Source organism: Phocoena phocoena, chromosome 6 (genome assembly GCF_963924675.1).
Source record: "Phocoena phocoena chromosome 6, mPhoPho1.1, whole genome shotgun sequence".
NCBI lineage: Eukaryota > Metazoa > Chordata > Mammalia > Artiodactyla > Phocoenidae > Phocoena > Phocoena phocoena.
This window is the reverse complement of record NC_089224.1, coordinates 14,277,966-14,566,323: the sequence shown is the minus strand read 5'-3', so window position 1 is coordinate 14,566,323 and position 288,358 is coordinate 14,277,966. Positions and strand designations below refer to the sequence as shown.

The window sequence follows — 288,358 nt, the reverse complement described above, 5'->3', positions numbered from 1 at the left end:
AATATACTTTTTTGCCATCTGTATATTTTTTTTGGTGAGATGCCTGTTCAGATCTTTGGTCCATTTTTTAATTGGGTTGTTTATTTTCTTATTGTTGATTTTAACAGTTCTATGCATATTTTGGCTACGAGTACTTTATCAGATATGTGTTTTGAAAATATTTTTTCTCCCAGTTGGTGGTTTGTATTTTCATTCTCTTAACATTGTATTACACAGAGCAGATGATTCTAATTTTAATAAAGTCCAGCTTATCAATTTTTTCTTTCATGGACCACACTTTCTTATTTTGTACCTAAAAATCTCTAAACTCAGGACCACTTATACTTTCTTCTATGTTTTCTTCTAGACATTTTGTAGTTTTGAATTTTACATTTAGATCTGTGATCCATCTGAGTTAATTTTTGTGAGAAGGTGTAAGGTTTTTTTGTGTATGTTTCTTTTTTTTTTTTTAATTTTTGCATATGGAGGTCCAGTTGTTCCAGCAACCTTCATTGAAAGAGCATCTTTTCTCCATTAAACTGCCTTTGTACCTTCATCAAAGATTAATTATATTTGTGTGGCCTGTCTCTGCTCTCTTTATTCTGTTTCAGTGATCTATCTGTCTTTTTTCAGCAGATACCACATTATCTTTATTATTGTAGCTTTATAGTAACTTTTGAAACAGGGTCATGTGTGTCTTTCAAGTTCTTTTTTTTTTTTAAGAATTGTGTTGGTTATTTTATGACTTTTGCCTTTCCGTATAAACTTTAAAATCAGTTTGTTGATAGCTAAAATAAAATTTTCTAGGATTGGGATTGTGTTGAATCTATTGATGATGTTAAGAAGAACTGACATTTTAATACTATTGAGTCTGTCAGTCCATGAACATGAAATATCTCTCCATTTATTTAGATCTTCTTCGATATTCTATTTTTTCTTTCTTTTTTTTTTTCTTTACATTTCAGTTTGGGAAGTTTCTTTTGACCTATCTTTAAGCTCAGTGATTCTATCCTCTGCTGTGTCTAGTCTACCAATCAGTCCATGAAAGATATTCTTCATTTAGGTAGAGTTTTTGTGACGTGTAGTATTCCCTTTGATTCTTTTTTAGAGTTTCCATCTCTCTGTTACCTATCCGTTCCTACATGTTGTCTACTTTTATCATAGTTATTTTAAATTCCCTATGTAATAATTCCAAAATCTAAGTTACGTCTGAATCTAATTCTAATGCATGCATTTTCTCTTCTGACTCTGTCTCTTCTTACCTTTTAGCATGCTTTCTAATATTTTGTTGAAAGCCAGAAATTTGTCTAGTAATCAAAACTGAGGTAGCTAGGCCTCTGGTGGGAGCTTTTATGTTAATCTGGGTATGCATTGGGTTGTGTTTAATATTTTCTTTAACCGTTGGTGTCAGAGGATTCAAAGTCCTTGTTTTGTGTCTCCCTTGTTTTCTCTGGGTTTCCCTAAGAACTCTATCTTAGATAAAGTCTGTGTCTTAGTGCCCTTTGAGTTGTATTATACTACTATGTCACTGCCACTATACTAGAGACTTATTGGTATTGTGTAAGGTATAGGGGAAGGGAAGCACTCATATAATCTTATGATTAAATCTCAGTCTTTTCGTTGGCCTGTCTCCTTGGGCTGTGACCTTCACACGTGTTCCTTAGCTTCTCCCTCTTTAGTTCAGAGAGTAAGTCTAGAGGAGGCTTGAATCAGAGAGATGACCTTACTCTACAGGGGATAAGGCTCTGGTAAAGTTTTTCCTTCTGGAGAATAGGCCTTGTTATGGAGGAGGTCCTGGGTGCATTTCACAATGTTTATTCTTTCTTGATATAACCACCTTTCTTGGATTTTCACGTTGAGAACCTTATGTGTGTCTTGAAAATAAAGCCCAGGAAAGTGTGGCATCCCCTAAGACTGGCTTCCAGGAGTTTTGCTCTTTCATGCTAGTCTACCCTTAGCTTCCAGAGGCTTCTCCTCGGGGCAAGCAGGTGTCAGATGTAATTATTTGCAGTCACCTGTTTCTCCAGCTTTTATGGTGGCAGTTTGCCATGACACTTGTCTTATGCATCCAAGAAAAGACATCGGTTTTCAGTCTATTTACCTTTTAATTGTTGTAAGGATGGGAGTGGCAGCTTCCAAGCTCTTTCTGTGCTGTAGGTAAGACTGGTAGCTGTGGTCATACAGGTTTAATTGCTCATCTTTTATTGTTTTTGGTGTAACATTGTAATGATGAGCAGTGTGTTTTCCTTCCCTGAGGTATTATTTACCCTAAGGAATTAGAGTCACTGTGTAATATAATTTTTTTTACTAGATGTTTTATTTGGTTTTATGATTTTTAGTAAAGAAGACACTGCTTTCTTTCCCAAATGGTATACTTAGGCATTGCTTTTCTTTGAACGGAAGTACTTATATGCAAGATGTTTTCCAAGTTGTTAAAAATCTTTACCCGTCAATGGATATGATTCCCTGGTTTGGATTATAGCTTTGGGAGGTGGTGGCAAATTTGGGTAACTAAGTAAAGTGACTTTTCCATAAAGATTATTTTTTTTATCCTATAAAAGTTTAATTTGCTAGAGGAATAAATGAAAAATAGGCCAGAGGAACTAAAATCTAAAAACCAACCAAAGTTATGGTGAGAACACTTGAAAACTTTTTTCTATGTGGCAGAGCATACATCTGTATCTTTATTAAATGGAATTACTGCCCAGCAGATCATAAAATTACTTGATATAATTTCCCTGAACTACAGAACTTCCTGTGACTCACAGATATGAACTACCTTGTGTTTAGTACTTTTTCTCTAATACAAACCAAGAGCCAAATTAGTTATAATGCTTCCAGGAAAATGAACAAGATTGTCTTCACTCTTATTCTCTCTCTTTAAAACCACAAATTTACTTGATGCTATGTCTTTTTTCTTTTCAAATAAGAATTCCATGCCAATTTTAATAAAAATCCAAAGCAACTGGCAGGCATTGGTATTTCCTCTCTCCTCTGCATGTGTTATGAAAATGACCCTTCAATATGGCTCTGTGTAATTTACTTCTCCATTTCTGAAAACACCGTTATTAACATCAACACTGTTTTGAGAAATAGGAGTTTAATCTGCTTATTGGCTAGCTTAACAGTCGACCTAAACAATATTCTCTCTGGTTACAGGAATTTCACTTCTATTATATCCTTGCTTGTAGAATATCAGACTTTTATGTGTTCTTTTAACAGGACAGTACGATGACACTAATTTATTAAACAACTCTACTTTTCTAGAAAATTTAATATACAATTCTTTCATTTAATTATCACTGTAATTTTTTTTTTTTTTTTTGCGGTATGTGGGCCTCTCACTGTCGTGGCCTCTCCCGCTGCGGAGCACAGGCTCCGGACGCGCAGGCTCAGCGGCCATGGCTCACGGGCCCAGCCCCTCCGCGGCATGTGGGATCTTCCCGGACCAGGGCACGAACCTGTGTCCCCTGCATCAGCAGGCGGACTCCCAACCACTGCGCCACCAGGGAAGCCCTGTAATTTTTTTTTTTTAATTAGAGAATTAACAGGGCTGAGATTCAGCTGGTTCACCCTAGTATGGTTACACGGATTGTTTTGAGCATCCCTATCCTATTTCTAACATGAGAACTATCTAGCGATTAATGACGTTACTCAAGATAGTTCAGCTAGTGGTCAGCTGAGCTAACATCTGAACCAGCCTGTCACACCACGCCAAGTTATCTCAGATTACTTCACTTGGCAGGAGGTCAGTGGCTTTCAATGGGCAGTGAGTGTTTCAGTGGGAATAGCAAATATAAGTGCAATTTTTTGATACGAAGACTGGAAAACAACAGTAGATTAAATTTGTCTCCCAGAGTATCCACTGGTGCAACTAGTTGTGCATCTAGTGATCAAAACCAGGACAAGTTCCCATGACCAAGAGAAGAAATGTGAGTAACTTCCTTGCTCTCTGGAGTATTTTCCCACCTTCCCTCTCTTTCCCTTAGTTTCCTTCCTTTCCCTTCTCTTCTTTTCTCTCTACTTTTCCTTCCTTCCTTCCTCCCTTCCTTCCTTCCTCCCTTTCTTCCTTCTGCCTTTTTCTTCTTCTTCTCCTCCTCTCTCTCTCTATACATATATATACATATATGTGTGTATATATATATATCCTTCTCCTTTTTTTTCCTACTTATACTGAAAAAAAATACAAGAAGAAATTGCATTTGGCTAAGTGGGATGGCAGTTGTTAATGTGGTAAATTTTGAGTTCTCGTCAGCATATTATGGTCCATGGGCCACATCTTTCTTGCCATCTGTTTTTATATGACCACATGAGTTAAGAAGGATTTTTACATTATAAAATGGTTAAAAAAGAAGAAAGATCATTCATGACACATAAATACTATATGAAATTTAAATTCAGTGTCCATAAATAAAGTTTATTGGAACACAGCCATGCTCACTTATTTACACATTGTTTCTGGTTTCTATCCCATTACAGTGCAGAGCAGAGTAATTGCAATAGAGACCACATGGCCCAGAAAACCTAATTATTTACTATCTGGCCCATTATAGAAAAGTGTGCTTTCTTAGAGGACTAATCTTTTTTATATATATATATATATAAATATTTATTTTTTATGTTAATAAAAATGTATTGAAATCCTACTAATTGTATAACCTACTTTTGGTGATGTGGAGATATATATATATATATATATATATATATATATATATATATAAAACATCTTTATTGGAGTATAATTGCTTTACAATGGTGTGTTAGTTTCTGCTTTATAACAAAGTGAATCAGTTATACATATACATATGTTCCCATATGTCTTCCCTCTTGCATCTTCCTCCCTCCCACCCTCCCTATCCCACCCCTCTAGGTGGTCACAAAGCACCGAGTTGATCTCCCTGTGCTGTGCGGCTGCTTCCCACTAGCTATCTATTTTACGTTTGATAGTGTATATATGTCCATGCCACTCTCTCACTTTGTCCCAGCTTACCCTTCCCCCTCCCTGTATCTTCAAGTCCATTCTCTAGTAGGTCTGTGTCTTTATTCCCGTCTTGCCCCTGGGTTCTTCATGACCATTTTTCTTTCTTTTTTTTCTTTTTGTAGATTGCATATATATGTTTTAGCATACGGTATTTGTTTTTCTCTTTCTGACTTACTTCACTCTGTATGACAGACTCTAGGTCCATCTACCTCACTACAGATAATTTTGTTTCTTTTTATGGCTGAGTAATATTCCATTGTATATATGTGCTATATCTTCTTTATCCATCCATCTGTTGATGGACACTTAGGTTGCTTCCATGTCCTGGCTATTGTAAATAGAGCTGCAATGAACATTTTGGTACATGACTCTTTTTGAATTATGGTTTCCTCAGGGTATATGCCCAGTAGTGGGATTGCTGGGTTGTATGGTAGTTCTCTTTTTAGTTTTTTAAGGAACCTCCATACTGTTCTCCATAGTGGCTGTATCAATTTACATTCCCACCAACAGTGCAAGAGGGTTCCCTTTTTAGAGGACTAATCTTCATCCTCAGAATCTTCACCAGTGCTTGGAATTCAACCATTAGACCCTCCTATTTTGAATGGAGGGATAATTGTTTATTAAAATACAGGTTTTTCTGCAAGGCAAATACAGTTGACTCTTGAACAATGTGGTGGGTAGGGTGCCAACCCTCTGAGATGTAGTAAAAACTCTGCCTATAATTTATAGTAGTCCCTCCATATCTGTGATTCTTTGGTGTCTGTGGTTCCGCATCTGCTAATTCAACTAACCACGGATCATGTAGTACTTTAGTAGTTACTACTGAACAAGATATACATACAAGTGGACCTGTGCAGTTCAAACACATGCTGTTCAAGGGTCAACTGTATTCCTATTATTCATCTAGAATTAGTAAGACTAATAGGAATACAGTCCTAAAATGCATCTAATGAATAGCTAGGACTAAGAGTTGAAAGATTTGAGAGGGCATAGTTTTCTCTAGGCCATTATGAGAAGATGGGGTAGATAGGCTCTGATTGGGGTGCTGATTATAGGCTGAAAAATACAAGACACAGACATTTACTGCAGACTTAGGATTCAACCCAGGGCTATCAATTCCCCCATAGCCATGATCACACTTAATTTTCTTTTCTTTTTACACAATTTTGCTTAGGATTGGCTCCAATTACATTATTGTAATATTAGCCTAACTCCTATATTATCAAATTCCTGCTTACAATAATGAACTCCCTATCAGATTAGTTGGTTGAGTTCTTTTGGTTTTTTTTTTAGCAGGCGGTAGTTGGGTGTTGACCCAGCCCAAACAGTTTTGATGTACTATATGGTTCCCTGGGGGATGGCAATGGGAAGTGATGACCCCAAAAATCGTACTGTGTTCCACCTTTTACTTCCTCTTCCCCAGTCTACCAGGTTAAATCTTATGGAATTGTCATTTAAAAATCAAAAACATTTGAAGTTCCAAAACAATTTCATGAGATGCAACCTAATATATTCATTCTGTAAAGGTCTTTTAGAATAGGAAGGGGCTGAGTAATTCTCTATCTCAGCATGTTGTTAGGGGAATGGGTTGCAAATCAGACACTGATCTTTCTTACTGCCAGTAGCTGGAAACACTTTCTTTAACTACTTTATATTTTTATCTTGAGCCACAAGTCCCTGCAACATGTATCATGTACACCTATTCTCCAAAAACCCAGTGGACCAGAAAAAATGTTTTTATTAATTTAGCTCTGATCTTCTGTTACAATGACAGCCATATGATCAAATGTGTGTGTGGGTGTCCATATCTTTAATTATTTCCTAGGTTAAGGATGGAATGTGTCCAGATTCATTGGCCTTAACTCTCACACAATTTTCTGACCAAAATGCCATGAATCTCATATTGGCTTCTTATATAAAATTAGAGGCAATTGAAATGAATTATAAGGTGTTTCATAAGATTCTTTTAAAAATAGTTCTTACCTCTGTTTGTAATTCTTCATAACATCCTTTTCCCTTCACCACTACCCTGTGTGGGGCTATTTGTCACTGCAGATTTTCTCATATCCTCGATTTTTTTCTCCTTTAGTTTTTCATTAATTCTGGGCTGCTGCTGCTGCTGGTTTAAATTGTGGTTTTACTTTTTCCCGGTTAAAAAAATGAAACAACATGTAAGGAAAATTATCCATACAAATGACTCAGTGTTTACAGATCTTCTGATGGAGAAAGAAAATGCCTGACCTGATGGAGAGAGTTAGGGTCAGTGTGGACATTGAGAGAGAAACAAAGAATTTCTAAATTATTTCAACTATGGGCTTCTGGGGAGAATCACTCTGGTAAAACTTAACACAAAACCTGTCTCTGAACCTTTGCTGCTCACAATGTAGATTCATGGCTTAAAAGGACCAGGTCTCTCAGTCAAGTTAGAGAAACAAGCAGTGCTGGGCTTAGGTTAACCTACTGGTGATTTTAGCTTTCCGTCTTAAACTCAAGTGACAGTTAGCTGCCTTTTCTATGTTCAAGGTTAGATAGCAACCACAGGTATTTATGTTATGATTAAACTTCACAGACTAGATCGTTGATTGTTTTACCCAAAATGCACTATTTAACTGGAAAGCCAATTTACTGACCCCTGTTGATTCTTTGTTTTCCTAATGCCATTCTTTAAAACGTAATGGACATTCAGGATATGCATTTTAGCACTGTGTATTATATATTAAACAGATGCTACTGAATAGGACAGGGACTTACCAAGGTGTGAAGCCCTCAGTAAATCTCAATATTTTCTTTTTTCACCCCACATATTGTAGATAGGAAATATTAGATTAAAAAAATGTTAAGGACAGTCTTAAGGAAGAAAGAGGTCAGAGAGAGTGGGATCTGTCAAAGGACAGGGTGGTGAGGAGTTCCAGCTCCATTTTAAAAAATCTCAGTGGTGTATAAATGTATCAAGAAGCAGAAGTGCACAGTGTATAAGCTGCCTAGACCCTGAGAACTGGCTTGGCAGTTTTGTCAATCAACCTATCCTCCGACTGTTGATCTGGGAAGGAGACCCAGCCATTACACAGGCAGACAAGGAAAGTAACTTTAATTTATAGAAGAGATTGAGAATATTTCAGAAGGGTGTTGAATCCTGAAGATTTTATGATTTTTGTTTCAAAACATTAAGGAAAACCCAATGTCCATGCTACTTAATCTGTTTATTTTATCAAATCATTATAATATACAGACTACATTTTGGCAGAGGGAAGACAGATAATGAGAAAGACAGATGAAATTCACTAATGAATGTGCAATTAATTTTGCATAGTAAACAACAAAATTAACTGATGCACAAATTACTGAGAGTAAGAGGTGGAAAGGGCCTAGGGTCCATTCACCTCCTCAGTAGTGCTTGGTAATCAGCAGCAGCTAGAGGAGAAAGGGGATTTTTTGGTAGGGGGAACAACCAGTGTAAATGCTGAAGTTGCAGAAGGGGGTGTGTGTGTGTGTGTGTGTGTGTGTAATGGTGAGAAGCTATTGAAGTGGGATGAGTAAGGGGAGAGCAGTAGAGGACATGAGACAAAGAGCAGGGAACCAGAACACAGGAGGCCTTAGGCCACACAAGTCTGATGTCAGGACCTGCAGCTTCAGCCCTCACTGAATGCATGTTAGAAATGCAAAATCTAACGTTGACCCAGTGCATCACAGTCTGCATTTTAACAAGGTCCTCAGGCATTTCTCAGACATATTAAAATTTAAGAAGCACCGTCGATATAAGACTTTGGCTTTTACTTGAGGCCAGTTGTTGCCTGCCCATTGGTAGAACGTGGGGACTTTAAAAAATAATGATACCCTACTGCCACGCCCAGATGCTCTGGCTTAGTGGGTTCAGGGTAAGGTCTGAGCATTAGTATTTTAAATGCTCCTGCTGATTCTAATGGACAGTAAGTTATTTGGCTGCTCCAAATAACATGATTTGATTTTCCTTTACAAAGGATCAGTCTTGCTGCTAGCAGAGATAAGATGGCATGAGGACAGGAGTAGAAATAGTTAGGAATAAAATGGGCAAAAATCCAATTCATGCCAATGAGAAAAAATTTTAAAATTGGTTTGGAATTATGTGAAAAAAAATATGTAACTTTATTGAGTATACATTAATAAGGATTTAGAAAAAAATAAAGTGGAAATTCATACTGTCATCTTGGGAAGCTCCAAATGGTAAAGGTGTCCACCCTGTTTTTAATGATATATTTATTGAATTCAGTTATCATCAGAATTCCATAAGATTTTGTTGAAACTTTATAAAATCCTTCTAATCCTCATCTAGATGCATTGAAAGTATGAAAAGAGGGACCTACATTTTGATAAAGAATGAATTACAGAAAGTAGTGCCAGAAAGTGTTAAAACCTAACAACCTATAGTAACTATTTCAATAGATGTATCAGTGGAGATACAATAAAAAGTCAAGAAGTAGACATAAATATATGTAAAAATTTAGTATTTTCAAAAGGTGATATTTCAAATTGATGCTAGATTACTCATTTGGGATGTTCCTATCTCATACATTTAGATAAGCTCCAGATGGAAGTATTAAAGACATATATGTTAAAGAATTCCCACAAAACACAACTAGAAAAATATTGTGACTATACATATATATATGTGTAAATATATTTTTGAAGTGGATGAGAATTTTTTAAAGCATGATAAAGGCAGAAAGCATAAAGGAGAAAATGAGTTTGCTTAGATAAAAACAACTTATACGTGAATAAAATACAAATAATACCCTATAGGAAATGTTTGTCACATATGTGTTAGTCAAAGGATCACATATGTGTGTGTGTGTGTGTATATATATATATATATGTATATGTATATAAATCTTACAAATCAATAATCAAATTGATAAATACTCTGGTATACAATGTGAAAAGGTTACCCAGAAAATACAGAAGAAAAAGTACTAATGGAGGGTAAACATACTAACATATGTCCAACCTCAGTGTATTTTCAAGAAATTTAAGTTAAAAGCATAATATAACATTTTTTGCCTGTTGAATTGAAAAGTATTTTAAAATTATTTCATATTAAAATGATGATACTTAATCTGTAAAGAATATAGCAAAATGAGCATTTTCATATACTTCTTTTCAAACTTGGCATATCTGTTAATCCAAATAATAATTTTATGGGAACTTTTATTAAGACAATAATTATTACTGTAAATAAAAATTTGGCCCCAATATATTTTCACAGCATGTTTTTAAAGAATAAAAAGATAATAACATAAAAATTTTATAGTTCAATATTTCAGTAATTTAAGATAGATCTGGGGCTTCCCTGGTGGCGCAGTGGTTGAGGGTCCGCCTGCCGATGCAGGGGACGCGGGTTCGTGCCCCGGTCTGGGGAGATCCCACATGCCGCGGAGCGGCTGGGCCCGTGAGCCATGGCCGCTGAGCCTGTGCGTCCGGAGCCTGTGCTCCGCAACGGGAGAGGCCACGACAGTGAGAGGCCCGCGTACGGCAAAAAAAAAAAAAAAAAAAAGATAAAAAAAAAAAAAAAAAAAAAAAAAAAAGATAGATCTGAACAATGTAACACCATATAGACATACTGTAGGAAATAGTCAATATGATTGAATGTTGAAAGAATGCATGTTCTAGATTAATATTTGACAAATAGATATACTTACACATACTATTAAGTAAAAACTGTATTTGAAGATAATACATGCATTTTGAATTAAAGATATTTTTTTATAGAAAAAAATCTGGAAGTGCCAAAATTTTGGCAAGTCATCTTTGAGCTATGATTTCTTCATATTTCTGCTTATCTGTATTTTCTAAATTTTCTGTAATAAATATATACTTTTTTTGAAAAAATAAATTTTTTAACTTGGAGTAATTTTAGATTTACAGAAAAGTTGCAAAGAAAGTGGAGTTCCTATGTAACCTTCACCCAGTTTCTCTTAATGTTAATATATTATAGAACTGTGATACATTTGTTAAAACTAAAATGTTAATGTTTCTACATTACTATTAACTAAACTACAGATTCTTTTTGTATTGCACCAGTTGATCAACTAATGTTCTTATTCTATTCCAGGATCTAAGCTAGGATACCACATTGCACTTAGTGTATTACTTTTCTAAAAAGATAAAGCCTCCAAAACTCACTGAAAAATAATAACAACAACAATATAAAACCTCCTAATTGAGGAAAACTGTAACATTCGAGCATAAAATGGGCTTTTCTGGGCTCTATTGGTCAAGAAAAAGAGGGAAAGATGAGAGGAAATGTAGCAATTCATCGGCTGGCACTATTTCCCCTACATACTTGAGGCAGGTAATTGATGGCAATAGGGAATTTGGGGGGAGATATTTACTTACTTTTTAAAGGAACCTGATAGAAAAACATATATTTCTCTGCATGACAGCTATCTATAGCAACAGATCATTAGTCTGGTTAAAACTATATTGACCAAGTATACTTCTTTAATCCTGCTCAGAAACTGTCATTAGCTGTCATACCTTATAAGGAATTGAAAACTGGTTTATTAAATGCAATTTGGTACACTTTTGTGTTCTGTGGGGGGAAAACAAGAAGAGATATTTGATGTTTAGAAATACCTGTGGCTTAAAGAAGTATTTATTGCCAACTCTTATTTAAAAGGAATCAGATTGTGTTGGTTGATTCCATTTCTCTTGCTTTGCTCCATTAGAGACAAGAAGCTTATCTTTCTTAAATTCCACATATATGTGTTAGCATACGGTATTTGTCTTTCTCTTTCTGACTTACTTCACTCTGTATGACAGACTCTAGGTCCATCCACCTCATTACAGATAGCTCAATTTTCGTTTCCAGCTCGGTGCTTTGTGACCACCTAGAGGGGTGGGATAGGGAGGGTGGGAGGGAGGGAGACGCAAGAGGGAAGAGATATGGGAACATATGTATATGTATAACTGATTCACTTTGTTGTAAAGCAGAAACTAGCACACCATTGTAAAACGATTATACTCCAATAAAGATGTTAAAAAAAAAAAAAAAGGAAGCTTATCTTTGTAAGGCAGCCAACTGCAAGACTTTAAGACAGAGTGAAGTTTTAAGGGCCGGTCAGGTTTTGCGTATCTGAGAACGATCTTATCAATGCATATGACACCCAAGGAGCTCACTCATTTCATGTCCTGAAGCCTGAATTTATTCAGTGGAAAAATAAGAAGCATTAGGTGATCTCTTTTTTTCCCCAACTGTAGTGCTCCTTGCTCTGAGATAGGACCAGTATCTCAGGATTTATCTGGCCTCATGAAATAGGATTCGACTGGAAAAATCCAAAAACTCAACCTCATTGACTTAGGAAGCCTTCTTTCTACCAGTGTTCTTTCATTTAGTGGGATGATAGGGAATTGCCATTGTGGAATGAAGCTATATAGCTGAATGTCAGATAATGTTTATTGGGCTCTTTGATGCCTAAAACATATTGTTGGCTGACTTCTGGTATAAATCCACTATGTTGATTTCCCTGGTACCCCATCCTTTGCAATTGTATCTAAGCTGTTTTATACCTAGGCAGTCTAATTCTGGATAGAGCGTAGGTAGTGAACGATAGACTCCCAAACGTATGCAAGAATAAGCATTGCTGAGGCAAAGGCACACTTGTAAAACCAATCTTGCTTAGGAAGCCTTGCTGTGTGATGGACCCACACAGACTTCAGAGTAAGGTAGAGCTGGGTGTAATTCTGTCTCTGTCACTTACGTGCTGTGGGATTTCAGGTTTGTTCCTTACCCTCACTGATCTTTTATTTCCTTATTTATTAAGAGGAGATCCTATATCCTTTGCAGAATTATGAGGATTAAATGAAATAATGTCTATAAAATATTTGATACATAATAGTCGTTCAATTAATTATTCTCTTTTTGGTCCTGCTTCTTCCCTGAAAATCATGCCATCTTGATCCCAAAAACATAATTCTTATGTAATCATATTGTTTTGAAGCAAGGAAAGGGCAAAATGAAAATAACAACACCTCTGTATTTCCCAGTAAAGTCAAGTGACTTGAGAGTTTGGGGTGTGAACATAAAGACATGCCCTTTTGGATCATGGGTTCTCAGAAAGGTGGGGTGAAATTATTCTGTAATTTAAGGCTCCCATCAGTCTGAATTTCCAGAACTAGTTACTCTGTAGAGGCTTTGTGCTGATAACTCAGTTTCTAGATTCATTTGATCAGTTCTCCCACTAAGCCAGAAATAAATGAATCCCAAATGACTTCAGGCTATTCTAGGACGAGTGTCATCTTCCTTAAAGCCAGTCATTACACCTCTTCCCCTGAAGTGTATCTCACATTTTTCCTGCCAAGCAATTTCTGTAATAAAGATTACAAAAAAATGAAAAAAAAGTGTTTATTTTCAAAATATTCCTAGCTACTCTAATTGAAAGAAGATGAAATGTAAAAACATCAGCTCTAGCACTAATATGATATAGTTATGAAGCTCTAAAAGAATTTAAGAATGAAAAAAGAGAGAATTTAATTGTATTTTATTAGAAGAGAAGAATTTTGTGCTATAAATGCACTTTTTAAAAACTAATGCACCAGTTCTTAAGCCTTTGTACATCTAAAAACTAGATGGATTGTTTAATTTAAAATGTGAATTCTTAGGTTTCACTAACAAAGATCCTGAATCAGTGGGCTGGGCTGATACCTCTGTAACATTCCTTTTAAGAAGGCATACAGTGGATCTCGTGTAGATTTCCTTTACACTATATTTTGTGTAACAATTGGAGAGTGGAACTTTTTGGTGTACAGGTCTTCGAGTAATTCAGCTCTCCTTCTTTTCACAAAATCGCCCTATCGGCCTACAGTTCTGAATTGTTTAAATCATCATTATTTCAGCCTTCCACAATTCCAGTATTCCAAGGAGTTCAAGGTGCTCTGAAGTTAAGAATTAAGCCAAGGTAGTTTAAAAATTGTAGAAATAGCAAACACCCTTATTTAGGGTATACAGAAATGTCTCCATTATTCAAAGAAGACCATGGAGACTGCTCAGAGCTAGCACAATGAGTTAATGAGAAACACACTTGACTAAAGTTACCTAGAAAGGTAACTGAGATTAGAGAATTGCATCTTGCATATTGGATCTAGCAGTAAGTTTACTTAAAATTTTAACCTAGAGACTGGTAGTACAGACCAGAACTTCTCAACGTGTGTTCTGTGGACTGATGTCCGTCCTTGAACTGTTTGTTACCAATTGGTGACAGAATAAGTACAGAAATTAAGATTAATTTTTCAGAAACTTTAATAGCCTTTTGAAAGAGTAATTTTATGTTTGTCGTATTTAGTAAGTAAAATAAATTAGGCTTGCATTTCGTACATCTTTTCTTACTTACACTTTTCCAGTAATTCGTTTTCATTGAATTTACAAGGTTATTGGACCATGATGTATTGGAGATTTTAAATAAAATTGTTCTCTCACCACCAATAGTTTGAGAAGTGCTGGTTCTAGATCACCTTATTTGCAGTTATCCTTGAGATGGTTATTTAAAATTACTCAGAAATTGACCATTTCTTCTACTTCCTGACTCACACCACTGTTGTTGCCAACCCTGTTTATAACTAGACAGTGAAGATAAAGGGAACTATTAATTATATTTATTATAGTATATCCACTTTGTTCCAGAAAGGACTTAAGGAGCCTGGCTCGGGGGCTAAGAATGCAGAGATAGAGTGAGGCTCTCTAAATTTGGAAGACATTTTCTGTTTTCAAAGGAAGGTTTTAATGGCCTTTGGATGGGGGACCTCCTTCTTTTTCTCCCACCCTCTGACAGATGATTAGCAGATGGGAGCTGGCTTTGTCTGTCTCATACTTGGATTTATGTGGGTCTCAACTCTGGTTCATGTTTTGACTATGTGTAAGGCTACTTATCAGGTGGAACACAGAAAAAGCTACTCTGAAAATTAAGTATGAATCATGTCCTGTATTATTTACTAGTTGACCTGGCCTATGCATAACTTACAACTCCCCGAAATTAAATTTGGGGAGAAGAGAAGCTTTACCTATTAATACTGATGACAAAGTACACCTTCATTACATTTCTGAGTCTCATTCCCCACCTGGCAACTGTCCCATGTAATGAAGTAGATGGTGGTAGGGAGTCCCCAAGCCCAAGGTCAGCATTTTCAGAGTCCATTAGATTCTACCTATTAACCTGTAATCACTAGGCAGGTCTAACTCCTAATTCTCCAATAGATGCTTCCACATAATACTGCAAATACCATAATTTTCTATGACCCTGTGTTAGTTTCTTATTTCTGTTGAAACCAATTAGCACACATTTACTGGCTTAAAACAAATATATTTATTCTTACAGTTTTGGAGACCCAGAGTCTGAAATTAGTCTTACAGGGCTAAAATCAAGGTGTCAGCAAGGCTGGTTCCTTCCCAAGGCTCCAGGAGAGAATCTTTTCTTTGCTTCTTCCAGCTTCTGGTGGCTGCCATCATTCCTTGCCTTGTGGCTGCATCATTCCAATCTCGGCTTCTATCATCACCTCGTCTTCTCCTATTCTGTGTTAGCATCCCCCTCTGCCACTCTCTTTTGAGGACATGTGTGTTTACATTTAAAGCCCACCTAGATAATCTAGGTGGGCTTTAAATTATGTTTAAATGTAAACATAATTTCCCCATCTCAACATTTTTAACTTAATCACACCTGCAAAGTCCCTTTTGCCATATAATGTAACACAGTCACAGATTCCAGGGATTCAGACATGGACATTTAAGGGGGCCATTATTTAGCCTCCCACAGGCCCTAGTAAAAATCCCTTGTCCCCTTTTCCTCTTCCCATCACATTTTTGAAGTGTCGAAGCAGAGACTACAGAAAAGTGGTTAAGACTATGGACTCTGTAGGCTTAAACTATGTAGGTTAAAGCTAGACTATTTGGTTCAAATTTTAACTCTGCCACTTATAGTCTCTGTGAAATTGACCTGTTTGTGCCTTATTTACCTCATTTATAAAATGGATAATAGTACTTCCTAAGCTTATTATGAGGATTAGATGAGTTAGTTTATGCAAAGAACTTAGAAGAGCATCTGGAAATGTAGTAAGTGCTCAATAAATGTTAGCTGTAGCCAGTATTACTAAGCAAATATATATTGGCTCACCCTGGGCCAGGCGTGTGTGAGAGCCCTGGGATTTTTTTCATATGTATTATACCATTTCATACTCATAATAAAAGCTGTGGTGAATATTGAGAGTTGACTTACTCAACCTTTAGTCCATCTACTTCTAACATGTCTGTCTTAGGTGAGTTCCGCAGGAAACAGATTCTAAGGTGAATATTCATATTCAGGAAGTTGGTATTGGAGTGACCATGAGATCAATAGTTCTGGAGAATAAAGAGCATAGGATTGGGCAGAGAAAGGAATTGAACTGTGAGGCTGTCATAACGAAGGACTCAGTCAATTACATGAGGACCTCTGGAGCTGGGATGACCTTCAGAGATATCCTGCCTTGAGGCAAAGGGTCTGGCTCTTTATACCCTCATGGGGATCAGTAATTATGGGGATGCCCCAAATGGCCCTGCCAACAGTGCCCTCCTAAACTAGATGTGCTGTGAGTCCAACATCTCAGGGTCTTACACTGTCTTCCAGCTAGAGGGCTGCATATCATTTGGATTCTAGCAATGAGAGTACTACTGGGAGGTTTTGATTCAGAACTGAGTTAAGGAGGGGAAAGAGCAGGTGGTAGACATTCATCTTGCTGAGTGGGGCTGTGTCACAGGCATGGTGGTTTTTGGTTGACAGCTTCATTATATGACACCTTCTTTCATTGGTGGTGACAGCTCTGCTGCCATCATGGCAGAGGCAGTGTGGGAAATGTTTCAGGAAGAGCCAAGAGCTGGCTTTTTCAGCTTTCCTATGATTTTGTAAGCCACTTAATAGTACCTGTTAATAAATTATCTCTGCTTAATTTAGTCAGAGGCTAAATATTTTGCAACTCTACCCTAATCAGTTATAATAATCTTCCTGTATTTTGTTTCATAGATAAAGAAACTGAAGCCAGGGAGGTGCAGTGATGTGCATAGGATCAGAGCTTGTAAGTGGCGAAGCCCAGATTCAAGTCTAGACACTCTGGCTCCACACTCTAATAGCAAGGTTACAAAATACACGTTATGGGTACCATCACTCCAACTCTCTTCCCTTGTCCAGAAGTGGACTCACAGTCTTTAGCACAAAGCTCTATTAATTGATAGAAGTTAGCATATAGATAAAATTTTTTTTTAATTTAGCTCAATATCACACAATATATAGCTTCACTAAAGTAGGCGGTCTTGTTTCTTGGTTCTCTTCCTACCTTTCTTTCTTTCCTCTTCTCTTTTAATATGTTTCATGAGCTCTTCCCAGTCTACGCTCTCAGAGGTCAGCCGTTCTCTTCTGGAAAGATGTTGTCAATCGAATGTCTTATCCTCATACCAGGGATTTTGACACTTAAAGGAAGATCTTCAAAAGAAAGAAGACAATGCTTAACCCTAAAGAAGAAACTAATAATAAAGGGAGTTTATAACACTTTAAGAGAGATGTTTCAATAATTTCTGGAGACTGGCACTTCCCCTAGTACAGCACTTTGCACAGTTTTGCTCAATAAATATTTTTTGATTGAATGCTTTTCTAGTTTGTCTGCTAATGGCTGTGTGGGCAATGGCAGAAGACTTGGTTTCAAAACAAAGAGCAGTATTAGGGTTAAAATGGTTTCTTCCAGGGACAGCTCCCAGGGTAATATTCTGGAGCATAAATTTAGCTTGGCTGATCTTTTGTGAAGGAAGTAGAGGAGTCTTTATTTATCTTGAAATGCAATAGCCAAGGATTCAGCCTTTGATTTCTCTCCAGATATGGTTGGAAGTCCTGAATAGGTCTCTGGGTGCCTTGATCTTGCTACCCCAGTGCGAATCTTCTTGGTGTCTCTCCTGGGTAGCTATAATCTGCCTTTGATCTCTCTATTTCTGGGTGTGTGTGTGTGGATATTTATAGTTGTACATTTGTTTGCTTCCTTCTCTTTGCCCAACTGATCCATTTTTCAGCTGGGGGTCAATAACCAAAAGCTATGACATTTGGTGGCACTGCCACCCACCCCATTCTTAAAGTGAACACATCTGTGTATTATATAAACAGGATGGCGTTACTCTCGCTGGGGAATTTATACCAAAGCTCTGTGTTTTTTCAGATGTATTGAATAAAATTTTCCTTGACTACATTGGTGGTTTAACAATGGATTTAACCTAAAAGCGACCATATGTAGACCTCACCCAGTAGGACGCAGATAAAGGAGCTAACACTCCTTGAACCTTAGTTATGTTAGTCACTGTGATAGGCATTTGAAATACACAAATTTTATTTAATCCTCACCATGTTTTGTGACATAGGCATTATTACTCTGAGACATAAAATAAGCCAAAAAAGGGCACAGAGATTTGAATCTACTTGTAATTGACTTCTCAGAACATCATTTTGCCTCCTGGTGGTCTGGGTAGGATGTCATGAATTCAACAAGTCAGTAATACAGACTTTCCAAGACCTTTATATATTAGTCCAAAGTAGACAATTATTTTTGCCCACCTTAGACTCAGACACATTCAGAAAAAAATATATATTTATAAAAATAAAATGGCAAGCCACATCTCACCAATTAATTGACTGTCTTAACATCCTATACTTGTTTATTTGAAAATTTTCTGCATAATAAGAATAGCTGAGTGATTTTTCCCTGTCCTACCTCCATATCATATGAAGCAATGATAAAAATATTTAAATTACTTTTTGCAAAATCAAAACCAAAAAAGCCTGCTGGAGGTTAACTATGGAGATTTGCTGACCAGGTGTGGTCTTAGGTTTTACCTTCACTCTATTCTTTGATTTATGTCCATGAAAGTGGAGGAAAAAGTGGACTTGGAGTGAGAAACCATGAATTCCTATGCCAACGTTGCATTAACTTGCTGTATAATCGGCAAAATATTTTACTTGTTTGGGCTTCTTTTTCCTCATCTGTAAAAGGGGTGAATTGGGCTAAATGATTACCAATTCTCTCATACAGCTCTCCCAGCTGCCTGGAAGTGGGTGGAGAATGTTTCATAAAGGATATTTCACTTGATCTGAGTCTGGAAGAATGCACAAGAGTTTGCCAACGACGGAGAATTATGGCTGAGAGAGATAATAATAATACTGAGGAAGAAGAATACTGAGAGAGAAAACAGAATGTTCACCTCTGCATGTATGGTGTCTTGGAGAATGGTGAGAAGCTAAAGACTGGGTAGAACACACACTGAGACGTGAAGAAATATGAAGCTACAGAGGTAAGTTGGGGTGAATTGTAAAGTGCCTTGGATTATCATTTAAGGAGTTTGGATTTAATCCTGTATGTAGGAAATCAATGAAAATCTTTAATCCGTGCAAGTTATTGTCAGAGCTGTGCTTTAGGAAGATTTGTCTAGCAGCAGTACTGAGAATAGATTGGAGAGAGGAGAACTAAGATGGTAAAACAATAGGTTTTGCATATCAATTGTCTAGGCAAAAAAACGATGAAGGCTGAAATGAAGATTTTAGCAAAAGGAACATAAAAAAGATACAAATTTCTCAAGAGAGATCTGGGGAACAAACATTTTCCTGTCATAATGATTTAAATTCTCTTGTATATTTCATAGATTCTAAATGCACAGAGTTTTAAAAAACATTTTTGAAAATGGGATTCATCTTATCATTGGTTTATCCTGATTTAATTGGCACAGTATTCTTTTTTCTTTCTAAATGAATAAAAATAATGGTGACTGAAGCAATCTATGGTGTCTTATAGATAATGAAATAAAATCAATAGCCGTCCAATTATTCCCTTTACAAAGCCCTCTAAAATCTTCTAGTCCAGTTGAGATTACAAAAAAAAGTTACCTTTCTTTTGTTAAGTGGAGCAAAGTAAAAAACTAAAAATCAACTTGGATCTCCTTAGTACATAAAGGATCTAATTGTTTGTTTAACATATAAACCCATTCTCTGTTAAAACTGTTTGTATATAAAGATGAAGTCAATTCTCTTCTCTAAATGAAACAGCCAAGTAATGATTCCTGCTGAAGAGAAGCACCAAGGGATAATTTAAAAAAATAATAATTTGTCAGAAGCTCTAATTTTGAGTTCTGTGTTTGGGGCACCAGTTGTGTGACCTTAGGCAAGTCTTTTAAGTCTTTCCAAGTTGCTCAGTCATCTCACCAGTAAAATAGTTATAAGATCAGTCTCATAAAATTATTGGGGGACTTCCCTGGTGGCGCAGTGGTTAAGAATCTGCCTGCGAATGCAGGGGGCACGGGTTTGAGCCCCTGTCCGGGAAGATGCCACGTGCCGCGGAGCAACTGAGCCTGTGCGCCACAACTACTGAGCCCGTGTGCCTAGAGCCTGTGCTCTGCAACAAGAGAAGCCACTGCAATGAGAAGCCCGCTCACAGCAACGAAGAGTAGCCCTTGCTCGCAACAACTAGAGAAAGCCTGCGTGCAGCAACGAAGACCCAACTCAGCCAAAAATACATAAATAAAATAATTTTTAAAAATTATTGGGAGGCTCAAATCAGATAACATATTCACATGGGTGACACAAAAGGAATTTCCCAGTTAATCCATTATCTTGTGTGAGTACTTCGTAAGCTTCAAATTACCATGCAAAACCTAGGTATTAATTGCTGGCCATATCTGAATGCCCTCATGGTGTGTTCGTAGCCTATCTATGGCCCAGTATCTCAGACCTCCAGAGAGTCGTCCTGTCTAACCTGTTTTGTGATTTGGCTCAGAAAGCACGTTTTGGTGGCGGATGTGGTATTACAAATGTTCTAGAGGGGAGAGTGGTTTGCCAGGAAGTCTTGCCAATTGAAAGCAGTGAAAATTCAGAATTACGGAGGTTTAATTTCCTGCTGAATAACTCTCCACAAGCTGTGTAAACTTCACTGAACAAATACTCCGGATAAAATACCTTAGATGCTCTTTTCCTTTTTAATAAGAAATGTTCATATTATTTGAGAGTGGAGCCAAAGGAAGATGAAGGTCCGGCGCTCCTGAGCTGAGTTTGTGTAAGTCATCAAGAACCCTGCTGTGCCTTCGACCTGTGGAGTTGGGAAGGCTGGGTGAGAAGAGTCGTTTTCCAAGGACTTTTTTTCCAGCCAGAGCCCCACAGATTGTCCATGGGCAAGTTCTCTGCAGTCTGACTTTATGGTTCTTTAATGTATTAACCTTTTACAGAAGATGCTTTAAAATAGCACTTGAGCACCTACAAGGTGCCATCCTTGAATAGCAAAATAGGAGTAGTTCTTGACTTCCTAGAACGCAATTCAGAAGAGGATTCAAACCAACAAATATTCACATAAATAAATATAAGGGTGAAAACTTTGATAGGTGTTAGTTTATATCAGTGCATCAGAGAAAGATGCTTTCAAGAATGGACATTTGAACTGGAACCTAAATGGTAAATGGGAGTTGGCTCGCTGTCAGACACTTAGATGAATCTTGTAGTCAATGGTGGTCTTGTGTGCAAAGTCCCCAAAGTGGGGCAACAGCTTGGTGCATTTGAGAAGCTGGAATGAGGTCGGTATGGCAGACAGGACATAGTGAACATGATGGAGAATGGTACAAGATGAAGAGAAAGCATCGGTTTCAAGGTAGAAGCTCCCAGTGACCTGCAAGGACCGTGAGAACCCACTGAATAGTTTAATCAAGGGAATAACTTGATCGGATTATGTTTATGAAATCACTTTGCCTGCGTGTGGAAACCCAGTGAAGAAGAGCAAACCATACAAGCAAGAAAGCCCTTATAATTGAGGTGGGCTGACTTGGTGACAAAGGTGATGAAGAGCAGTATACCACTCTCAGATGTGTTTGAAGTCAGGATCCACATGACTTGGTTCTGAATTGGATGTGAGAAGTGATGGAGGGGGAGTGATCAAGGTGGAGTCTCAAGTGTCCTGCTTGAACACGAGCTAGGTTTATGGTGACACCGTTTACTGACTCCGTTACACTGAAGGAGGCAGGTTTGAGGGAAGAGACCCAGCTCAGCTTCAGTCATATTGAGTCTGAGCTTCCAAGACTCCCAAGTGAAGTCATAGAGTGCATGATACATGCATGTGGAGCTTTCAGCAGAGTTCAAGGTTGGAGTTACAAATTAGGCAATTCATCAGCAGGTGAACAGTCTTGAAAACCATGAAATGATGGGATTCCAGAGCATTGTCACTAAGAGAATTTGGGGCAAGCTCTTCCTTTGGAGCTAATGTGTTAAGATTAGTTGATGGAGTCAGGTTATTGGGACACAGGCCACGATCGAGAAGGTCAAATTGATCATTATAAAATGAGAGCAATTAGGAGTCAGGCTTCTGTTTTGTTTTGTTTTTTAAGCAGCACTGTCTCTCATTTGAAACATGATACATTTTTGATTAAACACAAACCGTGTAACAGGCACTGTGCAAGACATTTTATAAAGATATTTTCCAATTTAAAAGTTTTTAAAAGTTTGTATTTTTATAAAATTTATATATGCATATAGGTTAAGGAGTCAAATCATTCTACACAGATTATTATAAGAGTAAGTTTCCTCTGCCCTACCTTGTCCCATTGCCCATTACTCATAGGCAATAACTTTTCATTCTTTTAGCTTTTACACTTGGTATTAACAAGTCTTGAATAACATGTTTATAACGTTAATTCTTGATTTTTGTTATTGTTGTGTAGTTATAGGCATTGTATTTTGGCTTTTCTCTATAAAAGATGAGAATTTAGCCCTTTTTCATCAAGCTCCTCCCCTCAAACACAAAGGCACTGAGAACGTGTCCCCTGAAGTTATAGACAGTGTATAGTAGAATGCATTTTAAAAGCCTCTCTAGTGGTGTTTGAATTGTCAGCTGGGTCTTGAAGTGAGAGATATATCTTGATGGGATGTGAGGGCATGGCAGAAACAGCTCACCTGGAGAAGAAACATCTCCCTGGAGAGGAGTGTAAGATACAGACACCTTGGAGATGACCATAGCACCTTGCATTCCAAACGGTTTATCTCTTCACAGTGTTTTTCACACTGACTCTCTAAAAGGTTCCTGATATTTCAGTGAAAAGGTTGGGTGGATATTATTATTCAGACTTTTTTTTTCCTCAAGGAAGTAATTGAAGTTTAGAAAGCATGGCCCATTAAACCAAAATGAGTGGCAATCGTGGTCACAGGAATGAGAGAAATAATTGATAGCTAAATAGCCATATATCAAATTCCAAATGAACATATGGGTAATGTTCATGTTTCCAATAATCAAGAAATATACATTATATATTACATTGTATATTGCAATGTAATATACATTATTACATGTATATACATGTGTATATATATGTATATTACATGTGCATATAAATTATATAGGTGTATAACAGTGTATGATTTCATTCACTGTGAAATGGAGTCAGGTTATTGGGACACAGGCCACGATTGAGAAGGTCAAATTGATCTTGTGTGTGTGTGTGAACGCATATGACATAAATTGGTGCAAACATGGTAGGAAATATGAAAAGGTAAAATAATTTAGTTGGGAACATCAGATTGTGAATGATGGATAAAAACTGATTTTCCCCTGCTATTTATACAGTTACATTATATTTTCAAAACAAATTAAAAAGTGGTGGGACTTAGTAGGTATTGAAACCAAATTTTAAGAGTTTTGGATTTTACACTGGAAATGCTACAGGCTCTTGTTTAGAGAGCCACACAAATAGAAAATTTTAGAAGAAGTTACCAAGTGAGCATAATTATAGTTTAAGAGAGAGAATAAGGATACAGTCTCTCCCCACTTTCTAATGCTCCCTTCCCAATTCCTACTTCTTTACATATTTCAAAATTGCAATTTGGGGGATTACGTTATTCAGTGAATCACGGTTATCCTCGAATCAGCCATGTAAACTCATGAAGGGATTTACCACTGCCTCTCTTCAACGCACAGCCCCACACCCATGATTTTGTCATGGTGCCCCTCTTCAGGGTAGTCATGATAATGCTTGCTGGGAAAAAGAAAAACTAGATCAGAGAGGGATTTATTGCTGTGAGTTAATCACGAGAGAGATAAGTACCCAGATGAAGGTAAGGGTAAGGTAAGAATTTGAAGACATATATTTTCCCTGAAGTTTGGTTGGAAAAAAAAATCAATGTTCTGAAAACTGCTTCATATGTGATGATTTCTAAAACTTCAAGACAGTGTAGCAGGCATGTCATTGAAAAATAATTAACTTGGCAATTGGAAGTAGGGTTGAGAATGTCAACCCCCTTCTGTGCGTCTGTGAAAAATGCAAGGTGCCTTTAATGGATTTAAACATGAACTGTTCTGTGTAACATCCCTTGTGAGAACATAATGCCTGTAAATGTAATGAAAAGTCATGAGAGGCTAAATTGCAACTTATTAGCATAACTACTAGAAGAGTGAATTGAAGAAGAAATGTAACCTCCCTGGCCTGATTCCATAATGGATATGACACACATTCAGATGGCAGCCCACACTCTGGGTCACACAGGTATAACCGATGCTCTGAATGATCACAAGTAAATAGCGAGCGGGACTTTGTTCCCTGTGATATGCTTATCTCTCGCTGATGAATGCATTACTTATTTTGTAATGCTAAGTGACTACTTAAAATGAATTTTTCTCCCTAATTAGGAATACTTCCCTATGTGCTGTATTCTCTCCCCAAGTGAAAATTGGATTTAGTGGGAAACTTGCTTTAAGAATGTCTGCATGGACATATATACACTACCAAATGTAAAATAGATAGCTAGCGGGAAGCAGCCGCGTAGCACAGGGAGATAAGCTCGGTGCTTTGTGACCACCTAGAGGGCTGGGATAGGGAGGGTGGTGGGGAGACGCAAGAGGGAGGGGATATGGGGATATATGTATATATATAGCTCATTCACTCTGTTATAAAGCAGAAACTAACACACCATTGTAAAGCAATTATACTCCAATAAAGATGTTAAAAAAAAAAAAAGAATGTCTGCATGAAAAAAGAACAGGAGTACAGCTTAGAGTGATCCAGGAATTTTGCATTTTATTAATCTCTCACTCTCTATTGTTGTAGAGATGAGTTTTCATCCACTTTGAAATAAACCCTTTATGTCTTGATAAGCGCTTTACACCCACATGTAGAGCTGATTTAAATTGTGCATCTCCTTCCTCCTTACATTAGGGATTTTTGATAATGCTTGTCAGGAACCATCTGGTCCAGGTTACCCTCTGTGGGGCTTGGGACCCAACTTCTGTGTCCCTTTTCTAGTTGAATCCATGCGTTTTCAAGGTTCCTGTGTCTCAGGTAATGAGCCTGCAGAACAGCTGGTAGAGGGAAAAATCCCAGCACTGTGCTGAATAAAATGGGCACAGAGAACTGTTAAAAGGAGGATCAGTCATCAGACTCCTTGGACCAGACCTCATGACCTCCTACACCAGAATCGAAGGATGATTTAAGTTTCTGTGTCACTGGATTAGTGAGCAGAGCTTTATTGCTCCCAGGATAGGAGATAGGGGCATCAGTTTGCGTTCACAAGTGAACAATCCAGGGGCTCTTTCTCTTAAGAAAATCTTGAGCTGTAGAATGAGGTGGCAGGGTACCTCATTTGGCTTATGGAAAAATAATAGTTGAAGGCCATTGTACGTTTGGTAGTGCATCTTTCATTGGGGGTGACCTTCTTCACTCATCATCCCTCACAGTGAGTAAACCTGTCTCCCTTTGTTGTGGTTTTTACAGTCGTGGCAGAAGTCAAATGGTTGAAGAGAATTAAAACGTTCTCAGTGATTTCTTTCTCAACAGGCTCTTCCAGTCCATCATTTGTCCAGCCAGTACTATTTTCAGGGTGACATGTGTTTGTGCTTTTTTTGGGTTGAATATCCACAGTCTGGCCTGTTTCCCTGGATATTAGCCCCTTCCTTCTTCACTCTTCCAGCAGAAACAGAGCTGCTTTTCACCTCTTTGTGACTTCCTAGGGACAAGTGCCCAACCACAATCTCATAGACTATGTATCTCCACCATAGGAAAATTCAAATTTAATACACATACTCGCATGCATGCACGCACACACACCCCCTAGGTCCTTGCTGCCTATGGCTGCAGATCAGGATTCGACCCAATTAAAAAAAATTTTTTTAAAGCAACTCTCTGAAGGGATAATCACCTATTATTCAAAGCCTCCATTTTTTTGATCAGTCACATACATCAGGGTGTGTGTGTGTGTGTGTGTGTGTGTGTGTGAGTGTGAATCTAGTCTTCCTACAGAGGATGTTGTGTGCCCTCCCTTCTATAATGCTAACTCCTCCCCACTTATCCCCAAGGATACACCTTCCTGCCCCCTTGCCCCACCCACACTCGTGCATATTGAGTTTGAATCACTCTGTGCTTATTGGGTGCCTGCTTTTCTTGTGAGCATTCTGTTTATGTACATTGCCCATTGTTCTACTGGAGGTATCTTTCCTTAGTGTTTTGTTTATTTATGATAATCTATTTTAATTTCCATTTCGGGTGCTCCTTCTGTGACTTAGCTCAGATATTTTGCCAGAATGTGTTACACAGTCAGCCTCTTCTTTGATTTCACCTGGGATGTGATGAGGTTTCTCAGTTTCATAGAGTAAGGTTTTGCTTGAAAAAGTTTCACTCTATTGTATCTTTGATTGTTATTTGGGTTCCATACATTCTCATATGGTCAACCCTAATGATTCATGGATGCTGTATTTGTGAATTTGCCTACTCAGTGAAGTTTATTTGTAACCTTGGAATCAACGCTTGCGGCACTTTTATAGTCATTTGCGGACATTCACATGCACAGAGCAGGAAAAAATTTCGCTTCCTCATGATGTGTAAGTTCTCAGCTGAGATAGATAAAGCAGCACTCTGCCTTTTTGTTTCAGCTCTCATACTGGAAAAGAGTGTCCTTTTCATGGTGTATTTAATGCCACATTGTTTTACATTTTGCTTTTTTTTGGTTGGTGATTTCTCTGTTTACAATGGCGCTCAAGTATAGTGCTGTTCAGTGTTCCAACATGCAAGAAGACTGTCACGTTCCTTATAGAGAAAACAAGAGTTTCCAGGCAGGAATTATAGTGTTATTGGCTGTGAGTTCAATGTTAATTAAACAACAATGTATATTAAATAAGGTATCTTTAAACAGAAATGCACATAAAAAGGTTATGTATTAATCAGTTGACGAATGTGTCCAGAAGCTCACAGGAACCTAACTCTGTATTTCCCCTGGAAGCAATTGTCTAGGATTCACTAGTTCAGTGTTCAGAATGACTTTATAGAAAATAACTACCACAAATAATGAGAATTGACTGTATATCTTTCAGAGGCATTGATATTTTGAGCCTGTCCTCTCTTTCTACTATTTCCCTTGTTTGTTAACCTTTTGATCTCTTAGATTTCTTTGTGAATTTTGCTAACTTGACTCCACTCAATTGATTCAGTTTTCTTTTTAACAGCATTAAATATGCTTTTTTACCGCCTCCAGTAAGGACTATCAGCCTTCTGTTTTGTTGTTGTTGCTGTGATTTTTCACCTGTTTATATCTTTCTGGCTATTAGTGTGAAAAATCTGAAGTCTCACCAGAGCTTACTGAAGAGATGTCATTTTGAACTAGAAGTCTGCTGATTATTCTGGTTTTGCTTTCAGTTGTTTTATGTGTCATGAGACTTAGTATATCATAATGACATGCAGACACAAAGATATTATCTTCATTCAATTTCTTCAGTGATAAAAAGGGCTACCCTAGAATATGTCAACCAGTAAAAAAAAGATTCATTTTCCCTTAAAATTGACTGAATTATCCACACCCCCCCCCACTATGGTTCTACTTTTAGAAAATTAAAGCCAATGATTATCCTTAAAATGAATGAATCCACAGTAACATCACTCCTTTTTTAGTATGAGGTGAAGTGGGGATGGAGCAGGAAAGACAGCCGTGAGATTCTTTTACCACAGGAAACTCACCATTATTGATCCTTGTCAGGCATTTAAAACACTATCTTAATAATTACACAAACCAAATAGTATAGGCATTTATACACTCAGTGTAAGAGTAAGTTAAGAGCTGGGGTTTGGAGGAGACTTCTTATATTTTAACCCTGGCTCTGTTACTTATAAGAAAAATAATGAGCTCTACCTTAAAAGGTTATTATGAACATTGCATGAATTAATTCATGCAAAGCACCTAAAAGAACTCCTGGCACTTAATGTTCAGATATAAGTGCTATTTTTTGGTAAAGAAAACATTTTTAATCTTACAATACAGTACCTTAAAAGTACCGTAGTACCGTACAACAGCTGGTGCTTCGTAGCAGTACCAGCTACCTCACTGCTGCTTTTACGCTTGCTTCCGGACATCCTGGGCTTGAAATAAAGATACTGTACTACTGTACTCTCTACAGTACTGTGAAGTACACAAAATCACAACCATAAGTGCTATTTTTGGAACTATAACAATCTTTCAAATGAACTCAAACTCAGAGAGATCAAGTCATTTTTGGAAGTCACAAAGAAAATGAATGGGAGCACCAAGACTCAGACCAAACTTTTCTGTCTTTAGATTCCTTATCCTTCTCGTGCCATTTACTGTCCCTTAATATAAATACTACAACCTGTATTTGTGTTATAACTGTATGTGTGGCAGGGTTTCAAGGAGGCAATGATCAATGTGTTCTTCAAAATGGTCACTCACTTCTCAATAATGATAAAAATGATAATTGACTATGCATTTAAAAATATTACTGGTATTACATAAATATTTACATACTTCCTCTGAAAATATGTGCTTTTCACTAATTTTTCCCTTTACTGTTTTGCACGTCACCTGTTGACCCTGCCGTGTTGCAAAGATCTACCTTTCCTTCTGGCAGTTGGGTTCTCCTTGACCTTTTTAGCTGGACGGATGCACTGAGACCTAATCTCAGTAGATAGAGTCTTCTGTGCCATGACCCTGTGTTCCCTTCCATGAGTAATTCAAGAAACCCACTTTGAAATCTGTTGTGTCCCAAACACAGAGCTTTACTGTCTGTCACCCCTTGCAAATATTGTAAAACAAATCTGGTTGTTGTGGAGATGTTGAAAATTGGTTCCCAGATCCTAAAAGCTGTCTCAGTGGCTCCAGCCCTCATGACTAAATGGGCAGAGGTATAAGATAGCCAAAAGACTACAGTCTCTGGAATAATTAAAACCCTGGTCTGGCCATTCAATAACAATGTGACCTCAGGCAAATTAGTTAATCTCTATGACTCACAAACTTTTCATTTAAAAAATACCATAATGATGCATATGATAGAGAATAGTTGCAGATATTTAATGGGAAATATATATAAAGCATCCATCTATGTGTCTGTACATTAAATGTATTCTTCTATTTATCCTCCCATGATAACTCCCACTGTCACGTGTGTGTGAAGAGCGTGCCTCACTTCTTAGAAGGTTAAGATGACATTGCAGCTTTCAAAAGGATTTAATAAAGAAAATAGGATCAAGGAAAGAATTAACAGGAGATGTCATTTCAGGATAAAAGGCTCTAGGGTAAGTGATGAGATTAAGAAATTTTCCCTGAATATTACCATCAATTTTTGACCCTGGTTTCCTAATTTAGGGGAGTTCTTCCCTGTTGTTCTGGGAGCATTGCTTTCATGGGGAAAGTATGTAGATGTGCTACTTCTACCATCATGTGTTTTAGACTGATAACAGATCTGTGTGTATATACAGTATAACACTTCAATAATCAATGTAGCCACCTCAGTGAAAATAAGTCAGAGTTTTTAGCATCATAGAAACACTTTATCTTAGAAAAAAGAATTCTTATAGCTTATTTTGGAACTAGAGATATGATCCCAAAATAACCAGATGAAAGGTGAAAACAAGCATCCTTCAAAGTAGTGTCCTATTGGGGGTATAGGAAAGAATCACCTGTAGAAACTTTAAAATATACTCATGCCTGACATCAGGTCTCAGAGGTTCTTATTTGATTGGTGTGGGTGGGGCCTCAGTATCTGTATTTTGTTTTATAGCAGCTGTATTAATATAACTCACAAACTAAGTAAGGTATCAAGTGGATTCAAGCATGCATGCATGGCTACAGCTTTTGGCCATGGTTTTATAATTTTCATTGTTTCCCCTATTTTAAAGATAATGCTATACTAGTTATTTTTCTTTTGCTCATCCATGTTCAATGTCCGCTCTTTTCTATCCTGATCTGTGATAGGATAAGCTAGTCTTTAGGATATTCTTTCCATTGCTTCCCCCCTGGCAAAGGAATCAGTCCTTGGGCAACCTCTGAACTCTCTGGGATGTGCTAAGGATGCCCTCCTCCAGACCTAGGGGTTGTAATACCTCTTGGCTCTTGTTAACCCAGAATATGGATTCTGTTTCTAGCCCCAGCTACTTGGTTTTCTTAAACTTAAGTCAATACCATGTGTGATGGTTAATTTTATGTGTCAACTTGACTAGACTATGGAGTGCCCAGACATTTGGTCAGACATTATCCTGGGTGTGTCTTTGAGGGTATTTGAGGCTAACATTTGAATCAACAGACTGAGTAAAGCAGAGTGCCCTGTTGCTGTGTGGGTGGGCCTCATCCCAGCAATTGGAAACCTGAATAGACCAAAATGGTTGAGTAAGTGGGAACTCCTCCTCCCTGACTACTGAGCTAGAAAATCAGTCCCTTTTGGCCTTCAGACTGGCACTGAAACATTAGCTTTTCTTGGATTCTTTCTGGATTTCAGTCTGGAAATATGATCATTGATACTCCTGGTTCTCAAGACTTTGGACTAGGACCGGAACTACCCATTGGCTATTCCGGGTCTCCAGCTTCCTGGCTCCAGATCTTGAGACTTCTCAGCCTCCATAATTGCATGAGCCAATTCCTTATAGTAAATCTCTTTATCTCTCTCTCTCTCTCTCTCTCTCTCTCTCTCTCTCTCTATATATATATATATATATATATACACACACACACACACACACACACACACACACACACATTCTATTGGTTCTGTTTCCCAGGATAACCCTAACTAAATATAAGTTGTAAATAACCACTTTATCAAACTCTCCTAAATCAACCATTTCTGATGAGCCATGACCCTGCCTCCTGATACATACACCTAATTCAGTGGCCTACGATGACTAAGCAGTTATTCCACGACTGTCTTTTTCTTTTAAATTAATTTTTATTGGAGTATAGTTGCTTTACAATGTTGTGTTTCTGCTGTACAGAAAAATGAATCAGCTATATGTATACATATATCCCCTCTTTTTTGGATTTCCTTCCCATTTAGGTCACCACAGAGCACTGAGTAGAGTTCCCTGTGCTATACAGTAGGTTCTCATTAGTTATCTATTTTATACATAGTATCAATAGTGTATATATGTCAACCCCAATCTCCCAATTCCTCCCATCCCCCCCTTTCCCTCTTGGTATCCATACATTTTTTCTCTATGGCTGTGTCTCTCTTTCTGCTTTGCAAATAAGATCATCTATACCATTTTTCTAGAGTCCAAATATATGCGTTAATATATGATATTTGTTTTTCTCCTTCTGACTTACTTCGCTCTTTACAATAGTCTGTAGGTCCATCCACATCTCTACAAATGACCCAATTTCATTCCTTTTTATGGCTGAGTAATATTCCATTGTATATATGTACCACATCTTCTTTATCCATTCCTCTGTCAGTGGGCATTTAGGTTGATTCCATGTCCTGGCTAGCTATTGTAAATAGTGCTTCAATGAACATTGGGGTGCAAGTGTCTTTTTTTTTTTTTTTTTTGCAGTACGCGGGCCTCTCACTGTTGCGGCCTCTCCCGTTGCGGAGCACAGGCTCTGGATGCTCAGGCTCAGCGGCCATGGCTCACGGGCCCAGCCGCTCCGTGGCATGTGGGATGTGGGAATAGAAGGAACCTACCTCAACATAATAAAGGCCATATATGACAAACCCACAGCAAACATCTTCCCAGACCGGGGCACGGACCCGTGTCCCCTGCATTGGCAGGCAGACTCTCAACCACTGCGCCACCAGGGAAGCCCACAAGTGTCTTTTTGAATTATGGTTGTCTTTGGGTATATTCCCAGTAGTGGTATTGCTGGGTCATATGGTAGTCCTATTTTTAGTTTTTTAAGGAACCTCCATACTGCTCTCCATAATGGCTCTATCAATATACATTCCCACCAGCAATGCATGAGGGTTCCCTTTACTCCACACCCTCTCCAGCATTTATTATTTGTAGATTTTTTGATGATGGCCATTCTGACTGGTGTGAGGTGATACCTCATTGTGGTTTTCATTTGCATTTCTCTAATAATTACTGATGCTGAGCATCTTATCATGTGTTTGTTGGCCATCTGTATGTCTTCTTTGGTGAAATGTCTATTTAGGTCTTCTGCCCATTTTTCGATTGGGCTGTTTGTTCTTTTGATATTGAGCTCCATGAGCTGTCTGTACGTTTTGGAGATTAATCCATCGTCAGTTGCTTCATTTGCACATATTTTCTCCCATTCTGAGGGTTGTCTTTTCATCTTATTTATAGTTTCCTTTGCTGTGCAAAAGCTTTTAAATTTAATCAGGTTCCATTTGTTTATTTTTGTTTTTATTCTCATTACTCTAGAAGGTGGATCTAAAAAGATCTTGTTGCAATTTATATCACGGAGTGTTCTGCCTATGTTTTCCTCTAAGAGTTTTATGGTGCCTAGCCTTACATTTAGGTCTTTAATCCATTTTGAGTTTATTTTTGTGTATGGTGTTAGGGAGTGTTCTAATTTCATTCTTTTACATGTAGCTCTCCAGTTTTCCCAGCACCACTTATTGAAGAGGCTGTCTTTTCTGCATTGTATATCCTTGCCTCCTTTGTTATAGATTAGGTGACCATAGGTGTGTGGGTTTATCTCTGGGCTTTCTATCCTGTTCCATTGATCTATATTTCTGTTTTTGTGCCAGTACCATTCTGTCTTGATTACCGTAGCTTTGTAGTATAGTATGAAGTCAGGGAGCCTGGTTTTTCCAGCTCTGTTTTTCTTTCTCAAGATTGGTTTGGCTATTCAGGGTCTTTTGTGTTTCTGTGCACATTTTAAGATTTTTTGCTCTAGTTCTGTGGAAAATGCCATTGGTAATTTGATAGGGATTGCGCTGAATCTGTAGATTGCTTTGGGTAGTATAGTCATTTCCACAATATTGATTCTTCCAATCTAGGAACGTGGTATATCTCTCCAACTGTTTGTGTCTTTGATTTCTTTCTTCAGTATCTTACAATTTTCTGTGCACAGGTCTTTTGCCTCCTTAGGTAGGTTTATTCCTAGGTATTTAATTCTTTTTGTTGCAATGGTAAATGGGTTTGTTTCCTTAATTTACCTCTGTGATCTTTCATTGTTAGTGTACAGGAATGCCAGAGATTCAAAATTCAACACCCATTTATGATAAAAAAAATCTCCAGAAAGTGGGCATAGAAGGAACCTACCTCAACATAATAAAGGCCATATATGACAAACCCACAGCAAACATTATTCTCAGTGGTGAAAAACTGAAAGCATTTCCTCTAAGATAGGAACAAGACAACAGTGTCCACTCTCGCCACTATTATTCAACATAGTTTTGGAAGTCCTAGCCACGGCAATCAGAGAAGAAAAAGAAATAAAAGGAATCCAAATTGGAAAGGAAGATGTAGAACTGTCACTGTTTGCAGATGACATGATACTCTACATAGAAAATCCTAATGAGGCCACCAGAAAACTATTAGAGCTAATCAGTGAATTTAGTAAAGTCACAGGAAACAACTGTCCTTTTGATTTTTGACTATATTTTATAAAAAAATTTCCAGTAAATCTATATAAATTGATATTATAAAATTATTGTGTTTTTATGCCAAAAGTAATCTACTGAGGAGTTTTATAGACATTTTAGAGCATTTTAGAAAATTAGCTTCTTTCTGCAAGTATTTTGCTTTTTTTTTATAAGTTCCAAATGTAGGAGTGGATTTGCTTTGTCATCATTCATTTCAGTTTGTTTGTTGTCAACTCTACCAGGGCACTGGTATGTGTGGGTCTTAGTGAAAATAGTTTAGTTCCCAGTGGAAAGAGTGTCCAGTTGTTTTAATTTCTTTTATCACAGCTGTTAAGGAGCTCTTTCATCTTTGCAGTGGATCAACTTTTGTTGCATTTGAAATTCTTCAGAATGAAATTTGGTCAATTCATGAGGAGAATATTGACCTTGGAATCTGTGGGCACTGATTAAATGTGCAGGGTCATGTAGGGAGAAAAGCTGAGTACTCTAGTGAGGGCTCCAGTGACTGGGGTTGTTGATCTACTTGGAATAAACCTTGACTCTCATCTGGAACTTACTGAATAATCAATTCATTACACTCTTTGGCTGAATTCTCACTAGCTAGGTAAAATTTATCCAATATGAATCCCCACTGAATTTCTTCATTCTTGTCCAGAAGTGGATCAGTCATTTCAAGCAGTGAAGGTGAACACAATTCTTTAATAAGCTTAAGAGATATCTACCACTAGGAATGGTTCTCCCCTGATCTTCTGTGTGATTGAGCAGAGTTTTGCTGCTGTATGTGTTTTTTTTCTCCAATATAAAACATAATTTCTCTACTACAGAAACATTTATGCAAAGACAGTTATAGGCTCCAGATATTAGGAAGGAACTTAGTTATTATCTAATGTATAGGTTCTCATTCTGGGAGCTATGGGTTGGACATTAGGGGTTTGTGAACCCATGAAATGTAAAATTTTGTAAATGTGTACCACATGGGGGAGGAGATGAAAAGCCATAAAATGCAACTGGTTGGTTGGTTTGTCTCATGAGAAGCTCTCTGAATCTTCATCATCCATACAAAAATCTAGGGATCTCTCGAGCAGAAGGGCAAGTTCAGGTCACAAGCGCGCGCGCGCACACACACACACACACACACACACACACACACACACACAGAGTCCCTTAAAGACTAAGTCTTTCATTGATGTTCAAATGATGCAGCCCAACCCATACAGAGTCCAAAGAGTGAGGAGAAATTAGTGAGTTTGTTCCCTATTCAGAAAGGAAAGACCTCTCTCAGAGACAATTGGGGCATCCCATGTGGATGCATCTCTGCCAGTGGTGATCTCCTTACTTGTGTTCTAGTTCCCCTTTTGCACAGTTATTTGGTCCTTCAACCTCTTCTTTTTCTCCAGAGTTCTTGCCTCCTTGTGTATTTCACTTGCTGGAGAGGACAAGGGGAAACTTCAGGTCCTGTGTGTAGAGGAATGTGAAAGGAAAGACAACAGGAGTCCTTGCTTTTGGATAAAGTCTCTAAAAACAATCAGACATCAAGTTTACATATCAGCCAGGGGATCAAATTATTAAAAATACCTCTTGTTGTTAGCTTGCTTTTGGAAGGTACCAAAGTGGAAAATAGAAAATGTGAGAGGAGAGACATTTGTCCAGCTTTGTACATCCCTTCTGTTGAGAAAATTTATCTTATCACTTTTGTGAAATTGTCAAAGGAATATATGACATAGAAGGATTTAAGAGCCACTGCTTAAATGGAAATTTCTCATTTCATAGATAAGAAAACTGATGTTCAGGAAAATGGGGGGAATTGCCCAGACTCACACAGGTAGAGACAGCGGGGTGGAACACAGCTAAAATGCACTTTTGCAGACTTTGTTTCTCATTTCAGCACTACTTCAGAGATACACTGCTGACTCTAATATCACATACAAAAGGAGGTTTTACAAAATTTTTCTCAAGGAAGATGGCATATAAGTTCAAGTTAGGGTTCTGATTAACAGAAGAACTACTTTTGAAAAGGCCTAAATCAAACCCCCCAGTTAGGGAATGCAGTTTTGGAACTGGCTTCTTAGGGGTGATGACTATGAACGACAGCTGCAAATGACCAGCATCTCAGTATTTACTCTGACCCATAATGGGAAAGCAGGAGTGCTTTATGCTGGGAGTAGGGGCCAGATAAATGCTCTGTGAGTGGGAGAGAGAAGAGAATTTCACTTTCCTTTTCTGGTTTTAATCACCATGGATACAAATTGAACATGACAAAATATTCATTCATTTTGCCTCCTTGACCCATATCTGCATGTTTTTAATCCATATATATTAAAATTCAAGCATTTAATCATAACCATAGACTTATATAGAACCTGCAATTGTTAAGGCTCTTTAATAGTATCTCGTAACTCATTGATCTCTGATAGATCCTGTGTCTGTAATGCTTCCTAAGGTTAGCTTAAGGTACTTATAACTACTTTTATTGCCATTCTATTGTGCGACAAAGAACATTTTTTCCTAGTCTGTAGCTTCCATTGTACGCTCTCTTTGTGTGCATAAGAATCCCTAAACTGAAAACTGTGTTTACTTGCTTCCCTGGTCCTTTCTATCTGGGAACCAGTTGGCTAAAGCACATTTGAAATTTACCATAATACACACACAAGGCATATGCACACAAAGCATATGTACAGAATGTGACTAGATCTTGTTCCTATGCATGTGGTTGACTAAGGTTGGTTACTAGCCAAGACGTATGAACTGGTCCCAGTAAGCAAACTGATTCTGGGTAGACCTGAGTGGTCCACATATACCACTGTAGCCGTGTCTAAACCACTTTGATTCGTCCGATTGCCTCCAGAAATTACCTGCCCACCACAGCGTAACACGGTTACTCGGATCACATAAAGCCATCAGAACATAAGCGAGGTATCACTTACACAATGACTGAAATAAGATAGTTACTTATATGCTTCCTATGTCTCTGCCTCTTTACATATACACACCTTTCTCTGTAGTCTCTCTAACATGGGGAGAAAGGCTTAGGCTATGTCCTTCTGCTTTGTTAGGAGGGTCCAGACTTAGTAGCTTGGGAGGACAACATTGCTGTTCAGAGCATTGCTGGTAGGTTCCAGGGTGACTTTTTGATTTCTCTAATCAGAAAAGGACTTACAGACTTTTTTTTTTTTTTAGTATTTTCTCTAGAGATTATAATATACATCTAATTTATCACTGTCTACCTTGAATTAATATAACGTCATTTCACTTACAATGTAAGAGTTTTACAGCAATGTGTTTCTATGTATATCCCTATCATTTCCTGTGCTATAATTGCCATATATTTTACTGCTGTTATAAACCCTATAATATATTGTTATTATTTTTTTGCTTCACTGAGTCAATGGACTTTTAAAGAATTTTGAAAAAGAAAGTAAACTAGTCATTTTTGTTTTTTCACAGTTACCATCTTTACTGCTTTTTATTTCTCCTTATAGATTTAAATTTCCATCTGACATCATTTCACGTTTATCTGAAAAACTCCCTTTAGCATTTTTTGTAGTACAGATTTGTAGAAGACAAATTCAAGATTTTATCTGAAAATGACTTTTCTTTTGCCTCCATTTTAAAGATATTTTTCACCTAGATGTAAAATTCTAGGCTGACAGTCCTTTCTTTCAGCATTTAAAAAATATTGTTCCACTGTTTTATGGCTTCCATAGTCTCTGAGAAGTCAGCTTATTGCTATCCTTGTTTCTCTGTAGGTAATAGGCCTCCTTCCCTGGACTTCTTTTAAGATTTTTTAAGATTATTTTTGTTTTGTAGCAGTTTGATTGTGATATACCTCCGTATGGATTTGCGTGTGTATTTATCCTGCTAGAATTTCCTGTATTTGTGTGATGCCATTTTTGATCAGTTTTGGAAAAATTTCAGCCAACATTTCTGCAAGTATTTTCATTCACAATTACCTTTCCTCTCTCCTTCTGAGATTACAATTACACATGCATTAGACAACTTAACTCTGTTCCCCTTGTCATTGACACACTCTTCATTCTTTTCTAAAAAATTTTTATTGTGCTTTAATTTTTAAACTTTTTTTTGACTTTTTTTTTTAACATTTACTGGTTTTCTGTTGTGTCCAGTTTGCTGTTATTACCATCCAACAATTATTTATTTTCAGTTATCATATTTTTTAGTTTTAAGATTTCCTTTCGTTCTTATTTATAACTTCAATATATGAAATATGGCTTCAGTACAGGAAAAAAATATATATCTCCCTTGAAATTCCCTACCCTTTTGCCATTTAATCCATTTTTGTTTCCTGTAGCTTCTTTAACATAATATGTATCATGGTAACTTAAAAGTCCTACTTTGTTAATTAAATTTGGGATGTCAGGGACATTCGTAGTTTTGTTTCTATTAACCATTTTTTTCTTCACTTATAGGTCATATTTTTAAACTTCTTTGTGAATCTAAAACTGCTTTATTTTATCTAAAGATTATAGAATATATTAGATTCAACGTTGCAGAACATTGTAGAGAATTTGGATTCTGGTATCACCCTCTGAGGGGTGCTGAGAATTGTTCTAAGCTCCTGGAGTCTTACACATGTATTGTTCAGGGATCAGCAAAGAATTTGAGAGAAGCTTATACACTAATTTTGTAACTCCCCTTCTGTGACTTCTTCCGTTAATTTCTAGCCACTCTGGCAGCTCCAAGTTCTGTCCCATGACTCCTAAGGCCAATAATGGTATGAGTTTGAGTTCTGTCCTTTGAGTGCAGTGCAGAGAAGGGAATAACTTCAACAGAGTTAGGACAAAGGTAAGGCAATAGAGGCATCTAGGATACAACATTAGAGGAGGTTTTCACTATTAGCATCATGCAAATGCACGGTCATTACTTGGGATCAAGTGCCTCCTTACATGGACCCCAGGCACCTCTCTTCCTCATCCCCCTCCCAGTCTGGCCTGACCTTCAGGAGAAAAGCTATATACATTAGGAAGGAGAAAAAAAATGGAAGGAGAAAAATAATACTACCTTTATCACTACGCAATAAGAAAAGAAAGGGAAAGAAACACCTCTATCCTCTAATGAAAACCTACTTAAAAAACCCATTATATACATATACACATACATATGAATATACGTATACTCTCCAAAAGGAAAAATAGAACTGAGGGGAGACTGTGGACCAGAGATGTCATCAGATTTAGAACAAAGGAAACAGCTGGCTGAGTGGGATTTGTTCAGCATAAAGGAGAAAGCTGAAACCTAAGGGCTTGGAGAAGAAATGTGAATGAGAAGCAAGGTCATTTGAATCACAGAACTCTGGAAAGGCAATAGGTTACCTAGTTTACTAGGGCATAACTAAAATCAGGGAGTTGGAAATCTGCGTAAAGATTAGTTAAACCCTAGGACCTCTCCTCCTGTCCCAGACAGGACACCTTGCCCAGCTTCACCAGCACTTCAGAGGACGGGAGGTTATTTCTAATAGAAATAACCATGGAATACCATGTCTTAGGCCAGCGGTTAAGCACTATATAAAAAGCAGCTGAGAAGCGTGTATTTCAAGAGAAAATACATGTCTGGTAGGGATATTCTTGGCTGTCTTTTGATACTCTTCAGCTAGCATGTTGGCAGCCAGCCTTCTATCTCTCTTGGCAAAGGATTGGAAGGTTATTCTCTGGAAAAACTGACCCAAGAGAAGCGCCTACAGATACTAACATTTGGGAGTCCACCAATGAAACGTTCATGACCTGGCCAGAATTATAACAACAATGTGAGATTTAAATCCACTTATCTCAGAAGCTAATAAGCCAAAAGAAAGAAAAAGTGTTTAATTATGTTAGAAAAATCTTTGATACATAAAATGTATCTAATAAACCAGAGACGAGAAAAAAATGGACTGTTAATAAAATTTGACTGTGTATTAAGCCCCAAAGAAAAAGTGTCCATAAATTTCCATAAAGCAGAATTTTTATGAACATTTTCTAGGTCTAAAGTAGGAAATTATAAATTACCAATAAAAGTATTTTTGGTTGCAAGCAACAGAACTTACTATGACTATTTTCAGCAGCAAAGAAATTTATTGGAAAGATAGTAGAGAGCCTACAGAACTGACTGTAGGTGGGAGAACCAGGTAAGATACAAGAAGGACAGGTCAGACAGAACTCATGGTGAAGGTCCAGTTTGGATGTCATCTTGTGCATGATCATTTGATACTTGCTGCCACTGGAATCTTGCTGCTACCCTCAGCTCTGGAGTCTCCACCAAGACTCATCCCGCAGAGGCTGACCTCCAAATTGGAGGGGTGGCTGAATGCTAGGTAGCACAAAACGACAAATATCAACTGCTGGAAATAACAACAAAAGAAAATGAAAAGAAATACCCTCTGCTATTCACATGAATATTTTCTTTAAAATTCCTTTAAATAATTCAAGTTAAAGAAGAAATCAGTGTTGAAATGACAATCTGTTTGGGAACGAATGAAAATGTGAGCAAAATCAAAACTGCCAAGGCAATACTTAAGAGTAAATTTTTTAACAAAATTATATATTAGAAAATTACATATAAAAATTATATATTAAAAAATTGAAGATAAAGCACATCACTGAATAAACTAAAAAATAACCACTGTTTCAATGACAGAATACCTGAAGATACGAATAATCAAGGGAAAAACAGAACACAGTTGCAAATCTGTCACTTCAGTGAAGCTACTGGCCTACATTACTGAAAGGAATTCTACCTAATCTTGAAGGGATAGGTAATTTTATTTGAACTGTTCAAACAGAAAAAGACAAGAAGTCCACTAATCTATGTGGTTACAGAGTGCTCATGAAAATTACTGGACAACGATAGCATAAAGAAAACTGTAGATCAATTTTACTTGAGAGCATTAATGCAAAAAAATATGAGAATGGTATTTTAAAATTAAGTACAGTAATGGATTGACAGAATAATCACATTCCAAGCATTGTTTATTCCAGGATTGCAAGAATGATTCAACAATTGGAATCTATTACTCTGAATTAACATATTAATTGAAAAAACAAACACATATTGTCTTCTCAATAGATGTCACAGGAGTTTTGATAACATTTAATATTCTTTCCTGATTTTAAAAGACCTCATCAAGCTAAGACTAGAACCGAGCTTCCTCAGGCTGATAAAACTCTCTATCAGAAAATTACAGTACCCAGCCTAATAATTTCTTTTTTTAAATTGAAGTATAGTTATTTCAATGTTGTGTTTATTTCTGCTGTACAGCAAGGTGATTCGGTTATACATATATATATGCACATTCTTTTTAAAATTTTCTTTTCTATTATGGTTTATCATAGGATATTGAATATAGTTCTCTGTGCTATACAGTAGGACCTTGTTGTTTATCCATTCTATATATGACACAAATGAACCTAATAATTTCTGAAACATTAGACACAGCCTAATGTAAGTCACAGTAAGTCAGGGTGTCAGGCACTCTTGGTTGTCTACCCATTATACCTTCTTCCTTTCTAACAAAATGTCACTGTCCTTTTGGGGGACGAAGATGCTCAGTTAAGTACTCATTTTCTCAGCTACTTTTGCTGTAAGAGGTGGTTATAGGATTGAGTTCTGTCCACTCAGTTGTACATGGAAGTCCCCTGTGCATTCTGAGAAAGCTTGTTTTTCTTTCTTGATAGAAGGAGGTACCAGACTGTCCCGAATTTCCCCTCATTCTTTTGCCTTGATTGTGAGAAGGACCCATTTTTCAACCCACAAATAGTGAGTCTAAGGAAAACCCAAAATACTAAGGAAGATGCAGAGAAAGATATAAAGAGCTCGACTCACTGTTGGCACTTTTCTTGAACAGTTGTACCACACCAGCAACCTATGAACTTCTAAGTACTGAGGGGAGAAGGAAACTTTAGTTGAATTATTCAGGACTGAACACATCTAACTGAAACAGCCATAAGACAAGAATACCCACCATAACCAATATTATTCAGTGGTGTATTAGAGCTTAAAGCCAATGTAGTAAGATGAAACAATTAAACAAAAACTTCAGGAAGGCAATAGGACAAATTTTCACTATTAACAGACAATATGCCTGCCTATAAAATTCAAGAAAGTCAAACTGAAAGATATTAGAATAAAGTAGAACAGTAAAGTGGCTGGTTACAATACCTATGTTCAATGATCATCAGCTTTCCTAATCAATATTTACAACCAATTAGAAAATATGATGAAGTAAACAGCCCCATTCACAAGAGTAACAAAATCATAAAGTATTTAACAGGAAAAGTACACGATCTGTATATAATAGGAAAACAACTGAAGGACAAATAAAGACAGGAAGACATACCATGTTCTTGGATAGAATGACTCAATGTTGTAAAGATGCCAATTATTGCAAAATTATTTTTAAAATTCAATGGACCATGAAGTTAAGCCCCTGATAGGATATTTTATTAAGCTTAACAAGCAGGTTTTAAAGTTTCACGAAAGATAAAGTGAACAAAAAAGGCAAGTATGTTTGAAAACAACATCAAAATGTAAATGAATCTACCCTATTATGTGTCAGCATATTACAAAGCTATAACAATGAAAGCAATGTGGAATTGTCACAGTAATAAATCAATCACCGAACTGGATAGAGTCATGTTTATCATCAGTGTGTCTGTGTGTATACATATGTATACAGACTCTTCTATGTCTGGAGTTAAGGGCAACACCATGCTTTGGAGATTTTTTTTATTAAAAGAAGCATCATTTAGGTGGGCTACATTAGTTATGTAAGTGTAAGTGACCCGTTGTCCTAGTAGAAGGGTACTCAAAGGTGCTCGTGAGAATATTGTTCAATTAATATATGGGAGGAAAAGCCATACCTCTAACCCCTTCTTTTTTATAGTCCAGTGTTGTTATAACTCTCTTGATGACTTGAGATTGTCCCACTCAGATCTATTAGAATCAAAAGACATTAAGAACCTAAGAGGGTGCTCACTGGAAAGGCGGTGTCTTGTAGGGTTCAGGCGGGGTCCTCTGGATTGGCAACCAGAGCTCCACAGCAGATCTTGGATTGCAAGAAAGAGTAGGGGGCTCTTTCTCACACCAACTGTAGCGAGTCTTGAACCACCTTCAAGCTTTGCCACTCTGGCAAAGTGTTGTGATTTGGGGATGAGAGCTGAGCATGTGTGTGTGTGCTAACAGATTGGCCACTTCGGAAGAGAAGGCAACTGCAACTGCAGCCTTGGAGACATCTGAACCAGCAAGGGCACAAACATAGCAGTGGAAAAGTGATCATCATACTGTGTCGGGGTCAATGTTTAAGAGCAAGGCCCTGTGGCGGGACAAAAGTGACGGTACTAGTGGATAATTCAGCCTTTTCAGTGCTATTAGTTTGTCTGGTATATGGAAGCAGTCTTGATGAGGACGCCCCTCCCCCCACCCCCAGATTTTGTACAGAATTTAAAGTTAGGAAAGTGAGAAGCCTTCCAGAAAGACAGCAGATTTCCTACTGGTAAAATATTTGAGGTTTGATGATTAGAAAAATAAATCAGATATGACTACATATATTTCCCTAATTGATGAAGATATTCACAGTGGTGCAATAGATGAAGTCTGTCTTTTCTTCTTAAAATTGCAGATGGAATTACAGTATAAATGTATTGAAATAAAATTTAACTGTTTTTACTTCATATATATTTTAGACTTTTTCTATGTCAGTACACATAGATATAATCCATTCTTTTAAAGTGTTTTCTAAGATCTTATTGTAGGGATGTACAAAAATGTATTTATTTTGCCCCCTCTTGATGATTATTAATTCTTTCTGCTGTTATAAAAATGCAACGAAGAATATCCTTGCAACGATATCTTTGTGACATTGTGTAATTTATCTGTAGAATGAATTCCTAAAAGTAAAACTGCTGGATCAAAGTGTATGTATAAAATATTTTGAAGCTACTGCCAAGTTGAAAATTATGTTTCAGTTTATAGTCACCAAAACAATATTTGAGTGGGCCTGTTTTCTTATTAGCAAATATTGAATATTCTCAGACACATCTTTGCCAATCTGATATATGGAAAATTGCATCCCTTTATTACTTTCTTTTGAATTTCTTAAAACATGAGAGGCTGAGAATATTTCTGAATTTGTTGCAATTTATATATGGGTCTGTAGTTCTTTGTATATGGTTACCTGAATTATTCTTTGAACTGAATATTTAATAAGTATTAATAATACCATTTTTAATTTTTTCATTTTACTGATATATTTTTCCAGGTTTTGTTTTTAACCTTTCTGTGTCATTCTGTTTTATATATTTCCTTGGGAAATAATAATGAGCTATTTTGAAACTAATATAATATTCTTGATTTTAAATAGATAAGTTGAACTTATTCATATTCATTATAAATTCTGATCTGCTTGGTTCACTTTAGGGCATATTATTTTATTTTATTTCACCTCTGTATACTGTGTTTTTTAAGTTAAATGTCCTCTCCCACTTCCCATTTCCTTAACAGTAAGATAAATACATTTTCTGTTTCATTTTAATTCCTTAAGTGGTTTGGGCATGATAGATCTCAAGTATGTTCTAATAATAGTTATGCTTAAAATTTTAACAGACTTATTTGAATTGTCTATCAAAATGAAAAATCTATACACTAACAACATACTATCAGAAAGAGAAATTAAGAAAACAATCCCATTTAAAATTGCATCGAAAGAATAAAATACCCATGAATAAATCTAACTAAGGAGGTAAAAAACATGTACTTGGAAAACTGGAAGATACTGATGAAAGAAATTGATGATGATGCAATCAAATGGAAAGATATACTTACTGTGCTCATGGATTAGAAGAATTAATATTGTTAAAATGACCATACTATCCAAGGCAATTTACAGAGTAATACAATTCTTATCAAAATACCAATGGCATTTTTCACAGAACTAGAACAAATAATTTTAAAATTTGTATGGAAGCACAAAAGACCCCAAATAACCAAAACAATATTGAGGAAGAAGAACAAACTAGAAGTATTATGATTCCTGATTTCAAATGATACCACAAAGCTACAGTAATCAAAACAATATGGTACTGGCACAAAACAGACACACAGATCAACGGAACACAATAGGGAGCCCAGAAATGAACGGGCATTTACATGGTCAATTAATCTATGACAAAGGAAGCAGGAATATACAATGTGGGGAAGACAGCCTCTTCACTAAATGGTGTTGGGAAAACTGGAAAACTACATGCAAAAGACTCAATGGACTGCTTTCTCATACCATGTACAAAATAATCTCAAAATGGATTAAAGACTTAAATATGACACCTGAAACCATAAAACTCCTAGAAGAAAACACAGGCAGTACACCCTTTGGCATCAATCTTAGCAATATATATTTTTTAAAATGTCACCTTGGGCAAGTGAAACAAAAGCAAAAATAAACATATGGGACTGTATCAAACTAAAAAGCTTTTACACTGCAAAGGAAACTATCAATGAAATGAAAAGGCTACCTACTGAGTTGGGTAACATATTTACAAATGATATGTCTGATAAGGGGTTAATATCCAAAATATACAAAGAACTCATACAACTCAACACCAAAAAAATCAAACAGCCCAATTAAATAATGGATGGAGAAACTGAATAGACAATTTTCTAAAGAAAACATATAGACGGCCAACAGACAGATGAAAAGATTTTCAACATCACTAATCATCAGGGAAATGCAAATCAAAACCACAATGAGATATTACCTCATACCTGTCAGAATGGCTATTATCAAAAGGACAGCAAATAACCAATATTAGTGAGGGTGTGGAGAAAAGGGAACCCCATGCATTGTTGGTGGGAATGTAAATTGGCACAGGCACTGTGGAAAACAGAATAGAGATTCCTCAAAAAATTAAAAATAGAACCACCATATGATCCAGCAATTCCATTTCTGGGTATTTTTCCAAAGAAAATAAAAACGCTAACTTGAAAAGATGTATGAACTCCAATGTTCACTGCAGCATTATTTGCAATAGTCAAGATATGGAAGGAGCCTAAGTGTCCATCGATAGATGGATGAATAAAAAGAGATGTGGTCTATATTATATATACAATGGAATTTTACTAAGCCGTAAAAACAGAATGAAATCTTGCCACTTGTGACAACATGGTTGGACCTAGAAGGTATTATGCTAAGTGAAATAAGTCAGACAGAGAAAGACAAATACCATATAATTCCACTTGTATGTAGAATCTAAAAACCAAAACAAATGAAGGAACATAGCCAAACAGAAGCAGAGTCATAGTTACAAGGAACAAACGTGGTTACCAGAGGGGAGAAGGGTGAGTGGATGAGTGAAATAGATGAGGGAAATTAAGAGGTACAAACTTTCAGTTACAAGATAAATGAGTTACAAGAATGAAATGTAAAGCATGGGGAATATAGTCAATAATAATATATCTTTGTATGGTGACAAGGGTAGTCAAAAGGTACAAACGTCCAGTTATAAGGTAAGTAATTACTAGGGCTGTAATGTACAACATGATTAATGTAACTAACTCTATGTTATTTGCGAAGGTTATTAAGAGAGTAAATCCTAAGAGCTTTCAACACAAGGAAAAATTTATTTCTTTCTTTTGTATCTATATGAGATAATGGATGTTCACTAGACTTACTGTGATGATCATTTCATGATGTATATAAGTCAAATGATGGTGCTGCACAGTTTAAACTTATACAGTACTGTACATCAATTATCTATCAATAAAACTGGGAAAAAACCAAAAAAATTTAAATGAAGAATTATATTATTAATAGTCTTCCTTTTTTAAACAAGATAGATCTCAGACTTTTTTAACTTTCCTCCTTTCCTCCCAGTCTATTGTCAAAAATAATTATTTTGCTAAAATAATCTGGAATTTTAGCTTTAGGTTGCTATTATTATTACCAACTTTATTTTATATTTCCCACTTGTATTTAAATAATTTTTTTTTCCTAATAAGAGCAGTCAATTTCACAGACATTATGAGCAGTGGCTTAGATTTACTCTTAAGTTTTCCTATTTGGAGCTTGTCACTATTTCTGCTATAGCATGTCTTCTCCCTTCCTGAAGTATTGCTCAGATTCAATTTTGCTTATTTGGTACACTTCATCAGGGATTTTTCTCCAAAATTTATTTAGGAGAAAAATAAATAGTAATTTTTTATTTTTATATACTTAAAAATGTCTTTATTTTTCCCTCACATGGAAAAATAATCAAATTTTCCTGTTTATACCTTTTAAATGTTACAATCTTTGAACTGAGAGTGAAGGAATGAGTTTGAATTCTAATCTCTAAGTTAACTGAGAGAGACGGGAACATTCCAGACACAAGGAAAGGTATTTGGAGAAATTTTAAGGCACTGATTTTCATTAGATTTATCTTTGGATATAAGGAATGATGAAAAGGAATATATTGAAAATAAGGAGATAGTTAAGGAAGAAAACAAATGGAGTGGCTTGGGAAGTAGAAGAAAAAACATAAACATAATGCTTTATGACATCATTTTCCAGTTGAGAAAACTGGTAGAAGTGGTAAGACCATACAATATAAATGAGAAGCCAAGATCAAAGAGAAGCATAAAGAGAGGTTCAAGAGTTAAAAAAGGTGAAAGATTCAGACTTAGAAAGATAGATAGATAGACATAGATGATAGATGATAGACGGATAACTAGATAGATGATAGAAAGAATTGGGTTTGGCTAGCAAGAATTAATTGGTGCCTCAAAGAAGACAGTGGGCATGAAAACTATAGAATGTTTATTTGAGAAACTTGGTTTAAAGGAAAAGAGAGGTCTAGTCTAGTAGTTGAAAATTAGCCTTCATACAGAAATGGTGAAATGGCTGTAATTGTCCTGTTTCCGTCAATGTGTAGAACATGCATCTGGAAATATAAGGAGGTCTGACATTGAACTCTATCTGCTTTTCCAAACAATTGTTTCCTCTCTTGACCTTAACTTAAAATATGATTTTATTTTTTATTTAGCTGATGATTTCCCATGTTTCCCAGGAAGAGGTATAAATTCTACCATTTGGGAAATATTCCTGACAGGGGCACCAATTATGTTTATATCATAGCACTGACTACTGGCACAGGGCAAGCCACTTCTGACAGACCTCCTTTGCTATCTCTGACTGCATGCATTTATTTCTAGGTAAAATGATTACTGCAAATAGAAGACTCTTCTCAGTAAATTTCCTGTGACAGTCTTTGAGCGACCTCGGTTTACCTTCAAATGAGGAATGTTCAGGTAAGAATTCTGCAGAGACTGGTTTAACATAGCTAAGATTATCTGTCCTTGGTAGTGGAAAATGTTTTCTCTCTGTTTGGATGCTTGGATTCAGCCCCACGGGCTTTCTCTTAGATGAAGCAAGGACATCAGTCTTAGTTACAGCTGGGGTCTGCCCAGCTGCTGGCTTAGCTTATCTAAAATTGCTCAGAGATGGAGTAAATATCGTTGAGATGGTAAAAGCCAAGAGGTCCATCACTAACACTGGGAGTGTTCTATCTGGTTTTATGTATCAGGCATTAAAAACAATTAAGCTATCTTAAGTAAACTTTTTTTTCCTGCATTTGCAAAGAAAAGCCAAGTAAAGAGAATGATTGGATATTAATTCTGTGCACAGGTATTCCAACTTTGAGGTTTACTCTAGGAAATAGAGTTTGTTGTAACCTCTTCATACCCCTTCCTCCTAGTCTCCTGGCACACATAGCCTGCCACTGGCCCAACAGGGAGGTGATTTTGGAAACATTTTCTCTTCTGTCCTAGGGTAACATTTCTCATTGGGTAAATATCCCTCCCTTCTCCCATCGCCACCCCCCTTTAAAAAGCAGTATAAATGTAAATGGATTGAGTGATTTACAGCTGCTCTCACTCATAAAGCTGGAGAAAATTGCTTTTATACAGAGCTGACTCTTGCTTAGTGCTCTTAGATATTTTCCGATTTTTCCATAAGCAAGCTGTGCTGACCAGGGAGAGGGGGCGTGTGTAATCTTTCATTAACTTGACAGCAGAAAAGCACTTGACAATGTCACAGCATCCCAACTCCTGGCAGTGTGGAAAGGTGACCTGTCTCTTTATAGGGGAACAGGGAATGGAAGAAGGTATCTTTTTCCCTGAATGAAAGCTGGAAAGAAAGGAAACACTTATTATATATTTCTTACTCTGTATTGAGAACCGTATTAAATGCTTTTGTTTGCTAGTAGTTATTACTTTGACACTCTATGAAGTAGATAATACTGTTCCCAATTCTACAGATGAAGAAACTGAGACTCAGGAAGTTTAAGATACTTGCTAAGGCCATGTGGCAATACTCTTTGGCCAATAGCAACTGTCCAGTCCTGCCGAATAGTGAACCTGATCATCAAATTCTTTGGCTCCTTTGGAGGGAAGAAGTGCTGAACTAATTCAGACCACATGATGACCAAGTTCACTTGCTCCCAAAAAGATTCAGGAAAAGTTTAAAAAGCCTCTTACACCTTCTAGTGCACACAGTAAACATGCTTCTAGGTCAGTGGGCATGCAGCATTTTCTAGAAACACATTTTATATTGTGACCCATAACCAAACATGCATACTGTTTTTTTACAGATGTCTATTTCATTAGAAAAATGCTCATTGGTGCACCACGAAATTGATTTCATGATCACTAATATAGTGGCCTGCCATCCTAAACCACAGAAATGAAAGGAAAAAAAAAAGTTCAATCCCTAGCCTCACCCAGTCTTTTAAAATATTTCTCCAAGTTTCTCTGACCTTCTACTAACACTCCTCATTTCAAGATCTAACTGCTAGATCCACTTTTTCCTTCAAACTACTGTGTTTATTGAAGACCTTTGACTATCATGGGTATATTTGGTAGAAGTTAAAATTTGGACCTGACCTTCAAAGGGAAGTTTAAGATTTGGACTTGACCACTCAGAACCATATATTAAATTTTAATAAAAGGTAGAGGCATGGTGTTTGTTTTAATTTTGTGAATTCTTCATGTTAGGAATGGTCTTAAACCACATAGCATACTGTGATCCCTTGCTTTAAGATGTCATGGTATCAATATTTAAACTTGAAGATGCCTGATGAATGTTCCGCATTGGTGGGAAGGCCAGAAAGTGGAACAGAAGCTAGTAACTTGCATGGCTTGAGTGATGGCCTCTTGGAGCTATTTCATTATAGCCACAGGGGTATCCAGAACTACTGGGTACAAAACTTAGAATTCATCAGTTATACCATGAGACTTATCGTGAGTCAGAAGACTCAATATGTCCCCTCATCTCCTTTTTTAAAAAATGATTTATGAGCAGTCTGACACTGACCTTACCATTCTATTTCTTTAGTTTGCAAAGTTGAATATAGTAATTAACTATAGAGGTGAACTGTAAAGGCCGAAATCATCCTGCATAAATGTTAGTATAAATATGTGACATTCTTTGCTCAACTTGTGTCCCAGTCCAAGTTCCAGAACCAAAAGAGATTTAAAGGCTTGTTGTTGCTGGTAGCTCCAGGGGTTTCTGGGGCTACCGATTTGCAGCATCTCTGTGGGAAGTCAGCAAACAGAAGCAGAGGTGTCATATGCTTCAGTGGTGAGGCATATAATCAGGCTCCAGATGAATCCTTTTCAGTTCTCCTCATGGAATTCCATGCATCTTATGAGCTCAACAAATAAATATGTATTTTATAGGAAAAACATGGGGAAAGGAGGACCCAGCAAGGCCTCCCAGAACTGTTGGTATCTTTGGGGGGACAGAACTTCAGCAGAGCTTTCAAGCAAGTAACATTAATCTGCCTGCATATTTTCTAGGCTTTCAGAGTACAAGAAGGGGACAAATCCAGGTTGTCCTTAGTCTTTCAAGACTGAGGCTATTGGAGAAGTGATTAAATGCTCTCACTGAAGCTAATCAGGGAGAATTCAGGGTAAATAGCCCTGTGCTTTCAAATGTAGTGCAGACCCAAACTAAATGTCTAAATGACTTTTGTTACTAACACCATCAGGGCAGGCTATTTCAAAAGCTGTCTGTTGTCTTGTTGCGGAAGACTTCCTCCTAAAACAGGGCAAGTCATAGTACAGATATTTATTTAATATTTCTTTTTTTTAAACTTTTAATTTTATGTTGCAGTATAGCCGATTAACAATTTGTGACAGTTTCAGGTGCATAGCAAAGGGACTCAGCCACGCATATACATGTATCCATTCTCCCTCAAACTCCCCTCCCATCCAGGCTGCCACATAACATTGAGCAGAGTTCCCTGTGCTATACAGTAGGTCCTTGTAGGTTATCCATTTTAAATCTAGCAGTGTGTGCATGTCGACCCCAAACTCCCTAACTATCTCTTCCCCCCATGCTTCCCCTCGGTAACCATAAATTTGTTCTCTAAGTCTGTGAGTCTGTTTCTGTTTTGTAAATAAGTTTATTTGTACTATTTCTTTTTAGATTCTGCATATAAGGGATATCATAACGATATTTCTCTTTCTCAATCTTCCATCTCCATTTTTACCTGGACTAGAGAAATATACCCAGGCTTGGATGTCTTCCTCATACTTGTTTCTTACACACCATAAATTTTAATTTCTTAAACAACAATCTGCAAAAAGACTGCTTACTACTGCAATCTATTTTGCTTCGTTGCCTTGGAAATAGATTAATTTCTAATGTAGATAAAAACTCTCTTAAAATTCACTTCTATTTTTCAGTCAAGAAAGAGAAATAGGTTGGAAAAATATAATGCCATATGTAGAGGCACTCCAGTTCAAGAATTTCTTGCCCTTTCCTCAAAACTTGATTGAATGTGAGCCCCCCAAGGATAGGTATCTTTGCTTTCTTTATTGATGTATCTCAAGCCTCTAGAACCTTGTCTGACATATAATAGTTGCTCAAAATATTTTGTTAAATCATTTGCTAAACTCTTGGATCTTCAGACGTCTGGTTTTTCATCTTCCTCAGGGACATGACAAGATGCAATCTGGACTTTCAATTGAAATCAATCTTACAGTGGGAATTTATGGAGCATCTCACATGTGTGCGTTCCAACCATTTTTTAAATTATGTTGGTTGCAAGGAAAGGCATTGAGATTGCCTTTGGGTAAAATATGAAATAGGAAAATTTTCATATTGCTTAGATTCCTTTCTTCTGCTCCCATATAGAGTAAATGCCCTGTTGCTCATTACCTTTTCTCCAGCCCACAGCACCTATTTATCCTTGTTTAAGGAAGATATAGCCCAATTATTTACACCGTAGTTTGAAATTAGGTGAAAAAGATAATGAATGGGAATGCCTAACTAAGTAGGGGTAAATAACTATGTGTTCCTTTAGGGCAAAATTTCTCAACCTGGCACTACGGCATTTTTGGACCAGATGATTCTGTTATAGGGTCTGTCCTGTGTATAGTAAGATGGTTATCAGCATCTCTGAACTTTATCTATTAGATGCTAATAACACCCCTATTCTCCCCGCTCCCTCTTACCCTGTTGTGACCCTTTAAAATGTCTTCAGACATTGCAAATATCTCCTGGGGGAGTGGGAGCAAAATATCCTGCTGGTTGAAGACCACCGCTTTAGAGAAATATATGATTTCTCCAAGTATATTCAAGCTGAGTTTCTTGCTAGAGGACTTTCAAGAACCTGCAATTGGTATAATAGGGAGGTATTTGTTGGGAGGTCTTTTGAAGTGCTTTTAAAGGGACTGCTTATTTCATTTGCCGTTTAGAACAGTCCCAGTTCAGATTCTTAGGACCTTGCACCTGGGTAGAGGTTGAGTAGATGAAGCATCTATGGGTTATCCGAGGACTCTTTTTTTTTTTCTTGCGGTACGCGGACGTCTCACTGTTGTGGCCTCTCCCGTTGCGGAGCACAGGCTCCGGACGCGCAGGCTCAGCGGCCATGGCTCACGGGCCCAGCCGCTCCACGGCATGTGGGATCTTCCCGGACCAGGACACGAACCTGTGTCCCCTGCATCGGCAGACGGACTCCCAACCACTGCGCCACCAGGGAAGCCCCGAGGACTCTTTTTGATTGTATATATCGGGTTGGACCTTGCCCCAACCTCATCCCCACTGACCTTGCCCCAGTTTTCAGGATTGTTGGGATATAATTTTTCTATACTTAATGATAACATTATAGTGATGATATGATTATGTTATAGTGATGAACTGGTTTTGGTATTATCGTGATAATTATAATAAAAATGCTAGTGAGTGCTTTGTATGTGCAGGCACTGTGTTAACTGCCTTATGTAAAACAACTCACTTAAGCCTTTCAGCAGCCCTGTGTAATGGATGATGGTGACAGTTGTTTAGCAGGCAGAGCAGATTTTATGCTAATAGCCATCATTATTAAAACCTGATTTCAGAAGAAAAAATCTTCCTGAATAGTTGATACGGGCAGAGTACTCTGGGAAATAAAAGGAATTATATCCCACACTAGCTGTCTTTAAATAGTTGTTAAATGGTTTATTGTGTCATCCATCCTGCCTCGCAACTATTTGTATACATGTCTGTCTCTCTCCAAATAGACTCTTTAACTATTTGTGAGGGTCTCACTTATTGCTTTTGGTATCCTCAGTGCTCACCTCATAACAAGTACTTCAATGTACTAACAGACAGAATTCCCTGGCGGTCCAGTGGTTAGGCGTCTGCGCTTTCACTGCCGAGGGTCTGGTTGGGGAACTAATATCCCACAAGCTGTGGGTAGAGTGGCCAAAAAGAAAAAATACAAACAAAAAAAAAGCTGAATGGGTAAGCAAATAGAGGGTATGCCGTGTTAAAGAGAACAACACAAGTTCTGCTGGCTTGCCGTTTCCAGATTATTTGGTTGAAACATCAAGACTTTTTTTTTAATTTATTTTTTTATTTTCTTGGCCCCTTTTAGTTTCTTTTTCTTTCATATCTACTATGGAATTCTTATATGTTGTCTTATAAATGCAGTTATATAGAACAAGTGTTATTATTTGGACTGAAAATTATCGTCACAACTGAAAATTTTTGGAATTTGCCTTTGTTTTCTTTTTAATTTTATTGAAGTATAGTTGATTTACAATGTTGTGTTAATTTCTTCTGTACAGCAAAGTGACTCAGTTTTATATATATATATATATATATTCTTTTTCATTTTCTTTTCCATTATGGTTTATCACAGGATACTGAATATAATTCCCTGTGCTGTACAGTAGGACCTTGTTATTTATCCATCCTACATATAATCATTTGCCTCTGCTAATCCCAATCCCAAGGAAAGGATTGAGAGTTTGGGATCAGACATCAAGACTTTTAAAAAGTATCCTCTCCCATACCTCTTGCTCTGGGAGTAGAAAGTTCTTAAGTCTTTGCCATCCTTGAGGGTCAGAATGAAAGAGAGAGTGGCATTTCCGTGTCACCCATTATATGTTAAGCACATTCTCAGATGTTATTTCATTTTATCCTTGCATGGACCTTTATAGGTGGGCATTATTTCCATCAGCTTGACGATTAAACAACTAAGGTTTAAAGAAGCTGTTACGGGGCTTCCCTGGTGGCACAGTGGTTGAGAGTCCGCCTGCCGATGCAGGGGACACGGGTTCGTGCCCCGGTCCGGGAAGATCCCACATGCCGCGGAGCGGCTGGGCCCGTGAGCCATGGCCACTGAGCCTGGGCATCCGGAGCCCGTGCTCCGCGATGGGAGAGGCTACAACAGTGAGAGGCCTGCGTACCACAAAAAAAAAAAAAAAAAAAAAAAGAAGCTGTTGCATTCCTTTTGTTTCAGATTGATCATTATCTTTACAGGGCATTTTGAAAGCAGGTCTTTTGCTCCTTTCCTGTTTGCCCATTTCTGTTCCCCTCTAACCTTAAAAGAACCCAATTATAGGAATTGTGATCTGAATTCACCCCATGCCTTGTCTACTCTATTGATTATTTTCCTAGATAAAAAGAAGTACCCCCAACAGCCCCCCTTAGCAATCCTGCAGGCAGATCACACAGGCAAGAAAACATCTCAAGAAAGAGTCAGCCAGTCTGCATTCAATGGAGAATGATGCAGAACCCAACCTCCTGCCTTGATGATTCACTGAGATTCTTTCTCCCCATTTTTCCCTTTAAAAACTATCATGGCTGAGCAGAATCTTTGGAGTTGGTCTCTGGACATGAGTCCACCATCTCCCCATTGTTGGCTTTTCTGATTAAAGCAACTTTCCTTTCTACTGACACTTGCCTCTCGAGTTACTGGCTTATGAGTGGCAAGTGGCTGAACCTGGGTTCGGTTACAATTTCACTTGTACTGAATTTTTAATTTATAGTCCAAGATGCACATTGGTCTGACCTTCCTCCTCCCCCCGCCCAGAAAGCTCTATCATATAAAATGACTGTGCATTCCAATGTAGGCACCAAATTTTATTATTGCCTTTCCTTTAACTTACTGTGGGATTCTGATGTCTCATCTTTCTCATCCTTAAAATATGAGTATTGTTCATTTCTGCCATCAGACCATGTCAGTGAGTACTTTGAAAACCTTAAATGAAAGACCCTACATAAACAACAAATATGGCATTCCAGTGGCAGTAAACAAGAGAAAGAAAGTAACTTGGGGTTAAAGTGTCAAGTTTAATCCTTTGAAATCTTTTATCTCCAAGCAAAGCCAGGGTGGGTACATCTTTCCCTAAACTTCCCAAGAACCACACGCTAAAGAGTTGGGAATTCTCTTTGGTTCTGCAAAAGATAAAGAGTTAAGTAAATCATACCAGGGCTTCAGCCCATGGCTCCAAGGAGTCTAGGTACATCAAACCAGATGTTCAGACCACTGAGCCATGCCCTCCAGCTGTCCCAGGAAAACATTTTTTAGACTAAGAATGAACATCTTACATGTCATTGTCAAGCTGCACGTAGCTTCCAGCAAAGTGAAGGCTGGTATACTTTTAATTTGTTTTGCTATTCTTAAACTTTGTTCATTCTTGTGGTCTACTTTATTTGTGTGTGAGAAAGAAAGGCTTAAAAAAAACCACACATATTTGTTCTCTGTTTCTTTTGGTATTTTCTTGGGGACAGTCTTAATTGAGGACAATTGGGGATTTGCCCATTGGCCAGTAGAGTCGTGCAGACTGTTGTCTTGTTTTCCAGTAGGAGGCTAAAGGCCAGCAACTGTTTCCTTCTGAAAACTGTCAATATGCAGAGATGTCTGGCTCCAGTTTTTGGGTGTTATCTTCAATTTTGTAGAAAATATTATTCTGGCACTTTAGTGTTCCAGAACACCTCTACCTTCTGCTATTTCATCCTTTATGCTAATTGAGACTTTACCAGTATAAAAAATGGAACAGCTGGAGCACAGCATTAATAAAAAGCAGGAAAAACATCTGGATTCACTTATCTTTTGGACATCTGCCTCTTCCCTTGCGTTTAATCTACCATGCACGAGTTCTGGGTACCAGGTTAGAGAATAGAATGTCCTAGGACATTGGTGTCTAAGACATTTTCCTTCTTCATGATATCAGAAAAGATGAAATCACTTGAAAAGCATTTTTCCCTCTTTCAACTAGCAACTGTACGGTAGAAATTAGGTTAAGTTCCAAACCAGTGCTTCGGTAAAGCTGATGCCTAACAAAATAAATGGGATAGGTAGCATTCCCCCCACCTCTCTTTGATGGCAGTTTTGACAGTGCAAACATTGTTACCTTAGAAATATGCACCATTGCGTAAAAAGCTTTTTATCTTGGGACCAAAATAAATGCTTTTGCAGTTTTAAACGCACTAAAAGAAACCTCAAGAAAACCTGGAGCAAATTAGTCAATTGATGTCAGAATGACAGAGGCTGGTATATTTGCCTTCTTACTGTCACAGACCGGCTGCTACAACCTTCTGAGTTTATAATAGCTTCCCTCTAATTAACTTACAATATTCAATGTATTTTTGTTTTGGTTGTTAGGTATTGTTTACTTTCATCCTTTGGCAGACTAGCTAGTTACTTGGACAGAGACAATTTTTTCTCCAAAGTGATGTAAAAGGAGGAAGTATACCATTTCATTTTAAATCCTGGGGTTTCTCAGAAAGTGAAACAGAGCTTCAGTAATATGCACTTAAAAGAAGTCAACCAGACAAAACTAGAATTCAAAAAGATACATGCATCCCTATGTTCATAGCAGCACTATTTACAACAGCCAAGACATGGAAACAACCAAAATATCCATCAACAGATGAATGGATAAAGAAGATGTGGTGTGTATATATATATATATATATATATATATATATATACACACACATTGGAGTACTACTTAGCCATAAAAAGGAACAAAATAATGCAATTTGCAACAACATGGATTGTAACTAGAGATGATCATACTAAGTGAAGTAAGTCAGAAAGAGAAAGACAAATACCATATGATATCAATCATATGTGGAATCTAAAATATGACATAAATGAACCTGTCTACAAAACAGAAACAGACTCACGGACATAGAGGACAGATTTGTGGTTGCCAAGGAGGAGGGGGTTGGGAGAGAGGTGGACTGGAAGGTTAGGTTTAGCAGATGTAAGCTACTATGTATAGACTGGATGAACAACAAAGTCCTACTGTGTAGCACAGGGAACTATATTCAATATACTATGATAAACAATAATGGAAAAGAATATGAAAAAAGAATGTATATATGTATAACCAAATCACTTTGTTGTATAGCAGAAATGAACACAAACATTGTAAATCAACTATACTTCAATTAAAGAAAAATTTAAAAAAAGAAGTCAAAACCTCTGCTTATAAAATCTGTGTTTTGCAGCATCTTGAATCTTTTGCTATCCCTTGCCTGATACCAGTTCATGAAAGGCACACTCGTGCTTGTAGTCAAGATTCAGGAAACCACCTTCCATTTTGAAACTGGGTGACATTGAAATACTTTCCTCTTGCTTACTCATCTGAAATTAAAGCTTTAGACATTACTGATGGCCTGACAGTGCCAATGTGGAGCAATTAATAACTGAAGACAAATATGTCCAAGGAATGCTTTCTCAAAACAACAACTTAAGCCAAACTTTTTGAGAGACAGCATGGGTCCTGTGCCACACGAATTCCCCATCACATTTTCCTGTTGTTTTGCCCTCCCACATGTCTCACTCTGTCTCGCACTCTTCTTATATCCTTTATTCAGATCATACTGAAATGTATTGCCTTTCAGTAGGCCTTATGACTTGGACATGGTACGAACACCAGAAACCTTCAAAGTAATCAATTATGGGAAATGGTAAATTTCAATAAAATAAACACGGAAGTATAAGAAACACATTTTATTGCTGAAACTTGACTTCCCAACTTCCTTCCTTTTCCTCTTCTCTCCCTTTTTAAACCTTTATTGGTTCTATGTCTTATTTGGGGAGAGGGGAGGTTCTGGATGCTCACAAGAATCTGAGATATGCCATTATTTCTGTATAGTTTTCCAGAGTAAAAGGATTAGGATAAGTATAGTTGTTGGAGGTATATGATTTTTCTCCATTTTGTCATTGATTGGCATTAAGATTCATTAGGACATTAGCAACAAGCTTACCCCTTAGGCTTCTTGGTTAGTATTAATAAAATGTTTAATAAAATTCTATCTGAGGCATTACGGTATGTAAAGCACAGAGCACAAAGCAATTTTTCAAGACCCATCATTGCTATATGAACTTATGCTCACAGATACTCTTCAACATGATCTGGTGGGGATAAAGTTTGAATTAGGAATTACAGCCCAATTCTTTCTGCCTATTCAAGAACTATTTAATGAAAAGATAGCTCTATGTGGCAGTACCGTAGAACAAGTTACTGGGTATACAGAAAAGTCATGTAGAAACTGTCAAGTCTCTTAAATTAGACCCATGGGATATGCAAAAAATGCAGACAAACAAAACTTCAAGATAATAATATGAGATTCAAAATATCAACAACCTTTCTGTCAGGTGTTTATGCGTGAATTTTGGGAGATACAAAAGATGAATTTAACCAAACAGGAAATACAAGAAGAAAAATGCCAGGATTCTTTTTATGTCACGAAATTACATTGTTGATCAAGAGTAATTAATAGATCATGTAACTTGGTTTCAAGTTACTTTGGGATACATGTTTTTATATGTATCATCTGACTGAAGACTCACCCAAAAACATAAATAAAAGAGTAATTGAGGTCATAGTTACAGGTCTGATGAGTCACGTGCCACCGAAAGGCAGAAAGTTTCAAAAGGCTTGAATCTCTGAATAGGAAGAAGGTTTAGAAATAAGCTTTTGGACATGGAAAACCAGTAGTTACGTTCATTTGTATAAATGAATGTTTCTGCTGGGCTTAAATATATGTCTATACTTAATATAGTGTTTCTTATCTCCAAAAATCTTGTTATTTAAATTGAGAGTATATTAAAAATATTAAAAATATATATTTTATCTAAACTCTGAGGGTGTAACAGTGACAAAAGTCCCTGTTCTCATGGAGTTAATCTTCTCATCAGAAAAGATAAGAAAAATTTTTTTAAAAAAACCAAAAAACAGAAATGAAATGATTCAATTTAGTAACACATATTGTGGACTAAATAAACTAGGCTGTGAAGTAAGTTCTTTTTTCTCCTTGAAACTGTCTCCTCATCTGTAAAAATGAGGTGTTGATTTACCTGTTCTTGAAGCTCACCTCTGGCTTTAACAGTCTAAGAATCTATTGACTATGTATGTATTAATGAAATATATGAGCTCATATAAATTTTACAAAAGATGTATAAAATCATCATTATTACACTTGGTGCAGTCAAAGGGGCAGAAGGTCACTGACAAGTTTTGATGGGGATTGACGGTCAGCACCACTTTCGCCTTCTAGCTTTAAGGAGAAGCTGAGGACTCAGAGACGGTTAGAACAGTGACCGAGAGCTGCCAAGTTGATATAGAGAGAGCAGGTGCTATGGACTGAATGTTTGTCATTCCCCTCCCCACCCCCACCCCCACCCCTGGCATTCATATATTGAAGCCCTAACCTCAGATGTGATGGTATTTGGAGGTGAGGCCTTTGAGAAGTGATTAGGTTTAGATGAGGTCATGAGAGTGTGATTTTCATGACGGGATTAATGTCCTTACAAGAAGAGGAAGAAAGAAAGTTCCCTCTCTCCATTCACAAGCACTGAGGAAAGGCCATGTGAAGACACAGAGAGAAGGCAGCTGTCTACAAGCAGGAAGCAGGACCTTACCAAGAACTGAATCCGTCAGCACCTTGATCTTGGACTTCTCAGGCTCCAGAATTGTGAGAAATAAATGTCTGTCATTTAAGCCCCCAGTGTATGGTCTTTTGTTACAGAACTAGGCCAAACAACTAAATCGGAAGAGTTAGAGACAGCAGGCATGCAGAGGAGGGAGGACCAGACTCAGAAGGGCTTGAACCCCGCCCTGCACTTTCCTGTTGTGTAACTTTAGCCAGTAGCTAAAGTTGATTTCCACCGTCTCCTCATTCATTAAGAGAAGATAATATCTAATTTACAACATTGTGAGGATTCAAGATATGTGTATAAATAGACTGAAACATGACAGACACATATTATTTTTTTCTTTCTTAGGCAAGAATTTTTGAAAGGCAACAGTCTCTAAGGCGCATCAACAGATTATGCAATTCTGCCCTAAAGATTCTCTGTGCCCTGCCTATTCATCCCTTGCTCCAACTTGGAAACCACTGATTTTTTATTGTCTCCAGAATTTTGCCTTTTCCAGAATGTTCAATAGTTGAAATCGTACTGTATGTAGCATTTTTAGATTGGCATTTGAGGGCTAGTAATATGCATTTAAGTTTCTTCCATGTCTTTTCATGACTCGTTAGCTCTTTTTTTTTTTTTTAAGTGCTGAACAATATTCCATTGTCTGGATGTACCACGATTTATTTATCCATTCACCTACTGAAGGGCATTTTGGTTGCTTCCAAGTTTTGGCAGAGATGAGTAAAGCTGCTATAAACACATGTGTGCAATTTTCTGTGTAGCCCTAAGTTTTTAACTTCTTTGGGTAAATACCAAGGACCATGATTGCCAGATCAGAGTACTTCTTTTTCAACTAGAATTTGAATTATTGTTCCAAATCCCCACAACTAATAGACATTTAAACATTTAGATTTAACATAAATCTTATTTTGCTATTTATTTTATCTGCTATTACTATTTTTATTGTGGTTAAATAACAACGTAATCTACTCTCAAAATGTTCGTAAGTGTATATTACAGACAGTACTGTTAGCTATATGCCCATGGTTATACAGCAGATCTCTAAAACTTTTTCATCTTGCATGACTGAAACTCTATACTCACTGAGCAGTGCCCCATTTCCCCCTCCCCCAGCCCCTGGCAACCACCATTCTACTTTCTGCTTCCATGAGTATGGCTACCTTAGTTACCTCCTACAAGTGGAATCATGGAGTATTTGTCCTCCTGTGACTGCCTTATTTCACTTAGCGTAACGCCCACAAAGTTCATACATGTTGTAGCATATGACAAGGTTTCCTTCTTTTTCAAGGCTGATTAATATTCTAAGTATGTATATAATAACTACATTACCTTTATCCATTCATTCATCAATGGACATTTAGGTTGTTTCCACCTTTTGGCGATTGTGAATAATGCTGCAATGAACATGAGAGTACAAATACCTCTTCAAGATCCAATTTTTAATACTTTTGGATAAATCCACAGAAGTGGGATTGCTGGATCATATGGTAGTTGTATTTTTAATGTTTTTAGAAAACTCCATGTTTTTCAGTTATGGCACCATTTTACATGCTCACCAACAAGACACAGGAATTCCAATTACTCCACTTCCTCATCAACACCTCTTATTTTCTTTTATTCTCTTTCTTTTTCTCTTTCACTCCTATACCCCCTCCCTCCCTTTCTCTCTCTCCCTTCCTCCCTTTCTTCCCTCCCTCCCTTCCCCTTTTCTTCTTTCCATCCTCCCTCCTTCCCTCCTTCTTTCTTTCTTTCTTTCTTTCTTTCTTTCTTCCTTCCTTCCTTCCTTCCTTTCTTCCTTTCTTCCTTTCTTCCTTTCTTCCTTTCTTCCTTTCTTTCTTTCTTTCTTCCTTCCTTCCTTCCTTCCTTCCTTCCTTCCTTCCTTCCTTCCTTCCTTCCTTTCTTCCTTTCCTTTCCTTTCCTTTCCTTTCCTTTCCTTTCCTTTCCTTTCCTCTTTCGGCCATCTCAGTAGGTGAGAGGTGATATCTCATTATGGCTTTGACTTGCACTTTCCTGGTGATTAGTGATGTTGAACATCTTTTCATATACCTGTTGACCATTTGTATATCCTTTTTTGGAGAAATGTCTGTGCAAGTCCTTTGCACATTTTTAAATAAGGTCATTTGGGTTTTTTTGCTTTTGAGCTGTATGTGTTTCTTATATTTTTTGGTTATTAACTCCCAATCAGGGATATGGTTTGCAAATATTTTATTTCATTCTGTAGGTTCACTCTGATTTGATGGTTTCCTTTGCTGTGCAGGAGTTAGTTTAATATAGTCCTACTTGTCTGTTTCTGCTCTTGTTGCCTGTGTTTTGGGGGTCATATCCAAGAAATCTTTGCCAAGACCAGTGTTATAAAAATTTTCTCATATGTCTTCCTATTGGAGTTTTATGGTTTTAGATCTTGTTTGGAGGTCTGTAATCAATTTTGAGTTGTTTTTTGTGTATTGAGTTGTTTTTTGTGTGTGGTATAAATTAAGGGTACAATTTCATTCTTTTGCATGTGGATATCCAGTTTCCCAAGCACTATTTGTTGAAGAGAGTATTCATTTCCCTTCATGTAGTCTTGGCACCCTTATAGAACGTGAGTTGACTCTATATGTGCACGTTTATTTCTGAGCTCTCTATTCTATTCCATTGATCTATTTGACTGTCATTATGCCCGTATTATACTGTTTTGATTATTATAGCTTCATAATATAGTTTGAAGTTAGAGGAAGTGTGATGCTTCTAGGTTTGTTCTTCTTTCTCAAGATAGCTTTGACTATTCAAAGTTCTTTGTGGATTCATAAGAATTTTATAATTGTTTTCTTCTCTTCTTCAAAAATGCCATTGGGATTTCAATAGGAATTGCGTTGAATCTTTAAAATGCTTTGGTTAGTATAGGCATTTTAACAATATTAATTCTTCCAACCCATGAACATGTATGTCTTTCCATTTGTTTGTTTGTTCTTTAATTTCTTTCATCAGTGTTTTGCAGTTTTCAGTGTATAAGTCTTTCACCTCCTTAGTTAAGTTTTATCCTAAGTGTTTTATTTTTGGGGGGCTATTGTAAAGGTTTTTTTTATTCTTAATTTTATTTTCAGCTAGTATATTGTTAGTGTATAGAAATGCAACTGATTTTGGCATGCTGATTTTTTATCCTGCCACTTTATGGATTTTTTTAATTAGTTCTAACAGTTCTTTTGGAATCTTTGGGGTTATATAATATCATGTAATCTGCAAACAGATAATTTTACTTCTCTCTTTCCAATTTAGATGCTTTTTTTTTTCTTGCCTAATTGCTCTGGCTAGGACTTCCAGTACTATGTTGAACAGAAGTGGTGAGAGTAGGCATCCTTGCCTTGTCCCTGATCTTGGAGGAAAAGCTTTCAGTTTTCCCCTTTTGAATATGATGTTAGCTGTGAGCTTTTCAGATATGGCTTTTATTATATTGAGGTAATTTCCTTCTATTCCTAGTTTGTTGGAATTTTTATCATGAAAGTGTGTTAAATTTTGTCAAGTGTTTTTCTGGTATCGAGATAATCATATGATTTTAATCCTTTGATATGTTAATGTTTTACATATGTTGAATCATACTTGCATCCTAGATATATCCACTTGGTCGTGGTGTAAGATCATTTTAGTATGCTGTTGAGTTCTATTTGTGAGTTTTTGTTGAGAATTTTTGTATTTGTACTCATCGGGGATGTTGGGCCATAGTTTTCTTTTCTTGTATTGTCTTTGCCTGGCTGTGGTATCAATGTAATGCTAGCCTCATAAAATGAGTTAAGAAGTACCAATATTCCCTCCTCTTCAGGCTTTTGGATAATTTTCAGGATTAGTACTAATTCTTTAGTACTAATTCTTTATTAAGTGTTTAGTAGAATTCTCTAGTGAAGACATCTGGTCCTGGACTTTTCTTTGTTGGGAGGTTTTCACATCCTGGTTCAATACATTTATTAGTTATAAGTCTGTTCAGATTTTCTGTTTCTCCATGACTCAGTTTTTGTAGGTTGTGTGTTTCTAGGAATTTATCCATTTCTTCTATATTATCCAATTTTTGGCATATAATTTTTCATATAATTGCCATTTTGTTAAGTGTTTTACGTTTGGTTTGTAACATTTTTGTCCCTCTTTCCCTCTCTTGCTGTTTTCTTTGTGTTTTGTTGATTTTTAAGTGATATTCTTTAATATCTTTTTCCTTTTCTTTTTGTCTTCTATGGGTATTTTCTTTGTGGTTACCATTGTGCTTACATGAAACATCTTATTCATGACAGTTTAGTTTCAACTGATAATAGCTTCAATTACTTATAAAAAGTACTATTTTACTTCTTCCCTCTCTCACCACATTTTATATTATTGATATCACAATTTATATCTTTTATACTGTGTATCTATTAACATGTTTTTATTACAGTTATTTTTTATACTTTTTCCTTTTAACTTCTACACCAGAATTAAAAGTGATTTATCCACCACCATTGTTGTAATACTGTGTTCTGTGTTTGTTTATATATTTACCTTTACCAGCAAGCTTTATACTTCCATACGCCTTTGTTACTATTTAGTATCCTTTCATTTCACCTGGAAGGACTCACTTTAACATATTTTTTAAGGCAGGTTAGAAGTGAGATACTTTCTCAGCTTTGGCTTATCTATAGAAATCCGTATTTCTCTTTCATTTTAAAGAACGGTTTTGCCAGAATTTGCATTTTTGGATGGCAGTTTTTTTCTTTTAGTACTTTGAATGTATCATCCTATTCCCTTTCTACCTACAAGGTTTCTGTTGAGAAATCTGATGATTTTATGGAGACACCCCTGTATGTGATGAGTTGCTTTTCTCTTGCTGCTTTCAAAATTCTCTTTTTGTCTTCGACTTTTGACAATTTTTTTTTTTTTTTTTTTTTTTTGCGGTACGTGGGACTCTCACTGTTGTGGCCTCTCCCGCTACGGAGCACAGGCTCCGGATGCGCAGGCTCAGCGGCCATGGCTCACGGGCCCAGCCGCTCCGCGTCATGTGGGATCTTCCTGGACCGGGGCACGAACCTGTGTCCCCTGCATCAGCAGGCGGACTCCCAAACACTGTGCCACCAGGGAAGCCCCGACTTTTGACAATTTGATTATAATGTGTCTGGATGTTCACTCTTGGTTCATCCTTATTGGAATCCACTGGCATTCTTGAAACCAAATGTACTTTTTCTTTGCCAACTTTGAGACATTTTTGGCCACTATTTCTTTAAATAAACTTTCTGCGTTTTTTCTCTCTTCTACTGGGACTCTCATAATGCATGTGTTCTTCTTTTTGATGGTGCCCCATAATTCTTCTAGGCTTTCTATATCGTTTTTCATCCTTTATTCTTTTTACTTCTCTGACTGGGTAATTTCCAATGATCTGGCTTCAAGTCCACTGATTCTTTCTTCTGTTTGATCAAGGCTGATGTTGAAAACCCCTCCTCCACCCCCAGTAAGTCTTTCAAATTCGTTATTATGTTCTTTAGCTCCAAATTTCTCTTTGGTTCTTTTTAATTTTTTTTTAATCTCTTAGTTTACATTCTCATTTTGTTCATGCATTGTTTTCCTGAGCTTTTTGAGCATCTTTATAAAGGTTATTTTGCATTATTTGTCAGCTAATTCATATACCTCCATTTGTTTAGAGTTAGGTTTTGGACTTTTATTTTTCTCCTTTGAATGGCCCATGTTTTCCTATTTCTTCATGTGTCTTGTAACTTTATGTTAGGATCTGCATATTTGAAAAAAACCAGCACTTTTCACAATCTGTATGAACTGGCCTCACAAGAACTTCACCAATCAGGTTAGCTAGAGATTATGTGGACCTCTCAAACTTTTCCTGCGGATGTATCTTTTCTAGATTTGTGGGTAAATTCTCAATTTGAGAAATTTGCTGGTGTCTTCTTTCAGGAATCTGTAATCTCTTCCTCCCTCTCATGTCCATCTGTGATACTACAGGTGCTCCAGAGCTGCTGCAAGCCTCCCAGCTCTCTTTTTTACCCTCAGCAAGCCCCCAGGCTTCTAGAGTATGCCAGGTATCATCCATGCTCCAAATTTGTGAAACAGAACTTGGTCCCTCAGGTAGCCCCCTGAAAGTCTAGAATGTTGTACACATGTTCCAACTCTTTCCCACCTCAAGGAGAAGCTGGAAGTTAGGGGTTTTCTCCTGCTTATTCCAAGTTGAGCCAGGAGGAGGGATTATGGTCAGTAAGTGCATGCTAGCCCAGAATGTCACCTTTGTCCTCAGTGGTTCCCAACCTGGAACACTTTCCTTCCAGCACTGAGATTCAAGCAAGACAGAAGCCAGTCCCACAGGGAGACCCTCAAAATGTCTGAATATTGGATGTACAGTCCAGTGTTTTTCCCTCCTCAGGAACTAACCTGGAGCTGAGAGTTTCCTCCTAACTCCACTGCACTATGCTGGTGGGAGGGACTGTGATGAGTGAATGCCATGAATTTTTCCACCAGCTTTGATGAAACTGGTTTCATGCTCACTTGATGTAGAAATGCCTCTTAACTGTTTTTCTGTTTTGTTTTGTTTTGTTTTTTTCAATTCCTCACAAAGGGAATTGGTCCATATATTGTTGTTCAGTTGGTGCCTCCATGGGAAAAGGAGGATCTGGGGTTTCCTATTCCACTTCCTAACTGACATCATCTCTTATTTTGCTATTTATAAGTGTAACAAATTTTAGTAATCATTTTTTAAGAAGCATTTGATTAATATTTGGTAACACATATAAACTTAGTGTTTTAAAAATATTTCAAAATGCATTTATCATTTTCATATATCTTAAGTACTTTGATTGTCTGATAAACCTTCCCAAATTCTTAAGTAGATTTTATAATCTAATAAATTAATTTTCTCTAAAAATCTCTTGATTTGTAATTGTATATTAAGTTTATAAGATTTTGAAACTTTTGAATATCAGTTATTCAATTATATGTTGTAACTTTGGAATCCTAAGACTGATCAAATTCTCTTTATATTGCACCTAAATGCCAAATACCTATCTTTTAGAACCATAAGTCAATAATTCTACTGACAGTTAAGAATTGGAAACGGATTATGTCCACTTCTCTCAAGCCATTGTTATCAGAAACTTTCTCAGGTGTCTTGTCCTCCCTCCACCCAAACTGAACCTATTGTTTTATGGAGCTGAGCCTAACCTAGCATAACTTGGACTTAGGGGAAATTTTATTCTTTTGACTGGCAGCATATTGATATCAAGAGCTCTCCCTGACTTGAATCTCTTTCATCTGATGTCAGGGGGATGGTTTTTGTGGTTTTGAGATTTTCAAGGGCAGTGTTTGTCATCTTCTTGAATCTTTCTAGCATAAACGAAACCTTAAAAAATAGCCTCACTCCCCTTTTGCCTTTCCAGTGGCAGGTGGATCTGTACTACTTCTCCAGATTAAGGTAGACAGAAAAATATCTCCAGCATACTTTTCATCTTCCTCCTGTATCCTTTTGAAAGTCTCAGTTTACCATTAATGTCTCCACATTGCTTCACTGTTTTCGTTTATTTATTTGCTTGTTCCACATGGATGCTCTTTATTATATTACTGCAAGGAGGTTTTTTTGCATTTAATTTCGTTTTAAAATTTTAATTTTCTTCCAGTTTTATTGAGATATAATTGAAATGCAGCACCGTATAAGTTTAAGGTGTACAGTGTAATGATTTGACTTACATACATTGTGAAATGATTACCACAATAGTGAACATCCACTGTCTCACCTAGATAAAAATATCAAGGGAGTAGAAAAATTTCCTTGTGATGAGAACTCCTAGGACTTACTTTCTTAACAATTTTCACATAAAACATACAGCAGCAGCAATTATGTTTATCATGTCGTGCATTACATTCCTACTACTTATTTATCTTATAGCTAGAAGTTTGTACCTTTTGACTGTCTTCATCCAGTTCCTCTTTCACCAACCCCCACCTCCGGTAACCACAAATCTGATCTCTTTTACTATGAGTTTGTTTGTTTTTGAAGTATAATTGAATTCCAAGTCTATGTTAGTTCCTGTTACACAACAAAATGATTCAGTATTTCTGTACATTTCAAAATGATCACCACGGTAAGTCTAGTTACCATCTGTCCCCATATGAAGATAATACATAGTTATTGACTATATTCCCCACACTGTGCATTTCATACATGTGACTCATTTATTTTACAACTGGAAGTTGGTGCCTCTCGATCTCCCTCACCAATTTCTCTCCTCCCCCCAACCGTCTTCCCTCTGGCAACCACCTGTTTGTTCTCTGTATCTGTGACTCTGTTTCTGTTTTGTTGTGTTTGTTCATTTGTTTTCTTTTTTAGATTGCACATGTAAGTAAAATCACACAATATTTGTCTTTCTCTCTCTGACTTTTATTTCACTTAGTATAATACCCTTTTAGGTCCATCCATATTGTTGCAAATGACAATACTTCATTTTTTTTATGGCTGAGTAGAGTAATATTCCATTGTATACATATACCACAGCTTCTTCATCCATTCATCTATTGACGGACAGTTGCACACTCAACTTTATGGTTCAGTGGGTCTGATAGCACCAAGTTGATGAAGGACAGCTCAGGTCCATGGTAATTTGGTGGACCATGCTCAAGCATTCAGTCTATAGTAAGGACTAGTAGCAGGCCAAAAGCTGTTTCTCAAAAGAAGGGTAATTATCTGCAGATGATGTCAAGGCCTTTCTCCAAACTCTGAAAGGCCTGTGCTGCAGTTCGAAATAGCATCCCTGTGTATCACTGACACTTCAGTGTCATTGAATCCGCTGGATCATACGACCCAACTGGTGAAGCAGCTCACACAGCAGCTTGGACCTACTGTAAAGCTTTCCCTTATTCTGGGCTCCACTCAAAACTAGCAGCTTTTCTGGTCACTCGATGAACAGGCTGCGCTAAGGCAGCCAGATTAGGAAGATACTGCCTCTAAAATCCAAAGAGAGCCACCAGGTGTTGTGCTTCTTTCTTGACTGTAGGATGGACCAAATGCAACACCTCATCCTTCACCTTAGAAGGGAGATATCCCAACATGCCCTACACCACTGTACTCTTAGAAATTCCACTGAAGTAAAAGGTCCCTGAATTTTAATCCAATTTATTTCCCACCCTCTGACAAACAAATGCCTTACCAATAAGTCTTCTATGTCTGATTATTTCCCTTTCCCCAATGTATGGTGTACCTTGGTAAAAAATAATAGGTCACTGAACAAGATTGGAAAATTGGTGACAAAGAAATTTGGTAAGCGGTATAGGGATAGACCTCTCTGAATTGGCAAAATACATGAAGATATTTGTGTTCCGCCAAAGGGTGACCTTAGCAGAGGATGATTTTAATAATCAGGTCTCCCCTTCTGTAGATTCCTGTCATTGCCCAACGGGCTCATGAACCTATTGGCCAGGGTGGCAGGGACGCAGGTTATGCATGGACTCAGAATCATTGACTTCCACTGACCAACGCTGACCTGGTGATGGCCACGGCTATGTGCCCAACCTTCCAGCAGCAGAGACCCCCTGATACAGCACCATTCCCTGGGTGATCAGCCAGCTAGCTATCTGGTGGCAAGTTGATTACGTTGGATCACTTCCAACATAGAAGGGACAGAGTTTTGTTTTTGTTGTAATAGACACTCTGGATATGGATTTGCCTTCCCTGTACACAATGCTTCTGCCCAAACCGCCATCTGTGGACCTAAGGATGTCTTATCCATTGTCATAGTATTCCACACAGTATTGATTGCTTCTGATTAAGAAACTTACTTCACAGCAAAATAAGTGTGGCAAAGAGCCCATGATGATGGAATTCGCTGATCTTACTATGTTTCCCACTATCCTGAAGCAGCTGGCCTGATAGAATGATGAAACAGCCCTTTGAAGACTCAGTTACATTGGCAGCTAGGTGACAGTAATTTGCAGGGCTGAGACCTCCAGGAGGCTATAAATATCCTGAGTCAGTATCCAATATGTTTCTCCCATGACAAGGATTCATGGGTCTGAGGATCAAGGGGTAGAAATAAGAGTGGCATCAGTCAGTAGTACCTCTAGTTACCCACTAGCAAAAAGTTTACTTCCTGTTTCCATGACTTTATTCTCTACTGGCCCACAGGTCTTATTTCCCGAGGGAGGGTTACTTTCACCAGGAGATACAACAGTGGTTTCATTGAACTGGAAGTCAAGTCAGCCACCAGGCCACTTTGGATTTTTCATTCCTCCGAATCAACAAACAAAGCAAGGAGTTATGGTGCTGGCTGGGATTATGTGTGGGTCATAGGAGATCCTTTAGAGTGTTTCTTAGTGTTACCGTGCCCATGATTAAGGCCAGTGGAAAACTACAACTCAATCCAGGCAGAAAGAGTAGTGTCCGAGACCCTTCAAAAGTGAAGGTTTTGTTCACTCCAGCAGCTAAAGAACCATGAACAGCTAAGGTGCTTCTGAAGACAAAGGGAATACAGAATGGTAGTAAAAAACGGTAGTTATAAATGCCAGTCATGACCATATGACCACCTACACAAATGAGTAGTGTAGTTGTCATGAGTGTTTCCTCTTTATTTTCTTATGAATATGTTGTATGTATATATACATATATTAAGCAAATTGCTTTGTTTTCCTTCCTCTCTTATTCCCTTATCACATAGTATCAGATGTTAAACACTTTACATCAGTGTTTAAGGATTGCTAATTTCACATCTAGTATTTAAGTTACAGGATATCAGAAGAATAAATGTTATTTAAGGACTTTGCCTCCTCTTCTGGGGAAGGGATTAGTGAATTTTTGGTTGTAAGCAGGGTAGTTGTTAAGTCATGTTAAGTTGGATTAGGACCTTGTTAATATTTTTATTTGGAGATTAAATTTGGTTTAAGGAGATGCATATGAATGCCAAGTTGACATGGGATGGACTTGTGATTACAGTTACCTCACTGGTTTTCCTGCTTGCAGATGACAGATGGTGGGACTTCTCAGCCTCCATAATCACATGAGTTAATTCCTCTAATAAATCTCTATTGGTTCTGTGTTTCTCTGGAGAACCCTGATAACACACTCCCATATCATTAGCCAGTCATTCTTCATTGATCTGCATTAAAGTGAAAAGAGTATTTTACTTTTTGTTTTCTTTTCTCTCTGATAATTACAATTGACTTTAAGGCAACTCAGGAATAAACCTGATATATCTGATTCTAGCAGAATTAGACCTCGAGTTGATCCCTTCTTAAGTTTTGTTCCCCTAGAAATTGTTATATCATCATCATCTTATCGCTTTCATAATTACAAAACTAGAGTCACACATACATTAAAATATTTTTCTATATTTCTTATCACGTATAGGATTCTCTAAGTGCCATCAATTTTATCTCAAGTTGCTCCCTAGTGCAGCTAGGTAGCTGCTAGATGTGGAAGCAAAACAATATTTGAAAGTTTCATCTTTTTATTGCATATTTGATGACAGTAAAAGGGGTGTTACAGAGGTGTACATGGTAATAACCATATATCCTAAAAATAAGTGTTATAGGCATTCTGAAGGAGACAAGATGACATCAGCCTGAGGTTGACAAGTATGGCCTTAACGAGGAGGCAAGATTCAAGCAGGAAGTATGGTGAGATTCAGAGAGGCAGAAAAACTTGGGATGATGGGAGCAAAGACTTGATCTGAAAGCATAAGATGAGATTTGGAGAAAGCTGATCTGTTTGGCTAGACTGAAGCATTAGAGGAAGATTGATGTGAGATTTAAACCTGTATGAGTTTAGGTAGAAGAGGAACAGAATCCTAGAGATGGTTGAAATGTTAATGCCTGGAGCCTTGAAGAGGAAGTGGCCTTGGCCTCTGAAGAGGAAAGTTTGGTACATGGGGGGAGCATGTGAATTAAAGAACGGCCTGGACTCTGCGCTACTTAATATCCCCTGGTATTGAGCCATTCTGTTTGAGATAGCTTACAAAAAGGAAAGAAAGGAGATTGTTCAGAGGTTTATCAATGGATGTGCTGTCTGTAAGCATTTTTATAAAGTCACTGTGTCTTGCTAGTGTACACTTTAAAAACTTCCGTTGGTCTTCCTTTTCATGTTCATACTGCTTTGCGGCTCACCTGGAATCTCACAGTGCTTGTACAAAAAGGCTCAAGTCATGCTGGGCATCTCAAGAGCCAGAGATTAATCTGATATTAAATCTGAGTTTGGCTTGCATGTCTAGATGGACTTTTTGTCCAAGTTTGGCAGTCGCTTAGATGTTGAAGTCTCAATGTTTCAAACTCAGCTCAAAATCCTTTGGTGTGTTTTGAGTTTGGCTCTTGGCAAGGCATGATTTCCTGTTTCTAAGAAAAAAGACTCATGAGAGAGCCTCAATAAAGCTTCTTGGACATCAAAACAACATTTTGATGAATTAATTGTAAATGAATCAGAAACATATGGATTCATTCTCTTGAGACACACATGTGTTTAAAAAAAGAGGGGGGCGGTTATTGCTCAGGGCTAAATGTGTTTTGGGTTTTATCAAATGCAAAATGCTTAGGGGGCAAAAAGAGCAAAAAGGATGTATTGGAACTTCTTCCTTGTCTTTAAATAGACAGGCCCATTAACTATCTTATTTACTGCCACCTATTTTTGTTCCAGAAGAAATTCAGCAGTCATGACTAATCACTGCCAGTCACGCCTGGTGATTTACACCATTACATAGTTTTCAGTCTTACTGGCTTGAGACCTTAGGCAAGGCATTTGAGGCTTAGGAAAGAATAGGTTTTGTTTTCGTATTATTAACAGAGTTAAGGTTGGTGAGGATTGTTGTCTCTTATGAATAACTTGTAAATCTACTCATCTTTTATTGAATACTCTTTTGTCCTCTTAAATGTAATGGCTGAAATGAAGAGCAATTTTCTGAAAATCCTGTTTCAAAAACAAACAGAACAACCGTGAGGTACCATTTCACACACGTTAAGATGGCTACTTCACAAAAACAGAAAATAATCAGGGTTGATGAGGATGTAGAGAAATTGGAATACTTGTGCACTGTTTGCAGGAATACAAAGTGGTGCAGCTGCTATGAAAAATGGTCTGGCAGCTCCTCAAAAAATTTAAAATAAAATCACCATATGATTCAGCCGTTCCATTTCTGGCTATTCCCCAAATAATTGAAAGCAAGGCCTCTAAGCAATTTTTGTATACTTACGTTCATAATGGCATTCACAATAGCCTTTACATGAGGTATCTCAAGTGGTCAAATTCCTAAAGACAGAAGGTGGAATAGTGGTTTCCAGTGGCTGCTGGGAGAGGGGAATGGGAAGTTGTACTCTAATGGGTATAAAGTGTCAGTTTTGCAAGATGTCAGGTGTTCTGGAAGTGGACGGTAGTGATGGTTGCACAACAATGTGAATGTACTTAACACCATTGAAATGTACACTTAAAAATGGTTAAGATGGTCAATTTTATGTTATGTATATTTTACTACCATTTAAAAAAACAACAAACTGAGGGACCTTTATTTGAACTGTCATCCAGAGTCATCTCAAGTATATATGACATCTGCAGTCCAAAGGATTTTGTTCTTTGCATTGATGGAGTCCAATTTCTGGACTAGAAGGATTTTGTTATAGCCATGAGAAGGTGACTTGACCTCCCCCCCACCCCCCGACACACACACATACACACACAGAGATCTGCCCCAGCCCCACCTCAAACTAAAAGTTCTATGACATTTTCCAACATACTCCCCTGGCCCAAAGGCTGTGCTTGGTGTTCATTTTAAGTAACTATCACCTGGAAATCAATTTTGTGCTTCGAGAAGGGAGCATAATTGAGTTTCCAAGTTCTGCTTCCTTGAGGATGGTCCTGTTTATTTCTGCATATTATCATGCAATTTACATCAAGTTCTAATAGGGTTATTTACATATAGGAAATAAAGGAGAGTGTTGTTTCTTGGTTACGTTTCATAAATGACATTTTTACTACTATATAGAATACATTTTACCCTGGATGTTTTTTTCCAGCTTATGCCTATAAACGCTTTATCTCTTTTTTGAGAAATGAGAAAAAATGTGTAATTTATGGATTATATGATTGATTTATACTATCGCTCATTCCAAAAAGGATGTGAAGTAACTTACAAATAAGATAAAAATAAATTGGTGGTAGAATTAGGATTAGTATACAAAATATATGCAATAGGAATGATGATATCGTTGCTACAGAGAGGTTAAAAATTTAACTTTGGGCTTCCTAACCAATAAAGCAAGGAGGAAAATATACATTATAAGACTCACAGAAATGAATCTTTCTCCACCTGACAAAGGACCTCTTGAAATAAATACACTAGATATCTTAGTCTGATTTTATTTTATTCTCCATATTTGCTTAATTCAGTTCACCAAAAAATTTGTTTGGTGCTGGAGGGTGGCCGGGAGACCCATGGTTTACTAACTTTAAAAGACAATACTGGAATTGATAATCTATGAATTACCTGTTTTTTGAGTCATCAAGATCTTTGTTTATCCCTTCCTCCTTCAAACTCTTCTAATTCTCTATTCTTATTAATATCTCCTAGAAAGGAAATAAGGATTAGATGAGAGGAAATAAAATTCAAGTTTGTCAAGTTTTTCACTGTGTTTGCTTAGTTGATTCCTTTAGAAAATCTCAAGTTTAGTCACTATTTGGTTCTTCCTATTTAAAATATTTACCTAGAGGTCTAAACAACCATGTGACTTTGGGAACCTTCTCTAATCCTTATTCTGTGCTATGTTAACAACTGGGTAGATTGGCAGAGTGGAAAAGGCAATCTATTAAGAGTTAGCTAGAACTAGCACGTGGTGTGAGAAGATACTGGCTTGTCTGTGCCTCTGTCCTGGTCTCTGATAACACAAGGAGGGTGATATGGACAGTCTCCTAGGTCCTGCTCAGCTCTACATCATACGAGTTCTTTAATCTTCTTGCTCAGAGAAGACTCAAGTACATGAAAGTATCCTGTCGTGTAGTGTTGTCTTTCAATCATCTCTATTCAACAACCTCTAGCTAGGAAATGTTGATGATAAAAAGACTGCTTAAAAGTGCCTCTGAGTTTTGGGGGGCAGGAGTCCAAGAAGAATGCTTTCTGTAATTAAAACGACAGGGACATGAGTGAGAGGCAAGGGAAAAGAGGTTGGGATCTTACCCTAGGACGAAAATGACTACTCTGTACACAATGGAATTTGGCAGCCTAGATTGTTTTGCCTTTATTTCCATTCTCTTAAAACAAGTGTGTGCGGGAAGAAGTGTGTGGGAGATGGGGACAGAGGAGATATAAGTTATTTTGGGTATCGTGCATTAGTCATTTTTCATCTGCGAAGTCACCACCTGAAAGAAACATCACATGGCAACAGACGTCATTCATAAGCAAAACGTTTTGTTTTGAGAGAGACATTTATGGATGTGATTAATCCCTGTTAAACATCCTATGCCACTGGGACTGGAAGCCATTCTCATTGTGAATTCTCACTTGTGAAATGTCACGAGTCAGGAAATACATGAACTTTAAAAACTCTTCTGGCTGGATCCATACATACTTCGGGAACTGGGGAGGGGAGATATAATAATCTGACTACTCAAGCCTAGAAGATTTGGAAATTTAGTCATAAATAACCCAGATGATTCCCTTAATTTTCTGTGTCCTTTTTTTGGAAGTAGATACTGTTGATTTTGCATCCAACAGCAACTTATTTTTTTTTTCATTTAACTATAATACTTCAAATTATGTCCATGGTAATTTACTGGTACAACTTGGAACAATAATTATATACACATTTACAGTAATTCTCTACAATGTTGCTTGTGATGGTCTTAATCTAAAACTGGTGGGCAGGATTTTATTTTTAATGTAACCTCAGTATTTTGCTAGAAGGAATGAAAAAGTCTTTACAAAAGGAAAGGACAAATAGCTTTTGTATTAAGGTAAATCCCTGGGTTAATATATATGTCCAGACAACTCATTGACTAAACAGACACATCGGTGAACAATCTGAAAGGGTGGTAGCCATGAGGTGGACCTGTAATGTGGGTTTTTCCTTTCCCAAATTTGGCCATAATTGGGAAATATTCCAGAATTTATTGACAACTGAAATGATCAAATCCACATTTGATGTGAATTAAAATACATTTTAAAATATTTTGAGAAAGAGCCCATAGTAAGTAATGCCATTTTTATGAATTTGAGTTAGTAGTGAGTTGTAATTTTATTTGGGTACATAAATCACTCTAGCAGTATGATGTTAATTCCTAATATTACATTGCTGGTATTTTAAAACTGGCTCCATCCACAGTTTAATTGATTAATTAAATGTAAAATACCGAAATGTTTAATTTGCCCTACCACTCCCTGGTTTGACAAAGACTGCCATGACGCAAAAATACAAAACCAAAGACAATAGGAAAACCCAGTGAATAGAAGTTAGTTGATATGTGTATCCAAGAGTCAAAAGAAGCTACTTGGCATATTTTAACAGTTTAATTCTATTATAAACTTCCCATTGATTCAAATAGAAGCTCACATATAATAAATTCGTTTGGAGGATCTAAGTTTGGTCACAAGAACATGTCTTCAGGGTAGTCTTTGATATGTGTAAGATGTAAAATTGGTGAGTGACTTTGTGGAAGTTCAGACAACAGGTGCTCCTGGAAGGCTTTTATCCTTAAGCTTTGTGAATTGACATTTACCTCTGAATTTTGAAGTTTCCTGTTACTTTCTGCTTGGAACCTAGGAGCAATCCATCATTGTAGTTCCAAGGTATAAAACATCTTCAAAAGGTTCATATCTTGAGAATTGTTCAACTCTCTAAAGAGTGAGCCTTGATCCTCAACAATTTATTTTATCATCTATTTAGAAAGAATCTTACTTAGTTAAATTATAGCCCATCTCATTTAAAAAAAAATTTTAATTGTGTTAAAATACGCATAACATTGACTGTCTTAACCATTTTTAAGTGTACAGTCAGCATTAAGTACATTCAGTAGCATTAAGTACATTAAGTACATCAATAGCATTAAGTGCATTCACATTATTGTGCAACCAGTCTTCAGAATACTTTTCACAAAACTGAAACTGTATACCCGTCAAACAAAAACTCCCTATTTCCCTCTTCCTCCAGCCCCTGGCAACCACCATTCTACTTTCTGTCTATGAATTTGACTATTCTAAGTACCTCATACAAATGGAATCAAAAGTATTGTCTTTTTATGTCTGTCTCATTTCACTTAGCATCCTGACCCCAAGGTTCACCTGTGTTGTAGCATGAGTCAGAAGTTCCTTCCTTTTTAGGGCTGAGTAATATGCTATTATATGTATATACCACAATTGGTCACCTATTTATCTGTCGATTGACACTTGAGTTGCTTCCACCTTTCCGCTATTGTGAATAATGTTGCTATGAACATGCTTGCACAAATACATCTTTCATAGTATTTCTTTCTTTTTTTTTTTTTTTTTTTTTTTTTTTTGGCGGTACATGGGCCTCTCACTGTTGTGGCCTCTCCCGTTGCGGAGCAGAGGCTCCGGATGCGCAGGCTCGGCGGCCATGGCTCACGGGCCCAGCCGCTCAGCGGCATGTGGGATCTTCCCGGACCGGGGCACGAACCCGTGTCCCCTGCATCGGCAGGCGGACTCTCAACCACTGCGCCACCAGGGAAGCCCTGTGTCTCTTGTTTTTAATTAATCTCTTGCCAGATCATATGCTCTGCTTTAGTTTTTTTCCTTTTCTTAGTGATCATTAGAACTTTTAATATATTAAGGATATTAAACATTTGGGTGTTGTGTGATGAGAATGATTTTTTTTTCACTTTTTATCATTCACTTTAATCTTCTTAACAGTGATTTTAGTATTCAGATATTTAAAATTTTCAGAGTCAAATATAAGTACATCATTGTGAACTCTTCAATTTTTTCTTAGAAACAGTAACTATCACATAAAGGAGATTAAATATACTTACACATACATCCTTCTATCATAAATGGTTTATTTGGTTTTTTATGATATTATGGACATGTTGTACATACAGATAAAAAGTAAATACACCATCATTAATCAAAGGCAATAGCTGTCATTATTTCGGTATTTATGATTCCAGATTCTTTTTAACATTAAAATATGCATTGTTTTTTAACTTGCTCTTTTCACTAAATAATATATAGTACATTTTTGGTCATTTCATAATCCAAAAATTATTTTTATAGCTCTATGACTTGTATTTCTTTATTAAGAAAATCTTTTTTTCTTGAACATTTTCAGTCTTCTGCTATTGTAAAAAAAAATGTTGCTGGGATACCATGGTAATTAAATCCTTGTGGACCTTCATGATTATTTCCTTAAGATCTGTTTCTCGCACAAGTTAGTATGTCATGGGTATGTCTACTTTAAAGTCTCCCCATCAGGGCAACAGACTACTAATTTTGAAGTGGGACAATGAGGTCAGGCTGCTTCAGTTAGAATGCTGGTTTTGCCCCTCACTAACCATGTCACAAATTCTCTGTGTCATTTTTCTCATTTGTATATCATCTGTAGTAGTGTCTACCTCAGAATTGGTATGAGATTATGTGAGCTAATATATATACTAGCAAGAGTGTTTGGTACATAGCAAGCAGTCAATAAATGCTTTTTATGGTTGTGTACAGCCAAATTGTTCCTGTAAATATTGTGACTATTTACAATTTTACCATTACATTAAAAATTCCCACTTCTACAGGTTATTTAAAAATCTTATAATTAATTGTATATTTAAATTTGCATCTATTTAGCTTTCTAGCAAGACTAAACTTTTTAATTCATATATTTGTAGCTGATATATATATTTCTGAATTACTTGCTTAAACATTTTCCAAAATTTGTAATGAGATGCTTGTTTCTTATTTATTAATAAGATTTTTTAAAATGCATTGATATTAACTCATAACTTAAATACTACAATTATTTCCTGTCAGTTGTTTGCCTTTTAATTTGTATACATATTATGACTAATTTTTATGTAATCGAATATACACATTTTGGGGGGAGATAGAACAAGTGGTACGATACTTTTTTTATAAAGAAACTTCTTTCTGTGATTACTAACCTGTTCCCTAAAGTACTAGAAATTTATAGACATTATAGGAATTAAATATAAAGTTTACAAATCCAAGGTAATAATAAAGCAAAAGCTTGGATTTAGAAATTTTTTTAATGAAAGAATATTTAGTAATATATTTTGAGTAGAATGTGTGTGTGACAAAGAGTGAGAGAGAGAGAGAGAGAGAGAGAGAGATGACTCCCCTCAGTAATTCTTGAGATGATTTGGGACTATCCCATTTGGCCCTATGAATAAAGACCTGGAGTAGTTTTACGAAACAATATAGGCACTTCACCAAAGCCAATATTGTTTCACCTGTAAAAATCTGCAAGTGGAACTCCAGTTTCTTCCCTAGGAAGACAAAGCCCAATTTTACTGGAGACAGAGAAGAAAGTTCAATCCCCTCTTCATTAGGGTGTACCAACTCAGCCTGGAGTTATAAAAATCTCTATATCTCCCTTACTACCTTCAAGTACCACCACCCTCCATTTTATTATACTACCCACAGGATGAGTGTTGAAGGGGAAATTAAAACTTACTTTGTTTCATATCTTGTTTCTGGTGTAAAATTCCACTCATTTGGAAGAAAAATTATCTCCTAAATCCACCTTTGGGTCTTAGAAAACTTGTCTTTATTGCACTCAAACAAAAGCCAAGATTAAAGATTTACAGCTGTATTTATCTTAAAAATTAATGGTTCCATTATTTACATGTTTGTCTTAATCTGGTGTGTATTAGTGCTCATGGAAAAATAAGATTCTCACTTAATTTACTATTAAATGATTGACTAATTTCTCCGGTTCCATGAATTTAAAATTTACCATTTCAGCATACCTTTAGAATATAATACGTATAAAATTTAAATTCATACATAAATGGATCTGTATCCTACGATGCCAATAGAAATACTGCTTTTATTATCATGGGTTTATAGTATGTTTTACTCTCTGAGAGGATATTAAATCCTTTCTGACTCTTGTTCTTTAACATTTTCTGGCAGAACTTTCCTCTTATTTTCCCAAAGAAGTATAGGATTTCTTAAGAGAAAAAAAATTAAAACTATTCCAGAGGGTTTTTTTCCTAATTTTTAAAAATTTATGTATACATTTGGTGAGTATTACTATGTTTATAGCATCTTCCCATCTGGGAATGTTATATATGTGTAATTAATATTTTATTCTATGTCCCTAAAAGTAGTCATACTGTATACTCTACCTATGTATGTAGAATGTATGTATGTATGAATGTATCTATCTATCTAGACATACATAAATATACATACTTTGTGCATATTTAGACAATTTATAAGTATAAAATGGTTATGTACTCTTGCATATTTAATATTTTAAAATTTGAATTGCCAATGCAAGATTTTACTCATATATTCTTTCAGAGAATTGCTGATAAACAACAATACTACTAGTTGTCAGACATTTATCTTCATCTGGATATCTTAGTAAATTATTTTTGTTTAAGTAGTGCATCATTCTCTTTAGATTTCTAGATAGGTAATCTTGTCATCTACAGATAGGAGATGCTATTCTTTAATTTCCCAGTAGAAATTACTTTTTTTTCCAGTTTCACTCACTTATCGGGCACTGATAAGATAGTGTAAATAACTGTAGTAAAAATTATTTCACCTTCAGTTTTGCTGTTCTCTTTACTTTCAAACATTTCTCAAAGAAGTGGTCGAATAGATGTTTTCTACTATCTAGTCTCCAAAGAACACCAGTTTTGACAATCACCCACAGGCAAGAGTGCCTTTGTGGAAGTCCGGGAATCCAGCAGAAGAGTTCCTGCATATCACTTGAGTGAAAAAATACAAAATTGATGCATCGAAGAGCATAAAAATAAGGTTCACTTTACCTACATCACCCCTCACTCGTGGCAGAACAGGAAGTTCCAAGAGAGATGTTCTCAGCCAGAATTTCTCCCACAGGGGAAGGTGAGGGTATGTGAGTGAAAAGCTGGTGTTCCCAGAAGTGCACGCCACTGCCAAAGGGCTCAGTTTGGTCTTGCCCCATCCAGAATAGAGGAGTTCTGCATAACTAGGGGGCAGGGAGAAGCTGGGGGAACATCACGCAGGGTTTTCAGAGAGGACCAAAGGGACTCGGGTTTTGCTACTCACTGTGGGGTCCATCAGGAAGTCTGCCCATGAGTCACTGGGGGTGCCTTGACTGAAGATTCTCTCAGCAGTCAGTTGGAGGAATCTGGAGGTGGTGATTGCTTCTTCAGATTTGAAGATAGCAGTGCAAGACTTCAAGGAACATGAAAGATCAAGGAAACATGATACCACTGAAGGAAAACTAAAATTTTCCAGTAGCTGACCCCAAAGGAAAAGAGATCTGTGATTTGCCGAATAAAGAATTCAAAATGGTTATTTTAAGGACGCCCAGTGAGCCTCTGGAAAACAATACATGAACAAAACAAGTTTAACAGCTCTAAGGACACATATAGGTGCAAAGCGATGGGCTAGAAAAAGGTATTTCAGGCAAATGGAAACCAAAAGAGAGCAAAATAGACTTTAACTCAAAAGCTGCAACAAGAGACAAAGAAGATCCTTATTTAACGATAAAGGGGCCAATTCATCAAGAGGATATAAAAGTTGTAAATTACATGTACCTAACATTGGGGCACCTAAATATGTTGAGTGAATATTAACAAATCTGAAGCAAAGAAATAGACAGCAATACAATAATAATGGGAGGTTTCAGTACCTCACTTTCAGTGATGGATAGATCTTCCAAACAAAACTGATAAGAAACCATTGGGCTTGAACTACACTTAATACCATATAAACCTAACACGTATGCAGAACATTCCATCCAACAGCAGCAGAATACACGTTCTTCTCGAGTGCACGCGTAACATTCTCTAGGATAGATCACATGTTAGGCAAGAAGACAAGTGAAATTAGAGAGAGCAAGACAAATACTGTATGATCTCACTTATATGTAAAATCTAAAAATGAAAAATTAAAGTTGAACTCATATAAACAGAGAGTAGAATGGTGGATACCAAGGGCTGGGGGATGGAGGAGATGGGGAGATCCTGGTCAGTTAAAGAGTCCAAGCCTTCAGTTATAAGATGAATAAGCTCTGGGGATCTAATGTGCTGTCTAGTGACTATGGGTAATACTATATTCTTAAAAACATATTTTTTGTAAGTATTCTTTAACACTTCTCTATGTGTATTAACAGTTACATTCATTCACTGATATAACACCTTTCTCAAATGTAGCAAGCAAGTAGCATTTTTAGAAATATCCTTTTTTTAACAACTGTTCTTAAAATATTTCTCTAAATGCATACAGAATGTACTTGAAATTTTCTGAGAGTAGACCGTAAGTGTTCTCACCATACACACACAAAGGTCACAATGCGAAGCAATGGATGTGTTAATTAAAATGATTGTGGTAGTCATTTCACATAGTATGACAAATCATCTATTTGTATACTTTAAATATGCATAATTTTCTTTGTCAATTATACATCAATAAACCTAAAAATTTCTTTGTTTTGCTAAAGAAAACAGTATTTTCTAAAAATCAGGAATAGGAGTTCACTCATCAAATTATAATTGAAAAAGTATTAGTCAGTACTTCCTATGAACACAGTATTAAGTATATCACATGTCCGATTGCATTGAATCCCCAAACTATAAATCAGGTATTATAATCTCAGTTATACAGATTAGGAAATCATATTTTGGAATGTTAAAAAAAACTTTTCAAGTATTATATTTGAAAGTGGTTCCTGAGTTTCAAATTCGTGATCTTAAATAATATTCTGTGCTCTTTTTTTGAGGGTTTTATAAACACAATTAATATTCTTTGTCTCCTCTGACTTATTATAATGAATTAAAGTAACTAATTTTTCTTTAAATTATTTTCTTTCAATTCCTACAATTGGCCACGCCGGTTACTTATCATGTAGTGTTGGATTCAAGTAGGTAGCACTTATTTATGATACATTAAATTATATACATAGAGCTTCTCTGCATTTGTTTTTGTTCTGTTCAATTTAGAAACAAGAATTAAAGTATATCATACTTATGATCTCAGTTTCTCTATTTTCATCTCTCTGGCCACACTCCAATCTCACATTTCTACCACATTATCCAAATTCAACTGAATTTGTCCCTTCCATGCTACCTGTCAAATTTAATGGTCAATTCTCTGTCCCTATTCACCATCTTCAGCAAACTTTGAGACAGCAAACCCATCTCACTATCTTGAAATGCTTTCATCACTTAGCTTCTGAAACAAATCACTACCAGATTTTCTTTCTCCTTCACAGTTTTCCTCTTTCAATTGCCTTTTCTCGGTCATTTTCCTCTTCCCCAGCTCCAAATGTTAAATTTCTCTAAGACTTAGTGCTTGGACTCTCATTTTCTCAAATGACACTCTCTCTCTCTAGATGATCTTAGCCAGTCCTGTGGCTTTAAATGTCATCTATATGCTAATGATATTTGTGTAGGAAAAACCCAGTTCTCTTCCTGTTTCTCCTTTATTCTCACACTACTACCACAGTCACATTTCTGACACCAGATGTATGGGTTTTTTTCCACACCAAGTAATTCTGCAACACCAGCTGTGTGTCCTACAATTTAACTCAATTCTGAAACTATCTACCTAGAGATAATGTCAGGACCCGCACGTTAAAGGGCCCCCTTGCCAACATCAAATGCCATTAAGGGCTCAGTTTACAAGACTGCTCCCCCTCCAATTCAAATGCCAATTGCATATCCAGTTTTTTACCTGTGCTGACCAATTGGCTATGAATTGGAGGTTCCGATGACCCTCCCTCTTCAGTTTTGATTAATTTGTTAGAGCAACTGACAGAACTCAGGAAAAAAGTTTACTTAATTTTTTACTTAATTACTGTTTTATTAAGTAATTTTAAAGTTAATTTAAAGTAAAATTAATTTAAAATAAATTTAAAGTAAAATAAAGTAATTTAAAATTAAGTAATTTTACTTAATTACTGTTTATCAGTTTATTGTAAAAGGATACAATAAAGGATACAGATGAAGATCCAGAAGGAAGAGATGCATAGGGAAAAATATGTAGGAATGGACATGGAACTCCCATGCCTTCTCCACTCTCCCCACCTCCACCTGCTCACCAACTCAGAAGCTCTCCAAACCCCATATTAATTCTATTTTCATCCCTCGTCCCTCTCTGGAGAATCAAGGATGAGGCTGTCAATTCCAAGCTTCTAATCATGGCTTGGTGTCTCTGGTGATTGGCCCCCATTCAGGAGCCCACCCAGATTCACCTCATTAGAACAAAAGACACTGCTATCAGCAAATTCCAAGGGATTTAAGAACTGTGTCAGGAACTGGGATAAGGAACAAATATTAGAACAGAAGGGGCTCCTAGTGCTTCAAGGACATTGCACTTAGGAAATTGTAAGAGTTTGGGGAGCCCTGTGCTGGGAATCCGGGACAGAGACCAATATCAATATTTTCTATTATCTCACAATATTCAAATGTTTCCAGTCTCGGTTTATCCAGTGAAATCCAGACTTTTCTTTTTCCAACTAACTTTTTGATTCCTCCATTTGGATATCTAGCAGAATTCAAAATTGGCATAATCAAAATGAAACTTAGGACAATTATCAATTTTAGTGGTTAAAAATAAGAAAAATGTGTTTTATATTTACTTCATTTCTGTTGTTTCCAGCCCTCTTCCACATTTCTGTCAGGTATCATACTCCTTCAGCCTGAAAATTTTCCTTTAACATCTTGTATATTTCAAATATTCTGAAGAGGTTTTATATTTTATCTTCATTTTTTAAGGGTATTGATATTTTACAGAATTCTAGATTGCTATTTTTTCAGTACTGTAAAAATGTCACTCCATTGTCTTTTGAATTGCCTAATTTCTGCTATTGTTCTTATCTTTGTTGCTTTGAATATAATTTGTTTTTTTTCCGCCTCTGGCTGCTTTGTGGATCTTATATTTATCTTTGAGTGATCTTACATTTATCTTTAGCATTTTACTATTTGTCTGTCTGTTTGATATTTATCCTGCTTGGGTTTCTTTGAGCTTCCTGGATTTAGGGTTTGATGTATCTCATTATTTGGGGAAAATTCTTGGTCATTTTCTCTTTAAATATTTCTTCTACCCATTCTACCTTTTCCTCCTAGGGTTTCAATTACCTGTAATTAGATTGTTAAATACTATCCAACAGCTCTTGAATGTTCTGTTTTGTTTTCACTCCTTTTCCCTTTGTGTTTCAATTTGAATATTTAAAAAATAATGTGTATTAGCTTATTTTCTAGGTCACTGATTCTTTTATCACCTGCAATAAACCTACTGATGAGCTCACCTAAAGAATTCTTTATGTCTGCTATTGTGTGTGTATTTGTTTATTAACATTTCCATTTGACTATCAGTTATCAGCTTAAATTTCCCATATGTTTATCCATCTTTTCCACTAAGCCTCTGGCATATTAATCATAGTAATTTTTAAATTCTCTGATTGATAATCCCAGATCTGATTCATCCCCGAGTCCAGTTATAGTCATTGCTTTAGTTCTTGACAGAGGGTTGTTTTCTCCATGCTCTGTTCATGTCTTACAACTTTGTGTTGAATCCTGAACCTGATATAGTGGATATTGAGGTAAATTATATCCATGGCTGGAAATGGACATGCGTCTTTATCTGCCTTGCTGTTTGTGTGGAGGGTTGAACTATCTTTCGTTTTTTTTGCTGCTATCCTTACTCCATTACTCGGTGCTAATGCTCCACCGATTTCAGAGTTCTCTAATAGTGCTCTTCTGTTGTCTTGTGGTTAGGGTGGGGACTGAAATATCAGAGGGTTTTTGTCAGTATTTCTTCTCTGCCCTCAGTTTTCAACCATCCCTTCATGCCTGAACCACATATGGGGCTCTTCCCACGTTCCTTCCCTTCTCCCAGCAGCTGACATATCTTGTTTGTTACTCAGGGCCAGGTTCATGGCTGGGACAGGTGGGTCTTCATCCAATCTCAGTCTTAACTTAACCTCAGTCTTGCTGTGCTTGAATCTCAAGTTTAAGATTTCTCAGTGTTCTTGCCTGTCCTCTCCTTGGAAGGAAACCTCTGTCTTCACCGTTGATTTTGAGAGGGAGAGATTTTTTTACTCCCCCAGTGGTAGCGGACCTCTGCTTAGTCTGCTGATGATTTCTTGCCCTTCCTCCAGAGAGAGATAATTTATCTCATCTTTTTTCAAGCTGCAGTGCTTTTTCTAAGCATCCCTCTCCAAGGAGACCAATGTGTCCTACAGTTGGAAAGGTCTCCAATTTCTCCCCAAGAGGTAGACAGACTGTGCTTCTCTTCAACTCCCTAGAAGCAATCAGTCTTTATTTGTGCCGAGTCAGGAAGTTTGCTGCTCTCTTACAGAAGTCCATGGGTGTTCTTCTGATGAGAGTGTTATACAGACTATCCAAAGACGCCCTCTCTATATTGGTTCTACGTTATTTATTTCTTTACAGCAGGCTGGCACCTTTAGCTCAAAAGCCTGCTGGGGCCAAACTAAAATTTTTACATACGCATTTGCTCAAAAATATAGTCCATATCAGCATATTTTTAGTGACTTAGAGAATGCCTGCTTTGCAGCCTCCCCAACATTGCACTCAAAACCTGTTAGCCATAGATAAGATGAACACTGGGATTAGAAAAGACCCAAAACCACGGTGCCTTTTGGAATTCTTTTACCCAGAGACTCCCCATTGAACTGCTGAGTGACATTATCCAGAAACAAAGGCTCCCTCACAAATTTCTCCCTCTCTCAGAAGTTCCCGAGTCCTTTTCCCCTCCTAGAGGGTAAGCCTGTACCATTGTCTCTGGAAGCTCTCATGCTCTGAGGTACTCCCTCCACCATCCCACATGCAAATCTATCAAAATGCCACCCAAATAAAGCTTATTGTTTGTTAGTCACCTTGTGGTCATATATTTTTCCTTAATCAGCTCCAAGTACATGAAATCACCACAAGTGGCCGTGAGGACCAGGTGATTTTTGGTGATGATCAAGGAATTCTGTGGTGTCTAACCAGTTCATAAAACAATCTATTGGAAATCCATCCTGGACATCCCTGAGTGGTTGAGACGCCAAAATTTGGAATGCCTATGTGTTAGTTTGGTATGGCATTGCTTAGTGCTGTATTAGGCTCTGTATTTTTCATGGTCTCCTCATGTGCTTCATTAGCCTGGCAGTACCACCAGTATTTGAGTGAACCCATACCATTAGAACTAACTTTGGGGGTCAGAAGCACCGAGCTGCCCAGGGAAAGTGGTCAGCCCACCTGCCTGGGTTCCCCACTAGGCAGGTGCTGATCTTTGTAATACCTGGGGACGTAGTAGAAAAAGGGGAGAATTGCATGCCTCTAGACTAAAGATGGGCCACTGATAACCCCATAACTGGCTAAAGTGGCAGGAATTCCCCGTAGCTGGGCCAGTGATTTGGGGTACTCTGAGACTAGAGGATCTCCTCACCTCTGGGGATTTGTGTAGTTGGTAAACAAGCCAGTAAGGCACAAACAGGAGGCTGCGGCCAGTCTCCAAAGTACAGTTGGAAGAATAGCCTTTGCAAGCAGCTAGCATGCCTCTGTGGTACTTAGTTATGCTGCTGTGATGTCGTCATTGCAGTTTCCCCTCAGAGGAATATTCAGACCCCATCTCTTGGCCTGAGCTGGGTAGCTTGTAATTCTAAGCGAATAAAGGGGATTTAAATCCTTGTCCGTCCCAGGACCCCAACGAGATAGCTGTGCTGCTGCACAGAGGTTCCAAGCCATAAGTGACGTGCTGGGCCTTGCTTGTGGGAGCTTCTCACCAGGAGGTCACACAGAGAGGAGAAGTCCAGCGTCTTGAGGGAGATGATACAGAGTGGAAAGACCCTAGGAAGGTGGACTGATGCTCCCTAGATGAAAAGGCAGCACGGTGTCTCCCTTGCTGGGACGGGGATAATTTGCCCTCTGCTTTGACAAGTAACCATTCACAAAGTAATAAGGAATACAAAAGTAAAGGGCCCAATTCTTTTTCCATTTAGGTTATTACAGGCTATTGAGCAGCGTCCTGTGTTATACAGTAGGTCCTTGTTGATTGTCATTTAATTTTATATATTTATTTTTTGATTTTTATTTTATTTATTCTTTTATATAGCAGGTTCTTATTAGTTATCTATTTTACACATATTAGTGTATGTATGTCAATCCCAACCTCCCAATTCATCACACCACCACCACCACACCCCCGTCACTTCCCCCCTGCGGTGTCCATACATTTGTTCTCTACATCTGTGTCTATTTCTGCCTTGCAAACCAGTTCATCTGTACCATTTTTCTAGATTCCACATATATGCGTTAATATACAATATTTGTTTTTCTCTTTCTGACTTACTTCACTCTGTATGACAGTCTCTAGGTCCATCCATGTCTCAACAAATGACCCAATATCATTCCTCTTTATGGCTGAGTACTATTCCATTGTATGTATGTACCACATGTTCTTTATCCATTTGTCTGTAGATGGGCATTTAGGTTGTTTCCATGACCTGGCTAATGTAAACAGTGCTGCAAGGAACATTGGGCTGCATGTGTCTTTTTGATTTATGGTTTTCTCTGGGTATATGCCCAGTAGTGGAAATGCTGGGTCATATGGTAATTCTACTTTTAGTTTTTTAAGGAACCTCCATACTGGTCTCCATAGTGGCTGTATCAATTTACATTCCCACCAACAGTGCAGGAGGGTTCCCTTTTCTCCACACCCTCTCCTGGTTACCTATTTTAAATATAGTGATGTGTCAGATACAGTAGTTAAATATGTCAGATAAATGTATGTATAACTGAATCACTTTGCTGTACACTTGAAACTAACACAGCATTGTTAATCAACTATGTTCTAATATAAAATAAAAATTTTTTAAAAAGTAATGGGCCAAGAAGGAGGAGAAGGGTCTCAATTGGAGGTGGAAACACAGCTTCTTTCCTACTCTGGGGACAAATCTCTCCTCAAGGAGCTAACCCAGGAAACAAATTAAAAAGGGGCTACTTTGTTATGTAGAATGTATCTGATGCGGAGTGAGCTCCAGCTAACAGGGGCTGAATTTAAACAATTGGCTACCGTTGTTTTGGATGCAAAAATTGGATTTGGATCCTACTAAAGGATCTTGCACAATTAGCTCAGAAGGTGGGAAAAATCCACAGAGGAAGCTTTGGACCCCGGTACACATATAGCTTGCTTATGTGGATTTTCAAGTCCTGGAAAGCTCTTCAGCCTACATGAGGTCTCATAATGTCCTGGGCAGACTGTCAATGGAAAACGTTAGATGAGGCCAAAGATCTCTTCCACCAGTTAGGGATTTTGGACTAAGTTTATCAGGCCACAGATGGTGTTGTAGCATGATGACTTGGCAGGTCCAGAGGGCGCTGATGAGTATTGAATCCATCTAGATGTTTCTCAGAGTGGCTTCTGAAAAATATAAGTTCTCTTTACTGGCAACGACGGCCAATAAATAATTTAAGAGACCAGAGATAGCCTGGATTTATTAGAAGTTCTGATAATCATGTCCCAGGAGTTATCCACACACATTAAACAAATGGCCTAAGAACTGGAACTCATGGCTGAATCTCATCATACTTTAGGGCCCAGAGTGTTAAATGACCACATGATATGCATTACTTATTGGGTGATGAGGGGAGGGGTTGGTCTGTGCACTTGCTGAGACATCTTCCTGTAGATAACACTCATCAAGTTGTACTAATAATCAGAGACATGTACCAAAGGGCCATAATGTTACTCTATTATAAATAATTAAATCAAAGTCTTCTTTTCATCTATCCTCCTGAATTTCCCCAACAAACTGGACAGACTGGCTGCAAATGGACTATGAAATCCTAGTTTGTAGCCATATAGGATTTTGGGTCTTTAGACTGCTTTATCACCTCCTCCAAACTCAGGCTTTATGAAATAACTTACCCTTAGATTGTATAACAACATGGGCCAAGGGATATATTATAATACAAATGAGCCAAAAATTACCTCTATATATTGGTCCTATGTTTAATTCTTCACATCAGGCTTTTGAGAGTGGGACCACTCATCCAACTGCTTTAAGTATAGCCCATGAAATTTTGAGAGAGTCTAGAAATTAAAAGAGGCTTTGAACTAAAATAAAATGGAAATACAGGGACTTCTCTGGTGGTCCAGTGGTTAAGACTCTGCACTCCCAATGCAGGGGGCCGGGGTTTGATCCCTGGCCAGAAAACTAGATCCTGCTTGCCACAACTAAGAGCCCGCCTGCTGCAATTAAAGATCCCACACACAGCAATGAAGATCCTGTGAGCCACAACTAAGACCTGGTGCAGCCAAATAAATAAATAAATATTTTTTAAAAATGGAAATACAACTTATCAGAAATTGTGGGATACAGTGAAGCAGTGCATAGAGGACATTTTGTAGCATTGAATGCATATATTATTAAAGAAGAAAGATTAAAATCAATAATTTAAGCTTCCATCTTTGGAAATTAGAAAAAAAGAACAAATTAAATTCAAAGTAAGCAGGACAAAAGAAATATGCTATTAGAGTGTAAATCAATGAAATTAAGAACAGGAAATCAATAGAGAAAAATCGGTGAAGCCAAAAGCTGCTTATTTGGGGCTTCCGTGGTGGCGCAGTGGTTGAGAGACCTCCTGCCAATGCAGGGGACACGGGTTCGTGACCCGGTCCGGGAGGATCCCGCATGCCACGGAGCGGCTGGGCCCATGAGCCATTGCTGCTGAGCCTGCACGTCCGGAGCCTGTGCTCCGCAACGGGAGAGACCACAACAGTGAGAGGCCCACGTATGGAAAAAAAAAAAAAAAAGGTTATTTGAAAAGATCAATAAAATTGATGTAACTTCAGCCAGATTAACTAAGGAAAAAAAAGGAGAGGATACAAATTAGAAATGAAAGAGGAAACATCACTACATATCACATGGACATTAAAAGGGTAATAAAGGAATATTATAAACAACTGAATGCCTCTTAGATAGCATCATCCATCAGAGGGCAGACAGCAGAAGCAAGAAGAACTATAATCCTGCAGCCTGTGGAACAAAAACCACATTCACAGAAAGAAAGACAAGATGAAAGGGCAGAGGACTATGTACCAGATGAAGGAACAAGATAAAACCCCAGAAAAACAACTAAATGAAGAGAAAATAGGCAATGTTCCAGAAAAAGAATTCTGAATAATGATAGTGAAGATGATCCAGGACCTCAAAAAAAGAATGGAGGCAAAGATTGAGAAGATGCAAGAAATGTTTAACAAAGGTCTAGAAGAATTAAAGAACAAACAAACAGAGACGAACAATAAAATAACTGACATGGGGCTTCCCTGGTGGCGCAGTGGTTGAGAGTCTGCCTGCCGATGCAGGGGACACGGGTTCATGCCCCGGTCCGGGAAGGTCCCACATGCTGCGGATCGGCTAGACCTGTGAGCCATGGCCACTGAGCCTGCACATCCGGAGCCTGTGCTCCACAACGGGGGAGGCCACAGCAGTGAGAGGCCCGCGTACCGCAAAAAAAAAATAAATAACTGAAATGAAAAATACACTAGAAGGAGTCAATGGCAGAATAACTGAGGGAGAAGAACGGATAAGTCACCTGGGAGACAGAATGGTGGAATTCACTGCTGTGGAACAGAATAAAGAAAAAAAAAAACAAAGAGAAACACACCGAGACACACAGTAATCAAACTGGAAAAAATTAAAGACAAAGAAAATTTCTTGAAAGCAACAAGGGAAAAACGACAAATAACATACAAGGGAACTCCCATAAGGTTAACAGCTGATTTCTCAGCAGAAACTCTACAAGCCAGAAGGGAGTGGCATGATATACTTAAAGTGATGAAAGGGAATAACCTACAACCAAGATTACTCTACCCCACAAGGATCTCATTTAGATTCGATGGAGAAATCAAAAGCTTTACAGACAAGCAAAAGCTAACAGAATTCAGCACCACCAAACCAGCTCTACAACAAATGCTAAAGGAACTTCTCTAAGTGGGAAACACAAAAGAAGAAAAGGACCTATGAAAACAAACCCAAAACAAATAAGAAAATGGTCATAGGAACATGCATATCAATAATTACCTTAAATGTGAATGGATTCGATGCTCTAACCAAAAGACACAGGCTTGCTGAATGGATATAAAAACAAGTCCCATATATATGCTGTCTACAAGAGACCCACTTCACACCTAGGGACACATACAGACTGAAAGTGAGGGGATGGAAAAAGATATTCCATGCAAATGGAAATCAAAAGAAAGCTGGAGTATCAATACTCATATCAGATAAAATAGACTTTAAAGAATGTTACAAGAGACAAGGAAGGACACTACATAATGATCAAGAGATCAATCCAAGAAGTAGATATAACAATTATAAATATATATGCACCCAACATAGGAGCACCACAATACATAAGGCAACTGCTAACAGCTCGAAAAGAGGAAATTGACAGTAACACAGTAATAGTGGGGGACTTTAACACCTCACTTACACCAACGGACACATCATCCGAAATGAAACTAAATAAGGAAACAGAAGCTTTAAATGACACAATAGACCAGAGAGATTTAATTGATATTTATAGGACGTTCCATTGAAAAACAGCAGATTACACTTTCTTCTCAAGTGCGCATGGAACATTCTCCAGGATAGATCACATCTTGGGTCAGAAATCAAGCCACAGTAAATTTAAGAAAGTTGAAATCATATGAAGCATCTTTTCTGACCACAACCCTATGAGATTAGAAATGAATTACAGGGAAAAAAGCGTAAAAAACACAAACACATGGAGGCTAAACAATACGTTACTAAATAACCAAGACATCACTGAAGAAATCAAAGAGGAAATCAAAAAATACCTAGAGACAGATGACAAAACACGATGATCCAAAACCTATGGGATGCAGCAAAAGCAGTCCTAAGAGGGAAGTTTGTAGCTATAGAAGCCTACCTCAAGAAACAAGAAAAATCTCAAATAAACAATATAACGTTACACCTAAAGGAACCAGAGAAAGAAGAAAAAAGGAAACTCAAAGTTAGCAGAGAGAAAGAAATCATAAAGATCAGAGAAGAAACAAATGAAAGAGAAAGAAAACAATGCAAAGATCAATAAAACTAAAAGCTGCTTCTTTGAGAAGATAAACAAAATTGATAAACCATTAGACTCATCAAGAAAAAGAGGGAAAGGACTCAAATCGATAAAATTAGAAATGAAAAAGGAGAAGTTAAAACGGACACCGCAGAAATACAAAGCATGCTAAGAGGCTACTACAAGCAACTCTGTGCCAATAAAATGGACAACCTGGAAGAAATGGACAAATTCTTAGAAAGTTATAACCTTCCAAGACTGAACCAGGAAGAAATAGAAAATATGAACAGACCAATCTCAAGTAATGAAATTGAAACTGTGGTTAGAAACCTTCCAACAAACAAAAGTCCAGGACCAGATGGCTTCACAGTTGAATTCTATCAAAGATTTAGAGAAGAGCTAACACCCATCCTTCTCAAACTCTTCCAAAAAATTGCAGAGGAAGGAAAACTCCCAAACTCATTGTATGAGGCCACCATCACCCTGAAATCAAAACCAGACAAAGTTACTACAAGAACAGAAAATTCCAGACCAATATCACTGATGAATATAGATGCAAAAATCCTCAACAAAATACTAGCATACAGAATCCAACAATACATTAAAAGGATCATACACCATGATCAAGTGGGATTTATCCCAGGGATGCAAGGATTCTTCAATATACACAAATCAATCATTGTGATACACCATATTAACAACTGGAAGAATAAAAACCATATGATCATCTCAGTAGATGCAGAAAAAGCTTTTGACAAAATTCAACACAAATTTATGACAAAAACTCTCCAGAAAGTGGGCATAGAGGGAACCTACCTCAACATAATAAAGGCCATATGTGACAAACCCACAGAAACATCATTCTCAATGGTGAAAAACTGAAAGCATTTCTTCTAAGATCAGGAACGAGGCAAGGATGCCCACTCTTACCACTATTATTCACATAGTTTTGGAAGTCCTAACCATGGCAATCAGAAAAGAAAAAGAAATAAAAGAAATCCAAATTGGAAAAGAAGAAATAAAACTGTCACTGTTTGCAGATGACTTGATACTATACATAGAGAATCCTAAAGATGCCACCAGAAAACTACTAGAGCTAATCAATGAATTTGGTAAAGTTGCAGGATACAAAATTAATTCACAGAAATCTCTTGCATTCCTATACACTAATGATAACAAATCTGAAAGAGGAATTAAGGAGACACTCCCGTTTACCATTACAACAAAAAGAATAATATACCTAGGAATAAATCTGTCTAGGGAGAGTAAAGACCTGTATGCAGAGAACTATAAGACACTGATGAAAGAAATTAAAGATGATACCAACAGATGGAGAGATATACCAATGTTCTTGGATTGGAAGAATCAATATTGTGAAAATGACTATACTACTCCAAGCAATCTACAGATTCAGTGCAATCCCTATCAAACTACCAATGGCATTTTTCACAGAACTAGAACAAAAAAATCTTAAAATTTGTATGGAGACACAAAAGACCCCGAATAGCCAAAGTAGTCTTGAGGGAAAAAAACGGAGCTGGAGGAATCAGACTTCCCGACTTCAGACTATACTACAAAGCAACAGTAATCAAGATAATATGGCACTGGCACAAAAACAGAAACATAGATCAATGGAATAAGATAGAAAGCCCAGAGATAAACCCACGCACCTATGGTCAACTAATCTATGACAAAGGAGGCAAGGATATGCAACAGAGAATAGAGTCTCTTCGATAAGTGGTGCTGGGAAAACTGGACAGCTATATGTAAAAGAATGAAATTAGAACACTCCCTAACACCATACACAAAAATAAACTCAAAATGGGTTAGAGACCTAAACGTAAGACTGGACACTATAAAACTCTTAGAGGAAGACATAGGAAGAACACTCTTTGACATAAATCACAGCAAGATCTTTTTTGATCCACCTCCTAGAGTAATGGAAATAAAAACAAAAATAAATGGGACCTGATGAAACTTAAAAGCTTTTGCATAGCAAAGGAAACCATAAACAAGATGAAAAGACAACCCTCAGAATGGGAGAAAATATTTGCAAAAGAATCAACAGACAAAGGATTAATCTCCAAAATATATAAACAGCTCATGCAGCTCAATATTAAAAAAACAAACAACCCAATCCAAAAATGGGTGGAAGACCTAAATACACATTTCTCCAAAGAAGACATGCAGATGGCCAAGAAGCACATAAAAAGCTGCTCAACATCACTAATTATTGGAGAAATGCAAATCAAAACCACAATGAGGTATCACCTCACACCAGTTAGAATGGGCATCATCAGAAAATCTACAAACAACAAATGCTGGAGAGGGTGTGGAGAAAAGGAAACCCTCTTGCCCTGTTGGTGGGAATGTAAATTGATACAGTCACTATGGAGAAAAGTATGGAGGTTCCTTAAAATGCTAAAAATAGAATTACTGTATGGTCCAGCAATCCCACTACTGGGCATATACCCAGAGAAAACCATAATTCAAAAAGACACATGCACCCCAATGTTCATTGCAGCACTATTTACAATAGCCAGGTCATGGAAGCAACCTAAATGCCCATCGACAGACGAATGGATACAGAAGAAGTGGTACATGTATACAATGGAATATTACTCAGCCATAAAAAGGAACGAAATTGGGTCATTTGTAGAGACGTGGTTGGATCTAGAGACTGTCATACAGAGTGAAGTAAGTCAGAAAGAGAAAAACAAATATCGTATATTAACACATATATGTGGAACCTAGAAAAATGGTACAGATGAACCGGTTTGCAGGGCAGAAATTGAAACACAGATGTAGAAGACAAATGTATGGACACCAAGTGGTGAAAGCAGCGGAGGATGGGGGTGATGGTGTGATGAATTGGGCGATTGGGATTTAAATGTATGCACTGGTGTGTATAAAATTGATGACTAATAAGGACCTGCTGTATAAAAAAAATAAATTAATAAAAAAGACTTGTTCATCATTAGGAAATCTATTGAATAAAAGGGTAAAAAGAAATAAAATAAAAAATAAACAACACTATGCTCACGAAATTGATAACCTAGATGAGATGGACCAATTCTTTTAAAGACACAATCTCCCAAACCTCACACAAGAAGATGTAGATTACCTGCTTAGGCCTATATCTGTTAAGGAAATTAAATCAATAATTAATAGGAAAATTAAAACAGGAAACACCAGGCCCAGATGGGTTTATTGGTAAATTCCACCAGATATTTAAGAAAGATATTATGCCATTTCTCTAGAATCTTTTCCAAAAGATAGAAGCAGAGATAATAAATCCCAGCTCATTCTAAGCCAGCATTAACCTAATACCAAAACCAGACAAAGACATTATGAGAAAAGAAAACTGCAGACCAATACCTCTCATGAGCATAGACACAAAAATCCTCTAGAAAATATAAGCATATCAAACCTAACAATATATAAAAAGAATTATACACAGTGACCAAGTGGGACTCATCTCATGTGTACAAGGCAGATTTAACATTCAAATATCAAGTAAACCGATCTGTCACATCAGCAAGCTAAAGAAGAAAAATTACATGATCATATCAATAAATGCAGAAAATGCATTTGACAAAATCCAACACGTATTCATGATAAAAACACTCATCAAGCTAGAACAACGGGGTACTTCTTCAACTTGAACATTTGCCAAAAAATCCACAACTGATATTATATTTAATGATATTAAATATGAAACTCCAACTTATTCACCAAAATTAGGAGCAAGGCAAGGATGTTCTATCTTACCATTCCTTTTCTCCATCATACTGGAAGTCCTAGCTAATGCAGTAAGACAAGAAAAGGAAACAAAACCTATATAGATAAGAAGGAATAAAACTATATTTGTTCACTTATGACATGATTGTCTATAAAGAAAATCCAAAAGAATTGACAAAAAGCCTCCTGGAACTAATAAGCAATTACAGCCAGGTTGCAAGACATAAGGTTAATACACAGAAGTCAATCACTTTCCCGTATGCCAGCAATGAACAAATGGAATTTGAAATTAAAAACACATTATCATTTATGTTAGTACCTCTCAAAAATGAAATACTTAGATATAAATCTAATAAAATATATTTAAGTTCTATATGAGGAAAACTTACAAGCTTTGATGAAAAAGACCAAAGAAGAACTAAATAAGTAGAGAAAGATTCAATATTTATGCATTGTGAGTCTCAATATTGTCAAGATGTCAGGTATTCTCAACTTGATCTATAAACCCGGTACAGTTCCATTCAAAATATCAGCACATTATTTCTTGTATATCAACAAACTGATTCTAAATTTTATATGGAGAGACAAAAAAAAGTCAGAATAGTCAACTCAGTATTGAAGGAGAAGAACAAAGTTGGAGGACTGACATTACCGAACTTCAAGACTTACTATAAAGCTACAGTAATCAAGACAGCGTGTTATTGGCAAAGGAATAGACAAGTAGATCAGTGGAACAGAACAGAGAGCCCAGAAATAGACCTCCATAAATATAGTTAACTGGTCTTTGAAAAAGGAGCAAAGGCAGTATAATGGAGCAAAGATTTTTTTTTCCAACAAATGATACTAGTACAACTGGACCACCACATGCAAAAAAAGAAAAAAAAAGTAAAAGAAGAAAAAAGATGCATCTAGACACAGACCATACATCCTTAACTCAAAATATATAATATGTATAATGGACCTAAATGTAAAATGCCAAACTATACAATTCATAGAAGATAACATAGTAGAAAATCTCCATGATGCTGTGCATGGCAATGACTCTTTGTTACAATAGCAAAGTCACAATCCATGACAGAAATAACTGATAAGCTAGACTTCATTAAAATTAAAACTTCTGTTTTATGAAAGACAATATCAAGAGAATGAGAAGACGAGCCGCAGACTGGGAGTAAATATTTGTAAAAGCACATCTGATAAAAGACTGTCATCCAAAATATACTAAGAACACTTAAAACTCAAATATAAGAAAATGTACTACCTGATTTAAAAATGGGCAAAATTGCCAACCAAAGAAGATATACAGATGGTAAATAAATATACGAAAAAGTGTTCATTATCATATGTCTTTATGGTAATACAAATTAAAACAACAATGAAATAAACCACCCACCTATTAGAATGAACAAAATCTAAAACACTGACAACACCAAATGCTGGTGAGAATGTGGAGCAATAGGAACTCTCATTCATTACTGGTGGGAATAAAAAATGGTATAGCCACTTTGCAAGACAAGTTGGCAGTTCCTTACAAAATTAAACATACTCTTAACCATATGGTCCAACAGTTGCACTCCTGGGCATTTACCCAAATTAATTAAAAAGTTATGTCCCAAAATAAATGGGCATGAGGATATTTATAGCAGTTTTATCCATAATTGCCAAAACTTGGTAGCAACCAAGATGTCCTTCAGTAGGAAAATGGATAAATAAACTGTGGTACATCCAGACAATGGAATATATTACAGCAGTAAATGAAAATAAGCTATCAAGTCATAAATACACATGGAGGACACCTAAATGCATATTACATAGTGAAAGAAGCCACTGAAAAGGCTACATATTTTATGATTCTAACTACATGACACTACGGGACACTTTTTCTTACAGAAAAACCCGAAAGAACTTTTTGGCCAACCCAATATATTAGTGGATACATGTCATTGCACATTGTTAAAACCCAGAGAATGTGCACCTCCAAGAGTGAACCCTAATATAAACTATAGACTTTGGGTGATAATGATGAGTCAGTGTAGGTTCATCAATTGTAATAAATGCATCACGGTGGTGCAGGGCATTGTGAAGTATTGAGTGCAGGGTGTACATGGGAGCTCCATATCTTCCACTTAATTTTGCTGGGAACCTAAAACTGCTCTAAAAAATAAAGTCTATTAAAAAAAATCTGTACAGTTAATTCTCAAAGTACTTTCTCAAAACACTTTTTGGGTTTTTTTGTTTATTTGTTTTTAGGTTTCCTATCCAGCTGCTGAAAATAGTCTAAAGTAGAAAAAAATACCATTGAGTTTTCGGTAAAGGATTTTTCACTTCTCTTCCTCTTCCTCTTCCTCTGTTTTTTTTAACCTGAACATTTTTTTACTGGTAGACTATAGAATGTAGTGTTTTAGAGTGGCCTAGTGGTATCAGACTGACTTCATTCAAATCCAGGCTCCACCCCATACTTGTTGTATGGCTTTAGGAAATTTACTTACCTACTCTAATCCTCGAGCTTATCAGATATACAGTGACAGGGGAAAATACCTCCTTTGTTTGTCATGAAGCATTCTGTTAATTTTAAATTCACAGAAGCTATTGTTAATATGCTTGTTGCCACTGAGGAGGGAAATGGGATGGTCCTGGGGAAATGGGTCTATTGTACAGACAAGTCTACTCAAATCCCTGATCTCTGTCCATTGCTTGGTTGTACTTAGTCATCCTAAAGAGTAATTTCTGCCATTTAGGTTATGCCCATTACCTGTCATTAAAGATTTAGTTTTTGCACAAAATTTATACTTCTCTGTGAACCCAAAGATGGAAGAAGAAGGACATTTTTCTTCACAATAAGGAAGAGCTCCATGAGAATAAGAATAAGTCTCACTAAGAAATACAGATTGCCAGCAAACACATGAAAGAATTCTCAACATCACTAATCATTAGAGAAATGCAAATCAAAACCACAATGAGGTATCATCTCACACCAGTCAGAATGGCCGTCCTCAAAAAATCTGGAAACAATAAATGCTGGAGAGGGTGTGGAGAAAAGGGAACCCTCTTGCACTGTTGGTGGGAATGTAAATTGATACAGCCACTGTGGAGAACAGTATGGAGGTTCCTTAAAAAACTACAAATAGAACTACCATATGACCCAGCAATCCCACTACTGGGCATGTACCCTGAGAAAACCATAATTCAAAAAGAGTCATGTACCAAAATGTTCATTGCAGCTCTATTTACAATAGCCAGGACATGAGCAACCTAAGTGTCCATCAACAGATGAATGGATAAAGAAGATGTGGCACATATATACAATGGAATATTACTCAGCCATAAAAAGAAACGAAATTGAGTCATTTGTAATAAGGTGGATGGACCTAGAGGATGTCATACAGAGTGAAGTAAGTCAGAAAGAGAAAAACAAATACCGTATGCTAACACATATATATGGAATTTTAAAAAAACGCTTATGAGGAACCTAGGGGCAGGACAGGAATAAAGACACAGATGTAGAGAATGGACTTGAGGACACGTGGTTGGGGGAAGGGTAAGCTGGGATGAAGTGAGAGAGTGGCATAGGCTTATATACACTACCAAATGTAAAATAGATAGCCAGTGGGAAGCATCTTCATAGCACAGGGAGATCAGCTCGGTGCTTTGTGGCCACCTAGATGGGTGGGATAGGGAGCGTGGGAGGGAGGAACAAGAAGGAGGGGATATGGGGATATATGTATACGTATAGCTGATTCACTTTGTTATACAGCAGAAATTAGCACAACATTGTAAAGTAATTATACTCCAATAAAGATGTTAAAAAAAAAAAGAAAAGTCTTACTAGTTTAGGGGTCATTAACTAGTTTAGGGGTCATTAGCAGTCCTTGCAAGCTTTTTTCAATTATTCATTTATAAAATGGAAATGATGATATTTATATTAGAGCATGGTTGCAAAGATTAAATGAGATTCAGGGTGCCATGCTCTGAAAATATTAGCTCCTTTTGCAAATCCCTGTGATTTTCATCCTTTTATCTTACCTGAAAGGAACAAATCTTAATTTCCCACTTTTTTTAAACATCCATCGTTGTCAAGGTGCCACACATTATACACAGAAAGGCCCTATTTTCACCTTCTGCTTTAACGTAGCACTTATTCTACTGTAGCTAGGGCAAATATAAATATCAGTGCACATACTTGAGGACAGAAACTTGCTAGAAAGCTAAAAATGTTCCAGCATCCCCTACTATACTTTTGTTCCTAAGTTTTCACGTGTGTATGTGTGTCTCCTATCAAGGAGGGAGGCAAGTATTACCCTTGTGCATGCACGCTTCAAGTAAGCATTCATGAGGGTAAATGGCAAAGCAGTCAATGAATGGAGACCCAGGTAGAAAGCAGAATTCCTGGGCAGGCTCCCTGAGTCCATCTCCGAATGAAAGTATTTCCCTCTTGCTAGTGTCAACATGTGTGTGTGTGTGTGTATATATATATATATATATATATATATATATATATACACATTTTAAACTTTTTATTTTAGATTGGAGTATAGCTGATTAACAGTGCTGTGATAGTTTCAGGTGCACAGAAAAGTGACTTGGCCATACATATACATCAATGTGTACATTTGATATAGTCATCAGGAAACCATATATAGCAGACTGCAGTCATTAAACTTGAATTTGAATTATTACACCGTCACTCACAAACTCTGGGGCCATAGCAATTTTACATCTGTGAACATGAATTTCTTCATCTGTGAAAATAGGAATTATACCTGCTTTGGGGTGAGATAATGAATATGCACAGAAAAGATAAATGTTTGTGTGACTCTAGTCAGAAAGATCTATGTAAACTTAGCAGAATACGTTAGTGTCCAAGTGGAAGAATATTTCCTCAATCCCTCACTGCTCTAGCCTCCTGCAATGGAAAACCCAACTTCAAAATCCTCACCAATTGAGACACAATTAATTTACTTTTTATGAGTAAGTAATTGCAGAATATCAAGTGCTTTGTGTTTGTAATTTCCATGTCAAGAAGAGTACTTATAAGTGAAGATTTATGTGCATTTCTAAGCAGGATCTTAATGAGAAAGTGAATATTACAAAGTCCATTCAACCCTTTGTTCCCAGTGAATGTTAGAAATGTCCATTTAGCCCCATAGCATGTGATTATCTTCTTGATATCTAGTTTATGAATGTACGGAGTTCTGTGTCCTCAGTTTTAAGTCCCCTTAATAAACATATGCATTGCTTTCATTGATTTATTTATCCGTATCCCTTACAATCTTCTTTTCTCAAGAAAGGCAGGATAGTAAAAGATAGGGAGGCACATTTGTGTCATATTTATCATGGCTCCCCTTTCTTGTGCCCACAGCAGACATCACGAATCAATAACAGAACTCATGGTCTCAGAATCATTCACAACACAGGGTTTCAAGTAGTCACTACCAATCTGTAATGTTTGACTAATAAAATAAAATCCATATGCCATCCAGTCTATAGGGAAAGGAAGAATGCACAGGAAGTTAACAGGATTGCTTTACTCTCAACTCTCTTAGAGGTCTTAGATATATCACACAACTTGTCTAAGACTTACTTTTCACATTTGTAAAACAAGACAATTGTGGTGGTTTTGTGATGTGTCAACACAGCTGGGCTGAATTACATACCCATAATTTCCTTTCCTGTGTGTTTCCAGCTAGTGCTGGCCAGAAGAGAGATTCTTAGAGGATACTTGGAGGACAGAAGTGAAGCAGCAGCCATTATGTAGACCATACACACTGTCACTCATCTGCTGATTCACCTTGCTTGTGTGAGGCAGCAGATGGGCCTGTGATAGCTTCACCTTGCCAAGGATCCTCTTTCTAATTCTCCAAGTCCTGGGCCAGGTATGTTTGTGTCCCTGGCTCCTGCAGGATATCCTCATCACTAAGTACAGAGGTGACAAGTCTGATGCAGGTTTCACGCCATCCTTTAGCTTGTGCCTGTGGGTTCCCACTTGATCTTACTCTTTCTCATCCCTCACCCATCTTCCCTTCCCAACTTCTGTCCTGTGAACTTTAGACTCCAGAACTGGACACAAAAAACACAACCTTAGACCTGAGACCCACAGCTGCATAGGATCAAGTCACTGTAACAAATCCATGTATAACCTAGGGATTCTGCTTCTGTGATTGAACCCTGACTGATGCAGGAATTAAAATCACATGTCAGATCATTTCTAAAATTTCTTCTAGTTCCTTCTTCTTACATATGGGAAGCTCAAACAGCAGAATGGTTAGGAGCCCACACTTTGTGATCCAGGCTAACTCACGTTCAAATCTTAGTTCTGACACTAGCTGCTCATGTGTCTTTAGACAGTTTTTAACCTCTCTGAGTATCAGATTTCTTGCCTGTAATAGAGCGGTATTAATGTTTATTCCTATCATAAGACCATTATGAGGATTAAAGAAAATTATAGAACGCTTAGCATAGTGCCTGACACTCAACAAATAGTAGCTTTAAAAAAAATGTAACTATAGATCTTTAGTCTTATTACATTTTGGCTTGACAGGATACTAAAATAAAAACTCTAAAAATCTTCTTTGATTAACTCAGCTGTGAATAAGCCATGTATGAGAAGGATAAAAATATCAATTTTATTGACAAAAAAGTATATTGTTTATATTTCCATTTTATTTTTCCTTAAGCTATAATTTGCTATAATTTGATATTTGATTTATAGTTCATTATTTTAAATCAGTGGCTTTACATTTTGAAACAAAATACTTATCTGTCAATTAATTCTTTTTTATGCTGTCCTAAGTCTGTGTATGTCAGTGTTGTACAGTGGAAAGTACACCCAGACAACTCCAAAGTCCTGGATTCAAGCTTGACTTCCCCGCTTCTGACAGGGAACAGTTAACATAGCATTACTAAAAATTGCTTCCTTATCCATGAAATGAGGGTAATACCTCATAGGAGAACTTGACTCTAAAGGGTTGTCATGAAGGTTAAAGGTGAAAGAATGTTGGTAACTCCAGAGTGCTATAGAAATGTATGATAGTGTCATCATTATTAGATGTATTCTTATTAAATGCCAATCTGAATTGTTCTCTTGCCTCTGCTTAGCCAAATAGTAGTACTATTTAATTTCCACTTTAGGAAGATAACTTGGGAAGCATGAAGTCCAAAGGGAATCAAGGTTTGCTCTTACTCCTCAAATGAGAATAATGCAACACATTGTGTTTATTAATTATTTAACCATTTGGAAATGTGGGGGGAAACAAAACAGAACTCCTAACTTTCTCCATTATACTTTTTTTTGGCATGGTAGGTGTTTATTTTGAATAAATGAATAATTAAATGCTAGCTCTAAAAAATAAAGTTAGCACACATTTATTCATGGCTTAGAATGGTCAGGCTACTTGGCCAGGTGTGATAAGCATACCAAAAATGAAATTGATAGAATCTCTGTCTTTAAAGAGAAAGAGACCTAATAGGGAGAATAGATCATGTCACATGTACAAATTAAATGTAATTCACGATAGAAGATGAGTGTCAGATCTGGAGGAAACCTCAGCTTAGATAATCAGATAATTTCCTTCTCATTCAGGGCATTTTTGTATGACCTTATACTTTTTACCACTAAGTTTACTGAAATTGAACTAGCATGATCCAAGTGAACTCCAAGTTAGGCAGTTAGGCCAAGGCTTGTTATCTTGATCAAAAATAATAAAAATAGAGAAATAAAGAAAAGATGGCTCCATTGCATGTATTTGTTAGTGAGGCTGTTGAGAACGCTGAGAGGAGATGATATATTTAAACAAATCTATTTCTTGATCTTATTTGTGTAGAGAAGAATGTCATTTTTGATGAAATGTGATTTATTTAGACAATGACACTCGGTAATGAAAGGAAAGGAAATTTTCTTTGCATGGTCAGGAATATTTTGGAGAGGAAGTCTAAACTTGGTCATGGGGAATAAGTTTTGGTGGAAAAAATTGCTCAGATAATTCCTCGTATTCATAGTTAAAACATGGGTAAATAGGATTTCCAACTATTAGATCAATATCTACTTCGTCTCTACTAAACCCAGATGCTATACGGGTCTTGATTTACTGTCTGCACACATAAGGAGTTATTCATTCTAGATTTCTCTAGCACACTCTTCCCAATCCCTGGAATACTTTCTTATAAATTAAGATTCACTTGATTTCTTTTAATTACCTATCTTGATTCACCATTGTTGCTATTTAGGATCATTATTAATTTTAGTTTATTGACTTTTTTGCAATATCTTATTTCCAATAGGTCATCAATTCACATAGATTTTTAAATTTTGTTTTCAAATTTGTGAATGCAACACACATTCAAAAAGAAAATAAAGAATAAATGTCCAGTACAATGAATAGTAAAATAAATATCTATACAACTATTGTACAAGTTAAAAAAAAAAAAGGAATACTGACAAAATCCCAGAAGTGATTCTCCTGGGTTTTCTATGTAGAAAATAAAATTGTCTTTTTATAACAAAAATTTTGTTTCTTCATTTCTACTTATCATTCTTGTTTTGTTGAGCTGCATAGAATCTAGAGTATTATAATTACTATTTCTTATGCGGGACCGTATTTAAATGACATAAAACCCAAATAGAAATTTTGAGATACTAGATTTTCCCAGACAGGAACTGGCAAGTGGCATCTCTCTCATGGTGACTATAGAATCCCTTTTAGTATCTTGGATAATTAATGACCATTTTTCTAATTTCCTGTCATTTTGGTACTTTTTATTTATTAATTATATAATTTTTTCATGTTTTTGTTTAAGAAATGTGAATTAGCAATTCATAAATGGACTCACTCACCAAACAGCTTATGATATAGCTGGAGAGCTAAAACATACACACATAAAACTTTAAAATTTTTACTGAATATTTAACAATGATGTAGTAATTAAAAAGTGATGTAGGCAATAAATGCTTTAAGATTTCTCGTGAGATGATATGTGTAGAGAGCTGATTTACAGCTGGACTGGAAATGCTGGATCTTTATCTCTGGGGACCCCTGGATGTCTGGTTTTACTTTTAGCCAAGATAATGGCAGTGGTATTTATGATGCGCTGAAACTCCCCTAGTGACCTCTAGGTCAGTTTCTTTACTGAAGGTCTGTAACTGGCCTAACCGGTTTGATAACCTGACTTGATTATTTAAAGAGCCACTGAGAGCTTTCGGGAGGATTTCTCCCTAAAATTCTTGGCACAGATTTTCTGGTTCAAGCAAGAGGCTCAGTCCATTGCCTGGTGCTCAGAGAAAGGGTCCTGGGGAGTTTGGGCCAAGTGACATCTCTTGGACCTCTGATGCTCCCCTGCATTCTCTTTTTCCTGCTGTCCTGTACCCTTTACCTTGAAATAAAAGCCTCACATGAGTACACGCTGTAGAGTCCAGTGGTGGCATACCCAAACTGGAGAACACTGTAAACTTAGTTGAATACCAGACAGCCACCCAGATGGGACGACTGAAATGACACTCCCCAATGCTGTAATTTAGATAAGAAAGCCTAAGGCGTTGTCTAGGAAAAGGAAAAATGAGGTAAGTGGTTAGGAATGAAAACATCGTTTCCACGTGGTTTCACCCTGTCCACACCTAGGCCGAGGTCCCAAAAATATTCCTTCTACTCATGAGCAGAAAACCACTTGTAGACCCAGGGCCTCGGGAGGTAGCTAAATGGATAACACAAGGGATTCAAACAGAGGGGAAGTCAGTCAAGAAGATGTGTCTTTCTAGTGAATATAACAAAAAAGATTGGGATTGACATATACACACTACTATATATAAAATAGATAACTAATAAGAACCTACTGTATAGCACAGGGAGTCCTGCTCAGTACTCTGTAATGACCTATATGGTGGACATATGTATATGTATGAGTGATTCACTTTGCTGTACAGCAGAAACTAACACAACATTGTAAATCAACTCTACTCCAACAAAAATTAATTTAAAAACAAAGAAACAGACTCACAGATACAGAGAACAAGCTAGTGATTACCAGTGCAGGGGAGGGGCAATATAGGGGAGGGAGGGTGGGAGGTACAAACTATTGGGTATAAGATAGGCTCAAGGATCTATTGTACAACACAGGGAATATAGCCAATATTTTTTAATAACTGTAAATAGAAGGTAACCTTTGAAAATTGTATAAAAATAATTATTTTTTGTAAAAAAGTAAGAGGTGGCTTTTTGCTCCTGTCTGTTCTAACTAAAGTAACTGAAAGCAGAGTGAAGCTACCAGAGTCACTGTGTTAGGGCCTGTGACTGTCTGTCTGTAAGGGGGAGGAATGGAGTGTCCAGGAGGAATTTGCTTTGACTGGAATTTGGTAAAGAGTTAAGTTACCTTTTCCATACATTTTGCAGCTCTTTTTGGAATTGCTTTTGAAATGGAAATTGGATTTGGAAGGTTAGAGGTGACAGCCTGTGCAGTCTTACTCAGGATCCTACACTGGTTTGCAGCCGTCCTAGAAATGGGTGTAGAGGGACAAACTCTCACTCTGTTAAATAAATTGTATAAAGACAAGAGTATGTGGTGTGTGCCCTGAAAAGGGATATTGCCTACCTCCTCTCTTAGATATTAAATGGAATCCCCTGAGGCTACTGAAATGCTGGAAATGCTAGTAGCTTTAGATTGGTTGCATGACGATGCATAACCCAACACTAAGGCTCTGACTCAGGTGATGACTGATGCTGAGATAAAAGAGAGCTACAACTTTGTGGAATCCTCAGTACCTACATCGTTGGGGGGATAAGAGCATGTGAGGGAAGCTGCCCCAGATCTCCTTGCTCAGCTCCCCTGAGTGAGATTTAATGATAGGAAAAAAAAAACTAGGAAGACTCAGAAGAAATGGAATGATAAGAATATGAGAGATGGGGGGAAAAAAAACCTTGGGCAACTGAGCCAGGCAGAAATGTCTTATAGTTGATTCAAAATGGCATGAAAAAGGAAGAGATCAATGAAGTAGTCAGTAAATGTTAATGAATCACTATAAAAGATTACAAAAGCTCCAACATCAAGTCCTCAGATTATAAAATGACAGTCACTCAATTTATTCTAGCTTTGATGGATTAAAAATCTGAGTATTACACATAAGCAAAGTCTAAAATCTCTTTAGAGCCTAGGCCAATGGAAAAAGTGCAGAGCAAAGAGAGGATTATGACTTTGATGGGAGAACCCAAGTCCCAGAAAAACTCCAGCCAGGGACCCAAGGCCATTTACACTGGTCTGGTACCAGCAGCCTATGGGTGGTGAAAAAACTATTGGGATTGCTGGACATTGGTACCTAAACCTGCTTATGAAGGGTTTAAGGGCAATATAATTACATTTGGAGAATATGGTGATGTAAGTGTAGAAGGCTTGCAAGTGAAAGTATGGTTCAAAGTGGGGATTTATGAATACAAATTGTGCATAGTTGTTGCCTCTCTCTTACAAAGAATGTATCATTGCAATGGATGTGATGTCTGAATGGGGACCCTTCCCTTATCCGAATCATTGAGAAAGGGATGTTGTGCAAGTCTGCTCCTTCCCCCACTTCAATTAGACATGCTAGATAGGAAAACTTTAGAATTGCCTGAGTCCACTCAAGTGGTTAATTTAAAACAATATAGGATGCCCTGGAGAGCAATTTTGGCTTTAAGTATGGATCTGTGATATGCAGTGATATCATTGACCACAAATCCCTTGTTTCATAGTTCAGTAAAGTCTCCAAGAAAAGCTGAGAGCTTGGAGGTTAACTGTACATAGTAAGAGAACTGAATAAGGAAATCCGGTGATGATGGTGGAAGTTTCTACTACCTGCAGTTCTGCTGACTGGCGCTTCTGGCAAAAGTCTGTTACTGCCATCCAGCGGCAACAGCCAGGATTATTGGATGAGGACTAATGGACTGGTAAAGTAATTTGGAAAAGGGGGGCTTAGATGACTAGAAAATTAAAGGAACATTGAACCGGGGTCCTCTATTATGGAAAACCTTACGGACCTGAAGAAGGAAATTAAAGTGGGACATATGTTTGCACATCAGAAAGCCCCCTTCCCATTTCTAAGGTGACGAGCCAAAAAGTAAATGCCCCACTTGCACTTTGAGGGTAGACTTTTGGATACAGGAGATCAGTGGCTGGAGAGACATTCAAGCAATGCAACAATGGGCAGGAAAAAGATGTATTCAACTATCTCACTCAGAAACTTGATTAAAAATTGTTATTTTTGTTGACAAGAACGTGAGAAACTAAAGATAGCCATGGACTTCATACCAAGGTGATCTGGGTCCACCCATAGCTGGCAGGTAAATTTATGATTCTGTGGTGGATTCCAATGGGTCTTCACTGGGATAGATATTCATTCTGGGTTTGGATTTGCATATCTGGTAGCTGAAGCAAATTCCCCTAACACAGTAGAAGCTAGAACAGAAAATACAGTTTCAATTTGGACTTCTTGCTTATTTATCACCTAATCAAAGAACCAATTTTATCACAGGTGCACTGCAATGTGAACTAAAAAGCATCATATACAAGGAAGTTTACCCCTACAAAGTCATGGGTTGACTAGAAATTGGAATAAGCAGATGAAACACTTGCTTACTAAATTGGGAATGATCATAGACTGAAGGGATGGCTTCCAAGATTGGATAAATGTGTATTCAAATTTAATATGCATAGAAGTAAGGGGGGTTTGTCATTAGATAGATTGTTGAGAAACTGTGAAGATGGAGAGGAGGGGGTGGGGCATAGGAACTTACATAAACTTTTCTCTACTTGTAAATTTTTTTCTTTATCCTTACCTGATACTGTAGTGCCAGGACTTGGGTTTCATGTAAGAGTTTCAGGTAAAGGATCAGTTGCTTAACATGACACCATGATGGTAGCCCTAAATATCACTGTACAGTTTCCTAAGGGAATGGTGGGTTGTTGTTTTTCCCCACCTACCTAAGCTGGATCTCTGTCTGCTTTCCTACCCAGTGAATGGGATAGTCATAAGCTTGTATTTATCCAACCCTACTCCATTTGACTGAAATGGACAAAGGGGAAGACATTGACAAGACTCCCGCTTGCCACCTGTATGGGTCAGTCCTCTTCTGAACCTTACGGCTGTACTGAGAGGATGGAAGGAGGATGTGGGTGAAAATCAATAGCAAATTAAAAGAAGAAATGTTTTGTGATCTCAGGGGGCTTTCAAATTACAATGATGGGGCAGACATAGAGCAGACATTCCCTTTCCAAAACTGAGAAATGGTAAGGAAGCTGGGGGTCATGGGTCCTCAACAAGTCTGAAAACTAGCAGAGAAAATTCCATTAGATTTTAAGGCTTGAGACTAACCCTATTTGGTTGAATGCTTTGTCTTCTGGGGCCCTCGGTGGCAGCCCCGGGTGATGATCTGCTTCCTCTGCTCCTGGGAAGCAGCCCCGCCCCTTGGAACTCATGATGTGGCCCTACATTTTGGAACTGAGAAGCCTCCCTTGGCCTTTAGCCTCAACGTCCTAATGTCAATGACAGATCCACTGGCCTCTGAACTTCCCTTGAGGTCATTCTTCCCTTTTCTCAAAGAATAACTGATATTCACAGCCAGATAATTCTGTTTGCCTGTTTCCTGCCTGTAGAATCCCAGAAGTCTGACAGCCTTCCTTTATTTCATCTCATCTCTGTCTCCGTCCGTCCAAGCTGCAAGTGTTTCTGCTGAAATGGTGGATTGGACTCACAAATCACATGCCTAGTCTCCTTCGCAAACGGTTGTCCAGCTACACCCCTGGTGTTCTCTCCAGAACATGCTTCCTCATTTTGTGCAACGTGGATTGGCTGACAATTTCCACATCTTCACATTCTGGTTAAAAATTCCTTCTTTGGTTTATTACTTTCCCCACTTACAATTTCTTCTTGCAGCCCAACAGAACACAATTCAGATAAGCTCTCTTCCTCTTTATGATAAGGATGACCTTCCCTCCAGTTACCCATAACATACTCTTCATTTCTATCTGACATACCCCCAGAAGCACTTTTAACATTCATATTTCTGCAGTATGGTGCAGTTGCTCCATATTACATTCACACCGGCAATGTAGGAGGGTTCCAGTTTCTTCACATCCTTGACAACCCATTATTATGTTATATTGTTATTTTTATTATAGTCATCTTAGCGGGCATGAAGTGTTATCTCATTTGTTGTGCACTTCCCTGATGGTTAGTGATGGTGAGAATATTTTCATGTGGTTTTTGTCCATTTGTTTATCTTCTTTGGAAAAATAACAGCTCAGATCCTTTTTTTTTTTTTTTTTTTTTTTTTTTTCTGCGGTACGTGGGCCTCTCACTGTTGTGGCCTCTCCCGCTGCGGAGCACAGGCTCCGGACACGCAGGCTCAGCGGCCATGGCTCACGGGTCCAGCCGCTCTGCAGCATGTGGGATCTTCCCAGACCGGGGCACGAACCCGTGTCCCCTGCATCGGCAGGCGGACTCTCAACGACTGCGCCACCAGGGAAGCCCTAGATCCTTTGACTATCTTTTAATTGGGTTATTTTATCATTGAGCTGTACAATTTTTAAAATGTATTTTCGATTTCATGAGTGCAGTTGAGCTGGGAGACAGAGCACAGCTGCCAGGTGTCAGAGTAGCCATGTAAAGCAACAAGGCAAAAATGAAGGAGTTAAGCCTTTAATCACTAACCAAGATGGTATAAACAAGAGGTTAAAATCAGAGAAAGTACAGACTCCCCTGTTCCATTTTTCCCCATGGAATAATGTACCGTTTGAGAGTCACGTGGATCAGTCTGGTGCGGGGGTTGTCTCATGGTCAAGGAAGCCCCCAACAAAAGCCTCTAGCAGTTTTGTGGACCATGGATTTGGGAGGAGAAACAGGAGTAAAGTTTGTGAAAGTGCTGGGTACAGAGTTGGAGTAGTTTAAAGTGTCTTCAAGGTGTTCTCCTCCTCCCCTACATAAGGAGGTCTTAGCAGAGGTGTTTGGGAAGATCTGCCCAAGGCTAGGAATGGAGTTAGGAATGCAAAAAAAGAGCATGACCTTGACCAGCCAGAGAGGCTTGAGTCCTTGACTACAACTCTCTTCAGAAACTACAATGCATAGCTATGCACCAAATTCGATGTGAGGAGGGAAAGCTTTCCCATATGAGGCCTGCCTGGTAAAGCCATTGTAATTGCCTCTGCTCAGATATGAAAAATCACACACAGATTTTTAATCGAGAGTTGAACTTCTTATTAGATACAAGTTCTGGTACTAGGTACCAGTACAAGTATACTAATTACAATACGTTTGGGGAGACTTTTCTCCTATTACCTACATTGTCTTTTCACCTTCTTGATGGCTTGGGAAGTTTATATTGATCTATCTTTAAGTTCACTGATTTTTTTTTCTTAGCCGTGTTCAGTCTATGGATGAGCCCATCAAAGGCATTCTGCGTTTTTGTTACAGTGGTTTTGATTTCTAGCATTTCCTCTTGATTCTTTCTTAGAGCCTCCATCTCTCTGCTTACGTTACTCATTTGTTTTCACATCCTGTCCGCTTTTTCCGTTAGTGCCCTTTGCGTATTAATCATAGTTACTTTAAATTTCCAATATAATTCCAACATCTCTGCCACATCTGAGTTTAGTTCTGATACTTGCTTTGATCCTTCTGTCTTTTCTTGCCTTGTAGCCTGCCTTGTTATTTTTGTTGAAAGCCTGACATTATGTGTTGGAGAATAGGAAGTGAGCTAAATAGGCCTTTAGTGTGAAGTTTGTGTTAATCTGGGTAAGAGTAGGTTGTGCTTAATGTTTACTGTAGCTGTAGGTGCCAGAGTCTCCCAGTGAATTTAGTGTCCTTGCTTTTGTTTCCCCCGTTGACTTTGTACTTTCCTAAATATTACTCCCCAGAGGGAGTCTGTGTCTTGGAAAACTAGCAGCTGCAATCCACTGTTATTCTGCTGGAGGGCTGTTGGTGTGGTGGTAATGTGGGGTGGGGGAGAAGAACCATTTTGTCATCATATGATTAAATTGCCTTCTTTTCGTAGGTCTATGTCCCTGTGCTCTGACCTTCACAGTTTTTTTAGGAAACATTTTCAATTTTTATTCTCAGGATTATTAATCAAAATTGCAGAAGCTTATTTACAGAGCCATAGATCAATAATAAAACAGGAGGGAAATGAAACTCACAAGAGATATCTTGAAAATTCCAAAGGAATACACACTAGCTAAAAATCTACAGTTAAATTGTGGCTGCACAACTGGCTATAGTCAATCCTGTATTTAATCAATAAGTTCTTCTTTATATCATAGGCTTTCTCTTTTCCAACTTGTCACCATTTGGCTTTACATTCGAGAATTTTTTTTTTTCTTCCAGTTTTAGCCTAGTGATAACCACCTTGCTCAGATGAACGTCCACGTGGACAATTGTACTGTTAGCCTTCTCGCACCCACTTGATGTAGATGATATATTTCTTTCTGTGCACCTGCACTACGTTGCCAATTTGCTGACCTATGTAGTGTTCTTGGGCCACCTGGAGCTCGTCGTCCTTGCAAAGGCGGATAGACCAGACATTGTACTTCTGCTGCATCTCCTCTGAGAGCCAGGCCGACATGGGCCAGGGGGCACTGAAGTGGTGTTTGCTGCAGTCCTAGGTCACAAAGGGATTGAACTTCTTGATGACTGTCTACCTGGCACCCGCTGGGCTCAGAAGTGTGCGCTTTCACGTGTATATCTTAGATCTCCTCACCTCCTTTGGTGAATCATGAAATCTAGAGGGTGACGCAAGTGAGAGAAGTGCCCTTATTGCAGGTATGACAGACTCTGATGAAGTTTGATTTTTCCCTGGAGAATAGCCCTTTGTTGTGGAGAAGACTTTAGGCATATTTCACAATTGTTACTCTTCCTCTTTTTCTGCCAGAGCCAGGAGGGACTCTTTCTCAGAATTTCACCATGAGGACTTAGTGGGTTTCCTGGAGGTAAAGCCCAGGAAAGTGTGAGGCCCCATGAGACTCCGACCAGCAGGCGTTTCTCTCCCATAGGTTGGTCCAATTCAGTCTCCAGCAGTTTATCAAAATTACCGTTTAAGTGTTCCTACCAGTTTATGGTTCCAGTGATTTCTGCTCTTCGGGTAAACAGATCTCAGCTGTGACTCTTTGGAGTCACCTGTCTAGATTTTGGGGTGGCAGTTTTCCCAACAACCTCAGTTCTCTGGTAGGTCCAAGAAGAGTTGTTGATTTTTAGTTCATTTTACTTGGCTTAGTTTTTTTCTGGTTATAAAGATGAAAGTGATGACTTCAAGCTCTTTACATGTCAGAGATGCTGGAAGACATATGTGAGCTATTAGAATGTTAACTCTTTATTCTCTGATTTTCAGAGTGGATGTGTCATCCTCTTAAAAAAAAAATCCCTCTCCGTTCAGATTTTTTTTTTTTTTTTTTTGGTTGGAAATGACTGGTTGTGGTATTTCATGTCACTGCAGGCAATAGGCAATGCACTTAAGAACTTGACTCTGAAGTCGAAAGATGAGAGTTTGAATTCTGGCTCGACTTCTTTTCCAAGAACGTTACTTTGAGAAAAATATTTCACATTGTTGTTCCTTAGTTTTTTCATCTGTAAAATGAGGTTCATAATAGTAACTTCATAAATAGTAACTTCCTCAAAGAGAGGATTAATTGTGTTAATACATACAAAACATCGTAGAACAATGTCCAGCACAAATTAAGGACTTAATAAATATTGACTATTAATAAATTTCTCAGAAGTTTATTTGTTCCTCTATTGGTGTGAGCGTGCAGGTGTGTTTTTAAGACAGTGTTTTCACTGTTCCTGTAGAGTTTAGAGAACAGGCTCAGATTGGCAGCAGAACTGATAGAAATCAGCAAGCAACATCAAGCCATGAGCGTAGGCTATAGCAAAGGGTTTTCTAATTGAGACACGCCTTTGATTCTGACAACGAAGGGCCAAAGTCCAAGAGCTTTGTTTTATTTTGTTGAAATCATTGTGTTTTCGAAGAATTATCTTCACGGATAGTTTATGGATTCTGGAAAACTCCCTACAAAAACAAGACTCTTTGATCCATAAGTGTTTGTTTTTTATCTCAAAAAAACCACAAACAAAATAAAACCACTACCAACAAATAAACCCAATAGAAAATTTTAAAATAAAAAATTTTGAGGAGCTTTGAAGGCCTGTCCTTCTCCCTAGAAAGCGTCCCTCACTGTTACGATATACACAACTGCATTGCCATGACTGGGAATGTGACCCAGGTCCTTCAGCCGAAATAGAGATGTTCATGTAAAGGGGGACGACCATGTAGGAGGATGTTCTCTTCTGAGCTGACTGTTTGGTTCCACAGTGATTTTTTTATCCGTGCCAAGACTGGCTAATAATGACATATTGAGGTAAAAAAGTTTGTCCTCAAGAATACCCAGTCTATTTTGCTCTGTTCACCAGTTTCATCTTACCTTCAAGCCTATAAGCTTCCAGTATCATCAATAGCAAACATTAATAGGTATCTGTAAGTTGCATGCAAATGTGTTGTAAATTATGAGAAACATCACATGGGGTTCTTGCTCTCCAAGGTTTCACGGTCTAGTCTTTTATGCTGCTCTTTGAAACTTCGACTTAGTTCTGCCTTCCTTGAATCTTACTCTGTATTTTCTCTTTAATTTTTCCACTAAATTACATACCCTTGGAGGGAAATATAAAACTCATTTAACCCCATTCATTTAACATTTTGTGGCAAAGATAATGCTATCATGCTGTGTGTCCAACATTTCAGCTTACCTTATATCTAAGGAATTCACTTTATTCATTAATTTTCAGAATTGATGTAGGTTATCCACTCTGTGGATGTCATGGAGTTTTTGTCTATGGAATGTAGTCAGAATGATAGAAGCTATCTTCAGGTCTGGCTCTCAAATGATCCTACAAGGTCTTTCTTGCTTTCTCCCTGTGGAGCCAAAAATGAAGGACTCCAAAATAACAAAGGCACAATATGGAAGGGGACTGGTCCCTAAATTACTTCTTGTCAGAGTGCTACCCCAAGGGCCATTTAAGAGTCACCTGATAAAGAAAATCTTCATCCAACTTTGAGATCAGAGAATATAATTTATTATGTATTAATAATCACTGATTTATTAATACACAATAAATGAGTTTTTTACAGGTGTTTGTTACAGCAGTTATCATTAAATAATACCCAGGTAGAGAACTGAATCTCAGAGAGTTGAAGTAGTTTGTTGTAAATGACATATGGTTTTGTGCCAGGGCTGGAACTAAAACTTTCTGATCTCTAATTTGATTTTGTTTTCTCTTTATTCCTTTCACTGTCCAGTCTCAGCTAGTTATAAAAAAAGGAAAAAATATCAAAACATGAAAAATTAACATTGAGCTGTTTAATGTATAATAATTCCACTCAATTACTTCCTCTCTGCACTTAAAAAACACAACTACTGAATTTCAAGACACTCATTCTTTGGGTACTTGCCATTGCTTCTCCTAACATAATTTCTAAAATTGTGAATTTCAAGAAGTCTAGCTAAAAGTTGGGGAGATGTATATGGATATTAGACAATTATTCAAAATTAAATCACAAGAGTTATCACTAACTCTGTTTATGAAATAAGTCCATTTTCTGTCCCAGGGATCAAATTTCCCTTTGAATTGAAACGATAGTCACATGAGCTTGTTAATCTTTAACTCCATTTAATACTCCATCTATGCCAATGGGTTGAGTTGGACAGTTAAATGGATCTGAGTAAAAGAAATAATTTAGGGACAAAGTAAACAATCAAAATGCTTTGCAACAGAGCAGATGCAAATCTTAGTGGGTTTCTCACCATCAGCTGAGAAAATAATAAAATATTCATATCCCACAGAAGCATTTTTGAAAAGGTTGAAAACAGGGCAAGGTTTGTTACTTGTTTCCTGTATGCTACAAATCTGAGATCAGTTGCAGTAAAAGTTGAAGATTACTTGAAGAAGTCTGGCCTGTTGCACACGGGGTACATAAAGTGTTCCCAAAGCAAAGCTCTTTAGTTCAATGGCTCTGAACGTAAGTGGCTATGACTAAATCACAGAACGTGACAACTTCTGAGGACCATGCTGTCACCTCAAATGCTCCAGTGAGTAAATGAGGAATGCCAGCCGGCGACAGGAAGAGTATTTTCTTGCCCAATTCTCTTTTTTGGCATAGTGAAACATTTGCATAAAGTGAATCAAAAGCAAACTGCATATCTGTTGTTATGAAATCTTACATTCTTCCACAGTGAAGGGAAAGAGAGAAAAAAAAAAAGCATAGAAGAAGAGGGCCTTTTTATTTTACAAACAACAAGAAGTTAACTTTTTCTGTGAGTTTTTCCTTAGGAACTTGTTGGGAATCTGGTAGTGTTATGAACTATATTTCAGTTTTGATTGCTGGATTTTGCATTTTCCATTTTTGGAAGCTTTCCATGTTCTGTTTCTTTCTTTCTTTCTTTCTTTTTTTTTTAACATTTGTAAAGTAATTCCATGAAATGACTTTTTAAAAATCTTTCCAGAGTTCTCTGCCAAAGATCTTTGAGTAACTTTTCCTACACTGTGTTACTACAGGTCTTTCTTCAGAACTGATGAGCTACTCATATGCCCTAGGGCAGGGCTATATGGCCAAATAAGAATAGCATGGCTTTTGAGGTGTATTCATTCATATTATTTTGTCATTCATGTAAAATGAAGACATTGCACACCATACAGTTTCTATGTAGTAATCGTCTAAAGAAAATATGTCTGTGTAGTATAAGGATAATTACTACAAAAATCTCATCATAGGGAGTATTCTAATGTGAACTTTAGAGCAGGTATTTTAGAATAGAGTAAAATATAGAGAGTATACATACATACTATCTTATGGTGTTAATTTAAACTTTGATATTATATGTAATAAGCATTGACCTGAACAAGATAACCTATATGTTTTATACTCTATTAAAAGTGAAGAATTTCCTCATTCAATCTTCAGGAGATAGGAGAGATTGTGCTACATATGCCCTTATTAAAGCTGACAATCAGATTGACTTTGGACTTTGACCTAAAGCTCAAGGGCTCTGGACTATCAACTAAGGAAGCGACCTCATTGGAAAGACCAAAAACCCAAAGGAAAGCCACACCTGTTCTTCAAGGGGAAAACAGATGATAAATGACATGATGTACTTTCTCCCACAACTATTTTCTTTTTTGCCCTTGAGTAATTTTTCAGATATAGGCGGTCCCCATCTTGTAAGTTCACAAAGTTCATTTGTCAGGAGAACTGTTGGAACTGAAAACGTAACATCCCATAAAATCAATGTTATGCTGGTGGTTACTGAGGTTGATGTGTTTTGTTTTGTTTTTTTTCTGGATAAATCCCTCCCTTTTCTGCTGTAGATAGTACCCCCTTCTCTACCTCTCACCCCATGGCCCTCAGAGGACACCTCCATACCCCTTGACAGCAACTTTCATCAAAGTTCAGTGATAGTCAAAGAAGAGGACACAATTTAACTTGGGGACAATCCTAGCAATCCTCCCTAGCCCGTAGTCATAATGACTTATCTAAGTGGTGGCCATGTGGCTCCAGCTGAGCCTGGCTAATTGGATTCCTTTCCAGGAATAGTTTTCACTGGAGCTGCAAAGAAAGAACTCTATTATCTCTGTTCTGAAGCTGTGAGGCTGTGAACCCACTGCTTCTAGAGTCAAAGTCTCCCACTGTGTGAAGACACTGGCTTATAATAAGAAAGAGGAAAACGAACAGGCAAGGCCAGAGATGAAAAAGGAAGTGGAGGGGGGAGAGAAACCTAACAACATTGGATCCTGGTTTTCATTACCTGAGGACCAGAACTGCCTTAGTTTCTGTTTTCTGAGGTTGGTTGTTCAACTCTTTGTTTGAGTATAAGCCCCCAGTACTCTTCAAGCAAAGCAAACAAAACCTCTCTCATCCACATTTTTTTTCCTTAGGTTTTTTAAAGTTGTGTTTCTGTCTCTTATAATCAGGTGTCCTACCTAAAATGGTTGATTTCTGAGGCTAGGATTTAGAAATGTATTCTGTCTATAATGTAGGAAACTAGACATTCCGATGAGTGTAGGGACCCTCTTCTTCCTTTTTCCTCTGATCTGCTTTCAACAAGCGTTCAGTGAGAGCAGATAACCTAAAGGGAGAAAATTCAGGCCCAGGATTTTAAATTAAATATCTCCTTCCCTAGCTGTAATCACAAGTGATAACAGTATAGTGAAAAGGGAAAATATTGATTTGAGAATAATTGCAGTTTTCTGGGACCCTCAGACCAAGTAAAGAGGCCAGGGAGACCTTTAATGTTGTGTGGGCTGACCGTTAAAAACAGTATTTATGAAGGAGGCAGGTACGGAGGCAGGTACAATGCTGACAATAACTGAGATAGCCAGGGCTTTAATCATTTAGGAATGGCTTTCATGGCATACTCACCCACTCATTTGTACTTTGTTTTGTTTTCCGAAACGGCTGAATCATCTCAACAATGGAAAAAGACTTTAAAAAAAGTACTGCTCAAAATAGCAGTTACATTATTGTGGTGATTGTGATTATAATCAACGTTTATTAGAGTAGTTCATTTCAGATGAGAATATTCTTCATTTTTAGAGGTGCGAATCCTCTGAGACTCTGATAATACTTTGCCACACCCTAAAACAATTAATTCTTATGCACTTTTAAATTACAGATGTTTAATCTTATGTATGTGCTCTACCATCTCAATGACCACCTAAAAATACACACACACACACACACACACACACACACTAATGTAGGTACATTCCCCATTTCAGAGCCATTGTCTCCACTGCTTCTTGACATAGCCACACTCAAACCAAATACACCTGTACAACAGTGTCTTTGGTGAAAGGCAGGGGGTGATTAGAAAGAAGAGGACATCATTGAGCTACTAAGTAAAACTGTTTAAAAGTTTTGAGAGTCTGCCTGCTGATGCAGGGGACGTGGGTTCGTGCCCTGGTCCCGGAAGATCCCACATGCTGCGGAGCGTCCGGAGCCTGTGCTCCACAACAGGAGAGGCCACAACAGTGAGAGGCCCACGTACCGCAAAAAAAAAAAACCTATTATACACATAAAAAGGATCCAAAACAAACCAAAAAAATGATATAAAAATACTCAATAACAGAGTTAAATGAAATCAAATAGAACTTCTAGATATAAAAGTGACTCGGAGTTATTAGCAAGATCTTAGAATAGGAAGTCCCAGCCCTTGTTCTGTCACAGAAACACTGATTTAACATCAATGTATGGATCAGAATAACTTTATGCAATTTCCAGGATCCAGTTAAGAGGCTGCAACGTCCCAGATGAGCACAAATCCAAGAGTAAACTCATTGAAATGGGTAAGAAGAGCAGTTTCACTTTTCCCATGTTAGACCCTCCCCCAAGCTGTCTCAGGTCAGCACTGAGAGAGATCACCTTGGACTGAGATGTCTCCCTTGGGAGAAGGAGAGAGTAAAACATGCATTCGGTGTCTCTAGTCTTTTGAGGCATTGCCCAGGAGATCTACTTCGGTCCCACTTAACCCAGAGTGAAGTGTTGTGGGAATAAGTAAAGTGTGAAAGTCTAGGGGTAGATAAGAACAAAGAAAATGGGCAGTTGGCTCAGCAGCCAGCATGATCTACAAGGTTGGGAAAAGGTGTATAGGCCATGAAGCTTTCCCTTTAGGAAGGAAGGAGAGAAGTGGAACTTGCACCCAACATCCAGGCCATTCACTGCATCAACCTAATGAAAAGGAGTGGGTAATTTATGGTGACCTGCATGGCTCTTCAAGATTAGAAGAATGTGCATACCCCTGAAGCATCTCTTCCAGGAAGAAGGATGAGGAATAAACTATGCATATTTATAGAGAAGGTTTTCGAGGGTCCCAGAATTTCAAGCCAGGCTGATTAGTGAAGATCTCTGCCTGTCAAAGTCAGTCCACGAAGACTGAAAGGATGACTCCTTCTTCAAATGTGCCAACATGAATGCAAAGCTACAAGAAGTATGAAAAAGCAGGGAAATTTCCACAAGCAAAATAATAAAATAAGTCTCCAGTAACCAACACTAAAGTAACAGAGATCTATGAATTGCCTGAAAAAGAATTTCAAAATAGTCATTTTAAAGAAGCTCAGTAGGCTACAAAACATAAAAAGCTACATTAAATCAAGAAAACAATACATGGACAAAATGAGAATATAAATAAAGAGAAACCATAAAAAGAACCAAACAGAAACTTTGGAGCTGAAGAATACAAAAACTGAGCTTAAAAATATAATAGAGAATTTAAATGGAAGACTTGATCAAGTAGGAGAAAGGATCGATAAACTCAAGACAGGTAATTCCAAATTATACAGTCAGAGGAGGAGAACAGAAAACAAGAATTAAAAAAAAAAAAAAAAAGTGTAGAGAGCCTAAAGAACTTATGGAATACCATTAAGTGAGCCAATATGCATTTCAGCTGAAAACGTCCCAAATCTCAGGAGAGAAGTAGACATTCACATTCATAAAGCCTAAACCTTCCAAAGAGGATGAATCTAAAGAAATCTACACCAAGACACATTATAATCAAATTGTTAAAAGTCATAGACAAAGAGAAAATTCCGAAAGCAGCAAGGGAAAAGCAACTCATCACATATATGGGGGCCCCCGTGACTATCAGCCAATTGTTCAGCAGAAACCTTGCAGGAGAGAGTGAGATGCTATATTCAAAGTGGAGAGAGAAAAAAAATTGCCAGCCAAGAATACTGTATTCTGCAAAACTGTCCATCAAAAAATGAAGGAGAAATACTTTTCAAGACAAAAGATAAGGGAGTTAAATCTTCACTAGACCTGCCATATAAGAAATGGCAAAGGGAGACATGCTAAAGGGAGTTCTTCAAGTTGAAACAAAAGGACATTAAGCAGAAACACAAAAGCATATGAAAGAATAAAACTCACTGTTAACTATACAGACAAATACAGACTACTATGGTATTGTAATGTTGTTGTGTAAAACAATTTAATTTTAGTATAAAAGTTAAAAGAATTTGAAAAAGAATAGAAAAAAGTTAAAAGACAAAAGTATTAAGTATAACTACTATTACAAAAGTTTGTTAATGAATATCCAATGTAAAACACATAAATTGTGATACCCATAAGATGGATGTGAGAGAAGTAAAAGTGTAGACTTTTTGTATGTGATTGAAGTCACTGTTATCAGCTTTAAAGACTGTGTAACTATAAGCTGTTTTATGTAAGCATCTGTTAACCACAAAAGAAGAGCAGTGTATCTTCTTTTGTTTTGTGTATCTGTAGGAGATACACAAAACAAAAAGAAAAAGATATTCAAAGAATATTACTCTTAAAAAGTCAACAAAGCACACAGATAGCAAGAAAGGAAAGCAGAAACAAAAGAACAAGAAGATGGACAGAAAACAATGATCAAAATGACAGTAGTAAGCCTTTCCCTATCAATAGTTACTTTAAATGTAAATTAAACTCCCCAATGAAAAGGCATAGAGTGGCTGAATTGACTAAAAATCAAGATTCAAGTATATGCTGTCTACCAGAGACTCGCTTTAGACTTAAGGACACACATGGGCTGAAAGTGAAACCACAGAAAAAGATACCCAAAAGAGGGCAAGGGTAGTTATATTTAGACAGAATAGACTTTAAGCCGAAAACGGTCACAAGAGACATAGAAAGGCATTATATAATGATAAAGGATCAATTCATCAGGAAGATATAACAATTACATATAAATACATATGGACTCAATATGAGAGCTCCTAAATATATAAAATGAATATTGATAGTACTGGGGGAAAAATAGACAACAACAAAATAATAATAGGAAAATTCAAAACCTCATTTTAACAATGAATAGAACATGCCAACAGTAAATCAATAAGAAAAGGGAATTTGACCAATACTATAGACCAAATGGACCTAACAGACGTGTACAGATCATTTCATCCTACAGCAGTAGAATACACAGACATCTCAAGTGCACAAAGAATGTCCTCCAGGAGAAATCATATATTAGGCCATAAAACAAGTCTTAAAAAATTAAGGAAAACTGAAATCATACCAACTATCTTTCCCAACCATATTGGTATGAAGTTAGAAATCAAAAACAGAAGGAAAGTTGGGAAATTCACAAGTATGTGGAAATTAAACAACACACTCCTAAGCAATCAATAGGTCAAAGAAGTAATTAAAGGAGAAATTTTTAAAATATCTTAAGACAAATGAAAATGAAAGCACAACATACCAAAACTTAGGAGATGCAGCAAAAGCAGTTCTAAGACGGAAGTTTCTAGTGATGAATGCTACATTAAGAAAAAGAGAGATCTCAAATAAACAACCCAATTTTACACCTCAAATAAGAAAAACAAACTAAGCCCAAAGTTAGCAGAAGGAAGGAAATAATACAGTAGAGCAGATAACAACAAAATAGAGATCAGAAAAAATAGGAAAAAATCAACACAACTAAGACCTTTAAAAAAAAATAAACAAAATTGACATTTAGCTAGATGAAGAAAAAGAGAACCCTCAAGTAAATAAAATTATAAATGAAATAAGAGACATTATAACTAATGTCATAGAAATAAAGTACAAAATAAGAGGCTAAAGTGCAACATATGAAAAATTATACATCAACAAATTTAATAAGCTAGAAGAAATGGATAAATTCCTAGAAACATGCAACCTATCAAGACTGTCATGAAGAAATGAAAAATCTAAACAGACAAAAGTGAATAAGGAGATTGAGTCAGTAATCAACATCCTCCCAACAAAGAAAGGCCCAGGATCAGATGGCTTCACTGGTAAATTTTACCAATCATTTAAAAAAGAATTACCACCAATCCTTCTCAAACTCTTCCAAAGAATTGAAAAGTAGGGGACACTTCCAACCTCATTTTATGAGGCCAGGCATTATCTTGATACCAAAGCCAGACAAACACTGCATAAGAAGAAAACCTATAGACCAATATCCCTAATGAAAGTAGATGCAAAAGTTCTCAACAAAATACATTATACACAACAGTTAAAAGCTGAAAGCTTTTCATTTAAGATCAGGAACAACACAAGGATGCCCACTCTCATCACTTCTATTAATATAGTATTAGAAGTCCTAAGAGCAACTAGGCAAGATAAATAAATAAAAGGCATTTAAATCAGAAAAGAAAAAGTAAAATTATCCTGTTTGCAGGTAACATATATAACAGGTTGTATACAAGCCTAAGGACTCCACAATAAAACTGGCAGAACTAATAATTCCATAAATTGGAGTAAAATTTTAAAAATTAAAAGAGAAGCAAGAGAATGGATTCAAGGCACCACATGGAAATGCATTATGTTATGGAAGAATGTTTTACACTCATTCTCTTGGAAAAAGAAGGATTTGGCAAGTTATGTAGTCTTTTCTCTTACTAACTCTTCTATTGCTCAGATCCTCTTCACTATGAAGCATTGTCATCCTTGACCATGGCTGTCACACAACCCTCAAATATTCATGGCATTTCACAGTAATTGTTTTTTTCCCAAGAATTCAAGAGAACGTTTCTAGGCATCTGAATGATGTTACTTGTAAGACCAGATATTTAGTTTTCGGTTGCAGGGTACTAACACAGTGCTGACTTCCAAGTGACAATAGTTTTAAAATATTTTGTGTGTGTGTGTGTTGTCATATGCAGGACATTTTAAAATACGGGATCCAAGAACCTCCCTTTCCCAAGTGTTCAAGTAGTGCTGCCAACTGGAGTACTGGAAGGACAGAATAAAGAGAATGCAGTATTAAAGAAGGAATGGGTGGAATTTTCTCAGAAATAAAAGAAGACATAATGGCTTAGAAGCTCAGATTCAGGAAGCCTAAGGAATCTAGTGAAGGATAAAGAAATTAGATTGAGCTAAACACATCACAGGGAACCTCAAGACACCAAAGGAAAAAGAGATTCTGTAAATAACTGGAGATGAAAAGTAGATGAAAAGAAAAAGTTCTTTTCTACAAAGAACATGTTTACCATTAACATACTCATACTGAAGGAGTCTCAAAGAATGTACTTCCTGAAGAAAAACAATAAAAACCTAAGGAAGATAGGATATGCAAGACAGAATGGTAAATAAATAAATTGGTACACATGAGGGAAAGTATGAACCAACATTAATGGTATAAAATAATAATAATGAAGACTAATTTAATGGAGGGCATATACAGGTGCAACTAACATATTGGCCAATGATATGATGTAAGTTGAAAGGAGGATAATTGAAATTTAAGCGTTCTAAGGCTCTTGAATATTTTGGGAGAAGAGTGAAAATTATGATTTACTTTATACATTGTTGAGGAAATACTTGTGCTACAAATTTGAGGTAATCAACCAACAACAGAAATATAATGTATAAATGTCAAGCTTAGTGAATAAAAGAAAAAATAAATATGTAGCGGCAACATGGTAAACAGAAACACAGAAAAAGATAGTAAACATAACTTTAAATGTATCAGTAATAAGACAAAGCTTATCAGCTAAAAACGTATGCAATTTAATAAAAAGGAAAAAAGGGGACTACCCTGGTGGTTCAGTGGTTAAGAATCTGCCTGCCAATGCAGGGGACACGGGTTCGAGCCCTGGTTCAGGAAAATCCCACATGCCACAGAGCAACTAAGTCCATGTGCCACAACTATTGAGCCTGCGCTCTAGAGCCCACGAGCCACAACTACTGAGCCCATGAGCCACAACTACTGAAGCCCACACGAGTAGAGCCTGTGCTCTGCAACAAGAGAAGCCATCGCAATAAGAAGCCCATGCACTGCAACGAAGTGTAGCCCTTGCTCACCGCAACTACAGAAAGCCCGCAGGCAGCAACCAAGACCCAAAGCAGCGAAAAATAATAAAATAAATAAATTTTTTAAAAATTTAAAAAGGAAAAAAATAAAGAATTGCAGTTACATAAAAACATATCTAAAACAAAAGTGCACTGAGAGGTTGAAAGTAGAAAGATAAAAGTTACAACAGACAGATCACCAAATAAAAGCTAGTGAAGTTACAGTACTATCAGAAAAAATATTTTAAGGCGGAAACATAGAGATAAAATGGTTGCTGCATAACCATAGAAAGAAAAACTTATGAAGAGGATACAAATGTGTATGCTTCAATCTGTATAAAGCTTCACACCGTATAAGGCAAAGCTTGATAGAATTATAAGAAGAAAAATATAAATACATCATTGTAGTGACAGAATTTAGAGTATGTCACTAGGTGATTAATTGATTAAGAAGAAAATATCTTGGTTAACCATATATAAAAGTTAAACCAGACAATGAAAACATGATAGATAGATAGATAGATAAACCATGATACATAGATAGATATGGATATATGTAGATACATATAGATATATACATAACTTATGAAATTACCTCTATTCAAAGATTCTTTTTTTTTAAATTAATTTATTTAATTTATTTATTTTTGGCTGCGTTGGGTGTTGGTTGCTGCCCGCGGGCTTTCTGTAGTTGCGGTGAGCAGGGGCTACACTTCGTTGCAGTGAGCAGGCTTGTCATTGTGGTAGCTTCTCTTGTTGCAGAGCACAGGCTCTAGTAGTGCAGGCTTCGGTAGTTGCAGCTCACGGGCTCTAAAGTGCAGGCTCAGTAGTTGTATCACGTGGGCTTAGTTGCTCCACGGCATGTGGGATCTTCCCGGACCAGGGCTCGAACCCGTGTCCCCTGCATTGGCAGGCGGATTCTTAACCACTGAGCAACTATTCAAACATTCTTGACTTAATACTGGCAATTAGTTTCATATGGTTCAATAGAGAATATAGAAAACTAAATCCATTACACATTCTTTTCAAGCACTCTTGATAACTAAAAGTTATTACAACTAATAAAAGTTTATTAAGGTAACTGGATACTAGAGAAACATAAAATTAACTGCTTATTGTAGCCCAGAAGGCAAAGGTAAAATCTAAAAATATAATGAAAGAAATGTTTATTTCCCAATTGCAATTTTAAAAGACCCTTAAAATACTATATAGAAATAAATTTAACAGAGCTACATAAGACGAATGATGAATTAGTAAATGTAATTATACAAGAAAATAATTTTAAAATGTTTTGGTGTTCTATTTTTAAGTATAAGAACACTAAAGACTGTTGACTGATAATTCTCTAGCAGTTTTCATCTCTACAAAAGAGGAGATAAAACATTCTGGAACTGATTTAAAGTAGTAAGTTTGTGGATGTGGCAGAAGGAAAGGAATAAAAAGGAATTGAGGGTTCTGGTAAAAGGGTAATTGATTGTCTCTGGGGCCCTGCCTTGGTAAGATTAAGTGGTAAGTGAGGGTTGAGAAATTTTTTTTTAAATGGAGGCTAGAAACATATAAAGGCAGTGGCAATGGAAACAAGAGGACATATTCAAGAAATGCTAATGAATTAAAATAGGTAGAAATTGTGATTAAGTGAAAGTGGGGGTTGATGGTGAGAGAAATACCTAGAATAACTCCAATGCTTCTGTCTCAGATAACTGGTGCATTTATACATTAGGGAATATGGAAGCGGGGGGGCAGGATTAGGAGGAAAAGGATAAAATCAGTTATCAACAAATTGAGTTTAAGGTGCATGGGGATAATCCAGGTGACCATGTTTAATAGACAGTTTTATAAATAAATTACAAGTCCAGCAGCATCTTAGGTCAGTTTCCCCAGGAGATTCTGGGAGAAAAATTCATGGGCAAGTGATTTATTAAAGTGCTTCCAGCAGTAGTGGAGGCTGAATGAGGAAGAGAAGTCAATCAAGGGTGCAGTCTCAGGTGAAGTCCCAGCCTCCTCTGATCTCAAAAGGAACTCTGGAGAATAAACCACACCTCATACTTGACTTGCTCAATACAAGGGAGCTGGGCTTTTATACTGTTGCATCCATCATTAGCTATGGTCTGCCCCACAGGACAAAATTCCAGGTACTTAAGTTCTTCACATGTTCAGGCAAAGTGGCTCCAGTAGCCCAAGAATTGCCTTCAGAAGAGGGATGCAGATGCAGAGGCAAGCCTGCAGAAACAAAGCATGCAGAACCTGAGGGTGGGCACATGGAACAAGAAAACGGGATACGAGAAGGATCTAGCCAGAACACTGAAGCATCCAGAAAGAGACCTAAGTTTAGAATTCATCCACCTGTTTGTAGAAGTTAGAACAAGAAGTGGATGGGATATGAAAGCAGATGGTTTAAAAGATAGAAATGATCCTTGAGAATAACATTTCAAAGGAAGAAAGGCCTGTGAAGAAGCTTGAAAAAGCGAAGAAAGCATCAAGAAAAATAAGAAGAGGAGCAGACCATGGCAGTATCCTGGGATGTAATCATTATTGGCTTTTGCTTATTTGCTTTATAACTATTCACATACTCATACTGCTGTTTTAGAAGAGCCAGTTGTGGGTACCAGTGGAAAATACTTGTCAGCGTGGTACAGATGCCTCTCCTGGGGAAGTCCAGTCATCTATCTCAGAAGCACCCTTCAGCTTCCTCCCCTACTTTCCATAGAACCCCAACTAAAGCCAAAGGACCCTCACAACTGTGATGTACTGAGCCATGTTTGAATATGGAGAGTCTTGAGAGAGCTCAAAGTCTTCTTGACCAAGTGTGGAGTGTTTTTAATTAGGCAGTCTAGGAGGCATCAATAGGACGATCAAGCACAGACATTCTGAAAGGGTGAAGGGAAATTGCCTGAGGGACTTGGAAAAGCCTTGGATAATATTTATTTAAAACAGTGAGTGAATCAGACTGTGCTCAAGTCTTCTGGTCTGAGTCCCAAACAGGAAATAAAGCTATAAGAATTGTGACTCAGAGGCTAATCTCACTACTTACCTGGCAGGAAGAGGGAGAAGGGAAGGGAAAGGGGAATCTGGAATGGGGATGGAAATCTTTCCCATCACACAAGAAAAGCCTTCTGGTACTCTCAACAATTCTGATTCTTTCCCTCCAGGTCCATCCTCTTCTATATTTTTTAAAGGACAGAGTTTGCCTTGGGTGTGTTGTTATTTGATACTTGCTACATAAGAATTATTACTTAAATAACACAAGATTTACTTTGGAAAAATCAAAAATCATTTTGAAAATCACCTGCATTCTTATAAACATAACTTTTGGACATTTCACATGAGTAAAAGTGTTGATTCTTAGAATTATATTGTGCTTTATTTTTATGTTAATACATATTAAAAAAAATAATATTGTCTTATGGCTATGCCTTATAGAATATCCCTTTGTAGAAATACCACAATTTATTCAACCTCTTGACTATTGTTTGACATTTTTTTTCTAGCCTCCTGTTTTTCAACTAAGTACAATAAATAAGACTCTGATACCGGGTATGTAACTGGCATTCGGTGGCGTGGCTTGGATCTACTAGCACCTGCATTTTCTGGGGATAGCCATTGATTGTATTTGGAGGAAATGCATCACTGGTAGATAAGATGAGTGTGTAATTTGAAGCTCTAACAGAAAGAATTGTATCTAGATAGAATACCTCCAACTCAATTAGTAATATGAAATTATTCCCCAATTTTACAAAATTATTTAAAAGATAATTGTGCAAGCCTAACACGATAACTGAAATTTGAAGTCTGTGTGAAATTTTGGAATCCAAGGGGACTATCTGCAGTAGCACAACAGCCACCACTTCTCTCTCCTCTTCATAGAGTAGGATAAGAAAAAAATGTAAAATGTACTCCATGACCTGAAAGAAAAATGCCATCTAACTGGGAATGCAGAACAACATAGGCAATATAAAAATTATTCCTGCCACTCTCTCCACTGCCCCCCAAAATACCCTTCTGATATTCTTAACCTCTTTACAACCACTGCATTTATATCCACATTTTCTCAAACTCTCTCTGCCATGTCTGCACTTTGAGGCAAAATGATTCCAAATGCCAGTGAATTTGGATTCTATTTCTCTTACTAAACTCTCCTTATTTCCTTCATGCCACCTGCTCATTCCAATTTTTTCATCCTGATCTCCAAACACCCAAAGCTGTATGTTTTTTCTCTTAATTCTTGTAACTCATAGCTAGGTCCATTACCTTCTAAAGTTCTGGATCTTATGGTGAGACATTCAAAATCTTTTTCATGAATAGCCTAGCATTCTTGTTTCTTTCATACTCCACATGTTTACTTCTGATTCTTAGTTTGTTATATGTTGCCAAAGAAAGTCTCAAATCTTAGGATATCGTATTCCCTACAAATTCAGGATTTTCCACCTTCATTTTTGTATTGACAGCTGCTCAGTAATCCTTTCATTCACATTTTATGGATTTCTTACGGCATTATCCACAACTGCTATTCCAAAACTTTTCCATACTCCTTTGAACAATCTCTGTAAGTTGCTTGACCTGAAATATTTCCCCCTTTGTTATTTGCTAACAGAAACCCCCTTTTATTCAGGAAGCAAAATGCTCAGCCCCAGAATAAAAATTGTGATTATTCTAAGCCAGTCATGCTAATCTCATTTTCTTTGCTCATTTATGGTCATTTATTGACCAGTATTGGTCAATGAGATTAGGGGATATTTGCTAGTGGCTTCTGTAAAACATTAGATATATGTGTGTGTGTGTGTGTGTGTATATTTATATATGGTGTGTGTATTTATATATAAAATAGCCATATGTAATATCTATATTCAGGAGAAAATGTGTTTCTTTTCTATCTTTTTTCTCCCTTCTTTGGAGAGGTCATGTGAAATCTTGATGCAACAGCCATCTTACCACTTTCAGAAGAAGATGGAGAAGATTTTGAAAATGACATACCTGTATCCTAACATTTATTGAGCTCCTCAAGTCATCCTGGAATTGCCTGTTTCTAGGTTTCTAATATATGAGATAGTCAGTTGCCTGTAAATTACTCTTAGTTGGCAGTTATGCTACTTGTGAGCCAAAATATCCTAAGGGATCAACTTCTTAAGCCCCAAACCTTATTACTGCCTCTTGATATCAGCAGATGTCACTGCTTCCTACTTTACTAACTATCCTGCAAGGGCACAGCTAGATCACCACCCGTTCTATTCTCCCTTTCTTCTATTTAATAGGATGAAGCTCTCTTTCTTGGCAAAATTAACTCATTTATCTACCCGTTGGAGTCCCTCAGCTTATCCCTGCTCTAGGACATTGCTCCATCAAGCCTCTGTTTCACTTGAGCCTTCATTTCTTTTTTGTTTGTTTGTTTTTCTTGCCTCCTCCTCACCATAATGGTGACAGAGGGATCCCCACTGTAGGGTTATGGGGATGGCCAAACACATGAAACCTGACACTGTACAGGTTCATTTGACAACAGTTTATTAGTCACATGTACTCACAGACCAGAGGAGGACACCACTTGTGACGCATGGTCACGTGGGGTTTGCATTCCAAAAATAGTGAACCAGAGGCTGCGTAACAAGGGCGTGAGGGGAATCCTGGTACCCATAAGAGGACGTGACTTGTTTGTTTGAATAGTTCTGTGGGCTGGCAGGGAACTGAAGCCTGCTACTTAGGGATAAGGAGGTCTGTGCCTGGTCCCCATGATAAGGAAGGTTGTTTGGCTAAGGGAGCTTATTGAAAACACAAATGTGAACATATTGTTCACATAACAATAAACTTAACACCTAAACATAAGCATACTATTGATATATTTTTAAGACTTGTTTTCTTTTAATTTTGTGAATACTTTTCATTTAAGCGTGTACCTCTACAGTGTATTACTCATGATTGTATTGTCTTTACTCAAAGACCAAATTTTAGATACTTATTTGTTTCTGATGGTATGCCCTTGTTATATTTTTGATGACTATTCTTATGGCTAGATATTTGCACGTATAAGTGATTTTTTTCCTTTGAATTAATGCTAGGAAGTAGAATGTAAGCATTAGCTACATGTTAATTGTCATATAAAAAGTTCATCTTAATTTATACCCTCAAAAATGTACTAGAGTGCACATCCAATACTTTTGATAACGCCAAGCTTTATACTATTTTAATTTACTTCAGTGTGATAAGTAAGAAAACTGTCACTCTTGTTTAAATCTTTGTCTCTCCATATGTTTATTGGCTATTTATATTTCTTCTTTCATAAACCAGGGATTAATATTATTTCTCATTTTCCTATGTATATGTTCATATCATTTTCTGACTGAATATTTATAGGATATTTTTATTCTAGAAATAATTTTTAAAATTTCCTGTGTCTAGTGACAAATATATTGTTGGAGTGGGTACTTTTTCATTAAAATTATCTAGTTTTTATTTAGGAGCCCTCTGCATCTAAATATCAAAGTTTTCTTACCTTAGGGCAATTTTCCTCCCTTTTCTTTACTGTCTTCTCCTCAATTCATTTTTTAAAAAATTCCTATTATGACTACATTTGACCTCCCTATTCTGTTATCTACATTTCTGACCATTTCTCTCTTCACTTTTATGTCTTAATAGTCTTACTCTGATTTTTCTAAGTAACATTAAAATGTCCTCTAATTTTTAAGTTTCATTTTAAGCACACTGCCTCCCTTGTACTTTCTTTTGTTTAGCAATGAAGTTTTGTTTGATTTCTATTCTGTCATGAGTTTCTTTTTCCAATTTCACAGATGCAATGTCTGCTCAGGTTTCTTTGAAAGTTTAATTAAAGATATTCTGAAGTTTTCTTCTGCTTCTTTCAGTAGCTGTGTTCCATAAGATATATTCACTTACTGATTTCTCCTCTATAGTGATGCTTCTGTTTATTAATCTAATAGAAAGAGACTATATTTTTCTATTTTAGAGAGTTGAAATGGATGCTGTTGGATAATGTTTAGGCCTCTGTTTAAGTCACTGATAACCTGTAGGAGGTGGAAAAATTTATATTTATTAGAGTTTAACCTTGCCAGGTCATATATCCAAGACCATTGCTGAAAATAGAGGGCTGTATCTCATGAAGGCAGGTTTGCTTATGTGGTAAATAGTTGCCCTTTACAAGGCTGTTGTGGCAGCCTAATTATGTCTTAGCCCATGACCCCCCTCTTTTGCTAATCCCAACACTGGCCAGTAGAATATTACCCACATTTCATTTAGCTTGTTCTTTACTCAGCAACTCAAAGGTGTGACTTTAAAAAGGGAGTCTTTACCTCCCAAAAAATATCAGTAGGATAGAAAGTAGGCTTTTGCCAATTCCCCCAGAGACTTCTTCCCTTTCAGTGTCTTGTTTTCTACACCAGAAGATGTTATTATAGTTCTGCTGGGTAGTGAGTTCTGTGTTCCTAAAACAGACTTATTCTATTATGTGGTAAACAGCAGGTCACTCAGTAATTCCCTCAATTCTGTCTCACAAGCAGGTATATGTCAGATATTTTTCTTCAATATTATTCAAAGTGTTGGTGTATTGCTGGAACTATTCTTTTGTTTTCAGTGTCAATACACTTTTTCTCCCACTATTTTTATTTCTTATGATTATTTTAAAAAAACTTTGATAGGGATGATGAAGGATGATTCTCTTCAGTTTGTATTAAATATTTTAAATAAATAGTTGGTACTCTTTTCTCATAATTTTTTAAAATCAATAACTCATTATTAAGTCCTTAAATCCACTTACTGCCTAGAAATATACAACTAAAAGTTCTGGTTATTTTAATTAGTCTTAATTAATAAGTTCTTATTTTTTCTTACTCCCTGTATCAGTCAGGATAAGCTATCTGTATGCTACAGTAACAAACAATCCCACCACCTATGTCTTTAAACAAATGAGATGTATTTCTTGCCCATACTGCATGCCCTTTGTGGGTTGGCAGGGGGCTGTGATGCACATACACTATGTCCTAATTCTTTGTCCCAAGCTAATGAAGCATCCATTATCTGAACCTTCCGTCAGGGCAAAGGAAACAAAAGGAAGCATTGGGAAGTTCTCATTGACACTCAGAGCTTTCGATGGAAAATAATATGTATCACTTTCAGTCACATTTCATTAGCAAAACAAGTCAGGGAAACACAACCTTTAATGTACCACGAAGAAGAGAGAGCTAGAATATTTATGGACAGTTTTAATAACTACCACATTTCCTATCATTTTTAACTTCTAATACTATTGCCAACCCAAACTTCTAAAATTTCCTCTGTTTTCCATGACACGAAATCCCTAGCTCTCTGATTGTTTATCATATTTTCCTCCAACTTCTTCTCTTTTTGCAATGACCTAAGTGTAGTTGATCCTTAAATTTCTGTCCTTGTTCATTTTCCATTTTATCTCTTTTGTCTGTCCTTGAGTAACCCTATAGTAACATTAGATACATATTATCAACCCAGTCTTTCATCATTCATTTACCAGGCATTTATTGCCAGTCTTGTATGTGCTATGGGACATAATCAAGATAAAAGCCCTATCTTCAGGGATGCCACAGATTAGTTGGAATGGCAAAACTCAAACAGTTTTTCGTAAAAAACGTGCTGCACGTTTTAGTAGATTTGTGGTATATGTGATAGTAGAACTTACGATTCTAATGAGTAAGATAACTAAGTAATTGGAAATATGACAGCATTCAAAGTTATTCCTATAAAATTACCCTTAAAATATGAATAATAACAGCTAAATCTCTGAAATTCTTAATGACATCTTTTACTTAATCATTTTCAGGTAAAATTTTTTGTTTGAATATTTACATGAAAGAACTCTGGAGGAAAACTATCATGAAAAGGAAGTTTCAAAGCCATGCCATTTTAAATTTAATACTTCCTGTGGATTATTCCTGGTTGTGAAAACACTACTAATCTGGAAATTTGAAATGACAAGTGCCAAGGTTTTTTTTTTTTTTTTTTTTTTCATTTTCTCTAAAATGATTAGAAAGTATAAGAAATGGTTTTGACTACTTGAAAGTCAAACTCTACCTCTTGATCTCTGCATCAAGCAAAACACTACACAAAGTAGTGCCTGAAAAATATTTATGAGAGGAACTGAAATTGATTTATTCTCTATCTTAGGAAAATTTGGTTTTTTCACCCTACTTATTACCTGGAAGTTAAAAGAATCCAAATGGAATATAAAGATTAATAAAACAATAAAATAAGGGCTATTAGAGAAGAATGAGATTGGAGACTTGAATCTACCACTGTCTGTGTATGAGCAAGTTACCTTACCTTACTATGGTTTGGTTTTCTAGCTTTAAAGCTTGAGGAATCAATGATTTTGAATTGGAATGGGATGGTGATAAGAACAAGTCTAAGGTAGTATCACTTTCCCTTTTCTACCTTTGAATTTATGTGTATTTGAGCTGTTCAAAGAATCTAACACCCTCAAAACCCTAACCTCCAATGCCAAAACCTGTATTATATATTATTTTGAGAGTCGACATGATGTACAATTTTTATAGGTAGTTTATGGAAGTCAGTCCGCACCCATCTTAGAAAAGTAGACATCTGAGGTAAGTGTCCAAATTAATAAGGTAAAAACAAATATTTTCCCATAGAACCCAATAAATCACTGGCATTTCTCAAATTTAGTATAATGGGGACCTGAGAAAGAGGTAAGTAAGAGAGAAAGAAGTACCATTTAATTACTTTCCATTTCAGGACCTGCAGAGTCTCTGAATTGTATATTTTTATAAAATGAAAATCAGCTACTTGCAATCATATTAGTTCCCTAATACCTTGGAGAAACCCTTTATATAACAGATGTGTGTTAAGATCATTTGAACTATTAAGGAAGCCATACTCAAGCATCATTTAAAATTTAAAGAAAACAGTAGGGATTTGGTGAAAAAAGATGACCCTGAAGGGTGAGTCTGTTGGGTTTAAACCTGTAAAGGGACAGTCAGCCTCAAACATGAGGGTGAGTGAACGTCCACATCGTAACTCAGAAGTTAAAGGCACATGTTTAGTATTTGGAGAAAATGTGAGACTTTTCATTAGCAGGTGAGACCCTAAATGACTCTGCAGGAAGAAAGCATCCTAATTGTGAATTACACATCAGCCATTGCAAATGCTCTCAGTGGAAACTTTCATTATAGCAATCTTCTCAGTAGATGACTAAGCCAGACCTGTCTCTGTTAATTAAATGCTCTGTCATGATGTTTCTTTACTAAACCATGTTGGAGCATTTAATTAACACATTAAAGTGTGCAATATTTTCTTTTTTTTTCATAAATTTATTTATTTAATTTATTTTGGGCTGTGTTGGGTCTTTGTTTCTGCTCGCAGGCTTTCTCTAGTTGCGGCGAGCAGGGGCTGCTCTTCGTTGCGGTATGCAGGCTTTTCACTGCAGTGGCTTCTCTTGTTGCGGAGCACGGGCTCTAGGCATGCAAGCTTCAGTAGTTGTGGTGCGCGGGCTCAGTAGTTGTAGCGTGTGGGCTTAGTTGCTCCATGGCAAATGGGATCTTCCCAGACCAGGGCTCGAACCCACGTCCTGTGCATTGGCAGGCAGATTCTTAACCTCTGTGCCACCTGGGAAGCCCTGTAATAATATTTTCTTATGTGGGACAAGAGGTTAGCTTTTTTTAATACAAGTTGAATTTTTTTCTTTACCCCTTTTTTCATTTTTTTGGCAGAAAATGGATAAAAGATGCATGATTTCCAACACAAATCTGAGTACATTCACTTGAGGAATAAAAGTATAATGGATTATTTATGCTACATTGTTTTCATGATGTGCTTTAGATCAGTACGTTCAACTTGTCACCTTTAGCTACACTTACATAGTTGAAAATAATTCTGTTTTGGTTCCCTCCTTGGCTGTGGAGAGCATGATTTCTTTCCTAGTAGAGCTTATGAGTCTTTCCATTAGATATATTTGAGTTTGGGACTCTGACTTCTCAGCTTATTGTTTCTAAGGAAATGGCTCAGAAAGGTCACACATCAGTTTTTTAGAGTAAAAATAATGAATGGGCATTTGAAATGAATAAGAATTAGTTCTCAGCCTCTGCCCCACCTAGGCCACGTGTTTGCCTTGTGCCTCATTTCCCACAACTGGAAGCTCCCAGCTGAATAATCACATCCAAACATGCTGAGCTAATTGAAGAAAGGTGCTATATAAACACGAGGTACTATTATTATGGTCATTTTCCCAGACCTTGGGCTTCCCCACCCACTTCCTCTAAACGTACAATGAGGTGGAAGGCATTGCTTCCTCCAACTAGATGCAGAGTTTGAGAGCAATGCCTTTGGTGCCCTCAAGTGGTTGCCTCTAGAAAACATCAGCTGTGGAGCTGAAGTTCATGGCATAGAAACGATGCCCTAGAACGCGCCAGTTTAGAGGGGGAAATATATATGACAAAAGCATATAAGGCTTCTTAGGTTAATATTTTTCAAAACAAAATTATTTACACGTATTAAAATGCCAGGCAGTCTTCACTATATTTCTTTATTTATTTTTTTAACATCTTTATTGGAGGATAATTGCTTTACAATGGTGTGTTAGTCTCTGCTTTATAACAAAGTGAATCAGCTATACATATACATATATCCCCATAACTCCTACCTCTTGTGTCTCCCTCCCACCCACCCTATCCCACCCCTCTAGGTGCTCACAAAGCACGGAGCTGATCTCCCTGTGCTATGCAGCTCCTTCCCACCAGCTATCTGTTTTACAATTGGTAGTGTATATAAGTCCATGCTGCTCTCTCACTTCATCCCAGCTTACCCTTCCCACAGCCCTGTGTCCCCAAGTACACTTTCTACGTCTGCGTCTTTATTCCTGTGCTGCCCCTAGGTTCTTCAGAACCTTTTTGTTTTAGATTCAAAATATATGTGTTAGCATATGATATTTCTTTTTCTCTTTGACTTACTTCACTGTGTATGACAGACTCTAGGTCCATCCACCTCACTACAAATAACAATTTTGTTTCTTTTTATGGCTGAGTAATACCCATTGTATATATGGGCCACATCTTCTTTATCCATTCATCTGTCGATGGACACTTAGGTTGCTTCCGTGTCCTGGCTATTGGTAAATAGAGCTGCAATGAACATTGTGGTACATGACTCTTTTTGAATTATAATTTTCTCAGGGTATATGCCCAGTAGTGGAATTGCGGTGTCACATGGTAGTTCTATTTTTCATTTTTTAAGGAACGTCTATACTGTTCTCCATAGTGGCTGTATCAATTTACATTCGCAACAACACTGCAAGAGGTTTCCCTTTTCTCCACACCCTCTCCAGCATTTATGTTTGTAGATATTTTGATGGCCAGTCTGACTGGTGTGAGGTGATACCTCATTGTGGTTTTGACTCGCATTTCTCTAAAATGATTAGTGATGTTCAGCATTCTTTCACGTGTTTGTTGACAATCTGTATATCTTCTTTGGAGAAATGTCTATTTAGGTTTTCTGCCCATTTTTGGATTGGGTTGTTTGTTTTTTTGATACTGAGCTGCATGACCTGCTTGTAAATTTTGGAGATTATTCCTTTGTCAGTTGCTTCATTTGCAAATATTTTCTCCCATTCTGAAGGTTGTCTTTTCATCTTGTTTATGGCATCCTTTGCTGTGCAAAAGCCTTTAAGTTTCATTAGGTCCCATTTGTTTATTTTTGTTTTTATTTCCATTTCTTTCGGAAGTGGGTCAAAAAGGATCTTGCTGTGATTGATGTCATAGAGTGTTCTGCCTATGTTTTCCTCTAAGAGTTTGATAGTGTCTGGCCTAACATTTAGGTCTTTAATCCATTTTGAGTTTATTTTTGTGTATGGTGTTAGGGAGTGTTCTAATTTCACTCTTTTACATGTAGCTGTCCAGTTTTCCCAGCACCACTTATTGAAGAGGCTGTCTTCTCTCCATTTTATATTCTTGCCTCCTTTATCAAAAATAAGGTGACCATATGTGCATGAGTTTATCTCTGGGCTTTCTATCCTGTTCCATTGATCTATCTTTCTGTTTTTGTGCCAGTACCAGACTGTCTTGATTACTGTAGCTTTGTAGTCTGAAGTCGGGGAGCCTGATTCCTCCAGCTCCATTTTGCTTTCTCAAGATTGCTTTGGCTACTCAGGGACTTCTGTGTTTCCATACAAATTGTGAAATTGTTTGTTCTAGCTCTGTGAAAAATGCCATTGGTAGTTTGATAGGGATTGCACTGAATCTGTAGATTGCTTGGAGTAGTATAGTCATTTTCACAATATTGATTTTTCCAATCCAAGAACATGGTATATCTCTCCATCTGTTGGTATCATCTTTAATTTCTTTCATCAGTGTCTTATACTTTTCTGCATACAGGTCTTTTGTCTCCCTATGTAGGTTTATTCCTAGGTATTTTATTCTTTTTGTTGCAATGGTAAATGAGAGTGTTTCCTTAATTTCTCTTTCAGATTTTTCATCATTAGTGTATAGGAATGCAAGAGATTTCTGTGCATTCATTTTGTATCCTCCTACTTTACCAAATTCATTGATTAGCTCTAGTAGTTTTCTGGTAGCATCTTTAGGATTCTCTATGTATAGTATCATTTCATCTGCAAACAGTGACAGCTTTACTTCTTCTTCTACAATTTCGATTCCTTTTATTTCTTTTTCTTCTCTGATTGCTGTGGCTAAGACTTCCAAAATTATATTGAATAGCAGTGGTGAGAGTGGGCAACCTTGTCTTGTTCCTGATCTTAGTGGAAATGGTTTCCGTATTCACCATTGAGAACGATGTTGGCTGTGGGTTCGTCATATATGGCCTTTATTATGTTGAGGGAAGCTCCTTCTATGCATACTTTCTGGAGGGTTTTTATCATAAATGGGTGTTGGATTTTGTCAAAAGCTTTTCCATCAACCGTTGAGATGATCATATGGTTTTTATCCTTCAATTTGTTACTATGCTTTATCACATTGATTGATCTGCATATATTGAAGAATCCTTGCATTCTTGGGTTAAACCCCACTTGATCATGGTGTATGATCCTTTTAATGTGCTGCTAGATTCTGTTTGCTACTATTTTGTTGAGGAATTTTGCATCTATGTTCATCAGTAATATTGGTCTGTAGTTTTCTTTCTTTGTGACATCTTTGGTTTTGGTATCAGGGTGATGGTGGTCACGTAGAATGAGTTTGGGAGTGTTCCTTCCTCTACTATATTTTGGAAGAGTTTGAGAAGGATAGGTGTTAGCTCTTCTCTAAATGTTTGATAGAATTCACCTGTGAAGCCATCTGGTCCTGGGCTGTGGTTTGTTGGAAGGTTTTAATCACAATCTCAATTTCAGTGCTTGTGATTGGTCTGTTTATATTTTCTGCTTCTTCCTGGTTCAGCCTCAAAACGTTGTGCTTTTCTAAGAATTTGTCCATTTCTTCCAGGTTGTCCATTTTATTGACATATAGTTGCTTGTAGTAATCTGTCATGATCCTTTGTATTTCTGCAGTGTCAGTTGTTACTTCTCCTTCTTCATTTCTAATTCTATTGATTTGAGTCTTCTCCCTTTTTTTCTTGATGAGTCTGGCTAATGGTTTATTAATTTTGTTTATCTTCTCAAAGAACCAGCTTTTAGTTTCATTGATCTTTGCTATTGTTTCCTTCATTTCTTTTTCATTTATTTCTGGTCTGATCTTTATGGTTTCTTCCTTCTGCTAACTTTGCGATTTTTGTTCTTCTTCTTCTTTCTCTAATTGCTTTAGGTGTAAGGTTAGGTTGTTTATTTGAGATGTTTCTTGAGGTAGGATTGTATTGCTATAAACTTCCCTCTTAGAGATGCTTTTGCTGCATCCCATAGGTTTTGGGCCATCGTGTTTTCATTGTCATTTGTTTCTAGGTATTTTTTCATTTCATCTTTGATTTCTTCAGTGATCTCTTGGTCACTATTAGTGTATTGTTTAGCCTCCATGTTTTTGTAATTTTTACAGTTTTTTTCCTTTAATTGATATCTAGTCTCATAGCGTGGTCAGAAAAGATACTTGATAAGATTTCAATTTTCTTAAATTTACCAAGGTTTGATTTGTGACCCAAGATATGATCTATCCTGGAGAATGTTACATGAGCACTTGAGAAGAAAGTGTATCCTGTTGTTTTTGGATAGAATGTCCTATAAATATCAGTTAAGTCCATCTTGCTTAATGTATCATTTAAAGCTTGTGTTTCCTTATTTATTTTCATTTTGGAGAAAGTGGGGTGTTAAAGTCCCCTACTCTGTGTGTGTTACTGTCGATTTCCCCTTTTATGGCTGTTAGCATTTGCCTTATGTATTGAGGTGCTCCTATGTTGGGTGCATAAATATTTACAATTGTTATATCTTCTTCTTGGATTGATCCCTTGATCATTATGTAGTGTCCTTCTTTGTCTCTTGTAATAGTCTTTATTTTAAAGTCTACTTTGTCTGATATGAGTATTGTTACTCCAGCTTTCTTTTGATTTCCATTTGCATGGAATATCTTTTTCTGTCCCCTCACTTTCAGTCTGTATGTGTCCCTACGTCTGAAGTGGGTCTCTTGTAGACAGCATATGTATGGGTCTTGCTTTTGTATCCATTCAGCAAGGCTGCGTCTTTTGGTTGGAGCATTTAATCCAATCACGTTTAAGGTAATTATCCACATGTATGTTCCTATTACCATTTTCTTAATTGTTTTGGATTTGTTATTGTAGGTCTTTTCCTTCTCTTGTGTTTCCTGCCTAGAGAACTTCCTTTAGCATTTGTTGTAAAGCTGGTTTGGTGGTGCTGAATTCTCTTAGCTTTTGCTTGTATGTAAAGGTTTTAGTTTCTCCATCAAATCTGAATGAGATCCTTGCTGGGTAGAGTAATCTTGGTTGTAGGTTTTTCCCTTTCATCATTTTAAATATGTCCTGCCACTCCCTTCTGGCTTGCAGAGTTTCTGCTGAGAGATCAGCTGTTAACCTTATGGGGATTCCCTTGTATGTTACTTGTTGTTTTTCCCTTGCTGCTTTTAATATATTTTCCTTGTATTTAATTTTTGACAGTTTGATTAATATGTGTCTTGGTGTATTTCTCCTTGCATTTACCCTGTATGGGACTCTCTGTGCTTCCTGGGCTTGATGAACCATTTCCTTTCCCATATTAGGGAAGTTTTCAACTATAATCTCTTCAAATATTTTCTCAGTTCCTTTCTTTTCTCTTCTTCTTCTGGGACCCCTATAATTCGAATGTTGGTGCGTTTAATGTTGTCCCAGAGGTCTCTGAGACTGTCCTCAATTCTTTTCATTCTTTTTTTTAAATTCTGCTCTGCAGTAGTTATTTCCACTATTTTATCTTCCTGGTCACTTATCTGTTCTTCTGCCTCAGTTATTCTGCTATTGATTCCTTCTAGAGAATTTTTAATATCATTTATTGAGTTGTTCATCATTATTTGTTTGCTCTTTAGTTCTTCTAGGTCCTTGTTAAACATTTCTTGTATTTTCTCCATTCTATTTTCCAATATTTTGGATCATCTTTACTGTCATTACTCTGAATTCTTTTTCAGGTAGGCTGCCTATTTGCTCTTCATTAGTTTGGTCTGGTGGGTTTTTACCTTGCTCCTTCATCTGCTGTGTCTTTCTCTGTCTTCTCATTTTTCTTAACTTACTGTGTTTGGGGTTTCCTTCTTGCAGGCTGCAGGTTCATGTTTCCCATTGTTTTTGGTGTCTACCTCCAGTGGCTAAGTTTGGTTCAGTGGGTTGTGTCAGCTTCCTGGTGGAGGGTACTAGTGCCTGTGTTCTGGTGGATGAGGCTGGATCTTGTCTTTGTGGTGGGCAAGACCATGTCCGTTGGTGTGTTTTGGGGTGTCTTTGACCTTATTATGATTTTAGGCAGCCTCTCTACTAATGGGTGGGGTTATGTTCCTGTCTTGCTAGTTGTTCGGCATGGGGTGTCCAGTGCTGGAGCTTGTTGGTCGTTGAGTGGAGCTGGATCTTATCATTGAGATGGAGATCTCTGGAAGAGCTTTTGCCATTTGATATTATGTGGAGCCGGGAAGTCTCTGGTGGACCAATATCCTGAACTTGGCTCTCCCACCTCAGACTCACAGGCCTGACACCCGGCCAGATCAGCAAGACCCTGTCAGCCACATGGCTCAGAAGAAAAGGGAGAAAAAAAGAAAGAAAAATAATAAAATAAAGTTACTAAAATAAAAAATAATTATTAAGAATAAAAAATATAAAAGTAATAGAAAAAGAAAAAAAAAAGAAAGAGAGAGCAACCAAACCAAAAAACAAATCCACCAATGATAACAAGTGCTAAAAACTAAACTAAAAAAAAAAAAAAAAAAAAAGGACAGACACAACCCTAGGACAAATAGTAAAAGCAAAGCTATACAGACAAAATCACACAAAGAAGCATACACGTACACATTCACAAAAAGAGAAGAAGGGAAAAAAATATATATGTCGTTGCTCCCAACATCCACCTCCTCAAATTGGGATGATTTGTTGTCTATTCAGGTATTCCACAGATGCAGGGTACATTCAAGCTGATTGTGGAGCTTTAATCCGCTGCTTCTGAGGCTGCTGGGAGAGATTTCCCTTTCTCTTATTTGTTCCCACAGCTCCTGGGGTTCAGCTTTGGGTTTGGCCCCGCCTCTGCATGTAGTTTGCCGGAGGGTGTCTGTTCTTCGCTCAGACAGGACGGGGTTAAAGGAGCTGCTGATTCGGGGGCTCTGGCTCACTCAGGCCGGGGGTGGGGGGGGGGGAGGGAGGGGCACGGAGGGCGGGGCGGGCGTGCGGCGGCAGAGGCCGGCGTGACGTTGCACAGCCTGAGGCGCGCCGTGCGTTCTCTCGCTGAAGTTGTCCCTGGATCCCGGGACCCTGGCAGTGGCGGGCTGCACAGGCTCCCCGGAAGGGGTGTGTGGATAGTGACCTGTGCTCGGACGCAGGCTTCTTGGTGGCGGCAGCAGCAGCCTGAGCGTCTCATGCCCGTCTCTGGGGTCCGCGCTGATAGCCGCAGCTCGCACCCGTCTCTGGAGCTCGTTTAGGCAGCGCTCTGAATCCCCTCTCCTCACGCACCGTGAAACAATGGTCTCTTGCCTCTTCGGCAGCTCCAGACTTTTTCCCAGACTCCCTCCCAGCCAGCCGTGGCGCACTAACCCCCTGAAGGCTGTGTTCACGCAGCCAACCCCAGTCCTCTCCCTGGATCTGACCTCTGAAGCCCGAGCCTCAGCTCCCAGCCCCCACCCGCCCCGGCGGGTGAGCAGACAAACCTCTCGGGCTGGTGGGTGCTGGTCGGCCCCATCCTCTGTGCGGGAATCTCTCCGCTGTGCCCTCCGCACCCCTGTTGCTGTGCTCTCTTCCGTGGCTCCGAAGCTCCCCCGCCCTCCGCCACCCACAGTCTCCGCCCATGAAGGGCCTTCCCAGTGTGTGGAGCTCTTCCCCTTCAGAGCTCCCTCCCACTGGTGCAGGTCCCATCCCTATTCTTTTGTCTCTGGTTTTTCCTTTTTCTTTTGCCCTACCCAGGTACGTGGGGGGTTTCTTGCCTTTTGGGGAGTCTGAGGTCTTCTGCCAGCGTTCAGTAGGTGTTCTGTAGGAGCTGTTCCACATGTAGATGTATTTCTGATGTATTTGTGGGGAGGAAGGTGATCTCCGTGTCTTACTCTTCCGCCATCTTGAAGGTCTCTCCTCAGTCTTCACTATATTTAAAAATAATATTAGTATCTCTTCTGAGTGGCAAAGTATAGCCACAATAAATTTTTTTCTTAATAATCTAATCACTCAACAGGTTGTTGAGACAAATCTCTCTGTCCCTACACTGAAAGCTGCATTGTGGATACATGAGGGCTTATGGAGGTACTGAGCAGAAAATTGGTTCTTCATAAATGTTTCCTGAATCTTTCTCGTTTCAAGTCAGCCACTATCAAGCTGGGTGAGGTCAGATAGTTACTTGTCCTAGTTGACCTATAATTTCTTTATTCTTAAAAGATAAGCACTTAACCAAATGAGTGGTTTTTAAAGTTATCTATTGGTTTGATCCTCTGATCCTCTTTTTATAAAAGACATATTCCATACAACTTCAAAATGTCAAATAAATGGGAGTGGGACTATTCTGGCTTAGGTTGTGTTGAAGAGGCTGACTTTTACCTGTTTAGTCTTCTTTTCTTTTTATCCTCACCCCACCCCCAAAGGCCTTGATACACCTTAGAGAATCCCAGAGCTCCAGAGAACACAGTTAAAAAATCATAGTACTAATTATCATTATTATTTATTTAAGCTCCAATTTTAAAAATTGTTTCAAAATATTATTTAGTTAATTGCCTTATAGGTTCCTACAATTTTAATTTTTCTATTGTTCTGTAATAAAACTTTTTTTTCACTTCAATCATCAACATGTGCACAAAGGCAATAAAGTAGAAAAGATGAATTTTCAAGGTTCATATCTATCCTCATGCTTCGGAGACTTTATAAATCTATAAACAATTCTATTTAATCACACACACTTGAGTATCAGAGACTCAACTTGATGTTGGATTTTGTCAGGATAAAAAACTGGTTGAGATATCTAATTGACAAAACTTTTGAAAACTATAAAGTGCTGTATCATAACTAATTGAATAACACTAAAATATATATGAGCCCTGAAGTTCATGTGATAAAGTTGTCTGAATTTTATTGCTGTTCAGAGGAAAGGGAGGCCAGTATATTTTGCAGGAGTCAGAAAAAGGACAAAGTGAGGGCTTCCCTGGTAGCGCAGTGGTTGAGAGTCCGCCTGCCGATGCAGGGGACATGGGTTCGTGCCCCGGTCCAGGAAGATCCCACGTGCCACGGAGCGGCTGGGCCCTTGAGCCATGGCTGCTGAGCCTGCGCGTCTGGAGCCTGTGCTCCCCAGTGAGAGAGGCCACAACAGTGAGAGGCCCGCGTACCGCAAAAAAAAAGGAAAAGGACAATGTGAGATGAGCTGAGTCTAGAAGAAAGCAAGACTTTGGACAGACAGAAGCATCAGAGGTTGATGAGGTCCTTATACAAGTTTGGTGGCAGGACCGAATGCATGGAGCCCAGCTTCGTGAGGCTGTGTGGTATATAGGAGAACCACGAGCTGGGGTCAACAGCTCTGCTGCCGGACCCTGACTTTCCTCCTTAGTCAATGAAAGAATGTTTGTGAAGACACAAACAATATTTGGCCCTTAAAACCATTCATTTCTTCTTCTCTCTTAGAGGGGGATATGAGGAAAAAATTAATCCACTCTGCTCCCACCTATATATTATTTTGACTGTGTAAAAATATTGGAAGAGTACAACATATTTATGGTATAAGCGCACAACTTATACTTTGAAATGTGTTTAAGTTTTGACCTTTAAGCAGAGAATTCATTTTTCATATGTAAGTTGGTGATGTTAAGAATTGGTATAATATCTTCAAACGTGAATACGTATAGTTCTGTGAAATATTTCTTACTGTCAGGTAGTCATGCGTAAGGAACTCTGCCTGGTAGGTCGGTGCTGCCCAAAACAGATGGCACAAGTCATGGGGTATCAGCTGTTCCAAGAAGTGGGATATGTTATGTTGGAAATCTAGCTTTTCACATATAAGAGGTGGAATACAACTAAAACGAAGGGTGAAATGTCATTTTTAAGGAACAAGCCCCAGATAGATAAGGTAGGATCAACTACTACCATGTTACCTCTTACCATGTCTATCTGGGCCTTGTTCCTTAAAAATGACGTTTCACCCTTCATTTGATGATTTTATAAATCATCGTAGATCCTATTTGGTGAAGGAACAATAAAAATCTACCCCTCCATAGAAGTTGGTGGTATTTCTCCTCTTAAATTGCTATTATTTTTCTTTTTCATTTTGCACCCTGGCTCATGGGCTTTCTGGCCCTGAAACAGGTTGAAGCAAAAACAGGAAAACATCATTTCTCCTACTCTGTTTCCTGCCAAGTCAGCACTAGGAAGTGTTAAGGACCTGGAGGTGTGGACTCAGGTCAGTTCCTGAAATCTTCCTAAATCAGTCTGGTTCATTCCCTGAGAAGGAGACTTACTGTTAATAAGATTGTGACTTCCACCAAGAAAGAACATTGATAGAAAGTCAATTAACATATTTTATCACATTTATAGGCCGAATGGAAGAAAAATATGATACTCTCAAACAATGCTGGAAAGCTATTTGAAAAAAGGAAACTCAACATCTGTTCACCAATGAAAAATAGTTTAGGACACTTGGAATCAAAAGATGTATAATACTAGAATAAACAGGCAATATGTTTTCTAGGGAAAATAATATATAAATAATGGAAAAGAGGACAAAGAATTATTATTATATGTACATGATGCACCAACCAGGAAAATGAATAAATTACTTTGACAACTATTTAGAACCAGGAGATTTTAAGGGCATGATTATAATATTTACATATGAAAATTATTAGATGTTCTCTTTGTAGCAGTAACAAGTTATAATGTGAATGGGATATATTCTACTTACAATATCAAGAAAAATGAAAACATCATGAATAAAACATACCAAGAAATGTTTTAGAAAAAATTTTGAAGGACATAGTAATAGAAAATGATTTAATGTAGATATAATCTATTGTGTTACTGAAACTTGCAAAGTTTATTTCTTTAGCTGTGTCAGCCTTGGGGTGCAAGAGGTAAGAGATTATAACTATGCTATATTAGGAAAATTCTCTGCTTTTCAATCTATGCCCTGAGCTGAGAATTCTGGACTTTTACGTTGTTACTCCCTATCTTTAAGTTGTCAGTCACTCTTAGGAGCCACCAGTTCACCTCCAATCCCTTGAAATTCTCATGCCCTACATATTCTTCCATGCACAGACCACTCAGACTTCCAAGCTTTGCCTGTAATGGGCCGTTTATTACATGTGATCCCAGACAGCCCATGCATATCTCTAGCTGCCAGAATTCCAGCCCTTAATTGCACCAGGATTTTTCACTGCTCTCAGCACCAACTAGGCCAGTAATACATCCTAAATTTCACCAACTTTCTTGGTGGAATGGTTGTCAATTGTATTAGTTTAGTTGTAAACATGTCTAACTTATAATGTTAAGAGTCTAACAAAACATTGCTGTAAGCAAAAGGATGATGGTTTATATAGGTAGGAAAGGATTATGAAAAGGATGGTGGTAACTGACAGAATCTCTTAAGGTGCCAGACAAATAGGTGTAGAGGTTACACAGAAAAGAATGCCTCAAATCCTACCCAGTACTCTTCTGCTACTGCTGGGACGTAGGTAGTACATATGACTAAAACTGGACACTAATGCCACTAGAATTGCTGTCACTGCAGCTCTTGGAAACTAGAAGTAGCTGCTGCCTCTGCTACTACCTATCAACACAACGTGAATTTCCAATCACGAAGGGTGTGTGATTGGAGAGTGTGAGGAAGGATGTATCTGATTGGCATGGCATAAACTGTGTCACCACAACTTGAGCTATGGAGGCTGGGAATGCAAATACTTTACATTTACAAGTCTTCTAGAGAGGCAGCCTTAGCTTCTTCAGGAAAAGGAGTCCCTAAGCATAGGAAGGGGTTCTGTTTCCAGGATGCAAAAACAATGACAAATAGTAAGTAGGGGAAGTTCTTGCTCATGTATTTTCTTTCTGAAAAACATTTCTTCTCAACATTTCTATCTTATTTTTTGTTTTCAAAGGAATCATAGGGTCACATGACACATTTTGAAATTAATAGAGTTCCAATTTTCATTAGAGTAGATTTAAATCAATCAGATAACTTGAAAAAAATTTACATTTTGTGATACCCAGTATTTCCATCTAGGAATATAGCATGACTCAATTGATTTACATATTCATTTATATTTTATAACAAAGTCTGCAAATATCTTCACGTGAAGATAAATTTACTAAATTTATTCCAAGGTAATTTTTCTGTTTCAAATGAGGTCTTCATATGGTTTTTAAACTGGCGTTTGCCAAAATATAGAGAAGTCATTGATTAGTAAGATTGTTTTATTGAAATATACATTTAGAAAAGTATACATATCACATGAATTTTCATAAATTGAATATATCCTATAATCAGCAACTAGATCAAGAAACAAAAAATTACTAAGCTTGACACTAAAGGCAAAAATCTTAGCATAGGGGCTTCCCTGGTGGCGCAGTGGTTGGGAGTCCGCCTGCCGATGCGGGGGACACGGGTTCGTGCCCCGGTCTGGGAGGATCCCACGTGCCGTGGAGCGGCTGGGCCCGTGAGCCATGGCCGCTGAGCCTGCGCGTCCGGAGCCTGTGCTCCGCAACGGGAGAGGCCACAACGGTGAGAGGCCCGCGTACCGCAAAAAAAAAAAAAAAAAAAAAAAAAAAAAAAAAATCTTAGCATAATTTTCTTGAGCTCTATCCTTGTTGCTTATATGTATCAATAATGCATTTCCTTAGAGCTGAGTAGTATTTCATTGTATATATATATCCCAATATATTTATTTATTCATCTGTTGATGGACATTTGAATTGTTTCGAATTTTTGATTGTTACAAATGAAACTGTTACGAATATTATGTGTAAGTTGTTGTATGGACATATGCTTTCATTTCTGTAGGATAAATATTCTGCCCTAAAAACTTACCTCAGGTTCCCATCCCCATCTTCATAACTCAGGGAAACTACACATTGAGTCTGCCTTCTTGTGCTTTGTGACGGAAAATCTTTCTAGGCTGGAGCAAATGTAAGGCTTACCTCTGTGTTTCTCATCATTCTGGGATCACTGTCTTTGAATTGCTAAATGTCCAAATTCTTGAAAACTGTTGCTTAATGAATTTTTTCCAGTTTTTTATTTGTGTTTGCTAGGAGGGTTAATGCTACTCCATCTTGGCTTGAAGCTGAAGTCCTAGTAGATTTTTTTTTTTTAATAATTAGCTTTACTGAGAGATACTACACATGCTATAATGTTCACTATTTCAAAGTGCAGAATAATCATTCTGTAGGTTGCCTTTTCATTTTGTGAATAGTTTCCTTTGCTATGCAGAATCTTTTTAGTTTTAGTTAGTCTCACTTGTTGATTTTTGCCTTGGTTGCTTTTGCTTTTGGTATCAGATTCAAAAAATCATCACCAAGACCCGTGTCAAGTAGTTTACCACCTATATTTCCTTCTAAAAGTTTTATGGTTTTAGGTCTTATAGGCAAGTCCTTAATCCATTTTGAGTTAATTTTTGTGTCTGGTGTAGGATAGTGGTTCAGTTTCATTCTTTTGCAGGTGGCTGTCCAGTTTTTCCAATACTATTTATTGATGAGATTGTTCTTCCTCCATTGTATATATTCTTGCCTTCTTTGTCATAAATTAATTGACCATATCTGTGTGGGTTTATTTCTAGGCTCTCTATTTTGTTCTATTAATCTATGTTTTCATGCCAATACCATACTCTTGATTACTGTAGTTTTGTAATATAGTTTGAAATCAAGAAGTATAATGCTTGCAGCTTTATTCTTCTTTCTGAAAATTGCTTCAGCTATTTGGGGTGTTTTGTGGTTCCACACAAATTCAGGATTGTTTGTTCTATTTCTGTGAAAAATGCCATTGGAATTTTGATAGGAGTTGTGTTGAATCTGTAGATAGCTTTTGGTACTGTAGACATTTTAACAATATTAATTCTTCCAATGTATGGGCATGGAATATCTTTCTATTTATTCGTGTCTTCTAATTTCTTTCACTAATGTCATAATTTTCAGTGTACTAGTCTTTCACCTTTTTGGTTAAATTTTTTCCTAGATATTTTATTCTTTTTGATGCAATTGTAAATGGGTTTTTTCCCCTCAATTTTTCTTTCTTGTCATTATTATTACTGTATAGAAACACAACTGATTTTTGTACGATTTTGTTTTCTGCAAGTTTACTGAATTTGTGTGTTAGTTCTAACAGTTTCCTGAGGCCTTTATGGTTTTCTCTATATATGATACCATGTCATCAGCAAATAATGACAGCTTTACTTCATCCTTTTTAGGATGAGGATGCCTCTTATTTCTTTTCCTTTCCTTGGCTAGGGCTTCCAGTACTAAGTTGAGTAAAGGTGGTGAGAGTGGATATCCTCGGCTTGTTCTGATCTTAGAGGGAAAACTTACACTTTTCACCATAGAGCATAATTTAATTATGGGCTTGTCATATATGGCCTTTATTATGTTAGTGTCCATTCTCTCATACCCACTTTGTTGAGAGTTTTTATCGTGAATGAAAGTTGATCAACATAGTCTTATATATTTCTTTGTACATTTGTTTTAAATCAGATAGGAGAAGAAAAGTGGTACAAACAAAAATACACTCATATAAAAGAGTAAATGGATTTCATTTTATTGCTGTTTTTTATTTCTTCAGTCAATCAAATCTTCTAGTATCCTTTAATTTCAGCCTGAAGTATTCTTTTAAGCACCTTGTAGTGCAGGTGTCTTACAAGAGATTTTCTCAATTTTTGTTATCTACAAATGTTTTAATTTCACCACCTTATTTTGGAGGATAGTTTTGTTAGACATAGAATTCTTGGTTAACAGTCTATTTCTTTCAGCACTTTCAATAGATCATTCCACTGTCTTCTGGCCTCAATAGTGTCTGATGATAAATATTCTGTTAATCTTATGAGAATTCCCTAGTATATAATGGGTCAAAAGTGACCCTTGATGCTGTTAACATCCACTCTTTTTCTTGGCTTTTGACAGTTTAACCATAATGTTTCTAGGTGTGAAACTCTATGAATTTATCCCGGTTAATATTTGTTGAGTTTCTCAGATGTTAGATAAATGATTTTCCTTAAGCTTGGGAAATTTTTTGGCCATTATTTCTTAAACGATTTTTTTCTACCCAATTCTTTCTCCTTTTCTTCTGGGACTCCAGTTGTGCATACTTTGGTATGATTTTTGGCCCCCACATGTCTTTGAGACTGTATTTTTCTTTATTTTTTTTTTTCAGGGAGAAGCCAGACAGGTCAAATAGTAACAATTTCCTGTTGGGTGTTTAATAAAAGTCTGTTATTGACAACAGTAGTTAATACTTAAGTTTTATTGTATGTCATGAGAATCGATACCTGAACAATTTTGAGTCTTCCAATACATAAACGTGGTTTATTTCTCAATTCATTTAGCTCCCTTTAATTTCTCTTAGCAATATTTTATAATATTCAATGTATCAACTTTGTACATATTTTAAAAATTTTGTCCCAATTATTTCATGATTTTTGTTGCCATGGTTTATGGTATTTTAAAAATTTCACTTAAATTATTTGTTGATAGTATATAAATATACAATAAATTTTGTATATTCACCTATTTGCTACACTCCTCCTTAGCTGTAATACTTTTATTGTAGATTATTGAAGATTTTCTACCTAAATTATTTTGTCCTCTATAAATAAAGACAATTTTACTTCTTCCTTTCCGAACTGTTAGCCTTTTATTTCTTGCCTTATTGCACTAGTTAAAACTTCTAGATAAATGTAGTGAGCAGATATCCTTGGCTTATTCCATATTTTAAGTATAATGTATCCAGAAGTTTTTCATAAATGTCCTTAATCATGGATATTGAATTTTTTCAAATATTCTTTTTCTTCATCTATTGAGAAAATCACATATGTTTTCTTCTTCATTCTGTTAATATGATCAATTACACTGATATCTGTGGTAAACCAACATTGCCTTCTTAGAATAAACTATGGTTAGTCATGACATATTATCTTTTTATACGTAGCTGGATTAGATTGTTATAGTTTAAAAAAATTATTTTTGTATTTGTGTTCTTGAGAGAGGTCACACTGAACTTTCGTTTCCTGTGATATCTTTGTCTGACTTTAGATCAAAAGTATTCTGTTCTCATAAAGTGAATCTAGAAGTACTTGTCTCATCTGTTTTCTGAAGGAGTTTTTGTAGGGTTGGTCTTATTTGTTCTTTGAACGTTTTGATGGAATTATCAGTGATATCATGTGAGTCACCTAAAATTCTGAGGATAGATACATGTATAGATTATAAATTCAATTTCTTTCGTAGTTACAGGACTACTGAAATTTTCTTTTTCTTCTTGTATCAATTTTGGTAATGTTTATCTTTCATGGAATTTGTCCATTTCATTTGAGTTTTCAGGTTTATTGGCATAAATTTTTTCTATAATACTCCCTGATTGCCATCTTCATTTCTATGAGACCTATAGTACTGAAATCTGTTTGATTCCTGATATTGGTCATTTGTACCTTCTCTCTTTTTTCTTGATCAGTTTAGCTAGAAGTTTATCAATTTTATTGACCATTTCAGTAAAACAACTTTTGGCTTCATGGATTACTTATTGTTTGTCCATTTTAAATTTTATTTATATCTATTTATTACTTTGTGTGTTTCTACTTACTTGGGTTTAATCAACATTTATTTTTCTAGCTTCTTAAGATGGAGACCTAAGATAATTAATTTTATAATTATTATTTATTTTCTAATATTAAATTTAACTGTTTCTAACACATTTTGATACACTATGCTCTCATTATCATATAGAAGAGCTTCAAAATAAACCAAAAAACCCTGATATGAAAAGAGAAATAGAAAAATATGTAAGCTACAGCTGTTTTATTATTTGTGTTTGTATAATTCATTTTTCCTATTCTTTTAACTTTAAACTTATTTGTTTCATTAAATTAAAAGTGAATTTCTTAAAGACAGCATATAGTTGGGCTCACATTTTTATTCAGTCTGATAGTATGAAAGTCTGACTTTTAATTGGAGTATTTAGTTTAGTTAAATTAATGTTATTGATAGAGTTAGATTTAATGTACCATCTTGATATATAAACTATTTTATTTTTTCCTCAATTTTATTGTCTTTTTTTGATTAGCTAGTTTTCTTAGTGTTCCATTTTATCTCCAATACTGTGTTGTTAGCTAACTCATCTACTTTAAAATGTTAAGCATTTACAATATGTATTTTCAGATTTATTAAATCTTTTTTCAAATAATGTTATTCTAATTCACATATAATTTGGGACCTCTGTAAAAATATACCTTCATTTCATCCCCACTGCTTTTGTATACAACCAATTTTTAAGGAATAAAAGTTTTTAAGGAATTTGATAATTAAGAACAAGTAAATTACATTTCCCACATATTTCTGATGCTCTTCATTCCTTTGTTTGGACACCATTAGAAAATGAAATGCAAACTACATTCTGAATTAATTTATTTGCAATGTATATATATGACAAGGAAGTAGGACCCTTAATAGATAAAACTCATAAATTAATAACAAGATAAAGCAAATAAAAATGGTCAAAAGATTTGAATTGACACTTTACTAAAGATGGTCTTGAATGGCTAACATACATGTTGAAAGATGCTCAACATCATTAGTCACCAGGAAAATATCAAGATGAGACTGTAATAGATATTATATAGCCTCTAGATAGCCTCTAGAATGGTTGTAATCAAGAAGACTGAAAATACCAAGTGTAGGGGATCTTGTGGAAAACTGTCACTTAAACACTGCTGGTGGAAGTATAAAGTGGTAGTAGTACTCGGGATACTTTTTGGATATTTCTCATAAAATTAAACATTTTGAGGATAATCATAATATCCAGCAATTTTACTACTAGGTATTTATCCCAGATAAATAAAAATAGATGTCCATACTTGGTCTTGAACAGGAATGTTCACAGCGATTTTGTTAATAATAGCTTCAAACTGGAAAGTCAAATATATGTCAACAGGTGAATGAATAAGCAAATTACAGTACACACATGCATTGGAATTCTTCTTATCAATAAAAAGAAACAATCCACCAATACAGGTATTAACATGGATGACTCAAAATAGTTCACAAAGTGAAAGAAGGCAGACGTAGGACAATACATACTGTATGATTCCATTGATATGTTCTCTATAAAGCAAACTTGATATTAACAGAAATCAGGTCACTAATTATCTGGATTGAGGAAGAGGGATCGCCAGCAAAGGGGCAGGGAGACTTCTCTGTGTAAGGAAACATCCTCTGTCTTGATTGTGATGGTAGTTACATCAGTGTATACATTTTTCCAAACTCATTGATCAATTTAATTAAAGTAGGTGGATTTTATTGTAAGTAAGTTATAACTCAATAATATTGACCTAAAAAACAAAGAATAGAAGTTTGTACTTTAAAGGACCACTGAGGGCTGGTCATTTTGGGAGGAGAGGATTTTAATAACTTTCACTATTTCTTCTTTGAAAATCAGTATGTTTTTAGTTCCTATGTTTTCTGTAGTCATTTGAGTATATTACATATTTTAAAAATATTTTCCATTTCATTCATATTTTCTAGTTTATTTGCATAGAAAACAAAGTTGTCTTCTATATATCTACATTTTTCTCTTTTTTTGTGGTTATTTTCCATCTTTTTAATTCTTTAGGTAACTTTTCATTCTGTGTTTTTTTTTTTTTACTAGATTTAAATGGTGATTTATTTTCTTACAGAACCATCTTTCTTTGTATTTATTAATTTTACTCTGTTTTCTAGTTGATTTTTGCTTTTATCTATCAGTTTTGCCTTTTATTTCCCTGTAATGGATTGTTCTTCCTTTTCTACTTCTGAATTTATATGCTTAATTTATTTATTTTCTTTATTTTTTCTTAATAATGCTATAATTTTTTCTGAGCTATACTTTAACCACAGCCTACAGACTTTCCTATATACCATCATATCATTATTTTTGGAAAATGTGAAACTTTTGCTTTATTATATAAATGACGCACAAGTTATTTAAGGTAAAATAATTTTTATCTACAAGCAATAAGAGCTCTTTGTTTTCTGGTTTCCTTAGTAGTTTCCAGTCTATTGCTTGAATCCCTTTTCCCCCTAGGATGTTTTTGAAGAGATTTTGCCATCTACTCCTTTGAAGAGGCTGGAGCAGTTTGGGGGAAACTTGTTGAGAATATCAGTGACATTGCTAGTAATATTTATTTTAGTGTCCTCTTCATTCTCATTCACACTTTTTCAGAAAAAAAGCAAAGCATGTGAAACTAGACTTTTAAAAAGTTAAGAGCCAGGGACTTCCCTGGTGGCACAGTGGATAAGACTCCACGCTCCCAGTGCAGGGGGCCCGGGTTTGATCCCTGGTCAGGGAACTAGATCCCACATGCATGCCACAACTAAGATGCCACAACTAAGGAGCTCACGTGCCACATCTAAGGAGCCCACCTGCCGCAGCTAAGACCCAGCGCAAGTAAATAAATAAATAAATGAATAAATGGGGGAATAAGAAATAAGAAAGATAATAATCTAAAGAAAAAGGATAGACTCAAATAGGGATTACTGAATGTACTGAAATTGGTTCCAAAGTCAATTAATTAAAAAAAAAATTCAAGACGTTAACTAAGGCAATGAAGGAATATCTTTAGAATAAGTAAAGGAGATAACTTTCAGTGGTGAATATTTTGAAAGCAATAACATTCATATGCATCTGCAAACTCTGCATTGTTTAAAAAAATATATTCTCATTGTATCAGTACAGTCTTGTTCAAAATATAACAAATTTGGAGTTAGCTACCTGAGTTGGCATCCTGCCTTAATCAGTCACTAATTGTGCGATCTTGAGCAAGTTCTGTAACTTCACTGAGACTCAGTTTTGTCATAGTTAAGCATATAATAATAATAATGTCTCATAAAGTCATGATGTGAGGGTTATAAATGTAGTTTATTCAAAGCACAAAACCTGCCACAATGAAGACATCCTTCAAGTGGTAGTTATTTCTGTTTGTGCTGTTATCAAAAGAACCGAAGTAAGAGTGGAAGTATAAGAATCCTCATCTCACTCATTATATTGTACTATTTTCAATTTTGTGAATCAGTAGTATGCAAGCTTTTTAAGAAATAGGATTTATGCATCTTCCGCAGAACCCAGATATATGACTGATGTGGAAGAGTTATCCAATAAAGTTATTCATTCCGCGTTATCTTATCGAGTACTTATGCTCACAGAAACATAAAACTGAAAAGTAAATTGGGAGTGCTTGGATCCGTCTTGTCTTGGTGTGTCACAGAAAGATTTAACCACGAGGTGGCAGCAACATACAGGGAAAGACACTGACTTTCTCTTGTAGAAGTTAGCTGGTCTGTGTCAGCATAACCAGCGTTTATAGCACTGACACCAGCATAATCAGCTTCCTGGCTGCAGGTAATGGCCTGAGTTACTTCCTAATTGTCACCATGAATCCATTTCATAGCTGATGCTAATGCAGGAAAGCCATAGGTTCTCTCCTTGACCATCCCAACAGGATTCTCAGAGTGATATTTGGGAATTTCTTTTTGTTTCAAGTGAAAAAAATGACTAAATGAACAATATACTTTAAAAGTGCTCCCATTACACTTGGTACTATCTCTGCTTCAGCTCAAATCAGCTTGTCTTCCCTCTGTTTCTGTAGCTGTGTCACGAGCCCCTGGTGAGGATATATTTTTTTTTACCTTTAGCATATTTAAATTTATATATTATTATCATTCTTCAAATTTAGTTATAATATTCTCTAGGGGCATTTGTTTTAACCAATTAGAACACAGATTGTAGAACTAGCTGTGATTTTTCTAAATTTTATACTTTTTTATTTGGGAATAATTTCAGGTTTATAAGAAAGTTATAAAAATAATGCAAAGAATCCCCAACTATTCTCCCCATGAGGAGATTTTAACTCTCTCTGTAACCTTGATGGCTAGTACCATTCCCCACAGTTGAGAAAGAAAATGATTCAATAATAATTACTCCAGAAATAATCTTACTTCTAAAATGTATTGTGTTGGATGATTTTAAGCGAATACCAGAGTCCAGATGAAACTTTCTGTATCTAGTCACTGTCCAGAGAAAGCCAACATCTGATAGTTACCTTTGTTTGCCCAAGGTTTTTTTTGTTTTGTTTGTTTTGTTTTAATTAATTTTTGGCTGCATTGGGTCTTCGTTGCTGTGCGTGGGCTCTCTCTAGTTGCTGAGAGCGGGGGCTACTCTTTGTTGCGGAGCACAGGCTCTAGGCGTGCGGGTTTCAGTAGTTGTGGCACGTGGGCTTAGCAGTTGTGGCTCACGTGCTCCAGAGCACAGGCTCAGCAGTTGTGGTGCACGGGCCCAGCTGCTCCGCGGCATGTGGGATCTTCCCGAACCAGGGCTCGAACCCGCGTTCCCGGCACCGGCAGGCGGATTCCTAACCACTGCGCCACCAGGGAAGCCCAGCCCAAGGTTTTGAACCAAGTTGTTTCTTATTACCATTTCAAAACTCTATTCGTACCTGCCTGCTTGCATTTTATTCACAATTCTCAAAGGATTTTCATGTATTTACTCTTTACTGCAATCTTTATGAGTAGATGAAGCAGGCATTACTGTGTCAACTTTACAGATTTTACAGATCATTTAAGTGACAATTAGAGAGATTAACTACATGGGAACTAAATCAGTGTAGGAATTTATACTGAAGAGTTTGACTCCCACTTTACCGTTCTTTCTCCTCTACCTTGCTGCTTTTTCCTCAGTAGAAATATCATGATGCTGTCCTGCAAATACATCTTAATAAGAGGTAAGAATGAATTAGGCTCTAAGGCTTTGAACAGCATTTAATCTGCAGGCTAGACATTTGAAGACAATCTCTCTTACTCTATAGTAAAATGGCTCAAATCGTCCTGGCAAGAACTATCCCTTATAAATAACCTTTGAGGGCTTAGAGATATAAAAAATTTCTCTTCATCCGACATTCACACATACCCTTTGTAACAGTCAGAGCCCTTTGATCACAAGTGACAGAAAATCCAGCCTGCCTTGCTTTACACACCAAAGGGATTATATTGATTTCTGACTAAAAGTACAAATGTGGGTCTGACTTCAGAAGAGAATCTGGACACTCCAATCATGTTTTTAAGATCCTGTTTTCTCTCTCTCTTTATCCTGCTTTCTGCAGTGTCGACGTCCTCCTCAGGCTCTGTGTGTCCTTGTTCCCGTACCAATCTCCTTGTCCCCAAACAGCTCCATGAGCAAAATGACTGCTGTGGTTCCAGACCCCAGACTCTACCATCTAAAGATGGAGAGAGATCCTCTTCCAGAAGATCCCAAGCAAATCCTAGGATTTATCTTTTCTCTTTGGCCTGAGTAGAATATTATGACTATTCCTCAAACCATACAGAGCAGGAGATAGGATTCGCTGATTGGCTTCGACTAACCAGGGTCCATTCCCATAGCTGGAAAGGAGCTAATCTTCCCAAGTCCCAGGCCGGAGAATGGAGGCAGCCTCGATTCTCCAAAGTCTTTGGGCAGAAGTAGAGGGAGATGGGTATTGGGTGGCAATCAGCAAATTATACTCCCTTCACTGTGCCCCTGTTTTTAGGCTTCTTCAATATATTATTTCATCAATTATTACTTCCTCATATTTCCTCACAGTTACTTCCTCTCTTTGAATTGGAATACTTGGGATGAGATTTATGATAACTGAGATTTTTCTGTAGCATCGAGACCTTTTATCAGGAGTCATATCTCGCTGTTGGCTAAACACCAAAATATTTGGCCATATTTAGATGGTTAGCTAAAGTTTGCTGGATACAAAATTTACTAACCATCTAACTTAAACACATCACAAATTCTGAGTCAACAATAAAAATACTTAATTCTTGAGGGATTGAGATAGCAGAGGTTAAAACACCTAGCAGAAAATTGGTTCCTTTTTTCTCATGAATGACTTGAATGGCTCAACTAGACACTGACCCCTCATCTACCTGAGTTCTAATAGGGCTTGGCACTAAAATGCATGTTCCAGAAAGCCCTCCATCCACTTCATCCAGGTGTCCTCAATAATTTTGTCAACCATCTCTCCCCTAGACAGACCAGAAAGGAGGACAGTCTCTGGTTAAGAGTTCACTTGACTTCTAACAAGTGATAATTTTAGTAGTTTCAATGTGCTAAGAGAATGTCCATTAAGAGACTTTTTGGTCTGTACTAGGTTTATCTCTTGTTATCTTCAAGCCTGAGGAGGGAAATTTTGAAAACTAGAGTATGAAGAAAAATAACTAAAATTGCTATTCATAGTAAGGTAAGGTCGTAAACCTAGAGCAGTAGTTCTCATCGGGGACAGTTTTGTCCCTCAGGGAATAATTGGCAATGTTTGAAGATATTTTGGGGGGTCACAAGTGGAGAAAGTTGGTGGTATTGGCATCCAGTGTTTAGAGATCAGAGATGCTGCTAAACTTTCTATCAGTACAATGCACAGGGCAGCTCCTGACGACAAATAATTATTCACCTCTGCTCAAAAGTATCATTGTAGAGTATGGGACAGAAAAAATATTTTCCCTTCTTAGTGGATTATATCCTACAGTCTGTGAGATTCGATGTGTGTCCTTTAGGAGGGGTGTGTGTGTGTGTGTGTGTGTGTGTGTGTGTGTGTGTGTGTGTGTTTGACTGAACAGTTACTTACTGAATAACCAGGAGAATAAAGAGGTATGTCTAGCTGGGCTAGATTGGACTCAACTTGGATGTCACTGCCTTCCTTATAGAAAAAGTTGAAGATCTAAACCAATACTTTCCTGTGCTTTGCCATTCAAGAATTTCCAAATATAATTGAGACTAGGAAAAATGTACTTCTTGAGAGAGGAACAGGTACTGTGGGTAAAATGGTGAGCCCCAAGTGAAGGTGGAGAGTCACATAGCAGAATTTAGAAGAGACAGACAATTTCACAGAGAAGCACAAACAGAAGGACTATGGATGGGGGGGGGTGTGGCATACATCCCAGGTTCTCAGCAGAGTTCTAATTTACCCCTATTGTCCAGAGAGCTATTAATAAAGCCCTCTTTCATCCTAATCATCGAGCAAGCTTAGCCCCCAGAGTGAACACATAGAGCCCACACAGGGAAGGATTATATTTCTTGAGCACTTTGCCATTAGACTAACATAAAAGTACAATTTTAAGTGTTTGTCCTTCTCCTATGTTGTAATTCATTTTTTAGTTTTTCCTAACCCTTCCTAACCCTTCCTAACCCTTAGTATTTTCCTAACCCTGTCTGGAAAATAAAAAAACAGGCCTGTCTGTCTCACCCTCATTAGCAACCAGCAGCCAAGTACAGAGTTCAGTGACCAGAGAGGTTGTCAGAAGCAGATCTGGGAGAAGAGGCCAGTGGGGAGAAGCAACCTGGGCAAATCAGAAGGATTTAGTTCTTTTGAATTAAAATTTTTTTTTTTTTTTTTTTTTTTGGCGGTAGGCGGGCCTCTGACTGCTGTGGCCTTTCCCATTGCGGAGCACAGGCTCCGGATGCGCAGGCTCAGCGGTCATGGCTCTCCGGGCCAGCCGCTCCGCGGCATGTAGGATCTTCCCAGACCGGGGCACGAACCCGCGTCTTCTGCATCGGCAGGCGGACTCTCAACCACTGCGCCACCAGGGAAGCCCTGAATTAAAATTTTTTGACTGGGGACTTGAAAAGCTGATTTAGTTATCAAAAGTTTTTTGTACCTCAATCTCATTCTCTCACACTGCTTGGCTCCATTTTATTTATTTATTCGTTCATTCATTCACTCACTCATTTATGCATTTATTATGTACTCCTCATTTCCTGTAAAACTCCTATTTATCCTGCCTGAGTATTGGACGCTATGTCTCTCCCCTCAGGCGGATCTGACTGCTTAGTTCTTGCTTGTCAACCAGACATTTCATCCACTCTTTATCTAGTTCTTGGAATTAAATTTGTTCCATGACATGACTTTTAGGTCATGGAACAAATTTAATAACTTTCACGGTTATTCATCTACTCATGTTTCAACATTACTGCTCATGTTTCTCCTTGAGACATAAGAAAATATAAAAGCAGAGCCCTGGCCTTGTGTGGCTGGTATAAGAGAGAAAGTAACAATTACATTTCTGGATTGGTCCAGGGTCTGAAAAGTGGAGCTGAAAATGGAGGTCCTCCAGGCATTACAAGAAAGGAAACCGGGCTTCCCTGGTGGCGCAGTGGTTGAGAGTCCGTCTGCCAATGCAGGGCACGTGGGTTTGTGCCTGGGTCCGGGAAGATCCCACATGCCGCAGAGCGGCTGGGCCCGTGAGCCATGGCCGCTGAGCCTGCACGTCCGGAGCCTGTGCTCCGCAATGGGAGAGGCCACAACAGTGAGAGGCCCGCGTACCGCAAAAAAAAAAAGAAAGGAAACCAAAAATATGGAAGCCCAAAGAACAAATCTGGGGTGGAAAAGCTTAAGGCAGTATGCTCTCACGCCTGGCAGGTCATCACATTACCTGTAAAATTTAGAACACATAGATGCCATGCCCCACCACAGATATGCTCAATGAAAATCATCCAGATTGGGATCCAAGGATCTGTACTTTTGGAAAGCATCCCAGGTGATTCTGAAGAGCGATCAAGTTTAAGAAATTGGGTTCTGGGGATTGAAGGTGAAGAGCTGCCTTGCAGGTGTGACTGCACTTATGGATCCTTCCATGTCTGGGGACAGGCTTACAGAGTTTCTGAGATACAACACGCATTGCTGGCCCCTGAGTCCTGCTTGGGCCCAGCCTAATTTGCATCATATACCCCCCTGTACTCCAGTCTGGGGGGGGCCAGGTCCTCACTGCCTGTGTTCCTGGCTTTAGGTAGAGCACTGACCTAATATATAGATCCCATCAATTTGTACTGGGCCTTACTCTATTTCCCTTGGCTTATACTCATGGCACAAAAAGAGATGAGAATAATTTTTTGAATTCAAAATTCAAAAAAATTTTTTGAATCCCGTATATATATATGCATATATATATATTATTTTATATATATATATATATTATTTTCCATAAAATCTGTGCCGCAAGGAAGGAATGGTTTCCCAGCCTCGGAAGCCTCTTACAGCTGGTGTGTGTGATTTTGTTACTGAGCTGTCTCTTCTGAGTGGTTTGGCTTATCTCACTGCTTGCTGCTGGAGATTTTTAAGCTACAAAATATTAATTGTATGATTTTCAGGGAAATGGCATAATTCTGTACAATGGAACCTCCTGTTTAAGAAAGACCTTGCTCCCAATCCATGTATAATGTCTCCTAATCTTGCACTCATGATTTCTTTTAAAAATTTGAACATGGGCTTCCCTGGTGGCGAGTGGTTGAGAGTCCGCCTGCCGATGCAGGGGACACGGGTTCGTGCCCTGGTCTGGGAGGATCCCACATGCCGCAGAGCGGCTGGGCCCGTGAGCCATGGCCGCTGAGCCTGCGCGTCCGGAGCCTGTGCTCTGCAACGGGAGAGGCCGCAACAGTGAGAGGCCCGCGTACCACAAAAAAAAAAAAAAAAAGAAAAAAATTTGAACATATTTATTTGTTTTTCTGTTTACCACACTTTCTTGTTTTGTCTTTTTCTTAACTACCCTGTTATTAAGAGCACCTTCCCATTATTAAAAAAAAAACAGTGATTACAGTAAGGTATGATTTAGAAGTACAGTCTTCCCACAGGACCTTCTGATTTGGTATATTTAATATTCTTAATCTGGGATACTATTGTATATTAAGTGTAGTGTGTACATATGTTTAAATATAAAAACACAGAGGCTCATAATTTGAAAGCATAAAAATAAAAGCTAACCTGGTAAAAAGCAGGCTTAGAGTGTGTATCATTGAATGGATTCTGAGATGACATCCCTATACTAATTATATGAGTCAATGAGCAAAAAGATTAGCTTACCCTCAGCATTTCAGGGTCATATCTTTGGGGTTTGGTATAAAAAACTAAAGCTACATGAGGTTAAAATGAAACTCAGGGGATTCCAATAGTATTTTATACTTGGTGAATTAGTGCCTTTATAAAAGAGGCCCCAAAGAGCTTGTGAGGCCCCTTCCATCATGTGATGATACACAAAGTCTACAACCTGGAACAGGGCCCTCACCCTACCATGCTGGTACCCTGATCTCAGACTTCCAGCCTCTAGAACTTTAAGGAATATCTTCTGTTATTTATAAGCAACTCAATCTGCTATTTTGTTATAGTAGCCAGAATGGAGTAAGACACTTAATATAGTGATCAGTGCCTGGTCCCTGTTGAATTTACGATATCATGTCCCTGCTTCAATACCATCCTTAGGGACTCAACATCCATGGCCAAAAATTAAAATTATCTAGTTTTATATTTCCAATAACTTTCATGATCTGGCTATAATCAATCCTTCAAGCCTCATTTTCACCTAGTTTTCTCTAAGAACCCTCTGTTTCACCCAGACTACACAGTTTCCTCATTCCTAGGGAAAATACCTTTGTTCAGGATTTCCCACTCTTCAGAAAGGGCAACCAAACGTTTTTCCATATATCTGAGTCCTACTTATAATCTAACACCTAGTTTACATTGGACCCAAACCGAAAAGCCTTTCTTGACCTCCCAAGACCAAAGTGTTCTTTCCCAGAATTTCTGTATCATTGAAGGCCCATTTCATTCTTCTGGCCCTTAACATAAGCTGTCTGCACTGTCAGTGAACTTTAAAGCTATGTTTGTATCTTGTTATCTCAGTTATGTTGAAAGTCCCTAAGGATAGAAATTTGGAGGTTTCTTCTTTGTAATCTTTCATAGCATAAAATAGTGCCTTTCATACCACACTCAAATATGTATTTACTTTTTAGTACACCCAACAGAAGTAGATATAGAGTAAGTATTACACAGTTGAATATCTAACTGTTTGTAACAGTAAGGTATTTTTTAATATATGAAAAAAGTTAGTATTCGTTCCAGTCACTTATTTTTTTATTTTCATATTATCTTTGGATAACATGTGAGTTTCTTTTCCAGTTGTTTTCAACAGTCCCTAATTTTAAATGTTCAAGCACAATTTTTAAAGATGTTAAATGGTAATTCTGGCTAAAAATAATTCTAATTGAATGGCTCTGATTTGGGACTAAAATTTGAAAAGAAGACAATCAATGTTTTTCCTAGAGCTTCTTATTAAAAGCACAATAAACATTCCCAGAATTGTGGAGAAGTTATAGCACAGTTAAGTTTGTTTGTCCTGGAGCCAAAAATTCAAAGGAACATATGTTTGTCAAGTTAATGGAACGTGAGAAGATGGGTTTAAATAATCACAGGATAAATCTGTTGCTAAGTTTTTCAAGGATTTGAAAGTTTTAGATGAATGTGATTCGGATCAAGGGACTGAGGGAATGAGCAGAGCCTGTAATTGTGGTCATTTAGTCTATATTTCTTTACACTTACCATGATTGTGTGCTCCTTTCCCACAGCACACAGATGTTTGCTTTGTAGTATTCCATTACTCAGTTGGAAAATAAAAAGCTACACATTTCCAGGATTGTTCAGTAACACACTGTGTTAGGGCCAAGCATCCTAACTCATTCTGCCTTCAGAGTTGATCATGTCCGTAAGACAATTACATACATCGCTAACTTAATACCCTGACAATAACTGAGGTGGTATTTTCCAATTGCTTGTATTATAACTCACCTAAATATCCTGAGAGGACCAGACAGAAGTAAGGGGACTTGACTTTCCCATTCAAGACTTCAGAGAGTAATTTGGCATTTATTTGTTTCACTCTCAAAATTCAACTCTTTAAAAAAAGAAAAACCCATGTGGTTTTAATTAAAAACAGAGTACAGACTTATACTAGATAATTTGGAAGCAATAAACAAAGATAAAAAAGAAAAAATTTTCTCATATTTCCATCCATCTGTCATGACCCACTATTAGTATTTTGTAGTATTACTGTTTTTTCTTGGAATATATCACATATTTTTAATAAAATCTGAATTACACAATACTGTTTTATAATTTTCTTTTAAATTTAACAATACAATGTGCATGTTATACCATGTTATACATTACTTATCTTTTATAATGGCATTTAAATATTTTTGTAGTATTCCATTATCTCCCTATTCTATATTTTAATTAATATTTTAGTAAGGAATGTTTATGCTTCCATTTGTAACTATTATAAATACTTCTGCAGTAGATATCTGTGCCTATTTTTTGTTTCAGTCATTGCAATTTTCTATTATATTCGTATTCTATCAGATGAGTTCTTTGTTCCTCTTTATATTTTTTCTGTGCAAGCACTTTTCTTCTGAATTCAGGACAACTTCTCAAGCTTGTTTTCTCATTCCCTTTCTTACCCAATCTGATATATTCTGCCTCCTCCACACTTCAGTAGAGATTATATTTTTCATCCTACAGTTTTCCTTATTTGAGCTTCTTCCCCCCTCATAAAGGCCTGGCCTAATTTCAAGATGTAATATTTTATCAGATAACTTGATGAACAAAGATTAAATATTTACAAACATTTCTTCCGTTTCACAATGTATGTGTTTCCTTGAGGGCTATTTGTTAATGTCTCAGCTCAAATCCTTTCTTTGAATAGCTGTCCTTTCATGTGCAGGTAATCCTCCCCTACACAATGATCCCATGTAATAAGCCATAAAAAGACACATGGTCTGAAAAAACATTTTAATGCAACTTCTGGGTGACAAAAAGCATGCTAAGAAGTATACCCTAAATGTTAGAATTTCTGGAGTACCTGGAAGGTATGTTCTCTACGATGGCGGCTGTGTGTCAAATAGTATTCTGATATTAATGGTTTCCTTCAGAAATGGACAGGATCGAAATTTATTTATAGACGAAATCACTGACATTAACAAAAGGAAGACTAATTGTTAGTGCATGTTACTATTTATGTCAGCAAATTTTGTGCAGTCATTTACTAACATGGCTTTACAGAAAGAAAGCAAGAAGTCCGTTTTATCACATTAGGAGAATTTTTTCTAGTTTCAGGTCTATCTTGTTGTAATCTCAAGACAGTGCTATTTTTAACATTCTAACTTTAGGTGTAGGGTAAAAAAATCTCTGTTAATGGCTATTTCTCATTAGCTACAAATTTCTGAGTTGTTTTATGTTTTGGAGGAAAGGGGTCAGGAACGTGTGTGTGCATGCACTCGCACAAGCTTAGGAGGGAGTAAGGGGGAGAGAGAGAGAAATAGAGAAATGGGGGGGGTTGTGAAGTGAAGCTCTAATAAAGAGGATCACTAAGAGACATTTTATACTGAAATCATCAAGAATGGTACTACCTAAAAAAAGTGAATGAATGACAACAAACACTCATCAAATTATAACCTTTGTGGGAGGTCAGGTTTGATGCCGGCAACTGGAGACGCCTGTCATGACGAGACGCTAGATGGCTGATATAAGTTTATGGCTTCACGATGACAAAATTCTTTTCAACTTCTGTTAAAACTGAGTTGAGAAAAACTAACAGTATCTCTCTATCTTACAGTGGTACTGTGTTATAATGTTGTGAGTTGCTGGGGCAAGGAATAAGATAGCGACTTAGTAAACTGAGAAGATGGTGGATGAGTGTCCCCCAAAACCATCCTGCCTAGATTTGGGTGCTAGTTTCTTTTATAGAACAAAGAGGGGGTGATGAGAAGGTAAAGTAAAAAGAGGATAAGTTGTAGCAAATATTTCCTGGTTCCTGACAGACTTTTGTGGGAACGTGTTCATTTCTTCTTTCCTCCAGCCTTCACAGGTGGGCCTGGTCAGGATGTTTCCTGTGGGCTTGAAGAAAGGTGTCTTAGCTTAACATTTAGGTTTGGGAGGAAGAATGGTCAGTGATGGATTATTATGTATACTTTATGCTATGGGCAACATTCCTTCAGTGATTAACTTGTGGTTAACAAAAGGCATAGAATACAAAAGTTAAAGTAAAAGAAACAGACCCAATATGGAGTCAGATTTGTTCTTCCCTATTACAATGAGAAGAAATATATATCTTGATCCTGGTCCTTGACTCCCGGCCAGACCTCCTAAAACCCTTGTAATTTCCTAAATAATAAGAGCAAAAGGAGCATCTTTAGTTACATTCCTTTTTTGTCCCTAGTTCCTGAAAATGGTTTTGGAGCTATAAATGTGAAATTTGCATCTTTTCTTATTCATAACAGGCCCATTTCAACCTTTATTATGTTAATAAAGTGACTTTTGGAAAGCCTCTCAGGACGGGGGTGCTGGTTGCCAGGAGAAACGATCATATGATTAAAGAGGGTTAATCACCAATGACCAAAAAAATGGGCAGATGACCTGAATAGACATTTTTCAAGAGAAGACATAAATGGCCAATGGGTGCATGAAAAAGTGTTCAATGTCACCAATCATCAAGGAAATGAAAATCAAAACCACAGTGAGATATCACTTCACACCCGCTGAGATGGATATTACCAAAAAGCCAAGAGATAAGTACTAGCAAGGGTATGAAAAAAATGGAAACCTTGCGCACTGTTGGTGGGAATGTAAACTGGTACAGCCACTGTGGAAGACAGTATGGAGGTTCTTCAAAAAATTAAAAATAAACTACCATATTATCCAGCAATCTCACTTCTGGGAATATATCCAAAGCAAATGAAATAATTATCTTGAAGAGATAGCTGTACTCCCATGTTCATTGCTGTGTTATCCATAATAGCCAAGTTGTGGATGTAGGCTAAGTGATTATCAATGGATAAATGGAAAAAGAAAATTATATATATAATTTAATATATATATGTATTATATATATCTCCAATGGAATATTATTCAGCCTTAAAAAGGAAGGAAATCTAGGGGGCTTCCCTGGTGGCACAGTGGTTGAGAGTCCGCCTGCCGGTGCAGGGGACACGGGTTCGTGCCCCGGTCCGGGAAGATCCCACATGCCGCGGAGTGGCTGGGCCCGTGAGCCATGGCGGCTGAGCCTGCGTGTCCGGAGCCTGTGCTCCGCAACGGGAGAGGCCACAGCAGTGAGAGGCCCGCGTACCGCAAAAAAAAAAAAAAAAAAAAAAAAAGGAAGGAAATCTTGTCATTTGTGACAACATGGAAGAAGCTGGAGGACATTATGCTTAGTGAAATAAGCCAGACTGAGAAAGACAAATACTACACGGCATCCCTTACATGTGGAATCTAAACCCCCCAAAAGTGAAACTCATTGCAATAGAAAGTAGAAAAGTGGTTGTCAGGGCTTGAAGGTGGGGGAAATAGGGAGAGGTTAGGAGAAGGCTACAAACTTTCAGTTATAAGATGAATAAGGTCTGAGGGTCTAATGTATAACCTGGTGACTACAGTTGATTGTATAGTATAATTGAAATTTGCTCAAACGGTAGAATTTAAATGTTCTCACCAAAAATTAATAATAATAAGGTAAATATGTGGGGTGATGGGTAGGTTAATCAACTCAATGAGGGAGGCCTATGGTAAATTAAACTTTAAGGATTGGAATAATCAAAGAAGACACTTTGTTAAATTAAGTATTGACGATATATGACAAACAGGAGTTTAGAAAATGTTCGCCAAAGTGCCTGACAAATGGCTTAATTTCCTATTCATAGGTTTAATAGGTTTAATTTCCTATTTCCAATGGAAAGATCATTGATGTTAAAAAAAGAAGAATTACACTAACAGCCAAATGAGTGTTAGAGGCCGTAAGTATTATACAATAGGTGTTCATTAGAGCAGGAAATCAGTGTGGGCTGGGTATGGTCAGGGAATGTGTCTTGGTAAGTACAGGATCTTGAGAGATACAACAATCTCTTTCAAGTATACTGTGAGCTTACTGGAGCATAGTGGATTAAAAGCATGTCAAGCTCCATGGTTTTTACCTAACCATATATTTGCAGTGAGAGTTCAAAGATGGGGGCAGAGATGGCACTTGGTCACTACCTGTACTTCCTAACTCGTCTTCTTTTTTATAGGCAATCCTCTGTTTTGTGGGTTTAGTGGTTTCAAAGAAAACAAACCGTTTAAAGCAGAAATCAAGGTGAAATAGATTAGGTTTGAACACGAGAAAATGGTTTTTAAGACTCTACTGAGTTTTGTTTCCCTTCATTCTCTTTAAGGCTCTAAATAAATCTGAAATAGCTTTAGCCATGTCTTTTATGATTACCTGAGATTTTTTTCTCAAAGTGACTAAGTCGACTTTGGAATATACACAAAAGGTGCCAAATAAATACTTGTCTAGTAGACTAAACTGTGGTATTAGCTCTTGATGTTGTAGACATATGTTGTTGATTGGATAGTGTTAGAGAAAGCAATACTTGAATCTTCCTAAATCTTTCTCCTCAATGTGCTAGTAAACTTTTCTTGTAAGACAGCTTATTATTTTTTTCTTTTATTGTAATATAATTGACATATAGCATAATAGTAGTTTCAGACACAACAAAATGATTCATTATATGTGTATCTTGGGAAGTGATCATCACAATAAGTTTAGTTACCGTCTGTCACCACACACTGTTACAATTTTTTTTCTTGTGATGAGAAATTTTAAGATCTACTCTCTTAGCAATTTTCAGATATACAATACAGTATTATAGTCGCCATGCTGGGTATTATTTATTTTTTAACTGAAAGTTTATACCTTTTGATCCCCTTCACTCATTTCACCCACCCCTGATCCCAGCCTCTGGCAACCAACAATCTGTTCTCTCTACCTATGAGTTTGGCTTTTCTTGATACATGTTTATATGTAAGTGAGATCATATGGTTTTTGTCTTTCTCTGTCTGACTTATTTCACTTAGCATAATGCCACAAGAACCACCATACAAGTTGTAGCAAATGTCAAGGCTTCCTTCTTTTTTTAATGCTGAATAATATTCCATTGTGTGTGTATCACATTTTCTTTATCTAGTCACCCTTGGATGGACACTTAGGCTGTTTCCATGTCTTGACTATTGTAAATAATGCTGCAATGAACATGGAGGTACAGATATCTTAGTTAGTGGTTTCTTTTCCTTTGGATAAATACCCAGGAATTGCTGGATCATATGGTAGTTCTTTTTTTTTTTTTGAGGACCCCTCCATACTGGTTTCCATAGTGGCTGCAACAATTTACATTCCTTCCAACAGTGCACAAAGATTTCCTTTTGTCCACATCCTCACCAACACCTGTATTTTTCTTGTCTTTTTGCTATGGCCAGTCTAACAGCTGTGAAATGCCTATCATTGATATATGATACATATCACTGTGGTTCTGATATATCATTGTGATTCTGATTTGCATTTCCCTAGTGATTAGTGATGTTGAGCATTTTCATGCACTGGTTGGCCCTCTGTATGTCTTCCTTGGGAAGATGCCTATTCAGATCCTCTGCCCATCTTTTAATAAGATTGTTTTACTATTGAGTTGCATAAATTTTTACATGTTTTGAATATTAACGCTTTATAAACTTATGATTTGCAAATGATTTCTTCCATTCAGTAGGTTGCTTTTTCTTTTTTTTTTTTAATGGTTTCCTTTGTTGTGTTGATGCTTTTTTTGTTTGATGTGGTCTCACTTGTTTATTTTTGCTTTTGTTGTCTTTGTTTTGGTGTGAAATCTAAAAAAATTCATTGCCAAGACCTATGTCAGGGAGCTTACTGCCTATGTTTTCTTCTAGGAGTTTTATGGTCTCAGGTCTTAACAAGTCTTCAACAGTTTGTTCTTTGTCTACTTTAAATCTGACATTTTAAAATTTTGATTTTCAATTTCCAGTGGATGTGTTTCTTAGACAAACTTAAAGAATAGACTTTTACTTTATTTCAAGATACATCAAAACTTAGTCACTTCCTTTTATAAAACTCTTCAGCAATACTTAGGAAAGGAGTCACAATAATAAAATAGGGAAATGAGAACAATTTATTCATGGAGAAGGGAATTTTTACAAAGGGAAGTAATGAGCTAAGACAACCATCCAACCTCTTTACCCAGATATTTTAACCAAGCAGATTTATGGACCAAAAGGCTGAGATTAATGGTTCTTAAGCCTGGCTGAGCGTTACAATCACCTGGGGAGCTTTTAACAAACACCAAAGTCTGGGCCTCACCCCTGGAGTATCTGATTTAATTGGCTTTGGTGATGTCTGGGCATTGGTGCATCTTAATAGCTCTCCAGGTGATCCTAATGTACAGCCAGGGTTGAGAACCACTGGTCTAGAAACTGTCTCTACTGCCCCTATGAAATATACAGGTAATATAATCAGAAGTGCGTTTCCTTGGTTTTTCTACTCTACCTGTGGAGCTTAATCATCTTTAACTCCTTCAGCTTTCAGGAAATGTTGTAGTTAGACATTACACACACACAGGCACAAGAAAACACCCGATTGGCTCAGATCTTTAGAGCAACAAAGAGGTGCAGACTTTATCATGTCTTTAAATGCTATAGCTCAAAATCTTCAAGTGGCAATACCTGTCACAGTAATAATCACTGGTCTTTAATAAAAATAGAATTTCACAGTTTGTGCCTCTAAGATCAAACATTGAATAAAGCTCTTAACTCTAGTAGTGTAGACATGAATTGACAAATTCTTTGGAAGAGGCTGTCCAGCGATCTTTTATTCATTCCCTCTTGGAGGTGAAAGTGATGACACGTGGAGAGTGAAAGTAGGGATGTGGATGGGGGTGCAATCCTCATCCAAATTTTCTTCCACATTGAGAAACTGCTATAATTCAAAGTAGTTGGGCTGAATGTAGTCAAAGACCCCTGGGAATATGCCCATAAGCTTCACAATTGAAGACCAAAGAGATAGGTAGGAATAGAGTGGCAGGATTCAGCGTGATGAGGAAGGAAGTAGGGTCTCCCTGCTAGAAACATGCAAATATTTTTTTAATAACCATTTATTATTTATTTTTATTAGATTATATTAGTAATTTAACATACTTTCAGAGATCAGTTGGAAGTCAGTGCTGGACAAGAATGAAACATTGACTAGGTAGCAGAGTTGAGGCGAAACGTTTTCCACCAATGTATTGGAAACCTATATCCAAGTGTTTTCACATAGATTTCTCTTCCTCAAAGATTAACATGAGTGGACTTCCCAGTCCCCTACTCCCCAGATTCTGTTATTGCGACCTAAGCTTACCTCCTTTCCTTCTGTACTATCTGAATCCCTCTTGGCCATTGGCAGCGTGCCTATTGGAGATCCCATTAAAATTCTGGCTCATAACACTTATGTGACATTTGTCAACCTCAGTGTGTAAAATGGAAATGATATGACGTCCTATGATTTTTATTAGAGCAAAAATTAGATTAACGTATGAGAAAGTATACTGTAAACTTTTGCTACTCAACCTTAACCAAAGCTGAACCTAGGAAAATTCACGTTGCTTGCTTTTTTTGTTTTTTACTACCAAAGATCAATGTGGGAAGTATTGCAAATATGCTGATCCTATTGACATATTCAATGTCAGTCTGTACCTCACTGCCGTCCTATAATTCTTTAACTTTTGTGGCCTCTCTGTTGCATTATCTAAAATGGTGGTTTCATACTTTTTTCACGTGCCTCAAATCTCTACTTCTGCCTCATTTCAGCTCCTGTGAGTAGATGGCCTTGGCTCTGTTATCAAGAATGATTGGGTCCATCCAATGGGAGGTCCCTTTAATGTTTTTGCATTTTATCTGGATGTATTTTCCTGGATTGTCATCTTTCCTACCTCTCTTTGCTCCTGCCCAAAATCTCTAGGTCCTAAAGATTAGCTTGACTGAAGCCCATCTTCTCCTGCTCGTATGAAGCCTAAGTCATTATCTGCTCAGCCTCTTCCCTCACTCCCTACTCATTGACTTGTTGCCTTCAGACATGTTCAGGTCTCACCACCTCCATATAAACTCTCCTTCACCCTGGTTCTACCTTACATTACCATGACATCTCCCTCTTTCCTGGATCCCAAGTCTTAAGTGAGTAGTCTTTCCTCATCCACCTTTCAATATTTACCGTCTCGTTATTTCTCACACCCTATTTCCTGTGACTTTTCAGGTGTCCTTCCCATCTTTGTGGCACTAGCATCTTCTTTGGTCTCTGTGACAACGGCTCTCCTCATTTTTGTCTTACATCTCCCACTCTTTCACTGACTCCCTTTTCTTTCTTGTCTTCCAAGTAGTTTTACACCAAATCCATTCCACAGCCATCTTTTCATTTTAGAATTTCTCCCTTAAGATTATTAACCATTCTCACAAATTCTAATATGTACATAACTCTCAAATTTGGTCAATGCCAGTCTTTTGAGTTTTATTCTTGTATTTCCGATTGTTTGATGGTTACCCCCACCAAGCTCATATTTAAAATTGAATTCGTTGTATATCCCTCAAGCACATTTTCTCCAGTCTTCTTATTTCTATTAATGACATTATCAACTGTATAATATTGGTGTTTCAATCTCACTCAACCACCGACTCAATCACGTTTAGTCTAAATGTCTAAACGTATTAGATTCATATTTAAAATCATGTAATCAGTCTAGCCCATGCAGTGAAAGAAACCTCCTAAATACACACACACATTTTTTCTCTTTATCATTTATTTTTGTGAATAACATGTAAATATTATGAGTGTGAAATTGGTTACTAAGGATAATCTGATTTGATGGCATTGTATTTATTGGAAGAAAGGAATGGATTTATAGTAATTGGACATGCGACTATTGTCCAGGAACTAACCAAATCAAATACATATTGTAGCATGAATGTCTTTTACAGTAACAAATGCATTCTGCCTTTAGTGTATTTTAAAATTTGTCTTATTTTATATCTTAGGTTGAAATGTTAAGTGATAGCAGAAATTGTATTCCATTCATCTCTGTTTTAGCTGTGGCCCCTAGAACTTGCTCTTGTAAGATAGGTAATCGGTAAACATTCACTAAATTTACAAAGGCATTCACAAAGTTCTTGAGGTATAATGCAAAAAGCTACCCCAAATGTGGAATGGCTAGTGGAACAATTGCTGACAACAGAGTAGAAGGGTTGCAAAGAGCAACCTTTACTTATTTGTGTACTTTTTCCTAGGCTCAGACATTACTGTGGCATCTTCAGTAAGAAACAAGGACATTAACACAAGAAATGCATACATTTCTACCCATGTTAACACTTTGTGTTTTTTATTTTTATATTATTTATTTATTTTAACATCTTTATTGGAGTGTAATTGCTTTACAACGGTGTGTTAGTTTCTGCTTTATAACAAAGTGAATCAGTTATGCGTATACATATATCCCCATATCTCTTCCCTCTTGTGTCTCCGTCCCTCCCACCCTCCCTATCCCACCCCTCTAGGTGGTCACAGAGCACCGAGCTGATCTCCCTGTGCTATGTGGCTGCTTCCCACTAGCTATCGGTTTTACATTTGGTAGTGTATATATGTCCATGCCACTCTCTCACTTTGCCCCAGCTTACCCTTCCCCCTCCCCGTGTCCTCAAGTCCACTCTCTAGTAGGTCTGCACTCTGTGTTTTTTATATCCCATCTTTTTCTTTGTGATTGGCAAGCCCTACATATTTAGCTTAATGTTCATTCTGGGTGTCCTCCTAGAAATATCGTGAGATTAGCTCACTTATGAAACTTGAGCAATTGTACTACATGATTATTGCCTGTAATAATGATAATGAGTTAATAAAGAGAAACATGGATTCAACAATTCTCAAGACCAACAGAGCTCTATGGAACCATCTGAAGTCCAATTGGAGGCAGTTCTTAAAGAGCCAGTGAGCAAAATTTAGACAGTTTATAAAAGCAGTCAGAGCCAAGAATCATGAAAACATAAACCTTAGGGAAACTAACTTCCGACTGTATAAGTGTCCTCTTTAAGTTTCACAGTTACCTGTTTAAAAAAAATTACAAAATTCCAGTACTTTCCATTTTATTTTGGAACTGGATTGTCTCAGAATCAAGCCACTGTTCTTATCTGACTTTTGGTTGGTCTCACACTGCCTTTTTATTAGTTTGGCTGGTGTTGGTTCTAAGCACCATGCCTAAAATTGTGGGCAGGTCAACAAAATCCAGTTTTTTGTTTTCGTTGCCGACATGTTATATATACCCTCATAGAATACTTAGTGGGTAAATGGAATAGTCTCCATTCTTTGTGGCAATAGGAATTATTTTCAAATGAGTCATTTGCTGTAAATGAATGTGGTGGTGTGGGCTACCGCTTATACCAGCAGTGTGTAAAGTTAGAAACATATTCTAAGAAACCTTAGAATATGAAGACATGACTTAAATCTTGGGAAGTTTTTAAATTGATAGTTTGATATTTGATTTCTTAGACTCACACATGATGTATGGAATATTTACCAGGGAAGAAATAAGGGAAAAAAAGGAAAAGAAAGGAAAAAATAAAAACCCCACAAATACCTTTTCTTTGACTTTTTTTTTTCCTTTTCTTTGACTTTTATTTTTTCTTTTAGCCTACATAGATAAAACAAAGTTCAGAATTTACTGCCAAACACTTATTCATAAGTGTAAGTCAAATTAAATGAAGACAAGTTAATAACAGCACTTTGTAAAATGATAAATAGCTAAATAAAAGGAAGGCATTATTACATTACAGATCATTTAAAGCTATATTGGACAATATGGAGCAGTTTAGGAAAGATTTCAATTTATGACAGATTGTAAGCTCCTCAATGCCAGGAAAGAAGTTCTGCTTCATCTTTGTATCTATTCAGAAAAGCGGTATATTTTAATATAATTTTATATTTATATATAAAATATATTAACATAATTTGCATATATTATATATAAATCTTATATATATATGAAATTTTCAAAGAAGTAGTGCAACCTTAACAAGTTTTTTTTTAATTACCTTAAGAGTCACCGGTATATGTTTCTATTGTTTTATGGAAACATAAAGAGTTAAATTCAGAAAAGTAAGGGAAAGCAGGGGCCAGGATTCTCCAGTGTGACACACTAGAAATATCCCTACAAAACAGAAATGTCTATGGATTGATGTGTCGTATCTCAAAATATGGCCCTACAAATATAATAGGATGAAGAAAACATCTTGGTGACTCATCTATTTTCAATAGATGCTCTAATGCAGTATTGTAAATGGGAGGTATTCCTGTCCCAAAACAACACACCCAAACCTGTTAAATAAATTCAACTTCATATGTCTGTTTCTCTATAGAAAATGTTAAAGCCAGTTGTTAACACACTTTGGAGACTTAATAAAGGTTCACCAAAAATACAGAATAGACTTCCTCCCCTGTTCATTAATCCTACCAAACCCTCCAAATCCAGGTCTCACCTTCTCCTGGACGCATCCACACTGCAGAAAGGAAAATTAAAAATCATCTTATCTGACTGGTATTTCACAGGTGAGAGGATTGAGCTGTCGAGAGGTTATGTGAGTGGCCTAAAGTCACACAGTTGTTCTGAGGCCAGAACCCAGATCTTCAAGTCCAGGTCTACTTCACTTTCGCCACTTCCTCACCATCCGTAGTGAATTTCTCAGGCTTTGAAGATGACCAATAAATGCAATTTAGGGAGGTAGTGTTCTAGGAAATGGGTGAAATGTTCCGGGACCACCTCCCTAGTGGGGTCTTCCTGACAAAGAAAATAGATGTAAGAGGCTTCTTAGAGGTGAAACCTCACTCTTTAGTTTGAGGGGGTGATGTTGGCAGTTACAACAGAGTGGGAACAACTTCCTTGCCAACATTATTATAGCTTACCTTTGATATCAGGAATGAGTGTACGTTCTAGAACACTGGTTTTGAAAACAAATCAATAAATGGACTTCACAGGCTCAGTACTTCTCATGAAAATCTATGCAGAATTTTGTTAATTTTTTTTTTTTTTGCATTTATCGGCCAAGTCCAAAGATTTCCTCAAATTATCTAAGGGTTTTATGAACCAAAGAAGACATAAAAATCACAGGTCTAGACTGTCAAAGGAAGTAAATCCTGCTCTAAAACTGCAAAGTTGCTGTTTTTATGTTTAGTATTTCCAGCCTCTCCTTTCTGTAATATTTTGTCTTCATTAACGATATTCTGTTCCAGTCATTCCCTCCCATTTCAATACTCTGTTCTGATGGTCTTTTCCTCCCTCTTCAAAGCCTGTCTTCAAGAAGAAAAATATTCAAAACTCTTTCCTCCCCACTGAGATGGATGTGACCCATAAAGCTGTCATTCATCTACTCTCTTCTGTTTAGTTGAGCTGGACGTTTGAAGGCGTCCAGCCACTTCCCGCTTTGGTCATGAGAGGATGTCCTCCACATTCCTTGGCTATTTGCCATCCTCTCTTTCAGACCAACTTTAATGATTCCAGATGGGATATAATTCTTTTCCTGTGTTTATCAACTTCATGTTCTAGAGAACATGCAGTTTTTTTCGTGAAATGATTATCACAATCATACTAATTAACATATCCATCACCTCCCATAGTTATCATTTTGTGTGTGTGAGAGAGAGAGAGATCTACTATCTTGGCAAGTCTAAAGTGTACAATGCATCATTATTAACTCTGGTCACCATGTATAACATGAGGGCTCCAGAATGTATTCATTTTATAACTGACAGTTTGTCCCCTTTGATCAGTATCTCCCCTTTTCTCTTACACCCCCATTCTCTGGTTGCTATCATTCTACTCTCTGCTACTCTGCGTTTGACTTTTTCTTTTTTTAAGATTCCACATATACATGAGAAAAGGACTGCTGGACTAGCCTGAAGAGAAGGGATCTGCTTTGGGAATTATAGGAAGTAAGGCTGAACACCTATGGGAAGATAAGTTATGTAGGGTCTTCTATTCCATGGTGAATTTAAACAGTGTTATCTTTACAGATTTAGGTACAGAACATGGTCTCTTTGCGGGGACTTTTGGAAAAAAAGGATGCTCACGAAAGTGACTTGGCTGCAAGAGGGACTCTAGAGATGGGTAAAGGGGACAGAATACGATTTGGTAAAGAATTCAGGTGGCCAGTGAATCAGGTATTCAGAACAAAATAGTAGGGAATTTAAGCAAAGGTTAGTTTTCAGATTTTGGCGGGAAGGTAAGGAAGTAGTTGTTATTTGTGAAAATTCTTCCTGGATGGCAAGATTCTTCATACTGACTTAGGTCTAGAGCAGAGCTCAAGTCTTGCGGTGGGTCTAAGACAGGTGTTGGGATATCTCTCGGTACAAATACACACATGCACGCTCGCACATACATTATCCCAAATCAAAGACACAGGACGGTAGGCTAGGCCACCGTTTGGTTAGGCTGGAGGAGGAGTTATATCAGTTGTACAACTTGTATCCAGAACTCTTTTCTGGAAGTACAAAGCTCTGGGTTAGCAAAAGGGACTCAGAGGATAAAGCAGCAACCCAACCGGTACAACTGGACCACCCCTACCCCCTTTTTTGGTAGAAACAATTCTTAATATCTAAAAAATTCCAGTGTATCACAGAGAGTATTGAAAAAACAACTAGAAAAGCTCTCTGTTTCTAACTTGTTGTTTTAGACCGTTGCTGAATTTATGCTTTTAGGTGCATTGCTACCTTTCTAATTTTGCCAAAAAAAGATTCTGTGCAACTGAATAAAAGCTTTTGCTCCAAGACATCCAATGTCCTTTCTGGACCAGTAAAGATCTTCGTTTCACGAATGGGCTAGACGGTAAAAAAGAATGAAATAATGCCATTTGCAGAAACATGGATGGACCTAGAGATTATCCTACTAAGTGAAGTAAGTCAGACAGGGAAAGACAATTATCATATGATATCACTTATATGTGGAATGTAAAAAAATGATAAAAATGAACTTATTTACAAAACAGAAACAGATTCACAGACTTAGAAAATAAACTTACGGTAACCAAAGGGGAAAGTTGTGGGGGAAGGATAAATTAGGAGGTTGGGATGAACATGCTCACACTACTACATATAAAATAGAAAACAGCAAGGACCTACTGTAGAGCACAGGGACCTCTATTCAATACTCTGTAATAACCTATATGGGAAAAGAATCTGAAAAAGAATAGATATATGTGTATGTATAACTGAATCACTTTGCTAGACACTTGAAACTAACACAACATCGTAAATCAACTCTACTCCAATCAAATTTTTAAAAGTGATGTGCTAGACAGAACTCAGGGGTGACACCCCAGTTTATTAGGCTGGAATGGAATGAAACTCAGGTTTCTGGGTAGCTTGAGCTCACATTACTTACCTGATATCTCCTGAGTGCCTCATTCTGGTCTACAAGATCATGTTTGCTCAAAATGCCATCTGAAGTTTCCCTGAAGTAAACACTGACAGGCCGAAACGAAGCTAGAGTGACAGTAAGAGCATAGAACCATGGTTAATATGCACGTAGGGCTTTTGGAGAAGACCTGAGTGCTACACCATTTACGCTGGGATCAAGCATTAATGAGATGTGATAAAGAGAAGCAGACAGTAATCATGACTCACTTTGTCATCTGGTACAAACCACACCCTCTGGTGTGCAAACATGTCCCTCTTTCCCATCCAGAAATGGTGGGAACAGATGGCTTTGGAAAAACTTGTTTTGTAAGATGAACTTCTAAAGGGTCTAGTGTGTTTTTTACATGACCCTTATCTCCAAACACAAGGCCCTCAAATCCTGTATTTTTTCTCACTGTGTGTGTAGGGGGCTGGGGGAGGGAATGCACATTCTCTCAGTCCATGCGAATAAATCTCTTGCCCTGGCCCTGGTCCATTTCTGCCTAAATGAACTCATAAGAAATACTATAATTGGAGCCAAGGTTTGCAGCAAAAAAAAAAAAAAGAAATTTATTTGACTGAGAGAGAGAACTGACTTTATTTCCTCCTGGGACTTTTAAAAAAGATAACTTAGCCTTGTTGACTCCAGCTTTCTTATCAGGCAAATAAGTAGGTTTGGCTAGAAGGCTCACCGAACTAGTTATTCTGTAACTCAAATCCCTGATACATTCAGCAGCATTTCTGTTGGGGTTAATAATGGTGTATTGTGCAAAGCAAGCTTGATTTTCACAGCTCAGTCTTTCCTTTGCTTGGTTCTGTCTTCTCCCTCTCCTCCAAATTATCCTCTCGCCACGCACATTATCAGCTCACTTTATGTCACATAGCATCCCCGGCCTTCCTGTCCCTTCTGCCTTTCATTAGTTCTAAATTCTAAATGTCCTCTCCTCATTTCCTCACTGGTAACTCTTTCAGCCTTCAATCTTGTACCCAAGTCATGAACAATCATTACAACTGTTCCCTTTATGTCTTCAGCCTGCTTCTTCCTCTCTAAGTCTTGTTTATTCATTTTTTTAAATTGGGGTATAGTTGCTTTACAATATTGGGTTAGTTTATACTGTACAGCAAAGTGAATCAGCTATACATATACATTTATCCCGTCTTTTTTGGATTTCCTTTTCATTTAGGTCACCACAGAGCACTGAGTTTCCCTGTGCTATACAGTAGGTCCTCATTAGTTATCTATTTTATACATAGTATCAATAGTGTATATATGTCAATCCCAATCTCCCAATTCATCCCAACCCCCCCTTTCCCCCTTTGTATCCATATATTTGTTCTCTACATCTGTGTCTGTATTTCTGTTTGTAAATAAGATCGTCTATACCAGCTTTTTCAGATTCCACATGTATGTGTTAATATATGATATTTGTTTTGCTGTTTCTGACTTACTTCACCCTGTATGACAGTCTCTAGGTCCATTCATGTCTCTTCTCTACAAATGACCCAATTTTGTTCCTAAGACTAGTTTATTCTTATAAGAAGTTTTCTTGCCTGGACAGAAAGAATCAATAAAACATGACCAATGAAAATATTGCCTCTCTCCTGCACCTTCTCCCATACATAGTGTGTTATTTAATCATTGATTTTATGATATTCAGGTCGCTGGTTCTTGATGATAAATTCTCAGAGAAGAAAAACGTTCTCTACTTGAGCAGTGGGCATGGGCGAACCAAATTCTCGTGCTTATTTTGTTACTTGCTTTGTGATCTTTGGCAAAGGACTGCTGTATGACGTATGCAGATTCATGTTAGTACCTGTCATATGATCTCAGAGTGTCATCATGGTGCAAATGAGTTGCTTTCTTCCCTTGCTCTATTTTTTTTCAAAAATGCTCAGATTAGGAGCTTATGTGAGCCTCTTGAAGGTAGTTTCTTTAGTGTCTGCTGTGTGTGTGTGTGTGTGTGTGTGTGTGTGTGTGTGTGTGTGTATGAGAGGGAGAGGGAGAGAGAGGGAATGTGAGAATATAAAGAAAGTAATGAGTAATCACTTATGGAGTGAATGAATGAAATTGGTTAAAATATATGAAAATCAATGGGGTGTCATTTTCTATTAATAATTAGAACAGAGAAACACATTCACCTACTAATTTATTTATACTTAAGTAAGAAAAGCCAAAGTTCTGAAAAATTCAATGAGATTTTTTTTGTAGCTCCCACTTTTCAGATTTATTTCAGAATTTTCCAAACCCCACATCTTCTTAGAAGGTGTATTTAAGGTTTTTAAATGTAAGTAAAATAAATCGTGCTTTCAGGAAAATGTCACCATGCTAAGAATTAGTTGATTTCAAATTTTCAGATGACTATGACTATTAATTCTCAGTTGATAGGGACTCTGTGAGCACACGACACTCAATAGCGTGAGATCTGCCAACAACAGGTATATTTTTGTTTCCAGTGAAAGGTGTTGCCTATTTTGGCAAGAGTGGAACTAATTTATAAATCACTAATTTACGCTGGTGTTGTGTTTACACACACACACACACACACACACACACACTTACACACATGTATATTTATATATGCATACACTCTCCCAGCAAACAGCCCAGCTATCCAAGACTGCATTCCAATTTGCCAGTATCAGTAAAATTGGTTACAATACCAAAAGGTGTTCTAATAAAATTGTGTGTCTATCCCCAAATGGTGAGAGTGCTCACATGCTTCTGCATGAGTATTTTCTGTAACGCTGTGACAATGAAATGTTGGAAGCAATCCCAACAGAAGTGCATTAGTTTAATTGTTCTGCATCCATCCAATGGAGCACTGAGCAGCGATACAGATGCTTCAGAACTGTACCTATTCATTTAAGAGATTTTCACGATACATTTTCAAATGTAAAAGAAAGCTATAGCACTTAATATCACAGTCTCATTTTGGAAAAAGTAACGCACATATAGATGTGTTGAAAATTTTCTAAATGAATATACCCTGGTGAGAACTTGTCTTTGATGTGGAGAAATTAGACCCTTTAAAAGCCTTTTTTTCTTTTTTTGCTTGTTGGTACTTTCTGTTCTTCTATACTCAACATGAGTTAATATGATAATAAGGAAAAACACTTTCAAGATGGCTATTTGGCCATGTATGTTAAAGCCCAAGAATCATCATCCCCTCAGCATAAGAAAAATTTTACACTTTGGAATAAGACCCAAGAAAATGATTAGAATGTATGCAACGTATCCAAAATATTGGACTAATTTCCCCTTCCTTCAGCAGTGATATCCTTGGCAATATTAAGCAGTATCATTTAAAAAATCTGTGCTAATTTGATGGGTGAAAAATCTGTTTATTTATATTTTATATATTAATCTTTAATTAATGTGGAATTAGTATATCAGACAGGAATTCTAAGTCGATGTTTTTCTTTTCTATATAGTTAATTAGCTAGACTTATTAATTAGTAAACCTACTAATTAATACCATTTATTGAGGACCATAAACTGGTATGAAAATTTAACCTTATTATACACTAAATTTATAGATATATTATGGTCCATTTCTGTACTATCTAATCGATCTCATTTATCTGTCTGTTACTCTGCCTGGACAAGACTTTTATTTTTATTTATTTATTTATTTATTTTTCTTTTGCGGTACGTGGGCCCCTCACTGCTGTGGCCTCTCCCGTTGCGGAGCACAGGCTCCGGACGCGCAGGCTCAGCGGCCATGGCTCACGGGCCCAGCCGCTCCGCGGCATGTGGAATCTTCCCGGACCGGGGCACGAACCCGTGTCCCCTGCATCGGCAGGCGGACTCTCAACCACCGCGCCACCAGGGAAGCCCTGGACAAGACTTTTAAATAGTGTAGCTTCATGATTTAACTCTGGTGAAGATTTGCCCCTCCTTGTCCTCACTTTAATGAAGGGGTGTTTACTAAAATGAATAGAGAATTATTAATCAAGGAACTCAAAAGCATGAACAGGACTGTTTGGGGACCCCTTACAAAATTTTGACAGGTAAACGTGTGATGTATTTTTCCAGGTATCTGGGTCAGTGATATCATTACCACTTGTCTGCACACGTAGACAGTGCTCACCTGCAGATCAGTATTTCTCCGAATCAGCTTTTCTACTATAAATGTTCTAACTCCTTGCCACCCAGCTTCTTTCCTAGGAACAAGAAATAACAGTGTAGAGACTTCAGATAACTCCTTGGGTTCTGTGGGTCATGTTTCATTCTATTCATCCTGACCCCATTCACAGGGTTGTTCCTGATAAATACCTTTCCTCTATATAGTAAGACACGTGCTAAGGTTTGCACCTAACAACTCTGGTAAGTCAAGCAACCCTGGCAGTGATTCATTAGAGAACTGCATACTGGAGACATCTGAGATTGCTTCTGCAAGTCTCTGTGATCTATGAAGATAGTTCAAGACAATATTTGTACATGAAGCTCTCATCTCCCATTCTGCATTCTACTTATTCTTCCAAGTATGTTCTCCTAGAGCTGTACCTTTATCTTTTTTTAATTTAATTTTTATTTTATATTGGAGTACAGTTGATTTACAATGTTGTGTTAGTTTTAGGTACACAGCAAAGTGATTCAGTTATATATATATATATATATATATATATATATATATATATATATATATATATATATATATATATATATATATATATATATATATATATACATTCCTTTTCAGATTCTTTTCCCATATAGCTTATTACAGAGTATTGAGTAGAGTTCCCTGTGCTATATATTAGGTCCTTGTTGACTATCGAACTGTTCCTTTTTCTTTCAAGTCCTTCCATTCGTGGTCATCTTCCAGGTGAAAACGACTTTGGTCAATTTTTTTCTATATTCTTGTCTCGAAATTTCTCTGTGCTTCTTGTGCCACCTTGTCACTACACCACTGCTCTCTTTTCAGGCTTTCCATTGTGCCTTCTGGAATGACTGTGGCATTGTTTACAAAACCTGTGTTACTTTTGACATCACTTCACTTCATTCATCTCTAGCAAGGATAATGTACATCTGTAGCTTTTTAGTAGACAGTCCTCATTCTGTTACCTCCTAAGTATGCAGGAAGCAGTGTTCAGTTTTCCTAAGTTTCCCAGCTATTGGTATCTTTCCTCTTCTATATGTGTGCAAATCGTTTTTCCTCTGAAGCTGGGCAGCACTCTATATTTGCTTAGCCTCCCAGCTACTTCTGCATATTCATCTACAAGTTAGCACACTTTTCACAGATTTTCCTCTTTCAAACCCTAGTTTCTACCACCATCCAAGTGAGTACAATGTTCATGTAATCTGATAAAAAAAGCTGAGCTTATCGCTCAGTTCCTTGACATTCTGTTGCATTTATCTTCCCCTTATGTCATTCTCAGAAATAGCTTCATCCTCAACCTGTTCATCACTCTAAAATTCTCCAGTTTTGGAACATTAAAAAAAGTTTTTGATTTCTAATTTATTATATAAAATTAATAATGTTCACTTTAGAAAAATTTTAAGAGAACTTAAGTATATAAAGAACATACAACTCACCAGTAAGCCCAGGATATTGATAATTTGTAAGTTATATATCAATCTACCTCTATATCAATCTATCTATCCATCTATCCATCCATCCATCCATCCATTTATTGTCTATAATGTGCATGATATCTAGCTAGCTAGCTATCTATTTACCTATAATTCTTCCTCTCAAAACCCTCAGCCACATACTAAAACACACGTACTAATATATAGGTGTACATACATCACTTTTTCTATGTCTGCATGAAGTGGCAATTGAAACTCATTCGGGCCCAAACTGCTAGGCATAAACACGTGCCCTGGAACTATGGCTGTGTAGATGAATTCTCAAAGTTGTAATGTTGAGATCCAAGCAGATCTGAGCAAGAAACACACAGTTTCAGCCTTATTGACTCTCAGTCTAAACAGAACACCTCTTTAACTGCCTATTGCTCTTGAATAATCATGAATAGTGTGACCAATAGCAGTGCAGCAGCTATCCTGCAAGACATCCAAGTTCCATCATGTTCTGTGTATCTCCAGGGGCCTTGTAGTGTCTGGAGCAGAAAGATTAACTCCCTAGGCTCACATGGCCATCTGACACAGGTGTTCTTTTACATGTTTTTTTCATTACAGGTAGCTCTCTTTGCACATGTAAGTGTTTTTCCTTCTCATGGCTTTCTTCACCTGTTATACAGACATTCAAAATATATATACTTTTCAGGGGGCAACATATGACTCCTAAATTGTTTTATATATCTTTTAAAAAATTATTTTAACAAGCATGCTTTTTTTTTTGTGGAAACTTGAGAACAATACTTCATTGCCTCATTTCTGCATATATTTTTATAGACTTCAAGTTGGTTATTTTATCTGTATTCAATTTGAATGGAAAGACATCATTCTAGTTCTGGTGTTTCCTCATATACACGCTGATGGAATTGCAACAACAGATTTATGAATCCCAATGTCCAACATGCTCCCCCAGTCCCTCACCTAGCCCCTACCCCTTACTTTTAACACATGACTCTGCTCTTATTTTATGGAGAAAGTACTTTTCATAGTGTGTATACTTCTTCGCCAACCTTCAGTAATATTTTTTAGATGTTCCTTTATCTTAACAATTTATAATCCAGAACCTTAGTTTAATCCATTTATAAACCCTCACATAAATGATCAATTTATATTTGACAAAGGAGCCAAGAGTACTCAATGGAGAAAAGATAGCCTCTGCGATAAATGGTTTTGAGAAAACTGGATAATAACACACAGAAGGATGCAGTTGGACCCCTATCTTATACCGTACACAAAAAATAACTCAAAATGGATTAAACACTTAACTATAAGACCTGAAATCACAAAACTCCTAGAATAAAACATAGGAAAAAGTATTCTTGGCAATGGTTCTGGCAATGATTGTTCGGATTTGATGCCAAAAACAAAAGCAACAAAAACAAAAATAAGCAAGTAAGACTACATCAAACTAAAACAATAAAAACGAATAAAACAAAACTGCACAACAGGTAAACAATTGACAAAATGAAAAGGCAACCTACAGAATGGAGAAAATATTTGCAAATTATATATCTGGTAAGGGGTTAATAACCAAAGTATATAGGAACTTATACAACTCAATAACAAAAAAACATACAGTCCAATAAAAAAATGGGCAAAGACCTGAAAAAACATTTTTCCGAAGAAGACATACAGACAGTCAACAGGTACATGAAATGATGTTCAACATCACTAATCATCAGGGAAATGCAGAACAAAACTACAATGAGGTATCACCTCACACCTGTTAGAATGTCCATCGTCAAAAAAACAATCGATAGACAGTGCTGGTGAGAATGTGGAGAAAAGGCAACACTTGTGCGCTGTTGGTGAGAATGTTAATTGGTGCAACAACTAAAGAAAACAGTATGATGATCCCTCAAGATATTAAAAATAGAGCTACCATACGATCCAACAATCGCACTTGTAGGTATTTATCAAAAACAATTGAAATCAAGGTCTCAAAGAGATGTCTGTACTCCCCTGTTCAGTGCAGCATTACTCACAATAGCCAAAATATGGAAACAATGTAATGTCCATTGATGGATGAGTGGATTAAAAAATTTATATATGCATACAATGGAATATTATTCAAGCTTAAAAAAGAAGAAAATCCTATCATTTATGATAACATAGATGGACCAGGAGAAGGTTATGCTAAATGAAATAATCTAGACATGGAAAGACAAATACAGAATGATCTCATTTATATGTGGAATCTAAAATCATCAAATTCATACAAGCAGGGCTTCCCTGGTGGCACAGTGGTTGAGAGTCTGCCTGCCGATGCAGGGGACACGGGTTCGTGCCCCGGTCCGGGAAGATCCCACGTGTCACGGAGCAGCTGGGCCCGTGAGCCATGGCCGCTGAGCCTGCGCGTCCGGAGCCTGTGCTCCGCAACGGGAGAGGCCACAACGGTGAGAGGCCCACGTACCGCAAAAAAAAAATTCATAGAAGCAGAGAGTGGAATGGTGGTTATCAGGGGCTGGGGGGGAAGGGAAATGGGGAGTTTATGGTTAAAGGGTACAAAGTTTCAGTTTTGTGTGGTAAATAAGTTCTAGAAATCTACTGTAGAGAACAGTGATCTAAAATATTGTATACTTAAAATTTACTAAGAGGGTAGATCTTATGTTAAGTGTTTTTACCACACAAAATAATAATATTAGTAATAAACAATAATCTACAAAGGAGGTGGGAGGATACGTTAGGAGGACTTGGATATATCTATGGCCTTGATAGTGGTGACAGCTTCACAGGTGTATACTTATCCCCAGACACATCAACTTGTATACTTTGAATATGTACAGCCTTTTACATGTCAATTATACCTCAATAAAGTGGTTTAAAAAAGAATCTACTGATTTAAATGTTAATCTCATCAAAAAAAACCTTCATAGAAACATCCAGAATAATATTTGAATATATATCTGGGTATCATGGCTCAGCCAAGTTGCCACATAATATTAACCATCACATATTTATAAGTTAAATTCTAAATCTGAATTTCTTCAAACTCTTCTCAGTTCCTTGGCATTCATTTGCATTTATCTTTTCTCTTCTTAAGCCACTCTCAGAAATGGCTTTATTCTTGACCTATTAAGAAGATCTGCTCAACACAAAATTAATTTATGAATAATTGGATGGTTTTAATTCATACTTATAGTGCATAAATGATCACACATTAATAAGTGCATGGGTTAGCAGCTTTGCTTGGTTAAGTCCAGAGAGAAATCAGAAAGGATCACCCAGTCCTATATTCTTATTCTATCAAGCTTACAGAGTACTTCTCAACCCAGAAGCATGTGACACAGAAGTAGAGTTTGTAGAATGACTAAGTTACAAATAAATAAATTTGTTGAATATGACTCCTGGAACAATGTTCTTCCATACAGTTTGTATAAAAGTAAGGACAGTGCCTTCAGCCTCCACTTCCAGGTGTTTAAAGTTCATTTTAATCAACCTGTCACAGCTTTGGGCATTATTACTTGTGTGGCTATCCCTTCCTTTCTACAATGGGCCCAAGATTTGTAATCCTGAGTTGATCCTCTTTGGCAAAGAATCTCTTGGAGGGCCCTCTCTGATATGCAAATGTAGGGCTAGCAGGAATACATTTTTCTAGGATTAGAGAATTAGTGTATAACCAGTTCTTTTTTGTCTTTTTTCAATGATGAAATAGCTGCAATGTGGAGTACATCTCTGTGGAGAGAGTGACAATTTAAATTAAAAGCCCTGGGCTCTCTGGAAGGAAAGAGTCAAATCCCAATCTATATGCCTAGTGTATGATTAATTTTCTGTGTTAACTTGGCTAGGCCACAGTACTAAGATATTTGGTCAAACGATATCCTGTTCCTGTGAAGATATCTTTGCAGATGACATTAACATGCAAATCAGTAGACTTCAGCAAAGGAGATTACCCACCTTAATATGTATAGGCCTTATCCATTTACTTGAAGGCTTTAATAGAGAAAAGAATGACCTCCCCTGAGAAAGAGAGCATTCTGCCAGTAGCCGGCCTGCAGACTTGAGCTGCAATCCTAACTCTTCTGGGTTTGCAGCCTGCTAGCCTACCCTGCAGATTTTGGACTCGCCAGCCTCCACAGTTGTGTGGGGCAACTCAGGGAATACTTCAGGATATGAGGACCAAAGACAGAGACCTCTGAATTAAATAGCACGTGGGAAAAGGGACTTTAAGCTGGAGAACGGGCTTTAGACAAGGTTTTAAGTTTGATTGAGAAGAGTTGATTTGAAGCAATATGAAGCTGCCACTTCCTTTAAATCTAGCTATCCTTCCATGAACAAGCAATGTGAGCGATAGCTAACCAAGTCAATGTGAACTAAGAAGCTTATTGCCTTATTTGGAGCACCATCACTGTCCAGGGAGGGTTCAAAGCCTGTAAAAATACTTCTATATTATGGACCAGTTTTTCCATCCAGTGACAAAACAGTTGCAATAATAGACCAATCAGAATCCAGTTCTCAGTCTCTGCTTAATATCTTGAAAAGGCATGACGTACTTTCAGCTATGTAAATCTGTAAGAGTTTTGAATGATTTGGGGAATGGAAGGGTGTATACAGAGAAATATAATGGGTTTCCTGTTAAGTGTGTAATGGGGGCTCAAGTGGGTTACTAAAAACTTTTCTTAAGTTAAAATATACATCAGAATTTTATGTTAACAGATAAAAGAATTCTTGCTCCAATTTTTAAATTTTTAATTTAAATTCATCCATTTAAAAAAACATTAACAAATATTTATTGGGCACGTTTTCTAAAACATGCACAGTTCTAAGTGTTAGAGCTAACTTATTGAACCATTACTTGCTTCATGGAATTTACATTCAAGGGGAAGAGAGAAAGGCTTTAAAAATGAATAAACACACAAATACATAATGTAGAATGTTGGTGTGTAATAAGTGCAATGGAGAAAAATAAAACAGAAAGGGTATGAGTTGTGCTACAGAAAAGAAAAATGGAAATTTCTGATTAAGTTATACCTCATTGAGAAGGCAATCTTTTTTTTTTTTTTTATTGCGGTACGTGGGCCTCTCACTGCTGTGGCCTCTCCCGTTGTGGAGCACAGGCTCCGGACGCGCAGGCGCAGCAGCCATGGCTCACGGGCCCAGCCGCTCCGCGGCATGTGGGATCTTCCCGGACCAGGGCACGAACCCGTGTCCCCTGCATCGGCAGGCAGACTCTCAACCACTGCGCCACCAAGGAAGCCCGAGAATGCAATCTTTGATCAAGTACTTGAACTAATCATCCAGGTACATATCTGAGGGAAGAGTATTTCAGGCAGAAGGAAGAGTCAAAGCAAACGCTGCGGCAAGCCTATGCCTGATTATTCAAGGAATATGGAGTCATCCGGTGTGGCTTGATTAGAGTGAGCAAGAAGATGAGCTCAGACCAGAAGGGACTGAGGGGTGAGTGCGAGTGTCAGAGTACAGGTCCTGTACAGCCTTGAAAGTCATTGTAATGGATGGAGTTGAGTTTAATTAGGATGGTGAAGATTTTTCAGTCAGTCTGGATTTTCATGTGTAGGAAGACCATGAGGGGACGACCATAAGAAAACTTTCTCTACCTTTGATTGTAAATAAGAGGAATGAGATTTCCCTATGGGAGTTTACATGTGAAATCAACACATAATGAATCAAAAGAGATATAAGCAGCCTCCCTGGTCCCTTTGGAAAGGATTACTATTTGACTAGGGGACCTTATCCATAAAAATAGAGTAGGGAGGGAAATTTGTAGTTAGGCCAATCCAGGCTCTCTCTTTTTTTTTTGCCATATCAAAGCACACATATTATTGGATCTTAATTTCAGTTTTTATACCAGATGAAGGGTAGGGGAGAGTGTAGGTCAGCCATGGAGCACAGAAAAACTAGAAGAATCACAGATATAAAGATGGACAATGTCTATTCTCATTCCACCTGGAAGACAGAGTGTTCTGACAGCCCTATCTGCTTGTTAAGCACATCAGATTATGCAAATGATGCATCCGTTTGATTGGACTCAATAAATCTCTGTGATTAGCTACTGCTTTTTAATTTAGATACTGTGTGATGAGAGGAAAGGTCACTTCATGTTACAAAGAGCCTAATGCAATGTAGCAAGTCTTAAATAATAGCTAGTAATTCAGGGTGGTTCAGGGTGAGAGGAGTTATTGGCTGATTATAACAGTAAAACTTAAGGTAAAATCTTATGTAAATATAGTACCTGAAAGGAGATAACAAAAACCTGTTGGCTTTCGTACGTAAAAATGTATTTACAGAGCTTAAAAGCCAATAGCTTGCTTTCTTTGCGTTACACTATCTACTTACCACAGGTGGGAACATAAGTTAGAAGAGGAAACCTTAAGGCTTTACCTTTGTTCTGGTTTTAAAAGACTAACAGCGCTTTTCTCTTTTTTCTTCTAAGACTCAGCTGCTCATGGCTTGTAGTTCAGGGGCTCTGCTTGTTTTTTGAGTGATCCTTCTCCAAATCACTAAATCAATGTGCAAACATATATTCATTAGCTCCTATTTTCTAAGCACTCTCTTGGGGTCTTGAGGGTGCAATGATGACCAATATGTATCCTCAAGGAGAGCTCAGTTTAGGGGAGAATAGGTCTGTCTATCGTTATGAAAAAATATTTTGATTTTTGTGTTTACCTTATGTAATTTTTAAATTATAAAAATAATAGTAACCACTACTTAAAAATTAAGAAATACAGGAAGAAAAGAGGTAAAAACATTCATCTTCCCAGCACATACAGAAACACCTCTCTAAATATTTGGGAATTATTTTGCTTTTTTTTTTTTTTTTTTTTTTTTTTTTTTTTTTTTTTTTTTTTTTTTTTTTTTTACTGCAAATAGGTTTTTGAAATTTTTATGTAGTTGTGACTATTTTGTATATAAATTTGTGGCTTCAGTTTTGTTCCAATATTATAATGTTACAATTTCCCATAATATTAAATTTCATTGTAAGTGGTTTAATATTTTATTGAGTAGGTATGTAGTTGACTATATGCCCATCTTTTTATTTTTGGATATTTAGTTTTAGTTTTATTCCTTATAGATAATGTAATTAACATCTTGATGCATAAAACCCATTTTATATTTCAGACAATTTTCTTAGAGTGATTCTCAGTGGTTGAATTACTTGTTTGAAATAGAAAATATTTTAAAATCTTGAATTTGATGACCAGTCTGTCTTCCTTTAAACTCTAAGTTTGTATTTTTGTTTGTTCTGTTATAGAGATGTGATCCAATAAATTTTCAACATGTGTACAGTATGTGTATAGAGCAGGCAGAAGGAATGTATTCAGCCGTGTTAACGCCTGAGTTCCTTAGGCTCTACAACATATCCTTTAATAGCGTCTCTGGAAGCTATTTGATTTACTCAGTGCCAGCTCTGTGTAGTTCATTTCTGGGCACAGGGAAAACAAAGGTGGTGCCTCAGTATTCACTGAGCCTGTAGTGTGTCTTTGGGTTGAAGGAATGGTACCTCTCTGTCTGTTCCAGAAGCAATTTGTAAGAGCATAGCCGTGTAGGAATGTTTTAATTAAATAAAAACATATTGAAGAAAGATCCTACACCCAGTGGTCCCAAGATTTGTCACACGTGCTCAGAAAAGATCAATACTGGGACTTCTCTGGGGGTCCAGTTGTTAAGACTCCGCACTTCTGCTGCAGGGGGCGCAGGTTCGATCCCTGGTCAGGGAAGTAAGATCCCGCAAGCTGAGCGGCCAAAAAAAAGAAAAGATCAATATCAAGTCTTTGATAATTCAATGACACTTCCTTCTCTAGGTTCTAGGTTGTGGTGAAGATGATTCATGTTAATACAAAGCAACTAGCACATTCTAATCACACAGTAAACATTTGCTCCTTTCTCTCTTCCTGCTAAGAAGACTTTGCATCCCCTTGGTCTGAGTAGAGTCAAGTAGGTGGTGACTGAATAATCCTTTTCTCCCAGTTCCAATACTAACATCATTTGGTCTTTTTTCTACGTGATGTTCTTTGAACTAATCAGAATGGAAAGCAGAAAGAATAGTGAGAATTCTGGGGTGAAAAGAGATTTTTGTGAAGTTCTTTTGAGGAAAAATACAGTCTTCCATGTGTGCTATTTCTCTTCGCCCTTAGTGAATAGGGACAGAGCTATAATGGTCCTGGGAGGTGCAACAGTGACAGTAAGATCTTCCTGGAGCTTCAGTGAGAACCCATCTTGGGCAGAGTTCAAGACCTGATCTCTCATTCAAATGATTTGATGATTCTAAATAATTACTGTTGAAGAAATTTTGAAAGCCTTGAATGACATAAACATACAGAGAACACAGCAGAATGATTATATTTATTAAATCAGATACAATCTATGAGTCTTAGTAACCTACCCATAATTGGGTCCTTTTTTTCCCATGATCCCACTCTCGGTTTTAGGTCCATCTTCTCCTAAGAGGTAAAGATAAGGTGTTTTAAACCTTGAACACCTCCCCTACCCATTTATCTATGTCTGTTTCTCCAGAAGTTTCTGTTTTGAGGTGTGCAGCAGGGAGGAAAACAAGAAGAGAGGGTGTCCTATTGTGGTACAGACACTCTGCTCCAAGAAACACTTCCCAAAGCATCAATGAAAAGGCAGAGCTCAAGACCAGATCCTCCGTGATACATTACATTGATCCTCATTGCCTGTCTCCTGCTTGGTGCTGTGGGGTCCTTTCACTATCAGTCTTTCCCAGCCAGCATCCCTAAAGGATTTTCTTTTTCTGATAATCATCTCCCAGTGGACTGTGGCCCTGAAGGATGGAATAGGATCTGAGTAACTCCAACGCTACCAAAAAACAATCCTTCATAAGCTACACACTGCTGGAGTCCCTGCAAAAACTCCCTTAATACATCTGGACCTCAGTTTCTGCATATGTGACTTGGAGTTGTTGATACATACATCGAAAAATTTTAATAGGAACTAGCGACACCACATACAATGAACTTCATATGGCATCAGGCGTATATTAAAGGGAAGGGGCTTTACAAGTGTCTTATACATTACAATGCATAGGAACTACACAATCTGGAACGCCAGTTCAAAGTAGTAATGTTCTTACCTGTAACCAGATCAGATTTCATTCCTCACTATTTTTAATCAAATGATTAAAATGGATCATCTTGTTAGAATCCTCTCTTTAGGTGACATTTAACTAAGAGAAATTTTTGTAGAATAGAGGATAAAGTAAACATTTTACAAGCGCTTTTCAAATATATATTATCATTTGATCCTTATAAAGTCCAGTGAAGTAGAATGCTGGAAGTTATTTGCTACATGACTTTGGAACTTAACTTTCTCCATAATCAAGATTTAAGAGAAAGTTATATTCCCAGTGTAATAAAGCAAGTGGCAGAGTAAGAACTTGAACCTGTATTTTCCCACTCAAGTTCCTGTGCTGATATCACAACAACATCTTCCCATTCCCCCAGACACTCTTTGCTCCAAAAACACCAAAACATTACCAACCATAAACTAATGTGTTTATCCTCCTCACTACTTCTCACAGTTGGTTCTTCATTGATCTCATTGTTCTTGCCTCCAGGAAGCCTTCCTTGCCCTGATAGGATTTCGGCATAGAGGTCACCTCTGACTTCTGACCTCTATGCCTAAATCTATCATAGCACTAAACACAAGGTACTGTGATATACGGACAGTACTCACTTTGCACAACTTCATGGTAACTGTTCTTGCCTATCTACCTCACCAGACTGTAAGCATCTCAAAGGAAATGATTGACCTCAGTGTCCTACGCATAAGATACTAATGAATGTGTACAGAATTAATGGAGAAAAACCATGTAATCATTTAAAAGCAGATGTATTCTTTCTGTTCCCTGAAAAAAACAAACCAGTAGAACTTGGATGGAAGAGACAAGACACCTGTGATGTCCTGATGGCTGAAGTGTTCAATAACTAGATTAAAAAATTCCCTTATGCTTGTTGGCCAATATGTGTATTATCATTTAGAGATATCCCTTTTCATTGCAATCACTAGTATAAGAATGTCCTTCAGAATCCATAAAATGATGCATAATTTTAGTGGACCAGGAATGGGTTTTGTAATAATACTTCAGGGTTTTTTAGTAGGAATTGTAAATTTATTTCTCAACAGAAATATAACTGGGTGTATAAATCAACTGCATAAGTAGGAGGCATTAGAGTCTGTGAGTAGGAGATCAGACAACACCAGGTCCAAATTCCACTCCTACCACTTGCTAGCTGGGTAACTGTGGGCAAGCTGCTTACTCTTTTTATTCTATAAAATGAGGAAAACTGAGTCTTAATCTTCTGAATTTTTTATCTTTTTAAACCCCAGTTTTTTTCATATACAAAATATGGATAAGATGATATTTATCACACAGGAGTATCAGAAGAATCAATATGGTAATTAGTATAAAGGACCTGGAACTTGGTAAGCAGCTCTAATTAATATTAGCTATACTGTGTGATATCTGGGCATGCCAGCTTAGACTCACTACCACCTCTGACAACTGCTGACATTATCCTGGAAATTACATTTTTTGAGTCTTAAAGGCTTCCCCCTACCCCCTTCTCTTGGTTGTTATTGATGATACGAATACCCTTGGAGAGCTGAAAAACCTTGAGCTTATAGAGTCCTACATTCTTATTTCATGAGAGTTCAAGCTCCCTGAGATCGCCATTGTGGAAGAACAGGCTAAGGATACAAAATAATTGGAAAAGAGAGTTTTATACAATAATGGGATTGGATCAGAAATTGCTTCACTGAACCACTTGTATATGTGAGAGGATAACCTTCTCAATAAATTTTTGCCAACATAGCAAATACATATATTTATTTTGCTTTTTATTTTTTTAATTTTCATTTATTCATTTTTTTATTGAAGTATAGTTGCTTTACAGTGTTGTGTTAGTTTCAGGGATCCGCAAAGTGATTCAGCTACATATATATATATATATATATATACTTTTATATATACTTTTATATATACATGTATATATGTGTGTATATATATATATATATTTACAAATATATATATACTTTTTCAGATTCTTTTCCCTTAGAGGTCATTACAAAATGCTGAGTATAGTTCCCTGTGCTATACAGGAGGTCCTTGCTGGTTATCTATTTTATATATAGTAGTGTGTATATACACATATATTTATTATACACATAATAAATACACACATTTATCAAGCTACATTGAAGCCATTATTGCAGTGGCTTATTGGAATATAGTATTTTACTGGAAATGTACTACTTCTGAGTGGGGAACATGGGGAAGAAAGAAAGAGAAACAATAGCGTAGGATCAAGGGATCTTAGAGCCAGACTGCGGCCAGAACTTCCGCCTGCTGTGCCATTGTCACAGGACCATAGCTCTGAGGTTGTGCAACACCTTTAGTAAACACTTCCTGAAGCAGAGACAAGAATGAACCCTGAGGTTTCATTCTGTCTCACTTGAGAGGAAGGGACAGACCCAGTGCACGGCTGCTTGAGACAGAAGGACAGACACCAGGCTCCTAGGATCACCCAGCATGTGGCGAGGGCTTCTTTTGACAGCCACTTTCCTCCTTTCTCCACTTCCGGGTAGGTGTTTAACTCCTTTTCAGGTTCTGTTAAATACCCAGGGAACTGCTTGCTTTTCATCTTCTCCCAGTATTTTTTTTTAACCAATTTTACTAACCAGTTGAGCTGGTTTAATTTGTTGTTTTGGGGGGCCCTGACTGATTTAAACACTCAGTGTAAAGGAGAGGCAAGCAGACTTCTTGAATCAGTATTTACATGTCTGATCTGAGAACACTTAGAAATCAGAGGGGAAATTTAATTCAGCATCATTTAAACAGTGATTGTGATCTTTGCATCAAAGAATGGAATGCACCCAAATCAACCTAGTCAGTTTTTAGAGCAGTTAAGATGAGGCAGGTTTGACTGGTTATTGCGGTACAGAAGGCTTCAGAAAGTATCTGTTATTATTATTGGGGCCAGTTTGATTCGTCCTATTCCTTTCAATCACATTTTTATATTTAGTCCTTTCATTATTGGTGATGATAAATATGACAAATTAGAAATAAGTAGTGGACCCATTTCATGTTTATAAAGCACTGTGATATTACTTGATCAAAACAATGTTGCCGTTGAACTTACGTTGATCATTCACTTACATTTTGCTGGTTAGATCAAACATTTGTCGACTGAAAAAAAAAAAGCACAATGTGAGAGTTGTGAGTGAAGTTTTATTTGGGGCAAAATGAGGACTATAGCCTGGGAGACAACTTCTCAGATAACTGTGAGGAACTGTTCAGAAGAAGTAGGGCAGGGAGATCAGTATTATGTGTTTTGTTGAAGGGGGATCCATGGAATCAAGCATACATTTTGGCAGGAGGTTGCTGCTAGTCACGGTGAGCGGATGTCTCCATTAATAATTTTAGAGCTTTTCTAGATATGAGAAAATGCAAGAAATTGGGTTCATAACATCTTCTCCTAAAAGTATCTAATTATCTGAAGGTCTGTTCTGCCAGTTTTTCCCAGAGTACAGAGTGCCTCATTTCTGATCTTTGCCGGCCCTGAACTCCTGTTTCAGGCTGTGTATTGAAGGTCAACTACTGCAGTGGCTAGTGACCTCATTCTTTTTTTTTTTTTTTTTTTTTGGCGTACGCGGCTCCGGACGCGCAGGCTCAGTGGCCGTGGCTCACAGGCCCAGCCGCTCTGCGGCATGTGGGATCTTCCCGGACCGGGGCACGAACCCATGTCCCCTGCATCGGCAGGCGGACTCCCAACCACTGCGCCACCAGGGAAGCCTCAGGTGACTTCATTCTTGTAGTGCCAGATGGTGAGCAGCAATTTTTAGTTTAAGAATTCAAAAGTAGAGTAATATTACTTCCTAATAATCAATTATATCTAGCATATCTCTCCATCTCTGATGAATTCTCCAATTAGATTTTGGTTAAATTAGATTGGCTAACACATTTCCTTTGTTTATTTCTACTTCGAGAGCTTATTGAAATTCAGCACGTTAGCTTCAGTGCGTGAGACTCCTTCCCTGGTAAACCTTTTCCTGGGCTTTAGAATGTTTGCTGGGACCTAGAAATGGGAACAAATTATCAACAAGAAGGATGGGGTTAGGTAGGGAAATATTCTCCTACCCCTTTTGCCCACTCAGTACTTTGTCACTAAAAGCATCTTTCCTTTTACGCTGGTTTCTGATTTGTTTTTCAGACTTGGGAAAGTTCTAACTTAACATCTTTTGGTATAGAACTGTGCTAGGAATTTAAATTATTGACTTAAAATTCCTATTTTTTGAGTCAAAGTTAATAGAAATCTTCTTTCCCTACATTCTCCAAAAGTAGGATCACTGAACACTCTCTGGGACAATTTGCTTGGTTGAAACATAAGAATTGTTTGTGTACTAGCCTTACCCAACAGCATAAAGATCAAGCTGGGTCTGTTAACAGAATAGCATAGCTACCAATGTGGTCCACCCACATTATAGCCTTTTCGGTGAATTTGGGCATACTAACTGATTCTGTTCTCCTGTCTTTGCATTCACATCATTTGCCCCAAGAGACAAAACATTTTTAGAGGTCATGTCTCAAAGTGTGACATCTCTGAATACTTGGTGAGAAGGGGACAGAGGTTCTGAAGTGGCTTTTGTGAGGATGGAGGGATGAACAGAAAGCTGTCTTCCCGTATCTTCCATCTGGAACAGAAAGCTGCCCCCTCTTTTTTATTTTCCATTGTGTATTTTCAAGAATGTCTCCAAGAATCCGACTGCCAATTCAGGGGACACAGGTTCGAGCCCTGGTCCGGTAGATCCCACATGCCGCAGAGCAACTAAGCCTGTGAGCCACAACTGCTGAGCCCACGTGCCACAACTACTGAGCCGGTGTGCCGCTACTGAAACCCACGAGCCTAGACCCCGTGCCCCGCAACAAGAGAAGCCACGGCAATAAGAAGGCCATGCACCACAATGAAGAGTAGCCCCTGCTCACCACAACTAGAGAAAGCCCGTGTGCAGCAACCAAGACCCAACACAGCCAAAAAAAAGAAAAGGAATGTCTCCATGGTCCCTGAAATAACCCTGAAATGAAATACCCACTGAAATGTAAGACATAAAGCCATTTCCATTTTCCCATCTCCTCCTTTTTTTTTGTTTCTCTGCCCCCATCATCCAGAGAATAAGTATGTGCCCCTCCAACCATGACTCCTGCCCGGTTCTTACATATGCGAAATTAAAAAATGAGGTCAAATCAGGCCAACTGTTTGTAATGAGCTTTACAATCCCCTGAGAAAAATAACTTATAAGATTTCATTGTAGGAAAGGGAAAAAAATTTAAAGCATGTGACAGGTGCTTGGGGGTGAAGAAGTAAGGAGAAATTTCTTTACTTCAGCAGGATATCCAGGGGGTACAGTACTTTTTGAAATTATTTTATTTCAAATTGCAATTTCTTCCTGTCTTCATAAGTCGACTGGAAGACCCCAAAGAGTATACGTACTTTGATCTTTAGAGCCAAAGTGATAGACATAATTAGGATGTGTTTTTTCCTTTAGTGTTTGTACTCACTTTTACTGCATGAAGTTTAAAATCACCAGATAGTTTGATGGGGTAGCTTGATGGGGTACAGAGAATCCCAGAACTTAAGTCCATGTCATTGCATAAACCCTGATTCAGGGCTTAACATCATGTGTTTAGTTTGGAAAGACATTGCTTTCAACAGTTTTGAACAGATTTGAAGAAAAATGGAAATATCAGTATTATGTACAAAGGGGCTAAACTCTAAAATGGCTCCAAACACATTAAAAGATAAAGTAGCCATCCAGACTAATGTCTGGTATTTTAATCTTGTCAACAAGATTTAACTTTTCTAAAGACAGAGGGAGGGAGGCAGAGAGAGAAAGAGAGATAGAGGAAGGAAGAAAGAGAAAGAAAGAAAGAAAACGGTTGGAAGGAAGGATGAAAGGAGGGTGGAAGGAAGGTCAGAAGTTTCCAGATTAAAAGAGAGTAAAGAGGGCTTCCCTGGTGGCGCAGTGGTTGAGAGTCCGCCTGCCGATGCAGGGGACGCGGGTTCGTGCTCCGGTCCGGGAAGATCCCACATGCCGCGGAACGGCTGGGCCCGTGAGCCGTGGCCGCTGAGCCTGCGCATCCGGAGCCTGTGCTCCGCAACAGGAGAGGCCACAAACATGAAAACTAGATAAAATACCTGACCCTAGAGTGGATCCTGCACTGGAATGGGGAAAATGCTATAAAGGATATTATTTGGTCAATTGACAAAACTGGAATACAGATGGTAGATTAGATAAAAGTACTGGCTCAGTGTTAAATTTCTTAAATTTGAGAGCTGTGCTATGGCTGTGTAAGAGAATATTCTTGTACTTAGGAAATACTCAAGTTTGTAGGGGTAAAGAACCATGATGTATGTAGTGTAACTCATCCTCAAATGGTTAGAAAAAATTGTGTGTATGTGTATGTATATTTATATACATATGTATGTGTATATACACATATGTATATATGTGAGAGACTGAGAATATTCAAAATCTCAGTGACAACAACCTCAAAATATTGGTGGCTTACAAGAATACTTTCACTCATGAACATGTTGGCAATAGGGTAGATCTGTGAATTAGGTAAATCCGGGTGAAGGATATAAAGACGTTATTTGTACTATTCCTATTCTTGCAATTCTTGTATACATTTGAAATTATTGCCAAATAAAAAGTGTTTAAAAGTACCCCCCCCAAAGATTTCACTTTTCTAAAACTAATAAACAGTGAAAATAATGATCTAACCCAAAGCCAAATAACAGTTTTCTTTTTCTTGATCCGGTTTTGCTAGTCAAAACTAATCCATCCTGTGAGTTCTGTGGGAGAGAGAAAAGCGAGTATTAAAGTGAATTAGTAGCAACATATTGTGTTTCATCTCAGATTTGTGTAATCCCTGGATGATAGTTAGTTGTGTTTGTTCCACAGGCCTCAAAATAATTAGTGTGCTGTTATACAGCTGGGAGGAGATGGCACCATCACACCTTAGAATGATGAGCCAAACAACACTTAGGTCTGTTGCCTCTCTTTAACTGCTGTATAATTTGTTGTATCTCAAATCTCGTCCTTTCAGGGCCTTCCTGGTTTCAGAAAAAGAAGGGCCATTAAGGGAAATTCTATCTGTTATCTTTAGAGAATGTACCCTGCTGCAAGAATGTGAAAAGCTGGAAATCTGTTCACTTCACACTGAAGAAAGTGAGAGGTTGCTGGAGGCGTTTTAAAAAATATCCTGGTTTAGTTTATTCATTGATTTGTTTTGGTTGCCATTTGGAAGTGCTTGGCCATCAAACAAAGAGTTGGAAAGAAATTTCTCCACTGATTTACATGCTGAGACTCCATATTTCATAGTCAGCTGGGATACATTAGCATTTAGATACTAACTAGAGGCATGGAGATCAATGTGTATATCAGAGAAAACTTGTGTTGGTTGGATTGGCCTGTCCCCTTCTCACCACTTCTGAAGGGGAGCGTGTGAGTGTTATCCCTTTCTGCTTTTATAAAAAGAATTAGTTGGGTAGTTATTATTTTATGAACTGAGGGCAGCTTAGACTAATATTTCCCATCAGAATAATGTGTGTTTCATACAGCATTTTTAGAAGAGTTACTCTGGTTGCAATGTTGGTGAATATACGGCTTCATGAGCTCCATATTAATGGGACTAATTGCATTGATTGAACACAGTCCACCAGACAGCATGCGGGTGCCTTATGGTGTACTTAGAGAGTAACAGGAGACCGTACGGAATTGCTACCATCAGTTAATTTCTGGCAAGAGTAATTTTCTTACTCTTGGCATCTTATTATTTTGAAATAATTATGATAATTAGGAAAATTTTCACTCGATGGAAAGAAAATGACTGATTTACTGTTCCTTTAGGCTTTTGAACCTCGCTTATTGTTTTAAAACTAACATTATTATTTTCCTCTACCAAAAATTAATTAAATAGAAATAAAAGATGCCCAGTGATTAGCTCTAGAAGTAAGAAGTAAGTGACCGAGGGAACTTGTGATGTAATTCTTGAAGTGTGGCTATGTAATGAGACATTTTATCACAAGGTTCTGATTAGAACATTATTGAAATGACCGTCACCTATTCAAAGAGATCATTGGAGATTCTGTATTTATTTGCATAAAGTTGTAGACTACTTGAACTGTTCTTCAAGATCATTTAATCTGTCCCCTCTTTTCACAATTGAAAAACCCAAACTAAACCCAAAGTTAATGTAGTCTAGTGTTGACGCCACGGCTTTAAGTGTTTTTGAATTATTTTTAACAGTAAATCTTGAGCCAGTGAAAGAAATGCCATTTCATCACTTTAACACTCTGTTTTTGACCCAGTGAGCTTTTAGCAAATTTAATCACTTTTTCTATTCTTCAAAGTTAGATATGCAAATGGCTCTTGAATGGTCAGAAGAATGAAAGCCATCCTAAAATGATAAAAGAAAATTGATATCACTAGGAATTTTGAAACGTTTCTACTTTCGTTTCTGAAGAAACTTTGAAAAAATAAGCATTTATTCTCTGGAACATCACTGGGATAAGTGTACATTCATGCAAAGTGACTAATGAAAAATACTGTTTTATTTGCTAAAAGATCAACCCCATCACATAAATTTATGTTATCATAGAATTTAGGTTTGCCTATTTTAATGAGCTAGAATTACCCTCTAGTCATTTAAAGCCTTTCCAGTTCCAGTTAGGAAACTGCTGGGTTGGGCCATCCTGTGGATCCCTGTTCCCTTGTACCTACATTCTCTGTGGATCTGCAGCCCCTTAACCTCTAAAGAGCTGGTCTGTTGACATTTCCTCAGGCACTTCTTTATACAGAGCAGGGACTGGACCATGTGGGCAAATAAAAAAGAAAATAGAAAATTCAGCATCAGCTTTGGGAAAACTGAATTTCTCTGAAAAAAATAACTTCTAGAAACAACATTGAAATGAGAATTCAAGATGCCAATAGTAGGTTGAATCTTTCCAATTCTCTTTCAATTTAACTGCAGGTTCAGAAGTTTTCCTTCCAGGCCAGTCCTAGTGTTCTAATTGTCTGCTTCTCCAAGTTTCATGTTTTTCATGTTTTGTATTCAAAAATGAAGGTATGTCGGTACTGCAAAAGTCAGCCCATTCTATGGAGCTGATATTGGAGCCTTTTCTTACTGATTTCGTTTCTTTCATTACTGTAAAATATTGCTGTTGGAAAACCCAAGAAAAATATATTAGAATCTGAAATGGTATCCATTAGTTATTTCATTTTTATGACACTGTGTAGTTTCAGAGTGCTTCAGTTTGATTATTCTGACACTGATTAGGTTCTTAGAGGATTACTTTGGCTTCTGTTCTCCTGTCCTGGCTTTTGCCTGAACTGTTTGCTCCCTTCCCCTAGGGGACACAGAGTGGTAAAGAGAAGCGGGAAAATTCCAAAGAAATATCTTCACTAAGCCGAGAAACACCGGTAAACTTTCAGTGGGAGAATATCTGAAGATCTATATTAAAGATCTGAGAGGAAGAGTGGGCTTCTGATTTTGCTGATCTTTTCTGGTGTCTGCACTTTTATAACTCTCTCACATAACTCAGTTAAAGCCCCTGCGTGTGGCATCATTCATCAGAAACGCAATCAACATGACCACTACCGAACAGCATATGTTAGTTCTGCTTAGCTGAATCTTCTCTACCTTTTTTTTTTTTTTTGCTCAGTAAATTCTATAAAAGAACTCCCTGGAGTGAAAAACTATGAAGTGGTTTATCCCAGAAGACTTCATCCACTGCATAAAAGAGAGGTCAAGGATCCAGGTCAACAGGTACAGCTTTTGATTTAATAAAGAATTTTGAATACACGCGCGCGCACACACACACACACACACACATATACACACACATACGCATATATATAACTATATTTAATATGTAGATATATATACATATTTTTGTATATATACATACACACATTTGTGTTTTTTAACCTGTCTTACCTTTATTAATCTTCACGATAACCCAACATTCTATTACTAGCTTTATTTTGATTTTAAAGTTCTGGAGGTTGAAATAAACTAACTGTCCAAGGTCACACAGAGGGTAAACTTTATTTATGGTAATTTATAACTTATTCTGTTACTTCTAAAGAATTTGATGCAACTTCTTTTATCTATCTCTTTATATATCTCTCTCTATCTATCATCTATACATACACACATACAAACAAAACCGTGAACACTAAAATTGAAGTAAAAAATAAAATACTGTGGGTGAATAAATGCATATATGTGTAGTAAATTAGGATTAATTACTGTAATTGAACATAAAATTTACCTCTGTTTTTTCAAAAGAGTCGGCTATTAAAGTTTGTAGAATTCTTACCACTTGACAAAACATACATTCTCAGTCAAAAGAGGAGAGCTAAAACATGACGATTCATTCCACAGCAATTTTCTAATTACCTACACCTGGAAGTCTTCTGCTGGGAGCCAGGAAAATACAAATAAATGAGACATAAATGACAACTTTTACATCTACCTACTGTAAGATGAAACTCACTGGAAGCTCATATTCCCCAACTGGACAAAGTTCCTCACAAATTATTTTTTCTAAAGCAAACACATGTATAGCAACAGAACCCAGAGTAGACTCTGTTTCCCAAAATAATTGTCTCTCAACAAAATGTTTCTGCTAAATTTATATAGGACCCATATGCATTGGATTCCCTGTCAATATGGCTTTCTTCAAATGCTTTCTGGCAGTCTCTTAAAAATGCCAACTACATTTTCCACTGAATATTTTGAGGTGAAAGCCAAGTTGCTAGAAATTAACTTTGTGGTTTCTGTGTTGAGACTCTTGGTCTTCCTTGTGCAAATAATTGATTAGCAATTACTTGAAACATTTAGAATTTAGAGTGCATGGGACAGAGGGGATCCCTGTATCTACACAGATCTCAGTCTGGATTGATCACTTCTCAAGGCAGTGAAGAGGAGGACTCTTGTACTTATTATTATACCACTGTGCCCTCTGCTGGACCAGAGAATTAAGGCACCAACATTACCTGTCAGGTATGCCAAGAGCATGGCCCATCTTCCTGACTTCCTCACACCTGGCCACATTACTTAAGATTTGAGCTAGAATGAAGTAATCCCCTGAAACATTTTCTGGAGGAGGCACTAACAGCCAAGACAGAATCTTAAAGATTTGATTCATGACTGTATTCTTTTTTTTTTTTTCCTTTTTTTTTTTGGGTGGTACGCGGGCCTCTCACTGCTGTGGCCTTTCCCGTTGCGGAGCACAGGCTCCAGACGCGCAGGCTCAGCGGCCATGGCTCACGGGCCCAGCCGCCCCGCGGCATGTGGGATGTGGGATGTGGGATCTTCCCGGACCGGGGCACGAACCCGTGTCCCCTGCATCGGCAGGCAGACACTCAACCACTGCGCCACCAGGGAAGCCCCATGATTGTATTCGTGACTGTACTTTACATACATGGCATAAGGAGGCCTGAATAAGCGTTTGTCGAATAAGTGAGCAAATGAGTAAGTAAACAAATAGACAAATGAATGAGTGTAAGTGGAATACATTTCCTATAAACCTGCATAGATGTATAGTCAACACATTCTCAGTCAAGGTCCCTGACGTTGAAACTTACATTCTGAAGGTGGTCACTGTTCTTGCAGTCTTCGGATCACGTGCTTCCTTAGAGGCCAAAATCATCTTGCTGTTGGTCCATGCCTTGAAACAAAATATCTGGGGCTTCCCTGGTGGCGCAGTGGTTGAGAGTCCGCCTGCTGATGCAGGGGACGCGGGTTCGTGCCCCAGTCCAGGAAGATCCCACATGCCGCAGCGCGGCTGGGCCTGTGAGCCATGGCCGCTGAGCCTGCGCGTCCGGAGCCTGCGCTCCGCAACGGGAGAGGCCACAACAGTGAGAGGGCTGCGTACCGCAAAAAAAAAATATCTGGCATCACAGTGCCTCCCCTATTGGGAACAATGTCAGGCCTTAGCTAGGTCCACCAAGGCTTTCAGAGGCCTCGGATTACTGTATGTTATCACAATAGTTGGGCTACAGGGTTTCCCTTGTGTATTCACAGGCATCACGTTGACTCTACAGTTCTGTTTCCATCTCAGAACCACACAGGACTCTAACCGTCCCAATGCACCCACTAGACCTTACCCATGGTGTTTCCTGGAGGAAATTTTTATGTATATGTCCCTGTGCCCAGTTAATCTTACTCAGTGGGCTCCAAATCATTTCCTTCTAGTGGAAACTCTCCAAATCAAGGTGCCTATTTCCTCTCCCAACCCATAGCTCAGAACCTAGATAGAATACAAATAAGACACACTTCTTATTAGCAGGCATTGTTCTCCACCATGAGCTTCTACTTGAGAAGCACAGTTATAACATTACCCAGTGCACCCTCTTTCGTATAGTCTCTGGTTTTCTTCTTTGCTGTTTTCTTTCATCTGTACCCTCTATGATAGTATTGGCTAAAACTCCCATTACCCAATTATCTTTTCTGAAACAACCTCCAAATAATATTTTATCTGAAAATCTACTAAAATCCACTGCTGACAGAAAACAGATATCTGGAAGGCTCTTCTGTATGGACGGTCATATCTGGTATCCTCCTAATTTTTTCATTTTATCTGGCCTTTCTTAAGCCTGAACAAGAAGTGGTGACAACAATTCTCCATGACGTTTGTTTTCAACCCTCAGGCTTTTTTCCAGCTCCTGTTATTCATGAAAGTGAACTGAGTTAGAGCAGCTTCCCCTCCTCTAGACCCACAGTGTAGGATATTTATAGTCTGAGATTTTTGACACCAGAGACACACTTCAATAACTGAAAATTTAAAGGAAATTTTAGCTGAAATAACTGACCTCGGAGATGGCAAATCCCTGCACAATACTCTGACCAGATGGCTCTAATTTTTTTTTTTTGCGGTACGTGGGCCTCTCATGTTACGGCCCCTCCCGTTGCGGAGCACAGGCTCCGGACGCGCAGGCTCAGCGGCCATGGCTCACGGGCCCAGCCTCTCCGCGGCATGTGGGATCTTCCCGGACCGGGGCACGAACCCGTGTCCCCTGCATCGGCAGGCGGACTCTCAACCACTGCGCCACCAGGGAAGCCCCTTTCTTTTTTATCAATATTGGAGTATAGTTGCTTTATAATACTGTGTTAGTTTATACTGCACATGGAAATGAATCAGCTGTACGTATACATATATCCCCTCTTATTTGGATTTCCTTCTCATTTGGCTCTAACTTCCTATTGTCCCTGGATGAGCTCAGGTCCTTTTCTCTCCTTCAGGAGAGGGAGGAGACAAGACAGCTTGACCTTAGGTGTAACACAGCAGTGGAAGCATCACTGAGTCCATAATAACTGGTGCTCTATCACGTTTGCTCTGCCATATTGGATCTCTTTAATAACAACAATGTCCTGGTACTTCCCAGTGAATTGGTAGATATTACGTGTCACCATGGCTAATAACCCTGCTTTATAGGACAAAGTCAGAATTCAGCACCTGATAACATCTTCTTTAAAATTCTTCTGTATAGACCTATCTCCTCCTGTATATATAAATCTAAACTTAAAAATAGTTCTCCGTTTCCACACAGTTTACTAGAAGTGACATTTTCTTCTCTTTCTGAACACCCGAGACTATGTTTTCTTCCTGATGACTTCTTCCTGCCTTAGGGTACAGATTCATGTCATTTTGCCCATATTCTGCCCTCCACGTAGCAGTGAGAAGACCTCTAGACCAAATCATCAGTTGAGAGGCTTGCGGGTCTTTGGGTCTGTGTGCGTAGTAGTACTTCTCAAATAACTACCCCACCCTGTGTCATCCGGCTAATTCATATCTCAGCTGACATGTTCCTTCCTCAGGAAAGCCTTTCCCTGCCCTTAAGACGTTAGACATCCTACCCTGCTTCCAGATTCATACCCCTTATCATGTAACTCACTTCTATTGTCTGTCTTTCCACAATATTATAAGCTTTCTGACAGTCGGTACCAATTTTTCCTGCTCAGAGGCCAGTTTCCAGAACTTAGCAGTGCCTGGCATATAACCCACACTCACATCTTCTTTGTAGAATGTGAGGCTGCCTGGATGGATAGATGGGTTTGTATAAAGGCCTCAGATAATGTGTCTATTCAGTTGGCAGCTGTTTGACTTGTTAAAAGAGGCAGAAGCAGACATTTGGAATTATAGAGACCACTGTTAAAGAAAAGCAGACATTGCTTTCTAATGATGAGACAGATGGACATAGCCAAGTGAATCTGTGTGTGTGTATGTTTTTAATCACCAGTAAGTGTTTGTGCATTTTTGCAGGAAAAATTTGAAACTGAACTGAAGTATGAAATGACAGTTAATGGAAAAATCGCAGTGCTTTACTTGAAGAAAAACAAGTAAGAGTCTTTACTTCTGATACTATCCTCACCAACAGCCAGTTAGCATGTGGCAAGTGTGATAACTGAGTCTGTTACTACTTAGGACTCCCACAAACCTTGGCTAATCATCTTTTACTCTCAAGTGACCCAAGGGCTTCCGCGAGTATTTGTTTGTACTGAAGTGGTAGAGACACTGAGTAAAGTAACAGTTTACTAGTGTTCTGCCAGTTGAAGTCATAAAACACAATGAACGAGGTGCGGGCAGACGTATATTTTATCAACTTCTGTGAAACAGCACATAGATTTTTAAGTCTCCCCCATGCATCACTGCATTTTGTTATTTTAACACTGAAAGATTAGATATTTAAAAAATTGGCAACTATTTTCATCAGAAAAACAAGACATACATAAGTTAAGTAAACTCTAGGGCCAAAAAACGAGTCAGTGGTAAAAACTGACTCAGGGTCCCCTGATTGCAACGCCAGTGCTGTTTCTACCCAGCCAACCACTAACCCTCCATTTTCTCATACATTACATTTTCCTGTATTCCTTCATTCTCTTCCTTCAGTTCATTGAAATTCAACATTCTTTTTCAAATTTCACTACCTCAGCTCTCACCCACATCTTGATCATCCTATATCTAGACTATATCCAAAGTAGTTTCTTCCTAATTCTATGCTTTCAAGTTTTTTTGATCCCTCAATTGTTTAGTATAGGGCAATGAGAATTTTGTTTCCCCCTCAAATAGACTATCACCTTTTGCAAAAAGCCACAACTGTCGAGAGTTTGGAAACAGTGTGGTACAATGGAAATAGTACAGGCTTTGAATTCAGGCAAATCTGGATAGGATTCTTTGCCACTTGAACTGTTTAATCTCATCTGAAAAATAAGGAGAGTAATATTTATCTGGTAGGATTGTTGAGATGATTAAATGATATGTGTAATAGGACTATCCCAGCAGCCAGGATACAGATGGTATAGAATACATATTAGTTGCTTCCTTTTCTCCTTGCCCTGCCTCTTTTAAAAATATATTCAGACTCCTGTTTGCTGGTGGATAATTGAAAGAACTTTAGGAAGCTCAGTGAGAATGCTGAAAGAGCCCACACTACCAAGTGCAAGTCAATTTTCAATACACTTTCCACCGCTGCAACTGTTAACAGTTACTGGTAACTGACAAGGACTGGGTGAAAAAGGCAGTCATCCTTAGCTGTGGGGAAGAACATTGCTCTTTTCAGTCATTTTTATCAACTTTGCCCTACTCAGTTCTATTTCTTCCTCAAATCTCTCCTCAGACAAACAGGCAGAGTCTGATGAGGAAACAGACATTGTTCCACACTACTTAGGAATGTCCCTGCCCTTCCCACTCTCTCCAGTTTAAGCATCCCTTTCACGCTTGGATTTGCCCTGAGGGGCTAAGAGGTAAAACTTTTCTCCACACCCAGGGAAAGCTCTCCCTTTGATCACTGGAGTTTGCAATTAGCATGAGTAAACGTGACATTTTCCTCCCACCCTCAGGGGTCTCCTTGCACCCGGCTACACGGAAACATATTATAATTCCACTGGAAAGGAGGTCACCACGAGCCCACAGATCATGGTAAGACAGAGTATCCTAAATTCATTGCTAATTGGCGTGTGACCCACACACTCAGAAGCAGTGTCATTGCCAATTAGTGAAAGTGAAACGGTGTTATGGCAACGATGTTTTTTTCACAGTAGTAATTTCTTTTCTTTAATTTTTATTTTATATTGGAGTATAGTTGATTTACAATATTGTGTCAGTTTCAGGTATACAGCAAAGTGATTCAGTTATACATGTATATATATATCTGTTCTTTTCCAGATTCTTTTCCCATATAGCTTATTATGGAATACTAAGTAGAGGTCCCTGTGCTATACAGTAGGTCCTTGTTGATTATCTATTTTATATATAATAGTGTATATAAGATGTGGTACCTATATACTATGGAATATTACTCAGTCATAAAAAAGAATGAAAAATCCCATTTGCAGCAACATGGATGGACCTAGAGATTATCATACTAAGTGCAGTAAGTCAGACAGAGAAAGACAAATACCATATGATACCACTTACATGTGGAATCTAAAAAAAAATGATACAAATGGAACTTTTTTACAAAACAGAAACAGTAGTCATTTCTTAATAGATCCTCTAACATTTTTTTGTTTGTTTTTTTTTTTTTTTTATTTTTAAACATCTTTATTGGGGTATAATTGCTTTACAATGGTATGTTAGTTTCTGCTTTATAACAAAGTGAATCAGTTATACATATACATATGTTCCCATATGTCTTCCCTCTGGCGTCTCCCTCCCTCCCACTCTCCCCATCCCACCCTTCCAGGCTGTCACAAAGCACCGAGCTAATATCCCTGTGCCTTGCGGCTGCTTCCCCCCAGCTATCTACCTTACTACGTTTGTTAGTGTGTATATGTCCATGACTCTCTCTCGCCCTGTCAAAACTCGCCCTTCCCCCTCCCCATATCCTCAAGTCCGTTCTCCAGTAGGTCTGCGTCTTTATTCCTGTCTTACCCCTAGGTTCTTCATGACATTTTTTTCCCTTAAATTCCATATATATGTGTTAGCATACGGTATTTGTCCTTTTCTTTCTGACTTACTTCACTCTGTATGACAGACTCTAGGTCTATCCATCTCATTACAAATAGCTCAATTTCATTTCTTTTTAAGGCTGAGTAATATTCCATTGTGTATATGTGCCACATCTTCTTTATCCATTCATCCGATGATGGGCGCTTAGGTTGTTTCCATCTCCGGGCTATTGTAAATAGAGCTGCAATGAACATTTTGGTACATGACTCTTTTTGAATTTTGGTTTTCTCAGGGTATATGCCCAGTAGTGGGATTGCTGGGTCATATGGTAATTATATTTGTAGTTTTTTAAGGAACCTCCATACTGTTCTCCATAGTGGCTGAACCATTTCACATTCCCACCAGCAGTGCAAGAGTGTCCCCTTTTCTCCACACCCTCTCCAGCATTTATTGTTTCTAGATTTTTTGATGATGGCCATTCTGACTGGTGTGAGATGATATCTCATTGTAGTTTTGATTTGCATTTCTCTAATGATTAATGATGTTGAGCATTCTTTCATGTGTTTGTTGGCATTCTGTATATCTTCTTTGGAGAAATGTCTATTTAGGTCTTCTGCCCATTTTTGGATGGGGTTGTTTGTTTTTTTGTTATTGAGCTGCATGTGCTGCTTGTAAATTTTGGAGATTAATCCTTTGTCAGTTGCTTCATTTGCAAATGTTTTCTCCCATTCTGAGGGTTGTCTTTTGGTTTTGGTTATGGTTTCCTTTGCTGTGCAAAAGCTTTGAAGTTTCATTAGGTCCCATTTGTTTATTTTTGTTTTTATTTCCATTACTCTAGGAGGTGGGTCAGAAAGGATCTTGCTGTGATTTATGTCATAGAGTGTTCTTCCTATGTTTTCTTCTAAGAGTTTGATAGTTTCTGGCCTTACATTTAGGTCTTTAATCCATTTTGAGCTTATTTTTGTGTATGGTGTTAGGGAGTGATCTAATCTCATACTTTTACATGTACCTGTCCAGTTTTCCCAGCACCATTTATTGAAGAGGCTGTCCTTTCTCCACTGTACATTCCTGCCTCCTTTATCAAAGATAAGGTGTCCATATGTGCGTGGGTTTATCTCTGGGCTTTCTATCCTGTTCCACTGATCTATCTTTCTGTTTTTGTGCCAGTACCATACTGTCTTGATTACTGTTGCTTTGTAATATAGTCTGAAGTCAGGGAGCCTGATTCCTCCAGCTCCTTTTTTCGTTCTCAAGATTGCTTTCGCTATTCGGGGTCTTTTGTGTTTCCATACAAATTGCGAAATTTTTTGTTCTAGTTCTGTGAAAAATGCCAGTGGTAGTTTGATAGGGATTGCATTGAATCTGTAGATTGCTTTGGGTAGTAGAGTCATTTTCACAATGTTGATTCTTCCCATCCAAGAACATGGTATATCTCTCCATCTATTTGTATCATCTTTAATTTCTTTCATCAGTGTCTTATAATTTTCTGCATACAGGTCTTTCGTATCCTTAGGTAGGTTTATTCCTAGATATTTTATTCTTTTTGTTGCAATGGTAAATGGGAGTGTTTTCTTGATTTCACTTTCAGATTTTTCATCATTAGTATATAGGAATGCCAGAGATTTCTGTTCATTAATTTTGTATCCTGCTACTTTACCAAATTCATTGATTAGCTCTAGTAGTTTTCTGGTAGCATCTTTAGGATTCTCTATGTATAGTATCATGTCATCTGCAAACAGTGACAGCTTTACTTCTTCTTTTCCGATTTGGATTCCTTTTATTTCCTTTTCTTCTCTTATTGCTGTGGCTAAAACTTCCAAAACTATGTTGAATAAGAGTGGTGAGAGTGGGCAACCTTGTCTTGTTCCTGATCTTAGTGGAAATGCTTTCAGTTTTTCACCATTGAGGATGATGTTTGCTGTGGGCTTGTCATATATGGCCTTTATTATGTTGAGGAAAGTTCCCTCTATGCCTACTTTCTGGAGGGTTTTTATCATAAATGGGTGTTGAATTTTGTCGAAAGCTTTCTCTGCATCTATTGAGATGATCATATGGTTTTTCTCCTTCAATTTGTTAATATGGTTTATCACATTGATAGATTTGCGTATATTGAAGAATCCTTGCATTCCTGGAATAAACCCCACTTGATCATGGTGTATGATCCTTTTAATGTGCTGTTGGATTCTGTTTGCTAGTATTTTGTTGAGGATTTTTGCATCTATGTTCATCAGTGATATTGGCCTGTAGTTTTCTTTCTTTGTGACATCCTTGTCTGGTTTTGGTATCAAGGTGATGGTGGCCTCGTAGAAGGAATTTGGGAGTGTTCCTCCCTCTGCTATATTTTGGAAGAGTTCGAGAAGGATAGGTGTTAGCTCTTCTCTAAACGTTTGATAGAATTCACCTGTGAAGCCATCTGGTCCTGGGCTTTTGTTTGTTGGAAGGTTTTTAATCACAGTTTCAATTTCAGTGCTTGTGATTGGTCTGTTCATATTTTCTATTTCTTCCTGATTCAGTCTTGGCAGGTTGTGCATTTCTAAGAATTTGTCCATTTCTTCCAGATTGTCCATTTTATTGGCATAGAGTTGCTTGTAGTAATCTCTCATGATTTTTTTTATTTCTGCAGTGTCAGTTGTTACTTCTCCTTTTTCATTTCTAATTCTATTGATTTGAGTCTTCTCCCTTTTTTTCTTGATGAGTCTGGCTAGCGGTTTATCTATTTTGTTTATCTTCTCAAAGAACCAGCTTTTAGTTTTATTGATCTTTGCTATCGTCTCCTTCATTTCTTTTTCATTTATTTCTGATCTGATTTTTATGATTTCTTTCCTTCTGCTAGCTTTGGGGTTTTTTTGTTCTTCTTTCTCTAATTGCTTGAGGTGCAAGGTTAGGTTGTTTATTCGAGATGTTTCCTGCTTCTTAAGGTGGGCTTGTATTGCTATAAACTTCCCCCTTAGAACTGCTTTTGCTGCATCCCATAGGTTTTGGGTCGTTGTGTCTCCATTGTCATTTGTTTCTAGGTATTTTTTTATTTCCTCTTTGATTTCTTCAGTGATCACTTCATTATTAAGTAGTGTATTGTTTAGCCTCCATGTGTTTGTATTTTTTACAGATCTTTTCCTGTAATTGATATCTAGTCTCATGGCGTTGTGGTCAGAAAAGATACTTGATACAATTTCAGTTTTCTTAAATTTACCAAGGCTTGATTTGTGACCCAAGATATGATCTATCCTGGAGAGTGTTCCATGAGCACTTGAGAAAAATGTGTATTCTGTTGTTTTTGGATGGAGTGTCCTATAAATATCAATTAAGTCCATCTTGTTTAATGTATCATTTAAAGCTTGTGTTTCCTTATTTATTTTCATTTTGGATGATCTGTCCATGGGTGAAAGTGGGGTGTTAAAGTCCCCTACTATGAATGTGTTACTGTTGATCTCCCCTTTTATGGTTGTTAGTATTTGCCTTATGTATTGAGGTGCTCCTATGTTGGGTGCATAAATATTTACAATTGTTATATCTTCTTCTTGGATCGATCCCTTGATCATTATGTAGTGTCCTTCTTTGTCCCTTTTAATAGTCCTTATTTTAAAGTCTATTTTGTCTGATATGAGAATTGCTACTCCAGCTTTCTTTTGGTTTCCATTTGCATGGAATATCTTTTTCCATCCCCTTACTTTCAGTCTGTATGTGTCTCTAGGTCTGAAGTGGGTCTCTTGTAGACAGCATATATAAGGGTCTTGTTTTTGTATCCATTCAGCCAATCTGTGTCTTTTGGTGGGAGCATTTAGTCCATTTACATTTAAGGTAATTATCGATATGTATGTTCCTATTTCCATTTTCTATATTGTTTTGGGTTCGCTACTATAGGTCGTTTCCTTCTCTTGTGTTTCGTGTCTAGAGAAGTTCCTTTAGCATTTGTTGTAAAGCTGGTTTGGTGGTGCTGAACTCTCTCAGCTTTTGCTTGTCTGTAAAGGTTTTAATTTCTCCATCAAATGTGAATGAGATCCTTGCTGGGTAGAGTAGTCTTGGTTGCAGGCTTTTCTCCTTCATCACTTTCAGTATGTCCTGCCACTCCCTTCTGGCTTGTAGGGTTTCTGCTGAGAGATCAGCTGTTAACCTTATGGGGATTCCCTTGTGTGTTATTTGTTGTTTTTCCCTTGCTGCTTTTAATATGCTTTCTTTGTATTTAATTTTTGACAGTTTGATTAATATGTGTCTTGGCGTGTTTCTCCTTGTATTTATCCTGTATGGGACTCTCTGTGCTTCCTGGACTTGATTAACTATTTCCTTTCCCATATTAGGGAAGTTTTCAACTATAATCTCTTCAAATATTTTCTCAGTCCCTTTCTTTCTTTCTTCTTCTTCTGGAACCCCTATAATTCGAATGTTGGTGCGTTTCATGTTGTCCCAGAGGTCTCTGAGACTGTCCTCAGTTCTTTTCATTCTTTTTTCTTTATTCTGCTCTGCAGTAGTTATTTCCACTACTTTATCTTCCAGGTCACTTATCCGTTCTTCTGCCTCAGTTATTCTGCTATTGATCCTATCTAGAGTGGTTTTAATTTCATTTATTGCATTGTTCATCGTTGCTTGTTTCATCTTTAGTTCTTGTAGGTCCTTGTTAACTGTTTCTTGCATTTTGTCCATTCTACTTCCAAGATTTCGGATCATCCTTACTATCATTATTCTGAATTCTTTTTCAGGTAGATTGCCTATTTCCTCTTCATTTGTTAGGTCTGGTGGGTTTTTATCTTGCTCCTTCATCTGCTGTGTGTTTTTCTGTCTTCTCATTTTGCTTATCTTACTGTGTTTAGGGTCTCCTTTTTGCAGGCTGCTCTTTCGTAGTTCCCGTTGTTTTTGATGTCTGTCTCCAGTGGCTAAGGTTGTTTCAGTGGGTTGTGTAGGCTTCCTGGTGGAGGGGACTAGTGCCTGTGTTGTGCTGGATGAGGCTGGATCTTGTCTCTCTAGTGGGCAGGTTCACGTCTGGTGGTGTGTTTTGGGGTGTCTGTGGCCTTATTATGATTTTAGGCAGCCTCTCTGCTAATGGGTGGGGTTGTGTGCCTGTTTTGCTAGTTGTTTGGCATAGGTTGTCCAGCACTGTGGCTTGCTGGTCGTTGAGTGAAGCTGGGTGCTGGTGTTAAGATGGAGGTCTCTGGGAGATTTCCACCGTTTAATATTATGTGGAGCTGGGAGGTCTCTTGTTGACCAGTGTCCTGAAGTTGGCTCTCCTACCTCAGAGGCAGAGCCCTGACTCCTGGCTGGAGCACCAAGAGCCTTTCATCCACACGGCTCAGAATAAAAGGGAGAAAAAGTAGAGAGAATTAGTAGAAGTATGAGTAAAGAAAGAAGGAAAGGAGGAAAGGAAGGAAGGAAGAAAGAAGCAAAGAAGGAAAGAAAGGAGGGAGGGAGGGAGGGAGGGAGGAAGGAAGGAAGGAGGGAAAGAAGGAAAAAAGACAGAAAGATGATATAGTAAAAATAAAATAAAGTATAATATAGTTATTGAATTAAAAAATATTTAGAAAAAAAAAAAGGGATGGATAGAACCTTAGGACAAATGTTGGAAGCAAAGCTATACAGAGAAAATCTTACACAGAAGCATACACATACACCGTCACAAAAAGAGGTAAAGGGGGAAAAATCATAAATCCTGCTCCCAGAGACCACCTCCTCAATTTGGGGTGATTCGTTGTCTAAAGGAGGAAAGGAAGGAAGGAAAGAAAGAAAGAACGAAGGTAAAGTATAATAAAGTTATTACAATTAAACTTAATTATTAAGAAAAAGAATTTTTTAAAAAAACCATGGACGGATAGAGCCCTAGGACAAATGGTGGAAGCAAGAGTATACAGACAAGATCTCACACAGAAGCATACACGCACACATTCACAAAAAGAGGAAAAGGGAAAAAAATCATAGATCTCGCTCCTAAATCCCCCCTCTTCAATTTGGGATCGTTCCTTGTCTATTCAGGTATTCCACAGATGCAGGGTATATCAAGTTGATTGTGGAGCTTTAATCCGCTGCTTCTGTGGCTGCTGGGAGAGATTTCCCTTTCTCTTCTTTGTTCTCACAGCTCACAGGAGCTCAGCTTTGGATTTGGCCCTGCCTCTGTGTGTAGGTCGCTGGAGGGCGTCTGTTTTTTCGCTCAGACAGGACGGGGTTAAAGGAGCCGCTGATTCGGGGCCTCCGGCTCACTCAGGCCGGGGGTTGGGGGATGGGGGAAGGAGGGGCACTGCGTGCGGGGCGGGCCTGCGGCGGCAGAGGCAGCGTGACGTTGCGGCAGAGGCCGGCGTGACGTTGCACCAGCCTGAGGCCCACCGTGCGTTGTCCCGGGGATGTTGTCCCTGGATCCCGGGAACCTGGCAGTGGCGGGCTGCACAGGCTCCGCGGAAGAGGGGTGTGGAGAGTGACCTGTGCTCGCACACAGGCCCCTTGGTGGCGGCAGCAGCAGCCTTAGCGTCTCCCGCCCGTCTCTGGGGTCCGCGGTTTTAGCCGCGGCTCGCGCCCGTCTCTGGGGTTCGCGCTTCTAGCCGCGGCTCGCGCCCGTCTCTGGAGTTCCTTTAAGCAGCGCTCTTAAACCCCTCTCCTCGCGCACCAGGAAACAAAGAGGGAAGAAAAAGTCTCTTGCCTCTTCGGCCGGTGCAGGCTTTTCCCCGAACTCCCTCCCGGCTAGTCGTGGTGCACTAACCCCTTCAGGCTATGTTCAAGCCGCCAACCCCCGTCCTCTCCCTGAGCTCCGTCCAAAACCAAAACCCGAGCCTCAGCTCGCAGCCCCGCCCGTCCCGGCGGGTGAGCAGACAAGCCTCTCGGGCTGGTGAGTGCCGGTCGGCACCGATCGTCTGTGCAGGAATCTCCCCGCTTTGCCCTCCGCACCCGTCGCTGTGCACTACTCCGCGGTCCCGAAACTCCCCCCTCCGCCTCCCGCAGTCTCCGCCCGCGGAGGGGCTTCCTAGTGTGTGGAAACTTTTCCTCCTTCACAGCTCCCTCCCACTGGTGCAGGTGCCGTCCTTATTCTTTTGTCTCTGTTTTTTCTTTTGCCCTACCCAGGTACGTGGGGAGTTTCTTGCCTTTTGGGAGGTCTGAGGTCTTCTGCCAGCCTTCAGTAGGAGTTCTGTAGGAGTTGTTCCACGTGTGGATGTATTTCTGGTGTATCCGTGGGGAGGAAGGCGATCTCCGCGTCTTACTCTTCCGCCATCTTCAAGGTCCCCCCTCCTCTAACATTTTTACAGTTTGACAAGAACAAATGTATTCCTTGACCACCATGGTAACCCTTTCCAGCCTTTAAGGACTCCTTATAGGAGAGTGGGCAGAAAGAGCTTCTTATTTTCATTTGAAAAGTAGAGAATTAAATGTATCCGGTGTTCTTATTCAGTGCCAGTCACCTCTCAGGATCATGTAGTCTCTCAAACTCAAGACTATTTCCTCAATGGTAGAATTGTGGAATTCTGTGTTTTCCCTAAATAATTTCCACTCTGGACTCTTATTCAGAGAAGAAGACAGGACGAAGTGGTATGAGGAGTGTTTTATCCTTGCCATCTATTCTGAGGAAGTTTTTCAAGCATTTTCTTCCATAGCAATGCACAGAGGTTTATGTGGGCCAATACCTCACCTGTTCCAAAGTAGAAAGGTGAATTTGACTGAAGTACATCCATGTGAAAAAGTGCTAAGACTGAGCGTTTGGCTTCGAGTGGATACAGGGATGTTAAACTAATCTAGTTAGTCTGGTGGCGCTCTTTGGAAAAATCAAGAAATAACAGCACAAACTGAATAATCCATTCATTGGAAAGAGCTCATCAGTGTTAGGAAATTTTACTGAGCAATTAGCCAAGGAAAAGAATGAATGTCTGGTGTTTTGGGGGCTCAGGTTTTAAACTTATACCTGTGAGTTGTTTTGTTCCCAGACTGTATTCATCCCTGTTATCCTTCTTCTGCAACAACAAAATTTACAACAGTGTTTAGTTAATGCCCCCTAAGCATTTGGGATCATTAGCTAAATGGTAAAGATTTTAACCACAAAAGGCTGCTTAAAAAAATTTTTTTTAGGGAGACTTCCCCGGTGGTCCAGTGGTAAAGAATCCACCTTCCAATGCAGGGGATGAGGGTTTGATCCCTGGTTGGGGGACTAAGATCCCACATGCCGTTTGGCAACTAAGTCTGCATGCCACAACTACTGAGCTCGCGTGCCCCAACTAGAGAGCCCACACACCACAACTAGAGAGAAGCCAGCGCGCCGCAACGAAAGATCCGTCATGCCACAACGATGATCCTGCGTGCTGCAACTAAGACCCGATGCAGCCCCAAAAAAAGAAAATAAATTAAAAAAAATTTTTTTTGTTGTTCAGCATAAAATGATTTGAAAACATTATAGATCTTGTTTCAAGATTTTAAATTCAAATTTAGTAGCGGGTCTAAAGTACATGCACACTTTTCCTTTGTCAAACCCCTTTTCCCTTTTCTCTAGGATGACTGTTATTACCAAGGACACATCATTAATGAAAAAGTTTCTGATGCTAGTATCAGCACATGTAGGGGTCTAAGGTAAGGCTTCGTAATGGTTTGTTTGTACCTGTGATGATGGGTGTGTGTTAATTACCTAAAGAATCTCAAATATAATAAATTATACTATAGTTGAGTATGAATTCTAAGGACTCAAAAATTTTGAAATTTGAAGGAAACATGGCTTTTCTTGGTAGTAGTTTGTAAATTACACCTCTGAATTGCTTGCAGAGTTGTCTTTGTTTGTTTGCTTGTTTTCAAAATATAGGTTTTTGAGTCCCAGTTTTAGAGTCAGAATCTTTAGGGAATGGGAACACCTCTCTTCACTCTAAACTCTCTCTAGTGTGTCCAATCCATGCCTATGACATCCATTTCTCTTGGGATGTTAATGACTTGTCATGTATTTGTCTACAGTAAGATACCTCTTCTGATGCCCAGACTTCATTATCTCACTTCCTCTTCCATATCTCCATATCTCTCCATATCTGGATATCTTAAGGAAATCTCAATCTTAATATACTCCAAATCAAACTAATGATATTCTCCCTCATGTGGCGTCTTTCCAGTGCTTCCTATCTCAATAAAAGATACAGTCAACCAACCACCTAATGCAGAAACCTAGATTCCTTGATGACTTCTTGCCTTTCAAATACGCATTTTCTATCCATTTAACAAGCCCTATTGATTATATGTTCTAAATATTCCCTGAGATTATTCACTACATTCTCTCTCTACTGCCACATCCTAGTCCAAACTGCCATGATCCTTTAGGCAGACTATTGCAATAAATCACCTAACTTATTTCCCCAATCCACTCTTCTACTTCCATGTATGCTTAGTCCAGTCTCCCTGCTATATATTCTCAGACTTTTGCTTCCTAGCAATTATCTGCCATAATTGCATGTATTACGTATACATCATATGATTGTATATATTTGTGGATCAAATGTGATTATTCGATCCACATCCATCTTCCTTATTTGACTATAAGCTCCATGAGATGAGAGACCACGACTCTTTTCCTTTTACCTTCTGCCCTTGCTCCAGTGTCTAATGAATAATGGGTGCTCGCTCCCTAATTCACGGTTAAATGAATCTTAGCCCAGGGCTTTAGCAGAGAGAATCGAGAAGAAATTGATAATATTCATTGATTATGTGCCTTACGTATTATCTCCTTCAATCTTTACAACTGTACTATTAGGTAGATATTATTATTCCCATTTCAGAGGTGGAGAACTAAGGCTATGTGAGTTTAAGTCTTTTTCCCATGGTATCACGGATAATAAGTGATAGACTCAGAATTTTAACTCTATCTATAAGACTTCAAAGTCTCTTTTATTGTCGGTGTATCTTTAGAGCAGACCAGGCATGAGAATCGGAAGGACACTTGACTGAGAGTCAGGAATTTTCCATTCTAGCACCAGTTCTGACACAGGTTAGCTATATGACTGCAGTAGTTACTTCTCCCCAACTAGTCCAATTTCCTCATAGAGAAAATAAGTTTAGGTAATCTCTAAGCGTCTCTTCAGCTATAATGTTATACTATATTTTACTGCCATGAGCTTGGAATGCCTTGGCATTGGTCATTTTTTGAAGTCGACAAGTCTTTAGTGCTCAGAACTGGAATATTTTTAGGAAGCTTAGATTCTTGTGTTTTTCAGGGGTTACTTCAGTCAGGGAGATCAAAAGTACTTCATTGAACCTTTAAGCCCCACAAATCAGGATGAACAGGAACATGCACTCTTCAAGCACGATCCTGATGAACAGAAGACTAACAGCAACTGTGGGATGGATGACATGTTATGGGTACCTGAAATTCATCAGAATGCAGTCCCATCGGCCACCAGTCTTCTTGTATGCCTACTTTTATTTTTTATTTGCGGTGCTCTCATGTATCTCATCCTGGCTGCTCTGGTTTCCAGTCTTAGTAGCTCCAACTGACTGAAACTTTACAGTCATTGAAACTAGTAGGTTAAAGAGACATTAAAACCTTACTGTACATTGACGATTTATTTAATGAGTGTGTAAGGATCAACTATTATTAACAACATGTTGTGTGCAAGGGTTAAAAAGATGCATCGATATAATGCTGGCCTCCTAGAAGCAGACAGCTTTCGTGATGCTACAACGTACAACAAAGGTGTAAAGTATTATTACTGCTTTGAGATAAAATACCCTGCCTTCTCCATGAATGAATTTATTCAATAAATCTTTCTTCAGGTACCGCCATAGGTGCTGGGGATATAGCAGTGGGCAAAATAAATATCAGATCTTCCCACAGGAACTTAGAATATTCTTTCATACCTGGAATTCAGCTTCTGGTCACGGAAGGAAAATGAATATTGCTTGTGTTTGAAGCTATAAAATATATACACAAAAACTTTGTCATTATTACCTTCATTTTCTTTAGGATACGCTTCACATCCAATCATCTCTTCTACTGATACATGTCCTCAGAATGCATAAGCACTGGACAGAATAGGTTTGAATAAAATAGAATCTCTGTTGGATTCAATTTGCTATGGTTTAAATTCTACCAGCGGTATGATATCTAAGAGTCCAGGAGAATCACTCTGAGCTATATGTTCCTATGAACGTTGATCTCCTGGTTTAGCTTGGTACAGGCCTCTAGTCTTTCTGTCTCAATTCCTTGGTAACTGTGTGCAAATAACCTCGCTCTCATGACATCTTATTGTTTGGTTTTGCTACTTCTTCTCAGTTCCTCTCACTGTTATCCCGCCTCTGATGGACCACTAAATATTAGAGGCCTCATGTAACTCAATACTGGGTCCCATTCTTTACTTTATCTACACATTCTTCCTAGGTAATCTCATCCAGTGCTATGTCTTATTTAAATAGGAACTTCACTAATTACCATCAAATGTATATCTCCAGCCTTTGCCTTTAGAGGCCAGATGGTTACAAGTAGCTACCTACTTCATGCATCTAACCCTTGTCTGAATTTCTCATCTGGCCTCTTACCAATTTCTACTGATTAAAGAGTTCAAGAACCCAGATTAGTAAAAAATCTACTGTGAAACATGTTTTTTGTTTTTGTTTCATTTTGTGGAGAGAAAGAAACTGAAAATAGGGAGGCTTGGAATGTGGGAAGGAGATCAAGCACTGTCTGAGAAGAAAAGGACAGACTGGGTGCCGCGGTGGCTCTGGACTTTGCACCATTGGTAAAGGAGGGTGTATTCACTGGGATAGGAATAAAAGGCAACCAAAACAAAACAAAATCCTAGGAGGATGCTGAAGTTAACGTGCCTCTATTTCACAGCAGGCTAGTGGAGAAAGTCCACCGTTCAAAAAATATGAAGACTTTGGTTTTATTTTTAGCACTCAGTTGTGTAATACTTTACACCCTTTGGTAAAAAGGAAGGGGCCAGACTAGAATATCACCAATGTCTCTTCTACCTCTGACATTCTGAGCCTTGTCTACAGATGATTCTGGATGGTTAGTTAGAGTCAAAATGGTAATATTGTCTTCCTTCATTCCCAGACCAACCAACTCTTACAAAATTACTCATTTAAAATTTAAGAATGACTCTTGCAGAGAAAGATGTTGTCTTAGTAATCTTCTTTTTTATGTTTATTATAGAAATCCAAAGACCAGAAGGCTTGGGAACAAAATAAATACATAGAATATTTTTTGGTCCTGGATAATGGTGAGGTAATTATATCACATAAATGTGTCTTTTAAAATGCTATACTACATAAATTTATTATGCAAGATATTAAATAATGGATAAGTTTTTAGAAATAATGAGTATGAGCTATTCTTTTTTACAAATTGTTTTGAACCTAGGAAATATATAATTAGACTGATATGATCTTACCTTTTAAGGAATGTACACCTAATATGATATGCATAAACTGATTTTTTTGCACTATAATGTGCCTTTCTCATTGTCTTAAGAGCCCCAAACTTATTTTCCGATTAAATTCCTTTGTCACTTTGTCTTCTGTTAAGTACTTAAATCATTGGTAAATTAAAATTTATGCTCATCAGGGAGTGGTAAATAAAATAAAAAAAAAACTAATGGATAGAATTTTCTGAAAAAGATGATTTTTTGGTAATATTCATTGTTAATCTTCTTTTATAAGAATGCATTTTATATATTGATTGTTCTAAACCTGAAGTCCACATGTGTGCTCTCAAAAGGAAAATTTTTGTGTTACGATAATGTAAGTTAGTTCGGACCCTAAAATTTTGACCTCTCTTATTATACTAAATTCACTTACTGCTCATATTTTTTGAAATAAGTAGACTATTCCTTGCACTAGTGCTCCTTAGCTTAGGAAACCATGGTATTTAACTGAAAATATGTCTGCAGTAGCTCCTTAGAGCTTTACACTGAGCTAGTACTTCAGGGGACAAAACATCATCTCTTCTGCCAGACTGCTTTAATTTAGGTAGAGAAATAAGGAAGTGCTTTGTTTTTAATGTTTAAGTGTTAACTTTTATAACTGATCATTAGTTATAATAAGTAAAATAAAGTGAAATTGCTTTTTCTTACCTTCCACTTATATTCATTTCTATCAATGTCTATATTTTGTCTGTAGTTTAAAAAGTACAATCAAGATCAAGAGGAAATAAGAAAGAGGGTGTTTGAGATGGTCAATTACATCAGCATGGTATGATATATTTTATTAAGTGTAATTTTAACAATTTGCTAGGTGGTGCCATTGGGTGTTTCTATGAATGTTCACGAAGCAGGGAAGAAAAGCCAATAGTCCTAAGACTAATACTGCTTACTGGCTCTTGAAGGGTGACCACAACTTTGGCAACTTAACTGAATATTAATATTACATGATAGAGAAGTATCTCACATACTCACCACACTATTCTCAGGTCCATGAAGGTATAGGAGGTGGTTTTGTTTCATGGTTTTTATTTTTCTAAAACCCAGTAAGAAAATGCTGACATACAAATCCCAATAGAAAACCAATCTAAGGAAGAAAATGGAAAACCAACCAACCAACCAACCGAAAAACAAAATAAGCCAAGCTCTGGTACATAGCAGCTTTCAATACCTAATCTCATTTAATCCTTGAACAACGCTAACATATTATTAAATGTAATTTATAGCTAAGAAATTAGTTTCTAAGATGCAAAATAACTTGCCTAAAATCACAAAGTTAGGAAATGGTAGAGAGAAGATTTCAACTTAGATTGGTTAGATTTCCACGCCTGTTTCCATTGTACAACTGTTGATTTGGTTCTTTAAACGTGATTTTATTATCTAATTTCTAAAAACTTTTAAAAAATGATTTTTATATCATTTCTATTTAAATCTGCATTTCCAAAACTCATTCACTCTCACAACCTTCTATACTAAACTAAACTATATGTTAGTTTAGTTTAAACTAAACTATATGTTCTAAACTAAACTATATGTTAGTTTCCTATTAGTTGAACATATGGTTACTTACTTAGTTGAAATGGCTGAGTCACTTGTGGTCCTGCAAATCCTCTGAGGATAGAAATAAAACCAAGGTGGGTACAATGACCAAGGTCATATCTCATCTTCTCACCACAAAGAGTATGCTGACTCCTCTTAATGAGCCCCAAGAACTGGCCATATTTATTGAGCACCTACTTTGTGTCGGTACTTTTCTAGATTACGGAAATAAAATGGGGGACAAAACTGACAAATACCCTTTTTTTCAAGGAGTTATCCTTCCCTTCAGGAAGTTAGCATCCTTGTTCAAGGAGGCAAACAAGTCAAATAAAGAGTATGTAAGATGGTGATAAGTGCTATAAAGAAAAATAAAGCAGAGTTTTTAAAAAGAGAGAAAGGGAGAGAGAGAGAGAGAGGAGAAAGATTGAGATATCTTGGGTGCTGTGTTAGGGAAGTCATTTCTAATAGGATAACATTTGAGTAGAGACTTGAAGGAAGGGAGAGAAGTCTGACCCTAGGCAGAGCAAAGGACCTGAGGGCAGAACCTAGATTGCCTTGTTTGAGGAATAAGGGGAAGGCCATTGTGGCTGGTTGTAATAAGCCAGGGCTAGGGTGGGAGATGACATCTAAAGGTAGCAGTGGCCAGAACCTGAAGGCCCTGTGGGTCTGCGTAAGGACTTTGCTATTCTTTTTTTTAACTGAAGTATAGTTGATTTACAATGTTATGTTAATTTCTGCTCTGCCGTACAGCAAAGTGATTCAGTTATACACACACACACACACACATATACACATTCTTTTTCATATTCTTTTCCATTATGGTTTGTCACAGGATACTGAGTGTAGTTCCCTGTGCTATAAGTAGGACCTTGTTGTTTATCCATCCTATATATAATAGTTTTCATCTGCTAATCTCAAACTCCAAATCCTTCCCTCTCCCACCCCCCTCTCCTTTGGCAACCACAAGTCTGTTCTCTATGTGTGTGAGTCGGTTTCTGTTTCGTGGATAGGTTCATTTATGTCATATTTTAGATTCCACATATAAGTGATATCATATGGTATTTAGCACTTTGTTATTCTTAACGAATGAGGAAGACATTGGAAAGCCTGAGCTGAGGTGTGACATGTTCAGATCTGTGTTCTTAAAAGATTACGTTGGCCATTCTGTTGAAAATAAACTGAAGGAAAGCAAGGGCAGAAACAAGACCAGGTAGGAGAATCGTGTCATAATTCAGGGCAAGAGAAGATGGTGGCTTGAGAAAAGGCAGTGATGGGAGACCTATTGAGAAGATCTGATGTCTGGACAGAGTCAACTGGGTTTACGAGGTGGGTGGAAGATGAGAAGCATAAGAAAAAGAGTGGAGTCAGGTGACACCAAGGGTTTTGACCTAAGCAACTTCAAGAATGGGGAAAAATGGTGGGGGATGATGGAAATCTATCAGAGGAAAGATTAGGTTTTCCATTTTGGACACAGCAACTTTGAGATATCTCTTTGTATAAAAATTTCTAGGTGGAAATGCTGGAGATACAAGATTGAAGTTCAGGGCAAGAGATGGCAGGTCCAGGTCCATAGATATAAATCTATGACTTTAGCACATACAGATGGCATAAGACACAGGTTAGCAAACTGTAGCCTGTGGACCAACTCTGGCCTGTTGCCTTTTTATAAAATAAAGTTTTATTCAAACACAGTCATGCCCATTTGTTTACATTGTTTATGGTTGCTTTCCTGCTACAATAACAAAGGTGGTGAGTAATTGCAACCAAAACCACATGGCCTCAAAGCCTAAAATATTTTCTACCTGGACCTTTGCAGAAAATGTTTGTAAAATCAACAAGGGAATGGGTGTAGATAAGTAGGAAGAGGATACAAAGATATATACTTGAAGTACTTCTCTAAGGAGGAGTAAGAGGGGAAGAGGTGAGAGTGGAGGTGAGACCAAGGAGTAGACAGTGAGATAGGAGGAAATCCAGGAGAGGTTGTTATTCTAGAAGCTACTTGAAACAAAAATCTATCAAAGGAAGACATGATCAATGATGTGAAATGTTCTGAGGACCAGGAACTGGCCACTGGATTTAACAAAGTAGAAGTTATTGGTCTCCTGGATGGAGCAAGTTCCTGTGGAGTGTGAAAGCATGATTCCAGGGAGTCCAGGAGACAATGAAAGAAGTGGAATTAGAGACAGCAAATACAGAAGTTTTGTTATAAATGGAAGCAGAGAAATGGGGCATAAGTCATTGAAGGAAGAATCATAAAGAGAAATTCCGGTCCCGCCACGATGAGGCATCCTTTATATGCTGATGAGAACCACTGCACAAAAGGCTAAACACTGACAGTGAAAAAAAGATGGAATAATTTTTGGAGGAATCTCTTTGATCTGGGGAGAGATGGCAGGTCCAGTGCATGCATGGAGAAGTTGGCCTTGGGCTCACAGTTCATTCAGATAGTGAGGAAGGGGAAGCACATGCTGTTTGAACAGGTGTAGACCAGTGGGTGGACGGGGTGGGAGCTTGTGGAGATTCTCTTCTGGTTGCATCTATGCTCTTCGATGAATTTGGCAGCAGGGACATCTGCTCAAAGTGAGGATTTAAAAGAAGGTGGCAGAATTTTTGAGAAAGAAGAGCAAGCATGAAAAAATGTGTAGAAGGTTGTGAGAGTGAATGGGTTTTGGAAATGCAGCAGGTTTGCTGGAGGGTGGTTCAGATCACTTGAGGTTAGTGGTCATGGCTTCTAAGTGAAAGCAGCCGACATCATTTGTTTTCCCCTGTCTGTGTTCGGGGCTTGATGGAGGAGAGACAGAAGGGAGAGTTTGTTTGAACCGGGATTGGAGTTTTGTCAGGTGAGTAAGATAAAGAAGAGAGGAATAAGGAAGTTGGAAAAAAAATCAAAGGCAAGATTTTAATCTGATTAGATTTTTACTTTGCTTTTGATGATAATTGCATTCCTCAACACTTTTCTTGTTTTCTTGTTTTTTTTGAAAAAATATCTCCTCAGGTTTCTCAGCAGAAAGTTGCCCCAGGAGAAGGCCTGTAACTGTGTAGTTTTTTCCCCCAGCTTTATTGAGATATAATTGGCATATTACATTGGGCAAATTTAAGGAGTTCATTGTGTTGATCTGATACACTTATATATTGCAAAGTGATTAGGTTCGCTCACCTAATAGGTTGGCTAACACCTCCATCACGTCACATGATTCCACCATTTCTTTTTTGTGATGAGAACATTAAAGATCTACTCTCTTAGCAATTCTGAAGCATAGAATACAGTATTATTAACTTTAGTCACCATGTTGTACATTAGATCCCCAGAACTTACTCATCTTCTAACTGGAAGCTTGTACTCTTTGACCAGCACTGTACAGTTTTATGAACTATAGTAGTAATTTAAGTTTTCATCTTTAGAGTAAGTGTATTTTCTCATAAGCTTAACTAGTTATTTCTAAAGGTTATTCTATACGCATTGTAGATTATTTGGTTCAGTCCAGTTTCAAGTATTAGAGGTCCCTTACTTTATTGTAACTCACATATGCAGGACTTTTTCATGTAGCCTGCTCCTTTTCTGATGTCCAAATCAGCACCGAGTCAAGCTTGCTAATTCTGAAAAATTATGACTCTGAGGAAGTAACATAGCATTTGAGGAAATATATTTATAGTAAAGTCATAGTCATGAACTACTAGCAGGAAATTATAATATTTTTTGAGGTTGCAAAAACAGGAAAAGTTTGTTTCAATAGACCCTTTGTCCCAAAAAAGGGAGTTTATAGACCTAAAATATCTAAGGGTGCCTGTCTTGCCTACAAATGGGGATGCTAGTGTCTGCCAAAAGAGATGGTAACTTCCATTTCACAAGTATGTTTGGAAAGAAGGTTTTTACAGTGCTGTTGTAAATAAGTTTCAAAATCTAAAGTACATTGAAAATATTAAAAGATAATAACACCATTATGAGTTGTTACTTTGCCATTTATTCTCTTTCAACAGCTTTATAAAAAGCTCAATATTCATGTTGCCTTAATTGGGATGGAAATCTGGAATGACAAGGATAAGATAAAGATATCCCCCAATGCAAGCCTCACCTTGGAAAGTTTTGCTAAATGGAGGGGGGGTGTCCTCCTAAGAAGAAAGCGTCATGATGTTGCTCAGTTAATCACGTATGTAGAGATTCTCCCCTTTGTGTGTTCTGTGGTATTTGCCATAGACATTTTTCAAAGCCTTGGCAAAGCAAATGGTATCTCAGGTTACAGGTTTACACATAGAGCGTTAAAAGTTTAAAAAGTATTCATTTGGATCTTATGTTGCATGTGCTCTTACTTTTGTTCCAACGATTTCTTTTTCTTTTTTTTAAGAGAGAGGCTAGTAAGTGAGCAATGATTCATAACAAGTTTGTTTGTTTTGATTGTGTATAACAGAAAGGAAAGGCGGGTTTAGATAATGGCAAGAGGGATTTAGATTCAGTGTTTTAAAAGAATGGATTAGCTGTACGCACCAATCAGGACAAACTTCTAGGACTGAAGGAAAATTGAACATGATATTCTAATCCCATGCTTCTGCCATCCTGACAAAATGACTAATTAGTGACTAATTTAAAAAATAGGGGAAATAAATCCAACAGCTATAAATGACACAAGACTGCTAAGCATATGCCTCAAGACAGTTCGCCGGATGGTTTGCAGCTGGAATCAGATGGCAACAAAGAGTGACTTAAAATTACTTGAGTTTCACTACCTAAGAAAACAGTGGGTGTCATGGGAAATAAGTGGACTAGGTCCTGTCAGAATTAATTAATATTCTGTGCTGGTTATCTATGACTGCATGATGCATCAGCCCGCAACTTACAGACTTAAAATAAGTCTTCTTCATTTATATGTCTAGTGCCTTGCCTGGGGTGCCGGTTGGTCATCTCTTTGCATATACAGCTTTTCAGGTGGCTAACTTGGACTTCCTCCAATATGGCAGTCTCAGATTTCTGGATATCTTAACAAGGTGACTAGCTTTCCCCAGAAGAAGCATTCTAACAGGCCCAGGAGAAAACTTCAAGGCTTGTTATGACTCAGTCTTAGAAATCACACATCACTTCTGGTGTATTCTGTTGGTCAAGAACAAGTCATAGACCTATCCAGTTTTAGGGAAGGTGCTACACAGGATATGAATACCACAAGGCTGGCTCATTGGGTTATCTTTGAAGGCTAGCTGCCACAGTTCCTTAATTTGGAAAGATGAGTTCCAGACTCAGGGGCCCACCACAAGACATAGCTCATTTTGGGGAGTGGTTTGGTGATTTTCCAGGGTCTCGAAGGTAGTGAGTAGTAAGGGAATTCAACTCTTACCAGACTGGTCCCAGGACAAAGCTAAAATGGTAGTTGAATCCAGTATTGTGAAGTAATAGGGTAGAGAAATATAAATTATAGACAAGATGACAGATGTATAGATAAAAAATAGTAATCCAATATCAAGAGTAGATTTCCTGAATAGACCAGAATAAACAAGATAAAAGAACTAAAAAGATAAGGATGGAAGGAAATAATTGTCCTTTCATGTGTAAATTGAAAGCCTTACCATTTACCTGACAAATTAACAAAATATACCTATACCTGGACATAACCGGGTATGAATCTTAGAGTCCAAATATACTCTATCCACTGAAAAGAGAAACCAAAATAGGTAATCCCATAATGGAGGAAGATTTTATTTTTTATAAATGAGCTGGTAGTAAGAATTAAATCCACAAAAATGTAGACTTAAGTATAAATAATTTCACAATATAATTTTAAAAGAGAATATAAATGCCATAAATCTTTAAAATATCATGTATCATACAAAATATCATTACAGAATAACAGATATTGAAATCTCCATAGGGAATGGAAAGTGGCAGGAAGTTCTCTCATTTCCTCATTTTTCATGGCAGAATGTGTACTTGCCATTCTTTATGTTGATAAGTGGGAAAATATAGGTTCAACTTTTTATGTAAATGCACCTACTAAGGGAATTTTAAAAATGATGCATACTTGCAAATTTCTAGATGCAAACCAGGGTCAGATTCTTAACAGACAATAATAACAGAATAATAATAACAAAAAAGCACATGGAATTATTAAAAGTTGAAAGAAAAAATGAAACAAAACCAAAATAGAAATTAAAATTACTAAAGACCAAATATATCATCTACATAAATAAATGCAAGTGGTTCAAATGTCGCTCCAATAGGACAAATATTGCAAATGCATAAATGCTTCAATAACACAAATACTTACAGAATGAGCCCAAACTTAAATCAAGCTACAGCTAAAACAGTGCTAAAATAAAAGTAAACATATATAAAAATACATGAGGAGAACATAAATTAAGGTGAAACATGTTTCATCTTAATTTATATATTTATATAAATTTATACATACATATGTATATATAAAGCAAAATATTTGTTAGAAAAAAAATCCCCCTTTATTTCCTGACAAGAGATGAATTCCACAATGAAAAATATAAGAATCATGAATAAGAGATATAAAATATTAAAGTGATTACTCCCAGATGCTTGGATTTAGGCGGTATGAAAACCATTGTATTTTTAAAAATGCCTTCTGCAAACTTGCTGAAGGAAATATTTGAGTGATGATTCGCGATGTGAGTTTCTCTGTTAATTAGTTAGGGTTCTGGATGAATTGTCTATAGAAAATATACTTAGAGTCATAAGCTTTATCAATTTCTCTCTTTTTCGCAGGGCAAGTGAATTTTCTGGAACAACTGTGGGCCTTGCTTTCATGTCTACAATGTGCTCTCCGTATCATTCTGTTGGCATTGTTCAGGTTTGTTTAAACTGTTGGTTCTACAGCTCAAGCCTGTCAAATGCTGTTGTGCTGCATCTGTTGAGAAGGTCATGTAGTTTTTCTCCTTTGGTCCTTTGGCATGGTAAAAAACAGTGACTGAATTTCAAATGTTGAATCAATCTTGCATATCCAGTATAAACCCAACATGGTCATAATGTATTATTTGTATATATTGCTGGAGTCAACATGGTAACATACGTTGAGGATTTTTGCATCTATATTCATGAGGGATATTAGTCTGTAGTTATCTTATCCTGTAATGTGTTTTTCAGGTTTTGTTATTAGAGCAAGTGTCAGGGTAAAGGATGTGCTCCCAACTCTTCGATTTTCTGGAATATTTGAGTAAAATTAGTATTATTCCTTCCTGAAATGTTTGGTATAATTCACTAGTAAAACCATATGGGTCTGGCATGTTTTTGTGGAAAATTTTTAAACTACATTTTCAATTTCCTCAATAGATATTGGACTTCTCAGGTTATTTATCTCTTCTTGAGTGAGCGTTGGTAGTTTGTGTCTTCAAGGAAAGTTGTCCATTTAAGTTGGCATATATTTGTCGATGATATTCCATTACTATCCTTTTAATATCTGTAGGATTTGTAGTGATTTTCCCTCTATCATTCATATTAGTAATTTGTGGGGTGTTTTTTTTCCCCATGATCAGTCTGGCCAAAGGTATATCAATTTTATTGATCTCAAGGAAACAGTTTTTGCTTTACTGAGGCTTTCCTAGTTTCAATTTCATTGATTTCCGCTCTTGTCTTGATTATTGATTTTTTTCTGCATTCTCTGCATTTAATTTGTTACTCTTTTTCTAGTTACTTAAGGAAGAATTTTAGATTGTGAATTTGAGGGTTTTCTTCTTTTCACATATAATCATTTAATGCTATAAATTTCCCACTATGCACTGCTTTAGCTGCATCCAAGTTTTTTGGATACGTGTGGTTTCATTTTCATTAAGTTAAAAATATTTGCTAATCTTTTTAATAAATTTATTTATTCATTTATTTATTTTTGGCTGCGTTGGGTCTTTGTTGCTGCGTGCAGCCTTTCTGTAGTTGCAGCGAGCAGGGGCTACTCTTCATTGTGATGCATGGGCTTCTCATCGCAGTGGCTTATCTTTGTTGCGGAGCACAGGCCCTAGGCGCACAGGCTTCAGTAGTTGTGACACTCAGGCTCAGTAGTTGTGGCACACGGGCTTAGTTGCTCCGCAGCATGTGGGATCTTCCTGGACCAGGGATCAAACCCGTGTCCTCTGCATTGGCAGGCAGATTCTTAACCACTGCACCACCAGGGAAGTCCCCTTAATTTCTTTTTGGCTCATGTATTATTTAGATGTGTATTGTAATAATTTTCATTATTGACTTTTTAGTTTAATTCTGTTATTCTGTCATGGTCTGTGTATTCATTTGTTGGGGCTGCCATAACAAAATACTATCGCCTGTGTGGTTTAAACAACAGAAATTTATTTTCTCACAGTTCTGGAGGCTGGAAATCCAAGATCAAGGTGTCAGTAGCTTTAGGTGACAAGGTGTCTGAGGCCTGTCTCCTTGGCTTGATGATGACCACCTTTTTGCTGTGCCCTCATGTGGCCGTTTTTCTGTGCACACTTACCCCTGGTGTCTCTTCCTCTTCTCATAAGGACATCAGTCTTATTGTATTAGGGCCCCACCCTTATGACCTCGTCTAACCTAATTATCCCTTTGAAGATTCTATCTCCAAATACAGTCATGTTAGGAGTTAGGGCTTCAACATATGAATTAGTGGGCAGGACACAATTTAGTTCATAATAGTCTGGGAATATACTTTGTAGAATTTTGATATTTTAAATTTTTTTGAGGTTTGTTCTTGGTCATTGCCCCATATGAACTTCAAAAAGAATGTGTCCTACTGTTGTTGGAGTGTTCTGTAATTGTCAGTTATGTCAGGTTGACTTATAGTGTTCAGTTCTTTTGAATCGTTTATGGAGAGAGTGTTTAAGTATCCAGGCAGAACTGTAGATGTGTCTGTTTCTTCTTTCAGTTCTATAAGTTTCACTTCATGTATTTTGAAGCTCTATTGTAAAGTGAATACACAGAGTTGTCATGTCTTGTTGGAGAACTGATCCATTTATCATATTATGTGCCTCTATTTCCCTGAAATATTCCTATTCTGAAGTCTACTTTGTCCAAATTCAGTATAATCACTCCAATACTTTGTGGCTATAGTGTACTTGATACAACCTCTTCCTTACTTTTATTTTTAGCATATGTATTTCTTTACATTTAAAGAAGGTTTCTGCTAGATAGTATATACATGGATTTTATTTTTTATCTAATCTGACAATCTCTGTCTTTTATTTGGTATGTTTAAATAATTTATATGTAATATCATTATTCATATTGTTGGATTAAAATCTTTCATTTTGCTAGATGTTTCCTATGCCATCTCTTCTATTTTTTCTGCCTTTTTAGGATTGAGTATATTTAAAACAATTTCATTTATCTCCATTATTAGCTTTTTATTGATTTGTTTCTTTTTAATGGTTACCCTGGGGTTTATTATACATCTCTGCTTGTATGTTTTACCTTGAAATGGTATTAACTGGTTCACATATAGTATAAGGACTTTACAAGGGAACACCTCTAATTACTCCCTTCCATCCTTTGTGCTATTTTTATCAAATGTTTAACTTCGCATATACTATAAATACAATATACACTGTTGCTAATTTTTCTTTAAAAGTCATCTTGCTGTGCAATTTAAGATGAGAAAAAATTAGTTTTCCATTTATCTTATCTTTACTGGTGCTTATTTTGGTTACATTCCCAACATTCTTCCTTTCTTTGCAGAGAGAAAATTTCTATCTGGCATAATGTATTTTTTCTTCCATAAGAATTTTTTTTTTTTTTTTTTTTTTTTATAAATGTATTTATTTATTGGGTCTTCGTTGCTGCGCGGGCTTTCTCTAGTTGAAGCAAGCAGGGGTTACTCTTCGTTGCAGTGCACGGGCTTCTCATTGCAGTGGCTTCCCTTGTTGGTGGAGCACAGGCTCTAGGCACGCAGGCTTCAGTGGCTGTGGCACAGGGGCTCAGTAGTTGTGGCTCGCGGGCTCTAGAGCACAAGCTCAGTAGTTGTGGTGCACGTGCTTAACTGCTCCGGCAGCATGTGGGATCTTCCCCGACCAGGGCTCGAACCTGTGCCGCCTGCATTGGCAGGCAGATTCTTAACCACTGCGCCACCAGGGAAGCCCCCCATAAGAATTTTTTAAAAAATATTTCTTATAATACAAGTCTCCTGTCCATGAATTCTTTCCATTTTTGTAAGAAGATGACCTTATCTCTCTTTCATTCTTGTATATATATTTCACTGGGTTGACAATTCTGGGTGGATAGTGTTTTTCTTTCAGCACTTTTAGTGATCTCACTGTCTGCTGGAGTTCCTAACGAGAAATCTGCTGTAAACTTTATCTTTGTTCCTCTCTAATGTGTGTGGGTGTTTTTTTTTTTTCCTGATTTTAAGATTTTTCCTTTGTCCTTAATTTCTTCAATTTGATTATAATTATAATTATGTTATAACTAAGGGGTTTTTGTGGGGAGAGGTAATTTATCCTACTTAGTGTTCCTTTGTCCTGGGGCTTGGTATTTGTGATTAATTTTGGAAAATTTTAGGCCATTATGTCTTCAAATATTTCTTCTCTTCCATTCTCATCCTTTTTACTTTCTGGGATTTCAATTACATATAAGTAATTGAACATATATGTATGATCATTCTATATTACCCCACAAAACTTGTATCTCCATGTTTGTTTCATTTTGTTTGGTTTTTCCTTTTTATCATTTTTTTCAATTCGTGTTACCATTTGGGTAATTTCTGTTGAAACATTAAATCCACTGATTCTTTCCTCAGCTATTCCGGATCTACTGTTAAGCCTATGGAAGGCATTATTCATCTCTGTTACTGTCTTTTTCAATTCTAGTGTTTCCATTTGATTCTCTCTTATGGTGTCCAACTCTCTTCTGAAATTTTCCATCCAGTCTTATATGATATTCATCTTTCCCACTGAAGCTTTTAACACATTAATCATAGTTATTTTAAAGTGCCTCTCCGATAGCACTAATAATCTGAGTCTGGTTCTGTTGATCGGCAAGGTATTGTTTTTTTGGGGGGTGAGGCCTTATTACTTTTTGTTGAAAGTTAGGCCTCTCATGAAAGGCAATAATCTGAGGTAAATAATTTTTGGCCTGGAAATGATCACTTCTTTCCTTCTTCTAGGACTTCAGTGTGAAGATCTGAATCAATCTAGCAGGAGTTGAGCTGGGTTCGGGATTTTTTGATTGGTATGGACATCTCAGTGCATCACAGATGTTAAATTCCTCTCACGTTATTTTGTGTTTAGAATGAAGGACGGTTTGCCAGAGTCTTTCTCACTGTGTGTTCCACACTCATCTTTGGGGCTTTCCTGCACCTCACAGGGAGTCTCTAAGCTGTCATCCATCTCCCATCCATAGGTTGTTGTTGCTGGATGATCGCTGGACTTTTGGTGGGAGGAGGGCATGTCCTTTTGTTCTCATTAAGCTCAGTCTTAGGGAAGTCCTGCATCTCTTAGTTTCTGGCATGGGTCCTTCCAGTGATTCTGATCCACTGCCAGATGGTAGAGACCTCTAGTGATGTAAACCCAGCAGGCATTCCTGCCCCTTCTGCCCCTCTCCTCCAGTGGTAGAGGTTTTTTGCTTTTGGTTTTTTTTTTCCCCTTTCTTTTTATTTTTCACAGTTGCACTGAGACTTCACCAGTGCGTTAAGGGTGACAAGATTTGTTGCCCTTCTCTTAGAAGTTTAAGACCTTAGTTAGGGCTAGGACTAGAGTAAGCCAAGTGAGGCACTTAGCTCACCCTGGTGCTGGTCATGTTTGCTCCATTACAGGGAGAAGGGAGAAGGATTGTGAAGGGGTTTCATGCCTTTGCTACTGCTGTTCTGCTCCCCCAGGTCAATACCATGATGGAGGATTTCCCAGAACTCTGACTTAGTGACGTCATGTGGAGAAAAATCTGTGAATACGTGGGAATTTCTCTAATTTCTGAATTCCTCACATTTTGCATATTCTCTTGCTATTCCACAATCAACATTTATCAGTTTTTTGGGGTTTTTTTTTGGTGTTTCCACACTTTTTTTTTAATAGCTCTTTATTGGAGTATAACTGCTTCACAATACTGCAGTAGCCTCTGTCACACAACAAAGTGCATCAGCTGTATGTACACATATATCCCCATATCCTCTCCCTCTTGAGCCTCCCTCCCACCCTCCCTATCCCACCCCTCTAGGTCATCGCAAAGCACCGAGCTGATCTCCCTGTGCTATGCTGCTGCTTCCCACTAGGTGACAGTTTTACGTTTGGTAGTATATATATGTCGATGCTACTCTCACTTCACATCAGTTTTTAATGTTTTGTATGAGTTATTACTGGCATCTGGTAGTGTCTGCCCCAGGTAAACAGAAGTTCACGTCCACCTCTCCCACTAGGTGCCAGCCTGTCTTTCCTTAGATTTCAGCTTTGTTGCCTTGTGACCTCAGCTCTAGGATTGGTTCTAGAAAATTGTGAATCTGACTACAGTAAGTTTGGGTGGGATGCTCTGTCCAGCTTTCTGTTATCTGGTGATGAGAAACAGGGGTCAGGGAATTCTCATCTGACTTTGTCTAATTTCAGTTTTCATCAGGCCCTGGGTCTCAGCAGCTAGGCTTTCTCAGTGATCCTGCGTCCTTTCAATGGCAGCAAAAGTCTGCTTTCTGACTTTTGCAGATCATTCCTGGAAGAGAGTTTGCTGGCCCTCCTGCAATGGCAGAAAACCTCACTTGATATCAATATAGGATCCTAGACTCAGGATTTTTGTCTGCCCCTCTCTCTCAGGAGTAGAGGTTTTTGTAGTTTTTTGTGGGGGCTCTGTGTGTGTGTGTGTGTGTGTGTGTGTGTGTGTGTGTGTGTTAAACTCATGCCCTATCTGTAACAGGTCGGCAGTTCTGCTATAGGTTGTTGCTACTTCTCCCGTCAGTGAATATGTATATATCTCCCCAATATATCTTATGAGTCTAGGTTTATGATAGGCTTCCTATCATAAACGGAGGAAGTAAAATATGTATTTTAAAGCTTGAAAGTGCCTACCATAAAACTGGAAGAGAAACTAGCCCACTTAAAGCAATAGTTAATAATATATGATAGTAACATCCATAAGATGTTATGGAAAAAACCTGAACAAACTTTTTGACCAACCCAATAGACTTAAAACTGCAGTAGGAATCCAGAGGAGAGGATTGTTGATGAAGAGTAATGTGGTCAGGAAAAGTTCCGTTAAAATGAACCTCAGAGCTTGGATTGGATTGAAGGGGAAGAGAGGATGGAGGTAATTCCAGTAGAAAAAACCATTTAAGTTATGAAAATAATTATTTAAAGGAAGGTACGCTAAATTTGAAGGAACCTCAAATAAGGCAATCTGGAAAGTGTCTATTTAAACACATTTCTTTTTTTCTTAAATGGTTTGGTTTGTTTTTGTCCCCACTGAAGACTCTCCATCTTAATAGATAGTAAGGTTACCAGGTTCACCTCAATAGGATGCAACAATATTGTGAGTGGTAGGTGTTAACTTCCTGTCTCACATACGTGTTCCTTGTTTGCCAGCCTTGTACTGTGCCTGATGGACTTCTCTATTTTGTTCTTTGAAATGAAGTACATAAGGGAATCAGTTTTCTGTGGGTGGGTGTTATTGGCATATTCCTGTATCCCTACTGGGAAATTACAACCAGCAATGATTCTTTAGTGTTGTTTTATTGCTTCTGGATAACTTGGATGTCCTGGTCCAACACCTTTAATCAGAAACAATCTGGTAATGAAGTTGGCTACTCGCTGAACTTCATGCAGTAAGGGAAGTCTGGAGTTGACTGATGTCTAGTTTTGGCAGTAGTAGATTTGAAAAAGGTACCAGTGGTTCTAAAGTTCTAGGTTCATGAGCACGTCTAGATCCCTATGAACTAAATATATTAAAGACCTCCAATTATTGATAAATTGGAAAGAATTTGAAAAACAATCCAAATGTGAGGGGGGAGGTAAATCAGTTTTTAAAAATTCTAATTTCTTATTATTGTTGAAAAAAAGGTTGTCATTATCCGCCATGGCAGGAAATAACAAAAATTTTCATTATAGGGACCCATTGACAAGAACAGAGAGTAGCCTTATGCCTTGTGATGGGGATTCAGTACCAAAGGGGTGTGTGTGTTGGGGGGAGAGACAGCAAGAGATACAGAGACAGAGAGACAAAAAGGCAGAAAAAGTCAGGGTGAGAGACAGGAGAGAAGGGAAGAGAAGGAGAGAGGGGAAGAGATGGGTAAGGTGAGGAAACTGAAGCTAAAATCAGACTCTCTACTCCACTTGACTACAGTGAAAATACTTAATTATGTCCTGAGTGATAATTCAGTTTGCCAACCAGAGTATCTGTCTCCCTATTCTCATCCTCAGGACCACAGTCACAACATGCTCATCACTGCAGGGACCATGGCCCATGAAATGGGCCATAACTTCGGAATGTTTCATGACACCTATGCTTGCAAGTGCCCTTCTACAGTATGTGTGATGGACAGAGCACTAAGGTGAGCCTTTCTGGGAAGATGCTATTTATCTGTGTTTTGGATTCACGCTGGGCTGTCATCTTCAATGACATGTTCAAACTTTCAAATTATTAAATAGCAGTATCAGGACAAAATCATGGATGTGTATCTATACCAAACTACCTTGTACCTCATCTATGTGTAATGTTTTTCATTAACTGAGACATAGTTTAAACATACTGTCTCTTTGCTGTTGGGGTGATGTGTCACTTTATCCTCATCTTAGCTACACAAGATCTGGGTTCATAAAATCATTAACATTTATCACATTTTCAGTGAATTCAGATTGGGTGGTGGTAATGGAGAAGTTTTAGAAGAAAAATGTAATTAAAGAAGAATGGGGCTTCCCTGGTGGCACAGTGGTTGAGAGTCCGCCTGCCGATGCAGGGGACACGGGTTCGTGACCCGGTCTGGGAAGATCCCACATGCCGCGGAGCAGCTGGGCCCGTGAGCCGTGGCTGCTGAGCCTGCACGTCTGGAGCCTGTGCTCTGCAACGGGAGAGACCACAACAGTGAGAGCAGTGAGAGGCCCATGTACTGCAAAAAAAAAAAAAAAAGAATGAAATTAGAACACTTCCTAACACCATACACAAAAGTAAACTCAAAATGGATTAAAGACCTAAAGGTAAGGCTGGATACTATAAAACTCTTAGAGGAAAACATAGGCAGAACACTCTTTGACATAAACCACAGCAAGATCTTTTTCAATCCACCTCCTAGTGTAATGAAAATAATAACAAAAATAAACAAATGGGACCTAATTAAACTTAAAAGGTTTTGCACAGCAAAGGAAACCATAAACAAAACAAAAAGACAACCCTCAGAATGGGAGAAAATATTTGCAAACAAAGCAACCAACAAGGGATTAATCTCCAAAAATATACAAACAGCTCATGCAGCTCAATATCAAAAAAACAAACCAATCAAAAAATGAGAAGATCTAAATAGACATTTTTCCAAAGAAGACATACAGATGACTAAAAAGCACATGAAAAGATGCTCAACATCATTAATTATTAGAGAAATGTAAATCAAAACTACAATGAGGTATCAACTCACATGGGTCAGAATGGTCATCATCAAAAAATCTACAAACAATAAATGCTGGAGAGGGTGTGGAAAAAAGGGAACCCACCTATACTGTTGGTGGGAATGTAAATTGGTGCAGCCACAATGGAGAACAGTATGGAGGTTCCTTAAAAAACTAAAAATGGAGTTACCATATAATCCCACTCCTGGGCATATATCCAGAGAAAACCATAATTCGAAAAGGTACATGCAACCCCAATGTTTATTGCAGCATTATTTACAATAGCCAGGACATGGAAGCAACCTAAATGTCCATCAACAGAGGAATGGATAAAGAAGATGTGGTACATATATACGAAGGAATATTACTCAGCCATAAGAAAGAATGAAATAATGCCATTTGCAGCAACATGGATGGACCTAGAGATTGTCATACAGAGTGAACTGTCAGACGAAGACAAATATATGATACCACTTATATGTGGAATCTAAAAAAAGGGTACAAATGAACTTAGCTACAAAACAGAAATAGATACAGATGTAGAAAACAAACTAATGGTTACCAGGGTGTAAAGGGGGGGGCAGATAAATTGGGAGACTGGGATTAACATATACACACTACTAGATATAAAATAGATAATAAGGACCTACTGTATCGCACAAGGAAGTCTATTAAATACTCTTTAATGGCCTATATGGGAAAATAATCTAAAAAAGAGTGGATTTATGTATATGTATAACTGATTCACTTTGCTGTATATGCGAAACTAATACAACATTGTAAGCAAATATACTCTAATAAATTTTTTTTTTTAAAAAAAGAAGAATGTTCTCATAGGAAGATGACGAGAGTCTTTGAAAAGAGATTACACATTCCTGCCACACCTTAGGCAAAACTGCCCTGGAATTTTATTTTTAAGAACCCCACATCCCTTTTATGTGTTCATTTCCTCTTTTTGTATTTCCCTCTCCCAGCTCATTCAACCTAGGGTTAGTCTCCCATGCCCTTCCACAAAATAGCATATGGCTGCATGCCAGTTACATATCTTATGCTATCTCTCACATATATTACTGTAGTTTAAAATTTTTAAATTTTAAGTATAGTTGATTTACAATGTTGTGTTAATTTCTTCTGTATAGCAAAGTGACTCAGATAGGTAGGCATATATATTCTTTTTCATATTCTTTTCCATTATGGTTTGTCACAGGGTATTGAATATAGTTCCCTGTACTATACAGTAGGACCTTGTTTTTTATCCATCTTATGTATAATAGTTTGCCTCTTCTAATCCCAAACTCCCATTCCTTCCCTCCCCCACAACCCCCTTGGCTACTGCTTTTTTTTTTTTTTTGCGGTACGCGGGCCTCTCACTGTTGTGGCCTCTCCCGTTGAGGAGTACAGGCTCCGGACGCTCAGGCTCAGTGGCCATGGCTCACAGGCCCAGCCGCTCCGCGGCATGTGGGATCTTCCTGGACCGGGGCACAAACCCATGTCCTTTGCATCGGCAGCCGGACTCTCAGCCAATGCGCCACCAGGGAAGCCCGGCTACTGCTTTTTTAACCTCATTGTTATTTGTGGAATGAAGAGAGGCTGTCAATAGAAATCCCTCTGAAGGAAAATGAATTCTTAAACATGTAAATAAATATAATTTTAGTGCCTTTAAGACTTCAAAACCAAAACGACCGAAGGCTGAATGAGATTATCTGGATAAATTAGAAGGATTTTTAGTTTATTAAACAGCAGCCTGGATGTTCTATTTTAAGATGTGACCATACTTGCCTTGTTCATTAAGCTGCCCGGGTGGGCTACTTCAGGAGCAAAAATAAGAGCTCATGATTTAGCAGTTGGTGAGTGTCTTCCCTTTGATCTTTTGGGTCATGTTTTGAGTGTATCACACCCAACGCCTGATATTTCCCCCTATCTGCTCAGCGTGACTGTATTCCATTTTCTTTTTCCTTACCTTTACAGCTTCTATATACCTACGGACTTCAGTTCCTGCAGCCGTGTCAGCTATGAAAAATTCTTGGAAGATAAATTATCCAATTGCCTCTTTAACATTCCGCTGCCTACAGATATCATATCCACCCCAATCTGTGGGAACCAGTTGTTAGAAATGGGAGAAGACTGTGACTGTGGGACCCGCGAGGTACCACCAAGTTCTTTCTAAAATGATCTACTTTGTTTTTCAATTGCTGAGAGATAAACTATCAACGTGCGGTTCACTAAAAACATCACACTTCTTGTAATTTTGTAAATGTTTGTTTGTAGACATTTGTTAGGCCAACTTTGGGACTCAGGACTTTTTACCATTCGAAGTGCCTGGCTTGGTCCCATCCTCTTGACAGGGTAGCCAGGATTCTGAATGGGACCTTTGCCCCCATCTTATTAATACCTAATGCGAGCACCAGGCCAAGCTCTCAGGGGGTTGGCCTTTCAGTACTTCAAAATAGGATTACACATTTATCCCCTCTGTGAGACAAAGGAATCTTTCCCAGATGATGTTTGTTTGAATAAGGGCAAGAGTTTTTTGGGGTTGTTTTTGCGGTACGCGGGCCTCTCACTGTTGTGGCCTCTCCCGTTGCGGAGCACAGGCTCCGGACACGCAGGCTCAGCGGCCATGGCTCACGGGCCCAGCCGCTCTGCGGCATGTGGGATCTTCCCGGACCCGGGCACGAACCCACGTCCCCTGCATCAGCAGGCGGACTCTCAACCACTGCGCCATCAGGGAAGCCCAGGGCAAGAGTTTTAACCCTAAAAATTGGTAACTGTAAATAGCTCACTCTGAGGTTCCCAAAGTAGGAGTTTCCCCAAAGCCTTGTACAGATGCCTAATTTCTCAGAAGCAAGGTGGGGAGAACAAGACAAAGTATACTGCTTTATAGAGAGCTGAATTAAATGTCAAACTTGAATAAAGAACTATATTTTTAGATTTTCAGTACATGCTCTAGAGATTAAGTTTACTGCTGGACAGATACAAAATTGATGAGCTGAACTAATTATGTTCTGTAACAATTTAGAGGAATTTGATTTTCAAAAAACTGTCCCTTTCTTTTGTTTTCTCTCCTATTTCACCAAAAACAGACCATGTTCAGTATTACTATGGGAGATTGGGGGAACTAGAAAAGATATTCAAATAAAAAAATTATGTAAGTAGAATTCAGATAAACTCAGTATTTCTAAAGTTAAACTTTTTTTTTTTTTTTTTTAGTTTTCCCCCAAATCATTTTCAAACTGTATCAAAGAAAGGTCTGTGTGATGAATAAATTGTATTATGAATTGTGCTAAAATGAGACCAAAAGGTAATCTTACATTTGCATTTGTTTCTGGTATTTCTTAGGAATGTACCAACGTTTGCTGTGATGCAAAAACATGTAAAATCAAAGCAAATTTTCAATGTGTGGTAGGGGAATGCTGTGAAAAATGCCAGGTAAGATTATTATTTTACTCTATCTTAATAATTATGATTACTCTTTGTTTTTTCTGTATTAAAATCTTAGGGATTATGTTCAATGAAATAGGCAAAGTAATATTTTTCTGTCTATAAAATAATGTTACCTACCATCTATCAAGTCCTCACTGAGTACTTTGCAAAGATGGGCTCTTTAATCCTCCAACAGCCCTTTGAAGTATATATTATTATTTAATTTTGTTTTCGAGCAGAGTCTCAGAACAGATAATGTACAAAATAATACAGCCACTAAATGGCAAAATCCAAGTATGATCAGTTCCAAAACCAATGCTTTGTTATTCCCACCTGCTATTTCTTCTGATGCCGTGTGACCCTCTTGGACCAAATCTAGTAATTGCTTGCATATCCCTTTTGTTGGCAAAAAATTAATCAGCCGATCTAAGAAAGAAATGGAAAATTTTATTCTAGCCAAATTGAGGATTGTAACCAGGGAAGAGCATCTCAGAAAGCCCTGAAAACTGTTGAGCCAGTTAGAAGTCAAAGCACAGTTGTGTAAGTTTTTTGAGACAGAGGGCTGTACGTTAAATGGCATATTATTGATAGTTTACACAATCCATATCTAAGCATCACTATGGCCCCTTACAAGATCAAGAAGGAACGTTATCTTTTAAGGAGTTATCTTGTTGGTGCTGGGAGTATGTTGGTCTTTATGGTTGAGCAGGTATTTCTGCTGATGGGGGAGGTCTGGTCAATGCCTAATGCAGACACACAGTGCACGGTATGGGGAGAGAGGAGGTCAGAGGGAGAGACAATTTCTTATGTTGAAATTTTCCTTGTCTTGCCATAAAATATGAATTTTATTCCACACTTTAATATGGTGTAGTGGAAAAGCTTTTAATTTTAATAATATAGGGGCTCCTCTATCGTCAACCTTTGAAGTCACTTCCGGGTGAAATTCTTAGAAAAAGACATAAGATGAGGATGCCGTGTCATTTTCTCTGTGGGGCTTTTTTGACTTTCTCTTCCAGTTAGAGTTCAGCATGTTACATTCTACTGTTGCAGAGAATTCTCTATTATGATTATTTGTTTATGTGTCTTCTTAGTTAGACTGATTCTTAATGTCTGGAGTCTGATTCATGCTCACCTAACACAGAATTGCATTCATTTTAAAAGCCCAATAACCATCTGTAAAAGGAATGTGCAGATGGCATGCCAGGTTATAGGCAGTGTTTCAGATAGGTTTTTTTTGTTTGTTTCTTTCTTTTTTTTAATGTTGGAGGGAGAGGAAAGAAATAAAGGAGGCCAAAATGAAGAAAATTTGAGAACTTAAGTAGTATTCAACAAGTATTTATTAAGTCTTGTTATAATATTTATTAATCTCTTGTTAGAGATTATGAGTGATAAAGAAAACTAGTATTTGACTTCAAAAAACTTGCTATTTCTTTAGGGTGCTATTTCTTTAGGGTGATGACATACATAACTAAAACAGACGAAAATATGATACATGATTAAATGCTCAGATAGATATAATGACAGATGGCCATTATATGGGTAATAGTTTCCACATATATTTTCACTTAATGTTCATAATGACCTTAGAAAGTGAATATTGGATCGGGAAACAGATCTTCAGAGAGATTAAATCCATTTGCTAAGGGTACACATCTAGCCACTGGCAGAGCCAAGATTCAAACCTGTATCTTTCAAATCCAAATTCAGGGCTCTTTTCCTACCACATGTAGAAAAGAGGAACAGTGATTTGCATTGAAGAGGTCAGAGGAGATTTTAGATGAATAGAAAGAAAAAATTCCAAGTGAGCAGGCAGGGAGAAGGAAGAAAGAAAAGAAGATATAAGCATGGTTTGTGTGACATCTGGTAAGAAAGCTAGTCTGACTGGAGTGGGGGGGGCTTGAATTCGGAGGGTCTCATACGCTCTGATGAAAATTTGGATTCTTTTAAAAATATTTATTTATTTATTTGGCTGTGCCGGATCTTAGTTTTGGCACATTCTGTCACCAGCGTAAAGATATGGAAAGTCTTTTGATGATATGAGAGCATGCCTTCTCACTTCAACTAGAGAAGGGTATGCTTCCAATATCCACACAGGCCTCTTAGATTTGTATGAATGGCAGAATTTCTTTTCCTAAGGTTTCTCTGAGCTCATAAGAGCAAGACTCGCAGTAATAGATTGCAATGGAATTAACACATGAAATGAATATTTGGTTGTTTCCTCCTTCTGATAAATCATTCCATAGAAAGACGTGAGTTGAAAAGAAATATCTGCGCATACAATAAAAGGAATTAAGGATTAGGAAACTCTATGCCTGGGAAAGTCTCAGAGACGCTGATCTGGGCTTATAAATGTATCTTGCTTACTATGGAAGATTTACTTCACCAATAAATCTCTGAAGCTGCAGATTTAAATCTCCTTGAAAAGCTTGTCAAAGATGCATTCAACAAAGGGAGAAATAACTTCCTTCTTTCCATCTAAGATATTGCTCAGTTTTCTTCTGTGTTTTTTCATTGTTATTTCTATAACGTTTGCTCTACAAATTCAGAAATATTGATTGCTTAAAGACTCAGGGCTTGGCCAAAGTCAACAGAAGAGAGATTATAGGAGATGTCTTCAGCTTATACAATGAAAACGTAAACTAAAACAGAACGATGCCTCTAACTACGTTGCCAAAAAAAGGCCACAGGGAAAATGTTATTTGAATCAATTTGAGATATTAGGGTTAAGTCAGGTGGAAAAAAAAAGCCTTCTCTCCAATTTTATTTCCCTATAGTTTAAAAAGGCTGGTGAGGTGTGCAGACCAGCAAAAGATGAGTGTGACCTGCCCGAAACGTGTGATGGCAAATCTGGTCTCTGCCCGGATGATCGATTCCAGGTCAATGGCTTCCCTTGCCAAAATGGGAAGGGCTACTGCTTGATGGGGATGTGCCCCACCCTGGAGGAGCAGTGCACCAAGCTATGGGGACCAGGTAGGAGGACAAACCCCAGTGATGCTGGCACTACCTTTGTACATACAAAGGAAAATCGTATCACTCCAAGTGACTGTTTAATCATGGCCAAAGTAGCATTCTGTCCCTTTCTTCCATCTTAGAGACTGTGCCACTGCTCAAAATCCTGGAGAATTTTGCTAGATGTAGCAAATAAAAATAAGGACAGTCCAATTAAATTTGAATTTCAGATTAACAATTTTTTTTTAGGTGTCAGTATGTCTCATGCAATATTTGGGTGAGACTTAGGCTGAAAAAAAGTCTTTATCTGGAATTTAAATTTAACTGGATGTCCTGTACTTTATCTGGCAGCTCTAACCAAAATCCTTCCCAGTTAAGCAGACCCTTGGAATTGTGTGTGTGTGTGTGTGTGTGTGTGTGTGTGTGTGTGTGTATAGGGGTGGAATGCAAAGGAGCAGTGAGGAAAATCGAAAGTTTTTAAAATGTTTATTTTGTCCATAATACCAGAATTTTAAAGGTCATATTCTCTGATTACACCATAAAAAAGAAATTAAAAATAAAAGCATAACTTAAGAATCTTCAAAAACTTTAAACCCAAATTTAAATTATGCTAAATAACTTGATTAGAAGAGCAATTTTTAAAATATCAATTCGTTGGACTTCCTGGATATGATGTATATTGTGTAGATATATTTAATTTTCATACCATTTTCTGCTACATTTCCAGATTCTTACTTAAATGGCTGAAGGACAATTTTTAACAGGGAAAATACATATTCCTAAAAATATGTGAGGAAGGTTATCATATGCTGGAAACTTTCCATAATTCCTGAAAATATACATAAGACGAGATGAAGGAAAGCAACAAAAGCAACAAAAATCACTGATTGACAATATACCCAGGAAAAAAGACACCTGGGAAATAAGTGGACAGGAACCTAGAAAAACCCCTGAATGAAGCCTCTGTATCAGGCCAGGGTGAGCTGAGACACATTTGAGGAGAAAGCTTGATACCATTGGTGCATCAGGAAGTGCTCTGATGGTCTGGAATTTGGTTCTGGCTCTCCTCCAGTTCATAGGTAATGCAGATGGACGTGCTAAGTTACAGCTGCAAGCAAAGATGGCTTTGCTGGTTAAAGACCTTGTACTTCCTTGGCTAACTTCAGTATAGGGCAGAAACCTGGGGAAAGGAAATCTTCAGCACAGAGATGAAGCTCTGAACATCTCCTTTGTTACTTGGCTATAAATCACTGCGATAAAAACTATTACTTTCTTCTTTTTGCCTGACCCTTCAATATCGCCTCCCTTACAAATCTGTAAATTTTCTATTACCTAGACACTGTTTTGTTCATAGTTGTTATTCCCAGTGTATCCTAGCACAGTGCCTGACTTTAGTAAATGTTCCAAGTGATCTATTGAATTAATGTTGAATATATTTATCCAATATTGGAATAGAGAAGAACTTTTAAATCATATATTTAAAGGTGGCCTTTATAAAAGACCAGAAAAATAGATTTGCCTAAATAAAATTTCAAATTTTACAATTCACAAGGATCACACATTTGTTTTAAATTAGTCTTCAAAGTTTGAAAAGTCTTACAACACATATAAGGGGGAAAAATCACTGTCTTTAACCTCCTATAAATCATTTGGAATTCCAAATATTGAAAATGTGACCAAGGAAGAAACAGGCAATTCATCATAAAGAAGTACACGTGTTTAATAAACATTAAAATCATTTTAACTCACTAGCAAGAAGTATGAAACACTATTAATGCATCAGCACATGCAATATGGTAAGAAATATAAATGAAGACAAGTTAATCTTCTACACTTGTTAAGTTGCAGAGCTTTGTTACAGTTAATGCTTAGTGTTGGTGAGGATGTGACAAAACACTTAGTTTAATATGCTCTGGTAAGAGTATGAATTAGTACAGTCTTTTCACAGAGAATTTGGAAAAATGTGTGTGCAACCTAAAAAGAAAATGTGCTCCTTTCCTTAGCAGTGGTACCCAGGTATATTTATTTACAAAGGATTTTCAGCCAGCATTTTCTTTCTGAACCATGTACTACAGACCAGGCACTCTTCTCAGTGGCTCACATATACTAACTCATTTAATTCTCATAATAACGCTGTGGGGGAGGTACTATTATAGAATCCTCATATTTACACAGAGCAAACCAAGAGGTTAAGGCACTTGCCAAAGATCACACAGCTCTTACTTAACGCCTGAGCTCTTAACCACTGTGTTCTGTTGCCCCAGTTGATGGGGATCTGAGGAAGATTACCTGAGAAATTAAGCATGCGATGCTCATCTCTGTGCCTGGCAGAGTAGAAGTTTGACTAAGCACAGCATGTACCTGTCACAGCTGCACCCTCCAGCAGGATAACATCCAGTATCTGCCTGTGGGCTGCTACTACGATAACTACGGCTCTTCCAGCTAAGTCTTCAATCATCCAGATGTTTCCAAATATTTAGATAGCCATTATTCAAAAATAGGCTATCTAAAAGATTGTTTTAACTCCAGCCATCTCTCTTGATATCAAATTAGTGCAACCTATATTTCCAAGAAGGGTCAAGGGGATGATGCTAAAATCGTATTCCTCATGCTGGTTTTCTGTTTCATGAATCCTTTATGGCACTGAACTATTTATCTCTTTTCTTTTCAACTGTGTGCCTACTGACTGTGCCTGGTCCCAGGAACCCAGGTTGCAGATAAGTCATGTTTTAGCAGGAATGAAGGTGGGTCAAGTTACGGGTACTGTCGAAAAGTGGATGACACACGCATTCCCTGTAAAGCAAAGTAAGTGGCCTTGTTATTTGAACCTTCCTGCTCATTTTGACACATTCTGATTTATCCCATTTAAAGAGAAAGTGAATTTGGACATCATTCATTTGATAAACATTCATTGAGTGACTATTATATGCTATATTTTAGGCTAGGCACTGAGTTAAAAAGACAAATAGGGAATGATCCACTTTTTCCTATCTCTCATAATGGATGCTTCAAAGGACACCAAGTACAGCTGTTGTTAAATAGAATGAATGTTTGAGACCGAGCATGCAATAGTTAAATGGGCCTGGCTGGAAATTTGCACACTGACTCTCCAGTATACTTTAGGTGCTTTTCCATCTAGTGTCTTTCATTTTGATTCTAGTGTATAAATATGTACCTACTCAGAGAAATAAGCAATATGATGATGGTACAGTTTTATTTAAACTTGCCATGGCATTCTATAAAGAAAAAATACAGTAAGGGAAAGATTGACAATTTACCTAAAGAATTTGTTGTCCTTTTTGTATTGATAGTCTGAAAAAAATGATAGAACACCATAAGCAATGAACTTGAGATTTTTCTACATATTTTCCTTTGATTCTGCAATTTTAAGATGACTTTTAAAATTCAAATGATAATAGATTAAACTTTATACCTGCTCCAAATTTTACACATACAAACTAATGTGTAACCAGCGATTAAATGAAAAAAATCAGCATTTCTCAAAGATTTTCTATTAAAATAACATTGATTTTTCTCAATGATAGTTATTACCAAACAAACTATATTTTGGACAGAAGGTCATCTCTTGGGGAGTCTAAGCCTCAAAGATAATCATACCCTGTGGTTCTTCTTTACAGGAAATCAGGGAAAATTATGTAAAAGGCAATATGTGTGGGAGAGTGGGGTGGGAGTGTGGCAATATTTAGTCTGAGAGGTTGTGACAGGGAAAAGAGACTAGGGTAACTCCATCTTTCCTCTGTAGAGTGTATACACCCTTGTCCTATATAACTTTGTGTGAACACTGGATAATTTCTGCAACCAGAGGCACAAGCATTTCATTTCTTCCCACAGGCTGACCTCCTGGTCACTTCTTGATAGTCTTTGGCTGTAGTGGGAAGTAAGCCTGAAAGTCCCTGTGTCCTAGAGCCTTCCTCATAAAGCTCTACCTAAATGATTCAAGAAAAACACCCTCTCAAGTCTGGAGAGAATGCGTGCCTTTCTCCACTCCTCAATGGTATTATCTAAAAGCCTCAGAGACATCAGAAGAATCTGATTCTACCACTCTCCGAAGAGTTTTTCACAGCATTCCTCTAAATTCTGCATAAAGCAATTGATTCCAATTTTGTTGGCGATGACTTTCTTCCCCTTGCTAGTGAAGGCAAGGCTTTAGTGAGCGCTGAGCAGTTTCATCTGAATTTGCAGGGGTTCTTCCAGTAACACACAATGCCTTGGAGTTTCAACCAAGGCTCAGCCTTATACCGATACAACTACAGTCGAGAGAATTATTCTGCTGCCCTTCATGGCAATAAATAACCTTAGCTGAAACAAGACAGAAACTGATTCCCTAGGTGCCCTCCATGATGTTAGACATCCATCCTCCTTATAGCTTCTTGCTTCATCATACGTATGACCTCCTTTCCCAAATGTTTCTCTCAGTCTGTGATGGCTTCTCCAACTCCAACCATCATATTCCAGTAAGCAAAAAGGAGAAAATATTGAGAAAAGGACATATACCCTCACGTAAGGCCACCCTCAAGAATCTGCAGTTAAGATTCTGCTTCCTTCCCATTGGCTAGAATTTAGGCAACTGGCCAAAATTTGGGAATATGAGAGACATGGGATTTTTCTTTTGAGCAACATTGTGCCTTGCTAATATTCAGTGGTTCTATTACTGAAGAATAAGGGGGAAATTGGTATAAAGGAGAACTAGAAGTCTCTGCCCTAGGGGGAAATACCATTAGTTAAATATCGATAGGGAGCTGATGTACATTTGTATAAAACTGCATTTTGGATCCTGCTATTTCAAAGGCAACAAATTTCGGCTTTTCTTCAGTGATGCCCTGTGTGGGAAGTTGTTCTGTAATGGTGGGTCAGATTATCTGCTCCGGAAAGGACATATAATAACGTTCCTGACATGTAAAACATTTGAACCTGAAGACAGCAGTCAAGAAATCAGCATAGTAGCCAATGGAACCAAGTGTGGAGAGAATAAGGTACATTGATTAATGGTGGCTTTTACTCAAAATGTTCTGGTTGTTTGTTCATTTTGTTTGCTTGCTTCTCAAGGCCTCCTTGTGTTTTCAAAGTAACGTTTATGCCATTCATGTATACATGACTGCATTCTTGCCTTCAATGTTATTTAATAAGTACCTATTATGTGCTTAGCACTAGGTTGTTAAATTTAGGTAAATTTTATTTCCCCCAAATTGGTATGGTCTCAATAAATGATAGCCATTCTGATGATAATAATGAAAAAAATCGTAACAATACTATTTATTTTTACATAAATGATAATTATCTTAATATTGGAGATGATGTGATATTAACATGTTTTCCATAGTATTTTTGTTTAGGATGCGTACCTTGTACCATGTGCAATGCTTAGCTCAGTGCTCTCAGTCTTCAGAGTTGGACTAAAGAGGTGCATTAAAGATGACCCATGAGATATGACGTGAAGTAAGGAAATCTTTAAAGAGGACTTCCTAAATATTTTATTATAAAAATGATCTAGATTCCATATTCCTATTTTCAAAAGGATTCGGTGATTTCCCTAATGAAAAGGCAAGTTTGATAACAATAATAGTAACTAAAAATACAAGGCTAAATACCAAAGAGTCAACAGTTTGCAGAACTGAAACCACTGGATATTCATGTCTACTTTGTGTTTTTCATATCACTTTCAGGTTTGCATTAATGCAGAATGTGTGGATGTCGAAAGAACTTACAGATCGGCCAATTGCTCCTCTAAATGCAAAGGACATGCTGTAAGTCTTGACAATGTTTCCCCAAGCTTGCTGAATCCTGTGTCATTTCGGGTCAGACAGTTTGGATGATGTTAAAATAATGTTTCAGCGTTGAATGATTAAAATTATTATCTAACTCCTCACTAGTTTTATTCAATGAAAAATTCCTTCAAAGAACCTGGTACTGAAATTACTATTACTGATTCATACATTATGTAGACAGTTGAAAGGCTACAGAGCAGAGGTTATTCTTTTTTTGGAGTGGACCTAATTATGGATGAATCCACCCTCGGGTTGGGGATTAGTCCAGTGAGAAAACTAACAGGATCGTTGCTCCTCTAGGTGTGTGACCACGAGCTCCAATGTCAGTGTAAAGAAGGATGGGCCCCTCCTGATTGCGGTGGTTCTTCCATGGTCTTCAGTAAGTAATATTGCACATTGAATATGAGAAAATTACTCTCCTCTTCCAAGCTTTTATTTCCTGTTATGTAAGATTTCATTGTCTTTTTTCCACTCCTCTTGGAGTTCCTATTCTGTAGATATTGAATCCACAATATTAATCCCCAAAGTTTCTACAGCAACTTTTTAATCATATTTTCCACATTCTTATGTTATTGTGCTACATACAAAAAGATTTCTTGAAATTTTATATTTGTCATTTTAATTTTCCAAATTTTCTTGCTTTATGATTGTTCCATTTTCATAGCAGCCTTGACTGAATGTATTCTAGATATAATATCCTCATAAAACTCTAAGAATATGACATAATTTTTGTAGGTTCACTTTGTTCTCTAGATTATCTCTATTTCTTTTGAGTCCAGTTGTTTTGTTTTTTCACCCTGTCTCTTGTATTTCCCTGGGCTGTTTTTCTTCAGTATGTATGATCCTTCTTTCAATGTGGGATTAGGTTGACTTGCTCTTTATAACTAATAATAATAATAATAAAATCTTTTCTTATTTTTTGGCCATTTGGATTTTGTTTTTTGCAAAGCATCTGTTCAAGCCATTTTGTTTATTCTTCTATTGGGTGTCTCCCCTGACCCCTTAATAACTTGTGTAAGTTTTAATATATTCTTGATATAAGCTATTTTTTCAGTTATACATGCTGCAAATAACTCCCTTCATTCTGTGTTTTCTCACTCTCTTCGTGATGTCATGTGATTAAAGAAGCTTTTTAAAATTATTATTATTTTTAAAATCTATTTTTGGCTGCGTTGGGTCTTTGTTGCTGCGTGGGCTTTCTCTAATTGCGGCGAGCAGGGGCTACTCTTCGTTGCTGTGCATGGGCTTCTCATTGCGGTGGCTTCTCTTGTTGCGGAGCATGGGCTCTAGGCGCGCAGGCTTCAGTAGTTGTGGCTCACGGGCTCTGGAGCACAGGCTCAGTAGTTGTGGTACACAGGCTTAGTTGCTCTGTGGCATGTGGGATCTTCCCGGACCAGGGCTTCAACCCGTGTCCCCTGCATTGGCAGGAGGATTCTTAACCACTGCACCACCAGGGAAGCCCTAAAGAAGCTTTTAATTGTAATGTAGTCAATTTGTTAATCATTTCCTTGATGATTAGTTTTTTTTCTTTTTGTGTCCTTTTTAAGGACAATTTTCCTATCCTGAAGTTATGAATGTATACCCATATATTCTAAAAAGGATTTTTGTATTGCCTTTTCAAATTTAAGTCTATAACGTATCTGGAATTATTTTGTGTGTGATGCACACAAAGTGTGCAATTTCATAATAACAAAAGTGTTAATTCACTGGGAAGACATACAATTCTAAACTTTACTGTAGATAACAGCATGGTCTCAAAATATATAGGTATTGATAGAACCAGAAGTAATAGCCAAATTCACAGTTACAGTGGGGGATTTTAACACTTTTGACTCAGTAATTGGTACAACAAACAAACAAGGTATCAGTAAGGGTTAATATATTACACACAGTTAACAAACATGGCATTAAAAACATATGGAAAACACCGCACATAAGTGCAGAACACATATTTTTGTGTTCATAGACAGAACACTTACAATATGGGCTTATGCTGGGTCATAGAGCAAGTGTCAACAAAGTGTTCAATTTCGTTTTTATCTCAGATAGATGCCCAGTTGTCACACCGTTATTCATATCATAAATGACTTTCTAATAAAGCACGTGTGTCCATGCACGTGTGTTGTTCTGGGATATCTGTTCTTTGCTGGTGGCCCTGTTTGGCTATCCTTATGCCAGTATAACACTCTTTTATTATTGTATCTTTAAAATAATTTTGTTATCTTATAGGAGGTCCTTTAACATTGTTCTTCAAGAATGTCTTGGCTGTTAGCTTTTGTATTTCCACATATATTTTATAATCAGATTCTCAAGTTACACACACAATTCCTGTTGGGATTTTAATTTAGTGTAACTACAGCTATAGATTTACTTGCAGAAAATGAGCATATATAAAATATTGAATTCCAAACCTATTGACATGAAATATCTATCTATTTACTTAGTCTTCTTTAATTTTGCCCAATAATAGTCAATGGTTTCCACCACAGAAATTTTACATATATTTTGTTTGATTTGTTTTATAAGAAATTAATTTTTATTGTATTTTTAAATGGTATTTTTTGAAAAAATATTTTTCAACTATTACTAGAATATAGAAGGTCAACTAATTTTTGTATATTTATTTTTATATCAAGCACGTCTGCTAACCTCTTAATAATTTTAGTAATTTATTTGTAGATTCCATTAGATTTTCTACATATTCAATCATTGTTTCAGAAAACTGACAGTTTTGCTTCTTCTCTAATCTTCACCATTTTAATTTCTCATACTTGTTTTCCTTCACTGAGTAGTACTCTTGTGCAATGCTGAATAGAACTAGAGATAGCAAGCCTCTTTGTTTCTTTCCCAATCTTAGGAAAGACTTGCAGTATTTTGCCCTGTTATCTGAAGGTATTCTGTACATATTGGATCCTCTTCATTAGATGAAGAAAATTCACTTCTATTTCTAGTTTGCTAAGAATTTTACCAAATACTTTTTATTTATTGGTTAAGATTTTTACCTCTTTACTCTGTTGGTATTGCAAAATAAATTGATTGATATGTGAACATTTATCTAACTGTGCATACTTTGGATAAACCCAACATGGAAATAGCTCTCACGGATACTGATGGATGATGTTTGCTGTTATTTCATGTTCATGAGTGATGCCTGTACTTGCTAAATTTGAGTATCATGGTTATGCTAGACATATTAAATGAAGTGGAGCATTTTCATTCATTTAAATTCTCTGGAAGAGTTTGTATAAGAATGGAAGACTCTTTCCTTAAATATCTGGTAGAACTTGTCAGTAAGCCATATAGGCCTAGAATTCTGGACAATATTTTAGTTAAAGATTCAGTGTCTTTAGTAGCTATAAGACCCTTCAGGTATTTAATTTCTTCTTATGCAAGTTTTACTATGTTATATTTTTCTTAGACATTTACCTACTTCACCTAAATGTCAATGTTTTGGTTTAAGATTGCTCATAATACTCACTTATCTTTTCAATATCAATAGTATCTGTAGTATTGTTTTTTCTCTTTTTTTATATTATCCTAACAAAGTTTTAAAACTTATTATTCTTTATGATTTGCTTTTTTAACATTTTTTTTTTTGCTATTTCAATTTCTACTTTATACAATTCCATTTCCTTAAGTTTATTTCATCTTTAAAAGAAAAATCTTGAAAGGAATCTTTGGCTCATTAATTTTCAGTTTGTAGACCATATCGTAATTGGTATTTTCATTATCATTTGTTTCAAATTATTTTCTATTTGCTTTCTTCTTTGGCCCTTGAACTGTTCAGACATATATTTCTTAACATACATGCATACGGAGATTTTCTAGCTTCTGTTAAATTAATACTTAGCATAATTCCATAGGGATCAGAAAACCTACTGTGTTGAGAATATGCTGAAATTTGTTGACACTTGCTCTATGACCCAGCATAAGCCCATATTGTAAGTGTTCTGTCTATGAACACAAAAATGTGTGTTCTGCACTTATGTGCAGTGTTTTCCATATGTTTTTAACACCATGTTTGTTAACTGTGTGTAATATATTAACCCTTACTGATACCTTGTTTGTTTGTTGTACCAATTACTGAGTCAAGAGTGTTAAAATCCCCACTGTAACTGAATTTGGCTATTACTTCTGGTTCTATCAGTACCTATATATTTTGAGACCATGCTCTTCCCAGTGAATTAACACTTTTGTTATTATGAAATGCTTTTGTGTATCCCTAGTCTTCTTGCCTTTTAAAGTCCACAGTTCCTGGAGAAAAATATAGCTGTACCATATTTCTCTTGGCCTCTTTTGCTTTGGTATAACTTTTTCTTCATACTTTTACTTTCATCCTTTCTGAATCCTCATGTTTTATATCTGTCTCTCATTTAAAAAAATAGATATATTTTAAAATTTTAGTCTCAATCGTTTTTTAAAAACTTAGTCCATTCAAATTAAATGTAATTAATTACTGATATATTTGGGTGTAATCTACAATCTTATTATATGCTTTTTATTTGTCCTGCCTGGTTCCTGTTCCTTTTTCTCTCCTTTCTTGTTTTCTTATGGACTTACTGAGGATTTTAATCACTTCATTTTTATTTTTATTAATTTGGAGATTATACATTTATTTTATATTCTTTTCGTGGCCAGCATAAAAATTTCCATTTTATTATTTTTAATAGAGACTTTACTTTTTAGAGCAGTCTTAGGTTCACAGTAAAACTGAGCAGAAAGTACAGAGATTTCCCCTATATCCCTGCCCCACACATGCACAATCTCCCACCGCTAACATCCCCCAACCAGAGTGGAACATTTGTTACAATTAATAAACCTACATTGACATGTGATTATCATCCAAAGTCCACAGTTTACATTAAGGTTCATTCTTGGTTTATTTACTTTTCATTCCTTTCCACATTTCAGAGCTTCCTTTTAAGATCGTTTTCCTTCCTGTGTTTCTGAGTTCCTGCTTTCTCACTCCAAAGTAATTTTCTCTCACTCCAAAATATTTTCCCCGTATTTCTTCAGCACTTCTGTGCTTTTAGGAAGATTTTTTTTTAAATTCATTAGTTGTTTTTAGTGAGAGAGCTAGTCCAAATTTCCTAGACCACCATTTCCAGAAACAGAAAGGGCTGTATTTTTTGTTCAATCACTGACATCTTCAACTGTAAACCTGCTTCCTTTTATAATACTCTCCATCTGCCTGATGCCCCGGGTTTACCTCTAGACCACATCCTTTCAAACTATGGATGTCTGTGAAGTACTGCCAAGTTCCTCTTTATTTCCTCTGGACCGTGTCACTCTTTTGAAAATAGCTACGATTCTGTTGTTAGTGCAAGTACACTTTTAAAATTCTGAACGCATCTATACTGTTTCTAAACACAGATGCCTCAGAACTTTATTTCCTTTGACTTTTTGGGTAGGAATTTTTATGGAGGGTAGAGAGTATTAGGTATTTGAACTGTTATTATCTTACCTAGAATTCTACTTCTGAGGTCTCTCTCTGCACGCATGTGTGCTCACACTTGTGAACTTTTCTTGCATTTATGCAAAACTCATTCTTATTATTCATTTACTGATCTCCGCCATCTCTGTAATAAGAGAGCAGTAGCTGTTTGCATTGCTCTTCAAACTTGTACCTCCTGGTCTTTGTGCTTTCAGATTATTATAAGAGAAATGAATACATGAGATAGCAAAAGATTGAAGTTGCATTCATTCATTAGATTAGTAGGTAAAAAACACCCTATAAACCAAAAAACTTTGTTAGAACCATTCCCCAGTTCACAAGGTCACATAATTTTTTTGTCCATAATAATTCCACTATAGAGCAAACGTCAGCAGGACACTCACTTATGTCCTATCTATCTTATCAGTTATCCATCAATTCTCTTTTTCACGTCTCAGCTTCTTACTTGCTACTAAGGGGAATATGATTTCAAGTCTTCAGATTCTTTTCACTGGTTTTATTCCAAGGCTGAATTTTAACAAACAATGTTTCCCACCTCTTCCGCATCCTCCTTACTTCATATTCTTTCAGCCCTTTGTTTTCAATGTATTACAAACACCATCCCTTCTAAGAATTCCCTGTAGTATGATGCTTTACCTATCTCATGTAAAATGTTTTCCCTAGACATCCTCTTAATTTCTTCTATCTATCTAAATAATATTATAATCATTATCAAAATATATTTTCATTTTACTGGCTATGAGAGATGTTCCAGGGATTGCATGTCCTTTGGGGAAAAGGTAGGCGGAGTTTGTGATAAATAAAGAAATAAGGGGGCTTCCCTGGTGGCGCAGTGGTTGAGAGTCCGCCTGCCGATGCAGGGGACACGGGTTCGTGCCCCGGTCCGGGAAGATCCCACATGCTGCGGAGCGGCTGGGCCCGTGAGCCATGGCCGCTGAGCCTGCGTGTCCAGAGCCTGTGCTCCGCAGCGGGAGAGGCCACAGCAGTGAGAGGCCCGCATGCCACAAAAAAAAAAAAAATAAAGAAATAAGGACCAGTGTGATGTATACTTGGGAACTTCCCATATTCTCACGAGGCCCTCGTTCTCCTGGCTGCAGATTTCTCCATTGTGGTTGGGATGCTGTTCCCTGTGGCCGTCATATTTGTGGTGGTTGCTATAGTAACCCGATACCAAAGCGCCAGAGGAAAGCAGAAGGAAGTCCAGAGGTAGGCATTATCTTGCCTTGGGGACGTTTTTGGCCTCTAATTCACTTTAAATGTAAGGACCCAAATTATCCAATTTAATTTTAGTTTACTTCAAATACTCAGAAATAAGATACAGATACAGTTTTCTTGGACCAGAGGCTATTCTTTTTATTGGGAAATTCTTCACAGTAAGATCTCCTTTTTCTCTTCTATTAATCACTGTTTATAATTAATAATAACTCTCATTATTAAAGATGTTTATGCTCATTATCCAAATACAGTATCTAAAATGTATCGATCATAGCTTTCTGACAAGCACTCTGCTTAGCCCTTTTACATATATTATGTCATTTAATCTTCATAAGGAAATAATAGTTACTATTATTTCCATTTTATAGATGAAAAGGTGTTATAGATTGATCCTCACAACAATCCTGCAAGGTCAGGCACTTCACTTGTTTACTGATGTGGAAACAGAAGCTCAGGGAGATAAACTAACATGTTCAAAGTCTTACAAAGTAAGTAATGGAGTCTAGGTTTGCACATAGATCAGTCAGTCTTTCAAAGATAATCTTGACACTACAGTCTCTTTCTAGCATTTTTTAAAAATTGATTTATTCACCCAGAATGGGCTTTTAATAAATACTGAATGAATAAAACAAATCTTTAATTAAATGGCATAATTTAGATAAAAGTTGGATTCAGCATCTTCATTATTAGGTTTCAGGGATTGGTAGAGAATGGAAAAGAAAATTAGTGGTAATGATTATTAATTACAAGACAAGGAAACCTGCAGTATGCCCTAGGGAGCAGATGAAAACCCAGTCAATTACCAAGTATGAAACAATGGGCAGAGGACACTAGCAGACATCTCTTGAATCTCCCTCTCACAGGGAAGGAATTTCTAAGTCAGTTTATATGATATGTTTTCACATACAGGCTACTGTCTACCACTGACACCGGGCCACACAAGCAGAAGAGGAAACCACAGACGGCAAAGGCTGTTCAACCCCAAGAGGTGAACCATAGTCTGTACTGTGTTTGCCCTGGGTCCCAGTTTGTGATTCTCTCAGTCTTGTCCTGACCAGCTAGCTGTCATCTCTATTCAGCAGTGTTTTACAAATCTATCTCACTAGTTAGTATGTAGCAAGGACTGTGGGCTCTGAACTACACATTCAGAAAGTTCACCTTTGCCTTTTGTTCAATGCAAAAGAGTCTCTCTACAATTCAGGGGCTGCTTTGCTGGGGTTCACAAAATGCAAAGAGAATAAAGAGAAGGGGGAGGGCAGATGCCAGCTCTCTCTCTTTCTCTCTGTGGGATTCTAGGTTGATTCCTTATTCCTTTTGCAATATCCCAATAATGACAATATGTATACTTGTATGACAACACCTGTAATATGTATAATCCTTAATGCCCTAGTTGTGTCCTGCAAGTTTAAAAATTTAAGTGGCAATTGCCTAATGACAATGACATTGGTAATAATGTTTTTGATGGAAACTTACCCATCTCTGATAGCTCTGTACACAGCAGAATGCAGCAGCTGGGCCACTGTGATTTTTCCATCCAATCTCTTAGTGTCATCTTAGTTCTGAGCTCACATCAGGAAGGGGTGCTTATTTGGAAGCTGAAATTAGGACACCGATCATTTTTTAAAATTTATTTTTATTGAATGAAGCATTCTTTAAATTCTATAGTGCTTTACAATTTTCAAAGTTTTCACACACATGATTTCATATAAACCCATTTAAAAATTTTATTTTTTTCTTTTTAGATGAAGCTTGACACACCTGAGCTCCTGGCAGAGAAGGATGCACCTCCAGCTTCTGTCGTGAGTTGGTAACGTCTCTTAAAAATCCCTTCCAATCTCACCTCAGGGGAATACTAGTGAAAGACATAACCCGCAATGCCCAATTATTTCTTCAGGAGAACGTTCAGATCTGTGTGAATATTCATAGAAAATATGGATTCTTCTGCAGAACGTTTTGAAAAGACGAAATACGAGCTTGCCTTTCCATTATACTACTAAATTTAACCCTTCAACCTGAGTTACTGGGTCTGAAAAGCTAATTCATTAAAGAAGAGAACCGATCTGCTTCACAGAATGCCGTCTTCATCCTATGTCTGTTGGCATTGAGCTTGTTTCTGAACTGCATGTGCGCACCTTAGTGAAAGCAATTAAATGTACAGGTTTAGAAGATGCCTAGTTCTCCGTTTCTGAAAGTGATTTAAGCCTTTCCGTTAAGCACACCTGTTTTCGAGGCCCCATTTTTAAATTTTTTTTTTTTAACCTTCTTACTAGCTCATTACGAAGCCAGATTTTTCTCCACCACTGATTCCTACATCTGTGTCATTCTCTTTCCTTGTAAGTATCAGATGGTCACTGACGGTGTTTTAAATGTCTCTTGTGCCCCATGTGAAGGGTGTCTTCAGATCTCTGGGTTCCCCTTCAGGATATGCTAAGCTAACCTGAGATATCATAGCCCATGGGAATATCTGAGAAAGAAGGCCTGCTCACTATCTACAAATTAGAATGGGTATTAATTTTTTACTGTTAAAAATAGTTCTACTGTTACATAATTGTTAAGAAATGATAAATGGTTCTGCTGTAGAAGTTGAACTGTCTCCTTCACAGGTTAGTTTCTAGACGCTCATTTTGGAGGATACAAAATTGTATTATAAATTAGACTGTACTTGTTTATTCTAGACAGAATAAGGTCTATATTATTCACAGTTTTCTAGAGGAGGAAGGGTATGAAAAACGGAGCACATGGAGGCAAACCCAGAATAAAAGCCAAGCACTCATGAAGTAACAGGTAGTCATTCGCTCAAGTGGGTCCTGAACATATTCCCCTCATACTTGGTACTTTGTTGTGAGTACATGAGAATTAAAACTTAAGGTCATTTTCTTCAATAATTTTTACATTTTTGGTGGGAAAACAAGTCATATGCATATGGAGCACTTAACTCCTCATATATTACGTGTGCCAAAGCAGGCAATACTACTGAGAGAAGTATGGTGAGGGGACAATGAATGGGGTAGGAATGGGGAAGTAAGAGGAAGGTCCATTGACTAAGTGGTTGGAATTTGTACTGGACCCTGAGGGTTGGGTAGAATTTAAAATAAGTGACAAGGAGGTAGGAAGGATTTAAATAAGGGAATAAGTATAGCAAAGATGGGAACTGCACAGCATTTCTAACGCCCTCCCATTATTTTTGTCCCTAATATAGCATAAAGACACAAAAGGACTTTCCCCTACTGTTTTCAAGGATAAGCCAATGCCTACACTTAAGGTAAGAGATCTGTAACCAAACTATTCTAATCTTGTAGCCCTTCTAGAATCAAGGACAGAAGTGCTAACCATGTCTTCCTAGAAGATGCTCACTAAGGACCGTGTCTATATGAGTATATTTTGGGTTCTAGTATATGTCTTCCTTCTGAGCTTGGACAAAAACCAAGAGAAAGACGTAAGGAAGGGTCTTTGCTAGACAGTGATGATGACCCCAATATTCTTTGTTTTCTCAGAAAAATTACCCAGGGATAGTGAGATGGAGGAAATTCTCCACAGAAAAATTACTCAGCATGGCATAATTCTTCTCCTGATGCCCCACCCTCTACAACTGATAAGTGGCCAGGTGGATAGTTGAATTCCAGTTGTGATGTTTTTCTCTCCTTTCTCTACCCTCTTATGTTTCCACTCCTTCACTGTGAAGTATCAAGCTACAGAATAGGAAGAGTGACTACAGAGAAATCATTTTAATTTCTTAATAGTTCAAAGTTATGTAATATCTAAATTTTTAGGAAAAGTTCATTATTTAAGAGTTCTGTCTTTTTTTAGGGCTCCAATCCGAAAGTCTGAAGTAACAGCTAAGCAAGGATTGGTGGGTAAATGATCAGCTTAGAAGACTGGACCAACTGGATGGAAGAGAAATGTACTAATATTGCTCTTGACACTCAAGGACCTTACTATTTCTTGATTATACTTTGAAGACATAAAACTTACTTTCAAGATAGACATACTCTTGATAATCTTTGTATGAATTAAAATTTTCTGTTCTCTGTACTCACGGGAAAGAGGATGGCTCTAAAGAAAGAGTTATAAAGCTGAAATCTCTAATTAGGTGAATTTCCTAACCTTTCCCACTCCCCACCCCAGCTTTTTTACTGTGATGTTGACTAATATTTGTTAAAGGGTTTTGAGCACCTTGATTTTCTCATTCAGTAGGAATTAATTCACCCTCTAATGAAAACAAAAAACAAGAAATCACAGGAAACTGGAAAGGATGGGAGAAAATTGTATACTCCTCATTGGATGACTAGCAATAGCTTAACTGTTTTAACCCTGAAATGGTCAAATTAGAACCCTCAGTTACAAAGAAAATTATACAAACATTCTCTGGTTTATATCATGTCTTTTTCCTACCCTACCTTATCATCTTCTGGAATTCTTATTAGCTGTGTCATTGGAAGTTCACTACAACTGATTAAGACTTTATTAATTAATTTTTTTTCATAGAAATTTGTATAATTCAGTTACTGGTAAGCTTAAAGTGAACATTACTTTCTAAGTAGTTTTAGTAGAAACTTAGTAGTACTTTCTAACTAAGTTTTAGTTAAATAAATTAATAACGTAAACCAGAAGTTGTAAACTGCTGACCAGCAGGATGTGTCTGGACTGCAGATTTATTTTATTTGGCCTCAATGATTTTGGCCAAAAAGTACTTTTTAATGTTTTGAATGTATTGCCAATATTTAAAACTTGGGAGATCCTGCATAAACATCCAGATCCAGCATTTTAAAAGTAATCAAATGGTTTGTCAACACTGGAATCACGTTGCCCACAGCAACCATCAACTTAGCTGACTGGTGATGGAACAAACAAACATTGTAGGTTGCCTTACCAAAAACTCCTTTCTTGCTTTTTAGAAGCCAAATTTTGTTCAGTTTTCCATATGCATTTCCATTTTCACGCATGCATGAAGAGATCATCTCTGTAATAACCTATATGGGAAAAGACTCTCAAAAAGAACAGATAAATGAATATGTATAACTAAATCACTTTGCTGTACACCTGAAACTAACACAACATTGTAAATCAACTATACTCCAATATAAAATAAAAAATTAAACAAAAAAGATAATCCTAACGCCATCTCCTGGATACATTTCTATCATCACTCTAAGTCAATCATAATAACCTCATTTCCTTTACCAGTGGTTGATTGATTTAGAGGTAAGTGTATTAACCCACCCTACCCCCATCCCCCCCCCCCCCTGCTTTTTTGCCAATGGGCAAGACAGGAGATATGCTGGGGAATTTCTAGGAAAGATATCCTTGTCCCTTCTGGCTATTTGGATATCCTATCTGGTATTGTTGCAGCCATGTTGTGATTATGAGGGCATGGCTGATATACTGAATAAGATAGAACAGAAAAATGAAAAGAATAAAACCTGGTCTTTTAATGATGTCATGAACTGGTAGATTAGTAACCGCCTGCATCACCGTGTACTTTCTTGGGACTTCTGTTGCATGACCAATAAAATCTTCTTATTGTTTAAGCCATTTCAAGTTAAATGTGCTCTTATTTGTGACAGAAGCCATCCTGACTAATAACGTAGCTGCTCCTATTATTAGGGCACATGCTTTCCACTTCATCATCACCGCTATAGACTGCTTCCAGAAAAAGACCTTCCCTTGCCAATGACAGCTATAGACATTGCTTAGCAATTAGCCCTGGGCGGTCTGCTCTTCTGCTCAACACTACAATATTACTATTCTTAATCTTCTAAATAAGTAACATTGTTATGGAAACTGAATCCCTAAGCAGAAGAAAATTATGGTATGCTGTTTACTATGAAAGTATCTCCTTGTGAAAATTTAACTCTTTTCTCTCTCACACCTGGTGTTGAAGTCCATACTCTTTTTTATAAAATAAATTTTTAAACAATGTTTTGTGGTAAGAACATTTGACATGACATCTGTCCTCTTAACAGATACTTAAATGTACATCAAAGTATTGTTACCTGTAAGTACAATATTAGACAGCAGCTCTCCAGTTCTTATTCATCTTGCATAATTGAAATTTTATACCCATTGATTGGCAACTCCCCATTTTCCCCTCCCAGCCTCTGGCAACCACAATTCTGTTCTTTGCTTCCAGGAGTTTGCCTATTTCAGACATCTCTCATATAAATGGAATCATGCAATATTTGTCCTTCTATAATTCACTTATTTCATTTAGCATAATGTCCTACAGGTTCACCCATGTTGTTGCATATGACAGGATTTCCTTCCTCTTTAAAGGCCAAATAATATTCCTTTTTACATATATACCACATTTTAAAAACTCATTCATTCATTGATGTTACATTGTTTCCACATTTGGGGTATTATGAAGAGTGCTGCAATGAACATGGGATTGCAGATAACTCTCTGAGACCCTGATTTTTTTTTTTTTTCTGAGACCCTGATTTTAATTTTTTTATATAAATACCCAGAGGTGGAATTGTTGAATCATATGGTGGTTCCATTTTAAATTTTTTGGAGGAACCTTCATACCGTTTTCCATAGCAGTTGTACCAATTAACACTCCCACGAACAGTGCACAAAGTTTCCCTTTTCTCCACACCCTCGCCAACTCTTCTGATCTCTGGCCTTTTTGATACTAGCCATCCTAACAAGTGTGAGGTGATATTTCACTGTGGTTTTGATTTGCATTTCCCTGATGATCAATGAGGTTGAGCACTTTTTTACATACCTGTTGTCTGTCTTCTTCGGAAAAATGTCTGTTAGGCTCCTTTGCCCATTTTCTTAAACCTGGCTGTTTTTCTGAAAATATATATAAAAATTTTACCATTTTAACCAATTTTAAGTTTACAATTCAGTGGCATAAGTACATTCACAATGCTGTGTACCCATCACCATTATCCATCTTCAAAACTTGTTCATCATCCCAAACAGAAATTCTGTACCCATTAAATACTTCCCATTACTACTTCCCCCAGGCCTGATAACCTTCCTTCACCTTCTGTCCATATGAATTTGCCAATTCTAGGTACCCTAATAAGTGGGATTATACAGTATTTTTTTTCTTTCATGTAACTGATTTATTTCACTTAGCACAATGTTTTCAAGGTTCATCCATGTTGTAGAATATATCAGAATGTGATTCCTTTAAAAGACTTAAGAGCCTAATATCATTTTAATATATTTATTTTTCTCCTTAAAACAGCTGGAGGCAATTTCTGGGGTTCCACATCCTCATGCACATTATCACTGTTTTCAGGCTTGCTTGTCTCCTAACCCACTAATTCTTTTTACACGTTGCTTCTTGGTGAACATACTTTTGAATTGATCATGTTACTCACTTTATTCTTAGTATTTTAGAACGTTGTTTTAAAGCAAGGGTCTTGCTAGCCTCTTCTTAGCAAGAACCATGTCTTAGGTTGCTTTCCTAGCCTTACCAAGCATCTGCATGAGCTGAGTGTTGAAGTCCTTAGTGTACAACCCTGATGGGGACCTAAAGGAAGCTGATAAGTTTGTCTAAGTGAAAAACAGGGTGATAACAACCTGACTATAGATAATGGTCTCCTCCTGATGTCCCAGTAACTTCTGATGAAGGTGACTGCAGCCTCTAACTGCAAAAATTGTTGCATTTTTCATAGAGAAAGCCCCTGATTCAGAGGCCAAGTACATAATGACTCAGTATATAACGTTTTCCCTTCTAAGTCAATGTGTGTCACCTGTTTGGCTTTCTAAACTCCAACTGCTGTGAAGTAGCCCACTGAGGTTTGTGTGTCTTTGGGGACATGTTATAACTATAATTAGAATGGAGTCTACAGCAGCCAGTTCTAGGCAGACTCCTTTAGTCCTACATGTCAATAGCAGGCCGAGCAGACCCAGTGAAAAGCTGAAGTGTCAGATGGGGACTCGGAGAAAGTCATGAGCAAATTTAATGGAAATGTTCAGAAAAGAATAAGGAAAAGTTTTAAAAAATATGTTATGTGGGGGAAATATACAATACACAGGGATAAAAGCAGAGACAGTTACCCCAGCTCTTCCATTAACTAGCCTTTTAGACTTAGTAAATAATTTGAACTCTGTGGGCATCTTTAAATTTCCTATGAAATGCAATTAACAATTCACGAATTGCCAATATCTAAAGAGGGTTTTCTAAGAAATGTGTAAAGGTAGTATGAAAAACATAAAAAGAAAAAGAGAAAAGAAGGGAGATGTCCATAGTCTAGAAGGGCAGATAATGTCCATCTGTCATGGATCTACCCATAAAGATGCTTCCGTTCTTGGATTTGTCAAAGGTGGAGCCCTTCTCTGTACAGGCTACTGTTTCATGCATCTTTGAGCAGGAAGTAGGGCAAAGTTACTTATTATGTGTAGATATTTCATTGGTGAGCCTCTATTTTTCTTAGTGTTTTGTTGCGTCTATGAAGTACTTTTAGAATTTGTCTCCATACCTTTATTCCTCCTCTTCCATTAAGTCTAAATCTCAGCCAGAACTTCTGGGTCAAATCAAACACTGTCCTAGATTGGGGGCTGCCATGTAAAACGACCTGGAATTGATATTTGAGGGAAATCAACAAGCACTGAATCCACAAAACTATTAGAAAAAAATGAAATCACACCTGATTGTAAATTCGGTGATTTTTTTTAAAAGTTAGAATATCACAGGGTAATGATAAAACTTTACAACTGTAGAGTACAATATAATTTATGCAAGCCTGTGTGTATGTGTGTGCATGTGTGTCTTCGCTTAATCCTTACATTGTCCTCATTTTACAGATGAGAAAACAGAAATAAAAATGAGAGTAGGTTATTTTTCTCCAGATTATTCAGCTAGGATGTGTTGAAATAGGGTCTCAAACCCAACTATTCTGACTCCAAGTTTTTAGTTCCTTCTACACAACCACACTGTCTGCAGGCAAAACTATTTTGAACAGAAAGGCACATTTAACATTATAGTACTAAGTAGAGAAATTCCCCTTTATCTCCCGCTATAATTTCCTTTCTACAGTGTTACCAGTGAAAATTTATCTGATGTTGGTGTCAAACTTTATGCCCCTTGGCTGTCTACTCCTTCTGAAAATAACTTTTAATTTTTCTCCCCATTCTTGCCGCTATTGATAGCACAGAGCCTGGAAAATGGTAAGTACTCAAAAAGTCCTTAACAAAAGTCTTTGGTCAAGACTCTGGATTTAGCATTATGCAACTTACACTTACATTTTCTTTTGTTCTTTAATGCAAACATTTGCAAAAATGTTAATTTACTATGTTGACCTTTGGGATAGAAAGATTAACCTCTTTCCCTGCTGTCCTGGGACACACAGCCTCGTTCTAAAGACTGACGTAAATAAATATAGAAATAAATTTATTGCTAAAATAACAGCACAAGGGAGCATGGGGGAAATATTTATCAAAGGAGGGCATGAGAAATTTCTCAGGGAGGTGCCATTTAAACCTTAAAATAGCAGGTTTGTCAGGCCTATAAAGGAAACAACAAGAAGGGGGCATTCTAGGGAGATAATGAGATTCAACAGTAGCATGTATGAAGTCATGGTTCATCAGGTTTATCGAGGTTAGCCTGAAATAAAGCGTTTTTTTTTTTTTTTAAGGAGTCTCTTTATATATTTACATACACCACCCTTCATTAAACATACACACACACTGTGCACACACAAATTGTGGAGGTTTCAAAAAGTATAACAAAAGGAAGAGAAACAAGAGAATTAGAAAACAAGAAAGCAAGAAAGTTCCAGAAACCATGAAGCCATGGGTAAGATGAGACCAGTGAAATATAAAACATACAGCCCTACAAGTTTGATAAGTATGAGCTCTAAGTTTTACTCCAAACTATCTGAAGACAAAATAGTAAACAAACAAGAGAAGTAAACAGGATTGATAGGAGATGGATAGCACCCATAAAATAAAAACAAACATACTATCAACAAGGATAATAAAACTACATAAACAGAGCAAAGCCAACCAAACAAATACATAAAAATCAGAAGGAGCACAGCTCTTCCTGTTTCTGAGAGTTTTCATGGTGGTATCATTATTGGATCAAACTTGAGAACCTGACTTTGCCTTTTTCCTGGGCTCTCACACTGGTATCCCCCAGGTATTTCACAGATACAGATTCTCAACTACTTGCCCTAACCCACGCTATACTCACACCCAGTAGGAAAAGAACCCCAAAAGGGAGGAATGTGTAGGCTTAATTCAGCTCATTGACCCAACCTTTTCACCAGTAACTTTAATCCATTACTTGTCACAGTAATGGAGTAATTATTTCTAACTAAGCTGTAAACCATGAATTGAGAAACCAGATAATTGATCTTTCTCATGCTAATATCTCATATCATCACTGAACAAGTGAAATAGATATTTTAACCTGTTTTAAGAGTACTTGCAGCAATATGGATGGACCTAGAGATTATCATATTAGGTGAAGTAAGTCAGACAAAGACAAATATCATATGATATCACTTATATGTGGAATCTAAAAAAATGATACAACTGAATTTATTTACAAAATAAAAACAGACTCACAGACCTAGGAAACAAAGGGTTTTCCAAAGTGGAAAAGCAGGGAGAGGGATAAATTAGGAGTTAGGGATTAAAATATACATATTATATTATATATATATATATATATATATACACACATATTGTTACATATAAAATAGATAACCAACAAGGTCCTACTGTGTAGCACAGAGAACTGTACTCAATATCTTGCAATAACCTATAATGGAAAAGAATATATATATATATATATGTATACACATATGAAACTGCATTACTCTGTTGTACACCTGAAACTACCACAACATTGTAAATCAACTATATTTCAATAAAAATTTTTTAAAAATTAAAAAGAGTACTCAAAGTTTTTTTAAATGTGCATTCATAGCATATTTAAATTTGCCACTGAGAAAATTTAATATTTAAAAACTGGATGGCTTTACACCAAGTGACACTGGTTACATTTTATATCATTTTACAATCATTAGTTATAAATGTTCCTATCTCAATTGATTATTTGGAAACCTGAATCTATTGTTTTTCTATAAAATCATTTCTAACCTCATTGGATTGATATTTTTTGGTCACTAAAATATTTAGAGAGAGTATTACAATATTCTCTCTCCTGCAATAATGAGTCTTGACCAAAGGTGAGCATTGAAATCATCTATATTACTTTAAAATAATAAGGACCCCACTTTACACCAACAGAATCTGAACAAAGGAGGAAGGAATCAAGACATCAGATTTTTAATAAATTCTAGAGGTGATCCCGATGTGTACTCTTCACTAAGAACCAAAGATTTAATGGGAATATCTCGGCCATCATTTGCTACCTATATCCTAACTGGTCTTGTTTGTTCATGGAAATTAGCATCAGGAACAGGAAAAGTTATTAGATTACAAAAATATTTTAATATATATATGTTTTTCAGCCATCACAACCTCTTATCCAATACACTGTAATTAAATTATAAACATAGGATATTTTATTGGTATTGATATTTCATTCCAACTGATAAAAAACTTTGGGGCTTTAACTGAAGTAAAAGGAAGCCAAAGTTAAGTATTAGAAACAAAGGCTACAGACAATATTGAAAATTCAACTTGTAAAGAATTAAGAACAAGCAATATTTATATTTGAAGCTATCATTTTCTCCCTTGGTGGTCACTGAATAAGAAAGTTGTATAAGGATATCAAGTGTAAACAACAAAATATATGCAACTGTAGCAGAACCCAAAGCAATTGGGATAATCTGATTAGTTGCCGCACACATTCATGGTTCACTAAATTTTTGAGGTTCATTCCCATGATTGAAGAGAAAAGAGAAAGCTTTTATTTTCTAGAGCAGTTTTAGGTTCACAGTAAAATTGAGTGGAAGGTACAGAGAGTTCCCATGGAACCCCTGCCCCCTTCACATGCACACAGCCTCCCCACCATCAACATCCCCAACCAGATGGTACATTTGTCATACTCGATGAAACTACAACGACACACCGTTATTATTCAAAGTACGTAGTTTACATTAGGGTCCACTTTTAGTGTTGTCTATTCTAGGGGTTGGACAAACATATAATGTCATATATCCACCATTATAGTACCATACAAAGTATTGTCTTTACTTTGCACATTCATTCCTCCCCTGCCCACCCCCAAGCCCCTGACCCTTTTATTGTCTCCCAAGTTTTCCCTTTTCCAGAATGTCATAGAGTTGGAATCATAGAGTATGTAACTTTTTTCAGATTGGCTTGTCATGTGGCAATCAATATGCATTTGTTTCTTCCATGTCTTTTCATTCTTGATAGTTCATTTCTTTTCAGTGCTGAATAAAATTGCATTTCTGGATGTACTACAGCCTATTTATCCATTCACTTGCTAAAGGATATCTTAGTTGCTTCCAATTTCTGGCAATTATGAAAAAGCTTCTATAATTATCCATATTCAGGTATCTGTGTGAACATAAGTTTCATCCATTTGGCTAAATACCAAGGAAAGAGATTGCTGGATTGTAGGGTTACTCCAAATTGTCTTCCAAAGTGGCTGAAACATTTTGCTTTCCCACCAGCAAAGAATGAGTGTTCCTGTTGCTCTGCATCCTCCCCAGCATTTGATACTGTAAGTGCTCTGGATTTTGGCCTTTCTAGTAGGTGTGTAGTGGTATCTGATTGTTGCCTTAATTTGCAATTCCTCATGATATACGATGTTGAGTGTTTTCATATGCTTATTTGCCAAACATACCCTTTGGAACTGATCCAGGAACCTTTTATTTTGTTGCAACTGAAGATAATGTCATAATAAAACTTGTATTTGAGTCCTTCTAATATCTCTTGAGATGGTAAATCTTCCATGCCGTGACTCAGATGACATCAAATAATACCTCCATTAGCAATAGGTGGGTCTCACAACTAAAGATACACGAGCTGTTTGGTTTAGACTTCTGCTTTCTTCTTAAAACACAAAATGGAGAAGTAAAGAGGGAAAAAGGAAGCTAGGCTGATAGAAATAGGTTTTGTAATTAGAAAGGGGTTTTAAAGGATCCATTCAGCTGAATGATCTAATTCTAGGTAAATTTAGTGAGGAAAGAAAACATGCATATCTTGTTTACATTTAAAAATCATCCAGTCATTTCAAGGAAATAAGCTGATGTGGCACATCTGGCTATTTCTTTAGTCCCAGGAGAACTTAAGGAAGCTGGAAGACTTCCCCAGATAATGTGGGAGTGGGGGTGGATTTGTTTGTAGATTTCTGTGTGCTGCTTTGGCTTGGAACAGGAGGCAGCTTGGAAATCTGTGAGAGGGTAAAAGAGGAACAGAATGTATTGAGCTTCTCTGGCTGTTTGCCAGATTTGCCTTGAATACACAGTGTTGTGTATTATATCTGCTCCAACTGGGATTAGTCCTGGTGGACTCAGGAATAAAATCAGGGCAATAAAGAAACCCTGAGCAGTATGATTCCAGAGGAAATGAGACTAATCCTTAACAGTTGCTTTCTCACCTCACCCTCTCTAAATTGACAAAGGAAGTAACATCTAAAGAGTTTATCTTACTAATGCTATTTCTCTAGGGGCAAACGGTGAAGGTCTGAGAGCTGTCTGTGGGTGGGGAGTAACTGACTTGTTTCCTTGTATTTGAGGTTTTCCACCCTGTGAGATATGCATCAACTTCCCACGTTCTGGCTTTTCTAGCTAACAATATCTGAGGCTGTCCTTCTTGATATGCATGTCTTAGTAGAATAAGCAATAGTGTTGTGTAAAAATGAGGTAGCTGACCCAAAAATAACACATTAGGGAAACAAACATTTCCAAAGACAAGCAATATGTTGGATTACAGATTCCAACCTAGGCAGAAATATTAGAAGAGAGGAGACAAAAATAATAATAAACATAATAATAGGAGTAAAGGAAGATAGTTCAAATATGAAACTAAAACAAGAAAACATAAAGAAAGGAACCAAGGGAAAATATGAGACATAAGAAAACTTAATAGTTGAAATATACAGAATAAAATAGAATAAATAATAGAATAGATAGAATTGAGGAACAAATCAGTAAACTGCAGAGACCAAATAAAAAGTTTTTTCCAGAAATAACCAAAAAAATTACGAAGAATTTTTTTTTAAAAAAGGAGAGCCAAAAATTATGGAGGGTAGAAGTAAAAATGCTAAAGTCCAAATAATAGAAATCCCAGAAAAATGATATCTCAAAAAAGGGGAGATAAGTAAATATTTGAATAATGGAGATGAATTTTCCAGACTTAAGAAAGAGAAAAGAGCACCATATGAGAAAAGCCATGGAGAGTCAAAGGGGGAAGGGAAACAAAACATTAAAAAAAAAAAAATCTTGCCCTTAGCAAATTTATGACAAATTTAGGAATATCAAAACAAAGAAAAACATCCAGTGATTCCAAGAGAAATAGCATATCACACAGAAAAAAAATAAAAAGATTTTCATTGACCTCGCATTTTCCAACAGCTGTAATAGATTCATAAAGGAAATACAATAGCAATTTTAAAGTTTTGAAGGAAAAAACTTAGAACTAGGATTTTATACCCAACCAAACTCTATTTAATTATTAGGATTTGATTCAACAATATTCTCAAGCATCAGGGGTTACAGAAATTGACTACACAAAGACCTACTCGAAAAGCCTTTTGGATAAATTAATAAATGAGACAAAAAAAAATCCAGAGTACAACACAAGAAATATATGAAGCAGAGATGATTGAACATCTTGATAAAATGTATGTATCCTAAAACAAAATAGTTATAGCCCCCTCCCCCAAAGTATATCCATAATTGCCCTGATTTGAAAGTCTGGATCAATTCTATTCAAGAAAACTTTCTGTTATGATGGAAGTATTCTACATCTTCACCCTGTAAATGGTAGCCACTAGCCACATGGCTATTGAATGTTTGAGATATGGCTTCTATGACTTAGGGACTGAATGTTTAAACTGTATTTAATTTTAATTAATGTTAATCTTAATAGACACATGTGGCTAGTAACTACTTTTTGGACAGTGTAAGTCTAGATGATATCAATAAAATGTAAGACTTGGGAAAGAGCAAGGAATAAGAAAGTGAGGTGAATTCTTGTCTTATTTGGGGGGAGAAATAGTTATCAACTATTTAAAAAGTAAGAAATAATTTGAAAAGATGAAAACAAGGACAAAAAATACCAATAGTAACAATAAACATAATTAAACTAAACTTACAAGTTAAGAGACAAAGATTGATGAACTGAATAAAAATAAAATGCAAATATGCATAGTTTAAAAGTGACACATCTAAAATATAATTTCATGTAAAGTGAAAAGACAGGAATAGAAATATCAGGCAAATACAAATAAAAAGAAACCTGGGGTATCTAATTATCAGAGAATATATACTTTATGGCAAAAAAGCAATATTTGGGATGGAGAGGGTAGGGAACAAAGAGAGTTATTGTATAATTTTAAAAGGTACAAAGTAAAATGTAGTATTTTATGCATCTGAACACCTAATAAATTTCTAGAACCACAAGGGGAAAGTGATAAACTTGCCTTCATTGTAAGAGGTCTCAACATCTTCCTTTTGATTATGAATAGTTCAAACAGACAAAAAATTAGGAAGAATATATAGGTGATGTGGACAATATAATTAACAAGCTAAGACTAATGTAATTATATAAAGGTCTGCATCAAACAAGAAAAAAATCTAAAAAACTATTACAAAGAGATATAGCCAAAAATCCAAATACAGGGACTAAAATGTGACACTAAAAAAAATTTGAATATCCAAAAGAAGGCAAGAAAGGAAAAACAAGAGAATAAAAAGCAAATGCATGCAGACTCTGGAGGGGCTCATGCCAGGGAGTGCTTCCTGGGACTTCTGCTGCTGGTGTCCTTGTCCTCACGGTGGGACAGGGCCAACCCCCGCCTCTGCAGTAGGCCCTCCAACACTAGCAGGCTTTTAAAAGGCTACTGCCAAAAGTTGTTTACATAAAAACTCAAAAGAGAAGAGGAACCAAGATGGTGGAGTAGAAGGACATGCTCTCACTCCCTCCTGTGAGAACACCAGAATCACAACTAGCTGCTGGACAATCATTGACAGGAAGACACTGGAACTCACCAAAAAAGATACCCCACATCCAAAGGCAAAGGAGAACCCACAATGAGATGGTAGGAGGGGGACAATCATAGTAAAACCAAATCTCATAACCGCTGGGTGGGTGACTCAAAGACTGGAGAACACTTATACCACAGAAGCCCACCCACTGTAGTGAAGGTTCTGAGCCCCATGTCAGGCTTCCCAACTTGGGGGTCCGGCAATGGGAGGAGGAATTCCTAGAGAATCAGACTTACAGAGACTCCACTCTCAGAGGGCACACAAAGTAGTGTGCGCATCAGGACCCAGGGGAAGGAGCAGTGACCCCAGGGGAGACTGTACCAGACCCACCTGCTGGTGTTGGAGGGTTTCCTGCGGAGGCGGGGGGTGGCTGTGGCTCGCCGTGGGGATGGGGGCACTGGTGGTGGAGGTTCTGGGAAGGGCTTCTAGGCGTGAGCCCTCCCAGAGTCTGTCATTAGCCCCACCAAAGAGCCCAGGTAGGATCCAGTGTTGGGTAACCTCAGGCCAAACCACCAACAGGGAGGGAACCCAGCCTCACCCATCAGCAGTCAAGTGGATTAAAGTTTTACTGAGCTCTGCCCACCAGAGCAACACACAGCTCTACCCACCACCAGTCCCTCCCATCAGGAAACTTGCCCAAGGCTCTTAGATAGCCTCATCCACCAGAGGGTAGAGAGCAGAAGCAAGAACTACAATCCTGCAGCCTGAGGAACAAAAACCACATTCACAGAAAGTTAGACAAGATGAAAAGGCAGAGGACTATGTACTAGATGAGTGAACAAGATATAACCCCAGAAGAATAACTAAATGAAGTGGAGATAGGCAACCTTCCAGAAAAAGAATTCAGAAAAATGATAGGAGGATCCAGGACCTCAGAAAACGAATGGAGGCAAAGATCGAGAAGATGCAAGAAACGTTTAACAAAGACATAGAAGAATTAAAGAACAAACAAACAAAGATGAACAATACAATAATGGAAATGAAAAATACACTAGAAGGAATCAATAGCAGAATAACTGAGGCAGAAGAACAGATAAGGGAACTGGAAGACAGAATGATGGAATTCACTGTTGTGGGACAGAATAAAGAAAAAAGAATGAATAGAAATGAAAACAACATTCATTTCTGGGACATTAAACACAGCAATAATTCACGTTATAGGGGTCCCAGAAGGAGAAGAGAGAGAAAAAGGACCAGAGAAAATACTTGAAGACGTTATAGTCGAAAACTTCCCTAACATGGGAAAAGAAATAGCCACCAAAGTCCAGGAAGCGCAGCGAGTCCCATACAGGATAAACCCAAGGAGAAACATGCCGAGACGTATAGTAATCAAATTGGCAAAAATTAAACACAAAGAAAAATTATTGAAAGCAGCAAGGGAAAAAAGACAAATAACATACAAGGGAACTCCCATAAGGTTAACAGCTGATTTCTCAGCAGAAACTCTACAAGCGAGAAGGGAGTGGCATGATATACTTAAAGTGATGAAAGGGAAGAACCTACAACCAAGATTACTCTACCCGGCAAGGATCTCATTCAGATTCGATGAAGAAACCAAAAACTTTACAGACAAGCAAAAGCTAAGAGAATTCAGCACCACCAAACCAGCTCTACAACAAATGCTAAAGGAAATTCTCTAAGTGGGAAACACAAGAGAAGAAAAGGACCTATGAAAACAAACCCAAAACAATTAAGAAAATGGTCATAGGAACATACATATAGATAATTACCTTAAACGTGAATGGATTAAATGCTCCAACCAAAAGACACAGGCTTGCTGAATGGATATAAAAACAAGACCCATCTATATGTTGTCTACAAAAGACCCACTTCAGACCTAGGGACACATACAGACTGAAAGTGAGGGGATGGAAAAAGATATTCCATGCAAATGGAAATCAAAAGAAAGCTGGAGTAGCAATACTCAAATCAGATAAAATAGACTTTAAAATAAAGAATGTTACAAGAGACAAGGAAGGACACTACATTATGATCAAGGGTTCAGTCCAAGAAGAAGATATAATAATTGAAAATATATATGCACCCAACAAAGAGCACCTCAATACATGAGACAACTGCTAACAGCTATAAAAGAGGAAATCGACAGTAGCACAATAATAGTAGGGGACTTTAACACCTCACTTACACCAATGGACTGATCATCCAAAATGAAAATAAGTAAGGAAACAGAAGCTTTAAGTGACACAATAGACAGATTTAATTGATATTTATAGGACATTCCATCCAAGAACAGCAGATTACACTTTCTTCTCAAGTGTGCATGGAACATTCTCCAGGAGAGATCACACCTTGGTTCACAAATCTAGCCTCAGTAAATTTAAGAAAACTGAAATCATATCAAGCATCTTTTCTGACAACAACACTATGAGATCAGAAATGAATTAAAGGGAAAAAAACGTAAAAACAAACACATGGAGGCTATACAATATGTTACTAAATAACCAAGAGATCACTGAAGAAATCAAAGAGGAAATCAAAAAATACCTAGAGACAAATGACAATGAAAACACAACGATCCAAAACCTATGGGATGCAGCAAAAACAGTCCTAAGAGGGAAGTTTATAGCTATACAAGCCTACCTAAAGAAACAAGAAAAATCTCAAATAAACAATCTAACCTTACACTTAAAGTAACTAGAGAAAGAAAAACAAACAAAACCCAAAGTTACCAGAAGGAAAGAAATCTTAAAGATCAGAGCAGAAGTAAATGAAGTAGAAACAAAGAAAACAATAGCAAAGATCAATAAAACTAAAAGCTGGTTCTTTGAGAAGATAAACAAAGTTGATAAAGCATTAGCTAGACTCATCAGGAAAAAGAGGGAGAGGACTCAAATCAATAAAATTAGAATTGAAAAAGGAGAAGTTACAACGGACATCGCAGAAATACAAAGCATCCTAAGAGACTACTACAAGCAACTCTATGCCAATAAAATAGACAACCTGGAAGAAATGGACAAATTCTTAGAAGGTATAACCTTCCAAGACTGAACCAGGAAGAAACAGAAAATATGAACTGACCAATCACAAGTAATGAAATTAAAACTGTGACTAAAAATCTTCCAACAAACAAAAGTCCAGGACCAGATGGCTTCACAGGTGAATTCTATCAAACATTTAGAGAAGAGCTAACACCCATCCTTCTCAAACTCTTCCAAAAAATTGCAGAGGAAGGAACACTCCCAAACTCATTCTATGAGGCCACCATCACCCTGATACCAAAACCAGACAAAGATACTACAAAAAAAGAAAATTACAGACCAATATCACTGATGAACATAGATGCAAAAATCCTCAACAAAATACTAGCAAACAGAATCCAGCAACAAATTAAAAGGATCATACTCCATGATCAAGTGGGATTTATCCCAGGGATGCAAGGATTCTTCAATATACACACATCAATCAATGTGATACACCATATTAATAAACTGAAGAATAAAAACCATATGATGACCTCAATAGATGCAGAAAAATCTTCAACAAAATTCAACACGCATTTACGATAAAAACTCTCCAGAAAGTGGGGATAGAGGGAACCTACCTCAACATAATAAAGGCCATATGTGACAAACCAACAGCAAACATCATTCTCAATGGTGAAAAACTGAAAGCATTTCCTCTAAGATCAGAAACAAGAAAAGGATGTCCACTCTCACCACTATTATTCAAAATAGTTTTGGAAGTCCTAGCCATGGCAATCAGAAAAGAAAAAGAAAAGGAATACAAATTGGAAAAGAAGTAGTAAAACTGTCACTGTTTGCAGATGACATGGTACTATACATAGAGAATCCTAAAAATGCCACCAGAAAACTACTAGAGCTAATCAATGAATCTGGTAAAGTTTCAGGATACAAAATTAATGCACAGAAATCTCTTGCATTCCTATATACTAATGATGAAAAATCTTAAAGAGAAATTAAGGAAACACTCCCATTTACCACTGCAACAGAAAGAATAAAATACATAGGAATAAACCTACCTAGGGAGACAAAAGACCTGTATGCAGAAAACTGTAAGAATGATGAAAGAATTAAAAGATGATACCAAGAGATGGAGAGATATACCATGTTCTTGGATTGGAAGAATCAATATTGTGAAAAATGATTATACTACCCAAAGCAATCTACAGATTCAATGCAATCCCTATCAAGTTACCAATGGCACTTTTTACAGAACTAGAACAAAAACTCTTAAAATTTGTATGGAGACATAAAAGACCCCAAATAGCCAAAGCAGTTTTGAGGGAAAAAAATGGAGCTGGAGGAATCAGACTCCCTGATTTCATACTATACTACAAAGCTACAGTAATCAAGACAATATGCTACTGGCACAAAAACAGAAACATAGGTCAATGGAACAAGACAGAAAGCCCAGAGATAAACCCATGCACCTATGGTCAACTAATGTGACAAAGGAGTCAAGGATATACAATGGAGAAAATATGGTCTCTTCAATAAGTGGTGCTGGGAAAACTGGACAGCTACATATAAAAGAATGAAATTAGAACCCTCCTTAACCCCATACACAAAAATAAACTCAAAATGGATTCGAGACCTAAATTTTATACTGGGCACTATAAAACTCTTAGAGGAAAACATAGGAAGAACATTATTTGACATAAATCACAGCAAGATCTTTTTTGATCCACCTCCTAGAGTAATGGAAATAAAAACAAAAATAAGCAAATGGGACCTAATGAAACTTAAAAGCTTTTGCACAGCAAAGGAAAGCATAAACAAGATGAAAAGACAACCCTCAGAATGGGAGAAAATGTTTGCAAATGAATCAACAGACAAAAGATTAATCTCCAAATATATAAACAGCTCATGCAGCTCAATATTAAAGAAACAAACAATCCAATCCAAAAATGGGCAGAAGACCTAAATAGACTTTTCTCCAAAGAAGACTTACAGATGTCCCAGAAGCACATGAAAAGCTGCTCAACATCACTAATTATTAGAGAAATGCAAATCAAAACTACAATGAGGTATCACCTCACACCAGTTAGAATGGGCATCATCAGAAAATGTACAAACAACAAATGCTGGAGAGGGTGTGGAGAAAAGGGATCCCTCCTGCACTGTTGGTGGGAGTGTAAATTGATACAGCCACTATGGAGAACAGAATGGAGGTTCTTTAAAAAACTAAAAATAGAATTTTCATATGATCCATCAATCCCACTACTGGGCATATACCCACAGAAAACCATAATTCAAAAAGACACATGCACCCCAATGTTCATTGCAGCACTATTTACAATAGCCAGGTCCTGGTAGCAACCTAAATGCCCATTGACAGATGAATGGATAAAGAAGATGTGGCACATATATACGATGGAATATTACTCAGCGATAAAAAGGAACGAAACTGGGTCATATGTTGAGATGTGGATGGATCTAGAGACTGTCATACAGCGTGAAGCATGTCAGAAAGAGAAAAACAAATATCGTATATTAACGCATGTATGTGGAACCTAGAAAAATGGTATACATGATCTGCTTTGCAGGGCAGAAGTTGAGACACAGACATAGAGAACAAACGTATGGACACCAAGAGGGGAAAGCCACGGGGGGATGGGGATAGTGGTGTGATGAACTGGGCAATTAGGATTGACATAGATACACTGATGTGTATAAAATTGATAACTAATAAGAACCTGCTATATAAATAAATAAATAAAATTAAATTAAAAAAAAAGAGAAACAGGAAAATAGCATATTCTCCCCCAAAAAATAACAATACCTAAAATGAAAATGGGCAAAACACCTAAAATAAAGCAGCCTAAGCAGATATATTAGAAGAGAGGGTCCAAAAATAACAATAAACATATTAATAGGCATAAGAGAAGTTACTCCAAATATAAAACAAGAAAAGATTTTTTAAAAATAAGGAAAAATATTAGGCATGAAAAACTTCATACTTGAAATACAGAATAAAATAGAATAAATTGTGGAATGTATGGAATTGAAGAACAAATCAGTAAATTAAAGAAATGAAGTAGAGAAAATATTTCCAGAAAAAGTTTAAAATTTGATTTACATCCAGAGAGACATATACTCAATAGTACTGTAAAGTAGGATTGACTGTAAAAACACGTATCATGTAAACACTCTTTAAGAAAGGTAGTGTGGCTATATAAATATCAGAAAAAATAGATTTTATACAAGAAATACAGCTGGAAATAAAAAGGGACATTCATCATGAACATATAATAATCTCAAATGTTGTACACCAAGTAATAAAGCTTAAAAATACACGAAACATGGGGCTTCCCTGGTGGCACAGTGGTTGAGAGTCTGCCTGCCGATGCAGGGGACATGGGTTCATGCCCCGGTCTGGGAAGATCTCACATGCCGCGGAGCGGCTGGGCCCATGAGCCATGGCCGCCAAGCCTGCATGTCCAGAGCCTGTGCTCTGCAATGGGAGAGGCCACAACAGTGAGAGGCCCGTGTACCACAAAACAAACAAACAAACAAAAATACACAAAACACAAACTAAAGAGCATTAAGGTAGAAATAGGTAAATCCACAGTTATGGTAGGTGATTTAAAATCCCTCTTTCAGGCATTGATGGAACAACCTGGAAAATTTTAACAGTACAGTTATAGAAGGCTCGAACAACACAACCAACTAGACAACTAGTATGACCTAATTAATAATGAGTACAGTATTATATTCATAACCACAGAAAATACATGATTTTTAAGAGAACATGGATTTTTCACTAATATGTTGATGAATGTCTCATATATTTCAAAAGACTGTAATGTTACAAAAATTTTCTCAGAACACACAGTAATATATTAGAATTTCATTAAAATGAGATATATTGGAAAGCTCCAAATATTTTGCAATTAGGCAGCATGCTTCAAAATCTCATAAATTAATAACAAAAATAAAATTAGGAGATATTTTTAACTGATATTTTTATCTCTTTCAAATAAAAGAAATAGTGGATAGTGCTGAGACATGTATAGCTTCCCAATGCTTATGTTAGAAATATAAAATCAATGATTCAAATAATAAAAAATTAAAAAGAAAATAAATTAATTAAACTTATAAAAATTAAGAAAAAATGAGGGACTTCCCTGGTGGTCCAATGGTTAAGACTTTGCCTTCCAATGTAGGCAGTGTGGGTTCAATCCCTGGTCGGGGAGCTAAGATCCCACATGCCTCATGGCCAAAAAATCAAAACATAGAACAGAAGCAATATTGTAACAAATTCAATAAAGACTTTAAAAATAGTCCACATCAAAACAATCTTTAAAAAAATAAGAAAAAACGAAATGGCACACAAAAAATAATAAAGAAATGAACAAAGGAATAATTTGATTTGAAAAGAGAAATTTGGTAAAGGTTTGATAAACTTTTACCAAACATATCAAGTATAAAGGGAAAGCAGAAATTACTAATATCAAGAATCAGAGTGATCACAACAGACCCTTTAGATGTTAAAAGGATAATAACAAAGTAGTACGAAAACTTTACAGTAAAAATTCAGCAGCTTAGATAAAACGGAAAAATTCCTTTAAAAACAATTTAATTTGGAAGACAGAGTAGGTGTACTTTTCCCTATTTCTCACAAGAAGTACAACTAAAAACCGTATGTGGAATATATATAAAATAAACATAATAAGACTCAAAGGTGGAGAGAAGACAGAACATCTAGGACCTTGGGCTGCAAGTAAGGACATAATGGTGAGTTCCCTGGGTTTTCTTTTACCCAGACTGTATCTGAAGAAGCCATCAACCTGGAAATGTCAATGGACACAGACAAGAAAATCCTCAACAGAAGTCTGTTCATTTTAGTCAAACAACCAGGAATAAGACAGGTTAGCAACACAGAAAATTTTAAATGCTCTACTCCGGCCAAACACTACACAAATATTTATGGCTACACTCCAACTATATCAGCAAAAGCTGAATGAACCCTTTGACCACCATACTGGGGTGATGTCAGACAAGGCTAAGTGGAGGCCTGCGCTTTTTTCATTCTCACCAGGCGGTAATGATCATGACAGCCCACTCCCCTTGGTCTCAGTGGAAATGAGGTAGAGAGCCTTGATTTCTACCCCTACCTGGGGAAAATGAAGGGCTCCCTCCCCACTCACTGCTGCAGGGTTGTCAGAGGAAGCTTAATGGAGAGTCAAGATTTTCATCACTTCCCGGGTGTAACAAGGCCACCTTCCCTAACCGAGGTGTCAATGGAGACCATGTGGGGAGCAGTAACAAGGTGCTCCTACCTCTCCAGAGAGGGTATTGTCAGTGGAAACCTAGTGGGGAGCCAGAACCCCCTCTCCTACCCAGGAATGATAAGAAGCATTCCCACCTTTAGGTGTCAGTTGAGTTAGAGTGGAAAATGTGGATTTCTACCTGCAGTAGGTAGTAATGAGGCAGGGTCCCCCTTCTCCTGCCAGAGAGGTGTTAGAAGAAGTCAGCTAAAACAGAAAGTTTAAGTAATATTTAGAGTTTCAAAGCATAATATCTCCAAAGCCCAAGTTTTAATAAGAAATTACTCATTATACCAAGAACAGTGGGTATGTCAAATTAAGTGATTAAAAAACAAAAACAAAAATCAGCCAGTATAGATGAAAACACTGAGATGACAGAGATTATAGAACCATCTCACAAAGATTTTAAACCAGTCATTAAAAAGATGCATGAAAGAGCAACTATTAACATGCTGGAAACAAAAGCCAGTATTTAAAAATCACATTAATAGACTAAATAAGAAACATCAAATGATGATATCAATCAATGAAGGAAAAATTTAACAAAATTCAACTGTAGTGCATGATTAAACCCTCAGTAAAAAGGAATAGAAGGGAATTTCCTTAATTTGTTAAAGAACTTCTAACAATTTTTAATATTTAATTATATAATATTATATTTAATTATATTTAATGATGAAAAACTCAGTGTTTTCTCCTAAAACTGGGAACAAGGTGAGGCTATCTGCTCTTGTCACTCTTATTCATCAGTGTAATAGAAGTGCTAGCCAGTGCTACAAGGCAAGTAAGGGGGAAAGAATCAGATCAGAAAAGATAAAATAAAACTTTATTTGCAGATGACATGATGGTCTAGACAGAAAATCTCAAGGAATCTACAAAACGATCCTAGAATAAGTAAGTTCCACGAGGTTGCAGGATACGAGATAAAAATAAGTTTTATTTCTCTATATTACTAATGAAAACAAGGAAGCTTAAACTAAAACTACAATCCATTTGCAGTTTCTTAAAAAATTAAACATGTAAGTCTAACAAACATATATAGGATTTATATGCTGATGAAGTACATCAAAGAAGATTTAAATAAATGGGGAGACCTTCCATATTCATGGTTAGGGAGGCTTAGTATAGTAACACGTCAATTCTTTGCAAACTGATACATGGGTTCAACACAATTCCTATCAAAATATCATGAGGATTTTTTCTATATACAGACAAGATAACTCTAAAATTTATAGGGAAAGGCATAGAAATTAGTATAGCTAAAACAATATTGAAAAGGAAGAAGTGAAAAGATCAATTTACCTAATTCCAAGACTTATTATTTGGCTATTCTCAAACTCGTTTTAATAGGTGTTATACATTTTTTTCTCTAGCTCACGAACATATTACTAGTGGAGGACTGGTCTGATATAACCTAGTCTGCAACAGTTAGCAGTTTTCTTTGGTTGATACCCAAAATACTCTTCTCTTACCCAATTCTGTATTTTCTTTTCCCTCATGCACCATTCCACTTACTGTTCAGTGTAATTTTCCTCACAATTATACTGTTGAATCTCACCTCCCAAAACCCTTATACAAAGCCTGGAACATAAGCAATTCTAAATATTTGTTGAATGAATGAGCAAACCCAACTGAACCCTCTCTCATTCCTTTTACTTTATTCACCTGAAAATATACATACCCCTTATCTTCAATCTCTTTACTATCTGTCATAACTGAAATCCCACTCTCCATTCAATGACCTTGTTACCTTGCATGCATTTTAGGGATATTTCCAACATATTTCCCACATTAATTGGGAAAACTGCTAGTTCACCAAAGATGGCTTTTAAACGATTGCATTTTCACTTTTACTTCCATTAAGTTTCATGTTGCTCAGCTGTCACCTTCTATTTTTACTTATCTTTGACATCTAACAACTTGATGATAGCTAACAAATACACATTAAAGCTGTGTGATGTAGCTGTTCACCAAACCCATTTCCCTTTCCTCTGGAATCGTGTAGCTGGACTATTGTCCCAGCCTCCCTTACAATTAAATGTGACCCTGTAAGTTCTGGCCAATGGAGTTCCAAAGATGCGATGTTATTTCCAAGCCTAGCTCCATAAATGCTCCACTCTTTCTCTTCCTCCATCTTTCAGATGGATGTTGATGTCCATGGTAACACTGAAAGTTACGTGTTGAAAATGGCGGGGCCTCCATCATCCAGTGTCTCCGAATGACTGTGTGGAGCAGAGCCCCTTGCTGCTGATTGGATTTTAAGTGAACTATATGTTGTGTGTAGCCACTGAGATTTAAGATTTACATGTTACTACCCTTAGAATGACCTTTAGTAGTGCATGTGGTACTTCTCTGTATCAATAAAGTCTGCTATAACTTTAGAACTTTTTAATATTTAAAGACCCATAAGCATACTAACATTATAGTTCTTGGATCTTACTGCAAGGCAAAACTTTAACTCTAGTGGTATCAAGCCTTACTATCATTTCAGATAACTTAGGTACCTAATCTATTGTCTAATATGAAACTCTTGTACATCTAACTCTCTGTGATTTATAACCTTAGTTGCTTCATTAATACTAACTAAACAATCTTTTTACCTTTCCTTAGTCAGTTCCCCTTCCATTGTTTTGAATAATTATTCTGAGTACTTATTTATTTATTCTTATTAAAGTATAGTTGATTTACAATGTTAATTTCTGCTGTACAGCAAAGTGATTCCTTTATACATATATATACATTTAATTATTCTAAACCTTCTCTTCTCATCTCAAATCTCTCACCCAACCCACTAATTCCTATCCTCTCATATTCTTAGAATGGGCTTCTTCCTTGAAGCAATTGAAGCCATCATGGATCCCTCCCACAATAAGATGTTTGAAATACTTTAGTTCTCATATCAAGCAACTCTTCTCCTATGTCAGTGACTTAGGAGACATATATTACAGACCTTCTGGATGATCTGAAGTAAGTCTCTTTGAGTCATCTATAAAATGGGAATCACAATCTTTGAACTGACTACTTAGATCTATTACGATTACCAAATAAAAGAATGTATGTAAAATATTCACATTTTAAGGGATTATTGTAATTTTCATCCATGTTGTTGTTCTATTTTCATTTCTAGTTAGACACTGTTTAAACATCTTCCCCAGTCATCAAGTATACTTTATTATGAAACATTTCAGAATGTTGTTAACTTTTATTGGAACAAAATTCTCTGTGGTCAAGACGTTGGTCATGATTTCTTAGTTTTGTGATCATAAATTAAGTCCTATGTTTAGTAAATCCTTGGATATTGTGTTCATAAGGGTACATGATATGTCATTCCTCATTCCCTCCAGATGCATCAAGTAAGCAATCTCTTCACTATTATTTCCACAGTTGTAATTTATAGACTGATATTCAACTATTTAACAAACAGCATTAGTATCTCAGGCAGACAGTTCAGTTTACAAACTTCTTTTCATTGAATGTGAATATTTTTGAACATCTATTATCTTCAAGGTGCTGTGCTCTTGAAAGATACACCAGGAGATATATATCCTGCCTTTAATGGTTATAAGTAAACAGTCTGATCAACTGACCAAATGGGAAGATGTCATCTATAAGATTCACACAGTTGCTCAAGCTGCCCCTTAGAACTCATTCCAGATTTTTCTATCTTCCTTAGTTGTTACATCCAATCAATTAGCAACTGTGACAATTTTATGAGCTAAATATTTCTCAGATAGGTACCATTTTCTTTAAGCCCTTTAACATTTGTCTCTCCATAACTTGGCCCCCTGAATATCTCAAAAGCTTTATGCCATATATCTATTACTTTTTATGTTATGTTCAAGTCATGGAGAACATATTGTAGTTCTACACACATATTATGATTTCCTACATATCCATGGCTTTTCTCACATAGTTTTCTCTCACAGAATGCTCATTCCCCGATTTCTTGTCCAGCTAATATTATCTGACTCTCTCTGCGCACCAAATGATGTATTCTAAAATCTACCTGAATGTAGTGCACAAGCCTCAATCATAATGTTTACCATTTGTATAAACTGACCTATTTGTAAATTAATCTCTATTATTAGACTTTGTTACGGGACTATCACAATACTAAGGATAGTATCAGGGTCATCTTGAAATGCCCAGAATAGTAGCATTAATTTAATATAAACTCAAATTTAACATGATCTCAATAAATATTTAACTTATCTTGAAATACTAGCTGTATAAGTAACCAAATATTAATGTGGTGTTTAATAGTCTGAAAGCAGACTTTTCAACAGCAACACTAGTTGTCAAAAAAAAAAAAAAAAACCCCAGTAAAATAGCTTACAAATGCTGAGATATTGTCATTCTAAAACTGTATTCCCAGCTAAACCACCATTAAAGAATAGGGTGAAATAAATACTCTCAGAAAAAATTTTTAAAAAAACAGTAGTGTTTACTCTAAGAAATGATTTGTCAGAGAATATGTTTTATAAAGACATTTAAAAAATACTAATGCTAAAAGGATCTATAAGCAAAGAAGGTGGTATGATTGTGAGTAATTTCAAATAGTATTATCTGTATAAAACACAAACTAATGATAATGACTAACTTAGGGGTGAAAATCATGGTAGAGCTAAAATACCTGACAACAACATGTAAGATGGCAAGGGGTGAGATGTTGATAAGTTACACCATTCCAAGGTCTTGTACTATTTGACGGTAGAGATGTTAAGATTATATTTTGTGAAATTTTAATGGTAACTACTATAGGATATATGTAGACTGTTGATCTTCTGCAC

The 288,358-nt window shown here is 37.3% G+C and overlaps 1 protein-coding gene and 1 pseudogene across 1 annotated transcript; one reads left to right on the top strand and one right to left on the bottom strand.

The window, feature by feature from the left end:
* Positions 1 to 113,101: 113,101 nt before the first annotated feature.
* On the bottom strand, positions 113,102 to 180,550 carry LOC136124991 (large ribosomal subunit protein uL24 pseudogene; annotated as a pseudogene).
* A 16,024-nt stretch (positions 180,551 to 196,574) lies between these two features.
* On the top strand, positions 196,575 to 260,129 carry ADAM28 (ADAM metallopeptidase domain 28). The gene is made up of 21 exons (XM_065878815.1): positions 196,575 to 196,626; positions 203,770 to 203,865; positions 204,684 to 204,691; positions 208,378 to 208,454; positions 209,955 to 210,033; positions 219,455 to 219,531; positions 221,151 to 221,343; positions 223,091 to 223,162; positions 224,056 to 224,127; positions 228,873 to 229,042; positions 231,613 to 231,697; positions 239,199 to 239,329; positions 242,346 to 242,523; positions 243,714 to 243,803; positions 246,572 to 246,767; positions 249,449 to 249,551; positions 251,581 to 251,740; positions 252,431 to 252,511; positions 252,833 to 252,915; positions 259,085 to 259,193; positions 260,112 to 260,129. Exons 1-21 carry the CDS (start codon positions 196,575 to 196,577, stop codon positions 260,127 to 260,129), a joined length of 2,130 nt encoding a protein of 709 aa, XP_065734887.1.
* Positions 260,130 to 288,358: the final 28,229 nt, after the last annotated feature.

Bases quoted from the DNA above. Each gene is read 5' to 3' on its own strand.
- ADAM28 (XM_065878815.1), top strand. From the start codon at position 196,575: ATGTGGCGAGGGCTTCTTTTGACAGCCACTTTCCTCCTTTCTCCACTT. The intron at 223,163-224,055 runs GTAATTATATCA...TTTTGTCTGTAG, and splicing joins TGGTCCTGGATAATGGTGAG to TTTAAAAAGTACAATCAAGA. The intron at 252,916-259,084 runs GTAATATTGCAC...TCCTGGCTGCAG, and splicing joins TCTTCCATGGTCTTCAGTAA to ATTTCTCCATTGTGGTTGGG.